At 37.8% G+C, this 236,956-nt stretch overlaps 17 protein-coding genes and 1 long non-coding RNA gene across 43 annotated transcripts; 12 read left to right on the top strand and 6 right to left on the bottom strand.

Moving 5' to 3' along the window:
• The first annotated feature begins 15,686 nt into the window (after positions 1-15,686).
• Positions 15,687-29,395, top strand: LOC124175434 (somatomedin-B and thrombospondin type-1 domain-containing protein-like). 3 transcript variants are annotated; one of them, XM_046555680.1, is made up of 6 exons: positions 15,687-15,905; positions 16,227-16,828; positions 21,543-21,740; positions 21,815-21,887; positions 23,412-23,488; positions 28,692-29,395. In XM_046555680.1, the coding sequence occupies exons 2-6, from the start codon at positions 16,576-16,578 to the stop codon at positions 28,898-28,900; spliced, it is 810 nt and encodes a 269-aa protein (XP_046411636.1). In that variant the 5' UTR covers positions 15,687-15,905; positions 16,227-16,575; the 3' UTR covers positions 28,901-29,395. The 3 variants fall into 3 exon arrangements, with proteins under 3 accessions (XP_046411636.1, XP_046411639.1, XP_046411638.1); XM_046555683.1 differs by lacking the exon at positions 28,692-29,395 and adding exons at positions 23,618-23,678; positions 24,709-25,632 and having other exon boundaries at positions 15,687-16,828; XM_046555682.1 differs by having other exon boundaries at positions 15,703-15,738.
• A 706-nt stretch (positions 29,396-30,101) lies between these two features.
• Positions 30,102-33,193, top strand: LOC124174555 (phenoloxidase 1-like). The gene is made up of 9 exons (XM_046553748.1): positions 30,102-30,362; positions 30,530-30,722; positions 30,860-31,083; positions 31,159-31,361; positions 31,447-31,864; positions 31,947-32,075; positions 32,162-32,486; positions 32,568-32,800; positions 32,948-33,193. Exons 1-9 carry the CDS (start codon positions 30,255-30,257, stop codon positions 33,191-33,193), a joined length of 2,079 nt encoding a protein of 692 aa, XP_046409704.1. The 5' UTR covers positions 30,102-30,254.
• A 34,503-nt stretch (positions 33,194-67,696) lies between these two features.
• LOC124174937 (somatomedin-B and thrombospondin type-1 domain-containing protein-like) lies at positions 67,697-102,885 on the bottom strand. The gene is made up of 5 exons (XM_046554598.1): positions 102,034-102,885; positions 78,259-78,453; positions 72,764-72,884; positions 70,595-70,671; positions 67,697-68,303 (listed from the first exon to the last, which is right to left on the bottom strand). The coding sequence occupies exons 1-5, from the start codon at positions 102,308-102,310 to the stop codon at positions 68,092-68,094; spliced, it is 882 nt and encodes a 293-aa protein (XP_046410554.1). The 5' UTR covers positions 102,311-102,885; the 3' UTR covers positions 67,697-68,091.
• Positions 102,886-104,052: 1,167 nt separating this feature from the next.
• Positions 104,053-107,237, bottom strand: LOC124174938 (non-structural maintenance of chromosomes element 1 homolog). 2 transcript variants are annotated; one of them, XM_046554600.1, is made up of 7 exons: positions 107,116-107,237; positions 106,349-106,556; positions 106,107-106,251; positions 105,423-105,618; positions 104,631-104,747; positions 104,432-104,555; positions 104,053-104,297 (listed from the first exon to the last, which is right to left on the bottom strand). In XM_046554600.1, exons 2-7 carry the CDS (start codon positions 106,446-106,448, stop codon positions 104,182-104,184), a joined length of 798 nt encoding a protein of 265 aa, XP_046410556.1. In that variant the 5' UTR covers positions 106,449-106,556; positions 107,116-107,237; the 3' UTR covers positions 104,053-104,181. The 2 variants fall into 2 exon arrangements, with proteins under 2 accessions (XP_046410556.1, XP_046410555.1); XM_046554599.1 differs by lacking the exon at positions 107,116-107,237 and having other exon boundaries at positions 106,349-106,615.
• A 50-nt stretch (positions 107,238-107,287) lies between these two features.
• Positions 107,288-109,668, top strand: LOC124174935 (exosome complex component MTR3-like). 3 transcript variants are annotated; one of them, XM_046554595.1, is made up of 5 exons: positions 107,288-107,485; positions 107,618-107,753; positions 108,353-108,606; positions 108,939-109,085; positions 109,349-109,668. In XM_046554595.1, the coding sequence occupies exons 1-5, from the start codon at positions 107,303-107,305 to the stop codon at positions 109,643-109,645; spliced, it is 1,017 nt and encodes a 338-aa protein (XP_046410551.1). In that variant the 5' UTR covers positions 107,288-107,302; the 3' UTR covers positions 109,646-109,668. The 3 variants fall into 3 exon arrangements, with proteins under 3 accessions (XP_046410551.1, XP_046410550.1, XP_046410552.1); XM_046554594.1 differs by having other exon boundaries at positions 107,288-107,521; XM_046554596.1 differs by lacking the exon at positions 107,288-107,485 and having other exon boundaries at positions 107,544-107,753.
• Positions 109,669-109,738: 70 nt separating this feature from the next.
• LOC124174939 (splicing factor 3B subunit 5) lies at positions 109,739-110,600 on the bottom strand. Its single transcript, XM_046554601.1, has 2 exons — positions 110,290-110,600; positions 109,739-110,080 (listed from the first exon to the last, which is right to left on the bottom strand). The coding sequence occupies exon 2, from the start codon at positions 110,076-110,078 to the stop codon at positions 109,821-109,823; it is 258 nt and encodes an 85-aa protein (XP_046410557.1). The 5' UTR covers positions 110,079-110,080; positions 110,290-110,600; the 3' UTR covers positions 109,739-109,820.
• A 289-nt stretch (positions 110,601-110,889) lies between these two features.
• LOC124174936 (TATA-box-binding protein) lies at positions 110,890-112,969 on the top strand. Its single transcript, XM_046554597.1, has 5 exons — positions 110,890-111,508; positions 111,607-111,737; positions 111,800-112,043; positions 112,119-112,317; positions 112,556-112,969. Exons 1-5 carry the CDS (start codon positions 111,251-111,253, stop codon positions 112,630-112,632), a joined length of 909 nt encoding a protein of 302 aa, XP_046410553.1. The 5' UTR covers positions 110,890-111,250; the 3' UTR covers positions 112,633-112,969.
• Positions 112,668-124,588, bottom strand: LOC124177048 (cilia- and flagella-associated protein 44). The gene is made up of 31 exons (XM_046559098.1): positions 124,309-124,588; positions 123,955-124,210; positions 123,656-123,818; positions 123,427-123,566; positions 123,064-123,358; positions 122,840-122,984; positions 122,421-122,620; positions 122,105-122,347; positions 121,814-121,995; positions 121,594-121,732; positions 121,236-121,509; positions 120,924-121,158; positions 120,530-120,806; positions 120,280-120,446; positions 119,960-120,178; positions 119,758-119,868; positions 119,203-119,389; positions 118,657-118,845; positions 118,380-118,577; positions 116,886-117,425; positions 116,620-116,791; positions 116,214-116,518; positions 115,927-116,123; positions 115,467-115,684; positions 115,250-115,392; positions 114,661-114,934; positions 114,375-114,529; positions 114,006-114,250; positions 113,633-113,924; positions 113,381-113,531; positions 112,668-113,297 (listed from the first exon to the last, which is right to left on the bottom strand). The coding sequence occupies exons 1-31, from the start codon at positions 124,526-124,528 to the stop codon at positions 113,257-113,259; spliced, it is 6,573 nt and encodes a 2,190-aa protein (XP_046415054.1). The 5' UTR covers positions 124,529-124,588; the 3' UTR covers positions 112,668-113,256.
• A 726-nt stretch (positions 124,589-125,314) lies between these two features.
• Positions 125,315-128,251, bottom strand: LOC124176348 (GDP-D-glucose phosphorylase 1-like). 2 transcript variants are annotated; one of them, XM_046557525.1, is made up of 6 exons: positions 126,958-128,251; positions 126,757-126,880; positions 126,600-126,681; positions 126,363-126,465; positions 125,966-126,281; positions 125,315-125,856 (listed from the first exon to the last, which is right to left on the bottom strand). In XM_046557525.1, exons 1-6 carry the CDS (start codon positions 127,168-127,170, stop codon positions 125,714-125,716), a joined length of 981 nt encoding a protein of 326 aa, XP_046413481.1. In that variant the 5' UTR covers positions 127,171-128,251; the 3' UTR covers positions 125,315-125,713. The 2 variants fall into 2 exon arrangements, with proteins under 2 accessions (XP_046413481.1, XP_046413480.1); XM_046557524.1 differs by having other exon boundaries at positions 126,600-126,880; positions 126,958-128,249.
• A 448-nt stretch (positions 128,252-128,699) lies between these two features.
• On the top strand, positions 128,700-129,718 carry LOC124176351 (cytochrome c oxidase subunit 6C). 2 transcript variants are annotated; one of them, XM_046557531.1, is made up of 3 exons: positions 128,700-128,872; positions 129,317-129,468; positions 129,548-129,718. In XM_046557531.1, the coding sequence occupies exons 2-3, from the start codon at positions 129,317-129,319 to the stop codon at positions 129,618-129,620; spliced, it is 225 nt and encodes a 74-aa protein (XP_046413487.1). In that variant the 5' UTR covers positions 128,700-128,872; the 3' UTR covers positions 129,621-129,718. The 2 variants fall into 2 exon arrangements, with proteins under 2 accessions (XP_046413487.1, XP_046413488.1); XM_046557532.1 differs by lacking the exon at positions 128,700-128,872 and adding an exon at positions 128,894-129,018.
• A 607-nt stretch (positions 129,719-130,325) lies between these two features.
• Positions 130,326-147,860, top strand: LOC124176345. 4 transcript variants are annotated; one of them, XM_046557514.1, is made up of 11 exons: positions 130,326-130,529; positions 131,956-132,087; positions 132,440-132,568; positions 132,660-132,826; positions 133,646-133,862; positions 133,999-136,782; positions 136,872-137,252; positions 138,062-140,560; positions 140,767-140,887; positions 141,174-141,493; positions 145,135-147,860. In XM_046557514.1, exons 2-11 carry the CDS (start codon positions 132,081-132,083, stop codon positions 145,191-145,193), a joined length of 6,684 nt encoding a protein of 2,227 aa, XP_046413470.1. In that variant the 5' UTR covers positions 130,326-130,529; positions 131,956-132,080; the 3' UTR covers positions 145,194-147,860. The 4 variants fall into 4 exon arrangements, with proteins under 4 accessions (XP_046413470.1, XP_046413472.1, XP_046413469.1 ...); XM_046557516.1 differs by having other exon boundaries at positions 131,953-132,087; positions 141,219-141,493; XM_046557513.1 differs by having other exon boundaries at positions 131,953-132,087.
• A 2,615-nt stretch (positions 147,861-150,475) lies between these two features.
• LOC124176346 (splicing factor, suppressor of white-apricot homolog) lies at positions 150,476-158,552 on the top strand. Of its 4 annotated transcripts, none has more exons than XM_046557520.1 (9): positions 150,476-150,727; positions 150,916-151,093; positions 152,644-152,813; positions 152,902-153,107; positions 153,832-154,054; positions 154,228-154,307; positions 155,351-155,515; positions 155,945-157,209; positions 157,386-158,552. In XM_046557520.1, exons 2-9 carry the CDS (start codon positions 151,062-151,064, stop codon positions 157,552-157,554), a joined length of 2,310 nt encoding a protein of 769 aa, XP_046413476.1. In that variant the 5' UTR covers positions 150,476-150,727; positions 150,916-151,061; the 3' UTR covers positions 157,555-158,552. The 4 variants fall into 4 exon arrangements, with proteins under 4 accessions (XP_046413476.1, XP_046413475.1, XP_046413474.1 ...); XM_046557519.1 differs by having other exon boundaries at positions 150,806-151,093; XM_046557521.1 differs by having other exon boundaries at positions 150,477-150,727; positions 150,806-151,027; positions 157,386-158,551.
• Positions 158,553-158,566: 14 nt separating this feature from the next.
• Positions 158,567-163,417, top strand: LOC124176350 (inositol oxygenase). The gene is made up of 6 exons (XM_046557530.1): positions 158,567-158,683; positions 160,294-160,477; positions 161,384-161,592; positions 161,675-161,811; positions 162,121-162,351; positions 162,902-163,417. Exons 1-6 carry the CDS (start codon positions 158,666-158,668, stop codon positions 163,008-163,010), a joined length of 888 nt encoding a protein of 295 aa, XP_046413486.1. The 5' UTR covers positions 158,567-158,665; the 3' UTR covers positions 163,011-163,417.
• A 133-nt stretch (positions 163,418-163,550) lies between these two features.
• Positions 163,551-167,699, top strand: LOC124176349 (ABC transporter F family member 4-like). Of its 3 annotated transcripts, none has more exons than XM_046557527.1 (4): positions 163,551-163,970; positions 164,248-164,644; positions 165,944-166,652; positions 166,806-167,699. In XM_046557527.1, coding segments are annotated over exons 2-4 (1,029 nt in total). In that variant the 5' UTR covers positions 163,551-163,970; positions 164,248-164,325; the 3' UTR covers positions 166,807-167,699. The 3 variants fall into 3 exon arrangements, with proteins under 3 accessions (XP_046413483.1, XP_046413485.1, XP_046413482.1); XM_046557529.1 differs by lacking the exon at positions 163,551-163,970 and adding an exon at positions 163,982-164,161 and having other exon boundaries at positions 164,242-164,644; XM_046557526.1 differs by lacking the exon at positions 163,551-163,970 and having other exon boundaries at positions 163,982-164,644.
• A 1,742-nt stretch (positions 167,700-169,441) lies between these two features.
• Positions 169,442-193,684, top strand: LOC124174926 (eukaryotic translation initiation factor 4E transporter-like). Of its 4 annotated transcripts, none has more exons than XM_046554582.1 (16): positions 169,442-170,392; positions 178,013-178,110; positions 178,209-178,282; positions 178,376-178,640; positions 178,833-179,726; positions 179,905-180,253; positions 180,543-180,679; positions 180,759-180,842; positions 181,006-181,167; positions 181,306-181,527; positions 182,239-182,443; positions 182,946-183,017; positions 183,589-183,867; positions 185,403-185,570; positions 186,551-186,928; positions 189,431-193,684. In XM_046554582.1, the coding sequence occupies exons 1-16, from the start codon at positions 170,338-170,340 to the stop codon at positions 189,676-189,678; spliced, it is 3,690 nt and encodes a 1,229-aa protein (XP_046410538.1). In that variant the 5' UTR covers positions 169,442-170,337; the 3' UTR covers positions 189,679-193,684. The 4 variants fall into 4 exon arrangements, with proteins under 4 accessions (XP_046410538.1, XP_046410537.1, XP_046410539.1 ...); XM_046554581.1 differs by having other exon boundaries at positions 178,830-179,726; XM_046554580.1 differs by lacking the exons at positions 169,442-170,392; positions 182,946-183,017 and adding an exon at positions 175,347-175,701 and having other exon boundaries at positions 178,830-179,726.
• On the bottom strand, positions 192,984-196,272 carry LOC124174929. The gene is made up of 2 exons (XR_006869035.1): positions 195,641-196,272; positions 192,984-194,506 (listed from the first exon to the last, which is right to left on the bottom strand). It is a non-coding gene; the product is annotated as an uncharacterized LOC124174929 (long non-coding RNA).
• A 7,858-nt stretch (positions 196,273-204,130) lies between these two features.
• LOC124176841 lies at positions 204,131-230,450 on the top strand. 8 transcript variants are annotated; one of them, XM_046558604.1, is made up of 17 exons: positions 204,131-204,386; positions 209,232-209,412; positions 211,864-211,930; positions 212,984-213,048; positions 213,446-220,992; positions 221,136-221,266; positions 221,494-222,264; positions 222,351-222,468; positions 222,586-222,716; positions 222,804-222,947; positions 223,104-224,495; positions 224,589-225,007; positions 225,206-225,439; positions 225,727-226,680; positions 226,792-226,921; positions 227,137-227,500; positions 227,639-230,450. In XM_046558604.1, the coding sequence occupies exons 2-17, from the start codon at positions 209,255-209,257 to the stop codon at positions 229,429-229,431; spliced, it is 14,418 nt and encodes a 4,805-aa protein (XP_046414560.1). In that variant the 5' UTR covers positions 204,131-204,386; positions 209,232-209,254; the 3' UTR covers positions 229,432-230,450. The 8 variants fall into 8 exon arrangements, with proteins under 8 accessions (XP_046414560.1, XP_046414564.1, XP_046414561.1 ...); XM_046558605.1 differs by lacking the exon at positions 204,131-204,386 and adding an exon at positions 205,152-206,331; XM_046558603.1 differs by lacking the exon at positions 204,131-204,386 and adding an exon at positions 205,152-207,387.
• Positions 230,451-231,850: 1,400 nt separating this feature from the next.
• Positions 231,851-234,830, top strand: LOC124174710 (palmitoyltransferase ZDHHC3-A). Its single transcript, XM_046554115.1, has 4 exons — positions 231,851-232,269; positions 232,547-232,822; positions 233,003-233,161; positions 233,230-234,830. The coding sequence occupies exons 1-4, from the start codon at positions 232,157-232,159 to the stop codon at positions 233,510-233,512; spliced, it is 831 nt and encodes a 276-aa protein (XP_046410071.1). The 5' UTR covers positions 231,851-232,156; the 3' UTR covers positions 233,513-234,830.
• The last annotated feature ends 2,126 nt before the right edge of the window (positions 234,831-236,956 follow it).

Below are 236,956 nucleotides of genomic sequence, written 5' to 3'. Positions count from 1 at the left end.
GTTGATTCTATCCTTTTTCAAGATCACGTACACACATCTAGAGAAATATTCATTAAAGTGTCTCGACGAGATGATCACCGCTCCCTACTCTACCATGACCACCACTGAGGTGGTTTCACAAATTTTAATGTTGACCTTTCTTAGTATTTTCATACAGTGTTATTTCAATCTTGTATTATTGACTTCGTAAAATATTAGAATATATTAATATTCCCATGAATTTGCCTTTCGATAGCACAATTACCAATGTTTGTACCTGAATTGGAATCGACGAAAGACAAGTGGCATACAAATACTGTGACGACTGCGGGACACGAGGCAAAAAAAATCAGCTATCTATGAAACCTGACTGGTGATTGTATATTAAATTAAGTAGCAACATTATAAAATACTGAAAAAGTAACAAGCGTGGCATTAAACCTAAGTAACGTAAAAAAGAAAACATTAGCTTCGTTTTACATCTCGATAGTTTAATGTCTGTAACATTTCCCTTTACGTGTAACATGCTGTACCATGAGTTTTTGTAACGGCGAAACGATCCATGCGCCTGAGGCAGGCAACCAGAGTACAGCTGGTGTTTAGGTTGAGCATCGTATCACACCACAGTCATCCAAAATGTTAAATATTATTTGTCAGAATCACCTGTATGATAGGAAATGTCGAAAATGCTGAAAAATTAAATTCGAACAATTAACCAAGGCAATAATGTGGCAGTTAAGAGTAGAACTGTCATCAAATTCAGTTATTCATCGCGATAATAGAGTGGCGGGATACGGTGCTCAACCTGAACATCAGGCGTAACCTCGGTTGCTTACCTCAGGCGCACGGATTGTATCGTTGGTAGAAAAACTCACGGTGTATCTTTATATTCAGTTAACGTATAAATATATGAATGAGTGTTTAATTAACATCGAATCGTGAAGTTTTCAATCATTTTGCTGTAGCGCGATACTTTTTCAAAAACTGTTGTTTGAAAAATAATAATCACAATACTTATGCAATTTTAATTCGATTAAAATTTTCACTCTACTAGAATTCAACAGCTTGCAGCAAGCAGTATTGACGCATGAAACCTGCCGACAATGGAACACTGGCGTTTCCGTAATAGACAGTTGAAAATATAACAAATCGACAAAATACATATTCCCATAGAAATCACCGTTGGGTAGCGTCATATTTCAAACGTCGGGACACCGACCATCAATCATTGGTAAATAAACCTTTCGGCTGAACAGCGTTCACGCATCGGAGGGTGAGCTCGTTTTCGGTTCAGCTTATTTTATCCTCAGTCCTTTTTAAATTAACACCCCCTTGCCCCTCCGGGCGAGACAACCGCGCTCTGTCCACAATTCACCAAAAGACCACCAGGTACTCCATACCAGGCATGTGGATATAAATTATACGTGTACTACTATACCCATGCATGCGTTGAGCTTTTGAATTATAATTCCGGATTATAATTAGCCCGTTGATGTGTAACCAGATTGAATTGATTAATTGCAGTCAATTTCGAAAGATTTTCAGGTTTTTTTATTTACTGTCACAACACGTTGTCTGAAGAGTATAAAGACCGATACCTACCCCTAGGTAAATTTTTGTGACCTGTCTTCGTCGGGCAAGTGGGCCCAGGTGGGCCTGGGAGCGTTGGAGGGTTCTGCTCTATCGACTTTACCCAATGGGCTCGCACCGACATTCGTAGCAGACAAAGTGGTGTCGGTATGGAAGCTTCAGATTGAGTCCATACAAAGTGAGTACGTAAGACTACTTGTCGACTGCGACTTACAAATATCGATCACCTCGATCATCCTCGGGAGTAGACGGGTAACTGCGTCCACCGCCAACCACCGCAACAACCGCCAAGCACCTCCAACGATGGTCAGCCACCTCCTCCCACCACCGGCCACCTTCGTCCTCTTCGTCTACCTTGTCGACGCCCTCCTCCTTCGCCTCCACCCTGCGTCATCCTCGTCGTCCTCGTCGTCCTCGTCGTCCTCGTCGTCCTCGTCCTCCTCGACAACCGTCGATCACTTCCAACCACCTCCAAACACCTCCTACCATTTCCGAATACGTCCAACCACCTCCGACTACCACCGACCACCTTCGTCCTTTTGGTCCCCCTGCTCCACCATGTATTCTATAACATTAATGTTCATAATTATTCCAACAACTTTTCATTTGCTCTCTCGATCTTGAATTTTCGTAGGCATAGAATCGAAACGTTGTTTTAGCTGGTCGCAAGTGAAGTATCTGCGTTGGGTGGAGGAGCAGAATTGTTTATCGAAAGGTATTCGGATGGAAAAAAATTCAGAGTAACTGTAATACATCACGGATGCGCTGATTTTGAACGAGACGAAATGGATGCTTCGTATATGAGACGGTATTTAACGCTGCGTAGTGATGCAAAGATCTGGAAAGGTAATAGGGAGAGAAAGAACGACACTTCTTAACACTTAAAGTGTATTTTGACACACATTTGAAAGATACGAGCAAAATTTTTCATCATCCAACTGTCGCAGAACGGCAGCGTTATTAGCCGACCCGTTTACTGAAGAATATATCTAAACGCAGCAAAAAGAGCGGGGAGCAAGAGGAGAGAAATGGCGAGCAAAAAAGCACCTGCTGAAAAATGTCGAAAACTCAGGTTCTCGTTTTTTGGCTGTAACTTTTGATGCGTTGATCGCAGCGTATTGGGACTGCGCCCAATCCATTTCTCTCGCAAAATTACGTCGGAACAGTGCATCAAAGAATTGAGTCCAGCATTTTTTTAAATCGTTGAAATTTCCGTCAGAAGTCTAACGTGGTTGAGTTGAATTTCTCTCGTGATTTTCAGAGCAAAGAACATTTCGACTCGTTAGCTGACTCGTTAACTGAAGAATGAATCTTTGGTCCACGCCTGGCGATCGAAGGGCCAAGCCGCTTCAGTCTGCAATTGGCAGGAAAGATAAAGTGCGTATTTCTTGTCTGGAATGTGAGAACTGAAATCATTATACGTCATATCATATCATCGTACATCTTACATCTTACATCATACATCGTACATCATACAACGTACATCATACATCATCATACATAGTATTAAAGGTCGAAACCAAAGTTTGGAAGTCGGATGTTCAGAAAGTGACGTCACCAATTCAAAATCAGCTAGCCGAATTCCTCAGTCTGGAAACAACCGCGCAGTAGAGCGGACGGATGAGAGTCGCGCTCCGCAAATTTCGAGTACCGGGTTCTCAACCTTCCGGATCCCGCGCTTCGGGTCCGCTACGTATTTCGAGTACCGGGTTCTCAACCTCCCGGATCCCGCGCTTCGGGTCCGCTACGCGGTGAAACTGGACTTCCAGGATAAGCGCTCCGTGGTTCCCGGTTCACGTTTACAATAAATTATTTCAATTCGTTTTTCGCGCAACCCCAAATTCGGTAGCTGTCAGTCCGCTAATGAAATTTCTCGACTTCCAGGATAAGCGCTCCGTGGTTCCTGGTTCGTGTTTACAATAAATTATTTCAATTCGTTTTTCGCGCAAGCCCAAATTCGGTAGCTGTCAGTCCGCTAATAAAATTTCTCGACTTCCAGGATAAGCGCTCCGTGGTTCCTGGTTCGTGTTTACAATAAATTATTTCAATTCGTTTTTCGCGCAAGCCCAAATTCGGTAGCTGTCAGTCCGCTAATAAAATTTCTCGACTTCCAGGATAAGCGCTCCGTGGTTCCTGGTTCGTGTTTACAATAAATTATTTCAATTCGTTTTTCGCGCAAGCCCAAATTCGGTAGCTGTCAGTCCGCTAATAAAATTTCTCGACTTCCAGGATAAGCGCTCCGTGGTTCCCGGTTCACGTTTACAATAAATTATTTCAATTCGTTTTTCGCGCAACCCCAAATTCGGTAGCTGTCAGTCCGCTAATGAAATTTCTCGACTTCCAGGATAAGCGCTCCGTGGTTCCTGGTTCGTGTTTACAATAAATTATTTCAATTCGTTTTTCGCGCAAGCCCAAATTCGGTAGCTGTCAGTCCGCTAATAAAATTTCTCGACTTCCAGGATAAGCGCTCCGTGGTTCCTGGTTCGTGTTTACAATAAATTATTTCAATTCGTTTTTCGCGCAAGCCCAAATTCGGTAGCTGTCAGTCCGCTAATAAAATTTCTCGACTTCCAGGATAAGCGCTCCGTGGTTCCTGGTTCGTGTTTTCAATAAATTATTTCAATTCGTTTTTCGCGCAAGCCCAAATTCGGTAGCTGTCAGTCCGCTAATAAAATTTCTCGACTTCCAGGATAAGCGCTCCGTGGTTCCTGGTTCGTGTTTACAATAAATTATTTCAATTCGTTTTTCGCGCAAGCCCAAATTCGGTAGCTGTCAGTCCGCTAATAAAATTTCTCGACTTCCAGGATAAGCGCTCCGTGGTTCCTGGTTCGTGTTTACAATAAATTATTTCAATTCGTTTTTCGCGCAAGCCCAAATTCGGTAGCTGTCAGTCCGCTAATAAAATTTCTCGACTTCCAGGATAAGCGCTCCGTGGTTCCTGGTTCGTGTTTACAATAAATTATTTCAATTCGTTTTTCGCGCAAGCCCAAATTCGGTAGCTGTCAGTCCGCTAATAAAATTTCTCGACTTCCAGGATAAGCGCTCCGTGGTTCCTGGTTCGTGTTTACAATAAATTATTTCAATTCGTTTTTCGCGCAAGCCCAAATTCGGTAGCTGTCAGTCCGCTAATAAAATTTCTCGACTTCCAGGATAAGCGCTCCGTGGTTCCTGGTTCGTGTTTACAATAAATTATTTCAATTCGTTTTTCGCGCAAGCCCAAATTCGGTAGCTGTCAGTCCGCTAATAAAATTTCTCGACTTCCAGGATAAGCGCTCCGTGGTTCCCGGTTCACGTTTACAATAAATTATTTCAATTCGTTTTTCGCGCAACCCCAAATTCGGTAGCTGTCAGTCCGCTAATAAAATTTCTCGACTTCCAGGATAAGCGCTCCGTGGTTCCTGGTTCGTGTTTACAATAAATTATTTCAATTCGTTTTTCGCGCAAGCCCAAATTCGGTAGCTGTCAGTCCGCTAATAAAATTTCTCGACTTCCAGGATAAGCGCTCCGTGGTTCCTGGTTCGTGTTTACAATAAATTATTTCAATTCGTTTTTCGCGCAAGCCCAAATTCGGTAGCTGTCAGTCCGCTAATAAAATTTCTCGACTTCCAGGATAAGCGCTCCGTGGTTCCTGGTTCGTGTTTACAATAAATTATTTCAATTCGTTTTTCGCGCAAGCCCAAATTCGGTAGCTGTCAGTCCGCTAATAAAATTTCTCGACTTCCAGGATAAGCGCTCCGTGGTTCCTGGTTCGTGTTTTCAATAAATTATTTCAATTCGTTTTTCGCGCAAGCCCAAATTCGGTAGCTGTCAGTCCGCTAATAAAATTTCTCGACTTCCAGGATAAGCGCTCCGTGGTTCCTGGTTCGTGTTAACAACAAATTATTTCAATTCGTTTTTCGCGCAAGCCCAAATTCGGTAGCTGTCAGTCCGCTAATAAAATTTCTCGACTTCCAGGATAAGCGCTCCGTGGTTCCTGGTTCGTGTTTACAATAAATTATTTCAATTCGTTTTTCGCGCAAGCCCAAATTCGGTAGCTGTCAGTCCGCTAATAAAATTTCTCGACTTCCAGGATAAGCGCTCCGTGGTTCCTGGTTCGTGTTTACAATAAATTATTTCAATTCGTTTTTCGCGCAAGCCCAAATTCGGTAGCTGTCAGTCCGCTAATAAAATTTCTCGACTTCCAGGATAAGCGGTCCGTGGTTCCTGGTTCGTGTTTACAATAAATTATTTCAATTCGTTTTTCGCGCAAGCCCAAATTCGGTAGCTGTCAGTCCGCTAATAAAATTTCTCGACTTCCAGGATAAGCGCTCCGTGGTTCCTGGTTCGTGTTTACAATAAATTATTTCAATTCGTTTTTCGCGCAAGCCCAAATTCGGTAGCTGTCAGTCCGCTAATAAAATTTCTCGACTTCCAGGATAAGCGCTCCGTGGTTCCTGGTTCGTGTTTACAATAAATTATTTCAATTCGTTTTTCGCGCAAGCCCAAATTCGGTAGCTGTCAGTCCGCTAATAAAATTTCTCGACTTCCAGGATAAGCGCTCCGTGGTTCCTGGTTCGTGTTTTCAATAAATTATTTCAATTCGTTTTTCGCGCAAGCCCAAATTCGGTAGCTGTCAGTCCGCTAATAAAATTTCTCGACTTCCAGGATAAGCGCTCCGTGGTTCCTGGTTCGTGTTAACAACAAATTATTTCAATTCGTTTTTCGCGCAAGCCCAAATTCGGTAGCTGTCAGTCCGCTAATAAAATTTCTCGACTTCCAGGATAAGCGCTCCGTGGTTCCTGGTTCGTGTTTACAATAAATTATTTCAATTCGTTTTTCGCGCAAGCCCAAATTCGGTAGCTGTCAGTCCGCTAATAAAATTTCTATAACTTTACAATCTTCTCATAATCTTTTTGGTAAAATACGTCGATAAAAAAATTATATTAAACCTTAGACATTATTTTTAATTTGTTTTCACGCTGAAAATATTTATTAGTATTCGAGGTATAATTCGAGGTGGTTGGCGGTTTTCGTTGGAGGTGCTTAGGGGTAGTTACGGGTAATCTCGGTGATTCAGGAGGAGGGGGACGAGGATTTGTGCTCGGTGAGTAAAACACGTTTATAATATTTCATGGCAATTGTAATTATATTTTATCTAAAATATTTCAAACTTGTCATGTTTACATTAAATTATTTCAATTCATTTTTCGCGCAAGCACAAATTCAGTAGCTATGAATAAGCTCATACAATTTATTATATTATTAATTAATTAATTAATATTCTCATAATATTTCATGGCAATTGTAATTATGTTGTATTTAAAATTTTTCAAACTTGTCATACTTACAATAAATTATTTCAATTCGTTTTTCGCGCAAGCCCAAATTCGGTAGTTGTCAGTACACTAATAAAATTTCTATAACTTTATAATCTTCTCATAATCTTTCTGGTAGATTATATCGATAAAAAAATTATATTAAACCTTACACATTATTTTTGATTTGTTCTCATGCTGAAAATATTTATTACTATTCAAGGTATAACCTGAGGTGGTTGAAGGTGGTCGGAGGTGGACGAGGAGGAGGACGAGGAGGACGAGGATTTGTGCTGGGTGAGTAAAACACTTTTATAATATTTGATGGCAATTGTAATTATATTTCATCTGAAATATTACATACTTGTCATGTTTACAATAAATTATTTCAATTCATTTTTCGTGCAAGCACATATTCAGTAGCTATGAATAATCTTGTACAATTCATTATATTATTAATTAATTGATTAATTACATTAATCCTTACACAATATTTTCGATGTGTTCCTATACTAAAAATATTCATTACCATTCCAGGTATTACCCGAGGTGGTCGGAGGTGGACGAGGAGGAGGACGAGCTGGACGAGGAGGAGGACCAGGTGGACGAGGAGGAGGACGAGGTGGCCGAGGAGGAGGCGGGGTGGGTCGTGGGAGAGGACCTCTCCTCTCCTCAGAGGAGGGGAGGGAGAGGGGCAGGGAAGGGGGAGAGGTGGGCGGGGAGGGGGAAGGGACGGGAAGGGATGGGAAGGGCGGAAAGGGGAGGGTGGCGGGGAGGGCGGGGAGGGCGGGTGGGAGGGCGGGAGGGCGGGAGGGAGGGAGGGAGGGAGGGAGGGAGGGAGGGAGAGAGAGAGTGGAGGACGGATGTCGATGCGAGCCCGTTAGAGCTAATAGAGCAGTACACCCCCCCCTCCCCGCACCCGCCCTCCCTCCCTCCCACCCTCCCGCCCTCACTCCCTCCCTCCCGCCCTCCCGCCCTCCCACCCGCCCTCCCCGCCACCCTCCCCTTTCCGCCCTTCCCATCCCTTCCCGTCCCTTCCCCCTCCCCGCCCACCTCTCCCCCTTCCCTGCCCCTCTCCCTCCCCTCCTCTGAGGAGAGGAGAGGTCCTCTCCCACGACCCACCCCGCCTCCTCCTCGGCCACCTCGTCCTCCTCCTCGTCCACCTGGTCCTCCTCCTCGTCCAGCTCGTCCTCCTCCTCGTCCACCTCCGACCACCTCGGGTAATACCTGGAATGGTAATGAATATTTTTAGTATAGGAACACATCGAAAATATTGTGTAAGGATTAATGTAATTAATCAATTAATTAATAATATAATGAATTGTACAAGATTATTCATAGCTACTGAATATGTGCTTGCACGAAAAATGAATTGAAATAATTTATTGTAAACATGACAAGTATGTAATATTTCAGATGAAATATAATTACAATTGCCATCAAATATTATAAAAGTGTTTTACTCACCCAGCACAAATCCTCGTCCTCCTCGTCCTCCTCCTCGTCCACCTCCGACCACCTTCAACCACCTCAGGTTATACCTTGAATAGTAATAAATATTTTCAGCATGAGAACAAATCAAAAATAATGTGTAAGGTTTAATATAATTTTTTTATCGATATAATCTACCAGAAAGATTATGAGAAGATTATAAAGTTATAGAAATTTTATTAGTGTACTGACAACTACCGAATTTGGGCTTGCGCGAAAAACGAATTGAAATAATTTATTGTAAGTATGACAAGTTTGAAAAATTTTAAATACAACATAATTACAATTGCCATGAAATATTATGAGAATATTAATTAATTAATTAATAATATAATAAATGGTATGAGCTTATTCGTAGCTACTGAACATGTGCTTGCGCGAAAAATGAATTGAAATAATTTAATGTAAACATGACTAGTTTGAAATATTTTAGATAAAATATAATTACAATTGCCATGAAATATTATAAAAGTGTTTTATTTACCGAGCACAAATCCTCGTCCTCCTCGTCCACCTCCGACCACCTTAAACCACCACGAACAACCACCGATAACCACCTCAGGTTATACCTTGAATAGTAATAAATATTTTCAGTATAAGAACATATCGAAAATATTGTGTAAGGTTTAATATAATTGAGTAATTGATTAATTAATTAATTATTAATATAATAAATTGTATAAGCTTATTCATAGCTACTGAATTTGTGCTTGCGCGAAAAACGAATTGAAATAATTTATTGTAAGTATGACAAGTTTGAAAAATTTTAAATACAACATAATTACAATTGCCATGAAATATTATGAGAATATTAATTAATTAATTAACAATATAATAAATTGTATGAGCTTATTCATAGCTACTGAATTTGTGCTTGCGCGAAAAATGAATTGAAATAATTTAATGTAAACATGACAAGTTTGAAATATTTTAGATAAAATATAATTACAATTGCCATGAAATATTATAAACGTGTTTTACTCACCGAGCACAAATCCTCGTCCCCCTCCTCCTGAATCACCGAGATTACCCGTAACTACCCCTAAGCACCTCCAACGAAAACCGCCAACCACCTCGAATTATACCTCGAATACTAATAAATATTTTCAGCGTGAGAACAAATTAAAAATAATGTCTAAGGTTTAATATAATTTTTTTATCGACGTATTTTACCAAAAAGATTATGAGAAGATTGTAAAGTTATAGAAATTTTATTAGCGGACTGACAGCTACCGAATTTGGGCTTGCGCGAAAAACGAATTGAAATAATTTATTGTAAACACGAACCAGGAACCACGGAGCGCTTATCCTGGAAGTCGAGAAATTTTATTAGCGGACTGACAGCTACCGAATTTGGGGTTGCGCGAAAAACGAATTGAAATAATTTATTGTAAACATGAACCGGGAACCACGGAGCGCTTATCCTGGAAGTCGAGAAATTTTATTAGCGGACTGACAGCTACCGAATTTGGGCTTGCGCGAAAAACGAATTGAAATAATTTATTGTAAACACGAACCAGGAACCACGGAGCGCTTATCCTGGAAGTCGAGTTTCACCGCGTAGCGGACCCGAAGCGCGGGATCCGGGAGGTTGAGAACCCGGTACTCGAAATACGTAGCGGACCCGAAGCGCGGGATCCGGAAGGTTGAGAACCCGGTACTCGAAATTTGCGGAGCGCGACTCTCATCCGTCCGCTCTACTGCGCGGTTGTTTCCAGACTGAGGAATTCGGCTAGCTGATTTTGAATTGGTGACGTCACTTTCTGAACATCCGACTTCCAAACTTTGGTTTCGACCTTTAATACTATGTATGATGATGTATGATGTACGTTGTATGATGTACGATGTATGATGTAAGATGTAAGATGTACGATGATATGATATGACGTATAATGATTTCAGTTCTCACATTCCAGACAAGAAATACGCACTTTATCTTTCCTGCCAATTGCAGACTGAAGCGGCTTGGCCCTTCGATCGCCAGGCGTGGACCAAAGATTCATTCTTCAGTTAACGAGTCAGCTAACGAGTCGAAATGTTCTTTGCTCTGAAAATCACGAGAGAAATTCAACTTAACCACGTTAGACTTCTGACGGAAATTTCAACGATTTAAAAAAATGCTGGACTCAATTCTTTGATGCACTGTTCCGACGTAATTTTGCGAGAGAAATCGATTGGGCGCAGTCCCAATACGCTGCGATCAACGCATCAAAAGTTACAGCCAAAAAACGAGAACCTGAAATTTCGACATTTTTCAGCTGGTGCTTTTTTACTCGCCGTTTCTCTCCTGTTGGTCCTACGCTCTTTTCTCTTCGATTCTTGAGTTCCTGAGGGTCTAATTGGTCAGGTAAGGGTCATTTCAATCGAATCTGAGAACAACTATTTTCGGCTACCCTACCCTACCCTACCCCTCCCACTTCTACTCCTATTTCTACACCTACTCCTACTTCCACTCCTGATACTACTTTTTCACCTGATCCTATACCTACTCTTGATTCTACTCCTGATCCTTCGCCTATTCGTACTTCTACTCCTACTTCCACTCCTACTCCTACTCCTACTCCTAATCCTACTCCTACTCAAACTCTTACTTTTCCTACTTCCACTTCTATTTCTACATCTTCCCCTGATCCTACTCCTACTCCTAATTCCACTTCTGATCCTACCTCTACTCCCACTCCTACTCCTGGTCCTATTCGTGATCCTGATCCTACTTCCAATCTTACTCCTGATCCTGATCCTACTTCATCAAATATTACGAAAATGTTAAACTGACCAAGCAAAAATCCTTGTCCCCCTCATCCACCTTGTTCTCCTCGTCTTCCTCGTCCTCCTCCTCGTCCACCTCCAACCACCGCAAACTACCTCCAACAACTACCGCTAACCACCTCGGGTTATACCTGGAATAGTAATAAATATTTTTAGTATAAGAACACATAAAAAATATTATGTGAGGATCAATATAATTAATCAATTAATTGATAATATAATAAATTTTACTAGCCCATTTATAGCTACTGAATATGTGCTTGCGCGAAAAATGAATTGAAATAATGTATTGTAAACATGAGAAGTTTGAAGTATTTTAGATGAAATATAATTCCAATTGCCATCAAATATTATAAAAATGTTTTACTCACCGAGCACAAATCCTCGTCCTCCTCGTCCACCTTGCTCTCCTCTTCTTGTTCGTCCTCCTCCTCGTTCACCTCCGACCACCTCCAACCACCGCTCACCACCTCGTGTTATACCTGCAATAGTAATAAATAATTTCAGTACAAAAATTCATCAAAAATATTATGTAAGGATTAATATTATTAATTAAATAATTAATAATATAATCAATTTTATAAGCGCATTTATAGCTACTGAATATGTGCTTGCGCGAAAAATGAATTGAAATAATGTATTGTAAACATGAGAAGTTTGAAATATTTTAGATGAAATATAATTCCAATTGCCATCAAATATTATAAAAATGTTTTACTCACTATGCAGAAATCCTCGTCCTCCTCCTCCTCGATCCCCTCATGTCCTGGAAGTCGAGTTTTACCAGGTAGCGGACCTGGAGCGCAGGAACCATGGAACGCTTGTCCCGGAAGTCAAGTCCCTGCAGGTAGTGGACCTTGAGCGCAGAAACTACGGAGCGGTTTTCCTGAAAGTCGAGTTTCACCAGTTAACGGACCTGGAGCGCAGGAACCACGAACGCTTGTTCTGGAAGTCGGGTTTCACCAGGTAGCGGACCTTGACCTCAGAAACTTCGGAGCGCTTTTCCTGCAAGTCGAGTTTCACCAGGTAGCGGACCTAGAGCGTAAAAACTACGTAGCGCTTGTCCTGGAGCTCGAGTTGCACCAGGAAGCGGACCCGGAGCGCAGGATCCAGGAGGTAGAGAACCCGGCACTCGAAATCTGCGGAGCGCGATTCTCATTCGTCCGCTCTACTGCGCGGTTGTTTCCAGACTCAGGAATTTGGCCAACTGGTTTCAGATCGATGACGTCGAAGGCAAAAAATTTTTGGGCAACGTCACTTTCTGAACATCCGAACATCCAAACTTTGGTTTCGAACTTTAATACCATGTATGTTGTATGATGTATGATATATCTTGATGTATGATGTATGATGTACGATGATATGATATCATATGATGTATAATGATTTTAGTTCCTACGTTTCAGACAAGCAATACGCACTTTATCTTTTCTGCCGATTCCAGACTCAAGCGGCTAGACCCTTCGACGGCCAGCCGTTGACTAAAGATATATTCTACAGTTAAAGGGTCAGCTAATAACGTTGCCGTTCTGCGACAGTTGGATGATAAAAATTTTTGCCTGTACTTTTCAAACGTGTGTTAAAATACACTCGAAGTTTTCAGAAGCTTCTTTCTATCTCTACCTATGAATAAAAAACAAATCACCGACAATCACCTTTTTAGGCTTTAAATCTGGACACTGCGTTAAATACTGTCTCATATATGGAGCAGCCATTTCATTCCGATCAAAATTAGCGCATCCCTGATGTATTGCAGTTACTCCGCATTTGTTTTCATTTGAACACTCTTCGAAAAACAATTCTGATTCTCTACCCAACGTAGATACTTCACTTGCGACTAGCTTAAACAGCGTTTTGATTCTATGCCTACGAAAATCAAGATTTAGAGAGCAAATAAAAAATTGTTGGAATACTTATGAATATTAATGTTATGGGATACATCGAGCGCGTGTCGAACAGAATCCCATTTCGAAATGAATAATTCTTCTATTTTCATATTATAGACGTATTAGCGTAGGTAATCTAGTTTGTCTCCCGGAAAATTATAAAATTTACATTATGCATCACGTATTAATCGTAAATGGATCATATATATTAATATCGTACATGGACCGCATATACATGTATACTATTTGCTCTCTGCATCATTATTACATCTGATCTATTATTATTTATGATCTATGTATATGTATATTCTTCTCTCGGGTACCTATACTTCAATTAAATTACTGCTTTACCACGAATTTTGGAAGAAATTTATTCTTATTATTAATTTCTTGTATCGTCGATAAGTCGGTAAATACGCACAGGCTAAGTACTGGCTTGGGCTTACCATGGCGAAGACTGTGTTACTGGGAAGGTGAATGCAGCCAGCATTATGCCGAAATCGGTAACTCTCTAATGTTCTGCAATAAGTTCTCAACTCTACCGTTGGAACATCTCAAGGGGCGCAAAGCGCACGACAATTTTCGGTTGTCACACCAAAGCCCATCAGGGCAACTGTTTTTATATTCTTCAGTTAACGCACAACGCTAGCTCCACCACGATTTTCTTATCTAACGAGTCATTTTTTTCGGAATCAGAGCATTTTAATGCCACCGTCGTTCTGGTACAACGTTTATCTAGTATTTTTTGCGGCACTAGGCAATTTTTTCTAGTTTCTTCGGCGCCCCTGATAGGATATATTGATTTGGCATGCACAGTAATGTCACGTTCGATAGACAAGGACCTATATCCCCGCTCATGTGGTTGAAATGTCCCATGGGAAATTCAACATGTGGGGTAAATGCGCCTGCATCTATGCACTTCGAAGTACATACATCGTACCAAAATCGGCCTGTATTTAGGCAACTGAGAGAACATACCGATCGTCATTTGTCTTATTGACCGCGATTGTTTGTACTCTCAGTTGCCTACATGCAGGCGGATGTCAGAAGGATATCTTCTGAATCCATCAATGTAGATGGATATTCCATGTGTTAACCTTTCATCACTAGCGTATAGAGACATTCTCTCACAACCATTTTTAAATTTTCATTTTTTCAAAATTTCAAATGGAGTGACCACTTAAAAATTTTTTTACCTACACAAAAATTCATGCTTTTTAGGATACTGAAAATAAAAATTTTTAACACTTACAATATCAAGGAAAAAAAGAGTTTATTTGCAACCGTGAGAGTTTTTCTCATCACCTACCTAAAGATGGTAATAAAAACCGTAAGTCGTAATTACAGCCGCCATTTCTAAAATATATATAAATATATATGTATTACCGTAATCTGAACAACTTGTATTTGTTAATGGAAAAATATGATAAGTAATTGTTATTGTTATAACTGTCATTAGTTATTTCGTGTATTCGATAAGTAAATTTCCTTGTTATTCTTTTACATCAATCACCACATATTAATTTATACTTCAATTTTGAATACACGTAACCTGAAAAACACCTGGTTTACTGAATTTTTTATCATTATACATAAATAATCAAATTGTTTAAATGTTTTGCTACAGAATAAAATTTTAGATGGTTAAATTATAGAATTTTAAAAATATTTTACTAATTATTTTTTTAACCCAACCTAATATTATATTATTGTTATATATGAAATTTTGCGCTCACCGCTTGCGTAGAACCGTGAAATTTGTTATCATCACGCGAGTAATGTTTGTGGTACGGACAACCTGCGTTCTGAAGGGTTAAATTTCCTATGAGACACTTTCGCGAAATAACTAAGTTTACTGCTCAACTACACTGGTACTGGATATTTTTTTTCTGGTCCTGTATAGATTCTGAACAGATTTTTATATTCCGAATTCGTTTTCGTTCTGGGTGTAATATCTTATTCGTGATTGTAAAAATACAGCATGGGTTAATGCGTAGTGGCAAATGTGAGTGAATTAACATACAAGAAAAGCAAATTGAGTGTCTAGTGAATATTCCAAAATAATAGCATAATATATTAATCTCACCGATTATAATTCAGATTGGTTCGATTGTAATTTTTTTTTCTCGTAGTCAAATGCTATTTTCATCCACTCAATAAAATTAATGTATTATTTTCTTGACCATAGTTTACCGCAAGTTAGAAAATAATGAATTTCATCAGAATATTTAATTGAAATGTCATTGATATTCTGTACAAGCAAATATAATTTGTTATTCCGTTGTTACGGTGAAATTTTTTTTTTATGTACAATGAAGTTTAGTAGGTGTTGTTCTCTAACACGGCCAAAGTCCAATTCTTCTGAGCCAGACGTTTACAACAATCTACGAAGACTTGACTTTCTACTAAGGCCAAGCATATATTTAGATTGTTGCTATTAATTTTATTGAAGAGTCTTTATCTCTGCAAGAAATTTAACGCGGAGAACGCATCAGGCTGCATTTACGCCGCTCATGCAGCAGTAGTAGGACGGCACCGCTTCTGGATTGAAGTACTTGCGAGTACCGTGCGAGCTGCGGCAATATTGCAACTTAATTAATTGTTGGTTCGTCAAACGCGAATTCGAGGCATGCGCCGAAGTTCCGTCGCGTTGTCGAGGGCGCGAATCCTCCGCTCTGACTTTAGTAGGGTCGCGTATTTCAGCCCCGTCAGGTTAGAGGACATTGATGGTACAATTTAAGTAGCATACTTTTTTAGTATAATAATCCTTACGCGCACCTACAGAAAAATTAGGGAAATTCGCGTTTCGGATAATCGTGGTGAGAGTGTTCCGTAATTTCAATGATTATTAAAAACTGTTGATTTCAAGAACAAATTACCGTTTTACCACTTACAAGTGCGTCAAAAAGTATACAATATAATTAATCTCATTACCGGAGTCAACTCCGTTGAGACTTTCATTGTTGGCTGCCAGATTCCAATAACTAAATTGATTTTCATCACGGTTAATTAAATTCGAATCGTTCCATACAAATATTGATACCTATGACATTTCGAAATCCTATATTAAACAGAATACGTACAGCCAATACTGCAAGCAATTTCAGAATCATTAATTAATGGATCGAAAATGCTTTTATATCACGTAAAATGTGGTTGTACTATCATTGTTTTATGTGCATCGAACAGTCGTTACGTGGTTTTCTCAAACTTGCAGTAACCAGTGCTTAACCCGAGTATAAAACATCAAGATTCTCGTTCATCATTTTTGACTATCATATGCCTGTCATCCCATAATTTTCACATATATACATCATCAAAACAGCCATGAGTTGAGTGCTTGCTGAGATACTTGATAACGAACCGTACAGTCAGTTACTCGACAAGCTTTGAAGACCCCAATCAATAAAGTCGATATGATAGCAGCTATACATCAACAACTTATTTTTAATCATACTGGTACGAAAAGAGCAATTTTTCACACGCATTGTGAAATAAGCAACATATGAGAACGAGCTGGAGCAGTTCCGACAGATCCAAATGAGATTTGAATCTAGAGGAGAATAATGAGGAATGCAATCTTGAACGCGATCCTGGTGCCGATGGTGCTGACGACATTTTGGCTGATCCAATTAGTCCAGGCTGGTTATAGTTGCAAGGAAGCGAAACTCTGTTGCTCCGGCAGAGACTCGGCGTGTGTTGTCCAGAAGACATCTCCCTATGCGATTATTGAAGGTCCTCAGGATAAGCCTTGCTACTGCGATCACGCATGCTTAAAGTTGGGAGACTGTTGCAACGATTTTAAAGAAACATGTGGAGGTGAGTCCTGCACGTGTCTCTAAACTCGCATATCCAGCTTTTACAGGGTTGGAACAAAAACAGATTTAGTCAGGAGTTTTTAATGCGATTGGAAGATAGATTCGATCTGCACAAGTTTGGTATATTCTAGGTTTCATGATTTTTACAGTTTTACCCATGGTTTATTTCTATTCGTTGAGTGTAGATTTGAGCAATCGAAATTATTTGGAAGAGACTCGATGAGGAATGATTCAGAGTGATTCCATGATCTATTGATGGATTATTGTTTTAAGCCATTATTGGTAATGAGATTTCTACGAGTCGAACTAGATTTATAATAATTACACAAACAAGAAAAGATCGGTTAATTTGAGAACCTTGCATTTATTATTAAATTTCCAATGAGCTACGTCTGTACGACTGTCACACTCTTGAAATAATATAATTAGCTTGTTACTTCGGAGAAATGCTGTAGTGCTAAATTGTTGGCGGACTGCCGCTTCGGTCGGTAAATAATACGTAAAGAAGAAACCTGTGTACTACTCGTCACTTCTTTGGTCACAAAGAAGTCTAACAATGAGAGAGACTTACAAGAATAAAAATAAAAGCCAGTGAAAAATAAGTATTTAAAAAACTTAATTCACAAAACTATTCTGTCGCGTGCAAGGCTGGGTGAAGACAATCGATACTGTTTAACAATTTTATTACGAAATAGTCACGCATAGTATTTTTATCAAATTGTTATATTCATAAGCTGCAAAGAACTGTTTGAAAATACAAAAATAAAAAGTACTGGAATTATAAACAATAGTTTCAATATTGATGCTTCATTTCAAATTTTTCTCAAATCATTAATAATATAGCAGATCCGTTGTATTTCACTAGACGATGTTTCATTCTATTCGGAAAACTTTTTTCAATAAAGTCACTGGACCGGGACTTTATTTAGTAGTCACTTCAATATTTGCATTTGTTTTTAAATTAAATATCTAGCGGTTCCAAAATGTTTTTAAAAAAAGTGTTCCAGTGTATTTTGAGGAAACAGTTTACTGAATAACAACGAGCCACTGTAGAATCAAATCGAACGAGTCTGCTAAATTGTTTACTACTTTGGAGTGATCAACCTCCACAAAATAGTAGCAGGCCGCTGTTGTGCTTAGTTATTTCAGACTATTAGTAGCTAGACATGAACTACGATATATGTATTTGAGGTCGCGTGACGAGATTGAAGCAAAGTTTTAAGTTTTTCTAGCCATATAAAAGATATCGACGTTTAATATATAGAGTTGGCAGCCTCGATTTTCGCAATTCAAGATTCCCATTCAGTTTTTTTATTTTATTGATTAGTCAACTGTTGGATCAATTCGCGCCCGCTGAAACGATAGCCAAGCACCGCTGCGACGAATAATACAAATTCATCGTTATAGAAACAGTTGGAAGTGTTTCTAGATTTGTTTGGTAGGTGAAATACTGGTATTACAAGCAATTCTAAAATGCACAAATTAGGGTGTTTGCTTTGGAAACAGATTTTAATTTTTTTTTTACTCTTGATTGAGAAACTTGTACGTACACAGCAAAAAAAAAAGAATCTTCATGGAGGGTTATCTCTTAAATTCAAATTTCAAAGATCGTTCTCGGAATGCAGAGAAAGATGTAAATTTTTTTAATTATTACCAGCACTCGCACTTCATGATGCAAACTTGCTCCTGAAAGCACTTTTCAGAGAGGTAAATTCCCCGTAAAAAAAAAAGTCCGTTGAGCAAAATCCGTGGCTCAAGCGGTTCAAAAGTTATAAGCCCCAGCTCGAAAGTCAATTTCATGTAAAAGTACACCGTTAAACGGTTTTGGTGGTTCAACTATTGACTTTAGACGTAATATTCGAATGACAGTTTTACAGAAAATCCATTTCCCCTACAAAATAATGTCAAGATGAACTCCGTGTCGTTTACGTGAGGCTGAATAGTAGCAATTAAAACAAAAACCCACATCTCCCTCACGTTATTTGAATGGGATAACTTTGAACTCTTAGAGCAACCTTTTTAAATTGGATTCAAAAGATATCCTTCGGCACGGATCCTTTTTCTCCCATGTACAAGTTCTGAAGAAACACTATTAGCCAATACATGTACTCTTGAAATAGAAGACTTAAAGGAAGTTAGAGCTGACAAAATGACCCAACGACCGCCAGCTGCTCAATTTTGCGTAATCGCAGAATTTTCGGAGAAATTCCTCCGATCATGGGGATTCCCTGGGGGATTGGAATTTGCCGTAGAACGGGGCCACGGCAACTTTCACAAGGCTGGTTGCCATGGCAAATGCCCTAAAAATCTCCTCCAACGTAGCGGTGACACGGCTGATATATTTTTACAATATATTTGTGTTGAACGAGACCGTGTTGAAAAAATAGGGTTGGAAATTGAGGCATCACTTCAAATTTTTGTAATGAAAAAACATAAACCATCTGGCAGTGAGCATAAAATTGACCAATTACCAACCCTGGAAGTCGTGTGTTCCACATTGTACACTTCATATTGTATCACTCACTACAATATGGCGTACGACATGCTACATCCAGGAAAAAGTAATAAATATAAAGTCTGCTTCAACCGGTTACACATGTGTGTGCAAACAATGAGTCTGAAACAAGATAAATGGCTCGTAAGGGAGAACTTCGGTCTCTCGATACGAAAAAAGTGCCAAATTATATGGTAACTTCAGGCAGCATGAATCTCGAAAATCACTCACTTTCGATATCCTTATCAGTATTATCCGTGAATGTTCATAAACTTTTTGCCAATTATCATCCCCGTTTTTTGATGGCAGCGAACAAGTCGACGACTGAGCAGAATAAAACCGTATGATCTCAGAATTTGCATCACAATTGTTAATACTTCATTTGAACATTCATCTGAGGCTGTATCACAGCTGACTATGATTAATGATTTTTGCAAAAATATTACTGGAGATCAAGTTTAAAAATATGGCTAATTGTAGGATTCGGTCCGAAGTCGAAGAACATGATGTGTTTGAAGCAGTATACGTGGGTTGAATTGAGCATGATGATTTTTCAATCATCATTACTCATTGATTCGCGAAAGTAATTAGATGTGTAAGGTATACGTACGAATCGTGGTATAAGTTTTACCCCAAAATTAAGATATGATATGAAAAACACCGCAGTATGTTCGGTTGCCTACCGCTGAGGAGGACAAATATTGGTAGTACAGACCTACCCAGTTATCGGTAGGTAGCGCGTTTAAAGTGCTCGCGAGTGAGCTGGAACTGCCCGTATTTTCAAGTTGTGTAAAGTTGGCCAAGCAGTTGTTTCGTGGTTTATAGCCCATGCTAAAGCGTTCAGTAATCGGGTTCCGGAGTTAAGTTAAAATGATTATATGACTTGACTGAATTGATTATAACTCCGTAGGGGTCAGTTTTACCTACATTTGTTACCATCGGTGCTAGGCAACCCAACGTATTGCAGCGTTGACTTGGAAACACTCCGTATTAAATCCCAATCGTATTTTATCCGCCGGTAGTTAAATGTTTCAAAACTCACTTACCCTATCGTTACGAAGCCTCAGACGATTCTAGAAACAAAATCTGAACTAGAAACACGCTGTTGATGATCTAAATTCCGAGACAAGATGTTGCTCTGCTCACGACCAGCCGTCGACGCGGTATCTTCTACCCGCACGCAATCCATATTTATGTGTATTCGAACCGTTCCAGTAGACCCTCTAATTAGCAGAGGCCTTGTTCCGCAATTTGGCTTTTGTTATACCTACCGGAAATGAATTCCACCCGGTATGATACGCCGCCGCCGAGCGAAGAATTCTCTCGCGTTGAGAATTAATCAAGCGGCAGTCCTCTGCAAATGAAAAGCCCATTGACGTCAATTGCATGCGAAGCTTGTATACTCACCGTAGCAAATAATGAGATGATATAACTCAATTTATTGTTCTTTGCCTTTTGTATGAGCGTCGCGCTTTTGCTCGAATTACGTCCATCCGCGCAAGCTGTCATTTCTATCCGATATCCGCGATGGCTTCGATATATTTCCATGTCTGAAGACTATGAGTTGCTATTTGAATGTTATTCCCTTCACCCGCTTCTTTCATGTTGCCTATACGTTCAATTCAATCGTGGGCACGTTTTTACAATACGATTGAAGTTTATTGCGCAGGGTTGAATTGGAGCTGATGGTTTGTACCGGAAATTCAAGGGATGAGTAGCTTATACGGTAGCTGGCGCAATTTGTTAACTCGTCGTGAACCAAGAGTCCGAAGCCGTCGGGGACAGACTGCTGAGTCTGGCTACGTGCCAGTGGAACTCTTTTATAATTACTACCTTCACTGCAGTTTCAACTTGATTCTTTTTCTTCAACGCTATCCATTTTTAATTCCACCTTTAACCGGTGCTCGGTAAGGGAAAAAACTACAACGACGCAACGTATATGTATGGGATTCGCACGACTGTTCGCCTGTTTAAAAGAAAAAAATATCGACTCTGACTGCTGGCTAACTTTTGGCTCATGTGATATTCAACAGAATTGCGACTTATACTTCTGATTTTATTTCGACGTTAATCTCATTACCATCTGTTTCAGCTCTACTTCAATTCGTTTTATTTCTTACGTGATAGGATTCGTGCTCCGTGAAGCTATTTCTCGTTCCTATAAAAGATATGTTTATACTATAATCGATCGAAAGATATCGAATGTTTCCTATGGTTTCAGTCGTCGATTGCACGGTATCAACATGGGGCTCATGGTCGACCTGCGATAGGAAGTGCGGCCCAGGTACGCAAACTAGATCTCGGACCATCCTGAATTCCGATAAACATGGAGGAAAGCACTGTCCGCAGCTTGAGGAGAGCAGGATTTGCCACAGCAGCGACGATTGTCAACGACGAAATTACAGCATTCCACAGAAAGGTGAGATATCGCGATCATTTTTTGTAAGTATTTTAATTCACGCAGTAATCATGTATCAACGTTGATGGTTACAGAAATCGCTTTGTTAGTACCAAGAAATTTGGACGGTTCGGAAGACAGTGACGACGAAAATAGGATTTCGAACGGGTGAGTGTTACACAGGTTTTACATTTCACCAGGTTATTAATTTTTCCCAAGTTTGTAACAATATAATATACATTAAGTAAGTACTAATTAACTCCAAATCAGAGGTAACACATTCCGCAAAGAAATAACGGTGAAATTTAGCAAGCTGAATGGTGGACTGCGCGTGAGCAGAATAATATTTTTTTTTGCAATGCAGTAGAGCCAACTTACACGAAAGAGGACATGAGATGTCAAATTGTGCCATTCTGATTACTCGTAAAATTCATTATTCATCAATCGGTTAACGATAAAAGTTTGCCATTCCTCCCCGAATCACTACATCGATTATATTTCGAAATCTACTTGACGAAAAAAAAATTGCATCACCTAGCATAAGCCTCGCTTGACCGCTGAAGATTGAGGTGGTCAGCCTGCACGAAAGGGCGGCAAAGCTCGCGCATGCACAGTTAGACACTTGATCCGCTAAGTTTCACAATTTTCCCTTAGTGTAAATATAAGTTCATTACAGAACTTTCCTGATGACGAGGGTTAGCGGTAGGGAATAACATCCACGGTTGAACCATCGTGTGTAAATTTTTGCTACCGAACCAAATAGGATTTTGATTACTGCACTCCCCACGTATAACAAAGCGTTATATGTATGCATGTGGGTACGCGTTGTTCGACCCTTACATCTACCGGTCCCCTGATAATTAATTGGCCCGCAGTGGTAATTGAACAGTCGCTGTTGATATCCAGTCTCGTACATTCCGAAAATACCTTCAATGCCGTCGTTGGTTGTACAAGTGAAGAGCCGTAACGAGTGTCCGACGGTAACATTGATTTTTGCAAGTCCTGCGGTCGATCAATATAAGTCGGCAGGTTAGCCGGGTAAATTCAATCAGTCCGAAGTGGTACCATCGGTTTGATGACTTCTGAAGAACTTACCGGGATGCATCTTGCTCCAAGAAATTTCTCCGAGCTTCCATTACCTGTGTTCCGACTGCTTCTTGATGCGGTAACCCTCTCCAGAGGCTTTCCTATGGTTTCACCCACGAGAAACGAAGCCTTGCAAAGGGCTGCGTGAGCCAGTTTCTCATTGAAACGGTATGAACTGTGCTGTTAGGATTTTTACATTTTTTCAGCACTGCACTGTACAAGGTGAGGATCGTATGAAATGCTGCGCATCAGGAAGCCTCCAGGCAGTATTGAAAAGGGCGCGTATGCATGTAGGGAACAATTGAATTTTGCCTCCAGCGTGCAATCATTTGTGCTTCCCGCGCTAGCTCGGCAGATCACGCAAAGCTCCAATTTCAGGATATCCATTGGGCTCAGCTCATGATGGAAACTGCGGAACTAGGCCCCTACATTTACGTTACATTTTATTTCAAGCAGCGACGAAGTTTTTGTTTTTCGTCCATACGAGCTGCTTCCCAGTTGGGCAAACAAAAAAGAGCAAAACACTGTGATGCAAATTCTAGCGTAATATGCGAATTGATAATGTTCGCAGTTACTTACCAGTCAAAATGCCTTTACGTTTTTCAGGTACTGCGTCTCGTTCAAGGTTATCAAAGCCACGAAGGCTTGCCGTAAGGATCCAACTCTGGCGACGCTGAGCGAAGGTACGAATAGCTGCTGGTCTATGCAGTATAAAATACAAATTCTAATACTATCGTTCTATCGTTTTTCCGGTTACTATCAATCCCAGAATATTTGAAAACGAACGTCGAGAGGCTTCGTTTGTTTCTCAGAATTAACAGTCAACCACCTAAACCTAAACGCAGCAAAGGATATCCGCGGTGAAAGTGGTCAGATCTGACCAGAGTTGGGCAGCAGAAATTAATTTCGTCATTTCATTACCCGTAAATTACAATTACTGTGAATAACTGTAATATTTAGTAACTAATTACAATTGCGGGAAATAATTATAAATTTTAATTTACCAATTACAGTTAGTATAAACAATTGTAATTTTATGATTATCAACTACAATTACTCGAAATAATTGTAATTTTTTTGTTGTCAATTAAAATTACTTGAAAAAATTGTAATTTTTTTGCTATTCATTACAATTACTTGGAACAATTGTAATTTTTCTGTTATCCATTACAATTAATGGAAATGATTATGTTTTTTTTTTCAAATTTCAATTGTTTTTCATAATTTATTTAAACAAATTACCTTCGGAAACGTAATGTCGAATTCTCAACATAATTTCAAATTCCGAAAACATCGGGAACTTCATGGAGCTTACATATTCACATTGACTGGTCAAGCAAATTATTTAAACAAATTAATTTTTCAAAGTAATGTGAAATCCTCGATCAGCTACCCAAAAAACTTTGGTAACCATAGCCCATTCACATATTGACTGTAAAAGACTCGTTCCGATCACACCATTTGAATACTCCAAAAACGGAGTAAATTCATTTGTCTATTTGTTATTATTTCACAGGAATAACGTTAGAGAAAAAAATTCAATTGGACCACATCGTGTGGTTTACAATTACTCAAAAGAATTTTAATAATGTCTGATTTAATTACAATCACTGAGGATAATTGAAATGATTTCTGATTAAATTCCAATCACTGAAAGTAATTTTGATAAACTTTGATTAAATTCAAATTACTCAATGTAATTTTAATGAAATCCAATTCAATTACAATTACTGGAAATAATTTCGATGGACTCCGAGTCAATTACAATTATCAAAAGTAATTTCACTGAACTCCGATTCAATTATTATTACTGAAAATAATTTCAATGGAATTCGATGTCATTAAAAATTATCCTTGGTGATTTGTAATTGTTAATTTTTTATTACAATTTTGCCCAACACTGGATCTGACTCGTTTCATTAGCGTTGGTAAAGCGACCGCAAGCGGTTCTCTCATTCCCACTGCCGGTTGGAGACAGTATTTCCTGCGTCGCAAAAATGTGGATTACTAAATGCTCGTTTGGCGTACAAGATAAGCAGACATATTTTTTGGCGGATACTCTGTGTATCGTGGAAAGACAAAAAAATGAAATGAAGTATCGTGTACAACTGACATTTTCATTAACACCACCAAAATGACCAGTATGTTTGTTTAAGATAAGCCACAATGATTGTCCGTAGCTGTTCATGAAAAAATAATTCTTACAGAACTCCGATTCTGTAATCATCTACATATTATAACCAGAGCTAACTATTGTGAAACTTACAATAACATGTGGCTGCTATACCATTTTTTACTGAAAAATCGTTGCAGTATTGTCTACAATTTTGTGAAAAATCTTTGTGGCATTTTCAAGTGGTGCTGTGTTCTGTACAGCGATATTATCAAAAACTGCACTATTAAAAAAAAAAAATTACAAACAGCTAGTTACAACGGAAAAAACAGTAATCAGCTAGCGAAAAGTACAAATATGACATCATCGATTCAACGTGTTACTTAATGTATAAGAAACCCGAATGATGAGGGCTAATTGTAATTCCAATTAGTAATAATTACTATTCTTATTACATTTTGTCATAAACTACGAAGTTTCGGGAAGAAGTTGCAGTAACACCGATCGTTGACGTATCAAGCAAATTTAATGGTAGAACGTGCAATATTTCAGCTGTAATTTTCCAACGGGCTGATGTAATAGCGACGTTAGAATAACCTTTGCTGTATTTACGGCATTTTGTAATGACTAATATAATAGAAGTTACTATAGCCGTGCCGTAATTTTGGAACTAGAGATTTATAGTACTTGCAGAAAATATATCACTATCACTGACGTCACGATAGCGTAACTGTAATAGTTATTGCACTTGCTCGTGCAGCGAAAATTCTACGATACTGATGTTACAAGTTTGGCCAGATCTCTTTTCCGTGTACAACTGATATCCGATGACAGGGGAGACTAATTTGAAAAAGTTTCTACTGAGGAGCGCAGATTTCACCGATCTATCAAAGGGAAATAATGGAGGTCCCTACTTCGTCAGGCCCGCATGCCCTATTTAACCCTGGCATCCCGAGCGAAATTGTCTAGTTAACAAAGAGCTGACTCCTAAACCCGGGGCCGAAACGGTACCTAGTCCAGCTACACTAAGGTTCAACGACCCATATCGTTGGTGAATATTTAGCGATACTGTTGTGCAACAACTTTAACTACGGGCTCCGCGAACTTCAGCCGCCCGCTCCACTATCGTCATCCAAAACTATGGTTAATTTACATTATTTTATTTACCTATTCGACTTGCATAAAAAAAATCGACCTTTTTTTCAAAATTCAAGGCCTACATATTGTTCCAAATGTCGAAAAAAATATGCTGTCCAAGATTCAGCATATTAATATTCAGGGGTGCCTCATCGTGATTTTCTATTTCCCACTTAAATAACATGGGAAATTCTTTCTTGTTAACTTCGGAATTTTATAACTCGTCAACGAATTAGCGTATATCGATAAAACGGGAACATATATTGGTAGGGAATTGAACGCCCCGCACAAAAGGTTTATTATCATTTTATGATAAATCTACTCTTTCAAAAGTTATTTAAAGTCAAAAGGACTTGATTTTTATTGACTTGTTTTTTTTTTTTTAATTTATGTCTTGAATTAAAAACAAAATAGTCATTTTTTTTCATATATTCTAATGTCGTGTATACACTATACATATAACCACACTAATTCTACGTCGATGTCTCAGATTGGCTTGATAATTTTTTGTATGAAAGTATATGAAAAAAAATGCAATTGCAATTGTTTTTCAGAATTTTTTGACCTAACGTATCTAAAGAGTAATAGACTTGAAAAAACCCACTTTCTAGAATCTGAAAAAAATTCAGAATAATCTTATAAATCTTACAAAATTTTCGATGCCTATTAGAAGATCGAGATTTCATAACTGCAAAAGGTAAATGAGAAAAGAGAAAGAAAAAAATATTATTATTATTAATGGATTACATTTTTGACATCAGAATGAACATAAAAGCTCGTTATAATATCTCTCAGAATATATATTTTTCGGCCCATATTATAATGACCTTTTATGTTCATTCTTGTGTAAAAAAAGCAATCCAATAATAATTTTTTCTTCGCTTTTCTTATTTATCTCTTGAAATTGTGAAATCTCCATCTTTTAGTAGGTGTCAAACATTTTGATTTATTTTATACGATTTTTCTGAATTTTTTCAGATTTTATAAAATGAGTTTTTTTCAAGTTTTTAAATCATATTTCAGATCGTGATATTATCACTGTTCTAGCAGTCACTAGGTTATATTTATGCTTGTTTTCTGTTGATAGTGGTTACAATACAGGATGTGTTTCAAGCGAATATTTTTTCAATTCGTCTCAAGATAATGAGTAAAATCAATCTCTAGAAGTTTACGGTATTAATTTATAATTGCTTTCCTAAAATTACTCACTCGCAAGTATAATTACTTTCAAAAGCAAGCAGATTATCCCTCTCATCAGGAATGTCTGCAATTTGTCCAACACGAGATACTTGCTTTCTATAGAATTGAAATTATTCGGAAGATTTTTGATCCCCGTTTTCTTCGTAAATTACGGTCCATCCATTTGTAATTGCATACTTTTCAAGATCATTAATGGAGGGTCTTCTACATAAATTTGCATTTTATGGTAAATTATATTCAGGTATATATACATCATAAAATGGATCTGTATTGTAGATGATCAATACCCCGAACTGCCGAGGCTTTTCCTGCGACAATTAACGTTGAAAAAATTTGATTAACGAACGGTATTTTTGTTGGAATTCTGAATCTGTGTAAGTTTGATAAGCCCATCTGCTGGGGATAGCGAAACCGATGTTGCAATCGCCGAACACCTTACGGAAGTGAAAATCATTTAGCTGCCGGAAAATCAAGGATTCATTGATCGTAAAAATTGACGATCGATTTATATCCTGCAGTAAAGTGGCGCTGTTAAATTGCAGTATTGAGAAGATTTCATAGCAGATCTGTATAGTTATACCGTCACTCACTCTCGAATCAGGATGACGATACTGTAACGAAAATTCCTCAAATATTTTGCAACTTTAATTGGGCACGAGCTATTTTTTAATCCGGAAGATTCTTGAAATACCACAAGTACGAAAGTTGTGCTAACTGGGAAATAAACGGCATTGCGAGGGGAATCCAGACTCGTTAGCTTTTGACATTTCCTCGTTACAACACCTATAGATTATGATATTCGCTGTGTTCGCCAAGAGAAGACACGCCTTCGTAATTCAGTACCAACTGATTTTTACCACCGTCATATCGTATTACTCTTTTAAGGTACAGCAAAACGCATAAATGCCTTAACCTCCCGGCTAACTTGTTTGCGGTCCGAAACAGAATGCGTGTTCAATTCTATAACATTCATTTCTTACTTGTCGCAGCCGACGTGAATCCCATTCTCTCACGTCAGCTGCATCGCCAGTCATCGTCGCATAATTCGTATAGAATTGAAGTTGCACTTTGTTTCGGACCGAAACAAGTTAGCCGAAAGGTTGACGGATTTATGCATTTTACTGTACAGTTACTCTTTTATTATACAATTATGTGACAATGACTGGCGATGCAGCTGGCGTGAGAAAATGGGATGAATTGTGACATAATTCGTATAGAATCGAAATTACATTTTGTTTGCGACCAAAAACAAGTTAGCCAAAAAGTTAAAACAGTTATGCATTTTACTTTACCGGCGTCAACTTGGCGAGGTTTTCATGACTGAACGCACATTACCAAACAGAGTATGATAAATGTCGAAGGACAGCAAAAGGCAAGATTCAACAATTGCTGAAGCTGCACTTCTCCATGTATGACATAACCTCATTTGATTTCAGGTGTCGAGGTCTGCGTGCGATGTCAAACCCGTGCCCTGCGCCGTGTTTTGAACTGGCGATGTCAGGGGGATGGAGAACAACTGGGAGGGAATAGATGGAGCGTCTTGTCATCGGCGCACTGTCACGGCAGGTGGATACGCACCTTAAAAACTGGCCCCGAATGCGAGGGTCTCGCATGTCGCTCTGAGGCGATCTTCCTTTTCGTATAAATAGGTTAACCCATAGGGAAGAGCAACCCACCATACAGAGGAGCTCCTTCCATCAATGGCTCATCCCCTGTACATAGAGAAGTTATGCGGTTCGAAATAATTCAATTTCAAAGTTTCACGCATGGCAAGATGGAAATTTAATCAATTAGTTGCCAAGGATTGAGAGACGAGGATCTCTCGGGATATCTAACAAGTCGATGAACTGATTTTATTCACTCAGCTTGATATATTTCTCCCGCATGGGGATTTATTTTACCTGAATCTTTCTTAAATCGTGTAATTGGATCCTGCTGATACTCCGATCGGTTGTACATATATAGATAGATAAAATAATACACCAACTTAATCACCGTATATAAGACTTGTATTTAGGGCATAAGTATAGGAGATAATTAACTTATAAGATGTGCAATACTAATTGAAATGTTCAAGTAAGGAAAGTTAATTTAAACCCTGTAACCACATATCAGCATTGGTTTCTAATAAAATATTTCTGACTGGTATGTGAATTGAAATTATTGTTTAACCCGAAAAGAATTTTGTAGGTGCAGGTAATTGCATCTAATTTTTTTCTTATTTCATACGACAAAGATTGGCAATCGATTTCCGCAGGTACTCGGAAGCTTTTCTTCCTACATTTACAGTGTTTTTACGTTAAATTGGAAATTACTGGGAACAGGATCAGATCCGGAATTGGCGTTGAATATCTCGTAATCTCGGATGGAAAGATGTAAAACAACGCAAAGCTCGTCGACGTCTGCCCGTCTCGCTAAGTGCCCTTTTCCTTGCAAATTCACAGACTGAGGTACATCGCTTGAGATACGGAGGAGAGATCGAGAGAGATAGAACGGGAAAAGAGGAGAAGGCAGAGAATTCAGGCAGAGTAATGGCAAGTGACGGAGAGAAAATGATATTAGTTGAAGCCTTCTTTACTCGGGGGATTTCATTTCAAAGCTGTTATACATGAGTTGATAAGATTGCAACGCGACAGGAAAAGGTTCCAAAACGTACATAATTACAATTTCTCTTCCTGTATTCCTCCTCGTTTTGCCACGCTGCGAGTTCAGCGAAACTTATATGATACTAATTAAATAGAGTTCAACCTTGCCTGGTACAAATTTAACAGAAAACCGCTAACCGCTATATCCTCTGAGTTGGCTATAAGTAACGAGGCAAAGCAACGTTAGACATCCAGTCGGTTCGTGTACATCGTAACGTACCGATGAAACAAACTTCTAATCCAGCTCGATTAATCAGTGGTCACTCGACAACTCTCAGCAGTAACTGTCTCCAGAAGCAAGTCGTTTAAATCACTGGTCCTTAGATTTTTGACCGGTCCAAAGCACAACTCAAGATGAGCAATAACAACAGCATTCTTTACCTGTTCGATCGACCGGCTGAGCCGGCCTACGCCCCTAAGGGCGAGAAGAAGGTCGCCTTCGACATTCCGCTTGGTTACTTGGTAAGCATTTGAATTCATCTAGATAAAAAATTACGCGTAATTGAAAGCGAAAGTTGAAGTGAGAACTGCATAAAGTTTGTCTTAAGTGGATCTCGAGCGCATACGAGGGCAATTAACAGATTCATGAATTCGAGTTAAATCCTTATGCTTAACACTCATTCCCACAGCCGGAAAAATATCACAACGTGGCTGCTAGCGTGATGAGCCGTTATGCGAAAGCCACGGACTCAAAAATTCCCATCTGTCAGATCACTCTTCCGGATCTCAGTATCCCTCTGAGATTGGGGCGAAGTGAACGATTCTCGCTTTTCATTCCGTTCCATCGCAAAATGGCCGCAAGGTTGATCGAAATTTTCATGGGTAAGTCGCAGTACAAGGTTTTTGAATGAAGGCGGACGAGTCAGGTGACTGAATTGAATATGAGCTCCCCAACAGCCCGCTTACTCAATTTGCTAGGAGGAACAACTTTCAGCACCGTATATCGTACTTGGTTACAGGCATGCCAACCTACGATGATTTCTTGTCAGCCTCGGTCTACTGCAGAGACCGAGTGAACTCCAACATGTTCATCTACGCTCTCTCCGTCGCGATTCTTCATCGGCCTGATACCAAGAACTTGCCAATTCCACCGTTGACCGAAGTCTTTCCAGAGAAATTTATGAATGGTACTGTCTGCTCGCGTGCCAAGGAAGAAGCTAATTTGGTCCCAGATGGCTGTCGTGTAAGTATATTTTGTGACTTACGAGTAAGAACGGAAGTCCGCTTTGTTCTCAAGTCACTCTTCTGTCTCCGATAGCAACCTATCGTTATCCCGAAAGATTACACTGCCTCTGATCTTGACGAGGAACACCGAGTCGCCTACTTCAGGGAAGACTTGGGAATCAATCTTCACCACTGGCATTGGCATCTCGTTTACCCTGTCGATGTTGCGAGAGAAATTGTCGACAAGGATAGACGTGGTGAACTGTTTTACTACATGCACGAGCAGATTGTGGCTCGGTCAGTAACAAAACGTTGCCAAGCAGCCGAGCTGAGTCAGCCGAACAAGCCGAGACTTTGTTCCTAAACGTTATTCTGCTTTCAGGTACAACTTGGAGCGTTTGTGCAACAATCTGCCACGTGTAAAACGCCTGATCAACTGGCACGAGCCAATCCCGGAAGCCTACTTCCCGAAGTTGAACTGCCTCGTGACGAACAGCTCTTGGCCATCCCGAACCGCGGAAGCGACCCTGAAAGACATTAATAGACCAAAGGAACAAGTCAAATTCGATATCCAAGACTTAATGCGATGGAGGGACCGCATATTCAATGCTATCCATGAGGGAGCCGTCAAGGACACCAACGATAAACGAATTGAATTGACCGAAAGCGAGGGTATAAACATCCTGGGTAACATAGTCGAGGCCAGTATCCTGTCGCCGAACCCAAGTTTCTACGGTGATGTGCACAACATGGGACACCTCGCTATTGCCTACTGCCACGATCCGGACTATCGCTACCTGGTGAGTAAATCCAACGAGAGAGGATCGTGCGGAGTGTGAACGTTCACTACAACTGTCTAATCGATCATTTTTTCGATTGCAGGAAAACGGCGGTGTGATGGGAGAATCAGCGACCGCTATGCGAGACCCACTTTTCTACAGATGGCACGCGTTCGTCGATGACATTTTCCAGAAGCACAAGAATACCTTGCCTCCATACACTACGCAACAGGTACGCATTGCATTGGTTGAATGTAACTTTGATGGTTTATTTTCATGGACCATTCATCAAAACGACGATCTTTTTCAATCTTTTAGATTGACTACCAAGGTGTTCAAATCACCGACGTCCAAGTCGTCACTCCCAACCAACCAACCAACGTATTTTCAACTTTCTGGCAACAAAGTGACTTGGATCTGTCTCGTGGACTTGATTTTATGCCACGTGGTCGTGTCTTGAGTCGTTTCACTCACCTGAACCACGCGCCATTCAATTACCGCATAACAGTCATCAACCAGAGCAGTGCCAGGATGGGTACCGTGCGCATCTTCATGGCTCCGGACAAGGATGAACGCGGACTCCCCTTTACTTTCCGTGAGCAGAGACTCCTGATGATTGAGCTGGACAAGTTCACCGTCAATCGTGAGTAAACTTGAAACATCGATTCGTCTTCAGTCGCCCTAGCTATCACTCGTAGACAATAATCGTTTACGCAATATCTAGTACGCCCTGGAAAAAACATCATTGAGCGTCGATCCGACGAGTCTTCTGTGACCATTCCATTCGAGCGGACTTTCCGTAATCTCGATGAAAACAGGCCAGTTGGCGGTGACAGTTTGGCGCAGTTCAATTTCTGCGGGTGTGGTTGGCCTCAGCACATGCTGATCGGCAAAGGATCGAGGGAAGGATTCCCCGTCATTTTATTCGTCATGGTGTCGGACATTAACGGTGATAGGGTAAAAAGATCATTTGCCCATTTAACTCTCCAATTGTAATACATTTCGTTTTCATTGTAGTGTTAATGTACGTTTTAACTATACCTTACTTTTCATAATCGTCTGCTTTCCAATAACTCTTTTATTTCAAGCTTCACATTATTTCAGATCACTCAAAACACAGACACTGGGTGCAAAGACGCTGCCAGTTACTGTGGCATCAGGGACAAACTATACCCTGACAAACGTTCGATGGGCTATCCCTTCGATCGTCCTCCAAGAAAAGGAGTTGACGACTTGCAAGAGTTCCTAACCGGTAATATGCGATTGACGAGTTGCACTATTCGCTTCAACGACACTACGGTACCTCCGGGAAATTCCGACGTTGATAGCAACAACCTCACATGCTCGTAAGGTACTGCTGCTCAAACCCTTCACCGACGTATCGGTTTAACTTCATCGTTTGAAAATGTGTCAAGTCCTATTCTTCCGATTTCATTTTCATTTCTTCAATAACAAGATTTCGATGAAAGTTTCTCATTTTCAAATGACGATTTTACCACGAAGACACGGATTTCTACAAGGCTTTCGAATTATACAATTAATCACTACATATACTATAAATGGTGTGTAATTTTGATGACGACCGCTTGGAAAATGGATATTCTATTGTATAAATAACGCTAGATTGCATAAGTTAAACATGATATTGAGTATACAAACATTAAAATAAAACTGTATGGGTGCATAAGTGAGATTTCCACATTGTGTACCATTTCGTAAGTCAGTATAGTCGACAATTGTATTGTAATCAGCAGACTCATACGAATGAACATGAATAAAAATTCTACGGTATTCTATTAATCATGCACTTTTCATTTCTTCGACGCCCAATTTTCATGCAAACACTGTGAAATGCCGTGCCTCCCTATATTTAAAACTCTCAATTTATATTTTTCACGTTTAGCTAGGCAAATTTGAATGGTCTTGTTGGTATTGGTATTCCAGAGAGTGATAGTCCCAGGGTAAAAGTCTTGAGGGGCATACTTTTATCTCCTTAGGAATGGAACAGCTTAGGAATTGGAGATAAAGAGACGGTCTGCATTTGCATAAGTAACGGATCTTACTCTCGAATACATTAGAATGGAAAAAGTTTCCTTTTTGCGTTAGGATCACAAAAGTCTCACCCCTCTGATTCTGAAAACTCTTTCTGCCTTGTAATGATTGCTTTAACACTGAAACTTTGCAGGTGATCGTTTTAAGATATATTTTCCTTTGGTTTCTTTCACAGTTTCAACAGTCGATTATTCAAGCCGCTAAATTGAGTTTATCCCCGCGATCGAGAAGAATCGCACAGATAAATTACCTTTATCCGCAGAGTTGTGAGTTCTGAGAGCGGTTTCACGGGATTCCCCGAGAATAACGTCCCTAGTCCGGGGACCCTCACGTATCTCGTATTAAAAGCCTCTTCTTCTGTGGCATCTGCCACTCACCAGTTGGTACCGGGAAGTTTAAAGTCGTTGCCCCATCACGTACAGTTTTGTCATTGCTTGGTCATTTCGCCTGTCGTAATCGTGGAACGGTCGACTGGGGATACATTAAAGGGTTTTAATTTTTCCCACTACCGTGGTAAAACGAGAACTTCTGCACCCTCTCTGGCGAAACTGTTGGCTTGTAGCTGTCCCAGAAATTAATGGCCCCCAGTACTCTGATTCGTAGAATCCCGTGACGTTATAGCTTCCACCTATCAACACTCAAACCTGCAGTGGGCAACTCCCTTCTCTTTCGGGGCTGAAATCTCTGTTATCTCGGAACTGAGATAGGAACAGACCACCGGGGGTTGAGGTATTGTTTTGGGATGCTATTTGCCTCCTAATTGCACGCCACGGGAGTGGCATACTGAATTCAATTCGAACGTAATACCCGCTCTAGAATGTACGAATATTCAAATTGTCAGGTATGTGATTAATTTCAATCCGAAACAATTTAGGTACACACATCAAAAACAATCGTTCAATACCTTACACAAATTACGTGCAAATTAACTATGAATTCTTTTTCTCACTCTCGATTGGTGGAAATACTAGAGCTATACAGTTCAATGGAGAAACATCCGTTCCAACTTATTAAGGGTAGAAACCGCTACCTGTATATCTACATATATATATATATATAACTATACAACTAATGGACTTTTAATTACTATCAACTATGCCACGTAGAGTCGGCAGCTTACAGTATTCATGAATTCTTAAGAAATTCAAAAGATATCCTACAGGCAATATAAAGCTATTCCACCTATGCGTGAAACTTCAAGATTGTAAAAGTTCTCGGTTTACCGCTGAATGCGCGCAGTACTTTTATTTTTGAAGCTGCGCTCAGAATTCTAGCCACACATATTTGATATCCTATGCGGTAATCACTGAAAGGAAAATGTAGGCATGGATTTTGATAAGAGTCAGTTATAAATTTTAAAGAAGCCTGCACAATATTATAGAATACAGTATAATGATTTTTATAGAATTTAAATTGGTGTGAGTATTTATACCAAGATATCTCACATACCCGTTTCTCACTTCATCAAATATCTGCTTTTACGATAAAAAAAAGATCATATTATGGATCAGGGAAATAACTATTGCAACAGTACCGTTGGAAAAGAGGAAAGCAAAATATCAAACGGAATTTTTCCATTAACATCATTCGTAGAAATACACGTTTATATTGAACTCGAATAAAGCTTGACGCATTTGCACGTATTGCGCTCTTTCAATACAACCAGTCAAAGAAGAGGCGAATGCTATTGTTCTCGAATGTGAAACGAAAGGACGCGTACAACGATATAGGCGAACAAACGTAGCACGTTAACAGAAACAAGCGACCAGCTGTTACCAGTATTGTGCACTCGTTTAAAAGTGCATTTTACCAACAGCCGGGGCTCACTGCTCACGTTGCATTTGACGTACACCGGATTTATCGAAATTTAGCGAAAGTGGTTTTCGTCATATAGGGAGGTTTTTTTTAAAACTCACCACTCGCAATCAGCGGAAGCAAATAGCCGGCCGAAGCTACAATTTTACATCTGTACTGTCATTTCCAAAAAAGATATCAATTTCTAAATAACGGAGTCCAAATCAGATTTTTTTTAGAAATGGCACTACACATCTCAAATGTAACTTCAATTGCATATCAGCTGACACTGGACAGCGAGTTTCACGGAAAACTTTGATCAGAGCTTTTGTAAGCCTTTTTTTCCATACTGCAAGTACATGTATAGGTATACATAAATTTCTATGTGCCAAATGAAACGAAGGATGCAGAAACAGAAAATACACCGTAATTTCGATGAAGAGACATAGCCTGTGGCACTGGCATAATTTGTCGATGATTCGAATACCAGGAAAAACGCGGAAAGGGGTTGGCATTGGGTTTAGTAAAAACGAAATATGAAAATAAATTACACAACCGGTGCTCCGGAATTTAGGGCGAAATTCGGACAACTTTCAAAATTGAATCGGAGGTGTGTTGCGAGAAAACCGATCAATGATTTCTGAGAGCCCTCAAAGAGCTTGAGTTTTCAAAACTATGGTGAAAGTAATTTCTAGTATTACGTCCGGTATTTCTGGTACACGGACACGTGAAACATACCGAATCGTGTCAAAAGCACACGACAAACTGTCACAGATCCGACGGTGACGAGAATATAACGGAGGGTGACTGGGGACTGCAATAGAAGGTAGGATAAATTAATTCCCGGAAACAGTAAAGTGGTTTGAATTGATCTGCGACGTTATAATCTCGCCAACGACACCTGCTGCTGGTAACATTTTAACGAGATTTCAAGTTCCCGAGCTGACGGGGGCATCTCTGGTTAAAAATTTCGACAAAATCGGAGAGGTTTAATGGATTCCGAGATAAGGATATCACGGAACATGAATGTATAAATACGACAGAAGACGACGCAGTTATAAAACGAAGTTAGGAATTTTCGAGGCACGATTTAGAGTCTAAGGGTCTGCCCTGCTGCAAGAACAACTATTTTCACTCCGTGACGGCAGCTTGTGAATAAAATTAATGTGCAATTAGTAGAAGTTTGATATCTTACTGTTTTGTGTTTTCATCTAGACTGCCTCCCAGTTGAATGTTCACAACTCACACTCAGAAATTTACCCCTCCACTCCGATATGGTGGCATTTTGGCAGCGATAAGTAAGCAACACGAGAACATAAATCATAACACAGCATTAAACTCAGCCGAAATAAATAGTCTCGGCACTTTTGACGTTAGCTTATTGAAGAATTTACCGGCTCTGGATCTCCAAGCTTGAAACTGATAATTCGTCGGCACATTTGTCATCTCGCCATTTCTGAAGAGTTTCTACCCCTATTGGTTTATGTAATTGGATGACCCTTCGTTCAGATTACAAGGTTCTAATTAACACGATGGACAAAAGTAACAAAATGCCTTTGATCACGTTTCCGAACCAGCTTATTTCGAAGAAGATTACTCAACACAAACTTTCTTTTATTCGTGTAAAAACAGCAGAATAAACATGGAGACCAGAGGTAAGGAGCCCGCACGCTGTACTATGGATGTGGGCCCTGAAAGTGACGAAAAAGATATATAGGCTGTGGTGGCGCTGCTGTCGTTATTATCGAATATTCCTCACTTCATGGCATCACCAATGCCACACTTCATATCCTATACTGACAACACAAGCGCGCTCGTGGCTGAATTTCGAACTACAACCAACATATATCTTTTTCGTCGATTTCAGGGTCCCAATTTCCTTGAAACTTTTCACGTCATGAACATTTTAGTACGAATTACAGTTTCCAGTAATCACCTAATCCTATGGATTGTTTTCTATCACTCCATAAAATAGACTTCAGAATCAGTTCATCTTACACTTCGTTATTTGCTTGTTTGGCTTTTCGGTGATTTAGGTTACGCGTCGCGGAAAATAGAAGAAACAATATTACCCAATCCAAAAACATTGAGCATTATCCGAAGTATCGCCGTTTTACTGTTAGTTACAAGACAGAGATGTGCCGGGAGTATTTACGTTTTCTCTTCAATCGACATCACAGTTGAAGAGAAGGGAGCAGTGGAAGTGGAACAGCCATAGATGTAGTCGCACGATTTTTCCTCATTCTCCTCTACAGCCTCAATCCCCGCCGAAAATATCGTCAGACAAAGAGGGGAGTACTCCGAGCATATTACTGTCCTTTAAATGTTGGCTTCAAGCTGCTCATAAGCGCGCTCAGTCTATCTTGTGAGTCTATGGTCCAGTCGTGATACGACTCATACCACAAAACGTACACCGTACCCGAATCTCCAGAAATTAATATTTCGAAATGGGTTGACCTGATACACAGCTGCTGTGCAGGGAGAAATTAATGGTAAAATTTCGTCAACAATTGAGTAATTAATGACTGTGATAAGTGATATATTGAGAGTTTACCGTGAAACTCACCCCTCAGCGCCACGAGATAGGCAACCGGAATTACATTTGAGGTTTATACTGCAATTCCTGGAAAGTCTTCCTCGTCTGACGAAGTCTCCGTCAGCTGTCGAGTTAGATGTTGTTGGAAATGGTAGTACAGATCTCAAATGTAATTTCGGTTGCCTATATGACGGCGCTGAGCAGTGAAATTTGCAAAAGACTCTTGGTGTAATACTAGATCAGTGATTTTACATACGTACATATGCGGTTAATTTACATATACCTGTATGGAAGCGCGTTTTAGAAGAACCAAAGATATCGAAATTCGATGGTAAACTCGAGCAGGCGATGGAGGATGGAATGCGATGGAAAATATGCTTCCACCCATCTGGAAAGATTTGTCGAGATCTTAATGATGGCCAGCCTCGCCGTCTGGGGAGCTTCCCGCCCGGAGAAATCGTTAAAATTTATTTCGCAGTTTCGCCTTGCCCACGCAGAGCTTCCAGGTCGTATGGGAGGCGTAAAAACGTGTCTCTTTCCCGCAGATAAATAGCCACTTGTTCTTTCCCGGCTGACGGAGCTTTGAATAATTTCTGTCTTGAATGGAGAAGCTGGGGATGAGAGGAAGGGAGGCGTCGTCGATGGAGCTTCAACGTCTCTGCGCCTATAATCCCGAAATTTTCTCTCTGAAATAGCAACGAAAAGCCGTTATCAGACACTTTGCCTTACCGCCTCTCTCTTGTCTTTGCTGCAGGAACCACGACACGGCGAATAAATTTTCTTTCGACCCTGCAGGCGAATCCCTTTCACAAGTTAACCGACACGTATATTCATTACATGACTCGAAATATACTGAAGGTACACGGCTCATTTTCCAGGACGATGGAATGCGATACCGCTATACCGATAATCGATTAATCGTAGACTCCGATTGGACATCTTTTCAATTGATCGAATTATCAACCCTTCTACATCGTCGTCTTTTCGATCGGTTATAGAGTAATCCCCCCCTTTTAAATCACTGTTTTCCGATTAATAGTTTTTCGGGATAATCACATAATCAAGAATTCTGATTAATGGTTCATGCAAGTAATCGATTATTCAAAACTTATGATTAATTGGCACTTTCAAGAATTCATTTTTCAATTAATCAAATAATCCGTCTTCTTGATATATTATTTTTTCGATCAACTGATCAATCAATAAATTGGAAAATCATTTGATCGACGTCTACGATTAATCGCACAGCCCCAGAATATGGCGACCAATCGGGCGGCTTGTGAGCCAATCGAACGGACCGTATTTCATATTTACCAAGAGACGAAGCTCGGCTGACAAACGGACAAGGCTTGCACGCTTTCCACATAAACTGTTGGTGTAGGCCTACTAAATACCCATCATGCAGAGAGCATGCCAAGTCCTCGTTAACAACCGACTGCCTGCCGTGTGTACGAGATAAGCAAGCGCTATGCGTGTTACCGGCATGCCATTCCGTCATTGCTCTGTTACACGTTATGTACGTCAGTGTGTGATGCGAGTGTATTTTTTAAGGTGATTCGATCCGCAATGCAGTGACAACGCGATACATTTGAGTAATTGAACCGGCTTTAGTTTCAGCTCTACGGTCATCGCGAGGTTTTATTTTTGGAATAGATCAACCTTGACTTGTAACACGAATGGAAACCTGCGGCTGGATATCTCGCATTCCTTTATCAAAATAAATTTCTAGTCGTGATTACTCATCCACAGTCCATATCTTTTTCTATCTTTTAACGTAATGGAAAAATATTGTTTTGCATACAAAATGGAAGTTAGTTTTGCTACGATAACCCGAAAATCAGGTACGTATTATTATAATTCTTTTTGATTATGGCCACACACAATTGATGTTGACGTCTTATTGAAGTAGAAAGTTGTAGTACCCGAGTTAAAGAAAAAGTCTTAATGTAGCGTTAGCCAGAAAACACAGTATTGCCAACTAACATAATCATTCTATATACTCACTTGCATCACATTTTTTTACAATTCCAACAATTACTTAAACCGTTATTGTAACGGTATCAAAATCGATAAAGTTTTCTGGTAGATAGGTATCACAATGAAATTTTTCTTGGAAACAGTGTGGTTTTGATATTTTCAAGCCCTACCTACATATATCAACTTCGATTAAATTCTTACGCAGGAAATATAATTTAACTTATTGGGGAATTTTTTTATTGCTCGCGGTGAAACGTCAGGAACGCGGAGGGAATGTGAAGATTTTAATATTCTGTGATACGATGAATGTTATATTCCTTCCGCGTATTACTTTACTTCACAATGACTTAATGCAAAAAAGATAATCTAGGTTACTAGAAACGGGGTTTGCTCAAAATAATGCTTCGCAGCTACTGCAACCATACAACGACCATCAACTATACACGATAATCTACGGAAATCTTGCAAGGATATTCTGAAATCCCGGTTGTCCGATGAAAGCTGAGAGCAACCGTGCACCGCGCTTATTTTCCACTTTTCGAAAATTGTCTCCGAGACGTTTGAATCCGCCGGAATAAATCATCGATTCCCAGAGGGCGAGCCTGCGGCGGAGGAAGCCGGTGAAAAATGCTGGTGTAATTCAAGAAAATGCAGTCTCACAAAACTCTGCGGAATTGTCTGCGATATAAACCTGCAGGGGCTCACCGAGGTATCAACTGCAATAAATATATACCTATATCTGAGATTTCCCCAGCTACTGCATATATGCGTTATACATGAAACCCTAGGACCGCATGTCGCGCGAATTTACTGCAAAATATGAAATACTAGTTTCAGATTTGTGTGAAAAATGTTATTCCGTAATCTCAAGATTATAAGCGGTAAGGAATTTTAAGAGAGTTGTCGGCCCAAAATCGTACGTCAAGTAATAATCAAATAACAAGTTATTGCATTCGTAAGCAAGAAAGATCTCTTCGTAAATACGTAAATCAAAGATGCCTGAATTATAAACGAAAGCTTAGATATCTATGCGTCACTTCAAATCGTTTCGTAATGGTTCAAAATTCAGTGGATTCGTTCGATTTCACTTTACGATGGCTCATTTGATTCCGAAGACTATTTTCTACAAAATTACTTGAACACTTTTTTATCATGTTGCCATCGTTGATCGTTTAATTTTATTACATTGTACCGATATTGTTGACCAACATATGGTGTTATAGAAACATCGATATCTAAGCTTTTGATTATAGATCCAGTACTTTGTATTATTGTATTCTTAAAGAAACCTTCACAGCTTATAACTATAATGGTTTGATAAATACTCAACGTACGACTATCTCTTGATAAAATTAATAACAAGCACGGTTTTTTGGCCAACCGTTCTCCTTAAACGCCAAACAAAGGAATTCAGAACAGCTGCAGAATCTCTTCGCACGCGAGACGAGGCTGTTTACCTAAAGCTAACAAAACCACAGCTCGACTAAGTTCAGGTTAAAATTAACAAGCGGACTGTTCCAGCCGGTGAAACAGTCGACAAATTACCTGACAAACTAGTCGCGAGCTTTCTGCAAAGCTTCAGTCTTGCGAGTTCGACGAGAGAGTGAGTCCGCGGTGAACTTTTTCTTCATTATGCTCAGGACTCCATTCCAATTTTCTAACTTCATCGATAAGTCCAGAACCGTCGAGTTGAGCCTAGAGTATTGTCTTTATCCCAGTTCCATATCATCCGGAAATATTTTTCAGCACGCCGCTGCTGCTGATAACCGCTTTATACCCTCCGTTAATTATTTTTCAACTCCAGTATCGTAGAATAGAACGTCCTCGATGTGTTTCAATTTATTTCGAACGGTACAACACAGAAGTATTTTATAGAATGGATTCCCTCCAGTTATTGAAATGCGAGGCAATGGAATATCTCCGAATGATCGGTAAATTCCTCATGTTTTTATTTCCATTTTTTTCTCTCTCAAGAGAGAGTGAGAGAGAGAGAGAGAATATTCGTGTCACCATCCAATTTTCTCATGCCACGAGAAGCAGTGAAATCGAATCATTCCAGAGGACCGAAAAAGGCGGTAGAACCGGAAACGGCAAACAAGCTGTTTGCGAGGGCGGGTGTAAGGTTCAGGTATCTGGCAAGAGCGCCGCTTTTCATTTGGGATTTTAGTAAATAGGAGACCTAGCTTATACGGCGACGTGGAATCTGCTTATACGCATTTTCCTTTCTTTCCTCCGTTTTCCGAATGCGGTATAATTGTATACGCAATCAAAGGAGATTCCGTTTTGGCTCTTTAAATTACGCGAACCCGCGATTTTCGGTCAGTGTCGGCGTCGAGCATTATTCAAATTCCGAAAATTCATTTACTGTTTCGCGCGCAGGGCCTCGCGATTTAATCGTAACTGATGCAAAATTAGGGGAACCAAGGTGGATTGGGACATGAATGAGGTAGGACACGACTCGTAAATAAATTTGCTTCAATTATCAAGGAGGACTTCGCCCCTCTGATTAATTAAGGTACCGTCACCTTCGCGGGTTTCCCTAATTACTTAACAAGTGCTAAAACCTCGCCAAGTCAGAATATTACGCCCGCAAATGACGCTGATTCACTTTCCGAATCTTGACGGACATCTTCTGATGAAAATCTACATTTATTCAATCGCGAATCGAATTTGCGAAGACAATGATACTCACGATGATCGTGCCGAATTTATTAGCAGAATGAATTCTTCCTTGACGTATCGGGTATGTTTGCACGAGGCCGGAGGGATTAAGTTGGAGGCACCGGAAGTGGATGCAAGTATCAATTACACGTTAGATTAGACGCTGTTAGGCTGGCTGCCAACGCTTTGGAGCAAGCTGGTGCATAACAAGGCTTTCACATTAGAATAAATGGGTTTGCGTTCCATCGTAGTGTAAACGCAGCATTACAATTGCTAGATGCAATCCAGGATTCAATTAACGACGTCCAATTACTATAACTGCATCCAAGAACTGAGGAGGCTGGTTGGTCAAAAATCGTTACCGTTTTTCTGATTTATTACGAGATAATCGAACATCGAGAATTCAACAAATTATTATATTGGTGAGCTAGGAAAATCTATGGAAAAAACGAAACCATAAAATAGTGAAATTATGAAGATAAGCTTGAAGGTGGAGATCTATGTTTCATTTCAAATCGCTTGAAACTTGTTAAAAATCCAACAGAATCGTTCGATTTCACACACTAATAATAGCTTAGTTCATTCGGAATACTATTTCCTACTGAGTCACTGCGAAAAATGTCCTATTTTTTTAGTTGTGAATTCAATACTGCCATCCGTTGTTCATAATCAATATCGATGCAAGGTTAAAAAATTAAATATCTCACGATGCCAACTTGTTGGAAAAAAAAACAGTTCCAGTAACTTTCTGGAAAATAGTCTTTTCAATAGAATCAGCCTGCGTAGAGTAAAATCGAGCAAATCTACTAGATTGTTAAGCACTTTCAATCGAATTAAATTAAATCATTGGTGTCCAAGCTATTGTTCATAATTCCAATCTGTTTTTTGTTTACTTTTTTGCGTTTTCCAAGAAATCTTTGTATCTACTATCTCATAATGAACTTAACAAAAATGATCGATGTTTCGTCCACCAAAGTCCATAAAATATATAAGACGTATAGTCAGGTCGAAAAAATGTTGAAACAAACATGTGCTAAACTCAAAGCCTGGAAATTCTCACTTGAGCTAGTATAGACAGTTATAACTATAATAAAATACCCGTGACAAAGGCGAAAAATTTGAAATCCCAAATTTCAAAATTTCTTAAGTTTGAAACAAATTGGTTGTTCGATGCTGATTGAAAATACCTCGTTTTAATCTCCGTAAATCGTGTAATTAGCTTTTGGTAACATAATTGCTAAATTGCAAGTTCATCGTTTAGAAATTATAGCAATCATAATTATTAAACTTATTACTAATCAACAAGCTCAAGAGAATATCTGTCTCAATCGATTCGTAGATAATTTATTTGTGAACGGAACGAACTATTTTTCATTACAATCGGACAAACTTTCCGAATGCTCTGGTAAAAAATATTAAAATGTAAATCAAGAGTATACTTTATTTTTCAAAAACACACAAACCCTTTCAATTATATTTAACTTGATAAGGTTCGGCTTCGCGTTTTAAGCCTTTGTTTGTTCACGGTTTTGTTTCGACACATTTCTCAGCTGACTGTTCCATGTATCCTTGAACAAGTCACAACAATCCGTACTCTTACAGATTTCGAACAGTAAGCTCGCAACGGAAGCACAAAAATTGCAACATGTAATTCAGATCATTTCCTCTGTCTCATTTCTTTCGTCCATTCTCCGTCAAACGGACGAAATAATAATTACAGAAAACGCGGAGATGTTCGTACCTTTTCCGGAGGAAAAACTTCTGAGATTTCTGTATCGGATTTCTCCCTCTCTCGACTTTTCTGCACAGCATAAATTCCCACAAAAGTCTCGCAGATGGCCTTCTCCCGGGGTTCCAGAATCCTTGGCGAAATGACGCCTTCCAGACATCCCTTCTGCTGGCTCACAGGAACCTCAATAAAGTCATACGTTCCTGATGATACCTTATGTTTTTCGAAGGTCCTACGAGAAGCTCGCGTAAACGTGACAGGATAATAAATATACAAATTTCGTATCGGAATCCTGAGAAATTCCTGAAATACCGAACAGGGACAGAAGTATTTACTGATTGTGCGGAGGTTTCTCCGTGAACAAATTACTTCACCTGTCTTCAAATTTATGATGAAAATTTCAAGGAGAATGAAATCTTTATTTCCTCACTCTGGCAATCTACATATTCATGAGACTCGAGGGGAAACAAGTACGATCCCAATTTGTAATTTTGTAAATTTGTAAATTTCGCACTCGTATGTCAGATTCGTTCCACCTTGCAAGAAAGATATTGCACAATCTGTGTTCAAAAATAAATAGTCAGGAGGACTGAGGGTGGAATGAAAAATCTCATTCAATCAAACAGGAATTACGCTTTCTTCCTGTTCAGGAGAAGCCTTCCAATTCACGAATCAGACGAGATGACTTCTGCACTTCAAGAGTGTGAGAAAGTCGAGGGTGAACGCTGCCATGCACGAAATTCGAAATATTCGCGAGGTGTTGACAACGACGCTTCGTTCGGCGCCAGGCTTTTAGTCTACATTAATCCAACATTATCCAACAAGGTTCTACACCAAAGCAGGACTTACCCAATTTAATCCCGCTCAACGTACGTATGTACATATATATGTATACAATCACGTTACTCCAGTTTTGCCAGTAATTGTACCTGTCTATACAGCTCGACGCAAATTTGAATTCCTTAAAGTTATACCATTACAATGTGTGTGCGAACACACGGCGTGTCGAATTCTGAAACAGTTTGTCCCCGGAAGGATCAGAATCGGGCTGCCTGGGTTCCGGATGTTATTAAGTAGGAGATTGGTTGCCTGAAAATCGATACGTCTTATCAATCTTATTTCGAGATATTCATGTATTGAGTGTTTATCAAGCTATCATATTCTTGAGCATGAAGGGTCTCTTCAAAACTACAAAAATAAAAAATACAGAACTTGTAAAGGAAGGCTGAAATATCGATACTTCGTTTTAAATGGCTTCAATATGGTTGAATATCGAATATGAATAATTTTCTCGATTATAATCTATCACTCGTGATAATCTAGTGTATTATACTTACAAGTAGAGTACGAGACCTCTGATTCATGGATTCTGCTCTTTCTACGGTCGTTTCCTGCGCCTGAAATAAGACACCTATAGTAAAATAAGATACCTATAATCCCAGTAAAATAGATTACATCAGTACTTTGATGAGTGAAGCGCCATATTAAATAAAGCCTATTGTGTATTTTGTCTTAAATATCAATTTTCGTTGTGCTCCAATGAAGTTTAGGTGACAGGATGTTACAGATTCAAGTTTAAACGGATTTGCTATTATTTCAGCTCGATAGTAAAATATAAACTGTGAACTGATCCATCATAGATTGAGCGAAGAAATTCCCAATAGGTGGAACTACATGTCAGAAGTTCCATATATTTGGGGCCAAAGAAACACCCCCAGAAGGTTCGGTAGAATCCGTGATCCAGAGATCTGATAGTCTCTTAACAGTATACGACTTATACATCGCCAGAAAATTGATGAAAAGTACCTTCTTTTGGCCAAACAGAAGATAAGCTTTACAGAATTCAGATCAATGGAAAAGCAACTTTATAATTACCCCAAGTTCGGCAAAACATGCATATTCATGATTCTTTTTCTATTCATAATATGAATGAAAAGCGGTTCACGAAATCTAAGAGAAAATTATTGTTCGCTGTTTCTTGGGTGTGCGTGCATCAGCTCGCTCATAAAAAAGTCTTACTCTCGTAAACCAGCGCATGATTGGACATGGTTGAACAATTGCACGATGACAATAAAATAGCAAGGATGTGGACGTAAAGGAAATAAGAAGAAAAAAAAGGAGAACGATGGCTACGTGGGACAGAAATGAAATAGGAAATCGTTTTGCTTCATATTTCCACATACAAAGGGGTGTTACCGACAAATCTCGCCCCTAAAATCCTACGCAATCTTTTTCACACACGCCGTTTGCAAAGCTCGGGAATCATAGCTATACAATGCGACACACCTGGAATTATAAAATTGTTTGACAAAGCCTCATGGGAATTGTACGCAAAGAAGCGTTCAAACGAATGAACACGCTCACTGTGTGCAACGGAAATCATTCTCTGAAGCAATTCGATGAAAATCAATGAGTGCGTGAAAAAAAAAAACACTATCGAGCGAGCTGTTGAACTTCGCTTCCGCTCTTTTCCATCAACCTGAGCCAGTTACTATATTAATTGATTTGCGTAACTGCCACGATCGATACGTAGACAGAATTGCGATAAAGGAATTGTTAATGCCGTTTGCCGATACCTATATCGTACCGATCTGGAAAAATTGTTATTCAAATACTGAGCGCATTACTGCTTCAAGATGGTTCCAATTATGCATGAATAATTGACTAGCCGTTCGAACAATGTTGTAGATCCAAATTGAAACATCTTAAGTTAACCTTGAAAGAAGAAGTTCCTTACAGCTTCAATGCTCTATCTTACTGTTAGGGATGCGAGTAATTTTTTGTTAATGATTTTCAATAGACTAATTTCTAGGCTACATTTTTTTAGACGGCACGATCGATGGTTTTTTTTCTTTGAATGGTTATAAAATTCATAAAGATCAAGGTCTGAAAACAAATAAAATCTTATTTTATAAGAAGGAAAAAAAAAATTACCGGTACCTCTTAATAGTGAGATAGAGCATTGAATCTTTGAAGATCTTCTTTTTTTAAGGTTGACTTAAGATTTTTCAACTTGGAGCACAAACATTTGTTTAAACGGCCAGTCAAATGAATAGTTTACACTTACATTAGATTTTCGACACCGGTGCTACAAAAGTCTTATTGTACAGCTTGTGAGATGTATAAAATTACACATGGGTAACTTTTTGATATGGACGAAAAATTAAATTCGCAGATTGTCCCGAGCAAGTTGACAGCATCGTAAAGGAATTTTTCACTGTTGAATTTGTATCTATGAAGCACATAATGCTTAAAAGCCGATATGTTTGAGCGTCAATTGAAACGTAGAGATGAAATAACGCTCTCCGAAAACTCATTCAATAGATTCGCCTGGGTTTTATGCAATTCATTGCACGTTTTACCGAAATTCTCTTGCGTATTGATATTTAAGAATACAATTTATCGATAGATGCTTGTCTCATTGCCTGCGATCGGACAACGGTCCTCACTCTCTCCAATGTTTGTCCACGAAACAAATGTCGATTGGTAAAATGCAGTCGCGTTGCCAAAAAACAGGCGTAATTGCAGTAAGTTGTATTCCGAATTGCATAAATCCAGGCGGATTAAGGTTTCGTTGAATTACCCCTCGGATATTTCCACGAAATAAACCAGCATATTTATAAACTCTTTGTATTACTTGACTGTACTCTGTAAAAAAAAATAACCGTGTAAATGTAGGAAAAAAGATTATTCTCAAGGATTATGGTGGAACTAACCAGTCAGTGCTCTACTTTATATTGTTACACTGGGAAAAGAATGTGGTCAAAATTGTCATCAAGACTTTGTTTAGGGTCAAATGAAGCCATTACAAATTTCATCGTGACCATGAACTGGTCACCGTAGCCATAAAAATGGTAAAAACTATCATGTTCTGAATAAGTTAAACCTATCAATCGAGGTTAATGCCCTACAAAATCATGCACCACATTTATCTCTCGGTCTACAAATGCATGTTCTAGGAGATTCACAATAAGTTTCCCGTCCAACCTTATTCCCGTTGTATCATGAGTTCTCAAATTTATGTACACGAATGCTATTATTAATGGGCTTTATTAATTGTTCCGATGGGTGATGATATATTTCCGCTTCCCAGAATGACCCCCTGATAATTTGTCATCCCCCTTTAGCCTTACACCCTTACACAATGGCACCATGGCCCGCGTATAGAGTATGGAAACTCACGCAAGGCGTTAGCGTGCAGGTTGATGATGATGATGGTGATTTTCGCGAAAGGATGGCGCTCGCTCCATTATCTGCCTCCAGCATCCCATCCTATTAATTTAATTACTCACTCGTGTTCGCATTCACATATTTACCGTTATAGGGTGGCGAGCCACGTGTACGAGGGTAGAAACCACCAAGAAAACACGACGTCATTAGTATGCTCTCTATACCCTCTCCGCTGGTGCTGTCGTCGTCCGGATGGATCTTATGCTTATACCGTTCACACCAGGTCTATATGCAGCCCGTTGTCGCCTCCCGAAGGAGGTATACTGTAACCAGGAAGTAAAGGGGGCTCTCCAGTTAACCATGTCATACGTATAGCTCGTTTTACAGTGCGTTGCTTGACGTCCTCGTCGTTGTCGCAGTCGTCGTTTTCAAAGCAAATACCTTGCCGAAGATAAATCCGTGAGTTTCACGACACGGCGGGCTTATGCGTTGACGCCCAACTTGACGGATGGTGTGTCGTCCTCGAAATTGGAACGTTTCACGCCACGGGGGTGAGGGTGGGTAGTGGGTTGGTAGATCTCTTTGTGAGATTTGAATTTCGAACCAAACGCCAACTGCAATATGTATTACCTCGGAAATTCTCAGATTTAACCATGTGTAAATGTACATACCTACGTCACAATCCACCAGTAGACGCTGATCTCGTCTCTGCTACGTATAATATGTGCACAGCCGAAAATGGAAATTGAAGACTCTCTTGCTTCGGCTCCTATCATTAATGTCACAATTTCCCAACTATTCTAATGTTTAACCTGTGAATTTGATCAACCCTTACCAAGAGTGAAATATACTATGTTTAACTCTTCTGGGGACCATCCTCCAGGTATACCGGGTGTTTCCAAGTAAACGACGCAGCATGTTGGATTGCCTGCCAGCGAGGGAACAAATATCGGTTGTACAAAGTTATTGGTAGGTAGCGCGTTGAAAGTTCTCGCGAAGAAGCTGGAACTACCCGGGTTGCCAGGTTGCGTGGATTTGGCAAAGCAGTTGTTTCGTCCTTTACAACCTGTGCTGAAGCGTTCAGTGATCACGTTCCAGAGTCACGGTAAAGCGATCACATGACTTGACTCGACAAAAGTAATTAAAACTCGGTAGGTATCTGTATTACCAATATTTGTTCCCCTAAGTCGTAAGCAACCGAACATACTGCGACGCTTACTTGGAAACAACCATTATAAAGTCCATACATACTCTGATTGCTTGAAATAAAGTTGAATGCTCTTACACCACGTCGCCGAAAACGTGAGTCAGTCAGCTAGAATAATTCTCATCTTCGCAGAAGGACGGTCTACTGAAAGATGAATCTTATAGGATGTAATCCAATAGAATGGTTACGGCTCTACGGCGAAGCTATGTATACGACCAATCAGAGAAAATTAAGAAAAGGAGCTTAAAATCTTAAGTGAATTCCTTCATGCAGTTGCCTACAGAAATAAGTAGCGGGAATGATTATGAGAATGGAAATGGAAATGGCAGGGTGATAACGATGACTACCTAATAACAAAATAGTTGTCATTCTACCGCCGTACTTACGGGTTTAGTAAATATTGGTGGAATTGGTCAAGGTCCGGAAATAATGCGAGCTTTTATAGCTACGGAACACGTAGATTTCCCGTGGAAAAAGTGGCAAGAAAAAGTTGACTATATAAAAAATATGAGGAACAGAGATGAGAAAGATGCACAGGGAAAATTGAAGATATATTCTTCGAAGAAGATAAACATTCCAATATTCACCGTGTAAGCCTTCGTCGAGAAAGATTCGAGGATAGATTAAACCTTGAATAAATGGAGATTCTCGATACGATATAAACGAACGTCTTCGAGTCTAAATGTTGGCCCTGCAACAGGATCGAAAACGCAAAGCTACGTTTTTGAAATAAAATTTGGTAAACCTCACAGGCTTTCTGCCCGCTATAGATAAGCGAATACCATGATGTGAGACGTTTATTTAATGGTTTCGATTTCAATTCCATTATACGAGATACGTCAATTGGTTTGATAAACTTGAATTTCAAGCTACTCGTATTACACAATATCCACGTCAAGTCAGCCCTTTGGTTTTGCTTGATTTCCTCATACATTGGAGATACATACATATGCGGCACAGTTACCGAAGTTTCGTCGGGCGCAATTAATAGCAGTTTGTAGAATCTATCGAATACCGAACTGCCTGTTGAAGCTTAATATTATATTAAAACTTCAAACGATGCTTTTTTCTGTCATCTATCAATCTAGTAACTCGAAATTGAAACAATATAATGTTCAACCTGTTATCTATTAATCTGCTAACGTTGAGCGGGCAGTTTCAAAGCTCTTATAATTTTGAATTTCGTTGCTTAAAAGTAGAAAGAAAAATGGAAATGTCAGGTCGGAATTAATGCAAAGGGGTATGTTTCAGCATGCCTACCCTTGACTACGCTAGATTTAACTGTAATTTAGAGGTGCGTGTAGCTCTTAACGACGTAGGGTACGGAAAATCCGATAACAACGTGTGCAGCAGTCCCGAGAGCCGACGAAGGCCGAAAGCGAGGTGTTATCGTAGAACAAGCAACTACTTTCAGCTGCGAACTGCAAGCGAGAAAATAGAGTGCAGGGTAGGCAAGGATAAAGGTAGACGCCCGTAAATAAAGCGGATAGACTGAGCGCTCGTTTTATTTCTTGTATTATATACCTATCGGCCTCGCCTCCACTTGGTGAATCCGTATCGCGCTGACGTTCGAGTCAAGTTCGCGGTACGGCTTCGAGGGCTGGTCGTTCGCCTTTTATCCTCCTTATTCCAAAGATATTTCGCTGAGAAATGTCGGGAAACCCTGGCTCCACCTACTCCCATAAAAGAGCGAAAGCCATGGAGAGCAATTCCCGAAGATGCACATGAATACCGGGTTCCAACGTATCAATGGTAAGAAAGCTAGAAGATGATCAACTGTCCTTGAGTCAAATCAAAGACAAATGTTCGTCGCAATTGACTTCCAATCACATTTAATCTTTGCTTTCAACGGGGTTGTAATACAGAGATAAACTGGAAAAAGATAAATCGGGATTTTGTTAGTTACGAGCAATTGAAGTGGTTTGACGAATCAATGCAACGATCATGAAATTACGACGTCATTCCATGAGACGATTACTTTTTGGTATTCATCCAATTCGACAACTTTTTCTTTATGATCATTTGTACGGAGTCACGTCGACTGGCTCCAGCCAACCACTTCAATGAATCCATACAATGTAGGTACAACTGTACAAGTTACCTTGTCTTGGTTACGCCAAGTGCAACATGTGGTCACTGGTATTACAACCGTAAATTCACGTGCGATAAAAACAGCATCAAGAGTTGACGGTCCAGTCTGGTTTACCTGACTAACGGAGACGGATGAAAACGATCAGGAAAATTTATTCGAATCCCAGCCTCGAAGAGTCTTTTTCTTGATTGTAATTATCACTACTGCAGCAACGAGATTTCCTAATTAAGTAATTACGTAATTTATTGGAACGCCGAGAACAATTTAGTACCTCCAAACGGCGGAGGGTGGCTTCTAACGAACCGTGAAGACCTCTAATTAAACATAATTGTCCTTCCGACCAGAACTGAACAATATTACACCTCATTCCTAGAAACACACGTGTCCTTCAGCCTTTCGCAGATAACTTAGAGGTCATCTATAAATTACGTCACACAAATTTCATCGTTTCTCATCCTTGTCACAAGTAATCACATTCATACCCCCACCCTCACCCCCCTGTTGTTAGGACACTCATTTGACAATTTTTAATATAGAACTTGATTGAAACAGCACCCCTAATATTCCAAGCATTTTCAATATTTTTAAGTATAGTAACAGTTTGTGCGTTCTCAGCCAATAGATAGATACTCAAAATTAATTTATACCTATTCTTATCTTGCTTTTGGCTGAAATAAAAATTAATTATCCTGTGTCCATGGACGTTCAAACCTTTCCTTTACATTATTCGGTACTGACAAGCACCCATTTTATCTGTTTGAATGACGATCCGAAAATTGGAAGTTTCAACATCTTCTTCGTCCGACCATAGAGCATCGCTGTCATTGTTTATGAAACAGAGTCTTGTACAATTTGTTCATTTTTAATGACAAATAAACAACAGAACTAAAATAAAAATCTCTCATCAAGGAGCGAAAATGTGTTGAATAAAGGCTTTATCAGTTTTTCGGTGCATGAATATTAAATGTGACGTGATGAATCTTATGATTCCCCTTCACCCCCTCTCACATCGTGTCATACTTTGTAGATCCCCTACTTGCCCCTTTGCTTGTGACGTAATCAATGGATGATCCCTTAATGATTGGAAAAAAGAATAAGTCTATTATTTTGAACAAACGCCAATAAAATCGTGCGGAATTCTTTGCATAAACTGTGAAAGGTAGTAATCGTCGTCCACAGCTGTAAGAGCACGTCTTACAATTGTGAACCATGAAGTAATTGCCACAGGATTCCCCGAAGTATGGACAAGACTTCCGACGTAAGATTGAAGTAAGAAACCAAAAAAAAAAAAAAAAGTCAACTGAAAACTTGTGAATAACACTTATCTCAAGCAGAACTCAGGTCGAAGTCGTTGGTTTTGTTGACAGGCCGGAATCTCGGTGTGAAACTAGACGAACAAAGTTTTTATTACATGGGGAAGGGGCCTCTGAGAGAACTTTTTTACAAAGCCACTTCTTTCCGGATAAACTTTACGCCCTCCCTTTCCTTGGCCCGTTATACTTTAATTGCATTACCTGAGTGTATATTATACCGGATATTTCAAGGATATCTAGCATAGTCTCTGAATTTGAATCAGTAAAAATTCACTGATTCGCAATTATAAGTATATCATTGTAAAAAATCAGTGCATACGCATCGACAAAATATACACTGATTTTCTTGAGCAGTATACTTATAACTGATTCATATTTAGCGAGTAGGGTAAATCCAACTGATTTTATGCAATTCAGGATAAACTTTATGGATAGACCTTAATTGAAATGTTTCCATTAGTTTCTTTATTTTTAATATGACTCATCAATTTCTCACATTAATATTTTCGTTTCCAAAATAGTTAATCTTTTTGCAAGGCTACCACCGGGGTGTTAGCAAAGTTGGCGCCTACGCTGTACAGTAATATTCGTCAATGATTCTCAGTGGCTCACTATTTTTTTGAAATAAAAATTGAAACAAGCGTTCTTTCTTTTGAAATTTTATACGTCTACTGTCACTTACGTCGCTATAGTCATTGACACATAAAATTATCTGAGAAAGGAAACTCGTTCCAGTTTTAATTCCAAAAAAATAGTGAGCCACTGAAAACCCATTCATGAATATTACTGTACGTGCATACATACTATCTCTATCATATATTCTTGGCCATTTCGACCACCACTTCCATAGATACCAATTTCCGTTGAGTTTTTCCCAGGTAAACAGCGAGGTCTTATCGAATATTGCGTAACTTTATCACGGGGACCCCCGTAAGTACATTCATTTTTATTGTATTACATCGACACCCCTCTTTACTATCCTACCCAGCCCATGTTACTGAATCTCGTGCTGTTTACCCACCCAGCTGCTTCGACGGTAAATTATGTATAGGTTGTACCAGGTACACGTTAAGTTCAACCGATTCCTTATATCGCTGCTCGGAAGGATCCCGCTGCGATCATCCGAAAAGGAAAAGGATCAAGTGTGCGATATATCAATATATGGTTTTACCTCGAATCTCTCCTCCCCTGTCTGCGAAATAGTTGTTTCTCGAAAGCAAGACCAAGCCGCAATTTCTCAACCGTGTGTTAACCGTGGGAATTGAGCAAACTAATGGTAGCTTCCAATTACCATTTGTTCGTCTGGAGAAAGCATGAGGGCGGAAGAAGGGTAGAGTGAATGAATTGGGAGGGAGTTTGATCGGGGTTAAAAGGTGACCCATTGCCGGAGTCCCGCTTTATCCGAATCAAATTATCGAAACAGTTGGAAATCACATGACGAAATTCACCTTAAATCATTCCGGGAGCTTTTCAGTTTGAGACATTAGCAAACCTTTTTCTACCACCATGATTGATGGCGTTCAAACAGGTTTTCGCTTTTCTATACACCCATACCTACACAAACTTCTATATACGTCTGGACCCCGCCCAAGCGACGAAGAATTTCTTCTGTGTTCGAAAAAAATCCAGGAGGAACAAAACACTGGTCATCATTAAGAACAGCGAATTTTGCGGTGAAATATAACAATTGTTTCCAAACGCTTCCTTTTACCGCATGATGATGACATTTTTTAGTGATACACGCCGCTCAACGTCATTACTTATGTTCATCGTTATTGACCCGATCCCCGCCTGCGTTTCCTCAGCTCTATAAAGGCAGAAAGCAGGCTTGCAAATTGCAATGTTGCACACCGAATAACGCTTTTGTGAACACATACGTGTATAGCGGTTGAAAGGGGTCCATCTTGAAATGAGGGGTGAAATGGGCTTTTCTGAAAGAGCGCCACAGTCAGTGAGCTGGAAAATAAGTAGATTCATATATTTTAGTGCTGTGTAGTTCTGTACACATATCGGGCGTTCGTAACACACGTGATCAATGTCGAACAGTATCCGAAAACATATACCAACGATGAGAAAAATTCTAACGAATAGTTGAAAATTCGTATTATTAAAAACTTACAGCTCATGAGTAGTATAATAAAGAGAATTCTTCGTACAGATCCCGATACCGACAATTTTACCCACTTCGCAGCTCAGACACAAACCCTTTGTCCGTTGGTCGATAAAGTCGACCAGAATGAGGATAACCCCCACCGAAAAAAGGGTTAGTGTCGGTAAAATTTCGGTATCGGGATCTATACGCAGAACTCTTCTTATTATACTCCTCTCACGTGAATCCAAAATTTTGTAATCAACTTTAAGATATAAACCAACGTCAATTTAATCAAACTCTGTTAGTCAACATAAAGCGGTCAAGGGTCCTACGATAATTATATAATTATAACTACCCCGCATTATTTTCGTGATGTGCTGCCCGCAATGTACTTGTACCCTGATTTGCCTAGAATTAGGGATCCCCATTGGACTCATCGCGAAAATAACCCGGTATATAATCAAAATATCGACTGTTCGGTATCTATGAAAGCATACCAATTTCACGGTGACCTGTAATAAGGTTTATGATTGGAAAAACTTATTCACCTTCGATATTTGACTATCTCGCATGGTCAACGATACGACAACACTTCTTAATAATTTTTTTCTGGGTCCATGTTCATTTCATGTGAGCTATGATCGAATGTATAATCAAGGCGCGTGGAGTGCGAGAAACCGTAAACGTATTTCCAGTGTCCATATATTTATAATTGCGTCCACCATGAATCTAGCACAGGTATTGTTATTCGTCTGTTTTCGAATCCTTGCATTTGTCGTACTAACATTCAACGTCACACTACAGTAGCTCGTATGGACAGCCATACTTACAATTAATCAACAACATCATTATAACTATATTTTATAGTATGGTTAAACAGAATTATCGCTTAGCATGTGTAATATCATTTTATAATTTTCAACTCACGTTAATTCGAGAGTGCAATAACGACTGTACTATATAACTATAATTAACTAGCCTTGCTGCTTTTACACCTCGAGTCAGCATCTGTACCGGGCGGTTTAAACCTCCAAGGAAAACTTCCTTAAAGACCAACTTGCCGACTAATTACCTGAGTAACCTCTATAACTACGTTGAAAATAATTAGTCGGAAAATAATTGTAAAAAGAGTTTCAACACTTGCAGTAATACTTCTCAGTATACCTAAAGTTTTACCTTACAATCACCGCAATGAATGTATTGTATATTCCTCGAACAGTTTAAAGTACAAATTTAATTTGCGATCGGGGATTTATCATCGGCCGAGAGGAGACTTTTCACAAGAGGATAAATGCCAAGTATTGACCATCCGTCAAGAAAGAGAGACGTGCTCTGATATATTGTAAAAGTTGTAGAAGTGCGTTCCAGCGTTTAATATAGCTATGCACGTCAGACCCTCGTCTCTCTTGTAAATGCGAGTGGCAACTCATCAAAAACGCGTAGCGGCAATTCAGCCGCGTTTAATCGTTTCTAGGTTACAAATTGATTCATCGATAACTTGATCAGTCACATTAAACCCGAAAAAAACTTCGTACCTTCGCCATTTCTATACGATAGCTGAGTTTCGTAATGACAAACTTATGAGTTTGGGCGAGAAATTTGAGTACTTACCTATTCAGGCATCGAACATTAATTTATACGTAAGGTACAAGCGTATAACAAACCTGTAAAAGTAAAATTCCATTTCTACTTCGGTCCAGAAGATTGAGCCGTATATTACAACCGATCGATTGAAAGCGACAGGGCTCTGTGATCAAAAAAAAAAAAAACAAACAAGAACTTTAAAAACGTTGACTCGCGTAGCTACGAGCTCCAGTTTTGCACACACAATAACGGTAAATCGAATTTAATCGCACCCTCTGCTTTAGCCACGTCTTCGCCTCATCTTTTCTCAACGTTTCTCCCTTCCCATTCCTAGTAAACCTGTAAAGGTAAGCAACGGGATCGAAACGAGGTATACCAGAGGCCGTCGGGGAGTCTGCGGCAATCTCAAGTCGCACCCAATTCCGGCTTCGTCTCTCTTCTCGCCACCGTGCCGCCTATTTCCATCTCCATTATGGAAACCGGGGTTCCAGCTTACCCGGCGTGGAGAGAAAATGAAGAAATTACCAAAAAAAAAAGCAATAATAATAATAATAATAATAATAATAACGATGCAGCAAATGTATGGAAATCGGGAACCATCGCGTAAGCAGCAAGATTGAAATCATTCGAGCATCACGATCCTATGCGAGAGAATACGCAGGTATTAAACCGAATATAGGTATATTCTTTGAGAATCGATTACGATCTCATTCCTATTTCTCGATTGCAAGAAGAGAACAGCGCGAAGAGGAGCTTCATATGGATAGATCCAGCTGTTCGAATTGAATATTTCACATAATACTCGAAGAAAGTTGTTACCACGTGCCGGCAAGTTTAATTTATATATCCATGACTCCCGGCATTTGTTCGACATAGAGCAAACTAATCCTGGAAGATCTCAATTTGTGTCGGAGCAAAGTTACTTGCGCAATTACTTTGAGAACAGAGTTACTTAATCGGTCCTGGTACTGGTTGGTTACATAATAGCACCTTTGTGGATGGAAGTGGTAGAGTTTTAAAAAACACTTAGGGTAGCTTTGGGGCACGAATTCGATATCAATGAATCGTGACGTTGATTCATGGTCGGATACCAGGCAATTGTTACGTCTACTCTTGCTCCAAGGATTGAAGATAAGAAACGTGATTTATTGAGTAAAATTTCTCCTCCGCCCCGATCCGACACACCCTAATTTTTCCTCATAATGTTTTTTCCATTCATTCTCGATGCGTTGTATCAATAGGCGAATCACTGTCGACGAGTGATGCGAAGGACGAGTATACAAGAGAGTGTCAAGAATCGTCTTCGTTTGCGTAGGGAAAACAATTTACAACGCAAACGTTGCCTGGGGTTTCGTTTTTCAACGCACGCTGGTAGTATTTTTCTTGAGTATTGGAATCGACGTCAAATTCGCAAATACAGTCTGTATTCGGAAACAATTTTCATCACTAGTCGTCTTTTTACCGATTTAAATGTCTACCTGTACGAATGGAGCTAGTCCCGAATGGAATTTCCCACCACCTGTCAAAGCATAACGTAGCTCATCGGTTATTGAAACCACTTTTTTGCGTACATAATGATGCAAGGATGATACCATGATCATGCCCTACTATCCATGTCGTTGAGTATAATTTGGACTATACGCACCACCAGTTCGAATCAATTACTTTCCTCGATCGGATGATTATGGTGAAGTCAAGTTATGGGCCACAAAGTTATTGACAATATGTGTCGCGGGAACGATGACCGATCGCTTGGCTGACACGACCCGACGTTATCTTTAGACACATAAGCACAATGTTTCGTATAATCATGTGTGCGAAGCCAATGAAGTAAAGTTTCTTCTCTCCTTGTGGACGAAGCCAATCGAGTAACAGCTTCAAAGACACATATTGACGTATGGTACGGATATTATGGAGACTGGTCCGGATTTGGATAGCAATTTTTTTTATTTTTTTGCTGGAACAGGGTGTAAACGTTAGTTTTTGCAGTACTAGATATCTTTCCAAAGTAATACGGGATTTTTAACTCAATTAGTCAATGAGGTGGCTCGTATCATGTGACACGTTTCCATTCAGATAAGGTATAAAAAAGTTCACTCATTCCAGTTAAAATTCGAACTGGCTTCATTTTTACATAAAAAATAACATGTTTGCTTTCGCAGATTTTGGAAGGTCGGCTTTAGTCTGCCGTTTTGATCAAAAGATATAGAGTCTTGATTTTTCTAACATCTGATTTCTGGTTATTCCGGAACAAGAAATAGCTATTATCATTTTTATAGATAATCTAACTACACAGGCCGACACGATTTTCATTTTCTAAAATGTTGCCAACTTTTTTTGCTAATTGGGTGTCGTTCTCACTAGTCGATTTATCGTATCACATCAGGTTTTAAATAAAATCAATATAGTGATAATTTTCAGTTACCACTATATATTACTGTATATTACCAATAATTATTTAATAATCAGAAGCTTGGCTTGCGTTCAAAAATGTTGCACATAATTTTTTGGGTAATCACAAACATCCAGATTATAAAAACGTGGTGGCAACATTCTTACGTAAATATCAATAATTAGGATGCAAAATATACAACTCCACTTCCTAGATTCACATCTGAATTTATTTCCTTTAAATCTTGGTGATTTTAGTGAAGAACAAGAAAAACGATTCCATCAAGACATCGAAACCATGGACACAAATTACCAAGCTCGATGGAATGTAAATATGATGGCTGATTACTTTCGGCCATTAAAACGTAATATTCCAGATAAAATACGTAAAAAAATCACGCCCAGCCGTAATTTTTGTGGAAAAACGCACAATATATTACTCAAAAAAGTTTTAATTTTGTCGAAAAACCAGACATGATTGAAAGAAAATGCGGACACTTCTGAATTCAGGACACGTGAAGTAAAGAATAATAGCCATTAGATTGAAAACAACGCTAAAATATTTTTCACATATCGATCTGTGTTATCTACAACACAACTTGTGCCTGTATAAGACCATACTTGAGATAATTTTGTAAGACACATGTTATTTAAATGGGAAAAAAATCACATGCCACGAGGCGCCTCCTAAATTTAATTTGAGAAACCCTGTAAGTACCCGGGAATGATTTTTTTTCAACCGTAAAAACTAATATCCAGATCTTGTTTCAGTCCAATATTGACGTACGTTATACACGGTACAAGTAAGATATTTATACCAGTACGCAGCATTACAATATTGCATGCTCGAGGGAATACTTGGTACCCGAAAATTCGTCAACGAGAAGAGGATAATTACGCGGGGGTAAGTTTGAACCGCGGTAGAAGCCTCTCCCTCCCTCCCTCCCACCCTCGCCTCATCTCCTGCGCCACGGTGGCTAATGTTATTAAAGCACAAGTACCACGACACCACGTTTATACATGCAAAACTATTATACATGCATTACCCACGCATCGTGGCCCTCCCCTCATCCCCTCATACGGCATCGGCACCCTACTCGAGATAGTGCGGGTACCACAAGGGGTCGAACAGACAAAATGACGAGGGTGTTAGCCTAATGTCGGTCCAACTCATCGTCAGCCGCTTCACGACGACAACCGTTAGCAGCTTTACCCTTCCCTGGCTAACTTCATCTTGCAAAACACATTAATGTATCCTCCATTCCGTGTTTGTTGATAGACTCGCAGATGCAAGGGTGTATATTGTAATTAAGAGGATGCTAAACGTCTGTTTTTACCGACTGAGTAAAATTTCACCTAGTTTTACCGTTACTGTATCATGCCTACGGAACACCGATGCGAAAATTCGTACGCGATCAGCGGAGTTCTACATTCAATGCCGAACAAAATTATCCAAATAAACTTTTTCTTTTCGTGCAAAAGAAACTCCAACAAGTGTATGCCTCCCCTAAGTGGCAATTAAATTGCGTGTAGGAACGAATCTCTTCGCGTTATTGTTCCGTAGAACATCATTTTTTTAGGATATTTTTATTTCGCATTGCCTGTAGAACTTCGCTAACTACGATGTTTTCACGTAAGTTTAACGACGCGTAGGCTTCGATAATAATAGTCAAAATAAGTGACATTCAATGTGGTCGGTAAAAACTGACTATATCATGCTTTAAAGGTGGCACCATCGAGAAATCGTTGAAAGTGGAACAGGTTGGAATTCAAATTTATCCGAACCGACGATCATATCTTTCGATATAAAAAACTTCAGACTAAGTCACCGATTAAATAATACAACGACGGAATATTAAAATTCTGATTTGAGACAGGCTCTAATAGGAAAACTCTTGTCGGTAGACTTGTGGTAAACAATAAAGATATTTCTCAAGATTAGACATCACCAAAGAACAAGACTCATATCGTGTGTTTAAGAAGAATTTTGTATTGCAGATATAGAAAAACATCGCTACACCGAATGGTACACGTATAATAAAAAGATATTTGATTCCGAAGCGAAAAATTGAGGTTGGCTATCATGATTTCTGCACAATTTTCATGAAAAATGGATGAATCGCAAGATTTGAGGCGGTCGAATAGTTCTCGAATGAATTTGCTAAGATCGGTAGCTAATCGTAAATCATCAAGCATTATTCATTTTTTCGTATGTGTCAAAATGTATTTATTTAAATAAAGTCTGGATCCTGCTGCGTATCAACAAATTCGGCACTTCTCAATGACGCCACCTTAAACCGTTCATTACCACAAATTTCTTTCAAATTGTGAAAATCTGACGAGGTGAAACATCGGAGGGAGAGTTCGGACGGCTGAAAGGGTGAAACGAATGGTTCCACTTATCACGCGACATTCTACAGCTACGGCTTATCAGCAGTCAGACGAATTCAGAGCGAATGGCTAATCTCGAGTCGGGGTGATTAAAATTTCACCAGCATATAGCAGTGGCTGCAGAAACGGAGGTAGCTGGTTTCCTCTCGCCTCCTTATATTATATGTTACAGGACGTGGAATCGGTACGATGAAGAAAACTTTTGCCACCATTTGCCGGCGAAACGGAATCGGAATCGTAAAAATTAAGTACCGGAATATAAAAGATTATTGAGCAAAGTTGCGTCGAAATGTTAGCAGGAGGAAAAATCGTGAAGCCAGAGAAAAAGAAATGTTACCTATGAATTCATTCTTCTCATAGTGTCGACAACGACTGTTTCAAATAAGGCTAATATTTTTTCCTTTTATGGAACAAGGTCGAAACGTTAGTTTACCGCATAAAAAAACTCTCCTGAAGTATAGGATTTAGATTAAATCGAAGTGGTGGCTTTGTTCTATTTAAATCGTCGGTAAAACAATTTACTTATTCCAGTTTCTTCGCGCAATTTTCCTTAAATAATTGCAAGTCCGGCCTTATATGAGTATAATAATCGTCAAGATAATTAGATTATTTTGAAAAATGATGGTGGATCTGGTTTACTTTAAAGCGAAAAGTAATCAAATATCATCAAAATCGTTATCTAATCCCTAATCAGTCTTCGGATATAGACCCAAATTTTGCTCGGTACTTAACTTGTCTGCAATAAGTTTTCCTTGAAATTTTACGAACAAAAATTAAATCTACTTCTAATATGTAATTTTCATTATTTTTCCTAGAAAGTCGTAGATTTTCATAACTTTTCTCTGAAATTTGTATACAAATTCTAGTATACTATTCTACGAAAAATACTACGATTTTTCACGATTATCTCCAATCTTTTACACTGTTTTACGATTTTCTACAATTTTCTATGATTTTCTACGACCCAAAACTTTTCACAGTTTGACGTAGAAATTATTTTCGCGAGGGCGAAAATTCCGCGAAGAAATTGGAACGAGTATGCTTTTTTACTCATTATTCAAAGCATTGGCCAAGTTTTCGAACAGGGCGATTTCTAATTCGGTAAAAAATAAAGAACCTTATTCCAGCAAAAGAGAAATACATAACCCCGTTCCGAAATAGTCCAGTATCTACTATGAATTGAATTAACAAAACTTTTGATGGATGAAAAAGCGTAGGTAATACCCATATGGTATTATTACCGATGCTTGATGGAGCGACGATAAATTGACCCGGCCTCACGAAGTGCGGAATTTCCGGCGAAAACTGAAAGACCCGGAATCGCGTGTTCGTTTCTATCGTTTGACGTCAGTATGAGGTATAACATGTTAAATCGATGAATCTTATCGGTTTGGTATTCATGAGTTCAAGAAAGGGAAAGAGAAACACTTGCGTATATTCTCAGTGCGAAAGTATCGAGCAGCAAAAAGTTCTCGCAAAGCGAATCAGTGGATTTAAATTGGCTGAAAGTGATGTTGCACGATAATTTGTTGTTAAAAATATTTCAATCGAATATGAGTGTATTGAAAATGATCCACCGGTACGTTAGAAATTTCATAACGTTATTCTGGAAGGAAAGTGTAATTAAATTGAACACGTAAACATATATTGATTCAATGTTTCCGGTGATATTATATCTGCTTATAGTTGAAAAAAAAAAAAAAACAAGTATTAAAGCGGTGCATATCCTTACAACTGCCAAACACGACGTCAAAGGATCACGGAAGGCAGAGCAATAATCAAGCAGCATGAAAACGTTGGCAGACTTTTTACACGTGAAGAGGAATTCCATCCTCTTTCGGTCAAGCACGACAAAAAGAGAAAAAGGGTTTTTAATAGTTTAAATGTTACCCCTTGACGAAATTCCAGACTCGGGGGGAATAATGGCGGGTAAAATTCGGAGAATTTGAAGCAACCCTTGCACAGAATTTACACATAATACAGTGTGGAGTACTCCTTTCTCTCTGCACGTCCTTGTCATCTTATTAACTAGGAAAATCGAACATAGCACGTTTAACAATCCATAATGGAGACTTATGACCAATCCGATCGCTGTACAAACTTCATTGATCGTGAATTTGATAATAATACGTCAACCGAGGGGCGATTATCACATTCGCGGAATGAAATTTCTGCCGTGTAACCAAATATCGTACTTCCAAATAATAAAAGACCTTCGCTCACTCCTGACGAATTGATTCGGCCGAATGTGCCGAACCATTTTCAACATTGACGTATAACTGTATTCAATACGTATATTCCAGAAATCATATTATGATAATATCGTATCCGCCTGCGGATTATTGCGACGTCCCTGCACGTCATTCAAGAAATGTAACAGAGCCGAAATCAATGAAAAAAAGCTTCCTGCTGCGGTGGATATTATAACAATATTACACCGACGCGTCAACTGAATAATCAATAATCCACCCCGTTAATTGTAACATTACGTCTGTACAAACGGGACGCGATAAGCTACAGTGTACACGTTTCGAAATTTGGTGTTTTAAGCAAGGGGACATAATTTAAGGGTAAGTTTTCAATTTCGCGATGAAAGGAAATTTTGTATTTATATAACGTGACTCAATCCACCAACTTTCGGCCAGCTTTTCAGGGAAAAATTTCAACTTGGCTTTGTAATTGAAAAAAAATATGAGCCGTTTTTTTTTTTTTGTGCGAAAAAGTCTCATCTTTCCGAATATGAAATCTATTTTGAGGTAGATCATCAGGGACTGCCAAAAACCACGGCTTTTTCTATATTTTCACTCCTATATATACAAAGGACCAGAAAATTAATTTTTTAAATTTATTTGAGTGGAAGTGTAGACATTTTTGATTATACCCTGAAATTGTAAGAGTGTAAAGCTGGAGTAGCAATTAAATCTGCATTAATATTCGAGGTATATAGAATATTAAGAATATTCAAGATCTTAAGAACATTTGTATCGATTTCATTGTAATTTCATTTTCACCCGATTCTAAAAGTTTGACATGTAGGTACTCGAAACTGCAGACGTGTTGAGATAAAAGAATAAACGACTTATTATGTCGATGGAACATGTTTATTGGCAATTCCTAAGGATCCATCTTAAAATGAATTTCATATTCGGAAAGATCAAATTTTTTTGCTGAAAAAATACACCAAGTAATGTTTTTCCTGGTAACAGGAAGTGCTGAAATTTCCCAAACGAGGATTGAATTTGAAAACGTGATAAAAGCAGTCAACGTGTATCTTGTAAAAAGTATAAAACCTAAGCTTAAAAATTGAAAGAATTTTACGTAACACATTGTACAGTATAAACCATAACATGTCCAATGGTAGTTGAATCAAAATTTTAGCCCTAAGAAGCTGACCGAAACTTTGTGGATCAGCTCTTGTACTCAGAATTTTCATTCACGGATGAGTTGTGAGAAAAAAAAAATCCTAAAAATATCAAAAAACGGCCGTGAGTGCATAGTCGTTCATTGACATCGGCTGTGTCATTAATTTTTCTGGCACACAGACGTTCATTGAATTGTCAAAGAGTAAGAAAAAATTCCCAAATTAATTTCGTTATCCAGACAAAAATGTATCGGCATGGGAGAGGGTCCCCTGCTTTATGTATATGGTACAAAAAGCGAACGACGTTTGATTATAACTTGTTGGTAAAAGTCGCGATGCGTAGTCCCTGGCGGTCTGGGCTTGCCTGTAATTTCCGTCAGCTATCAACTGTTCGAATAACGCGTTCCTTCGTTTTTTTGCCTGCACCCGTTATGTAAATCCAGACAATATTTCGCAATCAATCTACAAGCCGTCCTAATCAAAAAAAAAAAAAAATATATATATAGCTCTTGAATTTTTTGCAGAGCACTTACTAGAGATGATTGAGAGCAACCTGTATAGCTTGAGCTCGTTGTGAACTTGTCTATCGATATATCAACCACCCAGCCCAAGTACTTTTGCTGAGTGGTTCTGCTCCTTTTTCTTGAAAACAAGTGCAATCAATCGGAAAAGTAATTGGCGAAGGAAGGAAACGAAAGACGCGGCCGAGTGCTGATAGGTACGGAGGATAAGAAAACCGATGCAGAAACAGCTAGCTACTCGCTGTTTCAGAGGTTCCTGGAAGAGATTAGAGTTTACATAGAGTCGGTGATAATAAGGTACGGCTAATCAAACTTACATTCATTAGTTGATTTCTTTCTGTTTGACTCAATCTTCCATTCTTAATTCATTTACCGTGTCTTATCTGAAAAAATCAATTGTTTTACCATCAGTTTGGCGAACATTCAACATCTTGATGAATTGTTCGATGCGGCAAAGTCAAGAAGCGAGCCTACGGAAGGTAATTAATAGGTACGTTTGAAAGTAACAATTTGTGTTGCGATGCGAGTATAGGGATGTAAAATGAACTAGATATTCTACAATTGTCTACTTTTTATTGCTTACAACCTATAAAATATTATCTTTGATATGTGGACTCGATTTATAAAATAACTTACATTATACAAATATGCGTATTTGATTATTATTGTTAGTTATTTTGTATATTATTAATACATTTACTGCAATACATCATCTCTTGCTGGGTTAATCGCGCTTCCAATACCACGAAGATTGGTTCAGCTGTGAAGTAAAATGGAAGAACCCAACGACTAATTGTAAGAATTGTAACAATACATATAACGTTGTACAGAAAAGGATGAAATATTTAGTATAATGTCACGTTAATAATTGATCATGATTGCTGCGGAGATAAATTTTTCGATCGCATTGATTTAAGTCATGTCAGCGGTAATATTAATGCTCCAGATGACTGGTAATGAATTCCTTGCATACCTTCTAGGTACGTTCTAAGAATGGATATCAAACGAGATGTTTGAGGATAAATTGGGCCGTACATATCAAAACACATGTTTTTGGGTAATTCTGTTGTCAAACAATATTCTTTCTACGTACGTTCTGTCACTTCATTCTTCGAATACCCAAGTGTTGCGCATTTTCTGGATACAATGAATATTCGTCGTCAAGCTTCTGGCCTATTTGACAATTTACACAATCGCATATCCGCATCCAGACAGAAATAGTTCTTCGGCTGCCCCTGAACAACGTGGCAGCTCTCAACGTTGAACGACTTCCGCTTCACCCTCCTGGACACGTAGTCACGTACGTACGTTGGTACCATCCGATGTGCACACTTGTAATGCGTCAGTCGTCGAAGCTGAGATCTTCACGAATGCAAGGCACACTTGTCGTTGTACCTGCATGCTAACGGCGAGACGTCGACGTAGGTAGGAATTCGCACCGTTGAACGACTCTCAGACGTCACACGTTGACCTTTAGCTCAGCGAACGAGCATCTCGCTCTGCATAAGAAGGGGAGTAAAAAATTCTTTTCTAAAAACGCGTTGCGTCGCCGTCAACGATTTAGCTCACGTCTCCCCATCAAAAAGTCATAACTCAGCCTCTGTGCTGTACCCAGTACTTTTAATAAATTATCAAAATCGTTCCCCCAGGATATATAACACCGACCCCGCAACTCGGGTCAACAGACTTCGCTCTATACTTTCGCAGAGGATACGAGTTAACAGTTCACCGGAACTAGAACTAACCCAGAGGAATAGGAAATGCAAAAAGAGATCTCGAAACTTGTACCTTTTCTCAGACCCGATGAAAATGATGCGATATTTTTTAATATACTTCTTATTATACCTTCCCAGACTTGCGAAATTTTCACGAAAAAAATTTACTTGCTTTGCGTAGATACATAGTGTACATACATACATGTATAGGTCCAAAAATATTCTCTCAATTATCGAGTCACTACAGATTATTATTGTTACTATTATTGTTATTATTATTATTATTATTATTATTATTATTTATTATTACTTGTTTTTTGTAGTTTTTTTTCTTTTGTTTTTTTTTTTTTTTTTTTTTTTTTTTACTTGGAGGAAATAGTAAACTTTTTCCGACGATAATCACTTCTTCGATGATTAACATTTACATTGGATCAAGGTTTTCGGTTTCACAGTAATATTATAATAAAGGATGGCAAAGGAGCCTATAACATTATGGGATAGGATAAAAAGATTCCAGATTCATGGAAAAGGAGAATCTCGACGGAGGATTGTGGACAATTGAGGCAGACGCATTGGAGATTTTATAAGGAAAGGCAACTCATTGAACCAAATTTATTCGGTCCGGGTTCTTGCAACTCGTTATATAAGACACCGCTGCAGATCTAAACGAAAATGAAATGTGGCTGGGGTTGGCAGACCGAAGTGTCGCATTTCGGCCCTGTCTTCGATGTTCGGAGCCATTTACCGTGGCAATGTGCCGACGACAGCATGCTCCACCTGGTGATCATCGCCTCGGCGCCACCGTCTCCTTCGCATCGCCAGTCCAGCACGCGTCTCAAAGCCTGCGTTTGACACTGAACACATACGTGAGCACCTGGAACAACGATTATCACATCTAGTCAACGTTCAGCTACGAGATATTTACCTTGCCGTCTTCGGATGATCGTAACTCGATATGTCATACGAAGGATTACGGATAGTCTTACTAAAGCTATAAATCTAGTTACATAACGGGGAGAAACGGCGAAAGTTTGGAGGGCTGAATAACCGACGGCGCATGCGCAGAATAGTTCAGCCCTATTGGTGCGCGAGATCGTAACGCGGTAATATTTTAGTCTGCAAGACAGGGGAGCCAACCTACGCGAAAATCGCACAAGATGTCAACCTCTGCCGGGTCGAGTGACGAATTGATGGTATGTCGTTCTAATAACTCGTAACAATCATCAGTCATCGGGTAGTAAATAACAAAGTTCGGAAGTCTTATTCAAACACTAAGTTTACTATGTGGGATCTGGTTAACCCGATAATATGGGGATAAACCGGTTCTATAGAAATCTGTCCTACAGTCTGCGGCCCTGCAGAAAACATTTAACCTGAAATGATAAATATAATCTTTTCCACAGAAATTTTAACCTGCAGAGTTTGATCCTATAGAATTCGTTTCCAAAGAAAAATTATCTAAATAAGTCGAAAAGTACTCGTCCAGAAACTAAATTTAAGGGATTCGCACCTTTAAGGTTGGAATTAGTCAAGCGCAGTCCGATATTACGACGCATGATCCTCTGATAAGAACGCAGAAGGTGACTGACTGTATAACCCCGTAAGTTAGAATAAGTTAGGCCTCACTTTCTATCGAGGCGAACTCTGTAGAAACTAACAACTTCGGAGAAACAAGTTAGTTTTATTCGAAAATGAACACACCACAATTTGTCAAAGATTTTTTTTTCTTGAACATGTGTATTAGGGGAAAAAAACCGAACATATACAATCGTTACAATTTACAGGTCATAAACTTGTGATTTAGTAATAAATACATTATTATTACCCAAAAATTAACTCAGACGATCTACGGAGAACTCATTAACGAATAAAATGAGAGATACTGTGAATCAGGATCGAATGATCAACAATATGGGTTTTTTACTAAAAGATGTTAGACTAATGTCATTTCTCCGAAATTGTTAATATAATGAATGAGGTAGTTCAATTTATAATTCAGCGTTTGAAATATTTTTCCTACGTCACGAAGATTTCCTTTTTTCTTTTTTTTCTTTGTTGCTTAGCATTAGAAAAGCTTGATCATTTACACGTCGTAAATCTTTTTCTCACACGTCCTTAAGTTATGTCTAAAAACATTAACGACGGTTAAAATTTTCTGCCGGAGTGTAGCGACTTATTGTATAGCGTGTATAGAGTGTGGTGAAATATTAATTATATTTATGACGATCCATAATGGTTAATTGATCAACGGCGCACCCTTCTGAAATGTGAGCGAGAATATATTTCACGGGAAAGGGTGTTTTATTTACTTTATTCCGTTTTTTTTTTTTTACATTTTTCTCGTCGGTGGCATGAAATATACTTCGGTTGGAACACGGAGTGCAGATAGAGGGGGGGATGGCGGGATTGATGGAGACGTGTATTTCACGCATCGCCAGAGCTGGTTCTTCGCCTCGCGAAACATGCAAACAAAATTAGGCCTCCGCTTGTTTCACGTAGCAGGAAGGCGCAGGGAATTCACCTCTGCCTGTTCAAACGGAGAATCACGAAAAAGAGTGAATTTCCGAGCACTTGACAATTTTTTTCTTTATTTCAATTTACTTTCCGCATTATGTTACGACAATTCTCGCCACGCTTTTACCAATCTCAAATATATCTATTACACGTTCGCGGACCATGTTTAAAATTAATAAAAATATATCTGCTGGGTGTGATCGGAGTTTTGGATAACGTGAAGAAAAGAATTCTCCAAGTTCCATCTATACATCGAGATTAATGTTGTGGCGTGAATTTAATTAATGAAACCCGGCGAACCCGTAGCAGCAAGATGAATTAATTTTCGGAATAATTCGAATCCCACTGGCAAAGCTTATTGTTAGTTCGGTAGAAAAGCATTCCGTGTACAAAATTCTGCTTGAAGTATTACCTTGTCAAATAAGCCTGCGTATTTCACTCCTTTTAGATTAATCGAGGGAAACAAACATTCTCTTGCAGATAGAGTAATTTCTTTCATCGCCCCTACAATCTCCGTCATACCTTGCTCAATAAAAAAGGGTTCGACATTTTCTCCGGTAATCTTTCAGTTAATCATTCGCTCTTGTATAAAGTATGATATTCGTATTTACATACGGTATATTATATTATATTATAAGCATCTCAAATTACCTTCCGTTAGCCCTGCGAGGCTGGTCTCCTTGTAACAAGCTTTCGAAGCTTTAGTCACGGTAAATGTAACACAGTATCTGAAACAAATAATAAAAGTAAACATTAGCTTCGTGATGAAATTCCGTGGAGCAATAATAATAAGAGTATAAATAACTTTCGGGAAATACGAAACTCCAATTCGAGAACGCTGCCTCGAGTTTAGTGTTACGCACAGAAAAGTGTTGCCATCTAATGGAAGAAAACTCAGAGGTATGTTCGAATAAAATTTCAATAACCAACCATTGGAAAAGTTTGTTTAATCAGTGGAAGGAATACCTGTGGAAGCGCGAAAAGTTTCAATGAAAATTTCTGCCCGTTAATTATACAATCCAAGAGTTTGTATACTCGCGGTATTTTGGTTGATTTCTAACAATCTTTCCGCAGAAATCGCCTCGCTTTGTTAAACTCGCAATGCCACGACGAAGCTTGCAGACAACTTGCCATCAATTTTCCGCAATTCCCGGGTCTGAAAAGCTGGCAAATAAATGATTCTCCGAACTCGTTTCTCCTGCACGGCACGACGTTAACGAATATGCATCTATAAGAAAATGATAATAAAGTTGTCTAGCATTGCTGTAGTTATAAATAAATCGCTTAAAATTGTACACAGTAGTATCTATAATAATTTAATATTCCGATAAAATATTAGCGCACTGAAATTATGAAGATAAATGTAAACGGAATTGAGGCGTAAAAATATCTTTCCAATTTGTTTCAGCCCAGTGACCCCCGCCGTTCGGCGAGAAAGCATTTTGATAGCGCAGCGTCTCGACGGACTTTCCGGGATATCTGCACAAAGCACCGGGTTCGCGAATTACGACACTCAGATAATATGGGTAATGTACGTATATGAATTCAGCTTGAAAGGATAAGGATGTGTGCAGTTGTACTCGGTCTTTTAATATTTTCCGGATTTAGTAGACCTTTCCGGAGTCCTTGAGAAGATGAATGAATCCATCTTATAGAAACTTGCATTCAAAGTGCCACAAATTCCTGTCAAATTTAACAGTCACCGGTTGCCGAGAGAATGGAACGCGTCGTTATACTTATAATACTTTTGGCGGCATGGTAATCGAGTGTCAAGAATTGTATTAGATGTAATGATGCAGAAAAGCGAGTATTCGCATTTCGCGCCATTATGCCGCAGCGTGGTTAACCACATGAAGGCATAACCCCCTGGGAATATCGATTTTACTCCAAACATAAACTCAGCCGTCTATACCTATGTATATATAATATACAACACTGGAGCACAAGTCTGTAGATGCGCCAAATTATTGACCAAAATTGACGCTGAAGCACAAGATAAACTTCATAGATGATTTACACGCCCGATGGAATTATTCACCGCAGCTGTTTAAGGATGAACCACCCAAACCGTTCGAATAAAAAGTTAGAAAGAGAGAAAAACTGTCTCAAATATCTTCTGCAGTATTTTTCGCTATATTTTTGGTTAACACGAATAAAGCAACACTTTTGCTATTTAATAGAAACAAATTTGATCAATTTCGAATAACACAAGCTAAAAGACCAAGGATTTGAAGAAAGGTTGCATAATCAGGACGTTCAAAATAATAAAACTTTGATACTTTTGGTGCGATTCGAATGTTTTTAGTGGTATGTCGTTCACCGTGGAGACCTTTAGAGATCGCCTGAAAAGATTTTTACAAATAATCGTCTTCAGAATGAGTGGAAATATATTTGTGCAAGTACAAAACAACAGATGTTCGTCAACGATTACATTTGCAGGCTATAACTGTGTCGTACTGTGAGATCTCTCGAATATTTTTCAAAATATTCGTAGAGATCTGGTCAGCAAGTAAAATGAGTCCAAAAACATTCGAACCGGATGAAACACCTTAGAGTTTAATTATTTTCAACGTTCCAAACATAAAACCTGTAGTCAAATTATTGATATCTAAACTCTCTTATTCGAAATTGGTCGTATTCATTCCTATTACGTAGTAGAGATGTTGTTTCATTAGCCTTCACCATCATTGTCGCCAACAACATTTTTGGAGATATTTTAAACAGTTTTTCTCATTTCCTAATTGTTTATTCGGACGATGGTGCCCATTTATCCTTAATTCGTAATAAGAACTTTCCATTTCTGTATTGACATACACTTACTCTTTCGAGGCGTCATGCTCCGGATCATCTTGATAACGGAGACGAAGGTTGCTGCGGATGTCATTGCTGTCATTAGCATGGCGTGTTTCACTGAGCTCAGCAGGTAGGAGTAAGGCGACTTCTGCGAACAGAAAACAAAACGGGATTTCATACCAGTAATATATAAAGGGTTGTAGTTTTCCAATATCAGCGATTCGGACGATTTACATTATCGGAAATGTAGAATTAAAGTCATCTTCTTGTTTATGCCTATTAAAGCTGGGATCATCTTAGCATATCTTGACGCATCACGGGTATATTTCAACGTACTCGACTGGGTAAACGTAATTAAAACTTTTCCTTCGGAAAATTGTATTACTCCCCAAGACTTTTTATCTCTCCAATTTCAGGCAAAACAGTGAAACTTTCCCCCGATTGAGTTTTGTTCAGAAATAATTCTAATTTGATGATATATTATTCTATAATAATAATAAAATAATTTTATTTAACATAATAAACAGAATATACGTCCCTTGTGAAATCTACAATTTCAGACTCATTGAAATATCGGATCTTGTAACAACTCTTGAGAACGAGAAAATATCCCGTACGAGAATGGAATTCCGGAACACGAAGCAGCGGGTGTTTTACCGCTCTTTTTTCAGACTACAGCGACACGAACAAATTCCTTGAAAAGATTCTCGCAACTCTGAACCTCCGTACGAGTAGCTATACATATAGTTCACAGCGATTACTCGACCAAGTCGTCGGGTAGAACACATTTTGAAGAGAAAAGGTGTTATTCTATTTCTTTGTTTCTAGCTCATCTCGCCCCAAGTGTAAAGAAAAAAAATAAGAAGTCTAGATGTCACGGTTTTGGTCCCCTTGATACCTTGATATTGGTATTCATTTATATGCAATATAAATATAATCGGTGATTACGTCCTGCACAAGTGGTACAGAGGAGTTTCGATCTACATAAACACCGAGGTATCTGTACTTCCGTCCAATACTTGTTTAGTGACAAACTTTATCCATGAATTATGTAATCGAAGAAATTAACAGACAAATTAAAAAGTTCATGATTTTATAAAGGTGTCTAAGAATGGTACAGCAACCACAAATAATACATCTACTCGATACTTTCACTGAAACGAAACCTCTTCTCTTTTATCTATCACTTCACCGGTAGAACACTGACAGATTCACAATCGAAGCATGTCGGGTTATTTCTGTGATGCGCCCCATAGGGACCCCTAAGTATAGGCAAATCAGGGTACAATTGCACTCTGAGCAGCTCCGAGTTTCGCCGAGGGCACACCATTCGCGTGCTAACAAAAGAGCATCGGAACTGTTCATAGTGGTATTGTGCCCTGGTTGCCTATAATTAGGAGCCCCTAAGGCAGGGGGGTGGGGGGAGCATCACAGAAATAACCCAGTATATCAGCTATAACCACGGTCTTACATACTGGTCTGGAAACTCCCGTCGTGTGGGTAGTTCGCTTATGGATGCCAGACGTGTAGTTCATGTATCGCCCACTGTCATCGCTGCGATCTAAACTCCGGCGTGATGACGATGGGTGGGGGAAGCGAGATAGAGGCAGCGCTAGCTTTTCAATCTCTGTCACCTCAATGTTTTCTTTTTTTTTAATTATATTTTTAAGCACAACCAAAGCAAGACACAACGTATGAGAGCACAACAGAGCACAATATACGACACGAGGATTTTGAGGTTAGGTTTGAGAATACGCAGTAGGCGGATAGATCGCAGAGACGAGTAGTGACGGGATTACGAACTACTCCAGTGCTTCCATAAGTGTCCTACCCCCACCACTTGATTTTGTGACGAGTATCCAGACCAGCCCCCTGACACACGCTGCTAAAAGTGGTTCGCAAAATGTCGCTCGATTCTGCCGCCAATTTCCACCACTAGTAGCGCTAGTAGTTACCTGACGAGCTTGCGCGCGGTCAGCGAGGGCAGCGAGCGTGAAGAAGTCTACTAGCGCCGCGTAGAGGAACTAAAAAACGGGGACAAGACGCATACAATTTTTAGTATACGAGCAGTGGTGAGTTTCAGGGGGCTGGTCCAGACCTGTATGTAAGACCGTGGCTATAACAAATATTCAGTGAATAAGAAATAAATAAGAGCAAAGCTCGCCTGGATGAGGGCATGGCAACCCTCATGCCATTCCCTAATATCCAGAGTCTGGATATACCCAACGTACATACCCAACAAACAACCCACGTGCTCTTCCAATTCCTCCAGCAGCCCCTGCGCAAAACTTTCAACAAGGTATTCCAACCATTCCTTTACCTCATTACCGTTGTTAAAAAATGCTTGAAACCGGGCAAACGATGCTGTGTATAAGCACGTGATACTCACAGGTTTACTTCACCGTTCAACGAGGTGCGTCGCCATAGATTAAATGAGGGAGCGCAAGGCGTAACCCAAAGCTTCTACTGTAGTTTATCGTATAATCTCCTGAATCGAATTCCATTCTGTACGTAATGTACGATTGCTCCGTTTAAACCTTAATCTAACTTCAATTTCAGCCAAGTAGAAGTGTAAACCAATGACCAAAAACTTTTCGAATTCACTCTGGTATCTTTATCTAATAGTGTAAAATTCTTCTCATTCTTCTTCTTGTTCTCCTTTCTTTGGTTAAGAAATCCCGATAGCGTGAATTTGTCACAAGAAATTGCACACCCAAAGTACGCATTCTCCAAGTTATTCGTCCATTTAGACAGGCTGGCCAACTTTACGTTATTGGGCCCCGATGGAAACTGTCAATAGGGGTAAATATTTCAATGTAACATAACCTATAGGCGTCTGCGAATTTTGATAACTAGCATCTGACAACAACTGACAATGAATCGGGGAAACTGACAAGCAGGCGAAAAGAAAAACTCGACACAAATTAATTGAGTGAGGCAATGGAATCACATTATTTAACGCATCCTGAAATAACTCGCTGAATTGATGTGTTAATAGATTTTTGAATTAGATATACTTTACTTGAATTCATGAAAATTAACTGGATTATTAAAAATCAACAGAAATAATGAATTGAATTAGTTTCGATTCGTGCCGAAATTATTTCTCTAGAGAAAGAAAAACTTGAAATGAAATATAAAGTAAGTTAAATTAAAAATAAAATATTCATTTGAATTAACAGGAAATAAAAACGTTAAGTTAAATTACATGAAATAATTTATATCAATTTAACTCAAAAAATTATTGTGTCATTCAAATCTGGAGTCATTTCCTCTTCGCATTTGGGTATTTTGGTATGAGCAATTTTACCCAATTTTACGAAAACCATACACGTTTTTGGACTTGATTGAAATTTTTGAACTAGCCTGGTTATTTGAAATTGAACCACTTGGCTTGTACCTACTTTCTTTGACTGTTCAAGTTCTGTGGTGCGATATAACAGAGATCAGACCACACGGCATAAATCTCACAGACACGTCGTCCAGACATATTTTTTGCTGAGCTCCCAAGAATCTCTGCAGCGAAATAACGCCTCCCAGACGACATATCGTTTTGCTGAATACTCAAGAATCACGAGAAAATCATGTTTATGATGCGGAGCGCCCCACGTTTGTCAAAAGTCCTAAATCAGCAAAGCTCGCGTGAACATCACGAGGTAATAATACATATTTCAACGGATAGCGGTAGTGAATAAATAACGCTGAATTCTCAGCAAAAAAGACAAAAGATAATTTACGATCAAAAGGATGAGAGAGGAGGGCTCGTATTTCAGCTCATTACCCCGGCCATCAAAGAGAAACAGGTTGACAAAAATTACAGCTGTAATTAGCTGAAAATGGTAATTACACTTCACGGCACAGATGACGTCTAGCTGCGACGGGTAAATTTTCACAGCATGAGAAAACCCCAAATTCTTTTTGCTCAACAATCTCGCGTTTCCATGTAATCAAGAAACAAATTGTCCCCGGGGATATTCGCCTCCGCGGTGGGCAGAGGTTGAAGCGGGAAAGTCCTCGTAGACGGCTATCTACGTGCATCTTCGACAGACGCTGAGGGCATCCTGATCGCTAGTCGAGTGAATGAGCAGGTAGCGGGAGCAGCAGCATCAGGGGAATTAGGCGTCTAAGAGGATTCCCATGTCGATCCTTATCGCAATCAGTCGAATCGCCCCCCTTCGAAAACCCCTTTACCCTTCCAGCCGATCGTGCAGACCGCGAAGCGTCCTAAGCGCGGTCCAATGACTTCGCTAACAGGCCTTCTCTCGCCCCAAAGTCAGCCACCGATTGTCTGGGCGTGTTATACACTTCAAGTCGTACACCCCGAGACCCTTGGAACTATCTGCAATGTATACCAGGGGTGTGATATACCTATATCCCTATATAAATGGTCCGCGTTCTCACTACCAGCCCTCCGAATCTCCAGGGTATCGTCCCTGTTGTTGGCTGAGGGATTTCTTACGCAAGGACAAACGTCTTTCCTGATCCTGAAACGCAATTGGCACCCAATTGCAGCCCCCGCGGCGATGGAAACCCCCCGGGCAAACCAATCACAGGCTAGGGATTTCTTGCAGACGGTACAAAAGCACGTAGTGCTAGAAATGTATCTGCAGCAATGGGTTGGAATGAGACGAGCCTTAGGTTTCGTTTGATCGAGTTTGGTAGAAAAGAGTTCGAATAATGCACGAACAAATCAATGCGGCATATAGCCACAATTCCAGCATTTCATACTCTCAAATAGCTATACTGATTGCAGTGAGTTAACATTCATTCTTCAAGAGTTTATCATCAAATCGCAGAATCAGCAACAACTTCAGTTTTAGATGAAACTTGATCGATCGGAGCTTCAGGTACATACATGGTATCGGAACGAGAACGAAAATTACACCGTAGCCATTTGCCAATGGTTGGCCATCACTGTTGACTCTTTAGAGTTTCTCCATTGTTGTTACCCAGAGGAGGTCTTTAGAGAGGATGTTCTTTAGACCGGAAACCTAATTGACACGCGGCTGTCCCCGTAGGATTTGAAATGTCCCGTCACAGACCTTGGAGAGTAAACTCACAATAGCACATGAGCACTATACCTACTGCCGTGTACCACCACCCTCCCATTGTTTACTGCCTTTACGTGTAATTTCTAAAGCACCGCCGGAATATTGATCCACTTAAATGTCTCGGCAAAACCGCGGGAGAGAACCTTGCCAACCGTCGACGTACCTTTGAATACAGATTAATTTCCGTCTGTCTCTATCTCCATTGGCCTATAACAAAGGAAGGTCGTCGGATCATCCGGAACAAAACAACCGTGAACTTAAAAAATCGAACGGGACTCGTCAATCTTGAGATTACGGGAATAGTGCCGATACAAAGAACGTTGAATTATGGGTCTGTAACTTCAGAGTGAAGCCATTGATCCTACGAATATAAATACACTTGTAAGTCACCCGGCGTATGATCGATCAAACGTACCCTGTTAAGTCTGTAATACATATCGCTGCCATCATGCAACCTTGTTTGCATCTTACCTTTCAAAGCGGATTTCGGATTTCGCCTGTTACACTTCGTTCCTTGACATCCCCTGTGCTGGACCAACTGAGGGCAATGTTGTCCTCCATTTTCAGCGGCGCGTTCGACCATCCTTGACCGTGTTTGCGCTCCGGGGCCGCATTCACTGTCACACGTCGACCAGGGTCCCCAGGCGGAGACAACGCAGTCCACAACTGAAGAACAATATGAAAAAGTGACGTTGAGTATGGGACTTTCGTTTAGAATTTCTTCCGAAACGTGACTTGCTTTGCGGATGACATTGGAGGTATTAGTTACGAATTGCAGGGTAAAGATTGTGGTCTTCGTGTTTGATACAATTCGTTGAGTTACTTCGTTCAATTTTAATCTCCATTGACATCAATGCTCTGCCTATAATGCGTAGGAATAATTTGACAGTACCCAAACTTCACACAGGAAATAATTATTTCGACGCGTCGATAATTTTGAGTTATTCATACGGTTGTTGGATGAATAGACGTGTCGAGTCGGTCCGATAAAAGGTGCTCAAAGTACTTTACACTTTCGAACGAAACCAATTGGAATAGTCCGGGAACGAGTGAATACTTTCAGAACTTATTTTCGCACGCAATAACCACGGTTTTTTGGGTTCAATTGAAAATGCTTATCAAAAAATCTAATAGTCTTCTCATTCAGTTCCGATGGATTCAGCGTGGGGGGGGGGGGGGGGGCATTTTAAAAAGTGAAAAAAAAAAACGTAAATGCATTCACATTATTTTTGCAAGAAAACTACTTGATTTACCGATGAAGGTGATCATAAAAGAGCAGTCTGGCTGATTTCTGGAGATAGGAACTTAGTCTGGCACCTGAAAGACCCAAGGGGAGAAAAACTTATAGAACTAATCCTCGCATTTTTGAAAATTTGTCAGATCATTAATTGCGTTGTAGAATTACCGAAAAAAGCAGTTTGGCTATCATTCGAGGTCACTTGAGCCTTACCAGACTGACCGGAAGATGCGTAACCTAGTAAATTATAGGCGATAGTTATACTAACATTTGCGCCTATACATTGAGTACAGCTTTAATTTCGCACAAAATTTTTTTTTCCATCTGATAGATTACAATTTAACTACTATTCTGAATCACCAAAGCCTTGTCAGACTGGAATTGCGCGAATATTCTGGAATTGTATGTAGTTCACAAAGTACCTCGGTTCGGTTTGGCCTTGCCACGTTTATATGCATTGTTTAAAGCAATTCGATTCTGCTTTCCATCCAAGTTGATAAATTTTGAACAAAAATTTACAAAAACCATTTTAATGCAGATGATAAAGTTAATGAAGATGATGTTGGACGACATGGAAATGATTCGGATGAAGATAATGACGCTAGTGATGATAAATGTTTGGATGAAGCAGAAGAAGAAGCGGACGCGGAATAAGATTTAAAAAAATGATATCCTATTTTTATAAATTTTGCATTTCGAAACGTACCAGTAGCAGCTTAAAAAAAATTAATGCTCATTGAAGAAAATCATCCCGCGTTACATTTCACAATATTCTGGTATATAGATTATGCTTTCATTTCATGGTATAAAAATATGCTATATGGCATGCTTGCATGAGAATACATGCACATGCTTACTCTCAAGATGTCAATTAGTAATAAAAAATAAAAAATAGCAAATACAACGCGAATCGTCTCTGTATCGTCCGAGGTGACGTTTAGAACGCTCGAAAACTCGCAATTTTAGAGTCTAGCGAAACTTTGGTGATTCAAAATAGTAGCCAGAATGTCTTTTTTATTCGCGTTAAAGTGCAAACTATCATCTGGAAAAAATGTATTTGTGCAGAATTAGGCGAAAACGTTAACTAATATAACGATCGCCTAGAAGTTACCAGGTTACGCATCTTCCGGTCAGTCTGGCAAGGCTCAAGTGACCTCGAATGATTGCCAAACTGCTTTTTTTGATGATTGCACAACGCATTTAACCATCTGACAAATTTTCAAACGATTTTCGAATGTCTGTCAGCTCCCAACTCCGGAAACCGGCCGAACTGCTTTTCTACTGAGTTTTGTTGTAATGCTAACTAGTACAACGAGTTTCGTCCATACTAAAGAAAGTTCCGGCCATCTAAAAAAGAACCCGGTTTTTGTAAATAAAAAAAACCTACCAAACTGACTTTCCAACTCCGGAAACCAGCCAGACTGCTTTTTTATGAAGTTTTAAAGTATTAGTAATTAGTGCAACAAGTTTCATCCTTACGAAAATAAGTAGCATGAGTTTGTATATTTCACTCATTGATTCCATCGGAAATCAACAACCGGACTGTTGGTTTGTTGAAAAACATCATCAATTGACCCGAAACTACTATAAATATGGTGTACGAAAATAAGTTCCGAAAAAAGTTCACCGACTCCCGGACTAAAGCTCATTTTCGGAGCGTTGCGATGGTGTTGGAATTACCTGACTTTCAGAGGATTTCAATCTCGCGACAAATTTTAAACCTCGTGATTACTGCTTGGCCATGAAAGATATATAGCTAGTCAACTGGTCGAATCGTTTTTCTCTATTTTTTTGTTTTTCAATTTTCTGTACTAACGTATCTAAAATTCTTATTTAGAAGCCAGTATTTGTCATTTTTATTTAAAATTTCAATCATAGTCTTGGACAATGTCGCGCAAGACATCTTCCGAAGATTGGCACGGAACCTCGCATAAACTGCGACCAGACAAACGACACGGGAGAGGTATTGTAACCTCAAACATGTATATTCTCCTTAACTTGATCAATTTTAAAGCCGCCATGAGAATGGCAACAGCCAAATGTACGTTATATATACGTATATATATATACAATACAATGTATTCCTGCTTCGACGTTCATGGTAAAAGCGTTGGTATTATATACACAAAGCTCGAACATAAGGGCGCGTCGCGCGTAGCGAGTTTACCACAAAATTCCAGCGATTATGCCACGAGCCTGGGCTATGCTTTTATTTCCCACCGAATCCACTCGGTTTCATATCGTTTATTTTCGTCTCTTTCCCTTGCGCTCGGCGTCACGTAAAATACGCGGCAGGGCTTATCTCGCTTCAGCGATTACACCCGCAACTGTTGGAGTTGTAAAAACGTTCTACATCAATCAAAAGCTACACTCGAAACACGCCCTTATATGAAGCATGACGCCTTCATCCACTCGCCACTCGTGTAATACGGACATTGTCCTGTAGATATACGCGAGTAATTAGAATGACCTTCTTCGTTTCCAAATGCAAAATGGCACAACGTCCGTCAAGGACATTTCCGGAGATTCGTGTTGCACCGAAGGAGTCATGTTACGGGGAATGACGTGCTCTGTGTTTCAGTGAAATGCAAGATGTCTAGCAGCGGGAGTTTCTACGGGAAGTCGGGCCGCAAATACATGCTCTCGAGCCAGGCGCAGAAGGTCTTATCTTCCGTCCTCGAAGACATGATCGAGGAGACTCTCGAGGATGCTCGCAAGCTTGCCCAAGGCACGGGGAAGGACAAGGTCGCTATAGAGGACGTTGAGATGGCGATGGTTAATCTTTGCCAACGCTTGCATCCTCACTCCACCACTCGCCTTGATGTCACGTCAGCTGAATACGACATCTCACCGCGCAAGCCTCAGCCCAAACATTGTCGTCATTCTCATCAGGATGACCATGGCCAGCACATCGAGATTTTCAAATTCGGACAGTCCTTGAAATGAAATGTTCCTTCGTTTTCCTCAGTATTTTCCGTAGAGAGTAATGTATTTAACGCCAGTAGTGCAATGTAATGACAGCGTGTAAATTTCTCAAGTCGGAATTGTCTGTCAATAAATTTCTAAATCGTTGTGTCAAAGGAGTTGAAAATTTCAGAACAATGGCAATCGAGTAGGTTAAAATTTGCCACATCAAAATCGGAAATCAGTGAATCGCAATACTCATGGTTCACGCACAATGAAAGTTCAATTCTGAATAAAGAAGGACTGCCTTGGGAAGCCTGAAGAACCAAAGTCTGGGAATGAGCCAGGGCAAAATGCTCCCGCAGGTGAATTACACAGAAGGCTCTCAGGTGATTTATTACGTGTTGGCTGGGCCTTTGTTTAGCCCCAAGACAGATAGGAACAAACCCTGCAGGGCACTTCTGGAGAGTCTGCAAGCGTCGGGAACTCCGAACCACTCATACACGGAATCTGGCGGATTTTGAACTTTGTATTTAGAGTTACTACTACCAATGTAGATTTACATTCCCACTTCTATTTCCATGTGCTTATACTTATATCATACTTGTTTACAAACTCTGATTTTTGCAATATTTCACCCGGCCCGATCATTTTTAGATACACCCATTGTGTTCAACAAATTATTGACATCTGGCATATGTATAACTTGTCCCCTAACTCGTAGATAGTAAGTAAAATTATGCTATCGTGCAAACTGACAAAGCTTTGATGAAACCAAAGTGGTTATATAGTAACCCATTTGGAGTATATACCTATATATTTCTCCTTGCCTCGACTGACGAGAATTTGAAAAATTAAGGTTTTTTTTTTGAAGTTGCAGATTACTAGTCTGCCTCAAAATTTTTAATACCAAAATGGTGAATCCAATATGGTGGCCAAAAGTGCAAGAAATTACTTGATTTGAACGAAACTTGGTAGAGAGAGGTTTTTTAGTACTCTGATTGCGTGTCTGAAGTCGGAATTGAAAGATTCGAAATGCAACTTCAGATTCGTAATGAAGAATTTCGAAAATCCGTGTCTTCGAAGTTTTTGTCAATCGGAGTCAACGAAAAACGTATGCCCCAAATGGGTAATTCAATACGTCACTTCAATATGCACGATAGCGAAATTTCGAGTACACTCTAGTATCTGCATTGTTCATACGCAAAGCTGCTACGGGTTAACTATTTACGAATGACAAGACAGCCCGTATACAAGTAAGGAGCGTCGAAAAAGTCGACAGTGATACTAAAAAAATTCTTGCGGAGCATCGCTCGAGTCCTCGAAACGCCGTCTTTCCGAGGCATGTATGAATGTAGTCCGCTTGAACAGATAGGATGGGAATCGACATATTCAACGAGATGAACTTGTTCACTCGATTCATGGACTGCCGTGTCGGTAGGTGTATGGTGCTTCCTGGGCGGCGAAGAACTCTCGAATTCTTTCACATAACACGGCACGTGATCCTCCACCACCTATACGACATTATACTTTAAAATCCGTTCGAAACGAGGGTGCAGACGATACGGATAACGTACTTGATATGCTGAATCAGTCGCATCGTTCTTCGCGCCAACACATCAGGGTGATGTTCACCTTCTGCTACCAGAAGAAAATATATAAAATCGATTTATCGGCCTCAATGATATTCTTTGCAATTTACGTGGAAATAAGCCTACCGCGAGTTCGTTCCCATCCTTCCCATCATTGCATCGATTACACAACCGTTAGATTTATGTAAGGTCTGAACATGAAGAAACATTCAGGTATACGAATAGCCACAATTCTTTCAATTCACGATTTCAAAGCGCTTCCGAGAAATCGACAGGAGGTCTTGAAATGGAGAATGAAAAATAAACGCCAAGATTAATCGTTAAAAAAATGTCCTAAATGTATAATAAAATATGAGTAGCTTTCTGAATTTAAAAAGCCCCAACGGGATGGTGGAACAGGGTAAAGCCTAGCGATTTGTCAAATATATTTCGGGACGCGAAGTTACTTATTTGTCGGAGCATCGCCTCGGCGGGATCTGTAAGGAAGTAAAGAAAAGACAGACGACGGAAGGAAAGGGCGAGAACTATAGGGCGAGGGAAAACCCGGAAGACCGGGACCGTTTTATCTTAGGACCGCTTTACCTGCCAAGTCTATTATTATAATGGATGTTGGCGCGAGGGTGGTAGTGTTCTCTCGTAATACAGTTCAAAGCCACGGTGCATAATATCCTGCTACATCTAGGGTCTGAAAACGCAGAAGGGCGTCGACGGCGAGTCACGCTAGAAAAAAAATCACGCGCGGGCGTCATAGAATTAGTACCCTCGAATTCATGCCAAATATATCATCAGAGTATACTTGGTGAGAGTATCTTTATAATTTTATCTCACTTCACCGCTAATCATCACCGGATACTTCGTCCAATGTGCAGTAATGTACACTTGGGGACAATGAATCTGAGACGGCTAATTTTTTCCACTAGACAGTTATGTTGGCAACACAGAGGAACCTACAGCGCCATAGTGGACCGAACGCGAAACAAACTCAATCTCAATGAACATAACATAACCCATGACTGTCGAATCTAACCTTAGAATACGTTTCAATCCAACAAGTCGTTATCCCCGCGGTATTCTATGGTTAGATTCGACAGTCACGGGTTATGTTATGTTTATTGAGATTGAGTTTGTTTCGCGCTCGGCCGACTGTGGCGCTGTAGGTTTCTCTGTGTTACCAACATAACTGTCTAGTGTAAAAAATTAGCTGTCTCAGATTCATTGTCTCCAAGTGTACATTAATACCTTTCTCTTCCGACTAACTTGTTCGCGGTTCGAAACGTAATGCGAGTTCGATTCTATACGAATTTCGTGACAATGACTGGCGACGCAACCGATATGAGAAATTGGAAGTCATTGTCACATAATTGGTATAGAAGCGAACTCGTATTTTGTCTCGGACCGAAAACAAATTAGCTGGAAAGAAAAAGCCTTAATGAATATTACTGTACAGGTTAAAGATGGAAAGGGTAAAATCGCAGAGAATTACTGCTCAAGTGATATTGAACTTCTCCCTAAAGTTCGACCGATTTATCCTCAGCAAATGTCAATTTCACAGGCCGTTAGTTTTCTACCCCTGCAGCAACGAACCGACTCAACGACCGACTATCAAGCTGCGTCAATGGACCAGAGGTCAAAACGACAATGAAATCGTGACCCGAGATACAATCGCAGAAATGTGAATCTAATCTACCGATCAAATCAGTTGTCGGATGGTTGATACCGTTTTTGGGCTTCTCCTGAGTTTTCTCATTGTCAGTAAAGCGTCTGTCACTTGGGTCATTTCTTAAGCATGAATAAAAGGAAAGATCACATTGGTCTGACCAATAATTATCGGTGGCCCCCGAAATATATATGGATATCCTCTCCACTCTCTCGAATTTACAGTTAATGATAAACTTACGATCAATTCAATTAACTTCAAGTTTTTGAAACTTTACACTTGAGAATATATATGTTGAGTTGTGGTAACAAAAAAAAATCTTTAAGCCATAAAATAATTTCGCTAAAGTCTTTCTCAGATTCTTCTTTTTGTCAAATTATACACTTACGGATTCCTTCCTGAACCCATTTCACCAGCACTGCAATATACGGAGATATAACTACATTGGCTGAGTCATTTAATGTATGCCAGTCATAAAGAGGTCGCGACATGTCGTGAGAAGCAATTCGCCTGCACATTGCATTCGTTTGATTACAATAAATTACAATGCGCCTGCAATTTTAATTGCTATCTACGGGACGCAGACAATTATCTGCAGCCTGGCACACATAACTTGAGTCTGATGACGACGCTGAAGCCAGACGTGCGTCTTCTTGTATTCTAAATTGCTTAGGCAACTCAGGGCAAAAAAAAATAAAAATTATTTCTCCCACGAGCCGTTCAAGGAGGAGGACGTTCAACCCGCAAGAAAAAGACTACCCAAGTCCAGATGCGAATATATTCCGTCGGATCCCCGAATGTCGGGTATGCATCCGTATAACCAACGTGACGGCAAAATTAATGACGAGCCGAGGTCGCAACCCGACTCGCAGATGTCGACAGTGAATATGAAAGCTGAATTACGAGGGCAGCAAAAAATTGCCTGCGAAAGTAAATTACAGATAATTTTTCAATCTCAATCTCGAAGACTGACAAACCGAGACTGTTGATTCTCCTGGAAATAGTGACAGAAAGACGAAAACCGTAGGACGGTAAAGTTCGACAAATATTTTCAGTTAATATTTCAGGTTTCACGTCGTCTTCCATACCATATGAAGTTCGCTTACGGATATTACCCTTGGGTACAGGGAGAATTTTTGTATACAGGGTGTCCCGTAAAGTAACTTGCGAATCAGAACTCTCTCGCGCTATTGCGCGTGAAAAATAAGAATCGCAAAGTAGAAGTGAAGTTTCTCTATCGCGCGTATTGAAACTAGGTATGTTGTAAAAATTGATGTGGCTGTTTACCCATTTAGGGGATAAATTTTTCCTCATCTTGGATTGACACCAAGTTTGAAAACTGGGAGTTTTTAATGTAACTGATTACGAATTTAAACAAACAATTTCAGAGTCTAAAATGGCGGACCCAATACGGCAGACGAAAATCCAAGAACTTAATTGATTCGAGTGAAGACGAGTATGGGGAATTCCTGAGGTCTATGATTCCGAATCTGAAGTAAAATCTAAAAAATATTTTCTAAAAAACAATTCGAAATAGCTGACTTTGGATCCGTTCCGCTGAAAACCTTACATTTTCGTCTACCACAGTGGATTAGCTATTTCGAACTCCGAAATTCTGAGTTCAGATTCGTAATAAATGATCTCGAAAACTTCTGATTTAAAATTTTTATGTCAATCTGAGATAAGGACATATGTAAGTCCAAAATGGGTAAATAGCCACATTAATTGTCACGTCATAGATTCAATATGTGCGACAAAGAAACTTCACTTCTACCATGCTATCCTTATTTCGCATTTACAACACCGCAACGAGCTTACTACTCGCGAGTTACGGACACCCTGTACGGGTTAAGATTCTATAGACGCAGAAATGCAATCGAGGATATAAAGTCGGATATTTATAGAATCGAATATGTAATCTTTTGGCTTTAGTGCCGACACAGTGTCGTTCGCGCGGCAGAAGTTGGATGTTTTATTCAGAAGGAGCAGACGAAATTTAGGGTTATCCTCGCGGCGAGAGTGAAACCAGCCAGCGGGAAGAAGGAGCGGGGGATCAGAAACGAAGGAGTTGCCACTGCATGCGAGAGACTCGAAAGAATTGATTTCGTACGAGTGATTTTACGAGTTCGATCCTCAAGTTTAGGTGCGCCACGCACCAGCGTACGAACTTCCAGCATCCCATTCCAGTCCTCGTCCCTGCGTCCTTCGAGCGTCCTTTGCGACAGACAGACCGCCGATTTCGAAGCTTTGGAACCGGGGCGCCCTGACAGCTGTCCTTGTCAATGCCCCTAATCGCGGTCTGTTTCTTTGGAGAGCCGCATTTTTCACGTATCCTTACTGCGTGGAGTTTGTTTTTCTTAAATTAGCAATCGCCGAGGGGCTTAGACCCGCGCCGGGACGACAAAAGCCACGGCCGGTGGAGAGGAAAAAATCAGGAGATAAATTTGAAGGTCGGGTCTCGCCTGCCTCGAGCGTAAGAAAAGGAAGCTAAAGTCGTGTGCGGTGAGGAACGTTACCCGGCCACGTAGAGCCAGAAGTAATTACCGAATATCGACCAACGCATGGTTCGGTGAACCCCGAGAGTGCAAATTGAGTCTGACCTATACCACCTCGTATTCCAATCAAAACCTGATGAAAATCTACTAGGATTACGGATTCCAGGTTCACATGCATACAAAAAGTACACGCAGCGCGAGTTTGTTGATTAAAAATTTAACGGCGTCGCTGGCTATTAGGAGAAAAAAAATTTCGAATTTCGATAGTTGTGGAAAAAAGCGTTCGAACTTTATATGCGAACAGCCGTATTGTCCCTAGAGCATTCGCTTCGGTAGCACCAATTTACATGTATTGAAACTGACTCAACTTTGTTTTAAAAAGGATTACCTTGAACGAATAAATTTGGTTCATGTCGCGTTGAACGTGCACGAAAAAATACGTCCGGTCGAGAGTTATAAGCACAGAGTTATAAAGTTTCCTACCAGCAACCGTGAGACTTTTTGCAAAGCTCCGCGAGCGGATGTTCGGTTTGTTCCTACGCATCTCGGAGCCTAGTTGAGACTCGGGGGCGGAATTGTTTATCGGTAATTCCGGGCACGTTGCCTCGCCGCGGTCAAGTTCCGCTTTGGCTTCCCTCGCCGAAAAAACAACCGCAAAACAACGTCCGGGAATGAAAAAATACATTCAAATTGATGCAAGATGACGCATTGTATGCTAATATGTTGAGAGGAAAAACTTTTGTCTAGACACTGTGGCGCCGCGATACGTCTTGGGGTGTCATTGCAAGCCCATTATACGCCTAACAATAAGCATTGCCCGACAGACTCTTGTATGAGCTGGCAGACCGTCGGTTGTTCGGACTTGAAGATAAGACTCGCCTTCTGAAACTCCACGAGCGGAAGGCTTTCCACACGCGACGTTTTAATTAAAAGATATTAATTAAGGCTGCAGAGTAGCGAGGTGCGAAGTAGGTGCGAAACTACAGTTATACAATACGGTGTTATCCGATGTAAATACGTGTCACGTGCGAACGTGCTGATATACGTACATACACATTAAGGGTATGCGATAGTCCTGTTTTAGCGGCCGAGTTATCTGATTCTCATTTTTCGTCATTATTAGTCAACCAATGAATGGAATTTGCTGAAAATTTGGCAGGGCGTTACTTTTTCATAGTAGAATTGGCAAAATTTATTAATATCCGAAAACAAAAACTGTCGGAAAAATGTGTGGTTTTTGTCGCGTTTTATTATTTTAGAAATTTCTAGATTTTTGAGGGAACGATATTATCGCGAATTATAACAGTGCAGGTACTGATATTTTACAAAATCAAAGGACTGTACGTGATTCAGCTACTCCAGTCACTGGTTTTCACTATGAAAGCGCCATCGTGCCATCTATAACCGAAAGAGCTTATCCACTGCAGATTGGAGATGGTGTGTGTGCATACCGTGGAACTTATAGTAGTGTTTGCTCTGGAGGAGACGAGGTTAAGTGCTCTGGATTGTTAGCACAAGATGGCAGGTATGTACGTACAGGGAAGCCACAACAATCAAAACCGTCGCTCACCACTTATCTCAAAGGATATATTTTCGAAGAAGAGACATCGCGGAAGACGTATCGGATTACTGTCCCGATGGTGTTCAGAATTCGTAGAACAAATATACTTCGTAATAATGTGTCTGTAACATTTCATCACTCTGAGTTGTCGTGCCTTCCTATCGTTTTTGCTAAAAGAAACAAGGAAGCAAAGACAAATTGAACCAATTCAGAAGAGAATTCAATTTCGCTAAACGAATCTTGTGGCTCGATCTCACAAAACTTACGAGCTGCTATACGAGTCAGGCATTTACATATTTATAAACCCATTATGCATATTACTATTCCGGGACATAAATTGGCATCCAAAAAAATCTCTGTCGACCAAGAGCTTTTAATTATTCAAACCACGCGGGGCCGTATAAAATTGAAGATTGCTAAGTATAGCTATTCAGAGACGTATAAGGAATTAATTTGCATTCGAACAACAAATCAATCATATACACAGTACACAAATTTATAATCCTTGAATATTCGAATAGAAAAATACGTGTCAAGTTGTTGTCAATTTAAGGCTGTAGGCGAACTGAAGGCACAAGAACACAAACTGCACAAACCTTTGAAGAATAACTATTAGTCCAGGCAAAGCGTGATTTCGCTGAGAATTTTGGGTAGAACGCTATTTTTTTTTTTCACTCCCTGGGGGGGTCGGCCATGAGTGTGAAACTCAGTTTCCGGGTCTGGAAGGGTAGGCAAACGGCCGCCATCTTGAAATTAAGGGTGTGATTAGTTTTTTCAATTTACCTCCGTAACCGTGGGGCTGACAAAAATTTTGTGGAGAGCTTTTTTGTAATTGATACAATTATCCATAACTTTTTCCTATAACTTTTTGCGCTGATGTTAATAATAAAAAAATTCAGTCAATTCAAATTAATTAAGTAAAAAATAATTAAATATAAAAGTCACGCAAAAAGGTTAGATGCATTTTTATTGTCAGATTTCAAATTAATTAATAATCTTGTCTCAAAGTTTTCTATTCCCTAATTTTTCATCGTTTATTGTTTATAATTTTTTTATTATTAACATTAGCGCAAAAAGTTATAGGAAAAAGTTATGGGTAATTATATCAACTACAAAAAAGCTCTCTACAAAATTTTTGTCAGCCTCACGGTTACGGAGGTAAATTGAAAAAACCAATCACACCCTTAATTTCAAGATGGCGGCCGTTCGCCTACCCTTCCAGACCCGAAAACTGAGTTTCGAACTCATGACCGACCCCCCCAGGGAATGAAAAAAAAAAATAGCGTTCTACCCAAAATTCTCACGAGCCTATTTTTGAGCACGCTTTGCCTGTACTATATGTATCGTGGCGTCGTTGCAAGTCAAGAGATCGTTGATATGCAAGCACGCTGCTCCACCCTTCAACGTTCTTACAAAGTATATATGTAACTATAACTCTAGAAGGGCTAAGACATGCTTTCTTCAAGTACTGCGGTTCGCCCCAATTAGTAGTTGACAATTAACGAAGGTGCTACCGCAGCCCGTACTACATACATCATTTTAACGATGTCAAACAGAAACAGGATACAAATGTGTTGGCATGTGCATTTTAATGCATCATACCTATAAGACACCGCATACACATAATAATCATATTCCTTTCGCCCTGTAATTATAACTCCACGAGTTCACGTTCTCAGCTTTGTGAATTGAAAAACTGTTGTACCATATAAACGTGAAAATGAACATAACTCGTCATCGACCAATTCTGTAGTGATTTGAGATTGAGTCGCCAGTCTGATTTCAAATAAATTCGGCCTACAATAATGTACATACCGTGTGTCCTAACCCACCGAACCTAACCTAGTCTAACCTAACTCGGGTGTGTAAAATTTATGTCGAAGCATTTGTACGAAATGAAAATGAATAGAGACAAGGCATGCAGCCCTACTGTCGAGTAAAGCGATCGAGTATGCAAATATGAATAATGTCTTCCTTTGAAAGTGAATATTTACATGGCTGTAGCTTCTATTGTGCGTGCTACAGCAAATATGTGTTCAAGGAGCATACCCCTTGATTTACCTATTAAACACCAGCATCCTCCGTCACGGCTGCACCCGTAATATCTCGATGTATAATTTGAAGTTATGTACGGCCATCATTAAAACAAAGAAACTCGAGTTTGTATACTCGACAAGTCAATTTGCTCGTGGGAACAACTTTTAAGCTGCCGCCACCTGTCGGAGGATCCCAAATCTAGGCGCGCCACCGCAGAACGCCTTTAATCGTTCCTACGCCGTTGAAAATTAGTTCCCTTTGGGTACCATTTTTTCGCATCCTTGATAAGGAATCTTTAATGTATACGTCCTGTGATAATTTCAAGGTAGTACAGATGCCTCTGTTGAAATGTCATGAAAATCGGTCCAGTATTTCATACTATCGATAACAAACAAACGAACACTCTCTGTCCATAATTATAGTAATGTGGAAGTAAATGTGGATGTAGATACATATTGAGTCTAGATCAGCACACTTTAGGCCAAGATGTGGATAACCAAAGACAAGAACGAGAAGTGCAGTCCTCCAAGGACAATTGTAATGTGTGAAAATGAGAAAGTTGTCTCCACTAGACTGTAAATACACCGTGTACGGAGCTTTCGGCTTTCGGTGAAGAAATAGGCATGGATCGCAGCAGCATGCGAGGTATTAGCTTTCAGGTACGAAATATTCAGCACGGATATGAAGCTTAAACGAGTTTTATTGGCCCGGTGCGGATTGTGGGCGAGATAAGAACACAGAACGAACGAACCGAGCGTTTCGGCAAGTGGGTGGAAGCTGGATGGAAGGTGGAGGGTAGAGGGTGGAGGATGGAGGATGGATCCGAAAACGCCTCCTCAGTTATCCATTAGCATAACCGGCCTTGCGGGTCCTTCTGTGCCGAGGAAATCCTGCGCCAAGAGATCGGAAGGCAGAACTTTCAAGAGTGGGCGAACGCCACCTCAGCTTTCAGGAGTGAGGAGGGATGTAGTCTGTGGCTTATAACTATACGATTGAGATTGAGATTGCGAAATTTTCACCGAGTAAAAACTGCGCATCCGCAACAGCACAGTACGGGGTGGGAAAACTAATCTTTGAATTTATGCACGCAATCGTTGCCGGCATCCAGCGCGTACGTATATATTATATATAATAAAAATGATAAATTATGATCAAGTCTCGCAGGTATATGTTTTATAGCGGCTGTACGTCCCACGCAACATCGCGTATATTTACCACAACGGGCGTTGTACTCGTACCTTCCTGCCAACCTACACACGAAATGTGGGTGGGTGCTGCGGGAATTACTTCCACGTTAGCAAGATATTACGAAATAATTGTCGACCGATTGCGCGGCATAATAAACATCCGCTTGAATTTATACACAAGCGCACGCACACTTACAGATGGAAAGGGGAAACTGGGGGGTGGAGGATTACGGTTATCTGTACCGCTTCGCGGTTTTAATCACACTTTCGCTCCGACAGATTAAAATTATCCAGAAATTACTCCGACATTTTCACCCCTGCAGAAGAGCCTGCAGCCAGCTACGAGGAAGAAAGGGTCGACGAGGAGCATCAGGAAGAACAATTGGCTGAAGCACGTTCGAGTTCTCAAACGAGGCTGTTTTCGACCGTTATGATTGTACATGTCGTTAAGCTAGCATGCCGAGTGGAGAGCGAATTTCAGTCCGTGATTACAATACGTTTCATCGGATTCTAATTCTCGTCGCAGAAGATCAGAGGAAGACAGAAAAAAAATCTGCGCGAAAAACGGCTTGTTTTAGTAAAGTGACATTCGTCGTTTGATTCAACTAAATGCTATAGTCAAATGCGGCTAACACAATACTTACTTCAACAAAATACTTTTGTCATACGAAATACTTGTGACAAACTTAATATAGAATTGATTCAAGGTCTTTGAATGATCATGCTGACTATCAATTTATTCAAGATAAAATGAAATGACTAAAAATTTGATTGAACACACCTCAATCATTTTGTTTTGAAAATATAAAATTGTTGTATAAAAACAAATTTAGTTTATTTTATAATTCAGGTTTTTTTGAGTCAAGACAGTTCAATGATTGGTTCACGTAATAAAATCTGTAGTTACAAAAATCTTTTACATTGATTGAACATTAGAGTTATTCAAGGGCAGAAAATGTATTCTTCGAATCATATCATTTAAAATTCTGTTGACTGAAAATTCTGTGAGATTTACCGAATATTTACTGGTAAAACCTGAAAACTTAGTTTTTACTACGTAGAAGTATAAATTGAATACTTGTCAATAATCTTGCTTAGTTGTCCTCAGTATCAATTTCAATGATTCAAAACTTGGTATTATGCTTTCCTCGTTTGTAATAGGTCTGTTGACAAATCCGTCTTACGTTATTCGTATCTAACTTCCTAGCCGGTTTTATAACTATCTCTGAAGCTATTTCCATAGCGAGAAAGTTCACCGCCTAGTAGCCGTTTATAGTACTAGTATACCGATTCTTACAGTAAATATAGTCTCTACTTGTTTCAAAGCATGTAGTGTTTCTTTTACCTCGTAAACAAATTAGTGCAACTGATTCAACTAGTTATGCTTAACAAGCCCCGGTTAGATCATCAAAGTATGGTATTCAGTCGATGTAAATTTTTTTTTGGCTAGATTCATGTACTTGTTTTATTTGAAGTACCTAATGGTTTCTGTCGAAGAACATGCGACTTGGAGGAACGATACATAAACTTCAAATGATGTGATGTTTAGTTCACTCAATTTCGGAAAAACATCAAAAGGTTCACTCAAATCAATACTTCACTCGATCGCGACAAGAACGGCTTTTGCTGAATCAAGGAATTCCCTTGACTGAATCATTTTGCCAAACTAACTAAATCTAAATCGTTGTATTGAAGCCATCGTATTTGGAGCAAATACGGGATACTAGATGGAAGAGAATGGAATCCAACAAAATATATTTTGATGGCTAAAGAATTTCTTTCCCTCCGTGTGTAAACGTGTATAATGTTGCAAATAAAAAGCGCCGCGTACGCACGATTGCCTGCACAAGAAAGGAGTTGGGTATTAATTAAGATATTTTACGATCGAACCGCGTGACTACAACTCCGAGTTGACGATCCTCCCGCTCCACCGTTCTCTTATTTCGACAAAAAAAAAAAAAAAAAAACAATGGAATCTCTGCCCCAATGAATATCAAGCTAACCAAATGCTAAAGTACTTTGTCACGAATTACACCTCGAGACATTGTATGACAAAAGGACGACTGACTTTATTTACATAAAATTTCCATCGACCGGAAAGGTCGATGCTGCTTTCGACAAGCGCCTCTCTTGAAACGAATCTGTGCTTATATCTAAAGTGCAACTCAGAAGTACAGGTATGTATGCTTACATGTTTCGACAAGCTAAATTGTGTTTCTAGCTATAAATAAATTTCGTCGTATAGCATATTATACAACCCACCGGAGTTTCTACCAACTCAACAAACAGAAAAAAGGTAACGAACTATTTTGAACACGAAACAATAATATTTAATTAACAATCTTTTCTAAACACAAAAAATTTTCGTATCAAAATCCGAAATATTCCATTGCGGTTGTATAATCTGACGATACGGTAGGACATGGTAAAATTATTTTATAAAGATTGGAAAATAATTTTTCAATTGTCATTAAAAAAATAATCGTTTAAAGATAATTTACGTTACACAAATTAAATGCAATACCAAACAACAACGAATGAACATGCCATTGTTATCCCCACGTTCGTTTAAAATAGTTTCCAATCGCTGCGATGAGTGCTGTAAAAAGTACTGCTAAGAATCAAAAATGTCTTGCCGTATTTTCTCAGTTGCACTTCCTTCGATTTTCTAGTGCAGTTTTTTCATTTTCTGAGACATCGATTGGTCGATAAAAATAGCGAAAAATTTACTCTCAGACACGAAGTTTTTGGATCCGAAAAATTATTAAGAAACACTAAAACCTACCTTTAACAGATTTTGAACATTCCTAAACTTAGGTTTTGTATATTATGTCATGCAGACGCATTTTTCGAAAGAAAATGATCGCAAATGGGTTTTTTTCTGTCTTTAAGCTTGACAGACGTGATTTAAAAAAAATAATAAACGCTTATCTGAAATGCATTTTCACTAGCCAAAGAATGGAGATCCATTTGGAATGTGAAAAAAAAATACAATTCGCTACCGATTGTAAGTTGTATAAATTATATGACCATTCCATTTAGCTATATCTTCCAAATAAAGTACTGCCCCCCCCCCTCACCCCTCTTATCCTTGGATAAAAAATCATTTCTAATTTATAACAACAAATCTCTTACATTCTCGAGCTCCTTTGTTTCTTTCCATCCTGTAGAATCAATTCCGGCTTGTTTTTCTGTTCGTTTGTTTTTTCGTGGAGAAGATATATTATGGAGCAAGATGGTGATTAATTATTACGACACACCTTAGTTCTGCAAAATGTTTTCTCCCGATACTCGGAAAACAATATGGTTACTTGATCCTGCGTTTCTTCCAGCCTCCACCAGTATAATAATAATAAATAATATACTGTTTTGCCGACCAACTTAAACCCCTCACTCGAGGACTAAGGTAAAGCGAGTGTTCATCATGGCGCAGAGGTTCACAAGTAAAAAAGAAAAAGTATAATTAACGAAAACCGAAGTTCTGAAATCAGGTCTTTTCAGCAGGTAGTCAAAGGATCAAAGGTACGGAGTAACCGATATCTTTGAAAAACGTTTAAAACAGCTTTAAGCTATCGTCAACTTTATTACATTGTTACTCTTTATGCGAAAGATGAAAGAAGTAATCCTTGCAAAAGACACACCCTTCGACAGGATCACAAAATGGGTGGATCTCAACTCAACCACTCCAGCTTTTGCACGGTGGCATAAATGGCTGTAATATATGCAAGGCCGATCCACCAACTTTCCACGAACTTTTTAGAGTGAAAATCTCGATTTGGTTACGGTTCTACAAGGTGCACATTTAGTATACATAGGGTTGTATATTTGTACAAGGACTTGGGCACATTATATTAGCACATTTTAGAATTTAACCTTCATCTTCAAAATCAGAAAATACAATATGACCCAATCTAGTTTTTCTGATTTTTCGGGAACATAAAATTCGTTTTCAAGTAGACCCTCAGAAACGGTCAAAAACATTGTGTTTTGACATTTTCAGTTCTGTATGTGCGAAGTGGATGAAGATGAATGGGTTTCATTATTTTGCTTGAAAAAGAAGACTTTTTGCAATACATCCTGAAATCCTCACAGAAATCCTCAGTGATGAAAATGGGATCATAATTAGATTATATGGTAGAAATTCCAGAAATGTAGAACATACTCAGACAATCCTAAATCCCTGGAATATCGGGTAGGCATTTAATCATGATCTTATTTTTAGCCCACTCTAAAATCTCCAGGATATACGCCAAAATGTACATTTTTCACACAAAATAATGAAAATAGATTATTCTTACCTCCCTCGCAAACACAGGACGGGCAATGTTAAAAAAACGTGTTTTTGTGACAGTTTCTGAAGATCTACCTCAGAATGGATTTCATTTTCAGTTTGATCACACTTTTCGCACAAAAAAAAGCAGAGTATAGTTAATATTATTTTTTTCCACAGCAAGAAGTGCTGAATATTCGAAAACACAAGTTCAATTCGAAAACATGACAAAATTGATCCACGTGTTTCTTTTAAATGATAATACCTAGAAGCCTAAAAATTGAAGAACATTTCCAGCGTACACGCATTAGAAAATAACCTCATGATGTCAAAGTCTGGTTGTCAGCGCCATCTTATCACCACATAACCTAAGTTTTTAACTTTAACGAAGGCAAATTGTAGTTCTTGGGGTTTCAAATTACTCATGTCACACAAAATAATTAAACGTAATCAATAATATATCTGTTATACCATCCACGCGCGAAAAAATACGGTCTACGGTCAGCAGTCAGCCTGATTGAATTGGTTCGATTTTTTTCCGCCAGATGCCTCATTGCAAAATAACAATCCCAATAACACATCCAAATTGAAGTCACATCAAAATTTCACCCTAAAAGCTGACCGAAAGTTGGTATATCAGCTCATATAATAAATTGTGTAATATAGGTTGACAATCTGTGGGAATGTATCATATTTTAACGTGGTATATGTGAGTTCGAAGAACCGACTCCCCTCCGTCGCCTACAGGATGTTTGGCAGGAGGTGCGTATGCCGCGAAGGGATGGGGAATATCCCAGCAAGATACACACTAACCACGCGAGCCTCGCTGCAGTTGAACAACGTCTATAAATTTTCGTTTAACTCCGGCGAGGCCCGCTACGCGTGCAGGCAGCGTATGGCCAATAAAGATCTTTCAGAAAATTTATTCGGAAGTTAGCCAGGCGAGGCCACGAATCTCTCGAGTTCACCGATCTCATCTCAGGGAACGCCAAGCATCGCACTTGATGCAGCTGGAACGAAGCTGAGAAAGAATTTTACGGTATCCAACATTTCTACGCCGCATTAATTAAATCCAAGTTTTACATATGGGGCATTCCACGTGTATAATAGTAGGACCTGATCAAAACCCTGACCCTTCTAATACCGGTTGAGACTTTGTAAAAATATTTTTTTAGTTGATAAATGTGTGTCTTATGTTCTTTTGTTGTACATTTGTATTCGAAGATGTTTAGACGTTTGTATAACCGATATAATATACCGAGAGCTGTGCTTGAAAGACTTGCTCGTAACGCGCTTGATTCAACTTGCTTAATTTTGATTGGCTGACATCCGTGCTACCGCCTGAAGCAAATCTTCGCTGACAAGAATAAATTCCCTAGAATCGACTGGTTGACAAGTGACAGTCAACCATAACCTCTCGCCTGTTAAGGAGGTTCATTACTTTTGGCCAACATATACCGTAACGTTGAAATTGTCATGTCATCGTATATTATCTAACCATTCAATGCCTTTACTTGAATATTTTTAGAATTTCTCACTTCACTGTTTTTGAGAAATCAATTTTGGAATTTGCTTCTTACAGACGTAGAGTTATGGGGAGCCGATGAGATTAGTATGAAATCTATTTTACCGCGCGACTGCTGCGAAAGATTTCATACCTATCATGCTGGGAACATTTTTACGAAGTTGGCTACCCTTAAAAACTAGACCGGTTGCTATTGTCGAGCAGATTCTTTCATGAAGAACTCTCGGTATATGCAAAAATTGACAATGCCTGAGTTTGAATTGAATGGTACTCAAGAACTGGAAAAAAAAAGTTAGGTACATAAAAGTTTCACTTTTGAGTGAATTTTGAAGTTGCGATATGCAAGAAAATATGGCAGTCGTTGAAAGTTGAGCAATGAAATCTTGGATTCTTAGATTTTTACATCATACGAACCGTTTCAGTTTAAAAGCTCTGATTTTTTCTGTCGTGATTTTCGCAAAAACTATCTGATCGCGTCGTTTAATCTGCGTCAAATCATATAGCTCTAAAATATGGATATTAATTCATAATATTGTAAAATTTTATTATGTATTTAATCGACTACTGTGTGAAATTATAGCAGAAAATTCGAGACGAACGAGTTATCTCGCGAAATGTGTGAAGAGCAATTCATTTCACCCGCTTTATAAATTATGTGTATATAATGGTACTACTGAGAGCAATAATAACTAATTATTAAATTACCTGAATTTGCTCATTTAAATATTCGGTTTAAATATTATAATATTTCTAATTTCCGTAAAAAATTACGATCGAAACAAATTCATAGTTCCCGAACTGAACATCGCCCTATTATGAAATTTACACACATTTTTCGAAACTAATAAAGAAGTATTTTCTAAAATTCAGTTCAGTAAAAAATGACGTATCATGGTTTTGGAGATATCTAAGAACTAAGGATTCTTAGATTTTTTTTACCAACTTTCAGGCGCCTCCATATGTTTTTTCTATAATGCAACTTGAAAATTTACTTCAAACGGATACTTTTTTGCATTCAACTTTAATTCGTACGATGTAGAGTTTTCAAGAATTACTTAATTCAAAGCTAAACGCTATACTCCTTTTTCGTAGATACATATACAAGGCGGTTCAGTATGCGGGGACCACCAGACACTGACGGATCGCTTGCAAAAAAATAAGACTAAAATTACTGTTGAGAATTTTTTTTTGTTTTAAGCAAGGAATTTTGAGTTAGAGCCGATTGAATTCACCAATCAGGGCGCAGATGGAAGACCGCTGTCGGGCGTGCGAGTCTAGCGTAAACGAACTAAAGGGTACCGTTTCTGCAAGTTAAATTCTGCAAGTTCCAATGCCTACAAGTTCATTTCTGCAAGTGGCGATCCTACAAGTTCGTTTCTCATATATTTAATTGTCAATTTCGTACATTTCGATTTAACTTAATTTAATTAAAATTATTTGACGGCCACTTGTATTATATTTTTGCAATGAATCCGTTAGTGCCCAGTGATCCGCGCTTACTGAGCCACCCTGTATTATCGGCTGATAATGTCTAAAATCTTCAAATGAAAATTTACAAAAAATGAACTCATATTCTTAAGAATTTATAAAAAACATTTCACAAAGCTCGAACTGGTTTTGGTCAAGTTGAGTGTAACCATTTTCCCGCTTGAGTCATATGCAAGTCTCACCTTAACAGACGTTTAACAGGCTTGGTTGTGTTTTTGAAATTTTCAAATAGACATCAGTCTCGTACCAAACGAACCGAAACTGAAGGGATAAGCAAATCAAAGGTAGACAAAACCTTCTCAAACAAAGACCTCCACTTAGCAAGGTGACCCTAACCGCCGTTAAAAAGGGGAAATGCAAAGTGAGTGTGGCTTTCCGAAGGCATGAGGTACTTTAACGGGCCCGGGTTTTGCTTCGCTCTACTTACTCTGACCCGCAGCTGATAAAAATAATGGTATACATGCCATCTTGAAACAAAGTAGACCCCGCAGGGTTTACGAACGAGGGTGGAATACCTAGTAATGACAGGGCGCCACTTAAGTTGCGCAAACTTAGGAGATTATGCAGAAATACATAAATTAGTATTTTATTTTATGACCATCAGAGTCGCAGACTTGCTGCACGTATACACGAGAGGAAAAGGAGACGAGCGTGACTCGAATTCACACTTATACATTATATATATACGTGTATATATATACACTTAATACACAAATTCCTACGCAAGTCGGTCATTTCGTATGATGTAAAAAGTATGTAGATAGTATAAATAAAATACGAATTTAGGTACACCTGAAGAATTTGAGACTGTCAAATGAGAGCTTGTTTCACTATAGCGCCTAAGTAAGGAATTCCAGCTTCAACTATATAAAATCGTTTCGTCCACGGAGGGAAAAAAGTGGGTTAAAACAAAGTTTTCCGGCACTGCAGCTGAGGGGCTTTATTCCAACAATAAACTAAACGTGCTGAAAACTGTCAGAGTTCTCTCTGTGGATGGTTTTTTCATGTCTCGAAAAGGTATACGTAACAAAGAACTCGGGTGTACATAAAATATACTGTTCATCCTCGCTCCATAATAACTTCTAAGTAGTAGAAGAAAAAAAAAACAACAACAAAAAAAAAAAAACTAAAGAAATGAGATTGCGTTATTCCGTCGGATGAAACCCTGTACGCACGGTTGTTAGCTGTATAAGTTTGCGTATAAAGAGCACCTCTTTACGGACCTAATCATACCTCTCTCTCCCTGAAATTCAACACGCAACAAGTAGACTTTGGGAGGTCGCCGGCGACGTTTCAAAGCTCATGCAACAACTGAAAGGACACAAAAAACACAAGGAGAATAATGAGAGTTGATAGGATCCAGAAGGGATGTGGATGGAATAGGCCTGCAAGAGGATTAAAAGTGCCTTTACCTGTTATATAATGAATCAATTGAATTAATGAGAAGGGCGAAATGTTTAGTCGTGGTGACTGGCAAATCCTTGACTATTTTCATTCTTTAGTACAACAGAAAACTGCAGTTTTAGCTAAAAAAAATAAATGAAAATCAGTTTTGTAACTGTATCCAGTAAAGATAGTAAGTGTTACTATTCTTGGCTATGATCATTGGTACTATGTTTTCTTGTAAGTATTGTGATAATGTGGTGTTGGTACGACCAACAGATTAATTTCAAGGCCAGATTCGACTAAAAAAATGTAGTAAACGAACCAAACAGACGTAACGTTGCTATTACCAGGAAACGTAGTACTGACAACTTACTGTAATCATACTAACAATGAATAGTTACGTGACCACATTTTCTTGTAATTTATTCTAACAATATTCCAAACCATTGCTGTCACGCTATCCATTTAATTAGAATTTTTCTCATGTACATTTACTAATCAATGTACCGTAACTCCGACCGAATTATTTGCAGCGGAAACATGGAATTATGAAAACGGGAAGAAGATTATAATATTACTGTACAAGAGATGTTACTGACGGTTGAAACGTGACATTGGACAGCAATGGAGAGAGTTTGCAATCTATGGTATTAGCTACTGTAACTGATCCACAAATAACAAAAGAAGAATGTATTATATTTTCAGTCTCTGTTTAAAAGAATTCAATCAAATTATGAAAATAATCGAGACATTCGATCATTCTTGGTATTGAAAAGTGTAAAAATGTTAGCGTTAATTACTACATACAGCAGGCTTTTGAGCTGAAGGGAAACGATTAAAGTATACTGCGTCAGGTTTGAATGGCGCTGCATTAGCAAGTGGTGTGTATATGAGGAGTTGTTCTCACCTCCGCAGGCTTCCTTGAAGTCATGACAACAATCGCCGAGCTTGATGCACGCATGGTCACAGTAGCAAGGCTTATCGGAAAGCACTTCGATTATCGCATTCGGCGAAGCCTTCTGCACGACGCAGGCAGAGTCTCTGCCAGGGCAACAGAGATTCGCTTCTCTACAGCTTCCGGCTGAAGTGAGATCCAGAATAGCGGCAAATGTCAGCCCCAGAAGCATAGCCGCGATACCGTGACTCGGTGTCATGTTTAGTACCGTTTTTTGAAAAATCTTCATTATACCCTTCGACGATAACAGAAGTCCCGATAATTAAATCGAATGTTCACATAAAACTTGAAAATTTACTCGCAGCTTTGAATAAAAAGAAGAAAGAACTAGAAACGATTTTGAATTTCTCAGCTGCCTCAATTATCCGCGTTGTATTAAATGAAACCTAAGATCATCATCACGAATGACTCACAAACATATATATATATGTATATATATATATATAACCCTATGCTGAGCACAACCTTATCACGTATATATAATATATGTATATTATATATAAATCATTTATTTATGCAGTTGATTTGATTAACTAACTATTGTGCCAGATTATCTTTGTCGGCTGAATCCTCGGGGTAGATTTATTATCTGCATTCGCGAGGTAGATGCGGCGAGGAAATTATGCGGCCTGTTGTAACGGAATGAGATCAGAAATGGTCCTATGATGAGACCAAGGCTGGACCAACAGAAGCCCACCGAAGGGCAACGAGGAGCAACCGGAGTCGAACTGTGGTGCAGCAGCGCGTGGACAAGCGTTAAGTTCGTTCTCCCCATAGAAACGCCCCACCAAGTCTCGACGTCACCCCGAGACCGACTGAGCGACTGCGGCGCCCGCACGACGGTCTCGACGCCGTCGACGGAGGCAACGGTAGGCATGCGCCCGTCGGCAGGCAAAGGTTTTCTGCTGCACGGTTAACTCGGGAATATCGCAAAAATGACACAGGAGATCAATTAAACATTAATGTTCTACACATTGATGATTGATCCGTCCGTTTCAAAGCGAACCTTATATTACTGATTTTTTCTTATATTCAAAAAATATTGTGGATATGGATAGTTGTTGCTATAATTTGTTATTATACATTGAATTAAAACAAAAAAGAACTTTCGGCTTGGTTGAACGTTTGGTCAAGTCGTTTGAAGGTTTTAGTGAGATTAGCGATTAACCGTAGACTTTGAATTACTTTTTTTTTAACAGATAAATAATTCGAAATAATAGTTTATTGAAACTAAGGATCAATCGAGTATACTTGAAATTTCAATTAATCAAACCTGATCAAAAATTCTAATCGTAAGGTCTTGAAGAGTAAATAATATTTGGTAAGGTATCGAAGAGCACTATAAACGGTGAACTTACAAGTTAAATGTTACACTAACGTATATTCCTTTAATATGAGAACTCGAGATAAGTAAATAATTGAGGTTTTGAAGCTAGATCAATTTAAATTTTAGATATGTACATGATTATTCGAAAAGACGATTGTTTATAGTCCAATGAATCGAAAAAACGACTAAATGAAAGTCGCTTAATCGATTAATCGCAAAAACCATTAATCGCACAGCCCTATCTGAAATGGAACGAATAAAATCAGAAATTCGTCTATTTGTGTACAGTATAACATCGTATAAATTACGTCCACTCCCAATAGTGCCGCTTCCCTCACTACCATACTACACTCCGACGCTTTCCGTATTCTATCTGAACAATGCCGCTGGTGGAATACACATATCCATACTTACTTCAATGATTCCTTAGTATATACGTATATGGGACACAAAAGTGCGAAAGTTACACTTTTTGCATGTTACTATTAAGAGGGTCGAGAACGAGCGTTTGTAATCAGAGTGGGGGAACCGAGATTCTGAGAAATGAATTCCCCTCACAGTCCGTGAGTGGCTCTGTAGAGAGGTTGCCCTGATTAGGTTTGGCATATATTTTTATTCTAAAATTAAGAAAATAACATTCTGGATACATACGTTACGAGGATTTATTACTTTTTATATTTTGTAAAGGTACATCATATACTGAACGCCGGAACCGAACAGCAGGTTCACAAGGAACAGGGTTTGATTAGACCATAGGTCTGCGGATATAATGATTACTTAGCGCTGTATTTCCTTTTTTTCGTAGGATTCGTCGTTCTTTTCTCACTATTTTCCGTCTCTACGCTCATTTCCGGAAAATCCAACACATGATCATTGTATGCATCAAAATCTGAGAATCATAGAACAAACATCAAAAGTCAGTCAAAAGACAGAATTTGAATAAATTCCTATGAATTGACAGGTCACAGTAAGGCAGTTTAATTTGATTATAAGCACACGATAGGCAGATAGTTTGTTTCGTACCGTTAATGTTGTCTGTGGACATGATAGTGTTGCAGCTGGGACACTTTGGTGGATTTTGGACTCTCGCACAATTAGCAAAACAAAGCATATGTAAAACGTTGTGACAGCAAATGCAGCGTTCACCCTATTTAATAATACATCAAAATTAGAAGATTTTGAAAATTGTAAAATATATTATTAAAAGGTTCAAAGTATTCACATGGAAGACCATTTGACGGCAAAGAGCGCAGGTTTTAAGAGCTTCTTCGGAGTAACTAGCTTTGAAGTACGGAATCAACTCTGCTATGCTGCGTACACCCATGTAAAATTTACCATGCTGTAAATATCCGTAAATTAGTAAACTCATATGGAACAATTGTAACTGATCCGAACAACTTTTTATTTCTGTCTCCATCCGATCAACATCCAAGCAATACTAGATATAGCTGGCATAGAATCATTAATTGTACACTTTCAAGTATTATTCAAAGCTTACAGTTATATTTATCGAAACTAATCAATATCGTAGGGCTGTTCATTAATAATTATAAGAATAGTAATAACAATAATAATAATTACTTCCAGTCCCGCAATACCGTTTCGGGTATGGCCCCATAAGCGGACAGTTTGTGTGGGATGAGGGAGGGATGGGTTACTGACCATTAATTATGCCTCTGCAGCCGTCTTAAAATGTTCATTAGAAACATCTGTGTTGGCACAGAAAGCAAGGAAAACTACCGAAAACTTTGCCCAAGTGTAGCCAGACCGAGTTCAAACTTCAGCTTGTCGATTGGGCGCCTAAATGACCTGACCCATCTTACAGTTTTTGCGAGCTGTCGCTTAGGTCCTCATCGACTAGCTAGTGGTTTGAACTCGGATTACATCGTTCGATAGTCTAGCACACTACACGTGAGATATGCAGTCTACATTACATCAAAAGTTGAAAAAACATAAAAGAAACATTCATCCTGGGCAATGATTATGAAGTCATCAAATTATTTAATTCTATTACCTCTTTCACAAACCACTTTTTCTCGACCATCTTTGCCAAGAAATCTTCGGCATCTGCTTTTGACATTTGAGTGTCGAGAGAAGAGCACAAATTCAAGCACGCAGTGCTAGGAGCACAACCATCGTCCGAAGTAATTATTTCAGATAAAATCTTTCTGAGCAGTTCCAGCTGTGCAGGTGAAAATTCATTCTGGAAGCTTAATTCAAGATTTTATTAACGCAATCTTTCTTTGACCGAAGGTTAATAAGGAGCACTTGATTTTTCTATTCAATTACAAACGAATTAACTCTCACAAATCACAAAAGGGAACATTATTACCATAGTGGAAGTAAATCGGGCTACTCATTTCTAGTAATTTTGATTTGATTGTTACTTTTACGTTAGGACTGCGCGCACAAACAGAAAAGACTGACTGTATGTAAATACTCGTGCAGCAAATGTCAAATCGATGAGTGTTTTAGATCTTGAGATTTCGAAACGCTAATGTGATATGCCAGAGTTCTTACTATTGGAATATGAAATTCGATTCAACGAGTCCCCTTCTCAAAATTTCCAAAGTTGTGCAGTGTCCTGCGATATAAATGGCAAAACAGGCAGCCTCGACAAACTGAACATTTACAGAGACAAGTTTCCCCACGTGTTAATCAGTTTGACATGACTATGGAATATACATATTATCAATACCTCGCAGTTTTATCAATCAACGTACTGATCAGAATCCAATACTTATGACCTGTCAGTTCACAGGTTACAAGTTTTATAGTCATGTTCAAAGGTTCCAGTTTAACATTGATTTGATGTATGTATGTCTGCGTGCTTTCGTTCTGTTCTGTAAATAAACGTAAATATTGCTGTTTGACTTCGACGGAAAGTGTTTGTATGTTAAAAAGTACGACTATTTGGATCACAGCTCAGGGGTAACTTACGAAATAACTTGACAATTAGTTCTCTCGCGTCGGCAGTGCTCACAGCTCCACGTTCCATTATCACTTGTAATAGCGCACGATGGTTATTGGTATACGACATGGTGAAGTTGATTGTATGCAATTTACTGTGATTAATCTATGCATGCTCTTTGAGTAACAATACGCCTGAAGCGGGAAGAAATCAAAACACCCGCAATCTCTGACTGTCCTAAAATCATGGATCACGATTGCCAATGATACCCTTCATCGTATCATTTGTATGACAGGCATGGGGGTAACAACAGCGTCCTACATTTACCAACTCGTTTGTAGGGGTTAAACCGTGATTATCGACGAGCTTGAAAATGCCGCCAGCTGGCTGTCGGGAATTTGATTACTCAAGCATATAGCGAGTCGGAAATTTGGCCATTCGGAAAGATGACGATTCGAGAATTTACTAGGTCCCTAAAACAAAGCAGCTTGTTGGTGTGGCTATTTTTCTGTCAGGCTGTACCCTGTGAAGGATGTATGTACCAAGTGTGTTTTCCGAACACGACCGTGGTTCCGATATTAGCTCCCGATGATATCAACAATCAGTTATCTCTCTGCGCTGCCCAGTTCATGAGTAGCTCTGCCTCTGTCCTAGGGAATTTTACCGCTAGTAGCTAATTTCGGAACGCACTCCAAATATGGCGATTCGCGAAAACGAGTAAGAACGCCCAGAATGATTCAAATGCTCTACTATTTACGGCTTAAAGTTCCATAAACAACGTTCGTAAAATACTCACCTATGATTTCTGACTTCACAGTGTATTCACGTATCTTTTTTGCAAATAATAAAGCGATATTTGTGATTCTACCATTATGATAAGAAATTATTACGCACCATAACCTCACGAACTTGCTGTCACAACAAAACTGTCACACTCGCACTTTATGCGAGCGATACAAAGACGCAGCTAAATCGTACTGCGCATGCGTGACTCGTCATCTCTGTTATTTTTCGCAGCGAACTGCTCACTTATCGCTGGAAAATTGATCCCACTTTTGGGATCGGAGTTCGGTGTGGTTCGGTGGAGTTCGGTCTCCTTCCCTCTTACTTCGTGCTTTTCGGAAAGACCATGCGGTACCACTTGTAAGACACAAAAATTTCTATATGTAAGAACATCAATTGGTGTGAGGGTTACCTTTGTAGTATGTATGTACAAATTCTATGAGCAATTACATGTGCGTTTGTTATTTAAAACTATAAGTTGTCTCTGATTTAAAAACAAAATGCCTTTTGATCAGAAACGTATAAATGGTCCAGAGGTTTCCGTACCGTATAGCGTCTACACTGACGTTAATAAATCAAAATCAAGTAAACCAAAAAAATCACTGCATAAAAGAGTTGATGGTCGAGAGCATAAGGATCTCAGAAAAATTTGTAAGTAAGGTTATGACTCTTGTTATATTTTGTTGTCTTCTCTCAAAACTGGATAAATATGAACCTACAAACCTAGAAAAGGACCTACAGCCTTTAGCATAAGTACAAAAAACAGAAAAACAGTTGAGTAAATATGTTATAGTAAAGCACAACGGATGTTTATTTATAGTTGCATTTATGCATTATAACTAGATACTATCGTGTACGATTGCTTTAATGTTTTTACACAATTTGCGAATATCTGTACAGCAAGCAAAATAACCCATTAAACATTAAAATCTTATCAAAAACACAAAAGTTTAATCATTTTAAACATTCTAATTATGAAACCCTTTTACAGATGATTGATATCTTGACTTGCAGTACCAATTCCATAGTGTCATATCACCTATCATCTGTATAAGGGGCCTTATTTCAAAACTTGCGCAATACACAGCATAATTCAATTGTCCAACTCTGCATCAAATTGATCTCAGGCTTTCTGAGTGGTTAAATCGCTAAGTCTATATGGAAAGTCCATTAAACTGAATGCGAATTGGAGAATAAAATGATTAATTAAAATATAGCACGATCTGATATTCTTGATTTTTGAATGGCAGTTGTCAAAACTGGTGTTATCAGCCAAGCAAAAGGATCAGCCTACATAGAGGTTGGAATTACAAAAGTGGTATGTTCAGTATTTGACCCGAGGGAAATTCCAAACAAGAATGAATACAGTTTACAAGGTGAACTCTTTTGCGAGTTTAAATACGCCCCATTTGCCTGTGCAAAGAGACGAATACACCAACAAGATGCGGAGGAAAAGGAATTCAGTCTCGTTATGCAACGATCACTAGAACCAGCTGTTTGCAGGGTATTTATTATTTACCATTAATGAGACGAGTATCAGCTACTTTTGTAAATTAGAAAAAATAGTTTCAGTATGTAAATATTCAGGAATGTAAATATTAATTAACAACCTCTATATATGAAATGGACAAAGGAAATCAATGATTTTTATAAAATTTTGGGCTCCATAAAATACGTTCCAATTATTAAGCGTACCAAAATAGGCAAATGAATACTATGCTAAAAAAATTTTTCTTCAAAGACATTTCAGTTTTATTTTCACAACTGTTTTAATTCATAAAGTATTAGCAATTCAACTCTGTATTTGTTAGTTGATGTACAATTCACCTTTCACAGCAAGAGTTCCCAAATTTTCAAGTCGACGTGTATGCTCTGGTCCTCGACAACGGTGGCTCCTCTTTAGCAGCAGCCATAATGTGTGCCAGTCTTGCATTAGCAGATGCAAGTGTCCCCATGTTTGGTCTGGTTACTGCAGTTTCCGCAGTAAGTGAAGTAAAGGCAGTAGATGCTCGTGAAACCTCCACAGGCGAACTCAATTTGAAATATCTTCGTAAAATCTTTCACAATAAAAACATCTTCATTCATAATGAACTATTATCAAACTGCATTCTTCACATGGATATGAGTGTCTTGAAAATTTCAATTATAGTGTTACAGAAGTGCAGATAGACGGAAAACTGTAATAAAGATAGCAGCCGTTGAGATACTTATGTTCCTTAAACTGTTAACGAACTTCTCATTTTCAGGGGTTCTATAAAGATACAATGTTTTTGGATCTGACAGTGGAGGAAGAGGTACTTTGTAATTCTGCACCAGCAAAGCCAAACCCATCCAATAACCATGGACTGATCATGCAAGCTGCTTTACCGCAACATGACCAGATTTCAGAGTTTTTTCTCGTTGGAAGCATTAACATAGATTGCATAAAACAAGCTATCGAAACCCTCACTGTAGCTAATAAGAATATATGTCCAGTTGTTCAGCAATGTTTAGTCAAAACTGTCCTCAGAGCTTTAAAGCGAAAGGAACAGGAAAAAAATTAAATAAAAACATGATTAGAAATGAATGAACCTTGAAATTTTCCATTGATTAGTTTGACAAGGAGAGCATGATGTACATAAAAATTTATACATTCATTTGAGTTGATAAGAATTGGTTTATTTATATTTTTAGAGTAACAGACAAAATCAGTTCGCAGCTTATTTTTTATAGATAGGATTAATCTTCTGGTTTTTCTGGAGGTGGGCCACAAGGCTGCAGCATTTTCTCCATCAGATTAAATCTGACGCGTGCCTTGGCTTCGTTTTCAGCTAGCGCAAAGAAATTTAGAAGGTCGTAATGCCCCATGTAAGAGCTACATGAATCTCTGTGCTGATTAACCAACCATTCAAATTTCGTTGTGTCTGCATGACCTGTCCCAATGTACTTGGATTGAAGATGTTCCAGCTGACTATGGATATTGTAACGTTCCCCCATTCCTAAATTGAACAATAACAAAATGCGTGATACATAACCTCGAAATTATAGGTTAGCGCTATTAATGGGACGCAATATTCCATAAATTCATTTACCACCGTCTGTCGTATGGCCGAATGTACTCTTGCAATATGTAATGTCAGTTATACTTCAGAATATTAACAATTACTAAAATATTGAAAAATTTTACTTGATATACTTTTCTACTTACTTTTGACAACGCTCTTGATAAGTTTCTAGTACACTTCTTGGTCTCTCTTATAAATGATTACCGAGATCAGTTTTCTAATGTATGTACAAGATTAACTACTTGGTTTTCACAAAAGTTTTGTTCATGTGTGTATACAGGTCCAGATGCCGAGTCCGTATTTTTATTAGTTTTGACACAAAACTAGACAGGTATTGTCGAACGTTACAAATCACGCTTCGTCTTGAAACCATAGACTTATAAAGATGGACTAAGCGCTCCTAGAAGAGGCACTGACAATCACATATAAGGAACAGAGATATATCAGGACTACTGCTCTCTCTTTTCAATCGGCGTCATGGTGGAAGACAACGGAGCAGTGAAGTGGAACAGCTATAGATATAGGCGCATAATTTCGCCTCATTCTCCTCTATCGCTTCGATCCCCGCCACAAATATCATCAGAGAGAGAAGGGAGTCTCCCGGCATATTTCTGTCCTTTAAATGTTTGCTTCAACTGCTAAAAGTGTTCAACTGCTAAAAGTGTAAAAAAAAGAGGGCCAGTCGGACCACCTCTTATTCTTACACCGTGCCCCCCCGCCCCCCACCAATCTAACCTATCCTGAGCTAACCTAACCCATCCTCTTGTACAGAATTATTGTTGATACCGTTGATACCTTAACCGAAAATGGTGTCTGTTGAAAAATGAGTACAGGATCTCCCTAACTTCGGAATAGCTCATATATTAGAAGAATGAATTTGTGATATTAAATTTAAGTATGTGATTTTGTATGAATGTGTCGGCGAAGTATTAGATTATCAATATAACAGGGTAACGACACTGCACTTTCGCGAATCAACATTACTTGGTCATCAAAGTAATGTGCTAACTGGTCTTAGTTACCAAGTTCACTCGATTATCAGGATTGCACATAGTGGCAAATTATAAAATTTGTATTAAATTGAAATTTACATAAACATCCACGATGGATCAAATGCTCCCGAGTCCGGGATTCAGCATCCCGAGTATCGGCACACCGTTACATCAACCTGAAGAGGATCAACAAATATTGCCGAATGCGCTACAACAACAACAACAAGTCCAACAAAATCAACTACAGCAAATGCATCCGATGGGTTCAAACGTACACGGAATGCCAATGTTGGGTACACCGCACAAAACCATGCACACTTATGCTCCGGCATTTGCAACGCCGCAAAGTCTTATGCAGCCACAAACACCGGTAAACACTATCTAGTATTTCACTCGCTTTTTCACCAACTAATGTTATAAAAGTTGTTAACCACTTAAAGATGATATTTTGCTATTATTTTTTCATAGCAAAATATGATGTCGCCTATGGTTCAACCAGCGAGTCAAATAGCTCCCCCTTCAATCGGACCGTCAACTCCAGGCCCGATGACACCAATGACGCCTGCTTCCGCTGATCCTGGAATTCTACCCCAGCTTCAGTATGTTCCCATTGGCTACTGAATGTCTGTTACTATTTGTTAAATTCCTAATTATTCCTTAGGAACATTGTGTCAACGGTGAATCTCAACTGCAAGCTTAACTTGAAGGAAATTGCGCTACATGCTAGAAACGCCGAGTATAATCCGAAACGATTTGCAGCAGTTATAATGAGGATAAGAGAACCCAGAACTACTGCCTTGATATTCAGCAGCGGAAAAATGGTATGTACCGGCGCTAAAAGTGAAGAGGACTCTCGCCTGGCTGCCAGAAAATATGCACGTATCATACAGAAGCTTGGATTTCCAGTGAGTACTTGTATGTTGTCAAATTTCATATGATGAGATCCGTTTCCTGTACGAAACTTATTAAATTTTTATTAGGCTAAATTTTTGGATTTCAAAATTCAAAATATGGTTGGAAGCTGCGATGTCAAATTTCCCATCAGATTAGAAGGACTTGTATTAACGCACGGCCAATTCTCTTCGTACGAACCAGAACTATTCCCTGGCTTGATATATCGAATGGTTAAACCCCGTATTGTGTTGCTTATATTTGTTTCTGGCAAAGTTGTATTGACTGGTGAGTAATTAATCAAGAAAATCCAATGAAATATCTACAGCTTTTCGCTCGATATGAAATTATTTCTGATATTTCCGATAAATCATTCACATTTGTCCTGCTAATAAGTTACCATTTGTCCCCAAATAGAGATTACAGTTTGCTGATCATTGTGAATACATGAGCAGTGCTTTCCAATTATTTCATATCCAGTAATTGTAGTAATACATACCGATAATAATATTCTTGTTACCAACAGGTGCAAAAGTACGGCAAGAAATTTATGAAGCTTTCGATAACATATATCCAATTCTGAAGAGTTTTAAGAAGCAGTGATTCCCAACTGAATCTGACGATATTTTTGATACCCCGATGAAAGATTAGTCTTCTAAAATCATTTTATTAATGCTGCTATTTGCAGAGGTGTACAGAACGACGAGTGTTCGTTATTTGTTAAAAAAAAATAACTGAAATAGCAACTACTGAAAATGTTATTGTACAAGACAATTGACACGAAGTACTATCGGTTTTTTGCGAGCACTTATATATTCTTACAGGCTGACAGGTGCCTTATGCCGCAAAGCCGTTATCTTTTATGAACAATTCTTAGATTAAGCTGTTGATTCTGGGCTTTGCCGTTAAGTAATGAAAAATAAAGTTAGTGTACCAAGTATTTTACGAATCTACTATTCCGAACCTCCCAGTAAATCAAATTTAACAAATGTATGAAATTCAAATACACTGTAAAGGAATCAACTATGAGCACAGTTTTTTGAGAAAAGAATATATGTTATACATAGCAGTGAATACGACATGTATTTACTGTTTCATTGCGTAGTGAGAGTTTATGAAGTAGAACTAACGGTTTCTTATGTAAATCTTGTCTGAGTCATAGAGTTATCCAGCCTTTTCCTTATTGCTGCGACATTTTCTTTTTTTTTTTTTTTCCTTTCAAGATGATTATTCTTTCGAATCAGATTCTGATATCTTCTGTGTCGATTCTATGATGTAGGAATAAAAATTAGATTTCATGTACCATACATCACCCGTAATAGCGAGCTGTTTAGAACAGAATTAAATTTACCTCTTTTTTCTTGAGATTCCTGTCTAGTTAACTCTACTATTGGCAGCGAAGGTTGAGTCTCTTCGATATATAGCTCTGTAGTTTGTTCTAGAAGCTCGCTCTCTTCATGTTTTACTGCCATTGTTGGTTCTGAGTGTTCAAGTTCATCGGCCTTAGGTATTAACAAAGAAAATAATGATTGACGTTAAATTTCAGCTTTGGTCATCCAATCAAACAGGATGCATTTCGAATTCGAATAATTAAACATCTTACCGATACCTGGGATTGCATAATCAGTTGAGAAATATCTGTGAACACCTTGGTTGCATGTTCTCGTACATCCTGTTTCTCATCATCGCTAGTATTGTCTGGCAGATTGCTCAAGAGGTGATTTGTTGCAGCAGTTACTCCGTCTTCTTCTGCCAACAATTCAACTAACAAATCTTGAAGAATAGTAATATCTATCCCAGTTTCTTTGTCTATTCCAATATCATCGAGCAATTTCTTTACAAGTCGCTGCGGTTCTTCTTGGTCTATCCTTACTATCTTTGTCTCAGTGTCCAATCTTTGAATTGATGCATAAGTGGGTAAAAAATTATTAATTTATAAAAGTCCCTCGATTAAATGACTATTGTGATTAACTAACCGAAATATAATTTCGTTAATTATCTCCCGGATGGCTTGACACATTGCTTCAACATTTTCCGGGTCATCTTGTTGTGGCAGTGACGCAATAATGTTTTCAATACTTCGTTCAATTCCCGCACGCAATTCCTCTCTACTGCCGCCGATTGGCAAGTTAGACACCACCTCTCGCAATATGTCCCATTCCACACTCTCCTCTTCATCTCCTAACGAGGCCTGAATTATTCGTGAGAGCAAGTGGTGTACCTACAAAATAACGTTGGTGAATCCAATCTTTGAGTTTCGTTATGATTATTTCCTCTTATTTTTAGCACTTAGAAATCTCGTCCAGCATATGTAGCACCGAATACGTATAACAGTGCCAACAAACCATTGTCGACGTATTATTGTCGCACTCATCCATCGGCTGCAGCTGCATGTTGTCCTCATAATTTTCTTTTTTGTCATACATTTCTTCTGTTGTCGTCTCTATGCATTCTTCGTCATCATTTTCTCTATTGCTAGTTTCTTCTTCTTCCCCCTCAACTTAAATAATTTTTGTTATTCTAATAGTGGACGTGATATTTCACACATCGTCGTGTGATTCACGATATGTGATGTGATTGTCTATAAATCAAATTTTTCTACATTGCACAAAATATTAAAAATCGTTTCACCTTCAACTTGGGTATCAATTTTCTCAAGTGCTACACCTTCTCCAGTTTCCATATTGATCACCGCTACTGCATTTTCCCTTGTTGCCTTTTTCACACTTTTTTTGCTCACTTTTGCATTTTTCTGACAACTAATTGGTGGTAGCGGTCTTGATTTTAAACTTAGGTTTTTTATCTCATTCTTTAACAACTCTTTCTGTTCCATCTGACTTTTAAGGATGTTTTCAAGTTTCTTCAGGTCTCCACGATATTCTGAATCAATTCTCGACATTTCTTCCTTTGAATCAATGATTAAGTTATTTTTATATATATATATATATACATATTCATCTATGTTTCGACAATTTACATATGGTGGCGACTCCAATCTTCGCCAAATTTCAATATCTATGTCGCAACCAACTTTTAAGAGTTAAAAATACTCGATGTGCACGAAGAATGCATTCAAAAAGTTTCTGTTTCATTCCTGATATCGTGGCTACAATGTAGAAATCTCATTGAAGGTAAGAGTCTGTGATTGTTAACAAATTTGGTAAACCACATATAGATATTTATATCAAAACTATGTTATTCTCTACATTTTCATTCTTACTTCTGATACAGGAATGTGTTTCAGAACTTTCCTTAGTTTCAATTGTTCCTCCTCCAACACCGTTAAGAAGCTTAATTTCTCAGTGTTATCTTGAATGACCGTTTCCAAGGTTTTTATCTCCTCTGCATATTTATCTCGAATGCCTGAAAGTTTGCATAGGTCAAAATATAGCTAATAAATGATTTCAGTATATTACACGTTAAATTTAAGTACTCACATTTAATTTGACCTTCAAATACCGGAACCATTTCAGTGAGACCAACTTTGATATCGTAAATCATGCGCCTCAACACAGCTTCGTAAAGAGTGTTAAGAGACACTTCCTGACCAAATTTCTTCATCATTTCTTGTCGTATACGACTTTTCAATCTGTATATTTCTGCATCCATGTGTTTACAATCAACATTCATACGTTGCAAATGCATACGATTTTTTCTGTCAAATATATACAATACGATAAACATTGAAACTTATGTGAATATCAAAGTATCGGTAGCTCGGTAAGTCCGAACTTAATATTCAACTACACATCAAAGCTCTTTTGCACAACTTTTGAAGAGTAATAATTTCACATCAGGTGATTACCCAATTTTCAACCCAATTGAAGTAAAAGAACAAGGTAAATGGATAAAAAACAGAGATTAATTGACTACTGCAGATGAATATTGGTAAAGTACTTGTGTTTAGCTTTCTGTTCAGTTGTTTCTTCCCTGAGCTCGCCTACCCTAGCGTAGAGGCTTGTCAATTTGTCTTTGTCAAATACTACGCAGTCGTTAATCTTTTCCATGGTCATTTCGTCTTTTAAATGCTGCAATTGATGCAGTTTTAATATCACAGTCATATCGATATCATTCAATTTACATTGCTTTTCTCGCTGTGGAAATTGTAAAATGCATATTGCTAACAATAGGTACATATTCGTATATCAATAAAGATCATTTTTATTTACAGTAGAATATCTCACCATGAAAGCTTGTAATTCATCTTGATTACTTTTCAAAACATTTTCAATCACTTTCAGCTTCTTTGTATCACTTTCGATTTCTTTTCGAAGACTTTCGATACACTTTTGCTCCTCTTTTATTTGAAATTCATACTCGTAGCGTTTGTCGCGCATAGAAAATGCTGCGAGATAAATTTCCCGATCACAATTCGGTGGGCAAGTATTTTCATCAAGGTGAATCGGCCCAATTTCTCGACTATCAATACTTTCTGTATCGTCTTCCGCTGAGCTGCTGTCTGTTGTTGATGACGAAGACGATGACGACTCTACGAATCAATAACAATCATACCATGACATTACATAAAAAATACTAAAAATTGACCGTATATTTATTATTGTTATTCTACATTTGCCTGCTCAGACGTACCATCTTCAAGTTTTGGTGGTTTGTACTTTTTTCTAAAGATCCTCTTCAAAAAGTCGTGAAACTTATTTTCACTGATCATGCTCATAAACTCTGAGACAAGCTCTTTTATTCTTGCATGCAATTTAACAATCTCTTTATTCTTTTGATCAATTCTGCTGGTCATCATTTGTATCTAAAATGTAATAATTTTTGGCACTTGCAGAAATTTTATGTTCCCAGAATTAAAGTAGAACAATACAAAAAACTAATAAATTATTGCATAGTACCTTCATTTTGGCAGTGACCCTTTCGTTGATTTTCTCCGTTACCTTTTCGGTCAACATATCTTCCATTGCTTCAAAGTCCTTAAGAACAATCAGCTCCTGATGTAAAGTTAAAATAAACAGCTCCATATAGACGCTATCAGTTACAATCTGGAGTCGCTCTCGCTCCAGTTCGTCCAAACTTTTATCTAATTCCTCGTAGCTTTCCTGAATGTGTTCCAGTATACAATCTTGTTCATAGATTTGTCTAGCAACACGAGAACGTTTCAATTCTCTTTCCCAAGGTGTTTCGATGTGATCACCTGACATCAAACTCTGCAATACATCTTCCGCTACCACAGACAGAGCTCTATACCTTTTCTCAGGCATTTTCATGAACAATGTAGTCAAACTGCTCTCCCGTTCCAGCTGAACAGTTTTTTCATCCATCAATAGTAATTCGTGTTCCTCGTCTTCCGGGTTGTTAACGATTTCTGTTGCAAATCCTTTCTTAGTTCGCTTTGCCTCCCTCACTTTCTCAGCCATTGATACATATTGCTCAAACTGTGGAATTATTCAATCATTAAGGAGTTATACGCAGTCAGGAGGCCGAGAAAAAGCTATTTTTCAAGAATATTGCATGAAGAGACATTTCAATTTATTAATATAACAGTATATAATATAAAAATGTACACATATTGGAGTAGCATTCAACTTTATTCTGATATTTTTTTTTTTGTAAAAATAATATTTTTAAAGCTACTATAGCCGATCTCCGGGAGCACCTCTAAAAAACGGCGTCTTGCGGTGAGCAAGATATCTCTGGACTGGATCAAAGGAAATGGAAAAACGAAAAAGATTTAGCTAATATAAGGTATTACCTAGTCTTTAATAGAAGGATTAAGCAAAATATTAATTTTTAACAAAACGGCGATTTTTTAGAAATGGAGTTCGATTTTCCTTAAAAAAATTCGCTTTAATTTGTTTATAAAATGGAAGATATTTATCGGAAAGAAAAAAACTTTCGATTAAGAACTAAAAATTATATTCATAAAGCTTGTGTAAAGATGTGAGACTGATCTGTTCAGACATTTTCGAGAAATCTTGCACACAGACTTTGAAAACATTGTTTTCAGAAAAACGCGTTAAAATTTTCACGCAAATGCGCACTTTAACTCGGAGAATATCTGTCGGAACGACATCAAATTTTATGTGTATATACTTGAACATATGTACATTACGAAATGAAATTTAGACAAAATTAATTTTTGAAACATCCTACCAATTTTTCAAAAGTCAAATTAAATCTATGACCGTGAGCCTTGTCAGAATTTCAAACATGTGCATTACAATGCTTGATAAGGGCTTATAGTTTTCTCACAGTACCAATTTTAAAATCAGTGCTGTCACATGATGCAAACTGATATTAATAATTATGAAAACTCTGTAAAGTAGGATCATGCGACTTATTTGTTGTATCAGATTTTCACACATGTTCGTTAATCTGTAGCTACATACCTTCAAATTTCTTTCTGGAAATTCAATGTTGTAATCAATCTGTGGGACAGTTGGTATTGGCTTGATTCGTTTTTCAGGTATCTCTGCGTGTATTTTTTTCAATTTCAGTACCAAATCATTAACCTCGCATAGCAGAGCCTCCTTCTTGCTTCTAATACTTCTCAACTTATCATTGAAGCCTTCCCGCATTGCGTGAGCCTAATGATACAATATGACTCATTTAAGGCCTGTACTTTCTTACGAAAAAATTGCATACAGAAATGGAACCCTTGCGCACCCTTTTCCTTGCATCCAAAAACTGTTTGTACTTGTTCAATGTATTCTCTCTTTGCTCTTTGGGAATACTGAAATTTGCCGATGTCTTTAATTTGTAATCACCAATCGCGTTTTCTGCATTTTCAATAGCAGCTACGTCGTCTGGATGATTTACACGCTGATTTGGCTTACTCGCATACATTGCCTTCCACTGAAATATTAAATAAATTATCGAACACGTTGAACATCCATATTTTTATACTACATCACCAATAGCTTCTTATCATACTTCATTATACCCATATGATACTAATGCATTACTCATGAAAGTATGCGACCGAAACGTTTTTTACTTCTGATAAAAAATATGCCATGTGAATTTGGTCAATACGGTAGCATTTGATGCCTTCGAACAGAGTTAGCGAATCGTCCAATTTCAAACGGCTGCAATTCGCAAACGTCAAATTTCCTATCAAAAGTATAAAACGCTTCAATTGCAGATTTTCTTGAGAAAGACATTGGCAATAGTCCAGAGTGACCCTGTACATTAACTTTACTAATATAATACCTCCATTTGACGCTCTTCAAATCTAGCTTTTCGAGCACGGTATTTTCTCAGCATCTGATTGACTTTGACACCCAGACGGTACTGAATTGTTGACGGACTTAATCCTTTAAGAAAACTTTCCACGCCTGAAATTTTCTTTTTCTCCACAGCTTCTTCTTCCACTTCCTCAGCTTTAACATCTGCATGTCTGTTAAAATTCAATTTCAACATTAAATTTACATCTAAAAACACTACATACAAAATTGCTAACATCAAGACAATATTTTCCCAAAATTTCATAAAAGTTAGAAATGGTGAAGTTCAACCATTTATCAAAGTGCCGTGATACGATTCCATGCACGTAACAAAATACTAATTGATATTTGTTCTTGCCTGTCCGCAACACTCTCTAGATTCCGATTACGCTGCAATTCCGCTTCTTTTATGGGAGGACAAATATTTAACTGCCAAAATTTTCTACCACATATGACTTTTAACATTTTGAATTATACGTGAATACCCTTTGTAAAGATCTGTAACCACTTAAACCACAGCATGCTTATATCTTAAAATTACCTGCCTGCATTGTCTCGTTCCTTTATCCTTCTCGCTACTTCGGTACAAGCGTTCAAAAATGTTTCATCCAATTTCCGCTCGCGTAATGATTTTACCGAAGTGTTTGGTGACCTTGGCAATGTGGTAAATCAATTATTGGAATCAAGATAACACTCGATTTGTTTGAATGGTTTTCGAAATATCACCGAAGGGGAATACTTACAGTATTTTGCAAACTTCGAAAGGAAGGCAAGTGATCGGTTCTATAAAATGATTCATCAACTTCCGGAGATGAAGCTTGCTCTTCTCCACTTTGAACGCTAATTTTCTGTGTACGAGATCCATTTCTGCCTGTAACTGTTGGTTCAAATCCGTTGTGATTCTAGGATCTAACTCGAACTCCGAATGCGGTATTTGTTGAGACTTGATTAGACTACGATTTCTGGAAAATGCAAGAAACAACATCAGATTTAACCGATCACTAAAATTAATATATGCCATTACTCTAATTGAAAAATGTGAATCTGGTCCGTATTAAGTTACCGATCAATAATTTTTGCGTAAGTTTCTCCAAGTCCGCTCAATATATTTAAGACCTCATTCTTCTTCTGTTTCGCCGCAGCCATTATTCTGTTGTACTCAGCTTTTACGATCACCTCTTCTAAACTTGGATAAGACAGTTCTTCGATATCATCTGTGTTTTTTTCCGGCTGTTTTGATCATAAAATTTCTGCTTATTTCAAACGGCGTCTTACTAAGCCATAAATTTATCTAACTTCAATAACTAGTGTACCAGTTTTCGAAACGGCGCATGTACTTCCGGACTTAAATAAGACTCCGTATGTTCACCGGCATCGTTAATCAAATACGAAAACAAATTTCCATCATGTCCGCAGGTCAGTAGCATTCTATTGTCATGGCTAATCAATATCTTTGGTATGTATCCGTTGTAATTATCATGCATCGGTAATATCCAATAATCTGATAAGTCTGTGTGATCGTCTCTATTGACGCGACAAACGCGGATTTCACCATGTTCCATACCGAGAATCAAATACTTCTTATCATTACTGAAATCAATCCACAACGTCAACTAATTATTACATCAAGCAGCAAAGTAAACTTGATACTTCATTCTAACAAATGAATTTGAATTGTTGGGTAGAAAATGAAACCGTCTGACTTACTAGAACACGTAACTGCTTATTTCTGTATCGTCTCCATCAAAGACCATTGTGCTTTTACAAGGCTCACAGACATTCGTGCCAGTTGTTGGGAGTGGATATTCATATATGTACCCCGCATCAAATCCTGCCATTGATAACCAGATGGTATTGCCAACCGTGTAATTAGCAAACAACACTTTATTTGGCACTTCTGGTATATGGATGTCGGGATACGGCGGATCGTCTTCAGAATCCACTGTAAATAGAGCATTGTAATACTTTTCCAGGTGAATGAGGCCAAACCTTACATCAAATTTTGAGAAATTTCGGTACTTAAAAAGGCTTCCTCGTCGATTTCAATTCCAGGATTATCAGCCACAAGTTGTGCCATTTGCTTCATCTTGACAGCAGTTTTCGCTGCTTTCTTCTTCAATAAATTAAGGTGAAACAACTCCCTGCGAATCGCAGATTTCACGGATACAAATTTGAAGATACGCAACTCGCAGCGTACGAGCTCGTATGATACTGTAGTGTAGTCGACAGTGTCGGCAGGTAATTTCACTTCGACACATTCACCTTTGAGGCAGCCAATCAGTATTGACCTAATCTGCAGACAGAGTATAATCACCAATTTTGTAACATTTACATCCCGCAATAAATTGAAGAGACTGGTATTGTCAATTTTACTCACTTCTACAGGTTTCCATGTGAGACAGGTTGGGCTTGATGGAACTCTGATGTAGCCAATTGGTACAAGCACAGGATAAGGTTTCGTTTTACGAAGGCGCATAACGAACACTGTTGCATCTTCAGCTCCGGTAACAAGTAAACTGAAACCGTTACAGGTACATAAAGACACACGATCCAACACAATTTTTCTATGAAACGATATGTGAATTTCTAAACCAAACCTGTTCGATTCGTTCAGCGACATAACTGTGATGGGACTAGAGTGTGGTTTTATTGCCTGTAGCAATCGAACGTAATCACCTTTTATATCCGATGCCGAATTGGCTTTCTCTACGGCTATTGTGACCACGCGAAGAACACCGCTTCCAAATGCGCACACTAAACTACAACCACTAGCTTCGACCTAGGAAAACGTTTTGTACTATTTAGCTTTGATCGATAAGATTACTCATCAATAACTTCCTAAACACTATTTACGATACATTGTTGAACGACAAATCTTACTAGCTCACCGAGCATGGAAGCCATCTGATTTGAGTACCGACATCGTGGAACTTGTGAACCAGGATCAATCTCTTGGTATAGTAATTATAGATGTGTAAATATGCATCCCTACCAAAGGTAACGACAAATGGGCCCCAGGACGAAACGCTCATGTCAACAATAGGACCTGCATGGCACGTCAATATTTTCCTTGGTGGTTCTGGTACTCCAGAGGTACAGATGTCGATTAGCCACAAACCGCCGTTGCCATCCTGTGTATGGTTTTAGATATTCCTTTTAATTACACATTAATGGCTTTGATGTAAAGCTATGTTTGATACTCACTTGAGCATACCAAAATGACTGCTCAAAGTCTTCTGGCTCTTTTTTCTGAACACACATGAGCATGGAATGGTCGCCTTTGGCATTGTCCTCAGCAATTTCAAATTCGTATATCGGCTCAATTTCGATGAAGCAATCATCATCTGGCGGATCAGCTTGTTCAATAGTTTCATAAAACCATATGCGAATCCAACCATCCATGCCTAACTTACACGAAACAAGATTCTATACATATGACCAGCAATATTTTCACACTGTTTAGAAACGTTAGTTAATAGTAAATTAGTAATTAATTCTGTAAGTATGATAATGAGAAGAAGCAATTTTAATTACTCTCAAATTCAATTACCTGTTAAATCTAGTCTAATTTTCTAATCATCACTCTAAATTGGATAATGATAAACAAACGTGTGCTCACTCACCAACAGACATTAATTCACCGTTATTATATTCAAACTGTGTTATCAATTTTGCATGACAAGTGTTTCGTGCTGTTTTACAGACTTCTAGTTTTATTAGACCCTCGTCCCATAGCAAAATATTTCCCCACTCACAGCCAGAGACAACCTTTATTAATACAATTGGTTCAGCAAGGCAAAATGGGTAATTAAATTATAAATTACACAATCTATAAAGGACAAATTACCTTTTCATCAGGCATCGGGTAGACTCCGACTATGTCTGAAATCTCGGTTTTTCCAAACCTGCCAAGTTCACCTTTCAGTTTAAGGCCGGTGAAAGTTTTAGCCATTTTCCAAAACTTAATGTGACCGGATCCACTTGAAGTCAAGTGTCCAGGAACGGATGGTGAAAATGTTACATTATAGATGTCTTGAACATGCGATTTGCATCGCAGCATGATCCTAGCTCTTGACCAATTCCATACAGTTATCATGTAATCTGGTTCTCCTCCTTGAGAGACTAATAGCAGTCCATCTGGACTGTAGTTTCAGAATTAAGTACAGCTCGATGATTTTTGAGTATTGCGGTAAACGTGCGATTAATTTACCTATATGCCAAATGAGAATACGAGCGCTTTGTGCCCTGCATCAAAATGGTGACGATCTCCATCGTTGGCCATTCGTAAATTATAATAGGAGGATTGATTCCATTTTCGCCAACGGCTATGTGATTATATGTTGGATTTTTCTATATTCATGGGAAATATAATACATCGAAGATGCTGATTTGACGAAACTAATTGTAAGTAAATACCAACCCCCATCATTATTACTTACAGTAATATGACCAATTCCACCACCAGTCGACCCACGTCTGAACCATATCCTATTTTCTGGGACATTGAAGAAATGTATCAAATTACCAGATGCAAAAATTATCGTATTTGGGTCTGCGACGCAAAGATTGAAATGCCTTTGGCAGTCATATGCATATGAATGACTGAGAAATGTTAAGAAATCGCATCGGAAAATGAAATGCAATTAGATGACTATTTATTCCTGGTTATTAGGAACACTGCAGCACAGTTTTTGATTAAATATTATTTGCACAACTTTTCAAATATTGGGAAGGATACTGAAATTCCAAAATATTTATGGGAACTGTCCCGCCTTTAACATGGGTTGGACCTGAAATATAATCGTCACTGTTGTAGGAAGTAATACGTGGGCCTGCATAGTCTTTGCCACTTTCAACGAGATATCCTGCACCCTCGTGCCAATCATATTCGTACTCATATTCCATGGACTGAAAACCAGTGAAAGACTCCTGCTGTTCGACGTTGGTGCTCGCAGAAGACGGAACAAACAGTATTTCTTCCACATTTAAATGTGCTAATCAATAATGTAAAATTCACACAAGTAACATAGATTAGCAAAGTTCTCGTACAGCAGTTCTGCGGTGAATCAATACAAAATTTCCTCAATTATACCTGGATTTTTTAACCCTGGTGTTTCGACTTCAGGTGTAACAGTTTCTGGAACAGGAATTATATGTTCTGCATGCTCTGTGACATTCTTTGTGTTGTCCATTGTGAGTCTTTCTTTGCTGACGATTCTTTGATGCTCAATTTCTTCCCGATCAACCACTGGTTGTGGAGGATCTTGGGGCAGGTTTTCTGCTTTTTCTATGTCATCGTCTGTGTCAGCCATTGTAACTTAATCAAATAGGTTCCTGTTTACCAAGTTAAGTTTCAATATGCATTCCGAGTTATACTATCCTGGAATTGTGTGTAAGCAGAAGCCGACCCCTTAGATAAAAAGTAATTGCGAAAATAAATCTCAAATCGTAGTGCATAAAATCCCACAAAAATAGCGTGAAAATTGCTACTCTTCGTTCGTGTTCGGTCCATTGACTAAACAAGCAGCCGTTACCATACCAACAGAAATCGGAAAATTTGGAATCTTACGATATAAATGGGAATCTGGATAACAGATAATAACAAATTAATTATCAAAACAAATCTAGATGTGGAACAATAGGAATCATTGAAAATCAATGAAAAATTTTCCTCAGTCCAATTTCAGCTTTTAGAACTTGTATTTTTTTCTATTAGTACCGTTAACTTTGTACTGTTTTACTGCTTAATTCTTTTTTTTTTAATCAGTGAAAAACCATCGGTTTTTATGTCACGTTATGGTTCCTCTCACTGCATACTGTCCAAAACATTGCATACCATAAAACTGTTAAAAATGCTGTGCTATATTAATGGTTATTATACTACTATTACATATGAAATTCTGCGTATTTATGTATAAAAATTTAGTACTACGCGAATGTAGCGTGTTGATTATACTTGTCGTTGCAAAACTATGCGAAATAATGTTTTTTGAAGGCACAACTAATTTTGAAAACACTTTTCAACAGATTTACATGGAAAATGGCTGTAGTGGCTCTTAAACAAAATCTGCAGTGGCTCTAAGAAATTACTAATTATCACCACTCACGAATAGAATTTATTTTTGCAATACCGGTAATGTTTATCATTTCTATTTCCATTTATATTTCTATTACTATTATTATCTTTATCAGTATCATCTTACTATACTCGACTATCCACTAAACTTTACATATAATTGATCTATTCGAACCTAGTCTCTGTATGATCATTCTTTATTATGACTCATGAGAAGACTTGATTTATGTTATTATCAATGGGTATTTTTATAATTTCTATTTCTTTTATATGGTTATTCTAGTTTACTTGGTAGCGAAAAAAATTTCTAAACCAAAAACCATTAAGGTAGCCTGATTTAAATATCATACAATAATCGAAATCACTTTATTAAATTACAACAAATGTGATTGTTGATTTGAATTTTCTGAGGAATGACTGTTCAACAGTAATCCATTGTTAATCCTTTTTCATCTAAATTCATTCCTAATATATCATCCCTGGCTGCAAAGAAGCAATGTGAAGTGATATCATCCAAAATTTGGGCCACTGCATCCTCGGTTAAATCTTCATATCCTTGTTCACCTGAAAAGAAGAAGTAGATGATAGAATAAATGCAAGATATTTTTTTCTCTTATGCCAGCGAATACATTAATGATCGCTAATCATTAAAAAATGATATTAGTTTCATTACTTTTGATTGATAAGTGACCAAAGAGCTCGCATACAGCTGGAATAAAGTCCAAAGTGCATTTGATACCAGAACTGGATTTTCTTGCCCAAATGTAAACCCGTATGTCATCGTAGATATCACTCTCGGCTTTGGTTTTAGCTCTTGTTATATAAATATTGTGAGCAATATTTGATGTTTGGAGATAATTTACAATAAAGTATGTCCAAGAAACTAAATTATCAGTATTAAGATTCAGAAATGAGGATAATTTTAAACAAAATCCTTTAGCCGGGAATTCTAGTAACACAAACACTGGACCTCGAAGATGACTAAGCTTCTGAAATGGAGAAATATTTTTCATGAATTTGCTCTTAAAATAATGTTTGTGAGTTCTAATGAGCATGAAAAATTTACTCACTATACATTCAAGAGGCATGTGATATTTCAAATAGCACAAATGCCAATGTAAATGATTAACAGATGCATGAGCACATAAGCTGTTGAACATCATTCTCAGATATCTAAACACGAAAATAAAATATTTTCAATTAAAATATGCAATTCTAACTCGTGTCAAATAGAATAATTGTGTTAAGATTGAAATCTGTATTTAGAATAAAAAAGATTGGATCATATGATACAGTATCATATTTACGGTGAGTTACTCAGGAGCAACAGATCGACAGCTCTTTTAAGACTATACACTGTGACCTTTTGTGGTAGGCATTTGAATCGTTCTGTAAATAATAGACTGTGGCAATTTTCAATGGGGCTGATGTTTGCAGCTACCACGTCATTTCCATCTCCATTACCAATATCAAAGAGGATCTCTCGATTTGGTATCTTTGTAAAGTTGAACAAGTTGGGGTCAAAGGGTTGCGCCATTGACGAGATGTCTTCAGGCTTTCGCCTCTTTTCCCCTCTCTCCGGATTCAACTGAATCAAATTAATTGATCAATTTACCGAGTGATGGAAGATATAATCTATTTATGTATAATTGAGAAGAAAATCACCTGTGCTAAAAAGCCATAATTCCCATCCAGCCTTTTTTGTTGCCTTATATTCAAAACGTACTTGAACACTCCATTTTTTTGTGCCTCTTCCCATTTCTGACTGATCAGTAAATCCAATGCTGAATTACCTTGATCGGTTTTCATGACGACAAATTTGAAATCGTTCGCTTTATATTTATATATTTGAATGCGGGATTCGTCAAGTTTCGACATATTTTAGTAGGAGGAATTCGATTTGATTTTTTACGAAGGAAAAACTTTACAATCACTTTTGCTTGAGTGGATTTAGAATTTGAAAAAGAGATCGATATTTGAACAAGTTATATAGTTCATTTTGACAGTTGTCACACCTGTTATTCACGTGGCTTCTGGAAAATGTATACGTGTTGTGTACCACGTTATGCATGTAACAACGTACGTATACAAAAGTATGTATCCAATTCGTTATTCAGCCACCTATAGAAAGGCAATTATACTAGGGAAATTATTAAAAACTTCTTTGGATTTTTTTCTTTTTGGTTATATCCACAATGTCGTGGTTAATCCCGGTTTAGTCGTAGGTTACGTCACAAACGTGATGTAACAAAAATAAATCCTTACCTACAAACAATAATTTTGACTATTTATTTGAATATACACCGGACGAATTAGAAAAACGTCATATAAAGTTAATATTCTCCGGACATTAAAGAATACGTTACTAAGGCATTTTTCGCTCATAATTTTAATTTCCTGCAAAGGCTTGCGTATTGACCGCAGTTTCATATACAAGTTCTTCATCTTTTTCTTTCCGTTATATATATCTGGATATGAACCCAATTCTTCTGAGGTAGCTGAGTGCTTACGAAAGGTGCTTGGAGTAATTGGAGTATATAATACACCATTTAAGAGGAAATACAGGTAGATCATGACAAAAAATAAATATATCTCCGAAACGATGCGACATAACGAATTGTTGCTTTGTGATGCGATGATTTCTGAGTAACAGGATCTGACGAAGTCATGAAAGTCATCGAAATCTAGAAAAAATAACTCGAGTGTCATGTATTTAGGCTATTCTCCAAGCCTACGCATCACTGGTGCGATTTAAGCGATGATAGCCCCATTCTATATGCAATTCTGAACACAGATCTGCACAAATATTTGAGTCTAATGCAAGAAAATTGCACCGCAAAAGAAAAACCTGTGAATTTTTGGATATTGGCGCACGATTTTATAAAATTGACAAGCTTGGAGGCTGGATAAATGACAGTTTATGTTTCGGCAGTCGACCGACAGAGTGGGCGTTGATCAAATATGCAATCAACGAAACAAGGTCCCTTGGTAAAACTGGCATGCCTACCGACGTGCGCTTACCGACCATGCACCTTGAAAATTATCTCCAAAAACCTATTTCATTTCAGAGGACGCTACAATATCGGGGGCACGAATAACGGGAGCGTATAGGGTCAGGTTTCTCTTTGGGATATATACATACGTTCCGATATTAGCGAGCAGCGCTAAAAACTCCCCAGTACAGAGGCAGAGCTACCCACGAACTCAGTAGTGCAAAAGCGATGAACAATTATTGGCAGCACTGGGAGCTAATATCGGAATGTTTGACTGAAAGCGAGACCGTATAGTTCTGACTGGGCCCTAGGGAATTATAACTGTTCGCAATTGGTTAACTCTACCGGTGCGCCTTTGATTTGCTCCGATACCGGAAGTGAAGGTATTAATGATTTTTTTTGTGCCGTCCACACAAGCGGAACCTGAAAGCTTACCTCCCCCACCCGACCTATTCCAGCAATATTAATTCTTAATTCATTCGATCCTAGCAGACATCTCAGCTAGTTTCGCACTAGTTCATCGGGCTCTCAGGTTTTTGATCTGTTGCTTCGTAATTGAGAGTGCGTTCGAAAGATTCGAAATTAACGTAAGTCAAAGTTTGATGCGTGTACGCTTTGGATGTAGGAATTTTCAGTAGAACTACAGCTTATTATGGAACCATTATGTAACGGTAGAGGTTAAGAAAATCAGGGCGATCAGAACTGCTCCCTCAAACACTGTTGATAATTAAATGTAAGGTGATTCAGATTATTGTGTTTTCTATTCAGAGAAAATACATGTATTACATAAAACTGTCGTAAAACGAATTTTTTCAATGGTGTGAAAAAGCAGCAGATTAATGTGTCTTGTTTATGAATTATAACAACTGTGTAAAAAAGATTGTCACTTTATCCGATTCCCAACAAGCGATATGTGTTAACGCCCTCCCGATGCAGTTGACATTACAAATGCTTTTTCTGACCTTACTGTAGTTCGATGTCTATTGTTGATAATCATGCAGGCTTTACATTCAATAGAGGTTATTTTACAGATGGCTGCTGCAAAACCACAGTTGCGCGGTCTTCTGGCCACCAGCATGAAAAAGCACGGGATCATGACTTTGATAGTGGGTTTGGGCACGGCTTTTGCTTTTAAATTTTTATATGCTGATCCTAAGAAACAGAGATACGCCGATTTTTACAAGTAAGATCCTATAACTGCGCACACTTAGTTATGTATAATTAATTGCATGATAAATTTGAATAACTTCATTATTTTACAGGACATACGATGCGGATAAAGCTTTTCAAGTAATGAGGAATGCTGGATTGCTTCAATCTGTTGGTCCTGAGTGAAGGAGTATTTATTTAATGTAAAATGTTTAGATTCTAATGGGCTGGACCCGCCGACAGTCTGCCCTACTGTACACTTAAATAAAATACCTTAAATAAAACGTTGTTTACCTTTTTAAAAGTTAATAATATCTCAGATTATATTCCATTTTTAATAATGATTTACACATCCTGTTGCAAGTGGGAAGATCATAAGTAAACTGCAGGTTTAAGAATTGCAGAAATTAGTGGGTGCTGTATTATGCATCCTATTGTCTTTGGTAAGCATTAAAGAAACTAAGTTTTTTTAAATTTACTCTCAATTTAATTGTATCATCGAGTAATGAGTAACATTAAGGCTACAATACAAAGAAAAAGCCACTGGCTCATGGCATTGAAAGGTCGAGAATTTACGAGAAATCGTGAAAGCTTGATCCATCCGGGTAGGTATCAGAAACCGTTAAATTTAGGTAACAGGGTATTCCATCATTCTAAAAAAAACGGCTATAACTCTGAAGTATGTGTGGATAAAACAATTATCACAAAAGTGAAAGAAGTAATTGAGAATGTGCAAATTCCTTCAAAGTCAAGTTACATTAAACGGAGAGTGGGAGGGAGGTTAGGTGGATGATGTTTAAATAATTCGCAAGATGGCGCGTTAGTATTACCCAGCACGCCTTGCGGGATTGATTTGCGCATGTCAGTTGGCTCCATTGCAAATGGCGGCTCCTTGTTATTGTTCATGGCGTTTTATGACTTGTCCCTTTATATTGCCGATTATGTCGAGTTTTTTCGCGATTTTTGCCGCACGCAGTGAGCATAAAGTGAAGTAAGGGCAGCGCATTCTATTTTGTAGGAAGATAAGTGTGTTGGTGCTGTGTCTCAGTGTAATTTGGAAGCGAGAAATCCCGCACGAAGTTGGAAAGAAATGGGGTAACGTTAAGATTTTCCTGTATTCATACGGTATCAAATCGCCCTGCGCTACGGTTGTTGCCACCATCTCAACTTTGCAAACTTGACAAGTTTTCCTTAAATTTTCACGGAAGTCTTCCTCAAACGAATTTGTGTCCTGAAATCAGTTGAAAACCGACCATTTTCCCATATTGACGGGATATCTTGAGCATGCTTTTGAGCCCACTTCACGTCCACCTCCCCCGACGGACAAAATGGTGGTCCCCCCGATATCCAATGATCTAGGCGCCTTATTTTACCGCAAATTGCTCCGAGCCTTCATCACGAATTACAATTTCATCGCTAAAATATATTCAAACGACCAGCCCGTTTCTTGATAAGACACGCCTAGCTCCAAAATTGAACCTATAACCTATTTTCGGTTCCGTAGAAATCGAGCCCCCATACCGTGGCCCAAAAGTTTTTAATTGCCGTTCGGGAATGCTAAAGGTGTCACCCGGATCATTTTATTTTCGCTTTCGTATTCAATTTAACGTAAATAAATCACTTGCTTACATGTTGGCTCTCCAATGCAGATCACATTTCGATTATTTATTCGTTAATATGCGCGATATTATAACCTCCCGGTTTATATTCGTCTTACTTTGTATTTATACACTGTGTTTCGGCCGATTGTTTTCACTTTGTAAGCTAGTTTGTAATTTTTTTCCCCCCTTCAATCTATTATTTTTATTCCCCCTGTTCTAAAATTATCATTGGTACGGCTATCATTATTTCACAATAGTTTACCCCCTTTCACCAAGTCATAGGTATTTATTTAATATTTCTTCAATTAATTATAATTAATATGAATATATGCGCAAGTGGTGATTACGGTGCATTAAAATTTTGTTTCATAGTGCGGACGAGTCTCGAGAGCTTTTGAATTTCTTACCATATTATGTTGGGTTATTATTTCATAAGCATCTTGAGATCCCTGTTTTTACCCTCCCTCTTCGCTAGATCTCTTTTATTTTGATTGATTTTTTGTTTTTTAACCTGTTTTACGCTCAAACGAACTTAATTACGACCTTCAAATATTGTGACAGGTTTGAATGCATTGACCCATACATAATAACAATAATAATCACTGTACAACTTGTATTATTACGGTGAAAATGTCGAAAGCTGAATTTACCCCAGGTGTGTGATAAATTGTAAAAAATTCACAGCTTATTTATAAAATATTTATTCATATGACTAGGTGTGTGAAAAGAATTGGTCATGACGAAAAAGTTTCATAAAATTTGATTATCACTTCGAATTCGCTATCAGCTGTATTGTTTAAATAAATGAAACCCAGCAGTCCACAGTTAAGTTTCCCATGCAAATGCCTGTTAATGCTAGTTGAAACGATGTATTATCCAAATTGCTGAGGTTTTGAGAAAATATCTGTTCCATTCAGTAGGCAACGGTGTTAAAGAGACGGCGTTGGGGCGGGTTGGCACAGAGACGTGGCTGTTTCGGTGGACTAACAGGCAGTACAGCAGTACTTTAAGAAGTCCCCAGGCTCCCCGGGTAGTTATGTGATTGATGGTTGGTAAGTAATGCCTTCTTCACACATTATTTCTACCTTTTACATAAACGAGGTTGAAGTTAATAACATTACCGTAATGACACATTGTGGAAAAAATCACTACTTTTATAATTTTACTATGATTCTGAACGAACTAAGATTCCGAAATATGAGTGTGCTTTGTTTTGTTACGGTTTACTGAATTTCAAATACTTTCGAAATCGCGAAATAACAGTTCTTCCTCAGAAGGAATCGTTACGATAACGTTACTAATTTGAATATGATTTATATGAAAACAACAAAATGAAATTATTACCACTCAGTTTATAAAGCATCTGATTCATTCCCCTTTATTTAATATCAAATTTCTTTCAAGTCATGGCGGCAGACAGCGATGGTGATCTGATCGAGACGGTGGTTACGTGCGAGGGGGATCTCGGGGACCCAGAATTTGCACACAAGTTCAAAGTTATTGTCGAGCGTCTCGAAACCCTGCTCTGTCAAGGTGAACACATTCTGGGAAAACACAATTGAATTTAAATTCTACTGAATCAAGGTGAAAATTAAAATTTGACACAATTTAAAACGCTTTTCAGAAAAGGGTGAGAGCTTACGTGTCGATAAGGTGGAGCCATGGAACTCTGTAAGAGTAACATTTTCAATTCCAAGAGAGGCTGCGCTACGTCTAAGAGAATTGGCAGCCCAGGGCTCAGCAACTCTCACACAGCTTGGCATCCTTTCTGTTCAAGTTGAAGGAGATCAGGTAAACGTTTCTATCATTATTCAAAATTTGATTTTAATCACCTTATTCAAGTATCAACTACTCCTCTGTCTATCGATAGTAGATCATCGAACCACTCCAAGCTACATCGTGCAAGTGACGATTCATGTCTTAGCGAGTGTATATTCAATAAATATAAATGGTTTTTAGTAAATTTCATTACTCTGTACTTATCTTCTATCAATGTGGCGTAATGGTGAGATCTTACAGAGACACTGTTACCCACATTTGCCAACATACAGTGTCGGACATTTCAGTCGAAACACTAGATTAAAATGTGAAATATTAAACAAAAAAAAAATGAGAAAATGAAAATCATTGCATTTATCAAGCTTTCAATATAATTCAACAATTGCGTAATCAAAACATATATCAAATAGGGAAATCTAACAGAACAATATATTTTCATTGGCATGTGTTTCGAAAACTGCAGTGTTAACCCAAAGCTTTGAGGATTCGAAAATTATAACGAACGCTCACTCAATGGTCTGTGTACAACAAAGTTATACCCTTCTTTTATTTTAGTTAATTTTCTTTTTATTTTTCTAAATGATCTTAATATATCGCATGATGAATATCTTGTGTTATGCATGTTTGTGCGAATAATATTAGTACAATTGAGTTTACAAAGAAAAATTTTAACAGTTCTAACAATAATGAAAAGAATTTTGACCTGATCTCGCTATACTCAAAATAAAAACACGGCGAAAGATTGATTCTATAAATCTGAGTTTTGTTTTACAAACAACCATGCCTAATGTCTATTCCAAAACTGACAGTCTGTAATTATTGAAATTCTAGGTGATATCTCTGAGGCTTGCCAGTCACTTTGGTGGAGAAGCGCAAGAAATAGTTTTGCGTTCTGGATCCACTCAAGATGGGGGCTCCAAAGCTCAAGGTGAATCTACCATCGAAGTCTCTCACACGGAATCCGATTCTTCAGCAGCTGTTGCCGGGCCCAGTAATGCATCCAGTATTTCCTCAGCCTTATGCAATGTCGCACAAATAATAGCTGCTGGTAACTACTACATACATACCTTCTGCAGTTCATAATAACGTTATGACAAGATAGTATTAAGTCACAACCGTTATCACTATTGAAATTTAATATCGTAACGACTATACACCAAAAGAGAATAAAAAATATGTTTCAGGTGCTTCAGGAGAAAAGGCTCCTCAGTTTCGATCGCCGAATGTCGTAGCCCCGACGGATTGCGATCCGATTCCACCCTTTCTCGCAAAATCAGCACAACCAACTCCGGGGAGTAGCACCAGCGGGATTTCCGGCAGCCAATCCACGACGACATCCGGCACATCACCGAGAAACAACTACAACGGCCCATTTCCGTTCGCTAGCATGACACATGCTGCCCAAGCTGTACATAGTCGCGAATCCCAGGCTGCTGGTGCCGTTAAAAATGCAGTGCAATTTAAGCATCATACACAACCACCGCCACCATATCCTGCACAAGATAGTCTGATAACGGTAACGTCGCTGAGCACTGGTCACACGACATCCCTGCCAGTGTCAGCAGGCCAGTTGACCAATCAATACAAACAGGTCAACGCTACGGTGACGAGTTTGTCATCTACCAATGGTAGTAGTTTACCCAACAACCCTAACGCCAGTGGTAATCAAGTCGCATTGTCGAGCCCACTGTTGGTCAATCTTTTACAAAACGACGGCAGTTCGCATTCCAACAACGTGATGACCAGTCAGAAAATGCTACCTCCAGCTGCTGTGGAAAGTGCAGGAAACGTGAACCGTATGAGGCCAACTAAGAAACCGATCGCCAGAAGGAAAGATAATATAAACTCGCCAAACGACTCGCCTCCAAGTTTGGAATCGTTGAAAACGGAAGATTTACTGGGGGCGTCGAGCATTGTTCCGGACTTAACGCGGAATTCTGGACCTTCGGCATTTGCTACCGTAAATGTTAATCAACAGACAGCGATAGCTCAACAGCACTCCGGAAATGTGATTAGTACAGGACAAACCTTGCCTTTGACACAAAATTCCCACCAAATGCAGGCCCCAACTATACACAACCAAGTACAAATACAACAAAAGTTTCCAATCCGACAAGAACTAGCCTATCGGCCATCTCAGATACGAATACAAAATCAATCAATGCCGATAAAACATTCACTAAGCAATCAACAGGTTCGAACTTCTCTCCAGCAGCGACAACAATTAGTAATCCAACAGCAGCAGCAGGTGATTCAAGCTCAACAACAATTGGGACAGCAAAGTGGTAGTAACAACCAATTGATTCAACAACAAGGCGGAGCAACCTCCCAGTCATCGATAAACGAGCAACAGGGCAACAATTCTCAGGTGCAGCAAGCAGCTGGAAATCACCAGATCCTCCAACAACAAATGATGCACTCTGGATCGGGAATTAATACCCCTCAGCAGAGGCTGAACTATTTGGGAAACGTGCGTCAGGCGACCCCTCCGCCTTATCCCAGACAAGCAACGCCACAACAACAGAATCAACAACATCCACAGCCTCAATCGCAGCCATCGCATTTAGGGCAGCAAAATCAGATGCTAAACGTACAGCAGCAGCTGCACCATAATCAGTTAAAAAACATGAACGTCAATACAGGTGCAACGACAGATTTTCGTTATGGTCAGAGTCAGAATATTCTTAGCAGAAACTATTCCAATGTTGCGGGAAACAGCGGGTCGGCTTGGAACGTTCAAAACGGTGCCGTTCCTCAAGGTGCTCAAGTTAATACCGCTCAGCGCAATGTTGGTCCCAGTCAGCCTACTGGAACGTTTTCACAAAATGTGCCTCGATTAAATCATGTTGCTGTACCTGCCAGCATAGCAACGGCGAATACTGCGGCTGCGCCAGAACCATCTAAGGCGGAGGAAGAGCCTGAACCGGAATACACGTCGACAGGAAAAGTCAGGCAATTCTTAATAAACCCATTGACCGGGCTCTTGGAGCCGATGCCAAGTGAGAGTTCGGATTCGGAACCAGAGAGTGCGGTCGACAATCAGGATGATTTCTTTTCTTTTCCATCTCCGTCTAACGACAGATCAAATTCCATTTTTTCGGATGATGACGCGGACAGTAATTTCTCAAGAAGAAACGACACCACCACAAATACAGATCAATCCGACTCTGAAACGACAGTGAAATCCACGGCCAGCGAGGGCAGTATGAAACACAACAGAATAAAGTCCAGCAGGGAATTGGCTCACAGTCCGATGCCGGGTGAGAAAATAAAGCTCCGTCTGAAACTGGAGAAATCTGAACCAGTTACACCCGCCTACAAAGTCGACGTCTCATTTGTTAATATGCCTCCTGTTAGGAAAGCTGACAAGTCTGTGAATAAAATATTTTCGGCCGGTATCCAAAGTTCAGGTCCAGCCGGTGATGAACCTAGAGTGCCTCCGTTACACATCTCTTTAAGAGGTCGCAACGCATCCGTAGTTCAAATCAGAAAGAAGGAAAAAAAAGCTTTGAAGGAAGGTGAATTTGAATCTTTAACGATAAAACGACGTGGTAAGCTGAAGAAAATGAAAGAATCCACGGATGGTAATAAATTACTTCAAAAAAAGTCATCTTTAAGTATGATAATCGGTACTTCGTCCATATCTAAATTTCCGTTATCAAATTCAACCATCATCAACAGCACTCACTCTGTGTCAAAAATGAACAGTGCGCTTCAAACCGTCATGAATAAAGCAAATGCCTCGAAGCAAGATTCGCCGTTGGATGTATCGAAACTACAGACAGTTACAGCAAAACCCAGTTCCAGCAAAACCAGCGACGTGGATGACATACCGCTCAACAGTAGAATACCGTCGCCTGTCAAGCATAAGATTTTAAATCCAACGGCAAACTCTCAGCCAGTTTTGGCTAAAACCCAATTGGAAACTGAGGTTCAAAACCATACGAGTGAACATAAAATTGGAGGAGGTAAATATTCTGCAATAAAATTTACGTTATTTTTTAATTAATAATGTTCTTGTAAAAAAAAGTTGAACGAAAATTGATTTTCTATTTAGGCAAGACCAAAAGAAGAGATTCTAAGAAGAAATCGGAGACCAACGACGGCTTATATCGTGAGCAGAATTTATTATCTGGTGGGAGAATTTTGGACAACCAGATGAAATGGCGAAAATTCGGTTACAAAGGAAATCCGGGACAACCTATAAAGAAATCTGAGTCAGCATTAACCGAAAATGTTCCACATAAGGTTAAAAAAGTTGGAGAGGTTCGAAGAACTAGTGATAGTGACATTAACAGAACTGTAAGTGAAACAGCAAATGCATTGAGCGTAGTGACATCCAGATTAACTGAAATCAACGGAATCAAAAAAGACCTTGTTAGTCACGAAAAAAAGAGACGACTGAGTTCAGTGGACGAGAAGGATCTACGTTTAGCAGGTATTATATATCATCTTAATTGTGCATTTTTCGTTCGTAGACTGTGTAAAGTTGAGTCAAATTACAATTTATTACGTGTTTTGATCAATGGCTAAACACGAAAAATTGCATTTATAAATTTTGTTTTTCATCACACATGCGTCGAAATTCCAATTATAAAGCACCGTGCACCGCTATGCGTTTGCACTTTGTCATATATAGTGCTGTGCACCACTGAGAAAAACTGCATCGCTATACATACACACTTCAAGCGAACCAAGTGAGGCTAGGTCTGATATACAGCTAATGCTGCAGACCATTTCAAGCATATGTTACGGACATCAAAACACGTTTTTGACGTATTCATGATAAAGAATATTATATACAATTAGTGACAAAATTGGAAAATGGTGATTCATGTGCGAGCTCCGCTCTTGTCTCCGGCTCACCCACAGACTCATCACCATTCCTTGGTTTTCGCTATATGTTGCATAAAGTACTATTCTGAACGACTATACTACAAATTTTCCAAATTAGCCAAGTCGAATGAGATTGAAAATGGCAACAATAACGTAACGATGCATTCTGAGGAAAATGTTATGAATAAGTTTTTGAAAAATCAGAAATTCAGTAAACCATAATATAGCAAAACAAGTCTCACCTTCTGAATACATAACACCTCGTCAGTCATTGTGAAATTACAAATGGTTGATTTTTCATGAATATTTTGTCACGTTAACGTTAGTATTTTCATCCTTGTAAAATCCATGATCAAGACCTTTTCATTCGGTGTTCCATTGTGGCGTATTTAATACTGTATTATTTTACAGAATCTCAGAGTGCAGAGATGACACAGCTCCACAGTCATAAGAGTGTTTCCGACGGTCTAACTCAAAATTCAAATCCAAAGATCAATTCGAGTTGTGACAATGAGAATTTTATTGCAAATCCTCCGAGCAGCCTCGAAAGTAACCTTGAAAGTAAACCTTCAGCTCCCTGTGCGGTTGACGTTGTGTCTAAAAATCCGCAAGACAGGTTACCGGATCAAGTTGCTAAAATTAAAACTGAGACGGAGAGACTAGGTGCTAAGATGAATTCGACCGCTGTGAATAAGACTCACAACATCGTTGCTAAGGTGAAGAATCACGTATCTGGGAAGAACGAAGTTAACCCGAACTTGAACAGGCATAAGGTGGAACAAGTGCATAAAAAGATTGTTCAGAATCACATAATAAAATCGCAGTCCGAAAGACCAGGGACAGTGACCAAGTTAGAAAATATGCAACGCATCAGTCTGTTGAAGAACTCACAGAGTACACCGGTCACCAACACTGAACAGCCGTGTAGAGTTCAAAATATTGATCTATCCGTTAAGCCGATATTGCCGATAGGCGATATTAACGTGACGGAGGCAAAAGTCAAGCAGAAATTGCTCGAAAATACGGTACCTGTTGGACTGGGTGTCGATGCGAGTGCGGAAAGAGTTGGCAATGGCGGTGGAGGTGAGGATTCCGGTATAGAATCGATGGACGCGCTGTCGGAAAAATCACCTAACCAAGGGGAATCCCCATTGCACAGACCAACAACCGAGTCCATACCTCAATCTACAAATAAAAACGCGATTCAAGGTGAAACCCCAATGCAGACAACCAATAAGAACGTGCCTTCCTCGACTAGCGATAGTAATATGTGTTCAAACTCGGAAATTCTAAAAACTGGTGATCCGAAAAGACTAAGTCCCGTGTCAGTTGCTAGTTATCTAGAAAATCGTTTGAAACATGACACAGCTGGAAACTCAAGTGAGCGTAGTGTTATTAATGTGTCTAGTGAAAAAGCAGCGTTTGCCAAGTCGCAAGACAATGACAAAGCAGCGTCTGCCGCAGGTGCAGAAGTTACAGACAATAGTAAAAATATTGCAAGTCCATTGGTCACAGCCTCGACTACCGTTGCGCCAAGTTCCGTGCTGACTCAATTGAGCTGTGACAAACTTTTACAGTGTACAAATACAGAGATCAAAGATGTTTCACTTGTGGATAGTTTTGGAGTGAAACCCCTTAAATTAGATACTTCTGTTAATCTAAATAACCAAAATGAACTAAACAAAGTAGATGTTAGTCATGAACAATCAAACGTTGTCCAACAGTCGTCCAATAAGGACTCAAAGACTTCGTCGGACGACAGTTGTGCAAATATTTTAAGCGACAGTCCTATCGGACAAAATAACAACAATGGCGTGCCTGTAATACAAAATCATGTGGCGTACAGTAAAGTTAAAAACGATAAAATCGAACCGACGTTAATTCAAGCTAATCTAAAGGCAGAAAACACATGCTCAAACATACAAACTCTTACACCGGATATTAAAACTGAACCAAATCTAGAAGTAAAGTTGCACGACACCAGGCAAGTTGATTTGCCCAACAATTCGGCTCACCCTTTGAATTCAACCCTTGGCAATAAAGTAGAAACAGATAAGAATCAGATGTCCAATGTACAAACTCAACAACTCGCGGTTAAAGAATCGTCGCCGATTTGTTTACACAAGGTGAACGATGAACTGGTTAAAAAAATTGTCAGTGACGTTGCGACAGAAAGAAATGTTGGCATCGAATCGCCATCAGTCGACGATCCTCAGCCAATTAGAATTACTCCTCCTCTATATACGTATTCTAATCCAGTAGTTTTGCAACGAGATGAAACCCCCAGTCCAGCAGCGCATAACCAGGAGGTAGAGACCAGCGAAGTAGATCACGCCAAGAGGAAACGTAGAAGAAAACAGGAACTAGAAGGTCGACAAGATGTGATATGCATAGAAGATAACGAAGATTCACATTTCCTCGATCGATTAAACTCAAACAATTCAAACGATTATGTTAAGCCAAAATCACTATTAGAACAGCTTCTGATAGAGATTCCCGCAGAAAATACTGAAAAGAGATCGCTGAGAACGAGATCGCAGAAACTGAACAGTCCTGACATTGTTAAAACGCCGAAAAGTAGTCCACATGGCCAGAATAAAATAGAAGAACGCCGTAGCATATCACCCTTTGCTAAGGCAAGCCCAAAAATGGGTGTGTCAAAGTTATCGCCTAATGCCTCAACAGCCAAAATTGGTAAGAGAAAAAGACAAGAAAGCGAAAGTTCTGTTGCATCAAGTACAGCGGACGATCCTCAGCCCAGACCGGGAAAACGGAAATGTTCGGAAAATGCTGCGGAATTAATCAAAGCTTATATGGGGGTTGAAGAATGTGGATCTAATAAGAAACAAGTAACTACAAAGGAGGAGCAAAGTAAAAAAGTCTTCAATGTACTGACAAAAGCAAAAAAAGGTGGGTTTTAAAAACTAATTGTTAGATTCGCACACTTACTCATCTATTCATTTATATGCCCTAAATTAGTCAATGTTATATGTTCACTAATCCATTTATTTATTCATTTATTTATTTATTATTATTGCTCGGTATTTTTTTGAAGGTCTCAGTACTTTATTTTTTACCTCCTACATTTATAATAATATCTATTTCAACACTTTTAGGACCAATTTTAGTAGATGTGGATTCCTCAGATGACGAACCGCTGATTGATATAGCGGAAAAAGCAAGAATGCGAATGTCGGATGAGGCACCTGCAGCATCTCCAAAGCCTAGAGATCCCAAGTAAATATTGAATGTTAATACCAATTTACCGTTTTACGAACTTACACTCTGCGGAGAGCTAATGAAAGTAATAAAGTGACGTTTCTCATATTGGCATATTATACATTAAGCAGTGCCATGTAACGGTCTCATAATACCCGACTTTACCATTGTTGCTTCCATAGAGTTTTCAGTTCCGAATTTCGTTTAAAATTTTTCCAATTCACACCCTGATTTTTGTACCAAAACAGATGGAAAGCCCTTAATTGTAAATAACATCACGGTGATGTAACGATTTTTATTGCAGAATGATTGCAAGCGGTCTAGTGATGGGAGGTCAAATTATTTCTAGCAACACATCAAACACATCAAATGCTATTAACAGAGTGCAACGAGAAAGCCGGCTATTGACTACCAAACAGCCACCTAGCGGAGCGTCTGCATCGACTGGAAAGGAAAGACTTCGAGGAACATCCGTATCTAGCAATGAATCCATTGGCGAGATCCCGACACGCAGGTCGGTGAGGCAAAACACCGCATCGCCATTGGCAACTCCCGCTGGTAACACTCGAGGGGCTTCCAGATCCGTGGATGATGTTAACAGAAGAAAGACGCGTAGTGGAGCCGGTGAGTAAGAAACTTATTCAAGTCCTCGTCAAAAAGAGAGAAAAAGAAAGGAATAGAAATGAATTATACAGAATATAGTCATGTAAGATAACAAAGAGACTTAAATTTGCCCACTATGTCTAACGTCAAGGCTTGATCAGCCTGCATATGAAAGGAACGTATTTGAAACGTAGCATTTCTAAAGCTTGCACAGAATTTTGATGGATATAGTAATTAGCCTTTACCCTAAATTTTCAATTCGAATGTTGATAAGTACATTTGGTACAATAACTTGAAATAATTATGGCGTATTTTTTCTTTCGCTAAAAGTAACAATTGCAAATGTTATAGGCAGTTGAATTTCAGTGTTTTTGCTACATATAGGTATATCTTAGCATGGGTGAAGTCACAACTCTATTGTTTTCAATTCGTCGAATGAGAAGTAATTGTTGTGCAATTGAAAAAAGAAAAAATATGACGTAATTATATTCTCATGAACCGTTCGAATGCACAATAAAGAAACAAAAAAAATTAAATAAATGGATTTGGCCCAATTATTTTTAATACAGAGACATACAAGGACTTGCGATGATCTTCGTTTTACTAATGCTGATACACTGAAATATCTAGAGATGTGATTTGTTACAAATGATATGCCGTAGGTTACTTTCATATCTAGGATTATTTTCTTTTACAAATATGTATATAAGCGCTCAGTAGAACCCAAGAGAAGAGCAAAATATAAGTCAGTACAACAAGTATAATGGAATCGAATGTGTACTATCAACAAGAGAAGACACATTTTTGTTTGCGGACTTATTACGAATATCTTATGGCATTCAGATAAGATGTATTGAACAAGCAATGACATCCAAATAACCGGCATATGAAACTTGAACCCTGAAATTTAATTTGAGTTCTACAAATTTTCATCCTAGTTCCAAATATCGTTAGTTGTCCAAAGTGATCTTCAACCACGGCAATTTTTCTTCTTCCCCCTCGTAATGTTCTGTAAAAACATCTGTGATGTTACTTTTCTAATTAAAAATTTGCGTGGTCCCCGTTAGTATATATAGTATACTATTAGTATGCAGTTTAAGGGAACACGTCAGTGAAAATCTGTAATTTTTTGATTAGCCTGAAATTTAATATCATAATAAAGCTTTATGAAACAAGTGGTTTTCACCCAGTTTTAATAAGTTATGTTCCATAGGTGACCACATATTATTGTAAATAAAGTCAAATAGTGATATTTTTCTAAAAGCTTCATGCAGTACAATTTTAGCTGACGAAATTTCAAAAAAATCCACAATTATTGGAGGAGTGCAGGGAACATAAATTGCTATGAAAATGGATAATTGTCATGTTTCAACCTAATTATACCAATAATTTGCAATTTACCATTAATTTTAATTCACATAAACTAGTGTTGAGCTTTTTAAACAACACTACATTTTGACGTTATTTTAAATAACATCCGGACACATATGAAACTAAATTAATTAATACTGTGTGAAAACCACTTGTCTTATGAAGCCTTATTATGTTTAAAATATTGAAAGTATATAAAATACTTTTATACTAGAACTGCAAAATAAAATTTGCAATAGCCCTCTTCGCTCCACAATGTGAATTGCTAACAGAATGGTCCGTTTAGGGATGTACATGCGTGTAGGTCTAAATCGTACCAAGTCAATGAAAATTATACAAATTGTTCTAACTTTTGTTTTAAGCACCTGTGTAAAATTTGAAAACGATTCTCTGAACCATACCGGAGTCATAATACTTTCAATTGCTTGTGATTTTACATTGATTCCCATGGGAAACTGTCAAGTCCAATGTAAAATTACGACAAATTAAAAGTAAAATAACCCCGGTGTGGTATAGACAATAGCTTTTAAATTTTACACAAGGTTTGAGATAAAACTGAGAACAACTTGTATGATTTTCATTCACGTAGCACGATTTCAACCTATACTTTGTCCAGCCAGAGACCAACCTACTCCCATTTTACCCACTCTAGATAACCGAACGGGTCCTCCAACCTGTCGGTTAATTTAAAACCTAAGGACTGATTCCAAACCTGACAGTTCATTTTAACCATTTCAAACCGTCGAGCATCAGTCGCTTCAATATTGCTAGTGAGTTCGGGCGTGTGAAATTTCAATTATGGTTTTATTATTTTAATTGATTAATACATACAATGACAGAAAACATGGACAAGGATGTAGGAGAATATTTATTTGAGATATATGAGACCGCGATGGTCATATTATTTAATTTATTAGTCCTTTTACGGAGTGCACTTTTGGTGCAAGGCACAAGTGTACAATATTATAAGTACGATATTGAGTAGCGAACTCCGCCATCCCCACCCGACCCCCACTTCGTCCGAACCTGCGCAACTCTAGGTTAGTCTCTTGTTGGACACAGTATATATGCTTGTACATCCTTAATGGAAATGCGCTCCAATCCAGGAACAGTTGTTTGCTAAGGTGACCAACTGTAATATATTTAAATGCTAGTTCACCGCGATGTATGTAAACTTGAAAATTTCGATAGCCGTCGATGTTGAACACAATTGCAAGTGACAACTGTCGAAATTTTTGAAGTTATGTTCATGACGGTTGGTCACCCTGGCAATTAAGTCATCTCGGATTGTAGCGCATGTGCATCAAACTATAGTAGACGACGGATCATTTTGTCGGTAGCAATTCACACTGTATGTATGTGTGTGTGTGTGTGTTCGATCGTCTATGTCGCCATTCCTTGTCAACTTCAAAACAGAAATTTTTAATTCTTTTTTTTTTTTTTGGAAGTTATTTTTACCGTTAATAAGGGTTAGTAAATATATGATTGTACTTGGTACATATTCAATTTTCTTATATTTGTTTTTAGTTATTCAAAGTTGGAAAGATCTGTGTTAAAAAAATACGAAACGGCACCACTGGAATGTTTCTGCCATAGGAACCTGTGTAGAAGAATTTTAAATAATGTGGTTTTTATTAACTTTTTTCTGAATAATTAGATAGTGAATCCATAAATATTTTCGAGGATAAATGTATAATATATTTTTTTTATAACATTGTAAAATTTCAAGCCTCAAAGTTGAAATCTTCGATTACCATTAGATTTATGTAAACCTCCTTAAGTTTCAAGGAAATCAAAAAACTTATAGAGTTCCACTGATGCATACCCTTAATAAAGCATTTAAAAGAATGGGATCGCGAGCAAGTAGCCTACTATCAATTCAGTACATCTCATACTGACTGTATATGACAAAGATTATTTTATATGGATTTCGAATTTTGTTAAGAATTACTTAGCAAAATATGATAATGAACGATATTTGTAACGGATAGTGTAAATACCTTGTGTATTGCAATACAAGTGCACAGGAAGAGTGCTGGATGTAATAAAATATTATTCTTTTCGTACTATTATTATTGAAGGTAGTAATGATATTATATTAGTACTAGCGTACAGAGTATCTTAATATTCAGAGTCCATCTTTTCCAATCGTGTACCGTCTGTGTTACAAAACGAGATCAATTTTGTCAAGCATCTTCAATTTTCTCACTACCCAGTGTGCTTACTTGTATCCAGACTCTTAGGTTCTACTGTAATGCCAAACACCTTGTATAGCACGAGTGGTGTTTTAGTGACAGTCGAGAAGGCGAAGCAGGCGAAAAGGCGGCGAATATCGCGAGAGACCAAATGACCTTCGGGGAGCGACCTTGACAGCGATTAGCTACCGTCGCTAGTCAGGGCTCGTCTGTCTATTTGTCTGTCTGTTAACAATGTTAGTTCAATTGCTGTGTGGCTGGACCCCACCTGGTGACTATGTAGCATCAATAATAACGCACAATGTCAATACAGTGTTGCCCGAGTGTACAGTAACTGGACTAGTGTTGGATGGCGAGTAATAACGCAGATTTCACTCTGTTCCTCCTCGATACCTGGATTATAATTGAGCGTTTTCTTCTTTCTGTAGTTTAAACGTTGAGGGAATAAAATTGTTAGACCGCTTATTTCAAATAGTGAATTACGCGGCACCGAAATCATTTCAACCCACTCTAGGTAGACTTTCTTCTTCAATTATAATTGCAATTTTCTTTCTTTTCCATCTTACATCGAGTCGATGTATCGACGTCGGTTCTATTTCAAAACTCAATGAATACATTCCGCCAATCCTGTAGCGGCTTTGCTGCCAAACTAAACTTTCATAATGGATGTTCTTCTCAGGTTTACCTAAAATGCTTCACTGAAGCGCGAAATAATTGTATTTACAAAAGTGTGTGAAATCGATTGAACTTCGCATGGCTTTGTGACATGAAATAATAACTTGGGAAAAGAAAATCATAGTGTAAAAAACTCTGGTGAAACTAGTTTTCTTACTCTAGAACTCTGTTCTGCCTTTTATCCGTTGCTATCCAGCATTCTTCCATTTACCTCACCATTCGGTAGTACTATTTAGTTATTTAGATTAACTCTAAATTATTGCACGCTATTCGATTGCGCCAGTGTTTACATCACACGGAAAAATCGTAACAATGCCTCGTCTACATGGGTTCTATCTGCTTAAAAGTTGAATGATATTGCCTCTTGTAAGGACGTCTGGAGTACCAGAGTGGCGCAAAAACATTGAGACATGTACCTAAAATTCGGCAATCCAAATTTCTTGTTCAAATTTCACATGATATCACACTCAACATTCAGAATGTACAGTCAAAACTTTCGTACTATATTGCCCAGGTATCCAAGGCATCTGTTTTGCTCATTCTAGTATTCGTCTAACACAATTTGCGAATGCAACGCTCCATGAAGACTATGAATTTGAAACTGTTGTTACTGCCGTAACATGGTGAATCAACTGTACACTTGTGACAAAATAATTATTTCTATCTTGGTTTAGGTGATGATTGTTTAGGTATCCTTTGCCAGCAGACTGTGTTTATAGTTGTCTAATTAATAAGGACTTCTTGTTAATTTATTTTGTTACTGTTCATACTATATTCTTAAATATATTACTATCGTGACGGTTACAGTTGTAAAAATCTAGAAACATATATATGTGTATATACCGTTCTTTGCATATTTTTTCTTTTTTTTTTTTTTCTTTCTTTTTCTCACCCAGTTACTGCCATCCAGCATCTATTTTCTATGTAACAACATATACAAAGATTCTGAGATATTGGCCATATCTTCGGTTATAGCATGTAAATAATATAATTTCTTTCTATCTGACAAAAAAGCCAAAAAAGATAAAGAAAACCGCAATAACTCTTTTGACTTCCTTGTGGTAATGATGAAAGAGAGTTGACAATTACAATCATTGAATTGAAATATTTTTCTATCGATAATGTATTTCTACTAAATACAGTTGCTTATTTTTGTTTTTGAACCTTGTAAACATAGTCTGTTGGTGGTAATGCTGCCTCGAATTAGTACTTCGTGCAGGGCTGGGTTATAGGAAAAATTAACAAAGGATTTATTTTATTTATAAAAAGTAAGAGGAACACTGGGATATATGATTAATGATTCATGCATAAATATACGGAAATGATGATAATAATAATTAAAAAAAATTATTAATACAGTGTTAATTTGATAGGTAATATATGAATGAATATATTTTGTAAATAATTTCTTGTATAGACACTCGTGCATCTCCCTTTGTAAATATAGAAACTGTTAAATTTTTATTAAATTAGTAATTATATAATAAATATCATTGCAACTCCACTGTCACTACTATTAGCTGTTTAAAAAAAAATTGAATGAAAATGAAAAAAAAACTATCTAAGTACATGTTTTAAATAATTTCTCTTTAACATTATCACACATGATATAGGTATGAGAACTACTAGAATATTGTTTTTTTTCGCAAGAAATACATCTAGTTTTATAACATGTAAATGTAAATTAAATCTTTTAAACTATATGAAATTGATGATAATGCAGCCTTGTGTAGCTATCTGTCTTTCTTATGATGATTAAGAATAAATTAGTTTACAATTTAACTATCGAGATTATTAATGGTAATTGCAAAACCCTACCATTATTTTTTAAATATTTTCTTAAACCGTTATAAATTTACCTCCATATCGTATCTTGTCTCCTCATTTTTTGCTTCGAAACATTCGTTGATTTATAATTATAGGTCCTTTCGTTTAATATTATTATTGCGAGATTTCATTTGATGCATTGAGTTTCGAATGTCTTTAGTCTCGTGACACAATGAGCCAATTGTAATCAATACAAGTATCCGCAACAAACTAATCATTTTGCACCTTTTGTACAAAATGTTTGTAAGTACGTCATAAGTTGGAAGTAGAAAACTAACGAGGCAAGCAAGCAAGCTTCCGTCAAAAATGTGTCATTGTGTGAAAAAAAATTTCATCCAAGATCCTTCTATTTTACATGAAAAGTCTCTACTAAAGCATTTTCAATTTACTTTCCATGGAAGTTTTCGGTCTGTTTAAAGAATTTGCAAATCAGAAATCAATTAATGGGCATCACGTGTGTATAGGGACTATTCAGTTGTCTGGCTAAAAAAATTTCCCCTGTACATAATTATTGTTGCTGTTATAAGTTCTCATTTTCTGATAATAATTATCTAGCTTAAAACTCGTGTATTGAAGTAAGAACTGCTTCAATCGCCTATGACCTATTGTATATAGTAGAATATTTCCGTTTTACTTTAATAAAAATCAGGAACGAAGTGTACATAGCTTGGATACAAATGAATATAAGAAATACTTTTAATTTTAATTTGATCCATAACGTATGTTAGGATGGGATAAAGTGTAATGTAAAATGTAGCTATATAGAATATGAATTTAAAAATTATTGCAGATAAATGAAAATTGTAATTTCGATGTAAAATATTTCCATTGACAGTAGATAGCTAGACTAGGTATTATTATGTTACAATTTTATTATTGCATATAACATTTATATAACTGTATAGATTATAAACGAGGCAAGCTTCACGTGTACATATTTTCAAATATCCTTGTAGTTAAGTGAATTTTAAGGACACTCATATTATTACAGGACTACTAAGGAAGTTCCTAAATATATATACCCCAATAATTTCTCACGGTGACCAACTTGCCTCATAATCAAGTAGAATTGTACATTTTGCACAAGTGGTAAATTGGAATACCTAACAGAGAAAATATGAACCTTGTTACATGCCAGTCTTCTACGATTCATTCACGTGTTATACGTAAGGAATAACACATAATTACTACAAAATGAAATATTGTAAAAAACTCAGTTGGATTGTAACTAAATTCATATTTTAAGATCTAATACGAAATTCTATTGTAGTAGTTTGAAAGCATAAAATTTTTGGAAAAGAAAACATTCTTTTTTCATTATCTGGTCATCTTGCAGAATTAATGGTGTGCGTATACACGTATTTGGTGACTTCTTTAGAAGGCTTACTTGTGCAAGCAAAGCTATAAATATTATACATTGCGTGCCGCGGGTATTTCAAAATTGTTAAACAAAACTGTTAAATAATCTTGAAACGCGCCTTATAGCATAAAAAAATTTGTATTTTGAGTATTTGATTAAACGATACAAATAGGAATAAAGATAAATGATTGATAATAACCCAAGTGGATACATAAACGAAAAATAAAATATTAGATACCATATTATATTTGTAGAAATGAACGAGCACGTGGAAGAAATCGCGCTATAAATATGAGAAAAAAAACCATATTACAATTACATTACTATCTATTATTACACAAAGTAAATACACAATATAGTAATTTGCTAATTGTACCTTTTAATAATTATTATTGTAGACACATTGATGAAAAAAGTTTTTTTCTTGTTATTAATTATTAATTACCTTAGACTTAGCAGAAAAATGAAAAATGTGTTATGAAAAAAAACCTGAAACTTTTGTTTTGCATTACACATCCCACAATGCTTCATATGTTTAATGCAACATCAAAATTGTTGTATCGTACAGACTACAAACTAATGCTTACATCTATTTGATGCCTTGTTGAGCTCTCGATTACTCATTTCGAAATTATTATTAATCCCTGCACAAATTTTAAAAGCTATTTCCACAATCGAAATACATACACAAATTATTTTGAATTTTTTAGAATTAGAAACGTAACTTAAACTTTTAACCAGCGCATAGTAAAATCATATCCTATTTACATGATCATGATTGTATACATGGTATGGTGATGTTATGAAGTTTCAATTTGCCACGAAAAGTTACGCACATGCCTAGAGCATATTCGTCAATTAGGGCGTGTTGCGATATTAGCTCCCAGTGCTGTCAATCTTCTATCTCCTGCGCTGCCGAGTTCATGGGTAACTCTGCCCTGTCCTAGGGAGTTTTTAGCGGTGCCAGTTAATTTGCGGAAGGAAGCGCGCTGATCGTAAACCAGCCCCCTGACGCACGCTGCTAAAAATGGTTCGCAAAATGTCCCTCGATTCTGCCGGCAATCTCCACCACTAGTGGCGCTAGTAGTTGTCTGACAAGCTTGCGTGCGGTCAGCGAAGGCAGCGAGGTTGTCAGAAGTCTACTAGCGCCACGTAGAGGAACTAAAAAACGGGGACAAAACGCGTACAATTTTTTAGTATACGACCAGTGCTGATTGTTAGGGGGCTGTCGTAAACTATTTGTTGCTATAGAATTTGCCACTCGCGGCGCTGATGGCGAATTCGCCTGTAGCACATTGTGCAATGGTTTTATCGCGTTAGGGATGTATAAAAGCACACACGTAATCCCGGAAAATCTATTCCATAAGTTCACTTTCCGTAAATATGGCACACTTTAATGAGGAAATTTTCAAGTGACAAACGTCCGCTTATGATGGCAGTTTTTCTTTTACGTTTCTGTTAGATCCGACCAATAAAATCACTTATTGTCCACAAGAAGTCTGTCATTTAGTTCAACGGTGAACGTCTAGTGGCGCTGTCGTGCTTGTAACGTATATTTGACAAACCACAGCGGCGCCTTAAAAACACACGGACCTATGGGCCCTGTGGGTAATGTTACAGAAAATAAATGAAAATGTCGTCGAAAGGTCAGCGTTGGATGATTGATTCGGGAATTCTGCGGAAAAAAGATGGGGAAGAAGAGCCACAGGAGCTGTTGGTGTTCGGATATAGCTGCAAATTGTTTCGGGACGATAAGAAGGCGCAAATGATTGACCAAGGGAGGCATTTGATCCCATGGATGGCCGATAACTCGTTGAAAATAGACAGGTACGTTCCGTTAACCTAGAAACTTAATCGCTTAAGATATATGTTTATTTTTCTATAATTGCTACTTTTAACGCTTAGAGAAGTGATGTCAAAATCAAATACAAACACGGATATAACAACGGAATATGTTACAATCGAACTGGTCCCATCAGTTTATGTACGGATAAGCATTCTGGAAGCTGTTTAAGGTTTCCGCAGGTGTTGCGGCCACCAAAGTGCTTCGACACAGCGCGTAGTGCACTACGAGTGCAGTGCATTTCGGATACCACTCTTGTAGCTGATCCTTGGTACATCAGCAAGGTGAGACACACCGCAGAGAGACAAACGACGGCTGATGATCATTTTAAATTATGGTCACTCAGCACGGTATGTATCTTCGTATAAAATCACGAGTGATGGGAACAATTGTAATTCTGACACACCCAATTAATTCTTAAAAGCTGATCTACCTCGTATTTTTCCTTCTTGTTTCACCTTGTCTAATGATTTCAATACTTACAGCATTATTCAAACTGATATCAGCAATTTTATCTGCAGTAATACCTTGGATTATTAATTCTATCAAAAAAGTATCTGATATTTACTCTCGTTCATTTAAATAATATTGTTGGTAGAATATTTCAAGTCCAGTGAAAATTTTGCAATTTATCGTAATAACAAACCAATTTCTCATGATTTTTGAGTTGATCTCTACTTGGTTATATTTTAGAGCTCAGAAGCTATTTCAGTTAAATATCAGTGTTCAGCGAACCTTAAATTTATTTACTTGTTTCTTAGAAATTATTATCTTCATGGTAATTGACTCATGGATTCGTAGATTCAACTCAAATGATACTGGGGTACTAATGCTGTTGCAGAGGAAACAGCCGGCTATGGTAATATACCAATAATTGGCAGATAACAAGAAAATTTGAATTTCCGAGAGAACTGTTATAATTTGTACATAAGATTCGAATAAATATGCTGTCATTTTTTTTCCGTTATATTCATCATGGTAATGGTAAAATTGATGTAGACTTTTCAGAGCATCAGATTTCATCTCTTAACCTTGATTTAATATGTCCATGTTCAGCAAGTCTTTCAGAAGTAATTTGCAATTTGCTAATATTTTAATTATTATACTCTTAAGAAGGGCCAGGGTTTTTGGATACAAAGTGTGTCATTAATATACGTTTTCTTTTAAAACCAAAACTGAATTACAATTGGCCATTTGAAACAGTCTGATTCCGATACTTTTTTGTCCAACTGAACTAATACTTGGATCAAGTAAATGTCCCACTTTAATTGTAATAGTTTACCTAAGGCTTTCTTCAAATTACAAAGGCCTATTTCCGTAATATTCCCTCTTCCTTCCTTCTGATTAATACTCGTACTTATTGATAAATGAACCACATTCAACTTTTCACTGGACTCATTGCTATAAAACGAATATGTGCTTATCAAAAAAAGAACAGAAACTCATGACCTAATACATAAAGAAGATTTGAGGTAAGTTGCTGACAGAAGTTCTGGTAATACTGAGTTAAGAGTTATTCTTACCAATCTGACCAAATTATTTTTTCTCAAACAATCTCTAGTTTAGTTTTTACTTTGGATATTTAATCAAATAATCTTATTTGAGTAAAGCATTAGAATGCCCCGTATTATTTTCAGCATTTATCAGAAATTTGATTAAGAAAAGTTTTACTGGAAAACACAAACATTTCTCATATTGAATTGGTTCCATCACTTGGGAAATAATCTATAAATGAACGCTTGTTATTTTTCACAGGATTACCCTGAGGTGGATCTAATTAATAATTACCAATGCAATTCTATTTTCAGTTATTAAAGCTGTGAGCCGCTCCTGAATGACTTGTGCCTGACAATTATTGTCTTACCCTAATTTTTCTAACTTTCCTGTTATGTGTCGATAGATACGATGGACGTGGAGCATTGGGTGACCTGCGAGTACACGAACCACCGCCAGGTGGATTTGATCTACGGCAAGTCCTCACCGAGGATGAAAGGAAAGTGGAACAGATTTGTGACGAGGAACGCTACCGGTCTCTTTATAACAGCGATGCAGAGGAGACAATGTATCACGGTACAAAGCTCAATATTATCGATAACTTTTTATTCGTTTCATGCAAACTGGTAAATACATTCAATTTCGTATAATTTACATTTTATAGAAGAAGAAATAAAGAGGTTGCATCAAGCCCTGGACTCAGAAAATCCTTATGCTCAAGTAGCTTACAATTATAACGAAGATGAAATTAATCAAGTGGCAGGCGGTGGCGACACAAATAGCCCAAAGCCATCAGACGGATCTCAGGAAGACGAAGATCAAGCATTTATCCCTCCACCCGAGCTTCAAATTCCCGAGGATATGGTTGTGGTAAATATTATAATTTTACTTTTCAAACTGTCGCTCTAGTACTATTTAGTTGTCTAGATACTTTTATCTAGATTTAAGATACTCATCGTAGATAAATTCACCTCATGTTTTGTCTTGTAGAGATAATGTGCGTCAAGTTTATCTTTAATTTTCATCTAGATACTTCTGCTGATCATCTCCATATTTTTTTGTGGTTTAAAAATAAGATAATCGGTTTACTGAAATATAGAAGACACTATTCGGAGTCAAGATTCTGATGTGATTTTGTAAGATGACTAGTTGAATGGAAACCTTTTTCTGCAAGAAACATTTCGAAATTCACTACAATAAATAAACGGATTGAGACAAACAAATATTTTTTTGGAGGCGGTGAGAAAAGTATTTTATTACTTAAGATCCGACCGAATCTTTCGGTGTGTCAACACAAAATTATTCACAGTCACAACATATTCGCTACCTGTTGAGAAATATTTTATTTAATGGAGAAGTATATTTTCTCTGTATAAATGAAATCCCATTTTTATTGATATCTTTTTAACTATCCAAAAGAAAATTCGAATAGTCTTATCGTTTATAAGGATAATTGCGTTCAAAACTCTCTTTCATCATATCAAGATGAATTTGTATATGAATTATCGTATTTTGATCTAGACAGTAATACTCATTATCTGGTACAACACTGCTCAGTGGGTAAAGTTTGTGGAATACGTACATACTTTTACAGCCGGAAACACAAAAGTTAAATGCCATCATTACGAAAACTGCCCTCTTCATTAGTCAACAAGGGGGTCAAATGGAAGTACTGATTAAAGCAAAACAGGCCAACAACTCTCAATTCTCTTTCCTATCCATCGATGGACCTCTGCATCCCTATTATAGACATGTCCTTGCTGCAATCAAGGATGGTAAATACAACCCTGAAAAACAGCCTGAGAAGGAACAATCTGGTAAGTAATACTATCAAGCTGTGCATGAATATCTGGGACTGTTAACAACTTATCTTATTATGACACATTTGAATACAATTGGCCAAATTTAATTTCCTTAAAATTGTCCAAGCTCGAACAGTAAAAACTTGTATTCATTAATTGATTGAAATATGACATGTTTGATTTGGCAGAAACCGAGGACGAATCTGACGGGGATGACGAATCATATCTTCATCCAAGTCTCGCGCCATCTTTTAGTAAAGTGGAATCGGTAAGTTTGGAGAAAATAGATGAAATTTTAAATCGCTAGTGCTATTTTAATTAAACAATGTGTGCAAAACGATCTGGTCTCTAATCGGTGAGTGTGGAGCCAGTGAGCTTTGCAACATTCGATTCTTATTGCGATTTGACAGGTTTGTGCTGAAGCAATATTTACCATTTACACATCTTCGATTCACAATACCCTGATTTTTGCAGGCCCAAAAAAGAAACTGTTATTTCCTTCTTCTTTACTACGAAATATATGTACATATGAATTTGCATTTGCACGAGTCAACAAATTGCACATATAGCAATAGGAGGAAGACCAAAATATTTGAAACGTTTTGCAAATCTAACTTACATGTAAAATGTTTCTGTTTCCAGGGCTGGTTCTGGTATGCATTGGATCGTCCGTTGTGCCCCTTTATTTATAAATGATCTACTCTACACTGAGCAGTGTGATTTTTGCATATAAAGATTTTTGACTTATTGACGAATATTTTATTTGCAAAATAGTTATGGTATTCAAATGTACGACATTTAGTTGCCATTTCATAAGCCCATTTCGGTTCTCAAGCAATGCTTAGATATTTCACTAGTCTATTTAATGGAATTCCGTCTCGGGGCTTTTGCGGCAAATAGCAAAAATCTGCCAATAATGTTTCCAATATGAATGTCTATGTGAAAAACAAAGATAAGCACTTTTCACACCCTTGAATGCTTAGATCGCGCTGTAAATATTTGTAAATTCCTGGAACAGTTTTACTGCTGTTGAATTCACTCTGCCCATTCACACATTTTGCTCTGAGCAAAATAAAATAAATTCCCTGTACCATTGGTACAAACATATTTTATTTTTTTTTTTTTCAGCACAATGTCAAAACATATTTTAACATTCTGTCTATAATGTATCGCCTAATTTGAATGTTATGACCTTGTACTTAGATTTGAAATAAACATTCATTAAATTTGTCTAGACAGTGGATAGAGAAGTATAAATATGTAAGGGTTAGTTCAGAACAACCTACTTATCCCAAATGAATTGATTCACAGGCACCCAGTATTCCGAGTATTCAGTATAAGCCGTCAGCCGATTGTGCCTACTCCATGCTGGTGAACAAGATCACAGGAAAACCACCTCCGCCACGGATACCCCACCAAGTTGAGATTCATGTTCAGCCTTCACCTCCAGCTAGTTACTACCCCGTGCCTCCTCAGGTAATAAATAAACGCTGTTGTGGTTACTCGGGGGAAGTTTTATATGAGTATGATATGAATCGAAATTTTAGGACACTGAAATTAATAACGGTCGGGTAAAGTAAAATGCAGAAAGAATTCACCGTGTTACTGTTTTAGAGTGACGCCATAAATGATCATATATAAATATCATATTGCTCGAGTAAAGGTACTAACAGCCAAAAGTGAATCGGATAGTTCAAGTCAATATGCCCAAAGAAAGAACAAGATCATCGAAGGGTAGAATTTTGAACATACACTCTTGTCATCTTTTATAGTCCTAAAAGACTGCCAATTGTTCTTATCGATAAGCTCGTAAAATATACCTGTGTGTACAATCTGAGTTTAATATCGCTATGGTAACCTGAAAAAAGTATCGTTGATTAACCTTCTTGCTTCGATCACTTGCAGAACTACCCAGCACCATATCCGCCAGCACCTCAGCAATATGTGCACGGTCCAGTGATTTATGGATCGAACGGACAAGTCGAGCCACCACTGGAAAATATATCTCAATCAAGCGCATGTTCTCCACCTCAACAAGCGAAGGACGTTCAGGTATCTCTGGTGCCCTATGGACAAACACCACCAAAGCCTTTGGGTAGGCCTTCCTTCATTGTCCCACCTGCCGATGTTCAAATAATCATCGATAAGATGGCCAGCTACGTGGCCAAGAATGGTAGAGACTTTGAGGCAATCGTGAAAGGCAAAGGGGATCCAAGGTTCAATTTTCTTGAATTATCGCACCAGTATCATGGCTACTATGCTCACAAATTAACGATCTACGAAGGTGCTGTAGATACTAAAGCATTAACGGAAGAGCAACTTCTTCAGGAACAAGAACCCCAAGAGGAGAAACAAAAGAAGTTGGAAGAATTGCAAAAAAAACAACAGCGAATGGAGGAGGTGCAGAAGAGGGTAAAAATGATACAGGCCAAGAAGAAGGGAGATGTTAAACACGAACAGGGTGGCAAACAGGTAACGACTGTGTCATTTTCTATAAAGAAGCCAAAGGAAGGAGAATCGACTGTAATTGAAAAACGTAGTGCGCTGCCGCTGGAAGAGAGCGATGAGGACGTGGAAGAAAGTAAACGTGAAACAAATTCCAAGCCTAACTCGCCGCCTGATAGCAGCGACGAGAGTCGAGTGTCGAAAATTGATAAAGAGATATCAAAGTCTGAAAAGAAGAGTAAAATTGACTACAAAGAGTTCGTTGACCTGACTGAGGACATTTTTGAAGACTGTCAAAAAGAAGTTAGAAATAAGCAAGCTGAGGAGAGAATAAAAGACAAACTTGCCGCTGCTGCGCGGGATAAGCTGGCCGCAAATTCTCGCGAAAGACAGCTTCAATTAGAAAGGAAAAAGAAGGCTGCAATGTTCCTCAGCCAAATACAAGTGCCTGCTTTGTCCAAAATCGGAGCCGCCATTCCTAATATTGCCTTTCGAAAAACTGATGATTCAGACGAGGTTCATTCAATCCCCTCACCGACACCAGCTGCCAGCGAAGATGCGGACGCACGAATAAATGGCAATTCCTTAATGAATAGGCTCAAAGGTTCCGACTTGGGCAGCAAACGCCCAAGGCCATCTTCTAGAAGTCGCAGTAGAAGTCGCAGCCATTCGGACAGAAGTAAACAGCACAAGAAGCACAAGAAAAAAAAGACCTCGCACAAAAGGTATCTAAAAATCCCAATTCGAGCTGTCGTTTGTGTTTCCAGGTATTGTTCATTCTAAAACAATGTACAACGTTTATTTCTACCTCGACTCAACTTATAATCATGTAGTTGATAGCAGATTATCAAATAATGAACATTATACCGTTTAATTTAATAATTATTACATTTAATTCCAGCTACGATAGCCCTTCGAGTTCCCGCTTCCACAAATCCAAGAAAACCAAAAAATCATCGTCATCAAGACACCGGTCTCGTTCAAAAACACCATTACGCCGACAAAGTCATTGTTCTAAACATTCGCGGAAGGACAGTAATTCCAGTGAATCAGATTCTGGCGCATCTTGAAACGATATCTTTTTCAAAACTAGATAAGTATGCATGTAAAATTGTAAATAATGCTATAACACTTGATAAGTGTAAAATATTTACAAAAAAATTAAAGAAACAGAAAGAAAAAACTGGATGTATTAACAGCCAAATTTATTTTTACATTTCTATGAATCGAATGTCATTTCAAGCTTTACCTTCAAACAAACTTTATATCGTGACACCAAATATTAATGAACATTTGCATAGTCTTTGTCTGATACAAATACTGAATACACAAATTGTCAGCATACATAAAATTTACTCATCGACATTTTGAATCATCATACAAAATAATGAAAGGGTCTAGAGGTCTTTGAAAAGATAACTTATGACCTGGCAACTTCCATTAGTTGTCTTCGGATGTAAATCTAAATTCATGAAAAATATCAACCAATTGCAAAACTTTGAAGCCTGATAAAGCAACAGATTGATAATTATGTAATTCATAGAGATAAACAGTGAGTGAAATTACTGACTATTGGCGAATTTTCATTGAATACAGATAAAGATTATTAACGAATGTTTATACACGAAAAAATTATTGAATGTCAAAAGATATTACCAATTCAAAATCTTATTCGCGTTTGAATACGCGTATATTTTCGAAAAATGGATGATTTTCTTTGACTTGCAATCACTAGTTCCTTTTTTGATAAATAACCATCTACTTGTAATCGAATAATGTTACACCCAAAGAGATAGCCGAGAGGTTTCAAATGATGATTTCATAATTATTAATGACAATAATGTACTTCTGTATTGAATTTGACTACTGCAAAATAAGATTAGCAAAATTTAAGTGATGAAAACAAATTGCGAAACTTATCAATCCCCCAAAAAGAATCATGCAACCTTGTGATTGATGGAAAAATTTGCCAAACCTCGTTGTCTTACGAAATTATACAATTCAGCAATCAGTTGACAGTATGACCTGTGATATGCCATTTCTGACGTTAGTATAATAATAATTATTGCAACAATCTGGAGGGTCAAGGGTGATGCTGCTGAGATTTATAAATTCGCTCAACGATAAAGCCAACGAGTCAGTGTAAGAAGCACTACTGTTGACCTTAAAGGAATTGCCGAGATGTCTGCCAAAGTTATTGTACGTACAAATAAAATTTTTATAAATCTGTAGGCATAGGTGTTGGAAATCAATGTAATTATTACGCAGTGTCAATCAATGTATTATTTCGACAATCTGTCAAAGATTTAACGCCAAAATATTAACGGGATAACAAACAATTATATTCTTTCTTAGGCTTGTACAACTGCGAAACTTACCTCTGGGAAACAAACTTTTTCTACATTGGCATTTAATTATTGAAAAAAGTTACTGCTTTATACCGGAAAACACATCTGCACATGATGAAGTTAGAATATATGGTGATCTAAAAAATTGTACATCAACAATGCTTCAGATTGTTATATTGATTTTTGTAGTAGCTAATCTGTCGTTAACACTTGTATGTTCTATAAATGCAGCATTGGCCTATGACAAAAATAATTATATGAGTCTACTTTTCTTTCAAGAATATGTGGCCAACAAAATTTGCCACACTTGAATAACAACGTGACTGGGGGTTCTGACAGTTTCATTTTCTTTACGTAGCATCCATATGAAAGCCAACAAAAGTTAAACATGAAATTTTTAATCCGATTCCCAATGTGCTGTAATCAATCCCGTTAGAATGTTATTGCACCATACAGAACCCCTTATTCTCCCTCGAGTTGCTGTACTCGTGAAACCTTTACAAACTGCTTGAACGGATAAAGAAAATGAAACTATCTACTGCCCTAATAGCAATAATACTCTAGTGTAGCAAAAAAAGTTGAGCACATATTTTTAAAAAAAAAAGTAGATAATTATATTAATTTTTGTTATGGGCCAATGGTACATTTGTGGAATATATGAATTCAAAAAATGGATTAGATCCTATAAAAACAATAGTTGCCGATTCTCTATTAGATCGAACACAAATAATCCATAAAACTTTCCACGTTTGTTTCCTTATCACAAAGTTCAAATATAAAACGCATTAACTGTTATCTGTGTTGTATTTGAAAAGATTTAGAGACTAGACAGCATCATTGTCAATATGCTGGACTGCACGCATACGTGTTAAATGCGTGAACAAATAGAGGAAGTTGGCGATAAATTAAATTTCTTCTGTGTTAACTCACAGTCTCTTCGCACATGGCCTATCTGGAGTATTTTTAACTCCAGTATTATAACGTATTAGAATCACAGCAGTAAGGAGGGGTTAAAGCTATAAAGCTAGAGCCCTCTAGATAAAGCCGTGTTCCAGTAGCAGTTATAAGACAAGTTGGATCTTTCAATTTTTAAATTTTAGACTAATTCAATACATTTGAAGCACTACGGATTGTATGCACGTGTTCCTTCTAATTCTCCGTAAAATAAATCAAGTTCGCTATCTTGAATCAGAATTCTCCAAATATTCATCCGCTTTTATTCTACGGAAGACAAACGCTGTACATTCATGTTTACTATCATGACGTACCGTGCAGCCCAGCAGCCCAGTAAGAAATCAACAATTTAAATAGCACGATTTGAAACGATTAATGAAGATAACTCATAACTCCATTTATCTTTTGAAAATTAAATTGCACTTCAACGTTATGTGAATTTTTACAAGCGTCTAACCAGCAGCAGCCTTTGGCATTAGATTTTTTTCATAATTTTTGAAATTCTAGTCGCCTGGGCCGACGGCTACAATTCTCGACCCATCGGAACACCTGCGACCGGAACCAGTGCACGCGGAAAAATCAGCCAGTCAATTCAGAGATTATTCGGTAGACCCAGAAGATCCGCTCAAGGAACGAGTCCGAAAAACCTACCATGATATGCATACTAATCAAACAGTGGAGTTTGTACGCTGTTAGTATTAAGATTTATGATTTTATCTCTGCGCATCTACACTGACTGAAGTAATTTTCACATTGCACAATCGTATTTCATTTGACATTGTATAACTTTACAAAACTCTTGATCTTACACAGATATAATTGTATTATACATTGAGGTGTGCTTGCATCACTCATATCAGTAATTAAATTTTCTCACATTGTTGACAAACAAGTCGAAATATGTCCATAACTGTTTTACTTTTGTAGTCACAGGATCTCAGGTGTGAAAATGCATTGATGCATTGAACATAAATGTTTAGTATCAAGACCATTGTTGTTATTTCAACCTAAATTTAAGATCTGGATTTATAACTTATAAAATGACCAAGTATTGAAACTACTCGTTATTTTTAACTCCCAATAAATGAATACAAAGTATAAATACTTGTATGGTCTAAGAGGTGAAGTTTAAGAATTCAAGTGAAATTTACAATCATATAATAATAATAATAATAATAATAATATAATTACGATGAAGAACTGCTCATTGTAAATTAGTATGTGCTTCAAGTAACGATTGACCGAGCCCGATGGAAAATTCGAGGTGCCACTAATTCTGAATTGTGATAATAACTTTTGGTCAACTCAAGGAAAGCCGGTTATAGATGTGTTTGATTATTATTTAATCTTCAATTCATTTGTTTATTATTGAAACCATCTACAGTAGAACCGTATAGATCGAAACTTCAGGTCCATGGATTGTTCTAGATGCAGAGAATGAAGTTCTGAAGATTAGGCTGCAATAACTTAACGAAAACTACAGAAGTGTGATACATTGATATCATTGAAAATTTCTTCCCTGCAAATTGTACCATAACTTTAACATGGCTGCTGTATAAATTGCTACCACGATTAACACAGTATTGTGCTCTTCTAGCTCGTATGGCAGACTGGCTACGTTTTAACAAGCTCAAAATGACTGTGAAAGATGCACTGATCAAGCTAAACGACCTTGTCGACGAAAGTGATCCGGATTCCAATTTGCCCAATATTGTGCATGCATTCCAAACTGCAGAACGTGTCCGGGCGGATCATCCAGATCTCGATTGGTTCCATCTCACAGGGCTAATACATGATCTTGGCAAGGTATGTGTATAACACCTTAGGAAACTTTCAGGTTTAGATGGGAGAAAATTTCATATGACCGTTGGTTAACGTTGAATTTTAGGTAATGGCCTTCTACGGTGAACCACAATGGGCTGTAGTTGGGGATACGTTTCCTGTTGGCTGTGCCTGGGGAGACCATATCGTTTACAGAGATACCAGCTTTGAAGATAATCCTGATGGCAAGGACAGCCGCTACAAGTAATTAACGTCTTTCATGATGAATATTCATGATATACATATATGTTTTGATGCCTGTTCAGTAATGTCTTGTATCAACCATCACAAATTCGTAAACGATTTCTTAACCTATACAAAAACCATTTTTTTTTTATAAAGCTCACGCATTATCTTCAGTTCGATACCTTTGCTAACTAGAATGGTGAACCGAACAGCCAAAGATTTAATAGTTAGTGAAAAATACATATTTTTTGAACAATTAGCAAGTGGTAAATCATTGGCTGTGTTACATGATAGATTTGCTTAAATTTTGAAAAAAATTCTTTTCAGCACTAAGTATGGAATGTACAAGCCAAAGTGCGGACTGGACAATTTGATGATGTCATGGGGTCATGACGAATTCCTCTATCGCGTACTCAAACATAATAAGTCAAAATTGCCAGAGGAGGCTTTAGTTATGATTCGTTATCATTCGTTTTACCCTTGGCATGGAAGTGGAGACTATTCTCACTTTTGTACTGAGAAGGATAACGAAAACCTGAAATGGGTACTTGAATTCAAGTAAGTAACTCACTTGCAATTTTAAAAAAATATATTTATTCATGCATGTGATCATAACAACAGTTACTTCTAAACATAGGCTAGATCTTCAAGTATTGATGGGGCGCTTAAGGGTGTGCCCTGGTTGATTTCCACGTTGACGTATATATCTCCAAGCATCGAAACTCATGTATCTCAAACGTACAACGAGCATAACAGCCCCATTCTATACATAATTCTAAACAAAAACACTAAAATATATTTTCAATTGAGGTAGAAATAAAGAAATGGTACCGATTCTACGTAATCGCAATAATAAATTCGTCGAATTCATGCTATTTCTTCATTTCTGCATAAAATGAAAGTGTATTAGAGTGTTTTTGTTTAAAATTGCGTATAGAATACGGATGTCCCTTTAAGCGTAAGCCCTTTTTCGCGTTTGAGATACATAGGCTTCAATATTTGGAGATATATATACGTCAATGCCGAAATCAATTAGGGGAACTCCCTTAAAGAGGTTTCAGAGTCAAAGAATAAATTACTCAGCTAGCAATATTGCTTCTGTTCTCAGCAAGTACGATCTTTACTCAAAGAGTGACACCGTTCCCGATATTGAAAAATTGTGGCCATACTATGAGGGGCTCATAGAAAAATACATCCCTGGTGAAATAGAGTGGTAGAATTTTGCCCGCTGTCGAACAACGCCAGAAAACATTACTCGAAGTGGACGAGATTGTTCAATCCTGAGACATAATGAAAAGTATAAATAAATAAGAATTAACAAAAAGGCTGAATTGCTGATCCAGAATATAAAAAACAGTAGCAACAAGAATTCCGTCAATCGAAATATTGGAATAATCCAGCTCCACTCTAAAATGGTCTATAAGCTGTGTTCCAAAATTTAGCGGACGACCCGTCTATTGTACCCAGATCTTTTTCTGACTGAAATGAAGTTATGGTTCGGTGTTATTAGTACAGGCCCATCTTGAATGCAAAGTTGTGCTGTACACCATGTTTGCGTGACATTACAAATTGTTTCTGTAAATGAATAAATATGTTGGAAGTAAAATAAATTTGTTTGACATTCTTTTACGTGCAGTTATTTGAATTAGTTGCGTTTAAAATCGTGGTTTACAAATCATTTCTGGTGAGTACATCTTTTGTACTGTTAACTTTATGTCTAGAGTTGTGTTCCGAAATACTAGAGGGTTTCAGTGTTGGTAGCGGTTTTTCGGAACGTGCCCATTATTCTTTGCTATCAAAAATATTTATTAAATAAATTACATTATGTTTAGTTAGTAAAAAGAGATAAGTTAGCACAGTGTTAAATACGTGAGTTTAATGATGCATGAAAATGTGAAGCACAGTTTATGAAATATAAGTCAAATTTCATATGAAAATCGTCATAAACGGTAATCAATTTGATCTGTTTTTAATCAGGCCACTGCAGTGCCATTAGGGCTACTTTCCGAAACAAGCTGGCAGCGCTAAGAACTCCCTAGGACAGAGGCAGAGCTAGCCGCAAACTCGGCGGCGTAAGAGAGATAAAAAATTGCTGACAGCACTATAAGCGAATTCCAGGCATTCACGTGGCTTGACGTCGCGGATTTCAATTCGAGGATTCGATAGGATTCTGTAATGTAAGTATATATATGTATGTACATGCATGCATATATACATCAACCCTGATTGGTCGAAACGACAAACGAAGCTCGTAGAATAGAAAAAAAAACGTTGGGATTTCTTTCGTCTCATTTCAAATTGATTGTCGGGCGCGTGCTGAAGTAATTTGCGTCGTGTGATCCATACACAAACGTACTTATAGTGAAGGTAGAACAGTTTTATCATAAAAATCTTGGACCACAACGACAGATCATTAATTATATCAAAAGCGGTGATTAACTTTCCGGATAATAGCGACGTCGACAGCCTTGTCTTTATCCTTCAATTCTCGACTCGCGGCGCATAGCCCGCCAAAAACACCGGCAAACAAACATGGCTCCACGGAAAAACGCAAAACGTGTCGAAGATGAACCCTTGGAAACGGCAGCTCGGGGCGGCGACGTTAGTCCAACAAAGAAAAAGAAAACAGCCGTACAAAAATCGGTAATTACAGACGAGCCGAGAGAAGTGAGGCTTCCGAGGGCTGCCAAAAATAAAAAACCAGAGTCGGTTGAGGAAGTGCCAGCGCCCGTTAAGAAGCCGGTCAAACCGAAGGCTGCCAAAAAGGCAAATGACGTCGAAGAAGACTTGAACGAGAATCGAGTCAAGGCAATGACGAAAAAAACGCAAAACGACATGGAAGAACCTAATGGTAAAAAAAATTATAAATTACGCAATTGTCAATACCCGTATTTCCGGTCATATTTTTTTTGTTCCCAAACTTTGTCGCGTTTAACACAGCCGTCACCACAAAGAATACCTCTATTAAAATATGGAAGATGCTGCTATCACGTGACTCGTTAATATTATACAAATTTCTTTGACACGCAATATCATTTGCTCAAATGTAAATTTTCATACTGTTCAATAGAATTACACCATAACGTGGAGGCGATGTGTAACGTATTATTTACATATTGTTGCAAGCGGCTTTTCCCTGGGCAGTCCAGGATCGAACATTCATTATAAATTTCTAGCAAGATGTGTTTTTGTTTATTATATAAAGTCGTTAACCTAATATACTGTGGGCAATATGATAGCAACATGCCAACCCTGCGATAAACGAACACATTTTTTTTCAGCTTGCTAACATTCTTTTCACAATGCTACCTCACTCGTATAAAATCGTTATTTTGACAAATCCACAGCAAATGTAGGTACACCTTGCTGTTTAACCGGTCTAATAACAGATTGAGCATGATATAGTCAGTTTTTACCAACTGAGCAAAATTTCACTCATTTTCACTACTACCTAAGTCTATGCATGACCGATGTCCAAATGCAGCAGTCAGCACAATTCTACATTTAGTGCCATATAAAAATATCCAAAGACTCTTGTTTCAGGCGGCAATAACACCACAAAATGTGTTCCCGCAATAAGTGATAATTTAATTGTAGGTATATACTTCTTACCATTTTTGATGTGTAAAACACAACTTATTTTTCGAAATTCATATTCAATATTGCATCTAAAATTGCTCTGACGGTGGTATTTTTATGTCTGTAATCCATAGGTTTTGGTAATGGTCAAAATAAGTGACGTTTAACGTGGCTGGTAAAGCTGACTACGGCATCTTCTGAATGTTTTGAGAAAAATATCGAATCAAATGATACTTTCTACCTGTTTCCTCGTGTTTCCAAGATGACTAAATATTTTGTCAATATGGAAAAATAAGTTCTCTTTAAATGAATGATCCTGTAATCTGGCATAAGAGTTTCATTTATAATGTTATACTCAATGTGCCTTGAATACACACTTTTCATTATCAATTAAAGTAAAATACTGTCAGCTTATAAAATTTCACTCGCACTAATCATCACATATATTAGACTTTATTCCATTGAATTTACTAGAGAGAGTAGTAATTAATTTTTTTAATAAAAAAGACATTTACCTGAATGTACAAATCAAGTACGAAGTAATTATTTATGTTAAAATTTTCTTTGTCAGTAAAACCTCATCCCAAAGGAAGATCTAAGAAAAATGTCAAGGATCAACAACCAGCTAAAGCAGAATCTGCTGATAATGATAAGAAAGTGGCATCTAAAAATAAGGGCGGTGCAAAAAAAACTGAGGCAATGAAATCAAAGGAAGTCAAGGCTAAAGGGCGCACAGCTGAGAAATTTGCAGAAAAAGAGGAGGCAGTTATTGAGAGCGAACCAAAAGTTGTCAAAGCTCGAGGAAAAAATGCAGTAAAAGTTGATCAGTCAAAAGAAGAAGAAGAAGAAGAAGAAGACGAAGAAGAAGTGGTACAAACACGTAGAGGACAGAAAAAGGTGGCGGATGTCGCTATAAGTGCGAAGGCAGCAAGCAGAGGCAGCCGTGCAAAAAAGGCTGCAGCTAGTAAGGTAACAGAAGAACCGGAAGAAGCAGAGATTGAGGAAGCAGATAAAGCCGAAAATTTAGCTAATGCTCAGGGAGAAATTTTTGAATCTCAATCAGACTCTGAAGAAAATGAAGTTACAGACGCGTTGCAAGAAAATGGAAATACCGAAAATGGTGAACATGAATCAGAGGAACCAAAGGCAACTAAAAAGGGAAAAGGAAGACAGCCTGTAAAGAAGGGGAAAGTTGTGTTCAAGACTAAATCCTTTGACACCGAATCCACTGATGATGATGCTATTAATTCACCAGTTGTGGATCAGGCTGAGGGTCATTGGTATGTACTTATCAGATGTAGAACAATACCAATGGATTTTTTTTGCTATTTTTATAAGAAAAGTGAAATTTATTTATGATAGTATGATTATACAATATAGTAGACCCTAGAAACAATCAATTTCACATCTAACAAAAATTGATTACATTTCAGATGTGTATCAAGTTGGGATCCAAAAAGCGAGTTTTTTCACTGATAAAACAACGAATTACCTGCTAACCCAATTATTAAATTTAAATATTAAATATTAGTTACCCTTATACATTATCTTAATCTTTAAGGCTAGGCAAGGTTCTTTATTACTCGCGAAGTCACTTGTCCACATTTTTTTCGTTTACTGTGTCTTTTAAAAATAATTCGATTTTTAGATACTATTCAATAATTCCAATGAAGGAAATGTACAGCTGAGCTGTAACAAATTGAAGAAAAAAAATAAAATAACGACATTCCGTGTATAAAATTATTTGTAACTGCAACATTGGATGAAAAGATGAATACGTGACTCAAAATTACGTTGTTGTTTCTAATATCTGTACAAGTAATTACGATTATTTTTATTATCAAGTTACTCGACAATGTTTCGGGTAAACTGATTGTCTGTGCTTTTGTATATAAATAACTAAGTCAATGATATGTCATAGTATAACCTCTTACTTTTACTTTCACTTCTCAAAAACTACTGTTTTTGACTTTAACTGTATATCCTAAAATTAAAATGAGTAGGTATCAAAATGGCATTGAATGCTGTATAGAGTAGCCGTACATCTGTCTGTGTGTTAAAACTAGCTAATCCTGTCAATTAATAATTGTAAGCTTGGATACTATAATAACAACATTAGCTATTGTTGTCAATTAACTACGCTGCCTTAAAGGTTTATCAAACCAAATCTGTTATTGTTTGCGGTGTAAATTAGTCTAGAACAACGGATATGACTTGTCAACTTATAGTGATACCTAGTAAGACATATGTATAACAGGGAAACCATGTGTCAATACGTTACGTCACTGATTGCATTTATTTTTTTAAATAAATTGTTATAAAATTAAGCCTACCCGTTTTAACAGCCATTAAACATTCATGCAAGTCATGCAATTCCTCTGAGGACTCATTAATCACATTCGATACCGTAATTTCAATCAAAATTTCTCTGCTTTGAATGAATTGATAGGTATTCAGATTTATCGACCATCTGATCAAACATTTGGGTGATCGAATCTTGGTCCCAAATGACTACATCTCCGAGGGCCAGTGCTAAGATGCTCTATATTTATTATTTATTACACCGGCAACACGAATTTTGTCTGGGTTATTGATTTCAAGTTTTGATTTCTTCCACGTTACTGATAATTTAAAAAAATAGTTTTATCGGATAAAGTTTGCTCATGTAAGAACCAGAACGAAATTTCGGACTTTAAGAAAAATTACCTATTTTCTCAAACACATTGCAAATGATAATTAACTTCAGGTTGTATTTAAATAACTTTTATTAAAAATGGTAATAATAAACTACAAATGTAAAAGAATTGATAAACAAAGTTCAAAAATGAATATTTTTCGTACTTCTATGTTCGTATAAACTTTCTCATATCAAACTTCGAGACTTTTTATCAACGTAAAAACGACAAAAACAAACTTTACAATAAATAAATGAAGAATTTGCTATTCGATGTATAGGATCAAAATTTATCTATTTAATTATAAACTCAAAAAATTTTTTTTATATTGACATGTGTTATGTTTTATACTACATTTGATTGTCAATTAATTTGATTGATGAAGTCCAAGGGAATAAACTGGGTAACAATACCTTTTGCGAATATGTTATCGTTATTTTATGTAGGTACTATTAGAATACTAAGATCTTGAAAGTATCAGACCTCAATCTCTTCAACTGGTTTTTAAGAAAGAACAATAAAATAAACAAATATACATAAATACATTTTTTTTTCTTAAAATATATAAAGAAAATCATTTTTCTGACCGGAGTAACGACCGATTTGTTTGAAAATTTAATGTGTTAATGAGGGAGTCAAGAGTATTCACAGCCGCAATGGACAGGCTTTCAGCTTAATAAACTCATGCTGGAAAAAATTATATCATCTTAAATTTTAGATTTTCAGTTTGATACTTTTCAAACACAATTATGGAACTATCATTCTCGCATTCCTTACAGATTCTTAAATAACTCGTATTTTTAAAAGTTTTCGTAATGTATGTCGTGATTGAATAGAAATAAAAACCTTTTTTTTTTTTTACAAAAAAAAAACTGAACTATTCAACAACTCTAAGCTGTATTATTTCAAATTGTACCGTTATTTTAATATGAATAACATAATGAAAGAATTCACTTACATTAGAAGTTATAAAAAAAAAAATGATTATGCTTAAAGCTTGATTGATTAATCAGTTTTTCTGTTCTATAGATTTATGATATAGTTTGATGTACGCGGGCAGACCTTTATAGCGTTCAACTGGTTGCACTGAATATGCACCGAGTGCATTTTCCCTAGGATTCCACCTTTGCTATTGGTTGACAACTGAGGAAACCGCACTCACTGCTGTCAGTTGAAAACGCTGTTCGGGAGTTACCTCTACCATAACTAGGAGTTCTGTCTAATATTTCTACCTAATCAAAAAGACAGAAAGGGATCTGGCATATCTATTAGTTGACCATGCCGATACTGCAGAGTGTACGCTAACCGGCAATCCAGTGGATGTCGGTACGTGCTTGCTACATTTTTTAGCACACCAACTTTCCATAGGGCTGGCCCTCTTCAGTAAAATATACTTCCCTCAACATACTACAGATGACAGGAACGTGGTAAAAAGATGTCGTAAATCAACTTAGATATTACTTGTGGACTGCGCGGACGAAAGTTAACTTATCCCTGAGGACGAAACTGTTGTTTATAAAAGAAATCGTTGCCTTATTAACGCGACTGCCGCGAAGAGTATTCGACAGTAATCAATTCGTAGGAGTTGTGCCTGATTTTCAGTCAGGCGGAAGCTCAGGATTTCCATTCATTTGTTCCGTGCCCTACGGTCCGGTCCGTGGCCCGCGTGATACAGAAGGCTGTGAGAAACAACGGTGGTGATCGCACGCCATTTTCTATTTTTGCATAGCAGTGAGTTGTATGTGTACATTTTGTGTGATAAATTGAAATAATCATTGTTAATTAATTAACGGTTAATACTAGGGATGAGACAAGTTATCGATAGTCAATCGTAATGTACGACATGACCTTTTTTCAATACGTTGTTCTTTCCATGTGTAAATTCTCGGTACGCACGTAAACATATTTTTTTTTTCCATTTCCTTTTTCTTTATTTCGAATCTGTGTTGGCTGCGACGACGATCGGATATCGTATGTGTGTATGAACTGAAAAGCGGCTGATTATCAAACTGTTATTTACGAAGAAAAAATAAAGTAACTCGAGTGAAACTCAACTCGCGAGAACCAGTCTGTGATATTAAACAGTACTAAGATATATTAGATGTAATATTAGTTGACAGTAACGCGTAACACTTAAATATTTAAGTTATTAAAATACGAGATAAAAAATAAACGGACATAAGAAAAAAAAAAACAGAAAAAGAAAAAAAAAACAGCGGAGGTAAAAAACAAACTAAGTTTAGTGTGAAACCTAAAGAGACTGAAAAGCATAGTACGCTGAACTCGAAGAATGTCTACCGAATCTGTGTCAAGTGATAGGCAGCAGCCAGACGCGAAAACCGAAGGTATGTAACTAAATACAATTGAATTGTTTATCGAAGCTGCAACCTTTTCGCCACCGTTTTCTGACATTTACCGCATTTTTGCTACTGCGGTGTATCCTGCCAAATTTATCATATATACGTGTAATATATGTATACATACGTACGTACACGGATCCTTAGGCGAGAAGATGTGGATCAGGATACCGCATTGAATTTCCCTCACCGCGATTTCGGACCGTTGCATCCCTTAATTATCTTGTGCAGCGTCGTCTTTGTGTTTTCAACGTTATCGCTAACTTTTAAAAACACGAACGAGCTCACTAGCCTCTTGATTATCACACGTAATCTCCGACCATTTTCTTATTTTACAATGAAACAGCGAACAGTAGTGATGCTTCTATAGTCAAAATTGTGCTATTTACTGTATTTTGTTATATCGTTGACGGTACCTTTTATTGCACACTAAATATCCTCGACGCGGAAATTTGGATAATGTGTGAACTGACTTGCAAACTGTAAACCACAAGGGGAAATAACAATGCCACATGTACACATATGTTATCTAGATAACGTTTCTGAAATCTGCTGCATAAATTGAAGCATGTGCTTTTATCGGTATTTACTGAGATTGAAACTTTTAAGGTTAATGCGCCGATGCATTTTTGGAAAACATTGTTATTTCACCACTTTGGGATTATCAGAAATTGATCGTATGATAAATAAAAGTGTACTAACGTTTTACAAATTCAATTCCTTCAAAATTGTGAAGTTGCAAAATAGGGTGTTACTTTCAGAGCGTCGTTACGTTGACATCACTAACCTCGTCGACCTCGTGGGATGCAAATGATTTGTTGTTTGTTTGTTTTGGAGCTTGATGAAGTGTCACCATTGCGTTAGGTTCAATATAATCTATCACTGTATTAACCAGAGGTCTAGAATTATACGTTTCGAAAGTTATTCTTTATTCTATTGTATTCGAATACCTCCCACTTCATTGACGGTCTTTGTCGTGCCGTATTCAATATTGTACAAAGCAATGTATCTGAAGTCTCGGTAGATCAAGTCTGATCAAAAAGAGTTCCAATAATGAAAGAATAGATTAATGCAATATTTACCCATAATTTCATTAAGGGGACTAAAGCTGCACATTTTTCAAGAATTAATTAAGAGCAAGCGAATGCCAGTAAAGAAATTTCTTTTTACATAATGTTTATCAATGGTTTGAATAATATTAAAAAAAGTATTTTCAATCACATAAAGTTAATAATATTGATGGGATGTGGGCTCATAAGTTAGGTCATTGTTTTTACATATGCTTCGTTTTGAAACGATATCTTAAGTTCTACTGGACCATTTTCAATCAAGTTTCACTGGAATGCTCCTAGGACGTATAGTTTTTGGACCATGCTCGGAAAAAAAAAGAAAGTAAAATGAATGAAATTCGACCATTTTCGTAAAAACATGGATTTTTCGCTAGAATTTGAAGCTTTATTAATCAATAATTATGAAACTAAAGTTTTATCGTCTGAACTGGAAATCAAAATGACACACGTAATGAAGATGCTGTACAAATTTCAAGTCGATCAGAAACTCCATTTCCGAGAAATCATACAATGATATTCAAAAAAATAAAATGGGAGACAAACTCTCTCAAAGATTTGGATGCTTTTTCGAAACGATTACCCGTGCTTATGACGATTAAAAGTTCCCTGCACTGTGATACAAAGTTTCTAGTGCAGCATCCTCCTTGATCTGCTGTTACTCTATGATTTTGTTTTATCTAATTCGGCCTTTTGATCATTTTTGCATATCAACGCAGCTGGCGTGGCACCCAGATTCCAAAAAATTCAAGTTTGCGGACCGCGCAATGTTTCACGTTTCTGTCTGTCAAATCCGTAATTTTTCGAATTCTTCAAAAATTCAAACGCCACTTTTCAAAGAACAAAAAACAACGATTTTTTGATGCTTTAACCCCCTTCAATATTCCATGCTCTGGAATAGCTACTCAGCTTTAATTCGTTCCTCGGAAATTTGTCCTTGAATTGCAGCCCTGGTCATAAATTTTGTTTTCCGTCAAACCTTCATACATATGAAAAGTTGAAGAACGGATCAGAAAAGTTTTGCCGAATCCCACGGGTTGGATGCCTGTGTAGCAAAATTAGGGATCTGTTATTTTACAATTCTTAGTACAAAGATAGAAAATTCTTAATCAATACTTTTCAAACAATACCCTATTAAAATACTATCCAGAGTTGTGTCTTTTGAAGATAGCATTTCAACGCAGATTTTATATCAATGAGGATCGGTGGTTCGAATATTGTCCAACCACTAGAGAGGATATACATGTAAGCAGTAGTTTTAAACTTTAACTATCAGACTAAACGTTTACGGACTAATTGCGAACGAATTTACACTGTCGCTATTTTGAAAAGTAATGTTATCATGCTGCGTCACGCAAACCCTGCTATTACTTCAAGCAGGGTATTGTTGCAGAATGACTTTAAACAAAAACTTTGCGATTGACATTTCAAGACTACTATGGCGAAATATTTAATATCCATAATTTTTTTTATTTCTTAGTTTGCGACCACAAACACTGATTTCATGTCCTGAGATGCTCCTGAATTTTCGATCGGTCGAGCTTGGTCGAAAATTCTAATAATGATATCTTAACGGCTAAATCAAACTGGTTTAGCTGATGTCCAAAAGTACTATAAACGATGAAGTAGAGGTTGCTAAATATTCCACTAATAAATATTCGTTCATTATCAGACTTAGGCCTTCAATTAAGCCTGACTGATGGAAATTTTAGATGCATATCTCAAAAAATAGACACTAAAAAATACAGAATCAAAATTGATGCTGCTGGCTTGCTAAAGCTGTGCATACATGATTTACTTCTTTGACATTTCTTTTCTTGCATCGTCAACTCATGAATAACTTTAAATATTTTCGAGGTGTTAATAATGTATAACTATAATTATTTTGAAGGTGTTAATAATGTACTGTTCAAAAGTGTATCCCAATCAAGTTGCATGTATCGTTCTCAGCTCACATTTGTTTCCACTCAATGAAACAGAAAATAATTATCGTTTTGTTACAGTGGGTATGAAGATTTTTCAAATACGTTGAATGTCCGTAAAAGCTTCACCGATTTTCTGTTATTCTCTACTTACATGTCGACATGTCAACGCTATGGATGCAAATTTTTGAGATATTGTACGTTCTCTCGGTGTGTGTGAGTGGTTAAAACGATATATTCTTATTTTTGGACCGTAAAAAAGTTCAGTTGCTGAAAAAGAAGTTTCTGCAACGACTATATTCTCTATTGATGTAAGCAAAGCTTTGCACTCGCTTGTCCTCCGCTATATGAATTTCGCAATTTTTTTTTCTTGTGTCAAGGTTTAAGGAAGTTAGTTGGTAAAAAACTTGATGCATTTTATTAATCTTATTATAAGACGGTACATACATTAAAAATTTATGAAATCGTCTTTTTCAAAATACCAAAATAGATACTGGAATTATGAAAAAAAGTTTAAATATCTATGAAAAGTATGAGGTTGAAATTAGTAACATTGTAATGAAACATTGGATTGTCCGAAACGTTAATTCATTACAATAACGTTACTAACTTCAAGATGATAAAAAAGGGTGTCAGTGAATTTGTAGAAAATTTAATAGTCCTTTAAATAAAATGAGCCATCATCGAGTGAAATCGAATGAATCCAGTAGATTCGTAACAATTTTGAAGCAATTTGAAACGAAGCATCGATATCTAAGCTCTTGCTTGCAGTTCCAGTATTTTCTATGTTTTCATTCTCAAAGCGATCTTCCCAGCTTAAGAATATATTAATTTGATCGATACTACATATACGACTACCTCCTAATAAAATTTATAAAAAGTACATGATTTTGACCAACCAACTTTCTTACTTAGGCTGGGTACAATAAGTCGGAAAAGTCGGAGATTCTTTCGTTATCCCGGCGAAAAAGCGAAAAACATTTTCTTTCCAAAATTATTCCTTTATCCGCGAACTAAATTCAACCTGGTGATCGCATAAAATATTTGCACACTTCCTAAAACCCGCCCCGAAGTTTTTACGTCCAATAATCTTTTTTTTTTTTTTTTAATTTTTTTTTTTATTCAGCGAAGTTCAAATTAGTAACGTAATAATCGTAATAAAACACAAAAACAATCTCTATTTTGCAACAGGACAAGGAGTTTGAGAGAAGTTTGCTTTACTACGATTTACTGAATTTTTTAATATTTACATAAAGTTACGAAATAACGATTTTTGACGAAACACGCTTCGCTACATTAACGTTAGAAACTTTAATCTCACATCCTGCTAACGATTGCTCATTCTATGCGGCGCATCCTCTACACTCTGTACTCAATTTCAAGGCTGAAAAAATTATTTTTTGCTCAGAGGGCTGAGTGTACAAGAGAACCAAACCTGTATCTGAATTATACCGTTCTAAGTCAACAATTACAATATACTCAAGGGCGAATTATGCGCTCTACATGCCTGCAGTTCGAATTGATTTTTGCGCGTCGTTTTTCCAACTGTAGTACATCGCAAGGAATAATTGAATGTACAAGGCAAACTGCGCAAAAATCATTCTACAAAACCGCGAGCTAATTTTTCAATCCATGAGTAACTAGTATTAGAGGCATATTCTAATTCATCGGATAGACGCCAGAAATAAAAATTGTATTTATTTTGTACTGGATTTTACGTACATTTCACGTACTGGATTACGAATCAGAAATTTAGTCAAAACGGTCTGTCTTCAAGCGTCTCGTACTTTCCGACGACTCTCGAGGATATTGTCCCCAAGTTTGAGCATCCATTTCGGCTACATTGTTCACGTGGTCAGCAAGAAGTCGGGTTTATAGCATGTGTATTGGTGTCCAAATAGTAAACATCGCGGTCGAATTCAAAGGACAACGGTTTAGCAAGTACAGCAGGCAAGAAGCAGTACATGAATTTGTCCGTGGTTGAAAATCGCCAGTTGTCTTTCGAGACGAAATCAGTCAGCGTTGAAAGAGTCGATCGCATCTTCTAATCGTTAAATCCGTATTTCACCCGTTCGATTCAGCTACTTTTGTTTACGTGTTCAAAAATATTGCTTATTCCGTTGCAAAATGAAGGTGGAAAATAACGAAATCAGCGCCGGTTCAACTTATCGATACCGGCGTCCGCGTCGTCGCCCGCTTGTTGGGCCGACGGGTTCGTGTATTCTTGATTCTCTGGTTATCCAGAATCAAGGAGTTCGATGGTCTCGTCGCAACCGTGCTTCCAATCCCGTAAAAAGAGTCACTTTTCGTGAGTATCACTTGGCTATCAGAGTTTCAAATTTTCTTTTTCATTAAGGGGGTACCCTGGTCGATTTCGACGTTGTCGTATGTATCTCCAAATATCGAAGTCCACGTATCTCAAACGCAAAACAGGGCTTCATCCTTTCAGTTGCACATTTTTCAATTCAATATTTCCGCCTGAATTTTGTGACACGGGGGTTTTTCAAGTTGCTAATTACGAATCTGAAATCAGAATTCAATCATTTCTAAATCCAATATGACGGATGTAAAATCTAATAAAAACTATAAAAATTTGATGATTCTGGTCCAAACTTGTTACTCGGGGATTTTGGTGTTATGTACACGTAACAACGATCATTTGAAGTTTTAAATAAACTGCGATAAGGCTAGGAAATGGAAATGTTGAGGTGAGACGCTGAGCATCCCACTGAGACTGAAAGGGTAAATCCTTTCCGGTTGCTCTTTTAGTTTTGTTTCACCATCATTACAGTTTTGTTGTAATTCGCTAGGGCAATTTCTCCTTATTGCTAAAGACGAATACGCCTACATTACATTCAAAATGCTTCGTGTACAGGCTTTGCGCGGACAATGTATTATGATTTATTTGCGGATACTAGTTCAGTGTCACGATCGGTGTTGTTTGATCTCAATATTGACATACAACGATACGTACATTGTACATATACCGCGAAAATATGGTGAAGCCGGCAACTCGTCGACCGAGACGAGGTGACTCCGTGTATTGCGTCAACCATGGCGGAATGGCCTTTTCTTACCGCGAAGAGAGTGAAGTTAGTTAGTAACGTAATGTAACGATTAATTTTTAGGAAAAAGCATTATTTCGCAACTGTAGGATCGTCTCAAATTGACCAATCTATTTTTAAAAAGCCAAATGTATTCTGATTATGGAAATTAAATTCCTTTAAAGTCGTTTTAAATTTTCAGAACAATAGTTTTAGTTTCAATATTTCGTTACTTAAACGCTACTAACTTCAATCTGATTCATCGCGAGAGTGTCAGGTATCCGCTTTACCGATCCGCTAACTTGCGGACAGCTTTTTAGCCTCAATTATCTCGATCTGGTTGCAATTTGGATGATTTAGAGATTCCAATTTTCAAGCCCTTGTACGTCAAATGTTTACGAGTTACGATCAATTTTACCACGGTTTCGAATTTTTTGTACTTGTTGGAAAAAAATTTGATCTCTCCGAATATAAAACACATTTGAAGGCATGAGAAATTCAGGAATTGCCAAAAACAATATATGTTTCCCGACATTTTCAGTCCTGTATATGCGAAGAGGGTAAAAATAAACTGTATTTATTTTTCCGTGTAATAAAATGGACGTTTTGTAGTATATCCTGGAATTTTTAGAGTAAACTGAAAATGGTATTATATTTATAATCGATATAAATGTACCAGGGACATACAAGGTGTTTAGAAAATTCGAGATCCTTGGAATATTGACATTTATTTTAACTCGGAAACCATTTTCATCTCACATTAAAAATTTTAGGATACCGTCTAAAATATCTAATTCTTCAATCAAAAGTATGAAAACAATTAATTTCCTAGACTTATTTTTGCATGAAACAACAAAGTTTTTGGATATCAGCATTCGGCACTGCATGTAAAAGGGCTCTGCTGCTTTCTTGCGATTGTAATGCATAAGTGTTGGTAACATTTAAATTAAGCGAAATTTTACTCGGTCGGTACAGACTGATTATAGCATCGTCTTAAAGGCTAAAAATTGAACGATTTTCATCAGTCAGAGCTAATATTTTGCTCTTAAAAACTGGCACATATCTTAAATCTGCCAACAGAGAGACTGAGGCAACCCATAGTTTCTGATTCTGGATGTGGGGTTATGTCTCTGAACCCCATCTTTTGCACTCTGGTTTACACTTTTCGATAGCAATACTGTCACATATATAATTGGTCTTATCATCATCGTTTATATGGCATCTATTTGACTTACAAAATGACAGCTTATTTATACATTTGTACATGTATCATGCATGCGATGGTTTAACAATAATTTCATAATCATAATAAGTACTAACATTAACTTGAAGTTCAAAAATTCCTCACTCTTATCATTTTTAAGAACCTTGCTGCGAAATAAAACTATTCAAATAACTCGTAACTAGATAATTCATTTCACATCATTTATTGTGCGATTTTCCAAACCCAGTAATATGAATTGATAATAATAAGAATTATATCTGTGTTTGTTGCTTATATATGTATAATAAACTGAATTTCATATATTTTAGTTTATTGAATTATGTTGAAAATTCAAAATATTTTTGCTGCAGGAGATGAAGCGATAATATCGATGTCTGTGGCAGGCGAAGTGACTGATACTTCTATTGTGGAAGTGGGCAGATCTCGACCTCAGTTTCAATATACTCGGGTAAGCGAAAGATGTATTACTATTAATTTTAGGTAATATTTAGATCTTTCACTAATTCAATTCATGATATAATAATCATTGTGACTTTCCATCCATAGGAGGAACTGATGGAAATGAAAACTCAACCTCTATCCAAGCGTAGGCCAGATTGTTTGGATTCCGCTTACAATAAGTGCGTTTATATTTGTGTATATTTTATTTATTGAAGTTCCATAATTATTTGGTATATTTGATATATCTAAATTACAATTGTTTTTCCATCCAGTTCACGAGGCGTTTGGGACCCTGAGCGTTGGCATCTTGATAGAAAGCGAAGTGAAACTCCTCCTGACGATGACAGAAATGGACGCGGGGATCAAGTGATTGAAAATCATAGTAAACGTCGCAGCGGTGATTTTCGGGAACGAATCCGTAAGGAGTCGGATGGTATAGTGCTGAGTCCTCAACGCCGAAATTTTAACTCTGGATGCTTTGTCAATGTAAGCCAGCTGCCAACTCGGCGTCCAGAGAGCCCGATTAGCAAGCCAGAGGCGAGTAACTGGGAATTGTGGTTCAAAATAATATTCAGGGTGTATATCACATAAAAAATCTGGAATTAACCCATTATGTTTTTTCCTTTTGATGGTTCTGTATGCACCTTGAATATTAAACTTGAAAGACATTCGATGCGAAATATACTTTATAAATACATAGATAAATGAATATCTTTATGTATACAGCAGGTTGGGCATCGGGAACAAGTGCGTCGTATAGGTTCTGGTCGCATACTGACGCGAGACGTCTGGGACTTCAGACCTGATACAGAGAAACTTGAGCCTGATCGCCCGGAATTTAGCTTCAGATCTGGAGCAACAGGTGGAGCACCACTTCGAGACAGAGATGTTAGGGACGCTCGCGATGTGGGAAGGGATCGTGAAGGACTTAGAGACAGAGACCGAGATCGTGATAATATCAGGGAACGGGATGAAAGATTTGAAAGGCGTTCATTTACCAGAGACTTTGGTGATCGTGACCGAGATCGTGAACGTGACCGGATGGACAGAAGTGATCGACACGATCGCAGTCACCAGATGGATCGCGACAAGGATCGTGGTCGTGACAGAAGGTTTGGAAATGACCGAAGGCGAACTTACAGTGACAATAGAGAAATCGACGAACCAGAGTGGTTTAGTTCAGGGCCGACGTCTCAGCACGACACCATCGAACTTCGTGGTTTTGAAGATATCCCTGAAGATAGAGCGCTCAACAATAACAATATGAAAGGTAAAAAGCAGTCACCTGCTCAGAAGAAACGGAGCAAGAAAAACTCGTTGGACAAAGATGAGAAACAAATTGATAACACATCTGGGCCCAAGGGACGCAGCACACCCACACTAACCGATCAGCCAGCCAATTTAGCTCCAGCTCCACACTCGCCGATATCTGAACAAAACGATCTCTTGTCTTCCCCCGATTCTAAAGAGAAGCCTGACGCAGGGCAGAACTCAATTGCTACATCAAAATCGGCTAACGACAGTGGAGATGCTAACATGGCACAGACTAATAACCATCCAGATTTTAATCTCGATGATTTTCTCAAGTCTGACACCTTCCCTGGGGTTCATGGTCTTTTGACTGTAAGTTTATTCATGTTTTTACTTTATGAAAGAGAAAATAGAAAACTTTGAACTGAGTGACAAAACTGCATTATTTGTAAACCGAATTTAAATCAATTATCATTGTTCTAGTCAATATTTTCCTGTTATGTATAAGTAATAAGTAACTGGAATGATGCATGCTTCGTTTTTATGTTAGAATGGCGTTGGATCGAGCAGTGGAACCGGATCACGCTTTAGCCAATGGTTCAAGAGGGAAAGTCCAGTCCAACAAATAGACAGCCGCCGAGCTTCAATACAGGATGAACTACTGAATAATTTGCTCAATGATATTACTGAACCAAACATTCAAATCCCTTCTGTCACAGAGTCCAATACCCACTTTGCTCCTATTTCACCCGCCAACACAACTAATAATACAACCTCAACGACAGGAGTTAAACTGCTTGAAATGTTGCAACGAGGTAACAAGCCGAATCAAAATGGCCAAGGTGATGCTGCCAACACTGTTGTACCGTTGATGAAAAATTCTTCTCTCAAAGATATGGGTAAGACGGAGTACCCGGTTTTCAAGACGTACCATTTCACATTTATGTCGCATATCTGCATAACACGACATGATAATCACAAAATTGTTGTTTTAACGTTACTAATCCCTTCGCACGTGAAATATCCCAATTCGAAGTTTAGAATCATTGGTTCACTTGAATGAATTGATATTATTCATTGATTATTAGATCTTTTTCATTGCAGGCCTATTACAGTAGTTCAATTCTACATTTTGAACAAATTATCTAACTTGCCTACGTATACTAATTGTACATCTGTGACTGGCAGAGGTTGGCGGAAAGGTTGTGCACAGCTTGGAGGAATTAGAAGCCCGCATGAGGGGAAATACAGCTCCACTGTCAACGGTTGTTGAACCGCCTAGAGTGACTAAAAGCGACGAAGATCTCTCTGCTTTCAAAAAATTGGTAAATATACATTTGTTTATTTACAATTATAAATGTTGTAAAGTGTATACCTATATTAACAATTATCTGTTACGTTCAGTTGGCTCAAGTCACTGGTGGACAAGCTGTTCCGGCGGCAAATGGTCCGATCTCACAAAAATCTCAACCTATCACACTAATGCAGGTGTGTAACTAAACCCTAATAAATTGTAAGTTCTGTAGTTACATTCATGTCAGGAAAATATATAATGGTATTATTCTATGCTTGTACATATACGTATATATTGCATAGAATCATTCATGGGGAATATTCAAACATCGTAAAATTGTTTTTTTTAAATTCTCAGCTATTGAACAAGACGCAGCAGCACGTCGCTCAACAACAACAACAACTTGCCGAACAAATGCACCCACCGAATTTCAATCATGCTGGACCTCTTGGCCCAACACAGCATCCCCACCAAGCCCAAATGCAGCATGAGAATTTGCTCAAGGTATTGCAGATCCAGGTTAGTACACTTTGACTTTTTATGACGGATGAACTTTTGTTTTTTTAGTCTTCATCTCATACGATGGTGGAAAAGCAAATTTAATAGTTCGCAAATTGCAGTATATTTAAACGTGTCGAAATTTATAATTTGTTTCAGCAACAACAAAAACAGAGACAGCAACAGCAGAGCGATATGTTGTCCATGATGATGGGAGGTCAGCGTATGCTTGGCATGAGTCCATTGCCTCCAGACATGCAAATGATGGTTAATAATGCGCCGTCCAGCAGGGAACTCTTACAACGACCAGAGGCTCAGGCAATCATACAAGGCCTGCAGCAGGGTGAAATCACTCAGCAACATCTGGTTCAACAACTGCAGGTAATTGTTTCAAGTTCCTTCCGAAAGGTAGTTATTTAAAGGTAAGGTGACATATACAAGTAGATGATTGAAAAATTTGGCTAATTACTGGAATTTATGTCTCAACGCCCAATTATTCAATTCGATTAATATTTGTTTCATTTAAAAGTATGTAGATTGAGCTTCGTTTACATATTCTTTGTATTAGAATCAGTTGATAGGAAGTATTGTTACGGACAATAATGTCATCAATTTCATTCAGTGACATGTTTTGCAGTACCCATGATATCTCGAGAACGGATCAACCGATTTACTTCAAATTTGAACACACTATTCTCTGATATTTTATCCTTTTTGTCATGGTTCCATTCTTTTTTATCAACATAACGAACAATAGGTGGTCGCCCTTCTGTCGAAATCGTATCGAACGTTGGTAAAGAGGATAAACTAGCTAAGAATAGTATTTCCAAGTTTGAAGTAAATCGGTCAAGTTGTTTTAGAATTATTGTACGTAAACAAAAAACTTCACTGAACAAAATAGTTGACATAATTATCAATGACAATTGATCCAGTTTCTCAGTCGACTAATCTTAAATGAGCCCTTACGACAGACATTTGCGCACTTGAGGATTTCTGAAAGTTATATAACTGTAAAGCTCGGGCTCGTCATTAGGAGGCAACTAATTTTTAAATATTTTCTTTCCAATCGCTAACACTTTTTTTAATTTAAAGAATCCTGCAATGCAGCATCGTCATCGAGAAGTCTTGGTTAACATACTAAAGATGTACAGTGGCGCTACACCCCGAACTGTTAGTCCTCATCCAAGCGCACCTACGCCTCAAGATCACATATTACAGCAGATGCTCTATCAGCAACAACAGCAGCAGCAACAACAACAACAGCAACAGAAAAGAATTCCGTCACCACTGAATAATGGTGAGTTTTATACGTTATTAAACTTATATTAATAAACTTCCACAATAATGCGCCATGTTGCTTCTTTCCTCGGTTCTTCGACAAATTATTTAGTCGAAATTGTCCTTTATTGCATTAAATAATTTACGGATGCGCTGCCTAGCGAGAGTAATTCGTACGATTATAACTGACTTGGTGTCGTATTTGTGAAAAAAGGGTAACCTCATGATTCGTAAGTGAAGGAAATATTGCAACTATGTGAATATTACTACAGGAAAATTCGAGGTATTTTGCAATTGGCGATGCGTTGTTCAGTGATTGTTTTTGTAAAGAGAAAACTTGGAATCTTAGATCTAGCGATACCTGTGTAAGTAACATAGCAACAATTATGAATACAGAAAAATATGCAATTTCGAAGTACATGGGTAATAGGCAAGTTTTGACAAAACTCAGGCCGGCATTTAACTTTTTGAAATCTTTAAAACAGTTCCATTTTGCATACTATGTATTATTGGGAATGCAGCTTACTGTCCACCACCAATAATATCACCAAACTTGGCTGTGAGCCCTAATACATTGACAGTGCAACATCCAGGTAAAGCGTGTCTCGGATTTTTGTAAATAATTGTGTCAGTGGGCATTCCTAAGATCTTTACAAAATAAGTTACTTTCACTATTATTGCGAAAAAGTTTGTATCATTTTAATTTCCGCTCACTGCAACTCTGATATTTAACTGTCTTTTGACTTGACATTTCAGAAATACATTTTTTGAACCCACTGAGATCCCACAAACCTCTAACAACCATACTTTAGACAACAGCTTAATTACTGCATGGAATATAAGTCTACCATTTAGTGCATCATTTTATCGTAATAGACATTTTTACCGTTAGCAGCTATAGGTAGTCATGAGAAAAAACAGTTTTGATATCCTACCACTGTTCCAAGTTTAAAATAAATTTAATGTTATCAGTATATTGAGACTTTTCTACACACATTTATGTTGCTTAATGCCATCTTAAGAATCTCCTTATTTTAAAGAATATTCTCTGTCATTTACTATTATTGCTATTGCTATTATACAGTGCCCATCTTGTCTGTTTATTTGCGCAAATTGTTCTACACATGAAGTTTGTTTGACTAACACTTATTATCATGCGAACAGTGATACCACACCGAGTACCGTCTCCGCGCGAGCTTGTGATGCATACACAATCTATAATACAAAATGCATTGATCAAGAAGAAGCTGGAGGAACAGAGAGAAAATTTCCGTAAACGACAAGAACAACAACAACAGCAGCAGCAGCAGCAGCAGCAGCAACAATCACAGAGAACTATCAGCCCTATCAATTCACCTGCAAAGCAACAGCTCAGTCCAACTCCTCTGGCCTTCACACCCACCTCCGTCCTTCGCAAGATGACCGCCGAGAAGGAACCCGAGGGTGCGAATGAGTCTGATAATATACAACCTATCCTATCTCAATCTTCTTCTGCTTCTGCTTTTACTTTCGCTTCCGCTTGTGCTACTGTTTCTAAAAAACATGCTAACCGTACTTATCCCAAAACCTTATCACCATCCAATACTTGTACATCCAATCAGAGAGACTTGACTGCCAATCTTGGTATTGAGCAATCTAGCAGTGCTGCGCACTCTAAAGTCGGTAACTCAACTAATGATGATAGTTCAAAAGTGCCAAGTGAGCCAAACCACAAACCTAAACATGCTAGTACAACGTGTCATAACCATGAAACAAAAGATACGAATAATAATGGCAACTTGGTGAATACTAGCGAGAAAAAGGATGCTTTGAACAAAAACAGTTCAGACAATGACAAGCCAAATGTATTGGTTTCATTACCTGCGACTCACGACAAGAATAATAATAATAATAGTCCTATTATCATGAATATTAAAGTCAAGCAGAATATTCAGACTTCCCTGAAAGTAAATAGATTTCCAGGAACTGTCAAGTCTGTAGCAACTGTGCAAACCCCTACTAAACGTACTGCCACTTTGGAAAACAAAAACGATATTGCTTTACAGAACAGTGACAATGAAGTCACCAAAGTCAGCATGACGTTGGAGCTTTAAAAGGAAGTTTAATTGGAAATAGGAATTTTTATTTTTATTTTTACTTTTTTTTTTCTCTTTCTAGATATGAATCATTTAAATCGGAACAAGACTTGGCGGTTTGGTTTTCTCAATATACTAGTTACCGATTGTTTAAGCTAAATATAATTTTGTTTTATTTTTCTTACTAAGGGTACTCGCACGAGTTTGCCTTTATTTTTTTTCACCGCATATCGTTCTTTTTCCTCTTATTTTTGGAAGCGATATATTTCAAGTACTTGTTACTCTTGCGATTTTAGTAGTCAGTCTAATTTTTTTTTGTTCGATACCAAACGTACGTCTGAAACCAAAAGCCAAATGATTTCCCTGAAAACTTTTATGCAAGTATCTACCTGATTAAGTATTTTGGAAAGATTTTAATAATAAATACATATTATAAGTATGTTTCTGCTAAATTTATCCCTTTATTTCCTCTTTAACATGGACTTTTAATCAAAGACACGTGTTTTGTTTTCTTCCACTTAAAATTCTCAAAATTTAGTCAACAGTTCGATACTTATTAGACCATATATTGTGGAATGATTTTTATCAAAGCTTGAAAACTGAGAATTCAATTTATGCAAATTACTTGTACATTCGTAGTTTTATTGCATATGGTTCATTTTTCGTATTGCTTTGCAGATTGTTCAAAAAGAAAAAACGATAACGTCACGTCCTCGGATAATATGTGGCATGATATTGCGTTACTTTCTACCTCTCCTCTGTATGTTAGATATTGTACAGTTCTGCTTTTCCCTGCTCTTCTGCCTTTTTGCTTCTTTGCTTCGCTATTGAGCTTCTTCAAATCTTCCGTCTCACTTGTAAGATAATCTCTGGAAGTATAAGCCGGTGTGTATGTGGGCGTAGGCAACAGTGATCCAACGAAAATGGGCGGCCAGGCTCAAGTCTCCCATATGCAACAAGTGCAGTCCGCAGTACAGCTGATTGCACAAGGCGTCATTTCACGACATAGTACACTGCGGCCACAGCCAGTACAGCCAACGTGGTCCGCTCCCACAGTCAAACAGCACCCCGGTATGTTTAGTTACTTCTGTTGACACAAAACTTGGCAGACATTGCCATTTTTTGTTTTTTCTTCGTCAATCTTCAAAACCAAATTCAGAAACAAAGAGAATCTTTGATAAAGTCAATAAATCGAAGAGCATTGCGACTTTTCTTCATCGGTGGTTAGCCTAAATTTCCCAAGTCACTTAACAAAGCCAGGATAATATAAAATTGAGATTTATCGCGCAGAATAGAATCTTCCTAAATTCACTTCCTCATTTATTCATATACAATATGATGTAAATACTCAGGTAAGATATGTAATTTAATCGAAAACTTACAATTCCCTTTAATTCAGTCCTAGCCAAATATAGTCTGAATACGATAAAGTGCAGCTAAACTACGACATATCTAAAAAATTTACATCGTCAAGTGTGCACGAAAAGATTTTTTGAATCTGGGTAACTCTTTCTGCCGACTACTCCAACCTCTTTTAAGAATCTTCTAACAATATAACTATTTGGTACATGGTATTGATTATAACTCGTAACTTGTTATTTTTTTTTAATTGTGAAACATCAACAATTCTAATAATTAATAATAATGCTTTAATTTAATGTAAAATTATTTGTGAAAGTCATGTTTATTGGGAAAGGTCTACATTAAATTTCACCATAAACGATACCATATATATGGAGACAAATAACTATTTATGTATCTACTATTTTCTTTTATTGTGCATTAATTTACAGTTTTCGAGGATCCAGGATTCAATTACAACATTATCGACTCGATATTCTGAATACTGTACAAATGCTAAATTGTGCTAGCTTTTCTTGTAATAGTCCATCGGCTTTGAATCTAAAATTTCGCCAAAAATAACTACGTTTGTAGCATGTATGTACTAAAACCCTGCAAAGTCATGAAACAAAGCAGCTACCATCTATCTTCTAACAGTGAGGGTTCATTTCATATTTTAGGGTATGAAGAAATTTTATACTTTGTTATAGGTCGGCCTATAGTGAAAGGTGGTGGTGGTGGAAATCAATTTCAGTACAGTGGTAACGCGGATTACCAACAGCAGCAGCAACAACAACAACAACAAAGACAGCAACAACAGCAACAACAAAGAGCTGCAGTCGGAGCGTATGGGAATTTGGCCCGTTCAAAACACACAATGGCATCACCGTTGTCCCATGTACCCAACCCTGCGCAGTTCAATCTCCCACCCAACTCCATAATTGGCCAACGATCGAATTCTGTTAATAATCAACTTAAGCAATCGCAACAAGTCCAGTCTCATCTATCCAGTATACAGCAACAGCGAACAGTGAATCCTCAGCTGCAGCAACTCGTTATGAATCAAAACTACAACTCTGCTCGTACTGGTAAGTGACAGTTTAAATTCATCCCAATATACTCTTAGTTATTAGTATTTATTGCATCTATTGATCGATTACCCTTAAATGGGACCCTCATGTTTCGGGACATACATGTATAATATCTTGGTTCGAATTTGATAGATAAAAAAATTGGTTTGATAACCCAATTGCACCAAAAACTTGTCATAGAACCTTAATTGGAAATAGAGTTGTGTGAAATCCGTTTGATATTCCTATTTTTTATATATCTTAATATTTTTTAACATTTGAAAAACATTGATAGGTACAACTGAGCTGTGGACTGTGCCATTTATTTGACTTCATCTTTTGACCTCCTACCCATGCCTTATCCTTCACATATACTATAGAAAACTCAGTATCGTGTCAGCTATGAATTTGTCTTCAAATACCAGCTATAGAAATTTTTTGTATCTAGCCCACAACTGGTAACTTAACATTGGGTTGTGATTCCATCTCTTGTTATGTGATCGTCATCATCGCTAACTAGTTATTCAGCTTCATTTCCTACTAATCAGACTCACATCAATCATAGGTAAATGAAGTAGAAGTCAACAGAAGATTCCCAGCGGGAAATAAATACGCGCTCTTCGGAGTTTGGCGCGCACAGCAGTTCTCACACGCTAGAGAGATTTCGGGTCGTACAGTGGTTCAATTACGTCGCAATAGGTTTTTGAAGGGTGAGCAAACTATGAAACTCTATGTTTTTTTATCATTCTCATAAAAGTGATTTAAATTGGGTGACAATTAATTGCTTAAAGAATCAAGAGCAGGCGCTTCTAAGCGGGAATGGTACTATTTCTACTAAAACTTTTTTCCTGACGGCAAGCAAACGACGAAACTTTATATGTTACGTTATATTATCACTGTTCACGTTTCCGGCACAATTAATTGTTTGAACACTCGTTATCGGGTTATCGTATAAAAAAACTTTACTATTTTACCGTAATTCGAATATAACTTTTTTCTGAGGGTGAGCAAACTACGAAACCTCATATTTCTCCATATACTATTGAAATGAACTTCATTGAGAAGAAATTATCAGTTTAAATAATCGTCATAGGGTACTTTACTAGTGAGCACAAATCTTCTACTAGACCTTAATTCGACTGGAGCTTTTTTTTTTTGAGGATCACCAGTAAAGTACCCGACAATGTTTCTTTGAACAAACAATTCCTTCTCAATCAATTTCATTTTGATAATATATGAAGAAATATGAAGTATTGTCGTGTGCTCACCCTCAGAAAAAAAGTTAGTCGAGTTATAGTAAGATAGTAAAGTACCTGATAACGATTGTTTAAACGATTAATTGTGCCTGGAATCGTTCACAGTGAAAATATAACGTAAAATATCAAATTTCGTCGTTTGCTCGCCGTGAGGAAGAAAGTTACAGCAGAAATAGTTCCATCCGCGCTCTGAAGTAACATGCCCAACCTCGATCCTTTAAGTAATTAATTGTTACCTAATTTAGGTAATTTTCATGAGAATAATGGGGTACATGAAGTTTTATCGTTTGCTCACCCTTCAAAAACTTATTTCAATGTAATATAACCACCGTACGATCTGAAAGTTCCCTAGCGCGTCAGAACCACGGTGTGCGCCAAACTCAGAAAAGAACGGGCTTATTTCTTGCTGGTAATCTTCTACTAACTTCTGCTTCATGATAGGTAAGTTATGATTTTAACTTCTACTAAAGTTGAGATAATCAGAATTCAACTTACAAAGTTCAGCTGTACAGATGTGCATGTATTGCCTGCTGCCTATAAATACAGAGGCTGTATAATAACGCTAAGCAAACATGTTTGTTGAGTGGCCTGAAATATGCTCAGAACACTTTAAAAAAAATGTAGCATGTATATGTTGTCAGCTCTCAAATACATACACCAAAAATAGCAGTAAACCATTGTATGCATTCCCTCTCAAGTTTTGAGAGAATCTAGAATGCAAATATGCATTGTACTGACCATATGAATATTAATATAGAAACATATATTTCATTGCAAATTTGTTATCAAATATTAGCTTAATACATAATTTGTACAAATATTCAGGCAGCACCGCAATCCTGAATCAAATCACACACAACGGTATTCAGAAATTGGACTAGATGCACGTGAACTTGTCTCATATTCCTCAATCCCCAGAAAAATCAACGTTTCCAATGGACCCAAATAAGTAATCCTTTTCTCCTCATTTTATATATGTATACCATATAAGACTCCGAGCAGGTTATTGGATAACAATTCATTATTCCAGATCTCGTTTTCCGTAATCGCAGTAACTGTATGCAGTAACAGTAAATCCAATTTTTTGCAGATTGGCTTAGAGTTGTGTCAAAGTATAAGCACATTGCAATGCTTTTTTGTAATACTTAAACGTAAACACTGTAAAATTAACAATAAAATTTTATCATATCTGGTATATATTTTAATTAGCAAAAATTGTTTGTAAAGTAAGCAAATAATCAGTATGCAGTTTTTCTTTTTATAGATGGACGAGCAATGCAATCGCAGCCATTGAATATTCCTGTCGGTCGTCAGCCATCCCCCAGTCTTGGATTTATGGGTAGCAATGGCGGGGATCTCTCGCCAACTTCAAACCAGTTAGCTCGATGGTTTAGCCCAGAATTACTAGCGCAAGCTCGTGCCGGAAAACTACCGGAATTGGGACAAACAAACGTCGTTTCATTAGAGGAGTTGGAGAGGCTTCAGCATGCCTCGACGACAGTTCACAATTAAATTGATATTATCACTGAGTAACAGAAGAAAAGAAAAACATCACCTGATTCTCTACCTAATCGAATTATGTCCACCTTACTTTTTGCTACCCAAAAAAGTAACACATGAATATTTATATTTGGATAATAGAATTGCTAGAAATGCAATTTCACGACTACATGGGAAATATTTGAAGCTGGCTTCAAAGAAATTAATATAGTTGCCAATTAACCGTGTCGAAAACAAGGTCTAAGATGGTGAAAGTGTTCCAACGTGAGAGTTTAGTTAGAGTGCTGGTGTCAAAGCTTGAACGGTTATACCGAACACTAAACAGTTTTGCAAGCCTAAAATCTGAAACATTCTGCAGGACCTGCATGGTATGTGTCGGTAATTTATCAGCAGTGTTGCAAAACGAAGAAACAATGCGCCACATTAATCATTATTAATGACTCTTTGAATAAATATTATGATATTATTCGTGACGTCGGTTATTTGATTACTCATCAGTTTGTTGTGAGATAAAAAAAAATGTAAGATGAGCTACTCTTGACTGGAAAACGCTGTATTAGTTTGACTGATAGATACGCTGCGTGTATAAAATTGATCATGATACATTGTAACTTTGCATATGACACAGGTAAAAAGCATTATTCATACAATGTCATTATTGAAGTAACAAACTAATTCCCTCATAACTAAAAGGTGAAAAAAAGAGAGGATTTCCTATTACTGATGTAGGCAAGTAGAGAGGAGAAAAAGAACCTGAAGTAAATTCCTAAACAAATTGTTTCTTTCTTCGTAATGCGCATACGTATAGCATGGTATTTGAAATGTCACAAAGTAACTGGCATTAATAGAAATTTGTTAATACCCAATCTGAAAATTGCAAAGCCATATTCTGTATCAATTGTGGATATACATAAAGAAATTGAATAGTGTATTCGCAGATTTTTTTTCTTTTTTTTTCCCCCCTTTTTACCGTAGTATCACTGACTATTAGTGTCTATTATAATCCGACATAAAAATGGATCAATCTCCCGAGTGCACAGTTGCCACGAGTCATACCTAGGTGTATACACATGAACATTAAAATAAATTTATTATAATAATAATATATACTTTTGTAGAAATACGAGAAAACAGTATGATAAAAAACCGACTAAAGTTGAACCAGCCTGAGTTATTCTAGTAATATTATTAGCCAGTAAACGATTGCAAACACATTCCACCAGTAATGAGGACACGAACAGAACCTTTGACTTTGTAAGCTCAATACATCAGCATATGCCTCTGCTGGCGTAAGTTTAGTTTATAATTAACTCGATAATTTCTTATTTTCTAATTGCACTTTTCCTACGATGATGATAATTATGCTTAAAATCTAGCATGGAATAATGATAAAAGTATGTTGTATTTTTCTTCGTCTATTTGTGTTGGTTTTCATTTATACTATATAACTAGAGAATCATATTATAATCTACTAAACGACTACTAATGAAGCCTAATTCCCTACCTTCATTTTCGAAATCTCACACATCATTATTTATTACATTGTCGAGATTCCGTTATCCAATGAAGCTATAGTTTTTGTTTCCAATAATCGTAGTCTTCTATTTATCTGCTGTAAGGGAAAATATACGAATAATTCCATTTATTGACAAACTTATCTGAAAATAATACAAATGGCAAATTTGAATATTAGAAATGCTTTCTTTGATCATTCGATACACTTCGTGTTATCCAATTAATGTTAACCATAGAGAGAATAAACACTAGTCACTCTCGAAATTGTGTGTGTGTGTATATATATATATATATATATATATTTCTTTTTTTTTCACGAAGGAAAAAGCATAGATGTGAAATGAATCAACGATAAATGAACATAACTTACCTCATATATGAATAAGTCTTACTGGATTTTCGTAAGGACCTCCTTTTACTAGAATCAGATGTGGTAAGTGATTTACGAATCTTACTGCAAATCAAATCAATGCTCATTCTGCAGAATTTTCCAAAAACCGATTTCCAGTTTAACCATTGGATTAGAAAAACTCACGTTGAATAAAACTTGCTCTCATATGCTCTTTGTATTACTGCAAATGGTCATCAAATAAATTACGAAAAATTATTTCAGTGTTACAGTTTGTGGCATTAATATTAGGAAAATATTGATGCTTGCGTTCATTTTTTTTTTCCGGAATACCAATTTGAGAAAGTGAAATTCATTCACGCATACTTTCAAGATCCTCGTGTAACTGTCTAGCTAAAAGCTTCATCTGCAGCAACAGAAATATTGCAAAAGTATAAGGAAAGTTATCAACAATTGATAAATTTGTTATTGTTGTGTTATTCAGCTTCTGTGGATAATAGAATATCGAATCGAATCTATCATTACTCATCCAACTTCCTTCCCTTGTGCTTTTCTGCATATCAGTATTTGTTTTGTTGCTCTATGACTGAATGCTAGGTAACTATGACACAGTCTGGCATTGGCTTGTTAGTCATTACAAGAGAGAAAGCGAGACTGAGTGTTTGTACGAATGTGTTTATTTTATAAATCCACATGTTAAATTAACAAAAAGATACAAAATTACTTTGTTGGTGGTAATGGAGGAAACTATAAACAGGCATGCACCAGAATGAGCATGCGCGTACTCAAATTAGATAATAAAAAATAAAATTATACTCTACGTCGCTGTTGCATTGATGACACCATGTAAGGATATTGTGAAATTAACGTTTTGTCACCAGATTCCATGAACTTGACGAATGCAACGCTGTTGTTGTTACTAAACACTATGATATAAATTTGTTTACAATAACAACATGAAAAGCGATAATAACATGTTTAGAGTATACATAACAACAAAGCTGATATACTTCGTAAAACTTGTTATTATTGTGCAATATCGTTGCGAACGAGGGAAAATTGTGTTACGTCTATGCTCTAATAAATCAAATGCTTCTATCGCAAACATTGGTTTGATCTCAAAAATCGATAATATAACTGGCAACTTATTGATGGCCAAAAGAATGTCTTGGGTTTACCAGCTATTGCAGTAATCATCCTATGAATTATAATATTTGGCAAAGTAGTACATATATATTAGGGTGTGGTATTTTAAATTATGATTTTTTTTTCTTAATCTCCCACCAAAAACCTATAACAGGACAAACAGAAATTGCAGTTGATATTTAGAGGCTGCTCAATGCTTTTGACTCAATTTAATTCCGCGCAAAACCATGTAACATAGAAACTGCAACAAATACTCGATAAAAATATGTTCGTTTATTCAAAAACAATGGTTTTTTTTTCTACGATAACCAGACTGAGGCATCTGAAACACATTAAGTATCGTATATATATTAATTGTCAGCACCCAGTTATGGGAGAATTTGTTAATTGTCCTATTCTAAACCTGTTTTTCATCAGAGTTCGAGAAAAAAATTTGGATTTATAACAACACACCCGAATGTACATATATTTACTTTATCTGTAACATTTACTACGGATAGAAATCTTAAAAGTAGTTTATTGTGACGTATGATGTATTAATTCACAGTTAGTTAACTATCGACGGTGTATTTAGTTTATAGATGAAAGCACAAGTAACTAAATATCAGTGGCAACATCATTGACAGTTTATGACGATGACTACCTTGTGCAATCTCAACTTCCACATGACAAATCCAATTATTGAGTCATTGTCAATTTATAACAGTTTGTTACCATGACGGGCAGAATATATGTGGAATAATAATAACAGACAAACTTTAAGAGTCAGACTTTTCTTGACTCAATCCTGTTTTCAAAAATATTAAAAGAAAACAGATTTGCTGCTACTTCTAACTCGATTAGCATTGCTGTTATCCAATTACATGAGAATTGTGGAAATTCATAGGTGGACATGAGACAGAAATAAACTCAGTGTAATGTTATTCAACCTGAACATTTCACACATCTCTTTGCCCAGAAGATGAAAAGCTGGTTATACAAAATTACCACTTTCATTACTCGATTACTGAGAAATTTCAATACAACGTTATAGAATTATTTAACTGTGGGAAAAATATCAGAATATTGATTTTGTCCGGATATATATAAACTCAGTTTGAGAATCCATCTCGGGTGCTTGTGCACTGAGAATTTGTTCCATTACTCAATAAATGTAAATAGTTGATTTTCGAGGTAAGACAAATTTATTAGTGCATGTATCAGATGACTGTTTTGTAAATAAAATTATTAAGCATAATATGTCAAATCGATAACCTTGTCACGAATAAATATGCGAAAAATTAATGCTCCCAACTATTACATGCATTATGCATTTTTCTTATTCTCATTCTAAATACTTTAACCAAATCCCACTACGTGAGAAATGCTTCTAGACTAATCAATTTCTGTGTTTAATACGTACAAACAATGGTTCAATCAAATGTTTACCAATGGAATTGAAGTTCGTACGCTATAGTTGAAGTTGTATTAGTCAACTACTGAAAGACAGAGCTAGTCGTACAGAGTCATCTCTCTGTCGGATGATCAAAAGAATAGGGATCGGCTGCCAGACAGGGAAAGTGATTAAGCAAGCGCGCAGCTATACTTTTATATGGCCATGTTTCCCCAGCGAAGTCACCACTGATCCTTTCTTAAAAGATCGGTTGTCATTATTATATCGCATTTCTGTCACCACCTGTCCACGATGCCGGTTGGCCGGCAGTGAAGCCGTTCGGGCCCAGCTTCGCACCGTTTGCAACCGCAACAGCGAATGACCTGATTTTAATTGAAAGGTCCTCCATCGTGTTGTGTGTTTTGTACTTGAAGAAATGAGTACCTTTCATTACTTATCTGGTAACAAAGTAAGTAACCCCATATACTTATGTTCGTATTTTGCATTGTAGATGAATCTCAACTCCATAATTTTGTAGGCAGGCTAGCAGTTTACGGAAAGTTTTCGTGAAAGTACATCATGCAGACGGAGTGAGTAATTTCAAATCTATTTTTTTACACTGAAAAGGAGTATTAAGCTCTAATGAGATATAGTCTATAGATGAGTATTAATCGCAAGGAGTACGTATCACGAAGTTGATCGAATTGGAATGATATAATTTGATAATTTTCATAAATGCATAAAATTGATAATTTAATTTAAAATTGACAATGCCACGTTGAAAAATAGATCGAACTGTTGATGAAATAGAAGAGTTTGGCCGTGTGCGTCGCGAAAGAAATGCTATAACAAGTATTCCAACTTGTGGTCGTGTGGTTGGTCGAGATGTTGAGATAGTCAATTTTGTTAATAATTCAAATTCTCGTTGAAAAATTAGAATGATTGCGAAGGACAAAGGTTTCGAAGAAGGCGTAGAGAATTTACTAATACTCCAAATTTTGATATTGATGGAATGGATGAAATATCTGAGCACTACATTGGAAAGATGGATGTACCATGTATCCATTGTAATGCGAGATATTTTGCAGCGGAAAAAGTTTCCAACAAGGAAAATTCTTTCAATGACTGTTGCAGTCACGGTAATGTAATAATAGATGCATTATCTATCTTTTCAGTGAACCTTCGCGCACTTTTCGAGAGAACTCATTCGAATTCGAATGATTTTCATGAACAGATTCGATGTTATAACAGCTCATTTTCCTTTGATTCCTTGAATATTAATTCTGTTGAACTCATATTTTGTTGAATTAAAATTATTTTACATCAACAATAAATAATCTATTATATGTGCTAAAAAAATAACAGATATTCGTGTATTTAATGGAGAATTAATTGTGAAATAGTAATTTATTTTCAAGAATACATTTCACACAGATATGTTATTGATATTGAAGCAATATAGATCAGTGATGTAAAAATTAGTATGGTATAAAGGACTTTGATAAATTTTAATCACGTCACAGCTACAAAGTAGTAAGAGATGGTCAAGTGCTCAAATCCTATTTTATTCAGGACTTGCGTAAAAAAACAACCCTTGTATAGCTTGTTGCTTTAGCTGCAAAAATAATGCCGATGCGCGATTGCATGGCCGAATCCGTCCAAATCGAAAATTATTCTGTGATAAATCACATAATGTGAACCCTTCGCGGTCGCACTTATTTGTCGTCCTATAAGAAATGCATGGTTTCTGGGGACAAAGATCACTCAGCGCGACCGCGGTTATGACAGAAATTCGGATTTTTCAGTAGTGTTAATGTATTACATGCGTTAATCAATTAAAAAGAAAAACTATAAAATACAAGCGATTTATCAGTAATGGTAATAAATCATGCGTAATAATTTGTCAAATTTTATTTTTTTTACGATATTTTTAAAGTCCTTCATGTATTTGTATGTAGAGACTATCGGGAATCATTTTATGATCAGTTCTACACTAAATTTAAAGGAAATGGGACTTTTTGATGTGTCTAACAGAATGGTAAAATTATAATTCAAAATAGAAATCCATAAATCAATGCGCGTATTTTGCGTTTTGGATAATACTTCATCTCTTTATATTCGCGAATTTGAGACGCATGGTAGAAATACTAGCAACATTGTTTTTTTACTGCATGTCTGTAGGGATTATTTGTTACTTGGAAGCTGGCAAAGAGTATGGGCTAGAGTGGAAGGTCCTATAAGATCCAATGTATAAAAGCGTACCTTGATTTTCAGCACGCTCTGGCGACTCAGAGGAAAATTAAAGTACCCCCACTACGATTTTGGCGCTCCCTTTAAACCGGGGAATGTAGACATATTCGGAATGTACGTGTACTATCGTTGACTGAAGAATTCTTAAAACTTATAATAAATTTTTTGCAATGAATTCTTCAGTCAACGATAGTACACGTACATTCCGAATATGTCTACATTCCCCGGTTTAAAGGGAGCGCCAAAATCGTAGTGGGGGTACTCAATGAGTACTTTGCCTTGGAGGCTGGTTACATTTGGCTACCTGTGCGCTTCCTTCTGACCACTTGCGGTACCATTTAACTGGCAATCCTGCCGTACGGTCTGATTTCTAATGGATCTCTAGCGTCCAAGCATGTATTCCAGAAGTTTTTTTTGTTGTTTTGACGATCCACATCCAGTTGCATTCAAAGATCAAAATTATTCGCCTGCAGTTGACGGAGTTCGTTGATTGTGAAGTGTTTCGAAGAAAATATACCAGTAGTTTCCTCAAACAATCCCCTGTAATATATAACCGAAAGTAGAAGGTTATTGGGCCACGAAAGAGAGTCACGCCCCACAGCCGAGATTATAGAAAGCTGATATTTGAAAAGCCGATTCGGTGTGTTATTTTCCAATCGAGTTCCATGTTTCAGCAACGATATCCATCCGTTTGAAGGTAAGATTCACCTACTCTCACCTAGTTTTATACACCGTACTACGGAGTTCGAGCAAAGTTTCTAACTCAAGTTGATAATACATCTTGATCGACCTCGTAAATCATTTATTTCGCTTTATAAATCAAAGTTCAAAGAACTCTTTACCAGATACGGTATAATGGATCCAACTTGGTATAAGATTTTCGTCTACGATATTCTGTTAATACTCGGGGAGATTTTTCTCGACCTTCTTATCTGCACCTATAAATATTTCAGCATTATAATAGGTTTACACTTCGCACCTCACTTGTAGCGATTGAATATTTAGAGAATTAAAATGAAGATAATCGATTCGAGTGAGGAGAAAAATAAAATCATGTACTTGTTATTTACTACCTAAAAACAAAGTTTCAAAAAATGTTTGAGAATTCTGTAAATAATTTAGCCACATTTTATATATTCAAGCACTTACTATTCCAATTACATTTCAAACTGACTCATTAATCTCTGTACTCACAATCAGCGAAGCTTGACAGTACAAGTAAATTTTTTTAACAACGTCTTGTAACTATTGGTATCCTGCAAGGGTCTATATTAGAACTTTGTTCTTTATTTTATTATGTTCTTTATTATCTTCATGAATGAGCTACTCGAATTAATTGGACATTTATGTGCACATGCAGATGATACAGTAATATATGTATCAGAAAATACATTATAAGATGCTGAAATAACAATGAACCAAAATCTAGCTATAGTAAACTCTTGTTTTTGCTATAATACATTATTGTTGAATAAAGAGAAAATGTTATATATAGCATTTGGAAATGGACTAAACACTTTACCCATAAATGTTAACATTCATATTGATAATGAGTCGGTATAATCTGATGCTTCTTGGGAAGGTCTGTCTAGCCTGCCTAGTTGATACTCAATGAATAAATCAAATGTCTAACAAATAATTTGCAAATGAAGCACAAATATTGATAATTAATATTGATAATGAGTCAAGAAATAGAACAAACATCATACAATCCTCAGGTGTAACTTAATGAAAACATGAAATGGAAGGTACATATAAAAAATACATTTAATAAAGATAGATATTTGGTCTTTGTATTTGCAAGATTAGAAAAATATTATGTATTACTCTAAATTAATTTCTGCTTATTATTCATTATTTCGTAGTATTGTTACTTATGGCATTATAGCCTTGGTAAATTTTACGATAATGCCATAAATATGATTTTTAAGCTCCAAGCCAAAGTTTGTAAGACAATAAACTATAATGAAGTCACATTATAAGAAATCATTTACTTACAGTGAGTTTCTCTATTTGTGGAACGAATTCAAGCAACCGGAGTTACAGCTGATGTTCGGGTTGAACATCGCATCTTTCCATAGTCATCCTAAATGTCAAATACTACTTGTTTTGGCACCGTTTCGGATGGCCGTGGTGATATACGATACTCAATCTGAAATGAGAGCTGTAACTCCGATTAATTTAATAAGATGCACGCATCGTTCCGCAGGTAGAAATATTCACTGTATAAAATATTAATGAATAAATATAATATGTTGAGCCTGACATACATTGAAAGTGATAGTATTACTAGAGGCAAAGCTATATCTTTACCTGAATATAATCTCTCATATCAACAAACTACCTAGTGAGTTGAAAGTATTAGATGTAAGTCAGGGTTCGTACGCACAGGGAAAACCAGGAAAACTCAGGGAATTTCTTTCCGCCAGGAAAAAATCGGGGAATTTCGAAAATCTTAAAGGAATTTGAGTGTTGAAGAAATAAACTCGGTCCTAAACAAAGTACTATCGATCTTGAGAAAAAAAAATTGCACTCGAATATTTGTTCCACCACTTCATATATTCTATGTATATCACTTAATACCAAACATTGCTTCGGTTCTTTATTACGGAAAATCACAGGCTTTTGTTTGTAAATTGATAGTTAGACAGTAAGTTAGTTACTAGATAATATTGAAGGCATTAGTATTAATGTGTAAAAAATTATTATCAATCAGCGGCATATTTCATGAAATTTAATTGGAAAAATCCTGTTTTCAGGCTGTAATACCTGGAAAATTCAGAGAATTTCAGATTCCAAAAAGTGTACGAACCCTGTAAGTAGCAAAACTACAAAAAATAAATTAAAAAAATGAATATTGCATGTAAACATAAAATATTAACTAAAATGTTTAAAACACAAAGATATATGTTCATCACACACAAAATATGATATAATACAAAAATGCGTTATAATTATTAATTATTAAAAGTGAATATTAAATTAATTTTATCTTTGAAATGTAATTAATTAAAATTGAGTACAAAAATTCCACCTATATACAGGTCGCTGATCTCTAATAGGATGTATCCAGTGGTGTAATGTATTGTACTAAAGTGTAAACTTTTTGAAAATAAATATTGTTATTATTACTATTGTTGTAGAAGAAGGTCCTAGATTGGATGAAACGCTGAGGAAATCGTTTTCAAAGAAGCAGGAGCAAAGTTCGTCACTCACCATTGTCCCCATTGACACAGCGCCGCCTTCAGAGTAATCTAAAGCTGATTAACTCAACGCCACACACCTTTTTTGAAACGTGGAAAAAATTACTACTCAAAATTAGCTCACTCGAGACGCACCCTCAGTAATCTTTACGGCTCTTCAAGATGCTGAGGAAGCTGCCTACAAGTGTTGAGTCACCTGCGTCTTTGGAGAAGTCGAATGATTCCATAGGCCCGAATGATCCAGGAACAAGAACCGCTACCATGGAGGTGGATCGTGACAATCCCTTGGCCGGACTGATTGATTACAGATAAGACCCCAACTAGATACCCACGGAATCTGCGCTTAAAAGTCCCTTCCAAACGTCGTCTCTATGGTGATGTTAACGGTGAAAATGTCGCCATGAATTTCAACCCGAAATACAAGAAAAAAAACTTTCCATGTCACCGAGGATGTTGGATGGCGACTCAGATACTGAGGTTCTGCGACTTTTTCATATCCTGGGTCCTGGCAAAACGTCAGCGTTTAAGAGGCTGGCCATTCCAGCTTCCAGAGTCTATAAATTACCTGTAAAAACGCCGGCCTCGTTGCGGAAAGGCGAAAAGTTGAATAAAATCAGAATCTCAATACGGGTTTAAGTGGAACGATCTAGCATTGCCCAGCCAGAGAGTCTAAGACAATCAAAATCCACAGGGGATAAGAAAACTTGCCGATAACGTAATCTGGAACTCCGCTATAACTGATTGCAATATGCAAGGAATTGGTAACCGCCGTCGCCGCTCAGGACCTCTCCAAAAACAATGAAGGCTTTGTCGGAGTTTGCTAAGACTTCCCCCACTACAACTTTTGGATGCCAGATCAGGTACCTCATTAATTAAACCTTTGATTTAACCCGTAGTAACCACACCTCGATTGAGGATACATACAAACCACACTAGTCTGATTTGGGATTGTTTATTTTCAAAGTACTATAAGTCACGTATATATCGTTGAGAAGCATTCGATACCAATGTTTCTTGGGGTAAAAATTTCCCAGGAATCCAATGATAATAGTCTCGAATGCAAAAAATTATATTAATTTACTGAAACTACGTCAAAATCAGAATAATTCAGAATCAGAATCACAACAAAAGAAATTTCAGGTGGTGCGAATTTGTACTGGTGTGGTGTTTACGGGTTAAGAACATTTCCTTCTGCTTCAATGAGCAGTCCTGTGATGTATATTTACATTCTAGATGAAAAGGAACTTTGTCAATTTTGTTTTGTTAGCCCAGCTCAGAAAGCTGCCACCACATAGCTTACCATTAGTGTCAGTCCAGCAAGAAAATCTGTACCCACTCTGTAAACACCTGCCAGGCACAGGATTGAAGTCAGCCAAAAGGCCCGACAATCTAGAGGAAGTATTGGTGTGGATAGCAACGCAGGAGATTTGAGTCAATTTCGTTTTGAGTGATTTCATTCAAAACCTTTAGGTTTCTGTCAACAGATTCAGCAGACTCCGGCAGATAGGTGCTTCTAAGTAAAAACAATTAACTGATACATCAAATTACAAAAGAATTAGACGTTTTCGATGATTTAATTGACCACCATTATTGAACGTTTTTTTATGAAACTTCCAGAACTAGGACATCTCTTCCCAAAAAAAGTTCTCCGCTTTGCACGAATCCATCAGAACGTGTTCACGTAGATGAAATCTCACGTCGATGTCACCAACGATTTGTCAAGTGGTACGTCGAGTTCAGCGTAGTGTCCTCTATTCGGACTCTGCAACGTGAGTATCGAATGCCAACGTAAAAATTGAAAATAATTTTCTTCTAATGATTAAATATCTTTACAATTATAAATCAATCAATATGATTTTTTTTTTTATTCGTCTTCAGCTCTTGAAACTAACGCCACAATGCTAATGTCTGCATCAAAGCTAGCACCCGTAGCCGAGCAGAGCAAAGGCGTTAATTGATTTGATTTCAAGCTTAGAAAAGTTGGAGCACTCACAACGTTACCATCTGTACAAAAGCCAGCATCTGTAGCAAAACAGAGCAAAGGCTACAATCGATTTGGATTGAAGCTTAAGAAAGTTGAAGCCTTGGAAGTGATCAGGAAAATTCTCAAACACAATAAAGCATGCTATGAGTATTAATTGTCAGTACTTGGGTATGAAAGATTTTTTAATTGTACTACTCTAAACCTATTTTTGATTGAAGCTCTAGAAATTTTTTCATAATTTAAACTGACCCATCCAAATGCTCATATGTATATTTACTTTATCTGTAACATTTATCACGAATAGAAATCTAGAGATAGATCATTGTAACGTATAATGTACTAATTCACAATTAGCTAAATATTGACAGCGTGTTTATCGATGAAAGCACAAGTAACTAAACATCAGTAGCAACATTGTCTACAATTTATGACCATTACTACTTCGCGCAATCTTAACCTCCACGTGAAAATTTCAATTACTAAGTCAATGTTAATTTATAATAATTTGTTACGGTGAAGGGTAAAATGTATGGGGAATAATAATAATAATAACAGACAAACTTGAGAATCAGACTTTTCTTGACTCAATTCAGTTTTTAAATATATTAAAAGAAAACAGATTTGCTACTGCTTTTCATTCGATTAGCATTGCTGCGAGCCGTTTACATGAAAACTGGAAATTCGTAGGTGGACATGATACAGAAATAAATTCTTTGTGTAATGTTCTTCAAATGCTCTCAAATTGAACATGTGCACATCTCTTCGCCCAGAAAATGAAAAGCTGGTTATACAAAATTACCACTTTCATTGCTCGGTTACTGAGAAATTTCAATACGACGTCATAGAATGATTTAATTGTGGGAAAAATATTAGAATATTGATTTTGTCCAGATACATATAAACTCAGTTTGGGAATACAGCTCAGATATTTGTGCACTAAGAATTTATTCCCTAAATTAGTACGTGTACAGTTGAATTTTCGAGGTAAGACAAATGTATTAATGCATGTATCAGATGACTGTTTTGTGAATATCAAGTATCATATAAATTAGCCAGCATAATACGTCAAATCTATAATCTTATTATGAATAAATATACGAAAAACTAATGCTCCTAACTATTCCATGCATTATTCGTTTTTCTTATTCTCATTCTAAATACTTTATCCGAATCCCACTATATGAGAAATGTTGCTCAAGTTAATCAAGTTTTATGTATAATACGTACAAACAATGGTTTAATCACATGTTTACCAATAGAATTGAATTTTATACACCTTGGTTGAAGTTTTATCAAATAGTCAACTATATCATCAGTATTATTAAGACATTTTAAATTTAATTTATAAATATAATCTATAAAATAAGAGAATATTAGGCGTCAGTAAAAATGTTTAGCAATGTACGTAGTGTTAATTAAATATAGTTCCAATTTCAAACTGACTGAGGTGCGAGTGCTTCTGGCGCCCACTATACATCGGCCGGTTCCGGAATGAATCGGGTTCTGAACTTGATCGCAGTTTCGTGAAGAAGAAAAAATCACGCACTGTAGCGGCACTGGGCGGCTGGCGTACGATCACACTTCGTGAAATGGCGGAACTAGGCGAGTCGCGGCAAGTGTCGCTCCTGATAAACATTGAATCATAACGCGAAAATAAAACATAATTCAACTTGTTCGCATGTTATTAGTTTGGAGCATTAACCATTTCATGTTTCTGACATTTGGATTGCAACATATCTGTTCGGATTAACCATCGTCAGTTCTCGACAAGACGACAACAGTTGATCGTATTTTCCGACTTCGGTTCCTTAGAAACCCAACAAGAAACACATGAATCGTACAGTTTCTCGGCTTCTCTGAGCTTGGTATCGTCACTTGCAAACTGGAATCACGGTTCTACAGATAATTATTATTATTAGCATTTGTTCATACGATGAATCGGATTTGAAGTCCTAGTTTTTAACGGCTTGCCCGCAGCGCAAGCGAGAGCAAATATGACAAGCGATATAAATGGTAAGTAACTTGAATAGGTAGGTGGTAACGGTGACTATTATTTTTCTCGACGTGTTGCTGTTATCTGGCGGCCATTGCCAGCTGCGGCTGCCCTTCGTAGGAAATTGGTGTTTGTATTTTAACGAGAATCCAGAGAACAGTAATCCTCCTGCCCTCAATAAAGTTCAACCGAAAACCCACCACATATCCTATCATCCTTTCTATCAGCGTTGAGGCGAACTAGCATAAAGTATCAAGTTTCGAGGTAACCATGATAATTACTAACTTATGTTTGTCGGTTTAGACGTGCAGGTGGAAACAAGTTGGAAACGCGATAAAAGGGCAGTGTCGTTGCTCGTCGGACATTGGGAATAGAGTCGTCGACCGTATATCTATTCAGCCCTGCGCGATTTGTTGATAACAGTTACAAGAGTGAGGGATGCACGGCGGCAAGATTGACAGTGCAACGGCGTACAGAGAATCTCGATCAAAACTCAAGTTGGATAATCAAGCGTTGCTTTGAGGAAATTCTGGCCCGGTATATTTACCTATACAACGTATGTTACACGTCGTTTCAGTTACGGTGGGCAGTCTTCGGCTGAATCAGCCTAGTTTAGTACTACAGTGACTACCGCGGACATTTACGAAAGCAGGGAGGAGCGGCCATAGCGTCGTGTTCGTACTATTGAATACAGAAGTTTCGTCCCTGCCACTCCTCCATATTTGTCCGAGGTTCCGTCATCCCTTGCGATCTTTGCATCGTAAATCCGAGTTTAGTCGGTCAGCCATCATTAATTTATCGTTGTTCACGTATCCCAGGACAAAAGTGTTATTTCGAAAGTGACCTGTGGTGATTAATTAGCTACGCGCAGTATCGTCAACCTGTACCTCGATCTCTTAAAATTTATGGTAAATATGACGATTGTATCATTCCTTCGAACTTTTAAGAGGGAATTATTGCTTCAGGTCAAAACATAGAAAATTGATATTTCTGTTGCGAGCCTCGTGTCTCTTCAATTAGTCTCATTATTTGAACCACGTACATGCATCGTTGCAACGTTTACGACCAGGCCACATCCACAGAAACACTACGTGGTACATGAATTGCCTTAGACTTATTCTTTAGAGTAATTTTTCCTGTCGCAAAAATGTGTGAATAACTATTCTATTTGATAGAGGGACTTTCAGCGGCTATTCTGTACTTGTTAGCACGGATTAGAAACTTTTCCATCATAAAGTATGATTTTCAACAGACTTCTCATTCTTTACCGTTTTGCGTTATGTCATAGCTCGAACCAATTATCTTTACTCTAGAGCATTCTATACTACCATTGAGAGAGTGTGGCGGAACTCTACATGTGTATATAACATACGTATATAGGTATATTGTTGCACATCGGTTTCATGCATACTGTGACATTTGTATAAGTAACAGTTCACAAAGCCATATTTCGTTTGATCATGTTATAGCGTCTATAGAATCTCTTTCGTAATTAGGATACGGCAGTGCATTCAATTAGTACGATCGTGACTAGAGTATCCTTTACTGGTTTTTAACCGTGCGTTATTTATTTCGCATTTGGATAATCCGTAGTTCAGTTATAACTATTCATGCGCTTTACTGCAGTTTTTTCTGGTATTCAAAACGTGTGGTGCAATCGATTCTGAAAAATGTTGTTGCGTTCAATCGACTATTTTTGGTTTCGGATTACATTTTCAGACGATAACCGTAATGGCGGATAAAGTGGTCCATAGAGAGATGCGTGGCTTGCAGGTCCTGGAGAAATTGTGTCGAAGTCATTGTTTGTTCAGGCGTAGTTCATTCTGTAATGATAAAATGGCATCTCGGGCCCCACACGTTACCATATTTGATATGTTTTTTTCTTTTCTACTCCTACCTAACATTTGTTCAAACATATCTCGAATCATCAGCGAATAATAGTAGAGAAGCGTCATGATTGTCGTCAGCCGAGTGATCAATTCTCACAAGGTCCCTGTATCCTTTCCTTTTAAGTAATGTTATACGAATCATAAAATCTGCGTTAAATCTAATAATACTACGGCATATTGTAACTCTACACACTTCCAGTTTAAAAAAAAAAAAACATTCGAATGCATAGTAATCAAAGGTGGTTGTCATGAGAGACAGGAATGACCAAGTTTTGTTTCAACGAATTGTCGCATGAACTGTCGTTTCTCACAGACGTAATACCACAGAGGGTAATTACAATATAAATTTCGACGAGGGTAACGAGTTTGCGAACCGAGTCACGCCGATAGGAAAGTACAACGTATTATCAGTGGAAATGAGTTAAAAATTGAAGGGTTGGCAACACTGTTCAAACAGGCCTCGACCCCGTTTAGGGAGGGGGAAACCCTGCTTCAACTAGTCCTGGAGCGCGCCTGAGCCCAGACTCTGCAAAGTACGATCCACGCCAGCTCCGTCTCGGATAGGCAAAGCCTCAAAATCAAGAGTGGATTTCCTCTTCGCATTTCGGATCTCCCCAGTCTCAGAGTCGAGCTGTCATGGTTACTTTCGTTGAGTGCGGGAGACAGACGATACAAGAAGGAGTGTAGCCGCGCACCTACAACCCTAGGATCCGCATAACCGTGATCAACCGGACTCAATCAGACTTACCGTGTGGCGTATAAAGATATCGCTTGCTCGCCGAGCACTGTCGCCGAGGCTAACGGTTGGCGACGATTCAGTCGCCATCTACCATAATACGCTTGTCGCCCTAACATCCGTCGGAAGCCAACAAACGCATAAGTTTTTCGTCAAAATGTGCTTCGAAAATAACGCGATCTCGTAGGAGTCGATTGCCCTTGTGATAGGTTAAATAATTGTGATCTGGTACGTATACATGTGCCGGTATAGATACACGCGTACTATGCAATAATTATACCATAAACCAGGGACACACCGATCTATATGGGTCTCTGCAAATAATACCGACTCTACACCGTTATAAAAATTATTTTAGGCACAGAAATGGTGTAGTGGAGTGTTTTTTTTTCTCGGGTATAGAGCTGTCTTGCTTATGGTTGTACGGCGTGGCGTGGGCCATTCTCTTTGACACAACACCTCTCTAGTAGTGCAGCGTACTAGTGAATGACTGCCAGGATATATTATATATGCGAAGCTATCTGATGATATTAGAAATGAAAAAATGAGCATAAATATGTGTATACCTCGGTGAGTTGGATGGAAAACTTGTGTATGCACATGCACAAATATATATATATATATACACACATATGTGTGTGTGTGTGTGCGTGCGTGCGTGCCTGCGTGTGTACATATATGTATATGGAGCAGTTTTAACGTCCAGTGGAGCTCATTGACCTCTTGCGTGAGTGTGACTCGCGTGTGCTAAAACAGTGGTACTCAAATAACAAATTAGTACCTCTGGATCCAAACTGGCAATGTGAATTGCACAACGCTACATAGATCATTTTAAACTCAATTGGATTATGAAAACGTTGAGAAAATCCGAAAATACAAAATATTAAACGCCAAACATTTCGGAGTCGGCGTGTACACTGAAAAGTACAAGAGTGATTAATCATTGGGTGCTACGGATTAATTTTGTGAGGTTCCGGCGAAATGTAATTGTTTCAATCATCAAGTTATTCGCAACATGTCCAGTTTCTTCGCGTAATTTTCTCTTGGTAGTAGATTACCGCTAGGCTAAATGCTCCTTGTCTGTGCTTCATTTCCGTACGCACTGAAAATGTCTGTTTTTGGTTGCGTATGCGTTATTCCGTGATGTATCGATACATGCGCACAACCTCGGGAAACGTTGAAAGCAACGATGCGAATCAGCAAACAATCCGCCTGACTTTAATTCAGTCTACCTTACAAATGTCTGATGTCCAGGAATGCGTGGCGTTACATCACACAATTGCAGTATGGACTATAAGTATTTTCTTTATCTGATCGCGTGTGAAATAGTGATCCTCTCAGCCTTTGCTTTTCTCAGCTTCAATCATTGCCTGATCGACCGGATCTGTTTTTCACGTTATGAAAATGGAAATATAAAGTACTTTTTGCTTAATCTATTTTGAAAAAATTCTAATTTAGTGATGCGTAAAGCTAGTGCACTATATGTAAGCTTCAAACGGTTACGCGACTAAAGCGATCCTTATGATATATCAACGGCGGTAAATGGTATATTCGCATTGATAGTCTGCGAGACTAGGAAAGACACTGCGGTGGATCTGAGAGCAGTGGTTTGTCAAATGTTTCAAAATTTATTTTATTACTTATATAAAAAAAATAAATTTGTTCTTCAAAGTTTCCGTGAATTGTCCAGTTAGTCGATCCATAGACATATCATCAGATAGTTGTTGATGGAAACCATCGTGTAAGAGACTTGGTAAACTGTCGAATATGTTTTGAATTCGAAACAAGTCACATTTTTTGCACCCATCCAACGTACGAGGTCGAACTGCGTTTGCCGTGTACATATTGCGCGGACGAGATTGATACTGTGTAGATAGAAAAAGATAAACAACTAGATGTAATGCGATGCAGAAAACGATAAATGTAATATTATACATTCTGATATGAATCAATCTATGCGAATTCAAGAACCCACTGTACGTGTATGTGTTTCACTTCCGGCAACATCGGGAACACGTAGATAACGGTCAATACACATATATGCCTCGGTACCACATACCATGAATATCTTTTGAAACGGTTTCGCTTTGTGTTACTCAAAGTGACTATGTGTATTAAAGTTTAGACCATACTTGTACATGACTAATTTTGTTCACTGACGTGGCTCATTCTAATTGAATCCATACAAAGAATGAAAGAAAAAAAATCAAACTACTTGTTGAAGTACAGAGAACAGGACTCCACTCTTTGAGCAGCCACAGAATTGAAATATTGTATCTCGTAATACATATTATTTAGAGCTGTACAGTATATATACATATTTGTATCAAGCATATAGATATTCATACGCCAGGAAACAAGTCCTTCTCATTCACCGAGTCCTCATGAAATGAACCCTCCTCTAGCACATAAGTTTTGCATGTTGGTTGGAACGGTTGTACAACGCACCTGCTATCTACTAGGTGACAGGGCTGCATGTGCATGCTTAATATAAACTAGAAAAGACATAAAAATTAATTAACACAACGCCGCAGCAGGACCTACGCAATGCTTCTTCAGTATACTTTGAACAATGTTTCGCCTACTTAATATTTTACTTTAAATACGTGTACTTTTCACCCAATTGAAAATTTCTTTGCCAAAATCCATACTGTGAATTCAACCCTGCAAAATTGTCACTTGATAATTCAATCATTTGTATGTATAGATAATGACTATAGAATGGCATGAATAATGAAGCACGATCCAGTAGCCCTCATCAAAAAACCATCCTGCTCTAGCCGTTTCGACTACTTAACTGATTGCTGCAGTTAATTGACTAAGCATATACTCGGCAGTATTGTTAAGGCGCCTGCTGCCACCTTTATCGCTTCGTAGACCTGTCTTATTTCAAAGAGTCGCGATTCAAAAAAGGATTACTTGGATGAATTGAAAACAACCAAAGTTCTGGAATGAGCATGTGAAAAGTCGGTGGTGTTAATCGCGCCTATTTGGCATAGGACTGGTACTGCAAGAACAGTATACTTAGGACATTCAATCCCCACTTCCCTTGAAGATAACGTCGAAAGAAGACGTCCAAGAATATTGATTATAGATGGAAACGATAAACGATTTAATTGTGGACCTAGGTAATCCAAACAACGAAGCCATCATGGACGCATACGACAAGAAGTTTGCGGAGATGCAAAAATACATTCCGTTCTTGGAGGCGATGATTGAGAGGCTCCAGAAGGTCAAGGATAAGTCAAGGGAAGCCCAGTTGCAGAAGATGCAAAGTCTACATGGGATCCTGTCCAACAGCAAAAGAAAGTACGTCACATCCTCGTCATCAAGGGGTCCAGTATACCTATCACTATACCTACATTATATGCAATTACGAGTGATGAGTGACAAAATTAACTGCAACTGACTGAAGATTGGTCGCGGTACAACGATTGGCCAATAGTGGCGACATCCGGTACTAAGAGAAAGCAACAAAATGAGAATCCAAGACGTGGCATCGAGAACAAGAATGTATCATATCCCTTTGTCCTTCTTGTCATCATTCCGTCGACTGACTTCTTGAATTATAAAATCCCGTTTTCCGGCGTTCTTTCGTCATCGGGTTTATATAGGGAAAATCCCCGTTATATCTACATCACGATGCGCTCCTGGTTTGGTCAGTAAATATACGACTAAGCTAAATCAATGCGAATAAATACATACGCCGTTACAACAGTCTATGTATGCAATCGCGAGGTTAAATCTTCGCATAACGGAATTTGGTACTATATCGAAGTGAATCCCATTAAAGAGGTACTTAATACGGGAAATTGTGCAAAAGGCAAATACTTTCTTGCAGTTTATTGGGCAAGACTGACGTATGAGGCTGACTGCGATCAATATGTATTTGTTACTTTTCGTCCGCTCCAACTTTCAAGTAAACTTTGTATTTTACTTTATTGTTTTAAATTTATTATTTTTTCTCTTCTATTTTCTTTTTCGTTGTTTTTTTTTTGTTTTTTATTTCAGTATCTGTAACATTACTTTGCCGGCTGTGTGTAGCATCTTCTTTCACTGTTTTCAGTACTTATGCATCTATTGTGCACAGTTATAATATTTTCACACCTGACGTTGTGGGTTGTCACAAAACCCAGTTGATACACTCATACTATCGTAATTACGTATTTACATCCAACCAGTGTATACGCATAGTAACATGCGAAGCTGACATTGCCTTGTCTCAACCATAGGTGACGATCACAAATTTCTGATACATCCATCGTAATTTTTTGTTTTATATTACGTCTCATTCGTGAAAATATACTTACTTTCATTCGAATAATTCCACTGAGCATCCCTGACATTTCTTCTGTCACAGTGGTTTCATTTACTAGTATGGAAATTGACATTGGCTCGATATCTAACATCTATTTCATCATTCGAAGTTTCTGAGACGTAAGACATTCGTGGAAGAGCGGTTTTTCAGCTATACTGTAGTTGCTTTCTGCAGTCACCGCCTTCTCAGCAATTACAATTATTGTAGTTTGTCCGATTAGTTTTCTTGCGCAGGTGCAGTTGACGGCCAGTTTTTCTTTACCTGCTCCGTTATAACAGTGTTCGGAATAGGGGGATGCTTAAAGCGATGAGAAGGGTAAGAGCGAGGTTGTGCTAGGTGTGTTCCATTTTGGTTGGGTTCGGTCAGATTGTATTAGGGCAATGTGAAACAGAGTGAGCAGCTTCAAGCCGGGAGGGAGTGTCTGTCCTACTTGCGTGCGAACAGCTGATCTATACGATTTACATATTGTCAAAGACGTTGTGGGAACAGCCGTTCGTCTGCACTCTGTTGACGGTCTTCTTAAAATACCCTATGACTTGTGTTTCGCGAGAGGCTGCATTTTCATATGAAATTAAAGCCATGATTTCCACGTCTTAAATTACGTTTTCTGCACTACTCTATTGAAAGGAGTGTTACGATGTGTGTCTTCTGCGTTCGTAGTTAATTGATCTTTCATCTTATTATTCAAACGCTAAACTGGTCAATGATTTTTGCCAGAATAAGGACCGTTAATGCGAGACAAAAGTCACGCAGGGTTCGGTGCTTGGAGCTTTGATCACGACTTTAATTATCTCTCCCGCGTGTTTGTATTTCTATACTTGCGATATATTGATCGTACCGCGGACTGGTAAAGCCGAAAGAAACTACTAGGGAAATCAGGTCTCAGCAACATTTCCTACATATTTTTGAAGCTGAATTTAAATTTGTGAATTATTGAGTCTATAGTATATAATTAGAGTACATGGATTACCTTAAATATTACGCTGTCAAATAACCTTGAAATAAACTTTTCTTCCTTACCTCTAAAATTATGCGATGGGTGTTTCCAATCTATTGATCTATTGCCAATTCCTTATGATGGCTCGGCTAAGAAGACCATACGTAATAATCCCATGTTTTGGACATATCCAGGTTTTTTTCTTTGTCGTGTTTTGAAAATCAATTAACGAGTTTTGGGTCAGTAACTATTGAAACCATTTATTTTTTAGTTATACAATTTCTGTATGGATGGTTTCTCAGGATTCAACAGAATTCAATTCTGTTCAATTGAAATGATATACATGTTATACTAAGAAATGACAATGTACCGTGCTTCATACTGTGACGTCGAAATCTTAAAAGGAGATGTTTAATTAACAGACGCAACACCCATGAATCATGCATCATTATCCATTTTTGTGTGTTTGGGTAAACATTAACTATTGAATATCCTCGTTATACAGGTTGAGGATCGAAACTTTACAGAGATGCGAGGATGTCCTGCAGAAGCTACACAATAAAGTAGAAAAGGTACCTACAATTGTTTGTATCTTCATTATATGCCACACTGTACCTATAGTACGATATTTTCCTACGTGGATTACGTGCATTTAAACTATCAAATCTATTCATAATGATGTGCCGTCTTGTAACTTGAGTTCGATAATTATTGTGTATGCGGAAACACGAATATTTGTTATTACTTCACCAGTTCAAGTGCAACGAAAAGTGTAGCATCATACTTCAAGAATGAACTTCAGGCAATACATATCACATATATGTACACATCTACGAGTGAATTTCGTGGACATTTTTCAGTTTTTACGTTGAAGTTAGTAACGTTAACATAATGAAAGATTGAAAAAGAGTCATCAGCTTGCAACTTGGCAATGACTCTGAATGTGTTGAGTTTTTAGAACGTGAGATTGTTTTTGTTTTATAACAGTTTATTGAGTTTCAGACCCTCCTGAAAATGCGGAATGACAATTTTTCCTGAACATACATCATTAGGTTATCGTAACCAACTTCAATCTCATCAGCTTTCACTAATTTGTCGAAGCTGAAATATAATATATATAATGATGATTTGATTGCAGTCAAAGTCGAATTATTGCAAACACGTCAGGAACCTCTTGCATTTCGACATTATGTCTTTCATTTCAGCAAATTGTCTACGCTAACTTCCTCGTATATGTGTGCAACTTGTGTTTATTACGCCGTGGCGGGTAGTCTTCGTTTTCAAAACTTCATTTTGGCTGATGGCGAAGAAGGAGACCGTATTATTGATTTCGTGAAGAAAACCGAAATGATACTATAAATGTATGCGGGTATTCGAATTTGACTGTGTATTTGTCGAGAAAGTAGGAATGGATATACGTGGAATACGTATTTACCGCCATTTCATGTTGAAAAAAAGGCGGACATTTTCGTATGCGGATTCATATTGACGAGTAATTAAGTTTATTGTTTAATAATCTGCACTGTTTTATTTCGCCCGTTCCCATCTCATACTTCTTAGAGCCAAATACGTATCGCATTAATGCCATTCTATGTTTATTATCACTAATCTTACGCGGATTCTAGGGCAATACGGCAGGCATTAATCCCCTGCACAAAAAATCTGGAGAAAACTCTACGCAAAACGCAAGGTAAGTCGTATCATAGATTGACAAACCAGCATCTTTTAATCGAATATGTTAAATTCGATGGAGGATTCTCAACTTCGGTTTACTAAATAAAACTTCAAAAGAGCAGTCTAGTCCTATGAAAAATTGATTCCTACATCATATTTTTATTAATGCCAGTGCATCACTTTCATAATTACTACTGCAGTAAAACACAATTTTACACAATTTGCACTTATTTGAAAGAATGTTACATATTTCCGTGAACATTGTTCAACATAAAAGACTTTATGTTTTAATTATAATGAACAAGTAAGAATTTAATTTTAAGCCTCACATTATTATGACACCGTACTGTAAATGTATTATTAATATACATTTGTAGAGTAAAATGGAAGAATGATGAGAAATTTTTTTGCAGTTCAAAGGACACGGCTAAGACCAAGTTAGCTGAGCCTTCTCAAGAAAAAATGTTGGAAAATGAAACACCGGCAAGCCCCAGTCCAACTGGCAGCCCTGAACATATGCCAAAATCGACTCCTATTATTATACCCACCGAGCGAAGTGATGAAGCAAGCGCCTGTAAATGTGACAGTAAACCTGCCAGTCCCGATCAATGTGAAAACATACCAGTAACAATCCCAATTATCATTCCCACTGAGCGTAAAGCCGAATGTAAAAATAACCAAAATTCTACGAATCACAATTCAAATAACTGCGGGTCGGATAGCAATGATCCTTTCTCTGAGTGGGATATGCTCGAGGAGTCAGAGAATCAAATTAACAAATCGCGTAGAAACACATGGCAATCTGTGATTGCGCCAGGAACCGATGTAGCTACTGCTGCGAAATTAGTTTGCGATAATTTACCACAAAAAGTCATTCCGGAGGGTAGACCCCATGTACCAATGGCGCCTCGCCATATACCGGCTATACCTGCTCCTTCCTTGGGAGGATTGCGGAGAATTATGCCAACTTTTGATAAGAGTAGGCACGGTAGTACGAGCGCCGGTACGATGCATTCTGATAGAAGGTCACAATCCCCAGTAAATGTACCAGAAGTTCGACTCAAGTCTCCCGATCCAGATATATTATTCCCAAGACTAAAAATTACATCGCCGCGCCAAAAAGACTGTGTTAATCAACCAAAGTTAAGCCCGAAACCTTCTACACCGTTACTGGTCTCACCGCCGTCGGTACTTACTGAACCACCGCTTTCTATAGAGGATCTAGCCGAATTACTGTGCGAGGAAAGTGATTGCGGAAAAAAAGAACAACATAACAAAGATATTGCGGCTAACGATGCAAAATCCAAGACTTCAAAGAACTCTGGGATAGATGATATCGGTAAAACTAAAATGGAAACGCTGGCAGGTAGAAATCAAAGAAGAAATCTGAAGGAAGGCAGCGAAGTATCGAAAGTTCCGAATAGTTTCGTGTTAACTCAAGAAGACATCGACAGAGAAAGTGAAAGGAGATGGGAAGAAATAGATAAACATATTGTTAAATTAACTGCTCGAAGATGCTTACCTCATAAGCATTCGATTTCCTCGTCAAGTTCGAGACCCGAAACTTCCAAAGCTGGTGATACCAAAGTAACACCTTCACCACCTAGAATATCACAGCCGCTATTATCTCCGAGCCTATTGAGCGCAGATAAACCTGTCGATCATAGGAATCTTCCGCCATCTCCGCTGCAAAATACAATGATAGAGAAGGAAAATGAAAAGGAACACCGCTATGCGGATAATTACGAGCGACACCCGCGGCAATTTAGAGATTTGCAAGAAAGAGAATGTGGAGATGACGCTAAAGACATGAATGTAGTTTCTGGTAATCTGTCTCGACCAACGGAGGAGCAAGTAGGAAACATGACATACCCAAATCTTCGGAATAATATGGACCCGGGCTCAAAGACTGACGAAAGCATAAGGAATGCACCGCTTTACCAGAGACGCAGTCAGTCAAATGTTCTGTCCGCTGATGCAGCATGTACGCTTGGCAGGAATGACGAGTACAGGCGAGAAAACGTCGACTACTTCAATAGGAACACGGGAACAATGACGAAAAGAAACCCGTTACTACCTTCACCCATGGCCCCTGAGTTTACTAACTCTCCCCAATGGGGTTCGGGGCCAAATTACAGTGGAAATATTCGTCCCCCGCCCACACAAGCACCCTCCAACACTTACCAGCGCAACCAAAACAATACAAATTTCCATCAAGATATGTGGCAAATGGGGTCAAACTGTCCTCCAGGAATGACCCCCGATTTTCACCAAATGAATGACCCCGAATCTAGAATACCGCAGTTCAATCCCCACCCGCCACCGATCAGACCGATGATCAATCCGGCATCTCGACCGCAAGAAACAAACCGTGGTCTGCACGCCGAAGGCGGATTCAGAGAAGAAACGCCCGGTCCAACGTCCGTGATACCGCCCTTGCTTTCACCGTCCGCCTATCCGACTGGGCCGCAATATCGGAATACCAGAATGGAGAACCGATCCTATGACGCGTCGTACGACAGGCCATCGGACATTTCTCAACCGCGACACACCTGGGACTCGTCAACGACCAGGGTTAGCGATGTTGGATACAGAAGGGACGGCGATTCCGCTCGTGGCAGGTCCGGAAATGACGGACCAGCCTGTAGACCAGGAACGCCCGCACCTTACACCAGGCCTGGCACTCCTTCGTCGCTTTGGAGTCGGGACAGAGAGCGGAATGACAATGACTGGAACCGGCGTGGACGAGGAAGGGAGCGTTACTACAACGACAGGGGTGGTAGAGGCGATTCCAGATGCGGGTTCATACGCGATTCTCGAAGAACAGAGTGGGAACGCGACGGCCATAATGAGAGGGATAATCGAGTTCGGTTGAACAGAGATAACAGAGTTTCCGAAAGAGATCCTCGCATGCGAACCGAGCAGAAACCGCCGAGTCCAGTTATACCCAAAGAGACTGTAGCGGCTACAACGGTTAGAGACCCTCGATTGATAAAAGACGCATTCAATGTAGTCGATTCGGTCAAAGACGTCGTGGGATCATCCGGTGACAGAGATCCGAGAAGACGTATTTCTGAAACAAAGGGAAGCAGAAAGAGCAGCCCGAATGGAATACAACCGAGAGGAAAGGAGAAAAATAAGAACCAGAAATTAATGGAAGCGAAAAATCGCAGAGAATCTGAAGCTGAAGATAAGGAGAGCGATAAAATGTTGAAAGACAAGTTACACTCTCCACTTGAATGTCTGTATGGCGTTATTGATACTAAAGCTAAGACTGGACAAGGTTATGGCCTCCAAAAGTTTAAAATTCCGAAAATCAAACGGCCCGATCCTCCACCTCCTCCGCCAAAAATTGAAACTGCCATCATTGAAGTAAAAGTATCAGAGATCAGTTCTTCTGTAATGCACGAACAATTACCTGTAACAAGTCAGCAAAATGCTAAAGATGAGAAGAATGAAGGCGATCAAATTACGCGAAAGGCGAAAGAGGAAAGTGGAAGAACGGATGATGCGGCAAGCGCATTGGCTGTACATATCTCGAAACCTGAACAACTGGACGATAATAAAGTTCACAATGCTATAAATAACAAAGTTGTTTCGTCAATTGGAGACGATGTTCACGACGCTGTGGTTACTTCTACTCAAGTACATCCCATGATCGATTCTGTCCAACAATTGGATAGTATTGACCCTCCAAAAGAATCAGACACATCTAAGCCGAAAGAAGAAGTAACCAAAGAATGGATCGAAGCTTTAATTAGAAAATCCTTTGAATTTGGCCAGGGAAAACAACTTTTTGACCAAGCGAAATTATTACACAAACTAGGCGAAGCTCTTCATTCAAAGAAAATGAAAAAGATTAAAAAAATTATCGAGTCAGACTCTGAAAGCAGTAGCTCAAGCACAGAAAAAGTCATGGAATCAAGAAAGTTGCAAGTAAGAAAGAAAAGGCGTGTAATTTTTTCAGATAGTTCGGACGAAGAATCATTAGCAGATAGATTAGGTTTGCTCAAAGATACGTTGAATGAACAGAATACCAATGATCCAACAAAAATTGCCGACATTGAGCAGGAGAGCAAACTTAATGCTAGCAGTCAAAATGATAATGACACTGCATCAGAATCTAAACTCGATATTGTGGAGAAATCGAAAAATTCCGACGAAGATGAGAAAGTTTCTAATGCCACAACTGCAGTTGAAGAGTTGGCAATTTCAACGCCAAAGAAAAAGAGAGGCTATAAAAAACGAGGGAAAGGTTCAAAGAAAAAAGAATCAGCTACCGAAAACCCTGTGGACAGCAAGCTGGCCGAATCATATTTACCCAAAGACAATCCGCAGCCACTTGACGAAAATGAAAAAGTTAAGGAAAAGGTGCCGGCAAAAATAAAGAATAAGAGAAGAAATTCGTTGGAAATGTTACAGGAAGATATAAGAGAAATGTTTATAAGTGAAGGAGTTGTTACTGCAACTGGACATCGAATGTGCAGATTGATCAAAGAAGGGAACGGAAATTTGAACTCAACTGTACCAACGCTTCCGAACAGTTCTAGCGACGCGGCCGATAAGAAAACACGTAAATCCGGTAGCAAACATATCATTAATTCCGAAACTGATGAAACAGATTTTGCGGACCAGTTAAAAGCAAATGATTTCGATCAGAATAATCGTAACAAGTATAAAGCTTCTAAAGCTTCGCAACCAGAAGCTACCAAAGGGTCGCATCTCGGTTTACAAAAACGAACTTCCAAACGGGTTTCGAAAGTCATTTCAAGGCAGTATATAGAGTCTTCGGATAGCGAGGACGATGAACCACTGATAAACTCGTTAACGCCGTCCGAGAGTCTCAAGTCTCTCTATAGTTCGCAATCAGAGGCAACAACAGTAACAGAGCCAAGCGAATCGCCGCAAAAGTCCGAAGCTTCGCAATCTCTAGACGCGGAAAAGTTTGAGGAATCGCGGGAAGTGATGTTACGACGTAGCAAACGTATCCCGAGAGTAGTAGTTGAAAAAACGGAACCCAGTAGAATTGACTCTTCCAAGATAATGTTCGAAAGTTCTTCGGATGAAAGTTTTGGCATTGATGTGTCCGACCTGGCTGCAGCCGTCGATATATCCCTCCATCCAGAACCTGAATCTCGACCTGAACCCGAAGTAGTTGTAAGTCTAAGAGTATCTAGAAGAAAAACTCGCATGCAAACCACTGAAACGCACAATCAAAGATCTAAAAACGACAAGTCTGCCAAAACCACCGAAGATAAAGTTGACGATACAATGTCGTTGACTGACGAAGGTAGCGTTCTGTCAGACATCTCCATGTCTGGTAGTAGCACACTCAGTAGAAGGAATACCAAAAGTTCGAATACCAAAAATACAACCAAAGGTCAACAAGATACAAATGAAGAATTGCTGAGTAACATTTTGATCGGGCTAACTGCTAAACCTGCTACAGAAAAAGTCACAGAGGAAATTGAGAAAGAAAGTGATGCAGATGCGGATGAAGAATTGGATGAAAGTATTTGTGATACTGAAGGAATCAAAAAAGGTGTCACAAAGCGAAAAAAGAAAAAGTTCAACTGGCAATTGGGTATTCTATCGAAGAAGAAAAGGAAAAAGAAGAAAACATCCGCTTCAATATCTCCTGAAATTCCAGCATTAGAAGCTGATCTGAATGACAAAACTTTGAATATTGTTGAATCTCTAGACGCGTCGCAAGAACCAGGAAACTCAAATCTATCTCGAAACAATGATACTTTGGATAATGATGACGTTACCTTTCAACAAAGTGTGCCAGGCACAGACTCTGTCAACTCAAATTCTGAAGTAAGAGGGTGTAAAAACATGAACATTCCAGATAAAAAACAAAGCACAGACGATGGTGAGCCAGCCGACATTGAGCATATCACTGATAATGAAGTATACAGTATTGACCAAGTCAACACATTTGAGGATCTAAGCAGTTCGGAAGCTGAAAAGTTACTCGACCATGCATGGACAGGCCAAGAGAGGTATAAGTGTATGTTGTGCACATTTACGGGTAAAAATATTGTTCATCATTATAAATTAAATCATCCTGAAGATGAAGTTCTGATTTCAAGACTCCCGCAATCCGACGCAAAAGTAGCTATTGAAGAATCGAGTAACAGTGATATGAGAAGAGCTGGTCCAAAGTCGTGTAGCAATGAAAAGTTCGAATATAATTGTAGATTCTGCCTTTTTTGTACAACAGATACAAAGGAACTTGCAAAAGAAGCGTTTTATGAACATTGTACTGGTCATACCGGAGAATATAGATTTAAATGTGTCAGCTGCCCATACCAAACTGTTGCGAAATCCTCTCTTAAATCCCATTACTATAAGGTGTGTCGTAAATTTGCGGACAATGTTTCGGTGGCAATCATTGAAGATAGTATACCTGAGGAAGATGCCGTAAACGGTTACATTTGTTCGCTATGCAATTTTGTACAACTAAAGAAGTGCAACATTGAAAAACATTTACTCACAAAGCATCGTTACAATTCCACTGCGAAAATCGTTGAAATAAATATGTCAAAAAGAGTTAATGCAGGATCTAGTACCAAGATTGACTCCACTATAATGCTCAAGGACAATATGGTGGGAAATGATAATGTATCGACTCCTGAAAAAATTAGTGTGACAGTCACAGAAGTGTTAGACCAGACAGATGAAATTATAGAAATTATTGAGAATGCAACGGACATACAACAAGTTCCGATGACAGGTACTGACAGTCCACAAAAAAAAATTTCCATAGCCAATGTGAATACTGAAATAAAAATTACTGAAGAAAGCACTTGCTTGCAAGTACCAACTGATGCTGAAAATAGTGAAAAAGAAGTGGATAACGCAGCAGGCAAGAAAGCATTGGTTGTTGAAAAAATTGGAATCAATGAAAGTATGGAAACAGCATTTGTTTTGCCACAGCAAGAAAACGAAACGTCAACTGTTGGTGGAAACTTGAGTGTCTTTGTATGTCCGCCGGAAGTAGCAATTAAAGAGCATGAGATTCAATTACAAAGGAAAAAAAAGATGCAGGAGATCGTCGAAAATATTGGGATTAAAGTCAACAAAGATGGAATAAATAAATCTCTGTCGATAATCGATAAGCTGAAAGTCAAAATGGATACAAATTCTCAAGTAGATAAGGAACCGAATGCAATAGAGAGAAATAGTCGTGATCCACTTATGAGTTTGCCAGACAAATCCCAGCCGTGCTCGGACATAAATTTATTTCAATCAGATGTGGAAGAAAATCTTTGTGACAAAAAACCGTCCAAATTGAATATAGATGAAAATTCCTTCAATCAAATAACGCTTGTACCTGATTCAAATTTGAACATCTCGATGAATTGCGAAGAAGGTTTGAGCCTTCAAGATAACTTGAATGGTTCAAACAATTCAGAATCAAAGCCAAAAGATCCACTGGTATCCTTTGATGATACGTTGCCAGATTTTGGTAGTGATACGGAGACAAGTGACGTCGAAATGACAAGTACATTTGTACCTTTTGAGTCAGATTCTAGCAACGAACAGTCAGAGAATCAGATATCGCAAGATGTCAACTCGTTACTGAAGGAAACTGCAACTGATAATAATGCTTCCGCCAGAGGTCTCATGGCTATCACAATTCAGAGACTTGCAGCTCAGCTACAGAGCGCAAAGACTGGTATGTCTAGTCAAGCTACAGATGATGAGCAGATGAACGTTGACCAGGTGAATGATGAAAAGATCATTCCGGAAGCACCTGATGTTGTACCATTATCCCATATTAAAGAACTCTGGAATAACCAGTTTACTAAGCCTAAAGAAGCCAAGCTCGAACCATCAGATGACTCGAGTCCACCAAAGACTTTGATTAGGATACGACGACTGAGCGGTGACAAACTTTCCGTGCCTTCAAATCCAGTCGAGGCTCACGAAGAAAATCAATTATCCAGCACTGGTACGAAAATAAAATTCCGTTGTTATAGAATGTCTTTGCAGCAACGTTAGGGTTTTTTTTTAATTAGCACTATGAATGTATTAAGGCAGCTTTTCCGTGTACATTATCATACCGTTTCATAATCCCGTAATATTTTACACCAGAAGGCAGTGCTTCGGACTTGGGAGTGGATGTTCTACAGACAGACACAGAAGAAGAATGCTCGTTTTTACGAATAGAAAATGTTGTCAGTCTTGCTCCAACAGGGGATGATGCAGAGGATGAAAGTTCTATAGTAAGTAATCCCTATAATATCAAGTTTGTAGGTCAGTTGTTTTTAATTTTAATAATTTTTCCATACACATTGTTTGGCGAATATGTAGAAGTTGAAACTGTATGCCCAATATTCAGTGAAATATCTGATCAATATCTGTTGAAGCCTTGCCGCTTATTAGTTATATAATTTAACACTGTCGGGATTGTTTTAGTCAGCTAAAGTCTTTATTTCTTTGTTTTATTTAGATCAGCGATATAAGAAAAGCTGTGGAAACGTCGCCCGTGAAACCCAGGATATCAATATTGAAAAAGAGCCCAATTATTCTACAGAAAGTGGGAAATAGGTCTGTTTTAAATCAACGGCTTATGAACACCATGAACAACACTGGGGAACCCTTAAAAATAATTCCACTGAAAAGTCTCCCATCTACTTCTCAAACCTCGAACAAGCAAGTCGTAACCAATATTGTACCAGTACAATCTACTTCAAAACTTCAAAACAACACGCACCTAAAGAAGTCAGTTTTTATGCCAAAAATTGTGAAAACAACTGGCACAGCCACAATAGCCACACAAGTAAAACCAGCTGGAAGTGTTCAAGTCCCTGTGAAACCAAATTACAAAATAATCAAGCTCACAAGAACAGCAACATTGCTCAAGCACAAGGAATGCGTGGCGCAATCAATTGCTATAAAACTTAAATCACCAGAAGCTTATCAGTTGATGTTGACGCCTGCGAAATTGTGTCACATGTTCAAGTGTATGGCACGTGACTGTACTTATACAACAAGCTCGTTAGAGTACTTCAAAAAGCATTGCAACGAACACGAGAGTGTCTGTGTCAAAGAAAAAGCGATTCGACCTTTCGGATATCAAAACTGCGCTTATTGTTGTACAGTTTTAGATGATTGGGATGCAATGGAAGCGCATTTGATAAATCGACATGCGCACTGCCGGTATCAATGCAGATTTTGCTTTTACAGAGCTGTAACTCAATCTTATGTAGAACTACATCAGGTACGACGTTGTATTATTAAAAATTAACCAGAGAGACTGGTGTACATTATTTGCTATAGTGACATATAACTTGACGTGATTTTCAGGCTGTCAGTCATCCAAGTCAGGTTATAACTGTGTTGCAAGGCAAGGCGATTCACGATAAAATACCTGATGAACGCATGGATCGTAGCGAATGTGTAAAACCATTTATATGCCAACAAGGTGAATTATCCTACTTATAGTTTATATGTAACTTGCAGAAATACCTAAAAAGCACCCAAATATCAAATATTCTTTCTTTAGAATAGACAGCACTATAGTGACAATTTCGAATTTCAGAATGTTGGAAGAGTTTTTACATTCCTGAGAAGTTTATTTCACATTTGAAAACAAAACATGGTCCACTACTCTCGATATACAAATGCCACTTGTGTGCTCAAACAAGTTTGAAACCAGAGCAGCTTGTGTCTGTAAGATTTCGCGATTACATTCTGAATAATTTACTTGACATTTTTCAACTGTTATTACCTATTTTACCTAATATTCGTCTTCCACAGCACTACAAAATCCATGGAATATACAAATATCAATGCATGTACTGTGTCAATGGGTCTGACATGTTGTGGGAGCTGCATAATCATCTTAGCAACGTTCACTGTAATCTACCACCACATGTCATTGAAAGAAACCTTATGTCACAGGTAAATTGATAAGAAAAAATGTATGAATAGTAACCGTAGACATTTGTTAACTTAAGCTTAAGATTATCACCAAGTCTTGCCAATATTTGCTGTTGTGGCAAGTAAAGGTTTATTGGATTTTGTAAAATAACTCAAAGTGTTTTCTCTTCGCCACAGGTAACAAAGGAACAAAATGTGATTGATCAATTGATAGTAAAAAACGTGGAAGACGATTTCAAGTATACAGATCTTGTAACCAACATTGAAGAAATCCCTGAAGAATGTTGGCAACTGGCAAAACCTCAATCTCAAAATGATGACCAAAGTACTTCAAAAAATTCCAGCAGCACATCGCCGACAGAGATATTCCTGAGCAGTTCGGACAGAGGAGTCAACATAAGCTTATTAAAGAGAAATTTGTTTTCTCAAATTTCTGAAAGTGGTGAGACCCAGAGTAACGCTACAGGAACACCAGCAATGTCACGTTACACTATACAGGACACCAATGAGGATGAAAGTCTTGACAATAGGATATCTATTCCCGAGGTAGATGACCCGAACGAGTATTGTATACCGCTAAATATAGAACTTCTACCAGATAAATCACACATTGACAAGTCAATCAGCAATTCGTCGTTAGGGCAATCCCAGGAGCACAGGCTCAAAACTTGTTTATCATTTGAATATTCTGCCAATAATGACAGTGATGGCTGTCCAGATGTTGGTAACTCGCAAAAATTAGTCGAAGAATCTGATTTGAGGAAAACATTATTAACTATTGAGAATGCAGCAGATCCATTGAGTTTAAACACACATTCAAATTCCCTCGAACAATTAGTGAGAGATAAGGGTGTCAAACGTTCTGACAGCTTGAATAATTTTGCGCATGATGGATATTCTGATTCATCGCCAATAGCCATAGATTCAACTGAAAAGAAAGCAGAACCCTCAGACGATAGCGATATAGAAATATTGGAAGACAACACGCAGACTGTAACAAAATCCAGCAAACCTGAAGTTAAAACGACTGAAAATGCTAAAACGCATTCTCAGATATCAACAAGTACCGCAACAACCAGTGATAAAACTGAGGAAACACAATCTGTTATGGAAAGTAATAGCAGCGATACAAATCTGAACATTACTCCGAATACTAACTTGGAAACAACTTCCAACGCAGTTAGGCAGCTGCTTACTTTAGATGATATAAAAGATACAGGGTTCACCGGCAGCGACTTGTACAAATGTGGAAACTACAATTGTAGCTTCAATTCGGATACACCAGAGCTGTTAAAATGCCACCTATCAAATTGCACAGCCGACAATGACATTAAATCCCTAATTTGTGCGCACTGCAAGAAACGTTTTGTTAAAGTGGGATTTTTGCTGGAACATTTGAAGACACACAGCCTCAAACGCTTTGGATGCTCATTGTGTTCAATGAGATGCACAATGCCGTATCAAGCTATGTCTCACATGAAGTCTAAACATAAATTCGCTTCTAACAAATTAGTGCCTGCAGACCCCAAGAACCCATCAACCGATGGCCTCTTTGTTGTCCAACCAATAGTTAGTATGAATGCAATCCAAGAGTTTGTTTATTCGTGTTTGAAATATACATTTGTTAGGTATGATTATAAAACAGGTGTCATTATATTTCAGGGTGGAGCAACAGAGAAAGGAAGGGGGAAAAAACGAACACCCACAAAAGTGTCAGATAAGGAAAACGAGAAATCCATAGATGTTGAAAAGCTATCCTTTAATCCTGATGAAATCGAGTCCCTGCCACGCCAAGCTATTTATAATCGAGAAGTGATGTGCGCAGTTTGTCCATATAGAACTAAAGTAAGAACAAACATGATTCGACACCTGCAACTTCATGCTAAGGATGAAAGTGTACCTGAATCTGGTCCTGTGAATCCAGTACCATGTTTGGATAAAAAGGAAAGAATGTTTGATAAGATGGTCAACTTGGCTAGCAGTTCGCATCAGAATGGGCGAATGGGCAGCAAATCGCGCGACGTGAACAAAGAGAATACCGATGATGCATCTTTGCCTCAGTTTGTACCAGAACACAAAAGGTATGTTTCTTCACTGCCGTTATCGAAACTGAAATTACAGTGTTAGTTCTGGCATGTGCACCGCAAAATTTTTTTTCCACAATCTGCTTTGGAGGGATCTTGTTACACTAAGGATCTACAGGAAGACGCACTTTGATAAATGAAATTCGAATGCATGTCGGTGTCATCACAATTACCTAAATTTGAATTTCACCCTAGATATGTGTGCGGCGTTGCCGAATGCAATTACCTGACAGTTGACGACACGATGTTACGCTGTCATCTAAAAGCCCTACATTCAGACGAACCATATTTCCGCTGCCCTCACTGCTCGTCACCCCAGCCAGGACAAGAGACCCAAAACATAGGGATAGACAAGATGGGGATTCACTTGAAAATGCACGACACTAGATTATATAAATGCTCTCATTGTAATCACCACCATTATCACAGGTTTGTACAGCGTGGCAAATTTGACTCAGTTATGCTTGCTTACCGGGATGTTTTGCAAAGAAATATATGTCAAATTTATATTGTGGACGTCAGATCATCTCTGAAGATCATTTGACGCAAACGGCATGTTATTACAAACATCTTACTGATGTATATTTTGCTACATGGGTCCTTGGAAACCTATCTCAATCCTTCCAGGCACAGATAAATTTGTCAGATGTTTCGACAACTTTCAATTCTTGATAAGTAAATTCTATGTCGTGTAATAGTTTTAAATTTGTAAACAGGCACGTTGTGGAGAGACATCTTTCAGACAAGCACGGGGATAAACGGCCGTTTGTGAAAGTAATCAGAGAACCGGAAAGCGTTGAAACTACTCAGAACGTACAAGATGAAGTGGAAGATGAAGGTCCGGATCGTGATGGTAATCACTGGAAGTGCAACTTGTGCGATTATAAGTGCATATATAAAAATGAAATGATTTCACATGCGTCGACAGAACATGAAGAACGGTCTCAGTTTAAGTGCGGCGAGTGCAGTTACAAGACAACTGGGAAAATTAATATTGAACAACACTTTGTTTCGAGACACCCCGAGGAGCCTCAAATAAAATATGATATGATCTACCAAAAACTTAAAGGTGGTCTGAAAAAAATCGGGGAGATGACAGATCAAGGCACAAATGACGAACCATTTGACACAACGCCTCTGTGGAGGCGCGACATGCCCAGAATAAGACACATTCGGGGTATCCTTCTAGAGGACGAAGAAGCTGCAGCTGCGACTGATTCTCCTGTCAAAAGCGCCAAGCGCAAGAGTGAAGGAAGTGATATTATAGGCAAACAGGCAAAGTTTAAACCCAGTAAATCGACTGCCAGTGAAATAGGGAAATCTAGTGATGAAAAAGTTAAAATAATAACAGCCAAAACCACTGAAATGAAGAAAGGAACTGAACCAAATAGCCCAATTAACGAACGAGTGAGCAAGATTCGTGCTGTTGACAAATTACGATTGTTAGATAAAACTGAAGATGATAAACTACCCGAGAGCTTGGAAAATCCGGTGACTGACACTAGCATTTCAGAAGACTTTAGCGAATTGAGCGACTCTGAAATGGGCCAGTTTGGCCCTTACGGAAAACCAAATGGTACCTTGTACGTGTGCACACTCTGCAACTATTTTGAGACGAGGTATAAGCATGATTTAAGGGATCATCTCTACCGAGAATTGAAGTACAAAAAGTAAGTGGCATTAAATATCTTGTTATCCAACTAATAAATCAATTTACAATATAAGGTATTGTACAATGCTGATGAAAATGAAAAATCTTCAACGTAGCATGATTCTTACAGATGGCATTGCAGAGCTTGTGGTTTTTTGTCTGTAAATCGTCACACGCTAGTCAAACATTTTACTAAACAACATCCTGGCGAAGAGCCAGACCATGAAATGCTTACCCCTGATAATTCAATTGAGGAGTGGGTGAGTGTATATGTTACTGTAGCCAGTCTTTTTTTTCTTTGTATACTCACAATTTACCAGAAATGTTATATGCAAAATCAAGGAGTTTGTTGGTAGATGATTAAGATGAAAAAAATTTTATATTGCATTGCATATCGCAAAGACATCCTGACTAAATTGTTTTGCAGTAGCTTATTAGGAATATCCGTCAATACATCATAATTTACACTTTTCAGGTAACAACTCTATTGCAAAGACAAACAAGTATTATTAAAGGAATAACGAAAAAATCTAGTTCAAAAGCAAAAGTCGATAAACTTACTCCATCTGGGCCTTCTCAAGTATCTAGACAGTTCAAGAAGTCAGCGAAAGAAATTAACCCCTCTGTACAAACAGTAATAAAAGCAACTGATGATACTTCGAAAACTTTTGACTTGACACATGCTATTAGTAAATTGCAAGATAGTTCCATTGATGCCAATATGGAGGCAGATGTCGACGATGAGGACAGTAGAGATAATAACGATCTTGTCATTGATCTGAAAGATGATAATTTAGAAGAAGCTGAAGTACAAAAGGAAAAAACAACATCTACCAAATGTAAGGTTTATTATTACTATTATTTTAATGTTAGATAATTTAATACTTACCACATTGTGTTATGAACAGAATGATATGACAATATGATATGACATAATTGATATAATTGATATGACAATAAATTTTTTAACGTTGCAGCTCGAGATAGCAAAGACGGAGAAAAAACTCTATTATGCAAACATTGTAACATGAGGTTTGCCAGGCTACGAGGATTCAAACTGCATGTACAAGTGGCTCATCTGAAACGTCTGGATTTCCTTTGTCCATATTGCGATAGAAGTACCAATTCTGAAGTGTTGATGCGCCAACACATTACTGCCAAGCATCCTGATTTACCGGTCAAAATTATTCATAATCCTGCAGCTGGGGGTCCCGAATTAACTAAAGAGTTTTGGGAAAAGGAATATGGTTTGGTTTGTTCCGGCAAAACGAAAAAACGCAAACGTCAATCAAGTGCAGCCGATCTGAATAAATTAAAGGATGATACAGATAGAACCGCTTGTCGCGATGTATGCGATTTGTGTGGTTTCAGTGCACTGAATTTGACAGGTTTTAAAGCGCACATGCGCATGCACGCAAATAAGAGTACTATAAAATGTGGCCATTGTGCATTTAGCGGATCTGCTGATACCGACGTTTGGCAGCATTGGAAAGTCAGCCACCCGCATGCACCATTTAAAGTTGAAGAACTCTCAACGGCTGGTCCATCCAATCGAAGCCCGGTACTGAGTGAGGAAAAAAAGAGTAGGATCGAAGAATACAGTGATGATGTTGAAGAAGAACAAGTTCCTTTAGCTGGCGATACATCGGAAAAACTTATCTTTTGCTGCTTTTATTGTAGCTTGCATAGTAGTTCACTAGATACTGTTAGAAGTCACTGGAAAATGATACATAAGGAACGAAAAGATGAAAATGATCCTTCAAAATGGAAAACTGGTTTACCATTCAAGTACAAAACGATGTGCATGCCACTGCAGAGCTCAACTCAAAATCTTCTACAATGCAGCTATTGTGACAAGAAGGGAGTCAAAGCAACACTGAGAGTCCACATACGTCGGAAGCACAGTCATCTACCGCCCCGGTTTATCAAACTAGATGACATGGCAGAGCAAGGTTGGACTTGCCAGTGGTGCAATGAATTTTGCGAAACAGAGGAAAAAATGAATCATCACCAAGACATGTTCCACTCGCATTTGCCTTTGCATTTTAAGAAACAAGAATGCGAAGAGCAACACAGGGGATACAGTTGCCCCGAGTGCTCCTTCACCTCCGTATCCATTGGGGGTATGCAAAAGCACGTCGTGAAGCATGTGAACTTTTTAACGTGTAAATATTGCAACGCAGCGTTTGCCAGCCAAAATCTGGTAGCAGCGCACAACGCTGAGTTTCATCCAGGATTGGAATTGAAAATAGACAGTATATCCAACTACGATTCACTCGTTACGAGCATGATGTCCAAAGTTAAATGGAGTAAGCCCAAGCAGTGGGTCATGAGTACGACTATGACCGGAGAAACGAAAGTCGGAACTGAGCCTAAGAAGCATGCTGTTGCTAAGAAGTCAACAGCAAAGCCACCATCACGTGTTCAATTTTCGCCTAACAAAATGCGATGCGTTGCGCGAAAATCTACTAAAACGTTAACAAGGCATTCATCAAGCTTTCTGGTCAATTCTAGCAGAGACCATTTAGGAGCAAGCTCTCCGAACAGTGATAGAAATCCAATGAGAAGTCCTGCTGGATTTTCTTACTATCACGTCACCAGCCCACCGATCAGCTTGGCTAGTCTGAGTACATATATGTCAGTAGGTGGACATCAGATGAAGGTAAACTGTGCGACACTTGGTCAGTTGATGAACATAAATCCCAGAGTAATGGTGAAAGATCTTAGGCAAGATCTTAAAAGTTCAGCGCTATTTTCAAATCGTACATAAAAGAGTTTTTGTCCAGTAACGATTACACAGTCTGATACATGTCAAGGATCCATTGATACAACAAATCATGGTTATATTTTTCTGAATCATTATAGTTTTTCACGTACACATTACTTTTCTTTAGTACAAAATCCTCAACAAGATCATCAATCTCAATGTCTAATAGCAGGAACTATCGCAGCTTGCATGTTCTTTTTATTTTGTATAATAGTGAATTTATGTTGTGGCAGCATTTCCCATGAAATATTATTATTCCCATTAAGTGTATATCCACATTCAGTATTTCCATATCACCAAATGACTATTGTCAAGCATTTATGCATATAAAATGTCGGTTTGTACGATAAACAACGATAACTAACTAATGAATCATTTTATGTGCAGTGAACAAAGTCTTGCAGTGAAAAAGTTATATATGACATGATTTATGCACCGTATCATGCTTGATTTAACTTTATTATTATGAAGAAATTCATGAAAAAAGTTCAGTGGGACAAATTATTAATGTAACTATATACATAAGCAAATCTCTAAATTTGGTTTCATTATTGAACTTTGAGGTTTCTTGGCAATTAAATTGCCAATCTTCTAAAGCTACTCCGAGAAACTTATTGACGACTTGCAGTTCTAGTAGGCAATTAAATACAATCACGACTTGTGTATTGAAAAAAAAGCTTTTAAGTTTTACGTAGTATCTAAAACTAATTAAATGCGATATGCACAGCTTTGTTTCATCCATGAAACTACAAGTTCATGTCATTGCATACAATGTCGATATATCGTTGAAGTTTCATTTTAATTCAAATTTAGTTTTTGCCACTTAATATTCCTGATATTTCATTTTTACATGAATTTTCCTCTTTTTTTTTTCATTCATATGGAGCAGGAGATTAGGGGATAGTTGGTTTTTGAAAGACAAGACTGAGAAGTGTCCGGAAGCTTAGAACTAGGCTTAGACCTTAGGAACTGTATATACACTGTACCATAAAAACGTGAATAAATATTTTTGATTTTTATAATTATGCATAAATAATCTGTGTTAAAATTAGTTTTAGCCGAGGCCAAAATAACTTTGGAATGAGTATCAGAAAATATCAAACTTTGCGCCCAAACTTTGCATACCTTGCATGTTCAACGTCAGTTGTACACATAGTAGTGAAACCATGTGATTATATAAAAAATCGTAATAAAATGGAAGTGTTGTTAAAAATCAAAAAATTATTGGAATAAAAGTGCAAAGGAGTTTGACCAAACTGTCTGAAAAATCTCCAGTTTCGGAAAATTTTCAAAAACTGCCATAAATTGATCTAAGTTCTTAGCAAACATACAGCTTTGTTGAAGAATTAGTTGCACCAAAAATCAATACTTTTTATCAATTTTCCAACGATAATTTCTATAAGAAACCATAAACAAAGCATAATAAAATTGTGAACAAATGCTGCGTTTCATTTCAAATGGCTTTGAAGTAATCAAAAATCCGATAAATTCGTTCATTTACTGTTCACGCCTGGCGCGGTCAGTTCAGCTCTAGTTTCAACGCTTAAAACCAGAGGGCAGGCGGGTACCACTTGACCTGATAACCGCGAGCACGCGGATTTTTTTGTTAGATGGGTTCCTAGATGGGTCTCGGCAGTAAAGACGTGTTGACACGGTGCTAGAAATCGGTCCGAGTTCTCGGATAGAAGTTTAGTAACTTAAATTTCACCATCATTTTGCGCTCGGAGGAATCCAGATAGCGCTGCGGTCGAAAATGTGAAGTTGAATTGTAATTATTTACATGCTACCAACAGTGCAGAATCCTAAATAGATAACGCAATTGAATCATAACCTCCACTGTGCTCGAAAAGGTAACTTGAATGTTTTCTGTTTAATCTTGTAATTTCCCATTCCTATATATTAATTAATGCATTTCTAATAATTCTATTTATTTTGGAATTTTCATGTGGATCTAGATGCTGTATCATATGAAATGACGGATAAGAACAAAAAATTGAAAAAAGTGCTCGCTATTGCTTTAATAGTTGATATATTTTCATTTTATATTTGATATTTACCTTTGAAATTCACACATGCGTGATGCAAACTCTGCAATCATCTACAATTGGCTGCCTGAATTAGAGCAGGAGAGAATGCAGCAGCTAGTACGGAATAATGGAACGTGATCCATTTTTACATCCGCGTTTTCGATCCACGATTTACGTCCGAGTTTGCTGTATACACGATATGAGTTCTGGTAACTTTTTCTCGGTCCGAGAAATCGGTCCGATTTTTAAGTGCCTTAGATCTAAGACTAGAGCCTGTAGCAAATTCCATTTCTCACCATCAAAGCATTCTGATTGGTTTACAAAGTATAATCAACTAATCTGAATGCTTCGATGGTGGGAAATGTGAGGAGTGGAACTACAAAATCGATCCTAGTACACTCTCTCTCTCGCTCTGCCAATCACGGGGCAAAGCCGCATACAAGCATTGGGCACAATGTTCAATGTTCCCTTCTAGTCCTGACGTGCACCTTGGCGGAATTCTTGAAAATTCTGTGCGAAACTCCATCAACATTTTATCGGCAAATCAGTCCGGTGTGCTCCGTTGTCGCACCTGTTTTTGTAACATCGTGTCTACAGTAGCTAGTGACAGGTATACAATCAGAATGTAAGTCTAAAGAACCAACTCAGCAGCTTTAGCGAATAGGTATGGAGAAAGAATGTGACTTCGAGGAAAATAAAAAATGTTTGTAAGGGATCCCTGCGGTATTGTTTGCATTATCGTTACGTATATCGCTGTGTTTTATGCTGACTACGTCGTTGTGCGATGGATTGTTCTACATACAATGCAAGACAGGTTAGTTCTCTCCGAGACTGTTAGCGATTGCCTGACACTTTTGCCTTTTAAACGCTTCACAACACGTCAACGATATTTTATTATTCCCACAACGAATAAATAAAGCGAACTCATTGCAATGAAACTTAATTTGATAACTCGCACATTTTTTAACGCAAGACACACCTGTTTCACAACTTGTTACATCTTTCATTCCATGCAATTTTCAATTGTATCACCTAAACGCAAGACGGATTATAGTTTGAACATTATCTTCATAATGTTTTCCCGTTTATAGCCTATGGGGTCCTTTTCATGTGGTGACATTCAATACGATAGTTTTACTGCTTATGATGTCTCATCTGAAGGCAGTCTGCAGCGATCCTGGTCTCGTACCTCTTCCACAGACAAGGATGGACTTTTCAGACATCCATACAGGTGGAAACAGGGATGAATCTGACGAAAGAGATGATTGGACAGTGTGTACTCGTTGTGAAACTTATAGACCACCAAGAGCCCATCATTGCAAGATATGCAAACGATGTATCAGGAGAATGGATCATCACTGTCCATGGTGAGATTTTTAATTGTAAATCACTACATGATAAATGAAACCTCAGAGCAGGAAAGCTAGTTGCTTTCTTTTTTTTCAATTGTTTGACTAAAATCTAGATAAATACATGTAAAAAATTTAGTCACCATATCTCAGACATTGTGCTAAGGGCTTATTCACATGTGATTGTATTTATTTAAGGATAAATAACTGTGTGGGGGAGCGCAATCAGAAATATTTTATACAATTTCTGGTGTATGTTGGTATACTAGCCTTATACGCTATAACACTGGTCATCCTCTCTTGGGTCTTCGATTGTCCTGAATGCAGCGTTGACGTGGCAATAAAACAAAGTCGCATGTGAGTAAAATACAACATGCTTTATACAATTCTGTTTTAAATCAAAACTGTAATGTTTCTCATTGCAGTCTACATTGCGTCATACTTGTACTGGAGTCGGCGTTATTTGGAATGTTTGTGGTAGCAATTCTGGTGGACCAGTTTCAAGCTATTTTAGGCGATGAGACAGCTATAGAAAGAATTCAAGGAAACCATCATCATCAGCATGCCAATAAAACTACCCCTCGTACATTAACTCTTCTTGCACAGGTCTGTGGTAAGAGTCATCCAGCTTTGTGGTTACTTCCATGTCACAATCCTCCTCGTTACTCGTACCGTAAAGATGCTCATTTAATTGACCATCAAGTTTAGAGGTTTAATAAGCCTGAGGGAGAAATGCATGTTCCAAATGTCCTGAAATCAATTTTTTAGACAGCAATGAATCAACTCGTCGGTAAAACTGATCAAACCTAACAACTGTAAATCAAATGGTCACTCAATGGGCGCATACCTACTTGATTTCAGTCAATGGTGTGGCAATATTTACAATTCTTTTAATAAACTAGTCTTAGATTTGTCATTAGGTTAGTTTATCATTTCTAACTATGCCCAAAGCCTATTGAAAGCAATAATCAGAAGAATTGGAAGCAACCTTTAACAATCCATTTCGTAAATAACATTCAAGACAAATTATAGTGGTATGCTTGTTGTTGGATGTCTTGCACTGATCGAAACTGAATCAACTATTGTTCGAAGCACTCAATTTTGAACATTTTAAAATCTGTAATGTGTGAATAAATTTGTTAATTAATTACAAGATTCAAATAACGATAGATCGATTTTGCAAAGAAAATTGATTTCATAGTTGGATGGACATGACGTTTTCTTATGTACAAAAACACATAGTTAATACTGATAATGGAAATTGAATGCAATTCAAATTAAATTCTTTTGCTTCCATCAAGAATTATGGATTTCAAAAGTCTGGAAATGATCAATTATGATTCAACTGTCGAGAACATAGCAAATTGTATACGGTCGATTTGCTGAGAAAATTCATGACAGAAAGACGAACTTAATTAGTAGCAGATACATATCAAGTCGAAATTTTTTGTATTGTTGATTCCATGACTCAAATCTGAATAAGCTATATTGCGATGCGAAGTTGACATTTGCTAATTGGTACATCTTGTAGGGTTTTTTTTTTTTTTTTTTCTTTTTAAATATAATACCCAACTTTTCGCTGATGCAATCTAGTCAATTTTCACAGCAAGACGACGTTAAAAATACTGTAATTTTGGTAGATACCCAAAAAAACTTCCCAATTATATATTTATTTACAATCAAATTGATCAATCTAAGATGAAAATCATTAATTAAGATTTTAAATAACTTATTGAACTGAAATTGACTAATCGCACATTAATATATTAAAATATTTAATTTCTTATCATAATCATTCAAAGTTGGAGATGGTATATCATTCCATTAATTGTCAACAATAGGTTTATATTGTAATTCTTTAAGACTCTTAAATTAAGAGTTTCACTTAAAGTGGAATACACATTGTAGATTTACATGAGTAGGCAGTATTTATGTTAAGTTTTTATTTTCCCAAAGCATGATTTTGTTTTGATAAAGCTTTATGTTATCAAGTATTGAATGTAAAATTAAAAAAATTGCAAAACAAGCTTTTATCTCTAAGGGCGGATCCTGGTTTAGCAGGCCAAAAAAAAACTTTTTTCGAGGTTTTTTTGCAAGGGAAAAAAACAACTGTCTGAAACAAAGAAAACACAAAATATGTCCAATTATTATATATTTTTCTTCTAAATGAACTAAGAAAAAGTTGAAATAATCATAAAATTGTTACGTCCGCGGTCATCGTTTATTCCCGAGCGGTAAGGGACAAACTGGTTAAACATCGCCTTTACGTCCGGGGACAACCAGAACTTGAGATAAGGGTTGAATAACCGTTTGGATTCTTGAGATATCAACTATATATTTGTTTAACGAATTTGTGGATTAGTTTAAACGGCGTGTGTAGTTCACAATATCGGTAAAAAAAAAGTTATACGTGAGATTGTTGAGTGTAGAAATAGACTTGATCGTCTCGAACGCTGGAATAGGAATGGTACCGAGGTAAAGAGCAGGAGTACAAGGTGCGCAGATTCAGAATGGTGGGGAATAGAATTAGCACAGTCGGCAAAAAGTGAGTGGAGTCGGCCAGAATGGAAATAGGAGGACAGGAATGAGATGATAAGGTTACTGTACGGATCGTGGGAGACTAACGAGATGAGGGAGACATGTGACGATACGCCAGACATAACAAAATCATAACTTTTTTGAGGTTTGATAAAAAATGTGTTTTTGCAAAGAAAAAAAGATCACTTCGACGTGCTGTACTAGTATATTATGATACGGGTACGCAAAGTAGGTGATTTCCGCACAAGCGGAGTTTGTCACAAGAGCAAGTGTGGGTACACCTACGCAGCATACGAGTATTGTATACTATTTTTCCTATTAAGTTGCGCAAAGTTCGACCCATATACCTGTAATTATTAGAGGGCAAAGCCCCCCCGACCACAAGGAAGTAAATTGAAAAACTAATACAAATTTACTAAATTTAAACAGAATGTCAAATTTACACGGTATATATTTATACACGAACTTTGTACACTATTCATTTTTATCAACTCTCACTTGACAGTGTTCTTTTGAAAGAGCGTATGCGAGGCGACTGATAACTTTCGCGTTTGTTGTCCGTATTAAAGAAATGCAGAATGTAGAATGCACCTTTCGACAGGTCGTTCAAAGAAGATAAAAACGGTGGGATGTAAATAAACCGGCGCTCAAGCCAGCGGCGTTCACACAAGCGAATGTACATAATGTAATAACATAGGTACGCCTCGGTACCACGCGTACATTCTTATACATTCCCGCGCGCTCAGCTACATTCCTGTACGCTCTTCTCAGCGTATGGGAAAGTGGCACTTTGCGAACGCAAATGCGTGCGTAAAACCGAACTTTGCGCACGATAATAGGAAAAATTTATTTAAAAATACTTTTTTAATAATTTTGTTAGTTCATTTATAAAAGAATTCAATACTCAACAGAACAAAGTTAGGTATGAGTCGATAGGTCGCTTAGTTTTTTTGCTATCGCACCTACCAATTCAGAAAAGTTGAAAAAATTAAAACTTGAGAAAACACGCATTAAAGTTTTTAATTGGAAAAAATATCAATTTTTGGTTTCTTACGCTAATGATTGGCTAATCAGCTGTTCCTGGTCCATATAGTAGTCCTGATTCCTCAAACATCTCATTCTCATGCATAGGTCAAGTCTACGAGCCCCATGGTGCCAAGTAACTAGTACCTGTTCTCTCTATTGATCTGTTACACTTCAGCGGTATCAGCAAACATTTTGCATTGCTAGTCAATGTTCAAATCCACCAACTGCATGGTATTCAAAATCGCTGAATACCCTTCGCTGAATATGCCTGCAGCCAAATAGGCGGCAATTTCAACGTTTTTTTGGTCGGAATGCAGGTATTTCAGATTCATGAGTCAGATTGTTGAGTTGAACGACTCGTTTCAATGTTGCGTATATCGCCTAAGTATATCGTTAGAAGGTCATCATTTCATAGTTCTTCACAAATTGGGCGAATGTGCTTCTATATTTTTTCAACAATTGATCGAGCAGAATGTTTCAAAGATCGTAGTTGATTCTTGCATTCAGCTTTGCACCATTCATACTATCTAACGATGTCTGTTGGACAGTTCTCGTGTTGAGGGGATTTGTTTGTGAAGCAATAATGAT

This window comes from Neodiprion fabricii, chromosome 2 (genome assembly GCF_021155785.1).
Source record: "Neodiprion fabricii isolate iyNeoFabr1 chromosome 2, iyNeoFabr1.1, whole genome shotgun sequence".
In the NCBI taxonomy this organism is placed as follows: Eukaryota; Metazoa; Arthropoda; class Insecta; order Hymenoptera; family Diprionidae; genus Neodiprion; species Neodiprion fabricii.
Note: the sequence above shows the minus strand (reverse complement) of the source record. Positions and strands in the feature narration are given on the sequence as shown.

Excerpts from the sequence above, each read along its gene's own strand:
- LOC124175434 (XM_046555680.1), top strand. The coding sequence starts at position 16,576 with ATGAGGAATGCAATCTTGAACGCGATCCTGGTGCCGATGGTGCTGACG. Across the intron at positions 21,741-21,814 it reads TTACAGCATTCCACAGAAAG|AAATCGCTTTGTTAGTACCA; the intron begins GTGAGATATCGC and ends TGATGGTTACAG. Across the intron at positions 21,888-23,411 it reads GAAAATAGGATTTCGAACGG|GTACTGCGTCTCGTTCAAGG; the intron begins GTGAGTGTTACA and ends TACGTTTTTCAG.
- LOC124174555 (XM_046553748.1), top strand. The coding sequence starts at position 30,255 with ATGAGCAATAACAACAGCATTCTTTACCTGTTCGATCGACCGGCTGAG. Across the intron at positions 30,363-30,529 it reads ACATTCCGCTTGGTTACTTG|CCGGAAAAATATCACAACGT; the intron begins GTAAGCATTTGA and ends TCATTCCCACAG. Across the intron at positions 32,487-32,567 it reads GGACAAGTTCACCGTCAATC|TACGCCCTGGAAAAAACATC; the intron begins GTGAGTAAACTT and ends CGCAATATCTAG.
- LOC124174937 (XM_046554598.1), bottom strand. The coding sequence starts at position 102,310 with ATGAAGATTTTTCAAAAAACGGTACTAAACATGACACCGAGTCACGGT. Across the intron at positions 72,885-78,258 it reads TCCGAAATCCGCTTTGAAAG|AAGTCGCCTTACTCCTACCT; the intron begins GTAAGATGCAAA and ends TTCTGTTCGCAG. Across the intron at positions 70,672-72,763 it reads GAGCATGACGCCTCGAAAGA|ATACTGTGTTACATTTACCG; the intron begins GTAAGTGTATGT and ends TATTTGTTTCAG.
- LOC124174938 (XM_046554600.1), bottom strand. The coding sequence starts at position 106,448 with ATGTCGTATACCAATAACCATCGTGCGCTATTACAAGTGATAATGGAA. Across the intron at positions 106,252-106,348 it reads ACTAATTGTCAAGTTATTTC|AACAGAACGAAAGCACGCAG; the intron begins GTAAGTTACCCC and ends GTTTATTTACAG. Across the intron at positions 105,619-106,106 it reads TTGATTGATAAAACTGCGAG|CTTCCAGAATGAATTTTCAC; the intron begins GTATTGATAATA and ends TCTTGAATTAAG.
- LOC124174935 (XM_046554594.1), top strand. The coding sequence starts at position 107,303 with ATGCGTGACTCGTCATCTCTGTTATTTTTCGCAGCGAACTGCTCACTT. Across the intron at positions 107,522-107,617 it reads GTGTGAGGGTTACCTTTGTA|AAACGTATAAATGGTCCAGA; the intron begins GTATGTATGTAC and ends CCTTTTGATCAG. Across the intron at positions 107,754-108,352 it reads TAAGGATCTCAGAAAAATTT|TTGTCAAAACTGGTGTTATC; the intron begins GTAAGTAAGGTT and ends TTTGAATGGCAG.
- LOC124174939 (XM_046554601.1), bottom strand. The coding sequence starts at position 110,078 with ATGGGGGAACGTTACAATATCCATAGTCAGCTGGAACATCTTCAATCC.
- LOC124174936 (XM_046554597.1), top strand. The coding sequence starts at position 111,251 with ATGGATCAAATGCTCCCGAGTCCGGGATTCAGCATCCCGAGTATCGGC. Across the intron at positions 111,738-111,799 it reads GGAATTCTACCCCAGCTTCA|GAACATTGTGTCAACGGTGA; the intron begins GTATGTTCCCAT and ends ATTATTCCTTAG. Across the intron at positions 112,044-112,118 it reads TACAGAAGCTTGGATTTCCA|GCTAAATTTTTGGATTTCAA; the intron begins GTGAGTACTTGT and ends AATTTTTATTAG.
- LOC124177048 (XM_046559098.1), bottom strand. The coding sequence starts at position 124,528 with ATGGCTGACACAGACGATGACATAGAAAAAGCAGAAAACCTGCCCCAA. Across the intron at positions 116,519-116,619 it reads ACCACCAAAACTTGAAGATG|AGTCGTCATCGTCTTCGTCA; the intron begins GTACGTCTGAGC and ends ATTGATTCGTAG. Across the intron at positions 113,925-114,005 it reads ATTAACGAAATTATATTTCG|ATTGGACACTGAGACAAAGA; the intron begins GTTAGTTAATCA and ends ATCAATTCAAAG.
- LOC124176348 (XM_046557524.1), bottom strand. The coding sequence starts at position 127,170 with ATGTCGAAACTTGACGAATCCCGCATTCAAATATATAAATATAAAGCG. Across the intron at positions 126,466-126,599 it reads TTGCTCCTGAGTAACTCACC|ATATCTGAGAATGATGTTCA; the intron begins GTAAATATGATA and ends TTTCGTGTTTAG. Across the intron at positions 126,282-126,362 it reads ACATGCCTCTTGAATGTATA|AAGCTTAGTCATCTTCGAGG; the intron begins GTGAGTAAATTT and ends TCTCCATTTCAG.
- LOC124176351 (XM_046557531.1), top strand. The coding sequence starts at position 129,317 with ATGGCTGCTGCAAAACCACAGTTGCGCGGTCTTCTGGCCACCAGCATG. Across the intron at positions 129,469-129,547 it reads AGATACGCCGATTTTTACAA|GACATACGATGCGGATAAAG; the intron begins GTAAGATCCTAT and ends ATTATTTTACAG.
- LOC124176345 (XM_046557514.1), top strand. Across the intron at positions 132,569-132,659 it reads CGAAACCCTGCTCTGTCAAG|AAAAGGGTGAGAGCTTACGT; the intron begins GTGAACACATTC and ends AACGCTTTTCAG. Across the intron at positions 133,863-133,998 it reads CGCACAAATAATAGCTGCTG|GTGCTTCAGGAGAAAAGGCT; the intron begins GTAACTACTACA and ends AATATGTTTCAG.
- LOC124176346 (XM_046557518.1), top strand. The coding sequence starts at position 150,528 with ATGAAAATGTCGTCGAAAGGTCAGCGTTGGATGATTGATTCGGGAATT. Across the intron at positions 150,728-152,643 it reads AACTCGTTGAAAATAGACAG|ATACGATGGACGTGGAGCAT; the intron begins GTACGTTCCGTT and ends ATGTGTCGATAG. Across the intron at positions 154,055-154,227 it reads GCCTGAGAAGGAACAATCTG|AAACCGAGGACGAATCTGAC; the intron begins GTAAGTAATACT and ends TTGATTTGGCAG.
- LOC124176350 (XM_046557530.1), top strand. Across the intron at positions 161,593-161,674 it reads TAATACATGATCTTGGCAAG|GTAATGGCCTTCTACGGTGA; the intron begins GTATGTGTATAA and ends GTTGAATTTTAG. Across the intron at positions 161,812-162,120 it reads GGCAAGGACAGCCGCTACAA|CACTAAGTATGGAATGTACA; the intron begins GTAATTAACGTC and ends AATTCTTTTCAG.
- LOC124176349 (XM_046557527.1), top strand. The coding sequence starts at position 164,326 with ATGGCTCCACGGAAAAACGCAAAACGTGTCGAAGATGAACCCTTGGAA. Across the intron at positions 164,645-165,943 it reads CGACATGGAAGAACCTAATG|TAAAACCTCATCCCAAAGGA; the intron begins GTAAAAAAAATT and ends TTTCTTTGTCAG.
- LOC124174926 (XM_046554580.1), top strand. The coding sequence starts at position 175,521 with ATGAAGGTGGAAAATAACGAAATCAGCGCCGGTTCAACTTATCGATAC. Across the intron at positions 181,168-181,305 it reads TCAAGGTATTGCAGATCCAG|CAACAACAAAAACAGAGACA; the intron begins GTTAGTACACTT and ends AATTTGTTTCAG. Across the intron at positions 185,571-186,550 it reads CACAGTCAAACAGCACCCCG|GTCGGCCTATAGTGAAAGGT; the intron begins GTATGTTTAGTT and ends ACTTTGTTATAG.
- LOC124176841 (XM_046558601.1), top strand. The coding sequence starts at position 209,198 with ATGGAAACGATAAACGATTTAATTGTGGACCTAGGTAATCCAAACAAC. Across the intron at positions 222,948-223,103 it reads AAAGAAACCTTATGTCACAG|GTAACAAAGGAACAAAATGT; the intron begins GTAAATTGATAA and ends TCTTCGCCACAG. Across the intron at positions 226,681-226,791 it reads CGAGAATTGAAGTACAAAAA|ATGGCATTGCAGAGCTTGTG; the intron begins GTAAGTGGCATT and ends TGATTCTTACAG.
- LOC124174710 (XM_046554115.1), top strand. The coding sequence starts at position 232,157 with ATGTTTGTAAGGGATCCCTGCGGTATTGTTTGCATTATCGTTACGTAT. Across the intron at positions 232,823-233,002 it reads ATGGATCATCACTGTCCATG|GATAAATAACTGTGTGGGGG; the intron begins GTGAGATTTTTA and ends TATTTATTTAAG. Across the intron at positions 233,162-233,229 it reads GCAATAAAACAAAGTCGCAT|TCTACATTGCGTCATACTTG; the intron begins GTGAGTAAAATA and ends TTCTCATTGCAG.